Raw genomic sequence first — 288,358 nt, forward strand, 5'->3', positions numbered from 1 at the left:
GTAACTCTCTTCCGCCCCAACACACTTCCCGCATTTATATTTTTAGCCTGTTAAGTGACGCTAGTGCACGACCTATTCACCAAAACGAATGCATTGGTGAACAGATTGTAGGCAGAAGGGGGTTTGAGGCGAGACACACAGTTTATGGATGTGGTTTAGTTATTTATCCACCCATCCAGTTCCGAGTTCCATGCTTATTCAGATCGCCACTCCCAGCCAGTTCCAGCCCTTACTCGCCCATAACACAGCCTTGTTGGCTCTCTAAATATGTTACATCGACGTGTGTGGTGCAAAGGCCTTCCAGTGTAATTTCAAGGCAGTCTTCTGCAAATGAAAGGCTTTGTTGCAGCTGTAACGAGCTCCTCCCATAATAAAAGTCTCTTAATCAAGTGAGCTGTCTGCCACTCGATTGTCAGTATGTGTATTCTTCCATCTGTTCCTTGAAGTACTGTTTAAAGCAAGCATTGGCAAAGATAATAGTTTTGACTTATGTTAGAGATAGACATTTGCCAGGCACTGATAGCATGTGTCCAGGTACTCACACCATATTGCTGCTGATGCCATCTTTTCACCACATAGTACCTTTAAAGCAGTGGTTGGACAATGCCTACCCCTAACCTACAAAGAAGCTGAACTTGTTAGCTATGCCAACGCTTGTTTATTAGACCCAAGCCCCTTGTCATGTCTATGGGAAATGTATTGCGACAAGTGGAGGCCAAAATCGAATGCTGTGTGAGTGGCACTTTACACTGATGCGCTCTAATGTCTATGGTTAGCTGAGGAGAAGTAATGGACTCCTGGCAGTATTGCTGGTGCACGAGAATGAGTCCCAACGTTCCAACTGGTCCACATTGTGTGTTCAGTGACGTCATTTGGGGGCCGCCAGGGGTTGCAGTTGCGACCCCTGAGGTCTCCCTTGCTACCCCTGTGGTCTCCCTCGCTACCCCTAGAATCTTTTTTTTTATTTATTTACGTTAGCTCCTGGGCTTTGGCCAGTGTCACGTGGCTCTTTATTTTTGGAGTGACTGACTTTCTTGTCCAGGCCTCTTAAAAAAAAAACGGGTTTGCACAAGTGCATCACTTTGAACAGTGATGCTAAATAAGAAAGAATGGGAATAACACATCATTTGTTTTTCTGGAATTCTATCCAATAATTGATAGACTCAAAGACTCAAAGGTTTATTTCAGGCACACTTCAGGTGGCGAGTCACTGATTTAGGCTGTTCTTTAATACCTCAACTCAATCTTTCACCCTTCTGAGGTCGATAAATGAGTACCAACACAGGTTGGGTGATATTGTACGTATATGTGTTCTATATAAAGCACTTAATTGTAAGTAATTGTAATAACATATTATGTTCATTTGGCCTTGGACATCTGCTTGCATTCACAGTAATTTGGTAATATAGGCCTATACAAGCTGATCTGGACGATACATATAGTGATCCATTCTTGTACGAATGTATATAACATTATATGATATCACAACCATATTTTTCGTGGTGTTCTTAGGAAAGGCATGTGAGTGCCTTCCTGATTTGTCAAGGGGTGAAAGCTTGTGTTCCATCGCGTCCCGTGATGTCACTTCGAGGTGGGTGGTCAAATGACATCACTTCTTGTGATGTCATCAGAGGTCAAAGGTCATGTGCTATCACTTTTGCTACCCCTGGCATTTTGGTGAAATGACGTCCCTGCGTGTGTTCCTGACTTCCTGGCCAAGTCACTCACCCGCTGTCCCTGTGCACATACCATATTTATCAAAACTGGGAGCGCTTAGAAGCGCTAACTCCCAAGGTGTATTCCTGCTGTGCAGTTGAGCAGACACAAAAAGACAGGTTTGGCAGCTGCTGAATGGCCAGCCGCAAAGGCACCACTCTGCATCTTTGCAGCAGGACCATTTTTACCCTTTGGGAAGGCCAAGCATAATTGCAATTGCAAAGTTTCTATAGCATATACCCTTACTGGGAGCAGTACTGGGAGCAGGAACCTGTGGGTTCCAGAACTTGTGATTTACTATCAACAGGGACACAATGTGTGTGCTCCCTCAGACTTTGAGAGTGGTGCCCGAAGACCACACAGCTGCAGTAAAAGCAATGCACCAACTCCATCACAACTGCACAGAACACATGAGCCAGACATGTGTTAGTGCGGGCTCAGGCGCCTGCAGCACCCACAATGCTGACTCCTCACCTGAGTTCTTTGGATCCTTACATGTGATGTTGTTCTGATGAACCAGCAATGGTGGATCCTTCGGTAGAGGATACATGGCCACCCCACTTCCAGAATATCCTTCTGAATAAAGTAATTGCCTTACTTGAGGCATTGCTAGTGGGGTTGGGGGGGTCTGAGGGAGCTATAGCTCCAGGTCTTTTGGTTGTAGTCCCGGATAAAAGCTCAGGAGCTACAACCAAAAGGCTAGCTAGCCCTGAGTTCCGGCAGTCCTGACATTGGCCTAGCCCCAGATCTTTTCCAGACCTAGCAACACCCCTGCGTGTGACAGTGCCTGGCATGCTGTCTCCTGGACCTTGACTGAGGACTCCTTTAGTACAGTCCAAGGGCAGGCCAGAGCAAGAATGAAGTCAATTCCTTAAATGTCCATGTGCTCAAGCTCTTATGTAAGACTTTATTCAGGAAGAGTTGTGGAAAGTAGCACACACTGTTGACAACCAATTTATCAATTCATCACGTTAAGGACTATATGAGAGGAACATATAAATGACCACGTTTAGTGATCACTTTCTAGGCTTTGTCAAGTTGCCTGCTTGCTGGCTGAAACCTTCTACTCACGTGCAGCATTTCAACACATGCATCGCTGCATTTGTGACTGCATGAAGCTTATCTCTCACTTTGGAAGCTATCGATGTTCCACCAGCATTTCAATTGGCCGGGCAAGACCGATGCACTAGAAAGGTATTTTACATCACCCACAATAGCAGTAGGCATTGGGTAGGACATCACTAATGAAATCATGAAATTGCATATCTCACATCTGCAAACGAAATGGGCTCAAGGCGCCTGGTCAGCAAACTCCTGATTATTAAGGATATATTTGAATGTGTCCTTCTGCCGTCCTTAGGTGTTTGGCAGTGGTGTGTTTCAAATAGTGTGTGTTTTTACACCTCAACAGAGTACATATATTTGGATATTTATTCTAAGGAGCATTCCTTGGAAAACCACATGCAGCAATTGCTGCATGGTTGTTAGGTAGACTAACACAATATGTGATGTAATTCAGAGAAGAGTTAACAAATGGGCCCTACTCTGTATTATTGTACAAAACTGCTATGATTCGGTAAATCCATTTGGATCTTCCAAATAAGGGTGTAGCATGGATTTAAAAATACAGAAGGAGTGCCTGCATATTTTCAGCCACACCATGCCGCTTTCTTGGAAATCCGCATCCTTCATCAGCAGCCTGGCGGTAAACCCATAATTCAGCGAAGACTTGTAATTTCTACATGCGCTAAAACTAATTAGTGAATGCAGTAAATGCAGCTCGAATCCTGCCAAACGTTTACTGGGAGCTTTAGTATGTTCGAAATTGTTTTTCCAATCATTGTGTTCATTGCTTTGCTTTTACCACATGTCTCACCGTTCTGCTCATAGTCCTGGTCTGGTGGGGAGAGCCTCATGCGATCAATAGATGTGAGATGGGACATATTACATTAGCTATAGAAAGGCTTACATATTTTAGGTGCTCACCCACCCTTGGGATTCTCCGGTAGAGGTGTGTGCCTCCTAACAGTGAGGACTCTAGAGCGACTAGTTCCCTGCAGAGGTTTAACCTTCTGGCGTTTGTGTGCATAGAATATGGAAAGAGCGTGAGAGGGGAATCTTTATTATTTATTTATTTGAAAATATATAGAGTGCAAACTAAGGCCTAAAAGGCATCTAGGCGCTAAAAGGCACGGCAGCCAAAGAACCAATACTTCACACTCTAGCTTGCAGAGGAAAAAGAGCTAAATGAAAACAAATCGGGTTTCAGTGCTCTTCTAAAAGGGAGATATTCAGCAAGTGTGTATCTTTGAAAGATAAGTGCATCTGGCATTAGTGTAACCTGTGGTAGACATTTACCACTTTGCTTAGTATTCCTCACTTGCCTTCTGACATCTTTGCAAAATGTTATAAGCTGACTTCAAAATCAATAAAAAAGAAAGAAAGAAAGATTGAGCAGACTCATTCAAATCATCAATGATTGTGTGTATATGTGTTTCAAAATGTACTCATTTTGCATGAGGAAGAAAGGACTAGCGTTCCTTTAAGAAAATTGTATGGTACAATGTAAGGTAGCCGTCATTTAAAACGTAGATGTTGTGATCTTCGGGATTGTAATTGATACTTTGGATTGTTTCCGACATTTTATTCACCAATATGCTAATTCGCCCTTCCTTCCCAGTATGTGTGTCATAAGTATAAAAAATCTCTTCTTGCCTTGTGTCAATAGGCCTCAGAGCGTACAGGACACCACACACCATGAAGGCGCTGGTGACCGATGGCTTGTACTGACTGGTTTGCCAGGTGCTTTCCACGTCAAGGGTGCTTTCATTCAGTTTACTGAGGACGAGTTTACCATCGCTCGCTTCCGTTGAACCAATTACCCATAAACCACTTTCATCAACAGCAACGTCCAGATCTTGAAATTGAACTCCCACGTACGGGAAACGGTTATTGAATGCAGCGTCCGGCAGGGTTTTTCTCAGGACCACTCTGTTAGTGGTGACGTCGAGCTTGGCTATATCTCTTGTTCCAGCCACGTTGTAGTATAGGAACTTTCCATACATCGCACCACCAGCGCCATCTCCAAGGACTGGCACTGCATACTCCTTATAAACTTTTTGCAACAATAAATCGCCGTATGATTTAAAAACTCTGTAACTTCTAAAGTATCGGTCGTACATTGGCGCAACCCAGTAAAGTTGCTCGCCAGGTTCCGAAGCAAAGTAACTCTTTCCCCATCCACCAAACTTGTACGTAAGTCCCAGCCAGTTACGCTGTACAGCAACTGGTTGGCTGATGTTTGAAATCCCCGCGTGGGCACAGCTTCCTGTGGAAAAAAATTGAAAATATGTTATTTTAGTTCCGTTACTTGCAAGACCTTCACAATGTTATTTAATTATAAATGTTACACTACTTGTCATCAACATGTTTTAACCTGAGCAGACACTCCATGTGCCCTTGCTTGTGAAAAAACCCACCACATACATAGTTATTTATTTTTTCTCCATTGTTGATGTACCAAAAAGAAAACTAACTGAGGGCCTCCACGCTCCAGACAGAGTGGAGCTAGACACACAATGCACTGCTCATGTGAATGTCTTTGCCATAACAAACATGTCAAACAATCTGCTGGATTTACCCTGAATTACATTATACTTATTAACACGTATAGGCAATTCAAAACCATTGCCTTCGAAGGGTAGAAATTCAGCTGCTCTATAGTGAAAAGGGAGCGCCATGGAAGCTGGGTTAAAATATAAAAAAAATTACTAACATGCTCAAACACAGACTTAACATTTCATAAACCAAATTTTGCTGTATATACATATATATTCACTGAATATCTTTTAGTTAAAGTAAATTTAAGTTGAGCAGCTTTAACGCAACTAAACACTTGAAATTCAGCGGATGTGGGAAGTCATGACCAGCTGAACTTGGCGCGCTCCCTTTGATGTCATACATAATGCAATATCCCTAGTATATTTGGTATGTCATTGTGACTCCCTTATCTTATAATATGTATGTTCTCATGGGCCTTGCAACAGGAACACATCGAGCTAAGCTGATCATGACTTCCCACATCCACTTAATATGAAGGGTTTTGTTGCGTTAAAGGATAGTTCCGGGACTTTTTTTTTATTGTTCCTATGGTTCGGCCATGTGTTTTTAAGCATAAATCGGTAGATCGTAGAACACTTTCCTATGGACCTTACCCGACTTTTCGTCCATTAACGCACTCGAAAACATCCGCCATTTTATGATAATCCTATCATTTCCCCCCATCGCCCTGGCTCACCTGCTTTTGCGGCACTAAATCAAATCCCCCGCCCCTGAAACAGACTTGATCAAAACATTCATATTCCCCGCCTCTATCCGTGACATGACTGAGCTGCGTAGGCAAACGCGCCCAGGCGTCTTCTACGCGACTCCACACAGAACCAGGAAATCAACACAGATGAGCTCACACAACACAGCGCGCCACAATTGGGAATATGAAACTGTACTTTTAAATTAAACCGCAAGATTGTAAATTTGGTAAAGTACATTTATTTGACATCAAATGTTTTGAGAATATTCAGCGATTTGCATTTTTATTTGCTCACGTTCCGAAAAGTTCGTTTCGAGGCACACGATGTTCCTTTGCTGTACACAGGGTCTTAGATCAATGAATTTTTATTTGCTCTCGATCCAAAATATTTCGTCTTGAGGCAAGCGATTTTCGTGTGCAGTAGACAGGGTGTTGGTTTACGATAAAATAAGCTCTTCGGTCGCACTGATAATCGCATGGCTGTTCCAACAACGAGGCACTAGGGCACCACAACGGTCTGTATGTTGCATCTAGCCGTTAGTACCGCGTAAGGGCATACTTGTACTTGGCGATCGTCCCACAAAATGGTCAGGGTGCTAACGTTGTTCACGCGGAGAAGCAATTGGCGATTATAGAAGCCATCCGCCGGTGTCTGGTACTCGTGACACAGACAATAATGGACGATGTATCTATTTGAAAAACATAAAAAAAGGAAATTAGTCTCACCATCAGATCTTTATTAAAATTATTCATTTTATATATTAGGTCTGGAAATTATTTCATAGCTAGGACAGTGCAACTGGGTTTTATACGTCAAGGGGGGGCTGTAGGATACTGAGACAGTCCCCCAGTGCAGGGGTTGACAGGGAGTGCAGGTGGAGAGTGGAAGGGCCCAGGACCGAGGTCGCAGACAGTGGACCAGTTGTAGCAGGGGAGAGGAGACGGTTCTCCCCAAGATAGTGCGCGGTACAAAACAATATGCCACATAGAATGAACAAGTACAACTTAACCCGTCTTTAAAGCTACTGTATAGTAATTAAATTGCGGTATAAACTCATCTAAAGAGTTACTTACATTATATTTGCATTTTCCATTGTGTCTGTGCGTAGGGCAGCCCCGAAATACCACTCCTTCTATGCCGACGTTTTATTTCTTCTAATGAACGAACATGAAATGGCCTTCGTTTCTGAAATTATATTCATTATCGTTTCTTACGTGGTCCCGGCCTGTCAAGGTCAAATAACAATAGAACCTTATACTGAGTCGTGGGCCATTCTGGCACCCGAGAAAAAAATCAAAGCAGCTGACCTTCACTTTGAACGAACACACATTCCTAGTTAGCTACATTCAGTGTAAGGCCGTCTTACAGGACTTGAAATTTACACTCCATCTTTGCATTTTGTCTGCGTGCTTTGCAGCCACACAGAACCATAAATACGGAGACATTCTATATTTTTTGAAAAATCATTTATATTACTGTTTGGTTTAATTTAATGCGCAAATGAACAAGGTTGGATAGATAAACATATTCAATGGGCCTGCGACATGAGGAGACTCGAGAGAACAGACAATCAAATTACAATCATTTAAACCGTGATGTGTATTTCTCAATGAGCTCTTCTTTAGGTGGACATGGAACAGAGGCAATGTTGGGTGGCAATGCAGTTGTCACCTGCACAGGTTCGTTCACAACTCCATTTATGTGCCTATCTAGGACATCAACAATAAGTCTCTCAATAAACTCATATTGCATATCCTCAAACACTGGTTTGATCACCCATTGTTTACTTCTTTTAGTGAAGGCCTTATTGTAGCGAAGTGTCCCTAAAGTTCCGGTCGTCCTACTTTGTTGACGGCCGACATTATGGTTATGTGCCAAGACCGCTAAAAGAGTCTGATTTATCATGCCCTCCATGCCAAAATGCAATCGTTTTGGCCTGTACTTTAGGCACATATTGTGGAACACCTCCAAATCTCCTGTGTGGCAGAATTCCGTGAGTCCCCTCAAAGCTTTTGTTATAGTTTTATCAAATACAATCTTTTCAATGGCTTTGTGAGTGGGTGATGAAGGAATCAACCACTTCTTCTTCCGTGCCTCCTCTGTGGACAAATGGCCATGTTCACAATTGTGGAAATGTTGGTTCGTGTTCCGCTGTGCACGTTTGTACAGTGTAGCATTACTGACCGCCATTTTTCCAGTAGAATTTCCAACGACCCTCCACATGTTTTTGAGCTCCACCAAAGATGGTTGCTGATTGACTTGGACCACTGTGAAATACCTTGCATATCTTTTTTTTTACCTGCAGCCGACAATTTTTTATTGATTGTTTTTGCAAGATGCCAAACGTCAAATTGGAGATTTATATTTTTGTACTCTTCTCTCATTGTCTTGGCAATTGAAACGTGTCTGTCCGTGGCTATCAGGTCGATCACCATTCCCCGCGATTGTAGTTCTTGCAATGATGCTACAAAGCCAACTTTCTCCATGGCCACTGAGGATGTACTTTGTGACACCTGCACGACCACCGAACTCACAATTTTCTTACTTTCCATGTCCTGAAAGTGGTAGGTGCAGTACTTGGCTGAAAATCCTGGGCTGTCACACTGTCCATCACCGGCTAGCCTGAACCGTTTGCCCGCGAATGTACTATCAATAGACATTTTTTCCATTCTCCAAGCTTCGCTAATGGCTGGAAATAGATAATCGGTTTGGTATTTGTAGAACTGAGTTTTCGCAATGAAATGGATTCCCACAAACCGAAAGAAAGACTCTAATTTTTTAAAACTTGAACCACTAAAAAGTGCAGCCGCTGCACAAAGTAGATTGCCTGCTGGCAGTTGTCCCAGCATGGGTTGTGCAGACCATGAGAAAGTATGATATTTTGTACAGGTGGCATGTATTTTAAGGTTAGTGCCTCGAATTGCACGAGTCACATTAATCAATGGCTCCCCACATACTTCCCCACCTACCGAATGCCCACATTTCAACTGAATAATAATATCAATCAAGCAACTATCGAATACAATGAATTTGGCCTCTTTCCTTATACTGTCACTCTGCATCCCAGCTGGTTCGGCCTGTAACGTTGAGGACATGTCACTCACATGAAAGGTAGAATCTCTGATATCGTCTTCCGCTATGTTCAGTGATATTGAAGGTGTTTCATTGTAGTCCACTTCATTCTCTTCCATTGCAACATCTGTTCCTTCTCCGGCAATGGGTGAATAGGACAATTTCTTCAACTTTCTCGCGGTCATAGTTTTTGCGGGTGTGGATTCTGTGAATTTATCTCCAACTGCATCCGAACTACCAGGAGGACATTCACTATCAATGGCTGCATGTGGTATAGCTCCGTTGTCAATCACTTCATATTCTCCCCATTGGCACGATGCATCTCCAGTCTCAAGTCCCTGCCAAAAGGTTTGACAAGCAACATCTCTCGTTCGCTTCACTGTCTGTGTAGATCTAGTTTGTACACCCACTCGCAACTAGAGGACAGATTGGAAAAGGGATGTTCAGTTTAAACACAACTTACAGTATTGAACTATTAACAGTGAAAAACAACATAATATAGTGACCAGGACACTAACCTTCTTTTGCTTTCTTTTCTTTGAATCTTTCTTGCCTCGAACTTCAACATCAGGACGCTGTTGCTCCGACTCGTGTGTGCATGTCTCCACTTCCTCTTGCGCTGCAACGACTATATTTTCATGATAAGCACATCCATCACGCACTGACGCTCCATCGACTCCCTGAAACATAGAACTTTCATTAGTATGTATAATAATATCGAAAACACAAAATGTACTTGGGGACCAATACCCACGTACATCTCAATAGCAAAACACGAATGAACGCTTTGTGTAGAACATTCAAACGACAATTATTCACGCATTGTTGATCTAGTTAGATGGAACTGTCAAGATCCATACCTCGGGCTCCTCATAGACTTCCATTGATGATATTATTGAAGATGATGCTTCAGTGACTCCCTGAAACACAGTAATTGCATTAGTATGGTTTTCTATTTTGATAAAAAGAACAGAAACTTTGTGCAGGCGTGAACGGCTCATCTAAATAGACCTGCACAAATGATCAGTTGTCTAAAATAAATAATGGATATGTAAATATGATTCGATTTGCTCAATCGTTGGAAGTGTCACCACCCAGAGATCTGCATCAACTACTAGGGGTGATGTTCTTGTAGAAGAAGCTCCGTCATCTCCCTGAAACATAGTACTTGCGTTAATAAAGAAGGAAGTATAGCGGATGTAATCACGTCATATGATTTCGCTTGATCGAACTGTCAGTATCCATACCTCGAAATGCATAAGAACATCAAGGGACGATGTAACTGCGGTGCACACTTCTGCAAGCTGTTGCGCCGACCCGTAACTGCATGCTCCCCCTTCTTCTTGGACTAATGCTCCATCGACTCCCTGAAACATAGGACTTTCATTAGGAATGAACACAAAATTGAAAAAAGAAGACACATAGGAGGGCGACGGAACTGTCCTGAAACGTACCTCGAGCATCTGAGTGACATCAACGGTAGTCGTCAATACGTTGGACTCCTCAGCATCTCCCTGAAAGACAGTACTTGCATTATTTTGGATAACAATAATTATAACTGAAAACAAAGACTAGAGGACGAGTACAAGGGTGTACCATTAGGTAACATAATTACATGATAAATTACAACTATTGATTTACATGCCTAAAACAAGTCAGTGGCAGAATAGCCAAGTAAGATTACCCGATAGGCGCTTGAAGTGGCTGATGACTGCAATAACGACACGGATGGAGAATCTTCCGCCTTCATATTGAGTGGATACATAAATGGGGAAATTATTGTTAGCTAATGCTACACACTACCGCAAGGCCAAGAGATAAATACGTAAACTTGACTCACCAGTGGAGGGATGTGGACGAATAGAGTGGGAATAGCGGTTGAGAGCAATTTTTGCCTCGCTCGCGGTGTGTTCTTCTTTATTAGCAATGATGTGGAGTACATGTCAGAGGTAAAGTGCCTGCTGCAGATGCGGTATCGATCACCCCTCTTGTCCGCAAAGACCTCTAGGACTCTACTTTCAAGCTCAGACGGTGGATATCCGCAATATCGGACCCATTCTCTTATCTGATCTATTGTCTTAGGGAAAACATGCATTATAGTACCTTCAGATTTATTATGGGTCTTCGAAGGGCAACCGCCAATGGAACAGGCAGGCATTGTGGAAATTTCTGTAAAGTAAAGATCAACAATTCTCTATGAATACCAATGTAAACTCAGAACATGTGACTAGTTCCTTGCATGCACTGTCTTGAACGAAAAGAAATTGGACGCAAAATGATTATGGTACATGGCCTTACCTTGACGAACAAACAGTTAGATGCAGGGATCAGAGTAGTTTCTTGTCGTAGAACAGGGAGCAGTTCACAGGTTGCAAACTGACGAGTTTCCTCGAAGTGGTCACGGAAGTTCACAGAGACGAAGAGCAGATAACCAGCACCTTCACGGGTTGACTAGCAAAGCGCAAAGAAGTGCTCATTAGAAATATGAAGTGGGTTATAAAGAATTCGAAACAGGGGTGTGTTTGTGAATGAATGACGTGTATATGTCGTGGCATTATGTGGATTGCAGGGGGCCGTCCAGCGTGAGGGGGGATGCTTGGCAGGAGACACGGGGTCTGGAGGTAGACATGGGAACAACAACCCATGCTCTATAGACCACTTTGAAGTGTACATGGCCTTTGGCACCTCTTGGCCTTTATCGCTCCCTGACTGCTCCAGTTGCCAGCAAAAGTACCCCGGTGCGAACTGCCTTTGATAGGGCAGGGGGTGGATTGGGGCGGTGGTCGTGCAGACAAGACACAGGAAGACTCGTGAATGGAGACACACTTATGTGGATTGCAGGGGGCCGTCCAGCGTGAGGGGGGATGCTTGGCAGGAGACACGGGGTCTGGAGGTAGACATGGGAACAACAACCCATGCTCTATAGACCACTTTGAAGTGTACATGGCCTTTGGCACCTCTTGGCCTTTATCGCTCCCTGACTGCTCCAGTTGCCAGCAAAAGTACCCCGGTGCGAACTGCCTTTGATAGGGCGGGGGGTGGATTGGGGCGGTGGTCGTGCAGACAAGACACAGGAAGACTCGTGAATGGAGACACACTTATGTGGATTGCAGGGGGCCGTCCAGCGTGAGGGGGGATGCTTGGCAGGAGACACGGGGTCTGGAGGTAGACATGGGAACAACAACCCATGCTCTATAGACCACTCGTGCTGACAAGACTCGTTTGCCACAGGGCCTCACCAAGGAGAGGCCATCTAACTGCATGTAAGAGGCTGGCTGCAGGATCTAGTACATGGAAGGCAGGGGGGTGAGTTTATAAATACCTCACCCTCCCAGGAGAATATATGGGTGCAGTTCACCCTGGAGACCCTGGATGCCTAGGCAGTTAGTCAGCAGCAGGCTGGCCTGTGGTGGCAAGGCGGCACGGGCCAGAGGTGGTCATCTCTGTACCCGGTGCCCAAAAGGATGATTTATTATGATCAACCATATTTACCTATAACCATGTTTTGTATCAATAAAATACAACAGCCTTCCTTTTATTGCCAACGCTTGAACAAATCAAAACAACCATTGTTAAAATATATATTGGGTTTTATTTTGGATCTTAATTTCAATTGAACATAAATAATAAACATTACACATTGTTAATTTGCGGTTGCAGCACATCTAGGGAAAATCCGCGGTATTGTCCACTGTCGCTGGGGAAATGTTGTCTAATGGCAAGTACCGCACAGGCAGGTATTACTCTCCGAACGCGGTGTCCGAGCCTCCCGTGAAGCCACCAAGTGAAGCAACGATAGGCCACCAGCCTGTACTACCTGTGAAAATGAAAGATGCAAACTGTATTAAAATGACAAAACTTTCTTATCACTGTCGATTCAGGTAAAAAATGTCATTCTGCTTTGAAAAAAATTCTATCTAGAAAATGCACAATATGGAACCAATTTACATGCATTCGAATGATATGTAGATGTAATTTTATATGTGGGAGACGACCATGACATAGTAGTGGCATCACTGACATCACAACCAGAGTATACTTACTCGTTACTCGGATTACGCGGACGAACAGTGCCGCGAAGTTCGTGCATAAGCACCATCATCATCCTCAACACGGTCCGTGAGAGGCAGGCTTCCCTGAACTCAGGCAGCTCAGTGATGCATTGCGGACTTGGCTCGCCTTCCGAAATGTAGGCCAGGCATCCCGAGTTTTCTCGGCAGCAGCAGTTCTCCTCCTCTGTTGGCATTAGCTCGCACCGATTGCACGTGCACCAGGTGGAGACGCCGTCCATGCGACATGGTCCAGGCTCTTCATCCGTTGACTGGTCCTCCCAACTGCCGTCCGAATCCCCATCGTTTTCGCGTGCTTGCCTTTCCAGTAGTTCTTCCTCGGTGTACTCGGGCTCGTACATATACGGCATTATTGTAGCCATTGTGTGGTAAAGAAAGTAAAATAATTTATAGCGGTGGTACTGGTATCTGTTCACACGGGCTACAATCAACAAAGGTAGCTGACCAGAGCACAGAAACGAGTCACAGAATACTCAAAGTAACACAGAGAGAGGAATGGATTCGAAAATCTGCTGCTGTGTGTTGTGAAACGGTCTGTTTATACTTATTGAGGAAAGAGGCGTCCTGCCATTTCCATGGCGACACGTCATTAGCTGAGGCGCAGCGATTGTTGACACGAAACGGGAAATGGGCGGTACGCGTCTGCTGATGTCAGGCTCAGGGGCGGGGGATTTGATTTAGTGCCGCAAAAGCAGGTGAGCCAGGGCGATGGGGGGAAATGATAGGATTATCATAAAATGGCGGATGTTTTCGAGTGCGTTAATGGACGAAAAGTCGGGTAAGGTCCATAGGAAAGTTTTCTACGATCTACCGATTTATGCTTAAAAACACATGGCCGAACCATAGGAACAATAAAAAAAAAGTCCCGGAACTATCCTTTAAATCTGCTCAAAATTAGCTACACTTTAACTAATGGTTTTTCAGTGAATTTCAAAGGTTTTGTTATACCATAGTTTTTTTACGGCCACTATCCATGCCCTTTGGCCGTGTCCACTGTATATGTTCCCTCAATATATTTCTTTTAAACCCACTACGTGGCCTTGGTCCTACGAGCCAGGTAATGAGCATGGCCTTTGGCATGCCCACTGCACATTTTAGAACACTACCGTGCCCACTGTATATATTTCCCACAGTATGTTCATTTTGGTCTCACCAGGTGGCCACAGCCTTTGGAAGTGGCCACGATACATCTCTTTGGGACCCACTCTATATTTCAAAGCACTACCATCGCATCACCATGCCCTTCAGCCATGGCCTCGGCCATATCCATTTTCCACCACCCACCACACTGTAGCTGTAGAAATCCTTTTTATTGTCCTTTGTTTACTCTCTATTTGTATTATTTTCCAGAAACATGGTAATGGTAGCAATGTGCTACAGATAACTCTATGTCGGCGCCCGATATCCACGGTTATCGATAAAAATGGTGCAAAATCCACACTATTTCCCTGCCCTTCCAGGCACTGACCATGGCCCACCATCCTCCTGGCATGCTCTCCCGACTCACCTAAATTCATCTGTACCTCCCGAGCCCTTTCCTATGCTCCCCAACACTCATTTTGTGTGACACACTTTCATTCACAATCTCATTTCCTTTCATAATCGTGGTTATCCTGCCGAATAACCACAGCTATGAGAAAATGTTTGTGCTCTGAACTTGGCCCCAAGTCCCCAACTCCCCAATTTCACATGGTGCCCTTTTCCCCCTCCCCACCTCTAGGCTGATGGCGTTGCATTGTTTTTCCACTGCAAAATGCCATTTTAACTTTTCCTTTTCGGCTAACCGTGGTTATTCCCATAATAACAGCGGTAAATAAATCAAATTTCAATTCTGAAATGCTACTCTGATGCATAGTACCATGGGAGATATGTGTAGAATTTGGGAGATGGGGCACTCCCTTCTGTGTCAAATAGTTTAAAAAATACTGGACGCAATAACTCCAGACCCACCACTCCTCCGGAAATCAAATTAACTCTTCGTGACCAAGTTGTTTCATACCTGGTCCAATTCCGTCCAGCAGTGTTGGCTATGCACTGGAGCAAAACTTTGACTTTCCCCTATGGGTAAACTAATGGGGACTAGGGCGAAAAAGCATGTTTTTACTTTGTAAAAAACACATTTGATTTCTTAATGGATATTATCACACAATTTCCTTTCCGGGGGTGGTGGGTAGGGGCATAATAACAATTTTGTGTGCACAATTACTGGCAAATCCATCTTGCGAGTAAACAGTTTTTATCAATTCATTTTCGGGTTTCCTATGTATCACGATATTCAACTTAACTGTGGTGCAGTGTCTCCCGTACTATATTATATTTATATATATATCAGTGGTTGAAGTGAGCGGGAGCGGTTGAGAACGGTGCTCCTCTACTTTTTTGTTTTATGTTTTATTGTTCCTATACTTTTATTTGAAAAAGAAACCATTTCGGAAAGGTTTCGTTTTAAAAATAAAGTGTAGGAAGAAGTTGAAAAGTGAACTTCAATGCACTGCACTGAACAATCACTTAAACAGCAGGTGTGTTTGTTTGGGGGTTTGGAGTGTGCATGCTAGGGGGCGTGGTGATGGTTTGTGAGGAGCGGGGCAGGTCAGCAGGGAATATAGTTCCACTACTCCTTTTCGTAAACTTTGACCACTGATATATATATATATATATATATATATATATATATATATATATATATATATATATATATATATATATATATATATATATATATATATATATACATATATATATATATATATATATATATATATATATATATATATATATATATTCAGTGAAATAACTTTAGTTAACGAGATGATATGTTTGCAAGGTCAAATCGAAAAACAAAAGACATTTGCCAGTTGTGGTAAGCTATGCATCCATAAATATGCCACCGCCAGGCACTGTTAAGACTAACACCCAGGACATCAAAGATGACATCACAAATGGCATTGATGACATCCAGGGGTGGACTGGGAACCAAAAGAGGCCCTGGAAAAATGTTCAAAGTGGCCCCATATTACACATTTTCAGCAACCCCAACCCATTTACAATGCGAACATTTGGAAATAAAATAGGTTACCACACAAAAGAGGCCCATAGGGCAGAGGGCTACAGGGAAATCTCCAGAGTTACCTATAATCCAGTCCAGTCCTGGCAACAATGGGGCAGGAGAAGGGATTAACCTCTTATATAGGCCTCTCTTCTCCACCACAGTGAATGTTCCTCTCCCCCTGTGTGACAACACCGGTGCCCTTTGCTGGCTCCTGTTTCCTTGCTTATCTCTCCCCTCGTGTGCCTTTCTGCGGTCGCTCGGTCCCTGTTGGTATACTCGATCCCAGTGCATTCTCCTCTGCAATTATCTTCACTTATCATAGATTCCTGATCAAATCTCTGCTCCCCACTCTCACACTGTGCCATTTCGTCTTTATCTCAATTCATCTCCCTGCCTCATCCTCACCCGCACCATAACCTTGGTTCTTCTTTTCCTGTGCTTTTCTCCTGGCTTTAAACACTTACTCCAGTGACAGCTCTGTGTTCTGGCACCCCTTACCTTTTCTCTTATCTCCCAGACACGGCCTTCTATTTCACCCAACTCCGTAGTCCACCGGTCTCCTGTCCGACTCATTCTCCGCTATCCAGCCTCCCACCATTGCAATCAGTGGCATGCATCCAGAGCACAGGTTAGTGCTGCTTTACTTTGGACACCTTTAATGGCTCTTACTTAGATTTCTTTTCATCCTCTCCATTTTTTGGCCATGTGGCTAGTATTTCCCAATATCACAGTGACATTCTAGCCCACTATGGCTAGACTGGATGGACAGTTCTCAGCTCTTTGACCCTCGTTAAGTGCCCATATGATTTGCCTCAGGCGCTTAATTTGGGAGCTGGCTGATAACACCCATTGGAGGTTTGGAACCTGTCAGCATCCGTAAGACATTATTGACTGTCAATAATCTCTATTAGTACCCGGCAAGAGTCAACCAGAAGGTAAAACACATTCTGATTGGCTCTCGCCGGGTCATTACCGGTGGGAATCCCTCAGCTAGGATTCCATGGCCATTGTTCCCGAAGGGGGGGCGTGCTGCCCCTCAGTTAATGAGGAGGCTCAAGGCGGGGCTATCCCCGCACCTAGCCTCCACACGGCTGAGAAGCTGCCATCGCCCCCCGCTGGGGACTCAAGTATGTTTTTTCCCTTTCCTCACCCCTCCCCACCCATACCATCCCTCCCAGCCCCCCCACCAACCCCACTTACCTTCTGATTTCTCTTTTTCAGGAGTGAACGCGCTGGGAACACTTCTGTTCCCAGCCCATCCGCTCCCGAAGGCCGCCATGGAAGGGGAAAACGGACTTCGTTTTCCCTTTGCCGGCGGCCATTTTCGTCATCATTTTTTTTTCTTTTCCGTTCGGAAACGCTTCAGCGTTTCAGGACATAAAAAAATGCTTTTAGTACCCCAGTCTTGTGGGCCGGGTTACTAATATCAATAGACCCCTCATGGCGGGGTCAATTCCGAGTCTGGTAATGCCCCGGGCCTTCAATAACGCCCTTGCTTTGCTCAGGCCTATAACTATGGGCCCCGAGGCATTACCTGACTCGGTAATGCCCCCGCCGCTCAGGGCATATTGCTTAATTATTGACCTCCTTGCACATATGTTGACTTCAGCAGAAGCCTAACAACTAACATTAAATACACTGTTTTGTTTTAGTTTACCACAGAGTGCTAATACCCTTATCAACTAGGATAATGCTCTTGCCCAAAATATTGCCCTCTGCTATGCCTGCGGCAATAACTTGGTGTTGGGCATTAAGCCACAATAAAAACACCTCCCTGCTATACAGGGCTTAATGGTCATTTCAACCTACAGCAAGGACAAGACGTTTTTTTAATTCTAAGATTTTGTTTTTCTAATTCCACCTAAACCTCTAGACAATTTTTATTTCCTGTTTAACTTCATTGTTTATTATGCTTGACAGACCCTGTTGTGTAATTGCTGAAATTAGCGTGTCAGCGATGGAAGAAGTTAGGCTGGAAAAAAAGAGACTGATGATTCAGTTGGTTCTCATTTATACCAGACATCCAGGGAATTGCGCCATGGATCACAAAGAGCAAACTTTTATGGAACTGTGTTACATTTCTGTGGCATTTTGGGCATCACTGTTGATTAAAAAGTACAGCTTTCAGCTGAAAATGTAACCGCCATGGTGTACATAGCGGATACGAGGTACTGGAGCATGGCATACCAAAACACCCCCTCCCCCGCCCCCCTGTCACCACCACCAGCTTCACCATTATAACATGAACCGTCGTCTCGGGAGAATATCTCACCGGCAACGTGCTCGCCTTGGAAGCAAGACGACACGGAGCAACACAGGTTCGATCCCCGGGTCCGCGCTTGGAAACCTCTGGGTATTTAGGCGCATTATAAATACACAACTAAGACAAACAACTACGCAACTAAGATAAACAACTCCTGTAATGCACCTTGATGCCCCCGGGCTGTGTGAGAGCTTTAAAAATGCAAAATAAAAAATGAACACCGGGTTCGTGGAATTAAGGACGTTAATTTACCAGAATACAAGGGGGAGTGAAAATGACATCTTACACCTGATGACTTCACTGGAAGGGCCATCTGCTGCCCCTTGACCACCCCACCCACTCCTGATGACCCTACAGGAAGTGATGTGACAAAAGTAAAAGCGCCTAAAATATGTGTGCACAATTAACAGCAAATATATCTAAAGCAGAAAAAAGGGTATTTTAGTTGGCAGCTAGATGTTAAATAAGATGCTATAGCGATATCCCATGAGTGCTGTCAAGATATGCCAAGGGCACACCTAGGGCACACCTAGGCGAGCAATCATACCATATGCTAGTCCTGCCACTGTGCCCGGTTACTATCAGGTTATGTCAGTTAAAACCTCAGATGCCAGTTATAGTCATAAAATGCTAAATACAGCTTCACTTGCCCAGCTGCTTTCATAATATGCTAAATGTAGCCTCGGGGAGTGGCAGTTTATAGTCATCTTTTACAGGGTACAGGGTACCCTCTCGTGCCTTGATGCTGTCATCATATGGCAAGTGTAGCCATATTTGCCTATGCAGCTGTGCTAGTGGGTCTACCATGGTTCAACATCACTAGCATAAGCAAGATAAAGGGCACCATAGGCAAACATTGTAAAACTGGCCTGGGCGTAAAGGGCGTGGAGTTGGTGGAGTTGATAGGAGTGTGTTTAGAGCGTGCAGAATTTCAGTGATCTGGGGTGTGACAATGGTGAATTTAGCAATAAAGGGTTTAGGGTTTTTTATATTGAAAACTGAAATTAATCACTTCTCAGTGATCTATCTTTAGCCGTTAGGAGAATTGGTCCATTTGGGTAAAATTAATCTGACAATTTAGCCAAGTCTGGAACCTGGAATTGTATACACGGTGTGTGGGTAACTCAGTCTCCAATGTTATACAGCTATGCACATTACCTCCCATCCGTCCATGAAATGTGCATCAACATATATTAATGTCTTCATTGTCATCGATCAAGACTAGAACCATGGCTGTGTGTTTAATAAGGCTGATTTGCAGAGCACAAAATCACATGCTAAATGAACCCGACAACATAAAACATTAGGAAAAACTGTTGGTTGAAAGGAGACTGATTCATTCACTTGTTTTGTATCTAGTGCTTGCTACTGCTTCTTAGCACTGTAAAATCCCATTTTTCTGTTTTCCAACATAATAGTACTACATTTATCAACATTAGAAGGATGGGAGTTTGAGTCGGCCTTGCTGGCATTCAAGCTAGAGCAAGAACAATGGTTAGCAGCAAGCATTCTTGAAAAGCTCCCTCCACCTGACAAAATGTATGAAAAGGGGACATTAAACAACACAAAGGTAAATGCTGTGCACATTTTGTGATAAAGGGACACTGACAGATTATTTTTTCTCAACATAAAATGTTAAACCGAATGTTTTCTTTTAAAAAAGCACCAAAAAAAACAACCCTCCTTTTTATGAATGTGAAAATGGGTGTAAGATTGCAGAGAGTCTCTGAAGGGCATAGCAAAAAGGGGAGTTAACACACAAAGGCTAACAGATCACAGGCTCGGAGGAGAGGGAGCACGATGTGAGCGAAATAGACCATGGGTGATGGCAGCTCAGGGCCTTGGGTCAATGTATTTCATTTCCATCTGCGCACTCCCCCTTTAATGCACATACGCTCCTTCTCATGCACTATCTTCCCTTTGCGTCCAGCCCCCTCTTCCTCACGTATCCCTTGCTTCCGCTCACGCAGCACCTGTCCCTCTCAAGACAGCCCTATCTTCATCACCTATAGCCCCCTCTCCATCTTGTGCACCATCCCCGTCCTTCACCCTTGCTCTCCTGCTTGTGCCTTTGCTTGGACACAGCCTCTCACTCGATAGCACCCTGGCTCTGTCGTACCCTCGCACACTCTCACTCTTGCTTGCACACGGGTTCTCTTGAACCTTCATGGATGCACTATTTTTCTCACGCCTTGTCTTTCTCTCTTGCACCCTGGCTCTCTTGCACCTTTGCGCACACACCATCTTTTTTGCACCCTGGCTCTCTTCCACCTTCGTGCACACCCTCTTTTACTTGTGCACTGTCTTTCTCTCTTGCACCCTGGCTCTATTGCACCTTTGCACACACATCTTCTTTGTTGCACCCTGGCTCTCTTCCACCTTCGTGCACACCCTCTTTTCCTTGCGCCCTGTCTTTCTCTCTTTCACCCTGGCTCTCTTGCACCTTTGCATACACACCCTCTTTGTTGCACCCTGGCTCTCTTCCACCTTAGTGCACACCCTCTTTTCCTTGTGCACTGTCTTTCTCTCTTGCACCCTGGCTCTCTTGCACCTTTGCACACACACCATCTTTGTTGCACCCTGGCTCTCTTCCACCTTCATGCACACACTCTTTTCCTCACGCCCTGTCTTCCTCTCTTGCACCTTAGCTCTCTTGTACCTTTGCACACACACCCTCTCTGTTGCACCCTGGCTCTCTTCCACCTTCATGCACACACTCTTTTCCTTGTGCCCTGTCTTTCTCTCTTGCACCCTGGCTCTATTGCACCTTTGCACACACACCCTCTTTGTTGCACCCTGGCTCTCTTCCACCTTCGTGCACACCCTCGTTTCCTTGCACCCTGTCTTTCTCTCTTGCATCCTGGCTCTCTTGCACCTTTGCACACACACCCTCTTTGTTGCACCCTGGCTCTCTTCCACCTTCGTGCACACCCTCTTTTCCTTGCCCACTGTCTTTCTCTATCTTGCAACCTGGCTCTCTTGTACCTTTGCACATACACCCTCTTTGTTGCACCCTGGCTCTCTTCCACCTTCATGCACACACTCTTTTTCTCACGCCCTGTCTTTCTCTCTTGCACCTTGGCTCTCTTGCACCTTTGCACACACACCCTCTTTGTTGCACCCTGGCTCTCTTCCACCTTCGTGCACACCCTCGTTTCCTTGCACCCTGTCTTCCTCTCTTGCACCTTAGCTCTCTTGTACCTTTGCACACACACCCTCTCTGTTGCACCCTGGCTCTCTTCCACCTTCATGCACACACTCTTTTCCTTGTGCCCTGTCTTTCTCTCTTGCACCCTGGCTCTATTGCACCTTTGCACACACACCCTCTTTGTTGCACCCTGGCTCTCTTCCACCTTCGTGCACACCCTCGTTTCCTTGCACCCTGTCTTTCTCTCTTGCATCCTGGCTCTCTTGCACCTTTGCACACACACCCTCTTTGTTGCACCCTGGCTCTCTTCCACCTTCGTGCACACCCTCTTTTCCTTGCCCACTGTCTTTCTCTATCTTGCAACCTGGCTCTCTTGTACCTTTGCACATACACCCTCTTTGTTGCACCCTGGCTCTCTTCCACCTTCATGCACACACTCTTTTTCTCACGCCCTGTCTTTCTCTCTTGCACCCTGGCTCTCTTGCACCTTCGTGGACACACTCTTTTCCTTGCACCCTGTCTTTCTCTCTTGCTCCCTGGCTCTCTTGCACATTTGTCTCACACCCTCCTTGTTGCACCTGGCTCTCTTCTACCTTCATGCACATCCTCTGTTCCTTGCGCCCTGTCTTTCTCTCTTGCACCCTGGCTCTCTTGCACCTTTGCACACACACCCTCTTTGTTGGCCCCTGGCTCTCTTGCACCTTCGTGGACACACTCTTTTCCTTGCGTCCTGTCTTTCTCTCTTGCTCCCTGGCTCTCTTGCACCTTAGCACACACCCTTTTTGCTGCACCCTGGCTCTCTACCACCTTTATGCACACACTTTTTTGCACACACTCTTTTTCTCACACCCTGTCTTTCTCTCTTGCACCTTGGCTCTCTTGCACCTTTGCACACACATCCTCTTTGTTGCACCCTGGCTCTCTCCCACCTTCGTGCACCCTCTTTTTCTCGCGCACTGCCCCCCTCTCTCTTGCACCCTGGCTCACTATCGCATCATCGACTCCATGAACGACGTGCAACCAAAATCCTGCAAAAATACCGTTTTATGGCACAAAATGACCCATTCCATGATGCATCGCCAACAAGCCATGAGAAAGTCACTTAAGCAAACAGAATTGAACACTCACTGAGAGTATGCAGACATGCACAACTCCTAAAGTAATAATAGTTCTGAAGATAGAAATCTAGATTGAGGAACACGCTTCATTTCCCTGTGCCCCTGGATGCAGCGCGCCCTGCTGCATGTGTTACTTGTGGCTCCCACTTTGTACAAGTCATTTTGAAAAGGGGGAACTGGAGAGCACTCAGAGTGTCACAGCCACTGTGATCCATTTCAGGCCAACACATGGTGCGCACCTTTGACAGTTACCCCTACACGGTACATCCCCCTAGTCTTGTACACAGCTAAATGTTATTTACATGGCTGAGCAACATAAAGAGGGCCCTAATTTGCGCAAGCGAGGACTAGGTGATGCACGTTCGGCGTTATGGACTTCTGGAAAGATTGGTAACGTGCGTGAGTTCCAGTGATCGACCGTTCTGAAGATTAGCCCAAAATAAAAAAATAAAAACTTTTTCTAATAGTAATCGCACCTGAAATGGCAGCGCTTAATGTCGCTTACTGCTCCCCTCCCTCGTGGGCTGGCGGGCGGGCCATGCAACACTCACCAGCAGCAGAGGCACTGAGTCAGCACTGAGGTCAGGTCGGCCCGGACTGCGCTGCACCTGCCATGTGATACGAGCGCAGCAGAGGGCACGTGCAGTCGATTCCCCTCACAAAGGGACAGGCGCAAGGCACAGGGCACAAAAGAAATGCTGCAGCCAGTGGATAGCGAACTATTCAGGCTGGCCTGGATGTTCATTCCCAGTCATTTATTTATGTATCCTTCCCCCAAAAGAGGCCCTATGAACCCAAGGCCCACCGGGGAAAGTCCCGGTGTCCCGGTAGGCCAGTCCAGGACTGATGACATCTCATTTCTGAAGTGGTTGTTTTTGTTCAGTAACAGTGAGAACTTTGAGCCGAGACATTGTTCTGGGCATACTACATTGAAAACATGATACACATACTCTAAAGATGCAATATATGTACTCCTTGACCGTGTGCTATGTTCTTAAGGTACTTTCCTTATGGTTTGGTATGAGCTTAAGTTTTATTAGTGCAACGTAACTGTAATGTCCCTTTATCTAAAGCTTTTTCACTGAATTTCATAGGTTTTTTTTAATGTAACTTAACCATAATGTATCTTTAACAAAGCATTTTCAGTGAATTTTCTAGGTTCTTACAATTACAGAATAATTTACCCACAACTTCATATGTTCTGTTCGTATGTTCTCTTTACAAACTTTACACTTAAGAGTCATTCTCCACCGCCACATAATATCTATGAAGCCTGGAGAAAGTATTTTTTGTCTGCGCACGTACCTGGGGACAGTTTGCTTCAATATTTTGCACAATCTCAAGGGGACACAATATTCTTTTTTTTAGTAGACAAATTATATGTCGAGCAAGAATGCAAACAATCAATGCAACCATGTTTTACATCCATTATATATCACTGGACAATGAAAAACCTGTTTTCAAAATGATAACCCAATATTATGGATTGTACCAGATATTGAAGAAAACTGTATAACCAGTATAAACAATGTACTTTAAAGCCTGAGAGGCACTGAAGCACAACATTGGTTGCAGTGCCAAAGATACTTTTAAAACTATAGTAGTTAAGCAGCACCTTTTCATATAATTTAAAAACATGCAGTATGTAATATTAATACGTCTCTGAAAATGTTAGGTAACTAAATATAAACATTGTAATGCGTAATAGAAATTGCAGGCACTCTGAAATGGTTAGAAATATACTTCCCCATTGAAGATATAAATGAAAGAGAAGAATCTACTAATGGCACATTATTTTGTACTTCATAAACAATAATACAGTTTTGAAACATATATATACTCTAACATATCTATTCTACTTCACAATCTACAACAAAAATAAAGCAACCAAATCAAAATCATGAGGGACAGAAAAAGAACAACATTCCGAAGCTAGATTTACAGAATATAGGAAATCAAATGAACCAATGATGTATTAATCTGAATTAAATGAAACATCACTTTGCTGAACAGTGTACATATGTTTAAAATCATATGAATAGAAATATTGATTTTCATTGCCTTACCATTACCTTTGACTCTTTCCCCCATAAATAACCCCAATCTTTTCCCAAAAAAATAGTGTTCAACGTTTTCATGAGATTTCTATCCCTAATTCACACAATCATGAACATATACCAATGCCAAATTCCCATTATTATTTTACCACAGTGATTCTGCCTCCCTATTGTAAAGTATATCAATATCTATATATATAAAACACTTATGTATGTTTCTGTACTCAGCTGATGCAATGTGTCAGTGTTAGGTTGCCCTTTGCTGTGCAAATGTCAAAGTGTACCTCTGTGTGCCCTTCCAAATCAACAACAGCTATAATTTTAGCTAACAGAATGAGCACGGTTCTACGCAGTCACCTTCACATTCGACTATCGGAAACATTTGTAATAATCTCAAGTTAATTCTTTCCACCCCCACTTCTCTTCATACAGGGCACAGTAGTTCCAGTGTCAATTCACAGTTAATTACCAGCTCAATATTTCAGTTTCTAAAGAGAAAAACACTGTAGGACGAATGCCTCCTCATGAGCTAAAACTGAAAGTAGGTGCTGGCATTTTGCTACTAAGAAATCTTGCCATCACAGGGCCTCAGCAATGGAACAAGGTTGACAATTACACGTCTACAAAGACACATCATAGAGGCCCATGTAATTGATGGAACTCAGATATTACTCTTAAATTGTGCATAAATCTCAATCCAGCTGATACAAATATGCCTTTTAAGTTCAAAAGAGGACAGTTACCAATATGTTTAGCCTTTTCACTGAACATTAATAAGTCACAGGGATCTAAGCCCCCTTCTGGGAAGTGATTGATGTTGACCATTAATAAGTCACAGGGACCTACGCCACCATCCTGGAAGCGATCAGTGGCAATTCCGATATTTAAGAAAGGTGACAGAAGTGACCCTATGAATTACGGACCAATATTGACCTTCAAGATATGGTAAAATGGTATAAGTTATGCCAGGAATGGCTAGTAAATGGAAATATGTTGGATTTTATGTTGGATAAAATGCCAATTTGAAGTACACTGACTATATACCTATTTGTGTCCACAACCTCACATTACAGTGATGTCACATGAATAATTGACCTTTGCAAACTTTTAATTACTTTGCGATCATGATAGCGCGGTCATGGTTTTGATAGTGCACCTGACTGGCATCACAACCTGCACCGACGTTCGCGATCAACAGATTTTTCCACAATTGGAGGGCACATTTTTATTTAGTTTGCGAATGGCAACGTTTGGCCATGGTCGTCGCAGCAGCAGTGTGACATCACCCACATACGTTATAGCTTGCGAATGATGTGACATGGTTGCAGACAGCCGCAAACATCATCACATGACCATGACTGTGCAGCATGATGACGTGTCTGCAATCGATATTTGTGCTTCTTGGATGTCTTGAAATCCAATTTGCGCCCACACTACCAACTCTCAAGTTGAAACTTGAATCTTCCTCGACTGCTACTAGCATTATCAGTTGTTCTCTGAACTTTATACAACTTGAAACAGCTTTTATACACTCCGAAGTCTGCGGGCCGGAGGAAAGACAGTGCACAGCTCCTCCAAGGGGACTCACACATTTCATTTTCTCATTCGCAATCTGGCAGATCAAGAGAGAGCAGGCACATTTTGGGGAGCATCATTTTGGAGCTAGACCGGAAAATGGTAATAGTCATGGCCATCCCTCCCACTGTGGGGCCACAACCACCCGCACCACCACGCTAAGAGGACCTGGAAAAGGGCACAGGTGCACTATAGCAGATGAACGACAGGAGGAACAGGAGGATGAGGATGCAGTGGAGAAGGTACCTACAATATCAGTTGTTCAGGGAGAGTCTTGGGTGTGGAGGTCTTTCACCACTGTTGGGGAAGGGCTGAAGGCTCAGGTTTACTGTGTGTGCTGCACTTGGTTTAGAGCCAGACTCCATCATGACCAGAAGGGGCAGTACTCCTTTGTCACACACTCCATGTGCCGACACACCAGGACTTTCCACCCGACTGCCTTAGAAAGGTAGTTACTTTGTCAGGTTGTAGCAGTACCCCAACTACTGCACCCTCATCTTTGACTCCTGCCACCACTCATTCGACTTCAGCGAGGCAGAGGATTCCTTCTGCTGCCTCACAAGCCATACAGGAGGTAATTGATCCACACTTCCAATGGAAAACTGCCTGATGTGTGTACTGTGATGCACCCATATGTAGGGGGAGCATTGTTGCAGTGCCTTCGAGGCTGCTGTTACAGCCCATGAGAAGAATTGCCCCCTTCCTTAATTTTTATACCCAGTGCTCAACATCTTCCTTTGTCCACCAGTCCTCCCTTGTAGTGGTTGGTGCGCTGCCCTGCCCCCACTTCCTCCTCCCCCCTCTCTGCTATACAAAAAAAAACACAAAAACAAAAGAATAGGTAACATCGGGAATCACCTTTCAAATTCTAAAACTAGAATGTAAAAAGAATTGTGTATTTGTATATGTTCCAACTGCTTTCTATTGATGCATAAAGCAGGTGAAATCCATAAGACCCTCCTGAATTTCCGTCAGCATTAAAATCCAAATCCATGCCGATGCAAATACTGGAGCATTTGTATAGCACAGAGGAAAAAAAATGACAGAAATAATGTTAGTTTCCACCTCTCTTCTCTGCCATCCAAACAATAAAAAATATAGTGTGACATGAATATATGGTATTAAAGCCGGAATCTAGACTTTTACACCTTCCATTCTCCTTACACCACCAAACACCATGAACTCCTATGCCGCTTCTTCATCCTTGATGTCCGAAGATGGGAGAATATGTCCAGGGACTAGACGATCAAAACACTAAGGGCCCTATTCTCATCCAGGTGTTAAGTACTGAAAAGGACGTTAAAAGGCTTAACAACCTTTTTGGTACTTAAGACCTATTCTGAAGGTGGCACATTCCTCCAAAGTCAGAAGGAATGTGCCACTTTTGGAATACATGTGGCGGTTGCTGGGATGGGTTGGAAACCAACCTAGCAACCGTCACATTCGTAAACTGGCTTTTTGGAAGCCTATTCTTGTGGCACTCCGCCAGTTTAATATGTGCGCTAAACTAGCGCACATATACGGTACCCTTTTGTTGCCGTTAAACTGGAGGAGTGCCACAAGAAGCCTTGTTTGGTGTACATGAAAGTGTTCATATGCACCCGTGTGTTGTATATGGACACTTTCATGTACACCAATGCAAGCAGCTTCAACGTTGTAGGATGCAATGTTGAAGCTGCCGGTAATGCCGCCGGTATACTGCTGGGGCTAATAGCGTTACTGCCAACCCCCCTGCGCTATTAGCACCGGATCACAGGTTTGGCGGAAAGGTAATTCCCCATTAGCCATTGGGCCCATTCGGGAATTCCCCATTGGGCCCAATGGGGAATTTTTGTTTGGTGCAACTACCGTCGGCGGTATTAGCACACAGTAATTGCACCAAAACTCAGCAAATTCCTGGCGCATTTATTCCCAGCTCAGAGCTGGGGGTAAATGCAGCCAAACCCGTGATTTGGCGGACCCTTAAATGCGATGGTTATAGCGTTACCACCGCATTTAAGGGTTACCTCCAAACACGTGATAAGGTGAATTATCTTAAAAACCAATTCATACATAAACATTCTATGTCCCATATTGGGGGCGTCATCAAATCTATATCCCAAACAATAACTTATCATTTCATTCTCAGACACTAAAAACCCAGTTGTACAAAAATGAGATCTTTGAATAACATACATTTATAAAAAAAAAAAAACCTCACAAGGTCCAGGATCAATTCAGATTTTTGTTTTTTGTACGACCTGCCCTATGTTTGTAGTGTCGATTATTGTTGTATTAAAAGTTGACACAGTGATTTTCTGCCATCTCATGAACCAAGACTGTGGTTCCCCGTATATATGGCCTTCATTAGGACCAGTTCAATTTGTTGATACACTAATATGTATATTGTGTCTGCAAAAAAATAAATAAAGATATATGTGTGTATTAGTCAACGAGTATGGTGTGACATGTACATTCTAATAGAACGGCTTAGTGCGTCAGCAATAATTAGGATTATCAACATATGAGTGGCATCCTACCTTTAGTAGTTGCCGAGCATCAAAAGGGGGTGCTGATATCCCTCTTGCATGGATACAGTCCCACAATGTCTGGACTTAATGGATAACTGCATTCAAATGAATATATATGTCAGTGTCTACCTAATGTCAAGAATCGCAGGCCACTATTGTTGAAAGAAACAACAACTTTAGGGGCCTACGAGCAGTTTGCCTGAAAAATCCCTCCAGGAGCTGGTCTCTACTTCTCAAGTTAGAGGTTGGAACAGGGATGCCTATCCCGTGGGTCACCAGGTACCCGTAATATAAAAAGGTACCCTTAATATAAAAAAAATAACATGTCTTACACTACTTAAAGCATGTGATCATGAATTGGAGAATAAAAGGTTAAACTTGTCACAATGTCAAAATGTGTACATAATATTGTACCACAAAACGTAGTGTGCCTTTCTTGCTTACATACTTTTTTTTTAGAAATGTGTAAAAGCATATATTAAAATTAAAAAATACCAGTCTTCCTGCTCATAAATAAACAAACATGCAGAGTTGAATTAATCAATTGTGATTACCTGGTGGAACAGTGAAAGGTGAATCTTTGTCACTGGACTCTTCGCACTCTTTAACTTTATTCTGCAAATTTAATATTTCTCGCCGAATTGCTAGAAGGTTGTTTTTATCATAACGCTCCAATCCATGTAATGTCACAGATATGTTTTTAATCTATAGACGTAAAGGAAAAAAAAATGAATTTAGCCTCCTATCTGTTGTTACTTATAATTGTACTCATGAAAAGTTTGGTCCAGTGATTTGAACCGATAATCCGAGCATAAACATAATAGGAACTAAACAAAACATGTGTGGACTATTTCAGCAATATTCTATGACACGTTTTGTGGGTTAACATGTTGTGGCAGGATAGCTCACCAGTTTAGCACTCGTCACTGGTATGGAGTAGCTTGCCCTTTCCGATTTCCATCTCAGCGGGACTGATGTAGCCCTTTAATTCGTTTTGAAGTTAGTAAAATGTGGTAACAATTTCAGCTATTAGTACAGCAGTTGGAAGCAGGTTGATTCCGGGAGAACAAACTATATACACTGTTCCTGACGTTATTAGAAAGTGGAAAAACACTTAGAAGGTTGCATTTAGCAGCAGTGAATGTATCTGCGGGGTGTGTTTTGGTCCTTATTGGTATGTGTGTGTACTTTTGGGGGACATCTGCCAGATCCTAGTTCAACAGCATCAAACAACATATCTTCTAATATAATAATCCTATAATCACTAAAACTCAACAACAAAAAATAGGGGCACGGATGGGGTCAGAGTAGGCCACTTGGGACAAAGATCAGATTAAAGAGGCAACTTTCGACCACCAAGAGGTAAAGTACCACCAGGGCCCACTTGAGGGAAAGAACATTTTACAGTAGCGGTATTCAAACTGTGGGGGCACCCCTGGAGAGGGCCGTGGCTGCATCCCCTGGGGGCCTTGAGAGCCCAGCATGAAATGTAAAAATAAACAAAAAAACGTTTTTTTTGTTTTTTTAGATTCGAAGAAATGGACTTGGGCAGCTCAAATGGTCGGGCTGAAGCATGAAACTGTCTAAGGCAACAATGAAAAAGTGGCCTGCAGTTGTACATGGATTTTCAAAGCTTTAGTCTCAGACTGTTTGAATAGTACCCAAGGGGGTGTTTTATGTTAAAATGTAAGTAAATTGTGATAATTAAGGAATATGTATTCAGCAACAATGGTCAAAATTACTAACTGCATAGTGAAGTAACTCATCAAACTGGCCCACATTGGCCAAAAAGGTGGCCCATTTTGACTGGCCCATACTAGCATTTTGCATTTTTGGTACAGGCATTTCCCCATTGCCTTATAGGCCAGTCCGAGCCTCGCGGCTCATGCATAATGGCGAGGGTCTGCCCACCCAGTGCCCCCCTCACCCATTATGGAGTAGCTAAGGAGCCAGCCCAGTGACATAATGAGCACTCCCTCAGCTGCTTTTTCCAGCTGAGGGAGTGCTCCTGGGCTGGCTGAACTGTCAAAGGCAAACCCTATTTCCAGTTCTATTATTCAGTTTAGTTCCCCAGCCGCACATGCTCACTGAGCCATGCAAGTGCTGGGGTGTTTTGCTTCGCCAGCATTGCATAGCTCATTGGAAATGCTGGCTGGGGGACTGCATGTTTGTATGTGTGAGGGGAGGCTCCTGCGCCTCCTCTTACACACGGACAGAGCAGCTTGGAGCAGGGCATTTTAGCACCCACATGCAGGCCAATGCAGAATGTTTGTATATGTTCATTTTCTTTTTATTTAAACATGTGTATGGATGCATGTATGCTTGTGTTATGAGCAAGTGTATGGTGATGGATGCTTGTGTGAATGTTAGAGGGATTGGTGTATGAATGTGCGTGTGTGTGTGTGTTAGTATGTTTTGGTCCGTTGAGCTGATTTTGGCAAGTGGTGGATAGAGGGGGGAAGGAGGGTTACACAACAAAGGCATTTTAAAAATGCTTAAATGCCTTTGTTGCACAATCCCCCTACCCACCTGCCAACATCAGCTCGCCTTCTGAGGTGCTGTGGAGCCCAGAGGACAGGGATTGTATTATTTTTACTGGATTTGTATCATAGATGTCCAGTAAAAAAAACTTGCTTTTCCCTTTGGCCCCCTAGCGCCTTGCATAGACACATAATCAAGTTGTGTTAGGCCTAGTGGGGCACAGGGGACAGGGATGATATCTTTTTACTGGACATCTATCATAGATGTCCAGTAAAAAATGTAATGCCTGCCCCTGGGCCCCCCAGCATCAATTAAAAACTGTTTGGCAATTTACCCATTTGTTTTAAAGTATGCTTTACAATGCAACATTGCACCCATTATTATTTTTAAAAAAATGCACTTGAGGAAAACTGCCCAAACCCCCCTTGATTGGTTTGGGCTCCCTCACTGCACCTGGTCGCTATTGAATTTTTGGGGAAATAGTTATGCCCCTCCACTTAAAAAAATCACTACCCACCAATGCCCCTTGGCCTTTGTTGGGAACAGGATGGCAGGATCCCAGGGACTGTGGTGGGAGAAGGATGGGCGGGAACCATGGGATAGTGGTGGGAGCAGGGTGGGGAGAGCCCCAGGTGTGTGATGGGGTGAGGAGAGCCCAGGACTGGGTAGGAGTGAGATGAGGGAGCCCAACGACTGTGATGGGAGCAGGTGGGGGAGCCCAGGGAATATACTGGGAGTAGGGTGCGGTGACGGCTCGCAATACATACTGTCCCTTTGGCATTTGCGGGGGGGGGGTGACATGCCCAAGTTTTGCTTAGGGGGGAACCAGGCCAAAAAAATTGAAGACCAGCTACTGCCACACGGATGTCCTCCGGGTATCTTGATTGATCGAAGGTTTAGGTTAATGATAACTTTGTGACATTTCACTGTTAAAATGAGCATTTCATAGAGTAGAAATGAGTTCTTCATAATCCGCGGACAGAACACAGATTCTGAAAACACGTCAGATCTGTTTGTTTTTATATGGAACCCATATACAAACCATTTCCCTTTCTGAATCTTGTACTCACCTGCTGTGATGTCATACCCGTGGAATATGAACATGAAAATCAACTGCTGCGACATCACGGTAAGACGATACAGCATTCTCTGCATGATTCTTTTTTTTTTAATTTCCTTTTTGGGTTGTTGTAGGATGAGAGTAGAAAACACTTTGTATATTTGATGTTGTGAATAGTTACCTCTTGCCATGCTGGTCTGTAAGGGACAGTACAGGGCTGGACAAGGGACATAGGAGGCAAACACAATGCAACATTTTAGTGAGGAGCTTTCAACTACTTGGTAATTTTTACCTCAGGGTTCCGAGTAATATCATAGACAGATGTCAGATGTCACATGTAGCCCTTCACAGGAATATTGCATCCTGGTTGATAGCTGCCATCTATAATTCTGGTGGTATTACAGCAAGAGCACTGGCATTGTTACTGAGCCAATCGGAAACTCGGAATTGGGCGGATCTTCAGGAATACTAACAGGGACGTCATTTCACCAAAATGCCTGGGGTAGCGGAAGTGACATCACACGACCCTTGACCCCCTGATGACATCACAGGAAGTGATGTAATGTGACCCCATGCCGAAGTGACATCGCAGGAAGTGATGGAACACAACCTTTCTCCCGTTGACAAAACAGGAAGTGGCATCACATAGCTCTGTACACTACGAAAAATGTAGTTACGATATCACTATAATGTGATGTGCATTTCATACAAGAATGGATCGCCATATGTATCATTAAGATCATTGTGTATAGGCCCATATTACCAAATTACTGTGAATGCAAGCAGACGTCCATGACCAAATGATAATGATGTGTTATTATATAGCACTTACGGTTAATATACACCCAATATCACCCAACCTGTGTTTGTACTCATTTATCGACCTCAGAAGGATGAAAGGCTGTGTTGAGGAGTTTAAGAACAGACTAATTCACTGACTCACCCCCTAAAGTGTGCCTAAAATAAACCTTTAATGAGTCTAGCAATAGAATTTCAGAAAGACACATTATTTGGTATTCCTATTCTTTTTTATTTAGGGTCAGTGCTGATAGTTTTAGACTTGTGGCACTCCTGTTCTTATTTTTCTTTTTTTTAAGGGGCCTGAACAAGAAAGCCAGCCACTCCAGAAGTAAAGAGCCACATGGTGCTGGCCACAGCCCAGGAGCTTGCATTACAAAAAAAAAAAATGTCTATTTTTTTTTTTTTTGAGGTCACAAGGGAGACCACAGAGGTCGCAAGGGAGAAGTCAGAGGTCGCAGTTGCGACCTCTGGCGACCCCTAAATGACGTCCCTGAATACTAATTGCAGTTGCAGTAATTGCCTCCTGCGGGATTCCTGTTTATAAATCTGCCCAACTAATAATGAGCTCCTCAATCTTTTATCCATGCTATTGACACAAATGTGCAGTGTCTGCTTGAAATCGTATCCACCGTTTGTACAATGACTTCAGTATCAAGTAGAAATGCAATACTACAAACCGGTTCCAGACTAAGCCAGTTACGGGCAATAATCAGTCTAACGAGCAAACTACAGCATTAATCGGTACCTTTCTGGGCATCATTTCGTTTAAATAATGGGCTGAAATGGATGTTAAATTCAGAGTTTTAAACAAGTACATTTTTCCTAAGGAAAAAAGATGCCCATTATGTAAATTTGGATACTATTTCTTAGTAAATCTTTTGATAAAAGAAGAAATAATGCACAATACGACATTGAAGATGTGAAAGAACACTTGTTCCTTAGGAGAAAACAAATAGCTCACCTTTTAATGTTATGCAGAAGAAAAATGAACACATTTTGAGTTTAAAAGGGAAGTATTTTGCACAGAGAAAGGGTGTTTATTTCTGCTCTTAAACATTCGTTATTGTAGTAGTTGCATGACATGTTTATCTCACAAAATGATAGGACCGTTTTCAGGGTACAATCAAATGTGTTTCCTATTCATCCACATAAGGTTTTAACTGAGGCCATATCTGTAAATATGACAATTAAGCTCATACTTACTGTAGATGGACCATATGTGGTCTATTTTCCAAAGCAAATAAAATAAATATGGTCTGGAAAATTAGCTGGACATTGGAACTTGTATCTGAATATGCTTAATTTGCAGGAGAAGGCAGTTGCAATAGTTAAGACAGTAATTCTGAACCACCCACATTTTGGGTGATTCATCAAGGAAGAACGTCGGACAAACCTTTTGAAAACGTGCGTGAAGTTTGTTCACAAGGCTTATATATAATAATACTTGTATAATATAGTTCATTGGGCGTGGTCATTGACCTTAGAGATTTAATGGTCCAATTGGCACCAAAGGGTACAAAATAGTAAATGAAAACAAATTCTGTGTTTTTGGGGAGTAAAAACAGGGTTGCAAAGTATACCATGCTTACAATACTCCTTTAAGATAGTTTGTTGTTGCATTTTGGATAAGATTGTTTTATGTTTATTGGCAACACAAATATAGTTTACTTTCACATTTCTACTGCACAAACCGATTACCCGTAGGCTTAAGGGCGCAACATGTAGCAAGACATACAGACGAATTGAAGACAATGAGGAAACCAGGTTTTTTTTTACGCTGTGGTAAATTTGTATGCACCTTCCCTAACTTTAGCAACACAGGAGGGTTTTCAGTTTCTTCTTGAACACGTTTATTGCTTGACTTTTTCTTATATCCAGAGGAAGTTTGTTCCATCCTACTGGAGCAGCAATACTGAAAGCTCCATTGAGAGATTTGTTGGTTTTACAGTTGCAGGTTTTTTTGCTATGATGTGTTGCTGGATATGAGGTGTCTCTGATTTTTCTTTTCCACAATACAGTCCTTGAGAGAGTCTGGCATCATGCCCAGAGTGCATTTATGAGTGATCATCATCAGTCGGAAGGTGATTCTTGCTTTGACCGATAGCCAGTGTAGACTATGTCTAGGCTCTGATACACGATTTTTAATAACCCTTGCTGCCCTGTTTTGAATTATCTGTAAGGGATGCCAATTAGTAGGCTGCAACAGTAATCAATTTCTGAGCCGATGATAGCTCTGGCAATCAATTGTTTCTGCATTCTCTTGTGAGAAAAACAGTCGAAGATGTGTGAGTAGTTTTATGCAATAGGATGAAGACAAAACCACGCTACTCACTTGAGCTTTCATATTCAAATTTCTAATGCTTTGACTTTTCTGTGGATGTCTAGCTTGTGGTTTGCTATAATAAAACTACTGAATAAAGGGCTCAATTTGGTTAGCTTCAGTTCTGAACCAACCACCATCAGTTCAGTTTTTTCACTTGTAAGTGCCAGTTGATTTTGAATCATCCACTTCTGTATAATATCATATATGCTGTTGACAAGTGTCTCGTCATGCTGTTAACGGAATGACACACTGCGTTTGTGAATATGATATTATTTGGTGTCAGGAGGTTGAAAAAAGGAACCATGAATATATTATAAAGGGTTGGTGAGACACATGCCCCCTGTGGTATGCCGAAAGTTAGTGTGACTGGTTTAGCTTTGACTTCCCCGCTTGCTACCCTGCATTGTCTTGCACTCAGAAACAATACCATCCACTGAGTGGCCTGATCTGAAAAACCAGCGATGCTCTTGAATTTGGTGGCCAATATTTTCGCGGTCCACCAGATCCTGCAGATAGATTCAAAATCATGAGTATTGATACAAGCCCACTGTCCATTCTTTCTAGTAACTTGGACTTCAGGTAAAGGGGGGCTGTTTCAGTCCCATGGCCCAGCCTGAACCCTGATTGAATTTTATTAATAATGTTGTGGTTATTGAAATGTTGTGAGATATGCCACCCTATTCAAGATCTTGAGGAGGAAGGACATGTTTGTGATTGGTCTATAGCTGGTTGGAGTTATGGGTAAAGGTTGGGCTTTTTTAACAATGGTGTGACCCAAGCATGTTTGGGACCAATGGGAACATGATTTTCTGCAAAGGATGCCTTAACAAATTTAGTGAGTGCATGTATTAAACTATTAGGACGTTGATCAATGATCATAGCAGAAGAGGGTTATTGACTTTAGCTAGCTCTTCCTCCGAGACTGGAGAAAAGTGAAATTGCTGTCGTGATTCTGCAGTGTCAGTGGGTTCTCTAAATGTATCTGATTCTTTAGGGAGTCTTTTAATGTTAGCAAGTTTGTTAGACATTGCTTCTTGGATTGAGGGACACCAGTCTTCTTTTATTTTATTTAAGGTTCTTTATTGGGACCCCTGGGGTGCTCCTGTTCTCTAAGAATTTTGAAAATTTCTTTCATGTCTGATGTGGACTTACTAATCCTCTTGATAATCATATCTTTTTTGGCTTGTTTAATTGCTGTTTTAAGAACTTTAACTGAGCCTTTTGTAAAGTATTAGGTCAGTTAACTTCTGACTTTTTCTCCTGGAGTAAAAACACGTTTTATTTTCTCATCTTTAAGTTTTTGAATTTCTGTGGAGAACCAATTATTGTCTTTGTACCCTTCCTGGCAGATCTTCCTCTCAACTGGGGCTAGTGATGCTGATATATTATGAAATGTATTGTGTTAATTTCTTATGGTTTATGGCTAACTTTGATACCTTAGCCTTAGAGATTATCTTTGAGCAAAGCTCATTAGTGACATGGAAATAAATCCAAGAATGGTCTAACCAGGGACGCAGTAGAATTACTAGGAGTGAGACCATAACATTATGGGCCGCCACCCAATCTAAGGTGTGTCCTTTTATATGTGTTGGGCGAGTAACTAAATTGCAAAGTCCAAAAGAACCTAGAGCAACCTCTAATGTCCTGGAAATGGCATCTGCCTCGTTCCCGAACCGTAGGTTAAAATCCCCCATTATTAATAATGTTGTGTTGGGTTTAAGCATAGATAAACCCAATTACAGAACTGATCTGGGAAATCCAAATACACCCTGGGGGCTCTGTAGATAAGCAGTAAGTTTAGGGGGTGATCCCAATTTTAACAACAAGGAGTTCTGAACCTTGAATGTCGTCTGTTTTGATTTCCCATACGTTAAGATCTATTCTAAATATGATGGTTACTCCCCCACTGCGTCCCTCCTTTCTATCCATCCTTAGGATACTGTATCCTGTAGGGATGGCTGACTCCAAGCAAGATCCTGCTGCCTCATTACTCCAGGTTTCTCTCAGTGCGCAGATATCGACATGACTTTCCTTGATATGAGTGGCAACTTTGACTGCATGCTTAATCAGAGATCTGGTTCTGGTCAAAGGATCATCCAGTGACTTACTGTCAGTCACCTTTGTGACTATATTTAGTTTCCATTTTTGTAGTCCTGTTGTGATTATCTAGATTTGTGCACAGTATAGAACAATGTGAATGTATGGGGAATGCTCTACCGTTCGCATAGTCTTCCTCCTCGAGTCAAGTAACTCTTCATTCTGTACTGTCGGGACTCCACTCCCGTGGGCCTTAAAAGCAACCTCACGGGAAAGGGATGCTCTGCCAGTTACCAAATGTAAGGGATGGAAGTTAATGCTAGGTATAACCTTTAGACTTTGGCTCTATCTATTACAGCAGTGTTCCCTTTCTCTTCAAAAAGCAGCACCTCTCTTATTGGGAACAGGAGCAGGTTTCCAAGTTATGAAATACTGAGGGATAGTGTGGTTACTGCTCCAAGACATCGCTGTTGAAAGAGTAGCCAGGGCTTTTCAGTTATTGCAGGGGAGGGACCTTTCTGTCATGTTGTGGTGGAGTGGTGCATTGAAAACAGGTAACTTGTCCAAAATGCAATGGACGTGGTCTGATGAGTGGGACAAGGATATTTTGGAAGATAGCATGGTGGATATCCTGAGACAGGTGTTTGGATCAAAGGTGGATGAGAGTTGTTTTATATACATCAAGGTGTTGTGTTGGGGTCATACTGGACACCGTGAATATTTTCAGGTTGAAGTTGCTACTGGATGGCAAGTGCTGTTCTTGTGATATGCCATAGGCCATTCACACACACAGTATTAATGACTGGCCAAGGTGTGAAAAGCTTTTGATGGAGATTGTTGTAAGGATCAAACTTGTACCCTGGCATCAAGGGAATGAAGGACGTGGACTGATAATCTTAGGTTTAGAAAAGCAGATAAAGCATTTGCACTGGGAGAAAGTTAATTCCTACTGAGAGCACTTGTCAGACACAGTAATTTGTTGAACGGGTGCGATCAACGACTTTTGAATATGGTCCAACTGGCCTGGTAAGAATTTGATAGGATTTGGGAACATTTCGCAGAGCGTTAAACCTTATTTCCACGTGGTGCGAGTTAAGTGAGCTTTTTAATTTTTACTTTGTTTCTCTTCCTTTTTCCTCCCCTTTTCTTACCGCAATGGTCTGCAATTAATTCACGTGTTTTCTGTTTTACCTCCCCCTGCTCTTCATCACCACGTTTTTCCACCCAACATTACCCACCATGTTTTTCAAATTGATTTTCATATTGTTCTTGACTCCCAGAATAGGTTTTTGAAGATCTGGCCGCCATTAATCACGTGCCCTCGTTTTTGTTCTATGTGTTGCATAATGTGTGGGCTTTGTTGAAAATGGCTTTGCCTGACCATGAGTTACACCAAGTTAAGTTAGGTATTAATTGTGATACAAAGTGTGGTTGGGTGATGAGGATATGGTTAATCATTTCAAAGTTTGTCAGCATCCGTTTTATGTAGGTGGTGGCTTGTGGTTTGTCTATTTGCTTGCAAAAGGCTGCCATCCATCCTTGTGGTTCCTTCAGTGTGCTCCTCTAGAACCAATCATGATCTGCATTAAAAGACAGCTGAGGATATAAGACTTTTTTCACAGCGACATATAGATGTGGGTAATTTGTGCTTCTTGAAACCTAATATAAGATTTTGTGTTTCACTTGTTATACAAAAAGTGAACTCATTCTCATTACGGGTGAGCCGGTCCAGTAAACATTCTGTAAAAAATGCTTGTACTACCAGCTATGGCATTTTTACCAGACCGGCTGACTCCGAGTCTGCCAGTAGGGGCAGTGAACTACCGGCAGGCCTGACCTGCTGGGAGTTCAGGCCCCTATCGGCACAGAAATGACTGAATCACTGGTACAGTTAAAAACGGTTAATAGTTCCCATTACTACTAATTCAGTAGTGATTAGTAGTAATAGTAATTTACTGCTATTGTTGGCCCATGTAGTATCCCTGCAACACCGGGATATCGGGTGCTGGTACCAGTAAGGCGAGTTTGTCAGTAACTTGCCTGTAGTATAGGCGGGTTACTGGCAAACTTGTGATGAACATGCACATGTTCTGTCTATGCAAATGAATATATTGCACTAATGTATCATTTTGCCCACATCGCCCATCCATCCTAACGAAAGCAGAAACACGTATCTCATGTCTCATAAGTCTGAAGGCAACGGAAGGACTGCAATATCCTCCTCACAGCATATGCCTCCAGCGGCCATTGAAATGCATAAGTAATGTGTTAAAAAAGGACAAAGGAAGAGGCTGTTGACAGCTAGCCTTGTATTGCCTTTCTTGCACTGCGCGCGTTGGTCCAGTATATGTAAGTGCAAGTCTTTTATTAGTTCCCGGCGAGAGTCAAGCAGAATGCAACACGCATTCTGATAAGCTCTCGCCGGGTCATTACCCGGCCGAGAATCCCTCTATTCTCGGCCGGGATTCCAGTCGCCTTGTCCACGGCAGGAGGCGTGGCAGCCCCTCAGCCAATGAGGAGGCTCGAAGCAGGGCCATCCCCGCTCCGAGCCTCCCCACAGCTGAGAAGCTGACTTTGACACTTGCCGGGGGCTCCGGTGAGGTTTTGTTTTTTTTCTTCCCCTTTCCTCCCACCTCCCTGCCCTCCCCACCCCACTTACCTTCTGCCTCCTTTGTCCAGAGCGGGTAGCGGCTTGAAGCGGGCCATCCCTGCTGAGCGCCTCCACATGGCTGGAGGCTACCATCATCCCGAGCAGGGGATTATGGTGTTTTTTTTTTTATTTTTTACCCGCTTCGCTCAGGCCTGTAACTATGGGCCCCGGGGCATTACCTGACTCAGTAATGCCCCCACCGCTCAGGGCATATTGCTTAATTATTATTGCAGTGTACTGCATTTTCAACCAAAGCTTAGCAGATGGAGTATTGTGATGGTGGTGTGATCTGAGGCTCCTTTCTTATGATACTTTAGACAGGAAACTGACGGAACAGAGCACCACTGTATATGGCAGTGCCTAGAACCCTATACGTCCAACCACTGGAGAAAGAATTTGAATGACTTGGGCTCATATTGTTCAGTCATGGAACCTGGACCGCCAAGAACACTCTACCAATACCATTCATGTTTGTGAATTATTGGGGAATAACTAAGTGTGAACCTCAGAGCAGGTATCTTAGATAGAAGCACGTGGCCAAAGGGTTAACCCTGCGGTACTCAATCACAGAATAGCGAGTCAGGTGTTAATGTGTGCTTACAATTAACTTCGTCCAGCCTATGGGAGGTGCTTGACAAAAGCCCACTTGAATGCTTCAAGTCTGGATAAAGCCAACACATTAGAAAACGAGGTGCAAAGAAGTCCAATAATTCAATAGATTGCACTGTGTTTAAAATATGACATTCAGGTGTGGTGGCTCCTCAGAATTGTTCATTAACTTCCTCATGGTCTATCTATTTTTCTCTGCACGTCTACCTGAACCCCTTTTTCAGGGATCAAAAAGGCACTGTTACAATTATTTGCCCTTTTTGCTTTCCCAAACAGCGTAAACAGGGCAGAGAAGTGTATAGGTCTTCTTACTTAGATATCTGCTTTACATTTTTGTCAAGTAAATCCTTTCTTCCAAACATTTTCAACAATGTACATATTTAACTTCTTAAAAATCGAAGGAGCCCAACATTTCTAGGCTTGCAGATGTGGGACTTGCTGAAGCACTGCCTATTAGTACCCGCCGCACCGCAAAAAGGTAGAAATCTTTGCACCAATGGGTGCGTTTCCGACCCTTACCTAAAGGTATTCTAGCTCATGTTGCAGTGTGTCCCTCCCGCTGGCCTCCGTTTTTCATATTTGTCCTCACGCCGCGATGGAAAGGGAGAAGAGACTATGTTTAGTCCCTTCTCCCGTTCCATGGTGGACATTTTCTGTGTTTACTCTGGCCGCCACGGAAAGGGAGAACGGACTACGCTTCCCAATCCGTGGTGCCCATTTTCTTTTTTTTTTTGGCTGCGAAATGCGATGCGTCTGCAAACTGAAAAAAAAAACACCATTACTATCCCCGTGTAATGGACCGAGGTACTAATGGCAAAAAGCCTCTTGACCAGCTATGGAAATTATCATTTTCTTCCTTAGCAACAATTAGCAAATCTAATTCACAATAATACATGGAAACTGGGCCAAACACATAATCACTAGTTGAAGCACAATTCATAGAGACCCAGCGTATCATGTTCGCATCTTCCATTCAACATGCATAAATTAAGTCTACCTAACAATTTTGCCCACCCCAATCACTGTACATCCAGCTTTGTTTACAATAGTTCAGACTTAGGGACGAGGGCAGGGTAATACTGATTTGGAGGTATTCTGACATAAAAAATGACCCATCAACAGAATTGGATATCCATAGTTATGGGAATCAATTAAATTAAGGATAATATGTTGTAGTTTCCCAGAGTGATGCATGCCAGGAGGATCAAACATGTTAATAATAAGCAGTTTAAACATTTGGCCATCCTCTGTGTATCCTGTTAATAAACCTGCCAGAACAAAGTAAGAGAGTACACAAAGGTAGGTCAAACTAAAAGCGGCACTGCAGCTGATAACAAGCCCACCCTTAGGACAAACCAAGGAACCTTTAGTAGCTAACATCTAGATAGTGATCCTACCATCCAGTACAACAAATTTGGTAAAGCAGGTTTCCTGTAATAAAATTACATTTTATAGATATAAATTATTAAGCAGTCCATCTCCTCAAACAAATAAAACCTTGACTATTCCTTGAAATCAGGTTAAAGCCACGGTTAGGGCTGATTTATAAAATAATTTGGTGGGAAGCTAGACAGCCAAGTCCAATAGTCAGGCTTACTCGCTTCGTGTACTGGAGGATTGCCTACAACATGTGTGAATCCTGTGCCATTAGTATTAGTTGCAACCCTAATAGATGATGCTATTTGAGTGTGCACTTGAGCATCAATCAGCCCATTATTCATTGGCTTGGTGGTGTCAGATGTATGTGGGGACAAAAAGTTCCCAAGCTCTTCTGGTTCAGCAGTACCCTTTGTTGTGTGTGCATTTTTACCCCACCTATAAAAGTCAGCCTTACATTTTTGGAAACAATCAATGGTTGAGCCCTGATAAAAAGGGACAACTATAGTAACCAAGTCACAATCGTCAGGGATCTCCACCACCTTGAACGTGGAAACATCCTCATTTGGCCATACCACTTTGTTGTGTCTTGCTTGGTGAAACTTCCCAGCAAACAGCATATAATGCATGAACATGTGCGTAAAATAATGGCCAGGCATTTTAAAGCTATTACGCCTTCCACGCTGGCAGAATGCATGAGAAATCTGATGAGGAAAACAAATGATTCCGATGACCCTGAAATCCTCATTAAAAGCTATAACGAAGAAATTCTAGGTATGTTAGAACAGCTTGCTCCATTAAAATCTAAAACGGTTAGAGACTCGCCTAACCATCAGAAGTGGTTTTCTCCCGTCCTGGCTGAACTTAAAGCCAGTAAAAGGCAGGCAGAACAAGTATGGCAGAAAGCAAATTCCCCAGAAAATCTAACTGCTTGGAAAATGAAGGGACGAGATCATAAAACTTTGATTACGGAGGCAAAAAAGTCCTTCTATAACGACCAAATTAATCTTGATGGGGATCATACCAAGGAACTTTTCAGACTTTTTAGGTCCTGGGAAAAACCCGTTGTCATGAGACCCCTTGTTAAACCCACAAGAGACGACTGCAACAGAGTGCAGAAAGCATTTGCTGATAAACTGTTAAAGGCTAAAAAATAAAATCATGGAAGAGTCTATGTCAACATAACATCCACCCTCCCCTTGGCTTCTACACTTAATCCGATTATGGGACAGACAGTTTCTGACAGTCCCCAGAGAGAGTCTATCCTGTACGGAATTCTATTCCCCTATTCAGACAGTTTCAGATACTGGGTTCAGGTTTAAAGATGTGTCCATGGTAGAGATATATGACACTCTCAAAACCATGCCTCCCACAAACTGCCCTGGAGAATTGTTCCCCTCTAAATATATTCTGGAGCATAGGGACTTGTTTGTCCCTTTCCTCTGCAGGTACGTCAACTCTTCTTTTCAATTCTGTCATATTAAACATGCCATTAAAAATGTTGCGGTTTCCCCTCTGCTAAAAAAGGTCAGGCTAAACCCTAGTGATGCAGCCAATCTCAGGCACATTACTAATACCTTATTCTTTTTCAAACCTATTGATAAGGTCGCTACAATTCAGCTCCAATCCTATGTTCTGGATGCTGGCATTCTGCACAGGAAAGTCTGGCTTCCGGAGTTATCATGGTACCGAGAGTGCACTGCTTGATCTCCAGACCCACATGGTATCCAAGTTAGAACATAGCAAGTCAGGGCTGCTGATGCTATTAGATTTATCAGCAGCCTTTGACTTGCTGGATCGTCAAATTTTACTGGACCGGATGGCCACAGTGGGGGGCCTTTCTTCTAAGGCAATCAACGGGCTTAGGTCCTTCCTTGAGTGTCGTCATTCCTGCGTTCACTGGGGCGATAGTGCGGCCACTATGTAAAAAATCACTTGTGGAGTACCACAGAGGGCCTGTCTCTCCCCCCTGTTGTTCAATATATATATTCACCCCCTGTGTAATGATTTGGAGTCCCTGGATCTATTATTTTGTAACTGCGCTGATGACTTCCAACTTGTCTTGGAGATCAGCGGGGATTACGAGAAAGATCAAGCAGTTCTAGACTCAGTGTACCAGACTATTAAGTGCTGGATGTCAACCAACTGGCTCTGTCTAAATGCGTCCAAAACCGATCTTTGAGATCGATGGAAGCAAGATTTTGGTTGTTCATAAGGTTAAGACCTTGGGGACTTACTTGGAGAACAGTCTGGACAGTGAAGCCCATGTAGCTGCCATCACTAAAAGCACTAACTACCATCTAAGAGTACTACGGCAAGTGGCACCACCTGTCTCCATTGAGCACTGCACTAACCTTGTCAGAGCAGTTATCCTCCCCCGGGTACACTACTGTAATGCCTAGATGGGATGTGCCAATAGAGCCGTTATTCAAGGAATACAAAAGATACAGAATGCTGCTATTCGTGTTATTTTTCAGATGAAACGCTTTGAGCTTACTTCCGTGGCACGTAAAACACTGCACTGGTTGCCAGTTGCAGTGCGGATTAAGTTCAAACTGTTGTCTATTTGCCACAAATGTGTTTTCGGTAGTGCCCCAGACTATCTTACGGATAGGGTAAGTACCTACCAACCCACTAGAAATTTGCGATCATCTAGTGACTGTCTCTTAAAAGTTCACCGTGTCAGGCAAGCCGTGGCCTTGGACGTGCCTTTCACGTCTAGGGCGCTTGCACCTGGAACACTCTACCTCTACATCTTGCCAAAACGGAGAACTATATGACTTTTAGAAAGCAGCTCAAAACCACCCTCTTTCATATTAATGAATAATTAGTCTTGGCTTCTTCATCGGGTTCTCTCCCATCTGCTTTGTGCCTGGATGCCTTCAGGCTTTGGCGCGGTACAAATGCAATAACGTAACATAACATTGATGTCTCTCGAGGTAATGACACGCAGCTGGAGAATATGATGACATAAGTTCAAAAAGGAAGAGTGATTAATTACAAAGGAATTGTGTCAAAGGAACAGACTCTGAATTCTACTAACACTTTTGTGGGTCATGAGGGATCAAAACTCCTCCTTGGAGGGGTTTTCAGATGTTAAATGACACCATTTTGGATCGTTAACAGCCATAATGTCATGAAAATGGCCCTTGGGCTTAGTAAGGTGTTTAAAGGCACTTTCAGTACCGGCGTGTTTGGCAAAGCACACCTATGAATTGGATTAGTTAAAGTAGGGAGCTCATTCTGCCCCAGCAATGAAAGGGTATGTAGTGTTCTGGTCAAATAAATTGGCAGTACAATTAGATCAAATAGTTGATCAATATATTCATGGATAGCCGAGTAACCTCTAGTCTGATTTTTAGTGTGTTACTTTTGTGTGGTTTGCATAGAGTTTTGGTGCCACAGTATACACAGTATACTAATGTGCCATGCCCAACCTCTTTTTCTTTTCAGTTGTACTCTTCTTTTAAATACCTGACTAATTTCATCTGGGGTCTTATCTGATTTGACATTCATCATTGATGTGAGAGTGTGGAATCAAGAGAAAGGTCTGGATCAGCACAGATCTTGTCTTGTTCTTTAGAAATTGAGTTAACCCCATGATGTTTTGAGCATCTCTTGTTGTTTTTTCTTCGTATGCCCTCCCCACCACCCTTGTATTAATACTGGTATCATAGATGGTTAAGGGATCAAGGATAGTCCGGCTAAAAGTTACAGTTTCTTATGCTTCACATACTTGATGGTTCAACAAGCCATTGGGGTAGTGTTAGAGGTTAGTCCATCTAAATCCTTAGCTACATTAATGTTATTCACAGCAGGTGCTGGTAAGGGTGTAGATATGACCTCTATAGTTAAGTCCTAATCGCATGCAATGTTTGTCTTAGGTCTTGGCAACCTAAGCAACCCAAGAATTTGAGTGAGAATATGGGTGTGAGCATCAGTCATCATGTCGCAATTCTTTTTTTAAATTTTTTTTAATTTTCATTTAGTTTATACAAACTTTTGAAAAAGCAAAAAAAAAACAAATTCCCTCATAAGTGCTACCTAATACCTAATACAATAACTAATACAATACTACCTATACAATCTTTAACTTCTCGAACTTCTCACCATTCATTGGCTTCTTATTGCTATATAATCTCATAATAAACCATCAGCCTCTTTTTATGGTTTCACTTGTGTCCTGTCATTGCCTTGTTACATGTGGTTGAGTAGCAACTCCTGCTCTTCTTCATCTTTTTTGGCTATCATTTTTTCCAACTGTTGGAGAAACAGGGCAAGTGCCGCAATTCTCAATTTGAGACTTTAGCAGAGATGCCAAGGCTTGAAATTACATGCACGAAGAATTATAGTTGAGTGAGCTGCTGGATAAGAGGTTCCCTATTTCTTCCCCACATACAAAAAAATATTTTAAAAAGATGGCGCCACCCGGAGAAGAGCCTCGGTTGGCTGAAACATGGGGTGGAGAATGTGTATTCCTGCTTGCTGTTCCAGCCCCCTGATTGTGTGAGCATCCGTTTCCAGATGAAAATTGTGAATCTCCCATGTCTGAGACAACTAATGACCCTACAATGTCAGTTCTTAAAAATAAAATGATCAGCCTTCCCCCTTTTGTAAATTCACTTTTGAGTTTATAAGTATATATGGATGATTCTAATATCTCAAACAAAGCAATCTTCTGCATGGCAAACATGCATTTTGGGGACCGTTTGAAGTTTTGCTGCCACAAGTTTGGAAAATGTATTTTTATAGTGATTTTAAAACATTCAGAAATGTAAAAGTATGATGAGGGTGTTGCTACAAAGACAAATACATGTCAAAACATAACTGTTTGTTTATTTCACGAAATCTGACCAACAGAAGCAGAATAAATGCTAATATGGTTCAATAAAAGATTAGTAAAAAAAAACGGAGCTCACGTCCTTATGGCCACTATAGGATTTGTATCAGAGACTTCTTGCTAATTGGTCAGCTCAATAACAGGTGCAGCGGCTTCTACGGTGCAGTTCAATCAAATGACCGCTTCGCTCCCATTCACTTCTAAGGTACATCTGCTGGGTTTGTTGCATGCATTGTTGTGCCCAATGGACCCTGGGGACAGACAGGAGAAAGTCCCATCCCCTGCCATAGCCGTTTGCCCAATTAACGGGGTAATTCATAGAATTCTGCGCACAAGTGGCGCACGCGGCTGGTGCACAGTGTGCGCCTGCGACTTTCTGCACCAGCCTCGTGCGCTAAAATCCATTTCCGCGCACAGCGTATTCATGGATTTTAACATCCAAAACCAGCCGTGGCGCCGAGTGATGCAGCGACCCTGCAGCAGTGCCAGTTACGCCCCCAACCCCTCCCCGTGTGCCATGTACAGTGCAGAAATCCCGTATATGGCGCACAGGCTCACAACCAAGAAAACTCCTGTAAAACTCCCCACGCACTCCTCCAAATACACGTACCCCGTTGCACGGGTAGTCTCACACGCGATTGGACCTGTGCGAGCGGGGTACGTGGATTACTGGGGTTTGCATGAAGTTTCACATGCGATTGGCCCAGTGCAAGCGGGGTACGTGTATTACTGGGGTTCGTGGGAAGTTTCACACGCGATCGCCTTGTGCGTGTGGGGTACGTGGATTTGGGGGGTGCGCGGGAAGTTTCACAAGCGGCCCTGTGCGTGCGGGCTATGTGGATTACTGGCGTGTGCGGGAAGTATCACACGCGATTGGGCCTGTGCGAGCGGGGTACGTGGATTACTGGGGTGCGCTTGAAGTTTCGCATGCAATTGGCCCTGTGCGTGCGGGGTATGTGGATTTGGGGGGTGTGCAGGAACACGCGGCAGGCCCTGTGTTTGTGGGCTACGTGGATAACTGGGGTGCGTGGGAAGTTTCACACGCGATTGGCCCTGTACGTGCGGGGTACGTGGATTTGGGGGGTGCGCGGGAAGTTTCACAAGCAGCAGGCCCTGTGCATGCGTGCAACGTGGATTACTGGGGTGCGCGGGAAGTATCACATGCAATTGGGCCTGTGCGAGTGGGGTACATGGATTACTGGGGTGCGTGGGAAGTTTCACACGCGGCAGGCCCTGTGCGTGCAGGCTACATGGATTTGGGGGGTGTGCGGGAAGTTTGACACACGATTGGGCCTGTGCGAGCGGGGTACGTGGATTACTGGGGTGCGCGGGAAGTTTCACAAGCGATTGGGCCTGTGTGAGTGGGGTACGTGTATAACGCGGTACGGGGGAAGTTTCACACATGCTTTCGCTGTCAGAGCGGGGTACGTGTATCCAGGGGGTGCGCGGGGAGTCCCACACGTCAATTGGCAGTGTGGGTTCTCACAGGTGTGCCCTCTAACCCCTACACGGACCCTGCAGGCAACCCACAACACAGAGGAATACCCAGCACCCCTGGTCATGTTCCGCAGGCAGTCCATCCACCATGGGCATGCCCCCAGCCAGGCCACATGTTACCTTGCACTAGTGATCACCAACTCAATTCCCCCAGCACCCCCACCCCCCAGCAGTGAGGGGCACCTGCCAGCAGGCTCCCACACATGTCCCCCAGCACCCGCACCCCCAGCAGTGAGGGGCACCTGCCAACAGGCCCCCACTCATGTCCCACTCATGTCCCCCAACACCCCCACCCCCAGCAGTGAGGGGCACCTGCCAGCAGGCCCCCACTCATGTCCCCCTGCACCCCCACCCCCCCAGCAGTGAGGGGAACCTGCCAGCAGGCCCCCACTCATGTCCCCCACCACCCCCACCCCCCAGCAGTGAGGGGCACCAGCCAGCAGGCCTCCACTCATGTCCCACTCATGTCCCACAGCACCCCCATCCCCCAGCAGTGAGGGGCACCTGCCAGCAGGCCCCCACTCATGTCCCTCAGCACCCCCACCCCCCAGCAGTGAGGGGCACCTGCCAGCAGGCCCCCACTCATGTCCCACTCATGTCCCCCACCCACTCACCCACCCAGCAGTGACATGCCCATCTCATGACACAAACCAAAAGTCAACTATGTACATCAACACATGTCTGTCACACACACAAACACAGGTTGCCATTGATTGAGTAAACCCACATGTCGACATGCATGAACCCAATGAGCGAATCCCACACCTTGAAGTAAAACATCAAAATGTATTAACATGAAAATCAATTTAAAGTAATTAAAGCATAAAATAATGGCAAACATGAAATGAAATGCATGTCCAAATAAAAAATAAAAAAATCCTCAAGTAATCTAAAAGAAAACTCTCTGTCCACCAAACCAAATCCAAATGAAACGCAAAAGGTAAATCCATTGATCCATGGTGAAATGAAATTAAAATGTCCAAATAAATCCAAGGTCCAACTATATACAATCCAATTTTCAAGGGTCCATGAGCCCAACAAAATAAATGAAACCTATCTAATAACCTACCTAACAAAAAAACTATATACAAAAGTGTGGTGCATAGTCCAAAAACCCCAAAATAAAAAAAAGAAAAGGAAACCTAACACTATAAACTATTAACAATGGCGGCGGGCAAGTCCTGCGGCTCACTCAGTGATGTTTACGGCCAGGGCATCATCGAACTCCATGTCTATTTGCTGAAGGCGGGCCTCTGTCCTGGCCCGAGGTCTTGCAGGAAGGCACTCATGGCCTGTTCCATCTCCCTGCGAGTTGCCTCGAGGCACTCTGCCCGCCTCAATGCCCGACGCATGGAGAACTCCGCCCTGACCATGGTGAGCCGCGCCTCTTCCGCCCGCCACCGCTCCGCACCTATATGCTGGCCCAACCGCAGCCACAAGGAAGACACACCCATTCCAGGGTGCTCCTGTCCTCTGGCCGATGCTGATGCATGACCCCTGATGTCGATGGACCCGAGCCATCATTTCTCCACCTGCTCTTGCTGCTGCTGCTGCTGTCCATGTGCCCTGTCCGATGATGCCTGCACATCCTCCATCAGCTGGTCTCCAGTTGTGGTGTCCACCCCTGCTGGACCGCCGACTCCCGACTGTGGCAGGGATGGGATCTCCACCAAGCTGGCTGTGTTGGTCAGGCCAGGTCCACAGGGGGCCATGGTGGAATCTGGGCCGGAAGATGGCGGGGAGAACGACTGGCGCATAGTCTCCACAGAGGAGGAGAGGTCCGCCAGAGTGCGTGTCACATGTAGGAACCCACCGACCAGAGCCCCTCCCAACATTGCCACGTCGCATGTTCTTGATGACGTGCGTTCTCCGCCCAGGAAGAACGCACGTTATCACGAATGTCACGCGTGCGCAACGCGACACCAATCAGGACGGAGCCCATACCTTCATGGGTCCCCTCATCCGCAGGTAGTGGAGAGGCAGACGACATGGCACTCTCCCCTACCTGCAGACGGGCCTGGGACGGGGCATCCCTGCTGGTGCATGGTGGTGCAGTCACAGGGTCAAGGACAGCGACATGCACAGGCCCCTCTGTGGTGACCTGTGCTGCCTCCTGACCCTGGCCCTGGACTGCACCACTTGCACCAGTGGTACTACCCCCACCAGGCCCCATGTGTGGCTCAGTAGCGGGCTCCTCCTACTCTGTGGAGACCACCAACATGGATGTCTCCACACCGTCTTCCGCCATTGCAAGCCCCTGTGGTGGTTCACCCGGCCCTTCTGCCACAGCCGTAGTGCCAGACGCGGCACCAGCCCCCTCGCTCCCGGATAATGGCAAGTCTTGGGAGGGTGGCTGGGCCTTGCGTCGCTGCCCGGTGGAGGCATCCCCACCACTTGGCTCCACAGCGCCGTCTCCGCCCGCTTCTTCACTTGACGCTGCGTAGAGGGAGACATAGAACACAAGCATCAGGGTACAGTACAATATTCCCCTAGACAGGAAGAAATAACACATGAGTGGCAGTGTCAAACGTCACTTCCATCCTGTCCCTCCACAACACATGGGTGAATGCACGCAACACACATGCAGAAACAGGCACGGCGCCTGCAATCAACATCAGCATCCATGTACAAGGGCCTCTATTAACCAAAATGTTGCCTTCAAACTCACATGCATCATGGCTCACACTGATCCCATGCACACACATCACGGGAGGATCATGCATCATGGCTTGTACACCACAGACACAGTGGATAGACACAGTGCATACAACGGTGACCGCACTGCATGAGTGAATGTACACATCATCATGGACATGTGTCATGCATCCATGGCATTTCAAAGTCACACACACACTTCTCAGACACACACACATGTGCACCATACATGTACATGACAGCAGCACCCATCCCTCACACCCCCTCCATGTCCAAGAACAGAGACTGGCATGCTTTCATGTGTGCATTTGGCATACAGCTCCCCATGTTGCATTGTAACACATGCACCAAACATGTGGTTCACACATTACTGGTCTCACATGCATGACCATGATGTCCCTGCACACACACATCCATACATGGCCTATGTCACACATACAGGCAAGTATCAGACTATCAGTACACTGCAACATGCCCTGTCTCACACACCAATGCTTGGCCACTTACCACTCAACTCCAGACAGGTCTTCCTCCGAAGGATCTGGGCGTGGAGCGCTGGGCATACGCGTTCCAGGACCCTCATCTGGATGTCACTCATGCTGACCCGGCCCCCCTCCGCGAGGCGCCGGGTCTTGTTGAGGGTCCTGGACCTGAAGTACTCCCAGCGATTCTTGACGTGCTTGATGTCGCGGGTTGCCACCCCCTCCGTGTTGATGGCAACCACTACGTCGTCCCAGATCCTCTCCCGTCCTTCCTTGTTGGCGCGTGATGTTCCGAAGAGGGCATCAAAATGCCCCAGGACATGCTCCACCAGGACACCAACTTCCTTCACACTGAAGCGGGTGGCACTCTGCCTCTCTGGCTGGGGGTCGCCAGGGGTCTCAGATGGTGTTTGCCCTGACATTGCGACCCCCGAGGCAGGCGTGGGTGGGCAACTGGGTCCTGGGGCTGGGCTGTGGATCGATGGTATCTCAGTCGGGAGTCTTCTGTTCCAGCAGGGGTGGACACAGCAACTGGAACCCTGGCTGACGTGCAGGCACCAAATAGCATGGCATGTGGGCAGCAGAAAGGGAGGCAGCAGCAGATGGCAGGTGGGAGCATGGTCGGGGTTCTGGGGGGCAGTAATTCGGCTTTCTGGGCAGGAGCATGGTCTTCCGTGTGTTGTTGCGTGGCCAGCTTGATACAGAGTGATTTGGCACGTGAAAATCTTGCACGTCTGTGTGTAATTTGAGGAAAGGCTCTTAGCGCGTAAGCACATCTGTGACGTTAAGCGCGCGGGCGTTTCCCTCGTGACCTGGGAATAGTGGTTCAGCGCGCTTGAAAAAACTGCACGTCCGTGTGTGAATGCGTGTAATCCGAGGGAAGGGCCTACGCGCATCTGTGACGTTACGCATGCGGGCGTTTCCCTCGCGACGTGGGCATAGTGAATCAGCATGTGAATACACTGCACGTACACAAATTCATTGGACCAAAGGCCCTTAAGCGTGTAAGCGTGTCTGTGACGTGACACACAAGGGGGCGTTTCCCTCAACACGGGTGCATGTTCATCGTACACGTGCAAAAACTGCACGTCCGAGTGTCAGCTCGTGTTATTGGAGGAAAGGGCCTTAGCGCGTACACGGGTAAGTGACATTGTACGCGTAGGCCGGTTTAAAAGGTACGTGTAGGACGCCATTTACTTGTATGTGCTTTTCGTGGAGAGCGAGTGGGTGAATTATGACTTCTTGTCGGTTCACACACGATTACTTCACAGCGTTTCAAGTTCGTACTCCGTGTTACATCTGACAGCGTTACATTTTTTGGTTGGCCCTGTTTCCTCAAACAGCGTTCACTTCTTCTTCTGCCCTGTTTCCTCAGACAGCGTACAATTCTTCTTTTGGCGGGGGTGTTGCCAACGCACACATTTGCATCTTTTTCTCGTTCTTTTTCCAGGCATATGGTGAGTCGCGCACATATTTACCAACTGTGCTTGCCCCGTGTGTCGAGAACCCCTTCAGGGGTCATTGTAGGCTGCGTGTATTACGCATATGCTTATTTTTGTGTTTCTGGGTTCCACAGTGTAGTGTGGGTTCATTTTTCCACGCACGTGGTCTACGAGGGGTTGCGTGCACGTTCATTTTTGTTTTTGGAGTGCCTGTGCGTTGCGCGACCCGTCATCTTCCCCCAGGGGTCACAGACATCCTTGCTAGAGCACTAGGGTATGAATTGCATCTAGTACCCTACCCCTTTCACCCCCAATTGCCCAGGACAATAGTTTACTGCTACTCCCATACGCACAACAATATCAGTGCCATGGTTGGGAGGCGATCAAGCGGTAAGGGAGGCAAAGGTGGCCGACCTTCAAAAGATGGGCGTGGTGGGCACGGTAGGGGACGTGGCCAGGATTTCCAGGGTGCCCCTAGGCCCCATGTGTGGAGGACCAATCAGGGACACCCATGCCCCACCCCCCCATGGTTGTGGGAAACGTAGCTGACACCATCTCAGCTCAGCCCTTGTTGGACCGGCCCATTGTGGCACCTGAACCGGCACAGGAAGACTCCCAGGCTGACTTCCAGGTCAGCAAATCTAAGCCACGTGTGGTGGTGCAAGTTGTTGTCACCAGGCCACGTGGATCTGGGGCAGCAATGTCATCTGCTGCCCCAAGTAGGCAGGGTGGGGAGGCTGCAGGGGCAGCTGCAGCTCTATCCACCCCAGCTCTGAGTCTCCCAGCCGGGACAGTGTTGGTCCAGGTCCATCAGACCGACGTTGCCCCTGCCAACATCACCCTGCAGCCAATGCTTGCACCAAGACCGATGGTCATTGTGCCTTTGCACATTCCTAGTACACAGTCCACTGGCGCTTCTGCCCCTACTGACCAGAGTGGTGTAAGCCACACAGGATCCGCACCACCTTTGAAAAAGAAGAAGAAGGGTGCTCTGGCACTACAGGCTGAGACCCCAGACACGGCTACACACTCCGGCACGTCGAGGAAGCGTAGCTTTAATGACGCCGAACTTGATGCACTTGTGGCCTATGTGTCGGAACATAGCCGCGAAATGGTGGTGACTGCAGGGTGCAAGACCACACCTGGTCAACGTAGGGCACACTGGCAGACCATCGCGGACCACATTAGTGCCCTTGGATTTGTGAGGCGCACAGCTGATGATTGCTACAAGTGGTGGAATGACCTGAAATGCAGAGCAAAGAACAAGCTAGCCTCAAATCATGCCTCACATTAATTTTTGGGGCCTGTTTGAATGTGGAACATGATAGTTGTTTGCTGTCATGATAAAGTGACCAACCATTGATGTGTACATCTGCCTACAATCACTGTGTTATTGTACACTGGATGTGTTTCAGTGTGTGGCACATGCATCTTTTGCCACACTATTTACCATTTTTCATCTCATCATGTCCATCTCACATGGATTGGTGACAGTACTCATTCACTGACATTTCGCTGTAGTTGTGTAATGTACCATGGCTATGCTTCATGCCATCTGTGTACTGGCATGTGTCATGTATGTCTATTGGACATGCCACTCACAGGCTAATGTGTGATGCCAGTTCTACCCACCATGCAGCAAGTGTGTTGCTTTTCCATCTTGGTGTCCTCAGTGTCTGCTTTTTGCCTCCCCTTCCAACTCATTGACAGTGCATGCATGTGGGACATGTGTAAATCATGTACAGGATCTCTGTCTTGTCAGGCCTATGTGTGTGCCATGGTGCTCATGCCTGTTTGCATTTGTTGTATTTCATGTTTTTGCAGGTGATGACGCACTTGATGCTGGTGAGGTTGAGGAGATGGTGCAGACCCAGGAGGGATCTCAGCCACGACCGAGCACAAGTGGAGGACGTGGTGTGATGGTGGGTGAAAACCCAATCTTACTGCAGATCATTCTGGCCAGGGGTGCCTCTGGGTGCACCTCCCCAGACCTCTATTCAGGTGCTGAATCGGATGATGAGACTTATGTGCTGTCGCAGGTGAGTGCTTCTGGCAGGGATTCTGTTCTGTCCAACCCACCTGCACCAGGGGTAGAGCCCTCTATGGGGATGTCAGTGTTGGTAGGTCTGCCTTTGGCAGTTACGGATGCTGGGTCACACTCCACAACATCTGATCCTGTTCCTGGGCCAGCAGATCAGAGATGGAATGCAGTCCTGCAGACACAGCCAGTTCCAGCACAGCAAGGTGCAGATCGCCTTGACCCACACAGGTGTGGTGCCCGCCGACACGGTGGCCGTGCGCCACCAGGCAATACTGTATGGGAAAACTCCATGTACGGTATGGCAACCCAACAGGCAGCATCAGTTGAAATGATGGCTCAGCCAATGGAGAGGGTGGCCACTTCCATTAACCCCCCTGAAAGTCAGATGGAGCAACAACAGTAGGCAACAGACTCCATTTGCCAATCACACAGGGAAGACATGTTGGCGTCCAACAGGACCGACGGGCGGCACTGGAGACTCTGCGCGAAGCCATATCAATAGAGTCACAGGTCCACAGGGAAGCCCTGAGGGTAGAACTCCATAACATCAGGGAGACTCTGCTTGAACTTGAGGCTTCCCGAAATTGTAGGGCAGAACAGCAGCTGGAGCAGCTCACACGTTTGCTCTCAGCTGAGCTGCAGGCAACCTGTGAGGAGATCCGGGCATTACGCGAGGCCATGCGTGCAGAAATGCAGGCAACCCGTGAGGTGCTGCATGGGGATCTCCGCGCTATCATCCTCGAGAATCAGACCTTCAACACCCGCATGCTTGCTGCCATGTAGGACCATACCAGGGCTTTGAGTGGGCTGCCTCCCATTGCACCACCACCTCCTGATAAAGCAGCAGAGGGTGAAGAGATCGACAGCAGTTCTCCCACAGTGGCATAGCCGTGCAGGCCATGAGCCCCTGGAGGTATTGTTTTTTCCTAACATCCACGCAGGTGGGTGTTGGTGTGCACCCTGTCCTCGAACCTCCTGTGTGCCCCCCACCCCGGCCCCCTCATGGCCATTTTTGATTTTTTGTTTTACAGTGTGTTGCCTTGTGTGGCTCCCGTGGGCATCCACTTTGTATTCCGGCTGGCACATGCAGGCTTGTCCTGAGTTTGGGTTAGATGCTTGGGTTCGTGACACACACACCCCTCCTGCTTCCCGTTTCCATGGGCTTGCAAAGGGTGTGACCAAGTGACAGTGATTTACACAGTGACATTGGGCTCCCATGAGCTGTATGGGCAGTCTGTAGTCAATACTGTGTGGACATCCCTAGTGGGTATTGTTGTTGTATTTAACACTGCATGGTGTATTGATATGTGCTTGTGCATCCATGTCTTCCTCAAAATTTGCAGGTACCTTCTTCATGTCTTCACAAGGCCGTCTCCTTTGCAGATGGAGTTCATGTTGTATGCCGTATACTGACACATTTGCATGGCAGCAACACTCTGCAGTTGGAAGGGGTCAATGTGCTGGCTTATTCAGGTTGTAAGACTACCACTACTTTGACTTTGTACTGTCATGTTTTTGCAATGTTTCATGCTGTGTTGATGTATTGTGTTGATGGTATTTGGTCATGTGTGCTGTTTGTTATTGATTACTGGGAGCATATTGTCTGTGGGCTGTTTCCATTTGGGACAGTGCACTTTGTGACACTTGTGTCAGGTCTTTTGCATTGCTTTGTTTGCTTTCACATTGCATGACATGCCATGGTGTGTTGGGTGGCGGAGATGGGGAGGGGTTGAGTGACATGGTGCTATTTTCATGTTGTATTTTAATAGGGGGTAGTCATTCATGCAGCATGAATGTATGTCTTTTAATGACACAGCATTGGTTGTCTTTGGGTAGGCAAGGATGCACACAATGTAACACTTCCAGGTGACCAATCTCAGGCTGGTATGGTTGTGACAGTTGACTGTCCCTTATGTCATCATCATTGATTGTCAGCTGGTATATGCCAGGGCTGTGTGCACTCCACAGGGGTGTGATTTTAGGTGAAGTAATTAGCCACCAGCTGCGTACGGGCTGCCTCACCACGTGCCCTTTCCCCTCCCATGCGCAGCAGCCGTGCATGTGGTTGGGAATGTGGGGGCACCACCATGTCCACCGGCAGGCCTCAGCATGTTGCAACGTTGTGCAGGACACATGCTGCCACTATGATCCTGCACACTACTGGGGGAGCGTATAGCAGCTGCCCACCAGAACGGTCAAGGGAGCGAAAGCATGACTTGAGCACTCTGAATGTGTGCTCCACTATGCCCTGGGTTGCAATATGGGCTGTGTTGTATCTTACCTCGGGTGGTGTGGTGGGGTTCCGAATTGGCATCATCATGTGGGTGCTCAGAGGGTAGGCACTGTCCCCTGGGGAGGTGATGATGGGTATCATTAGTGGGGTTGTGACATTGCTCAGTATCTGACATGCAGGCATGTGCAGTGGCATTTATACTCACCAAGCAGCCATGTATCGCCATACCACCCAGCTTATAGGTCCCGGTTTAGGGTTGACATTCTGTATATGAAACTGTCATGGGTGGACTCTGGATAGTTGGCATATACTGAGGTGATGATTCCCTTGGCATCATACTACCTGCACGTTGATGGAATGCCAGTACTTGCGGTTTCTATAGTTGTGCTCTGATGCCCTGGGAGGACGTAGAGCCACATGGGTGCAATCAATGGCACCTAGCACTTTGGGGAAGTGTGCCACCCCGTAAAAATCCTGGGCAACAGCCTGCCTTTCTGCAGGGGTTCTGGGCAGGTATATGTGCCTGCGCACTGACGGGCATGCAGTCATGATGGCCAAGACCTGGTGTAGGCAGCGTGACTGCGTGGCCTGTGACACCCCCCCCACTATGGCACTTGTCCGCTGAAATGACCCAGTAGCCAAGAAGTGCAGTACATTGAGCACCTTTTCCAAGGGGCTCAGTGCTTGGGAGCACAGGGTGGGTGATGTGAGGTCATCCTCCCACTCACTCACCAGGTAGAGTATTATGTGAGGTGGAAACCTGTACCTCCCATACACCTGGTCATCAGGCATCCCAAAAAGGCTGGTTCTGGGTGTGAAAATTCTGGCCTTGACTATCCTCTTCCTCCTCCTGCGGTATCCCACGAACACTGCTGCGAGGAACGGTATATTCATCGTTGCGTCTGAGCTTGTTTGTTGTTTGCGCGCACTTTTATGCTGCGCGGGTCCACGTACGCCTGCTTCCTGCTGGCGTATGTGTTTCCGGATTAGCACATCTTTTTTGGCTCACGCGTTAGCCCTGTTAGATTCCATGAATACCTGTTGTAAGCGCGCGTGTGGGTGTTCCGCGCATTTGCCTCCTGTACTTCCCCCGTAACGCCCACATTTTCACGTGTTGTTCCCCATTCCGCGTGTTACGCCCCGTGTTCCGCCTACTTTTGTTGTGTGCACTGCACTAAGTGCGCTTTCACTGTGCGCGTAGCGCACACTGTTTGATGACGTGTGCTCCCGCATGCGCCACGCAGGATTTTAGCGCACATCCATGGATTTACACGCGCACAGACTTCCATGAATCACTGTGCGTGGGTTTCGCTGCGATTTTCGCACTTGCGCTGCGATTCGCACTCTTTCGCACGCTTGCGCGGGAATTTTCAGAGCACATTAATTCCATGAATCGGCCTGAAAATTGTGAATGCATTTGCTTTGTCCCGACGCAATGCATATTATTACACTAGGGATCAGAGTTTCGTATCAAACAACAGCTTAAAATCACATTGCAGTTCACCTGAATATTTGTTGGTAATCTTCTTAGGTCCTCCTGTATCGGTTTTGTTAAAACTATATTCATACGATAAAGAAACGTGATAGTACTGCAACAATCTGATATGCCTTTGAACAGTGCCATAACACAAAATGAGTATAAAAGGGCCTTGCAACAAGTTGAGGCTTCCCTGAGATTCCTGCCTCCCACAAACAAGCAACAGCATTGATAAAAACGGACTCCAATTCTATGCATTTTATAGGATGGACAAGAATAGTGTTATCAGCTTAAGATAGCGACATAGTATTGCAATTATTGTGAAAAAGAAGTCATGTCAGGATATTGCATAGATTTGAAAATCAGACACATACATTTAATGATACTTGTTTTAATGGGAGAAGGGTAAAGATAGTACAACACATGTTGGACTCTATGCCAGTATAAAAACGAAATGGATGGCCCTCTGTGTTCGAAATGTTATTGATATCTACTTGGAAGAATTCATTACCAAAATCGAATGTAGAAAAGTTAGCAGTTGGAGACATTTGAATCTCCTAAAATGAAGAAAGAAAAAATGAAAAAAAGAAAAACAGAAGTTAGTGACAGCAGCAGTCTCATTCTTTAAGGTCAGGCCAGCATTCAGAATAATATCCAGGTTTTAACAGTGCCCATTGTCTTAGGACACTGGCCGAACATACTGGGTCAGAAACAAAAGCTCCAGGAATTCAGGGCATCTGGAATGTCAAATGACCTAGGCGCAGCTTAAGACAGCTGCTCCTGCTCCTTCCCTGTCTATGGATGCTCAGTTCCAGGAACGAATACCTTGAATAAAAAGAAGATTGAAGTTCCTGATAATCTTATCCCAAAAAAGCCTAAACAAGGTGGTGAGATAGAAGAAACTCCTGGCATCAGTGATATTTATGCCCTTTTACTGAAGTTTTCTCCGGATGTGGGAGAGATAAAATACTCCCTAAATGAAATTGATATTGATATTGATATTTTATTTCTATCGCACTCAAATGACCTCAAAAGTTAATCATCTGGAGACCAGAGTAACATAGGTTGAATCTGGTAACATCACTCTGGCCTCAGAAGTGGCAGGGAGCTACAGGGCCTATAAAGACCTACGATCAGACATTTCAGACCTACAGAAAAAGAACTTGATGCTGGAGGCTGATAGCAGAAACCTAAACCTATGTTTGCTGGGGTTAAAGGAAAGTCCTGAATTGGATAAGGACTTGGATTCAAGAGTCCTGAGGGTCCTGACAGAGGTGCTGGGAAATAGCATTTTTTACCCTTTTGAGCTGGATTATTCAGAGCAGGGAACATTTTGGAGGATATATCTAGGCAGATTATTTTGGTTTTAACCAAAGGCGTTAAGGAGAGGATCCTGAAGGTGGCAAGGGAAAAAGGGAAATGTATTCTGGATTGAAGACCCCGGGCCATTTACCCAGATTATCCCAAGGAGATTGTTGAAAAAAGGAAGGCCTTCAGCATGCTAAAGCCTTGGTACTGGAGAAAAATATTAAGACCATCCTGGTGAAGCCTGAAATTTTAAAGATTTTCATGGACGGAGGTTTTAAGACCTCTGATGACTCTGCAGAGGCTGAATGGTGGCTTAAAGCTGAAAGACCTATGATTAAACAGGAATAACTTTCTCATTTCATCTTCAACTTTGAATTAATTTAAAAGGGATTTAATGTACTATTCTTGAAAATATTTACTTATTTACTTATTTTTATTAATTAATAGTTAACATTTTGGGTTAATAATTAATGTGTGGTTACCATTATTAACAGCAGTATTAGGATTTAAGTATCAACGTGTGCTGCAGAGTGATTGTATGAATCTTGGAGGTGCCTTCCTCTAATGAGGAAGTGAGGGACGGAATGATAGTAAAGGAGGAGCACGGGAAAGTCAAGGGCCGCAGGATTTCCAGAGGCTTTATTAGGTCAAAGAGTGGCTTTGCCTTAAGTGAGCGAGTGTGATTCTATTTAATAATGAGGAACATGAATGTGAGCAGTCAAGTGTATGCAGAGAGAGCAGGTTATGCTGTATGTCAGTACAGATGATTTGTGACAGCGTTATCAGTTAATGTTAACAAGCAACCAGCATGGCAAAGGCTTGTACACAGCGTGAGATATTTGCAAAGGTAGCTCACCATTGTTTAATTGTAAAATAGACGTTGCGTATTGTCAGAGCCCTTGCAGTGAGTCACATGCAGGGGAAGTCATCAATACGGGGGTGGGACTGTTAGAGGTTAAGATTGGAAACAGAAGGCTATCTACGGACTGAACTTGCAAGCACACTTAGCATTTGGTGTAAGTTAGGAATGGTTGGGGGAGTGTGCAGTGGATCGCCTGCTGCTGGGGTTCGCTGGTGTACTTTGTCTCGGGTAGTGGCTGCGTGTAAACCCTCAAGCAGTCTTGCGAAGGAACGGTGCAGTGTTTCTGGCAGGGGGTGCTGGTGGTCTCTGGTGGAGTGTGGGCAATTCCATGCTCCTTTCCCGACCATGGAAACGCTATATAAGCACAGTGAGGAACATCCCACAGACAGAGGACATCTTACGTGATCAGCAAAGGGCGGGGCAAAGGATCATTAGGATACAGTACAAAAGGCTCAGCTAGCGCTGGAGAGGTAGATGACAATTCAAGGGCTCAGTAGGGGCAGCACACTTGCTTGTAGGCAGCAGCATATAGAAACTATACAGAATATTGCACGGGCTCAATAGAAACCAGTGCACGGGCTCAGTAGGCAATATCACATAGGCTGATTAGGGGGCAGGATTCAGGCTCTGCAAACAAAGGTTGAAGTGAGCAAGAACGGTAAGGAGTTGGGTTCCACTGCTTTTATTTTACTGTTAACAGTTACATTACTCTTGTAAACCATTTTTATCCTTCTGGAACTGTTAGTTTTTTTAAAGATTTAGAACACTTCTCCGTTTTACCACCTGACTGCTGACATCTCTTTTGACATCACATCAGCCTGTGATTTTTGTAAAACCTGTAATTGTTATTTCTATTTAAAGTGTAGACAGATCTGTTCATTATGATACAGGCTATTAAAAAAAGGTTACTATTTTAATTTCAGGTGGTTTTTGAAAAAGTGTAGGTGTGCGGTTGTAGTAGGAGCCATAGTGGCTATTCGCTTGGACTTTGTAAGGCACTCCCGGATCTGTAGAGGGTCTTGTCCTGTGTCATCTCGCTAGACCACGCATGTCTTCCCTATCATGAGAGCCGGTAGCGGCAAGTATGATTAGCTATATAGAATTACACACGCCCGCTGCGTAGTTGCTGGTGTTCTTGTTTTGCAAATGTAGATACGCTGTTCCGTGATCAAGAAGGTGCTGAGTTTCCGGTGTGTCGGACCATGGGTGGGGCTTTAACGTGGGGCTTATCGGGTATGGACGGTGTCGCGTATGCACTTCCTTCCATATATAGATACATCTTTGCCAGGCCTGTGCGGATTAACAATACTGTGAGGGCAGATGTTCTGGGCCCAGAGTGTGCTAGGTCTGGGCCCAAGCACGCCCTTGTTATCGGTGACTTTTACATGTACACGGGCTCAAAGGTCTCGGGTTTGCTTATCTACAGCCATACAATCGTCAAACAATACATAGGCCTAATGAGGTGTCTTGGATTTTTTCATTTAATCTATAGTGTGGAATTTCTGGCACACCCTTTGATTCTGATTTTGGTTTTGATTTGATTTTGATTCTGAAATAAATCAACAGACCAGACTTTTGTGCTCCATGTGTGAGGCAAAGGTTCTAGTGAATACAGGGTGGTGGTTGCCTACTAATTGGTGTGAGGTGGTCAATGAAAAAGATATCTATAATGTGTGGAAAGGATGCCAATGTGATTAGTTTGGATTAATTACCAAATTAATATACCATTTAAACAGAGAAGCTGCGCAAGAGAGGTCTATCCAGGCAAAGTGAAAAGAGTTGGTTGGTTTCTTAATATTAGGTATGTCCTGAACAGGAAATTGGAGTTAAATAGACAATGTGTATAAGTGTAGTTAAAGGCAAGAGAAGGTTAATACAGCCAGCTGCATCAGATAAGATCAATCTGGAATGGCCTGGGGGTAGAATGTGCCATCCCTATATCTCTTTGAAATGTTTATATATGAGTTGCTGATTATTGCAGAGTGACTGTGTATTAGTTTAAATAGAGGGGAACTTTCAGTTTTTGTAAAAATGAATTGAATCATGATGTTGAAACAGACATTATTAGAATTTTGGGGAAGCAGCGGGGCAGAGTTCTCTGTATGTTGAGTAACGACCAGAGATATCCGTGGGTTGGAATTGACAAAACCATGTGGTTTTTGTCTTGTTTTGTGTTTGTTCGTTAATTGTATAGGTGATTGTGCATTTTTTTGCTTCTTCACAGGGTGGGTATCAAACAATTTAAACATGGCAAATTCTTGTAAAAATGTCTTGAATTTAGTCTCATGGAATGTTGAAGGTGCAAATTGTGCAATCAAAAGTGAAGGAATTTTGCACAGATTAAATGAGTTGGGGGCAGATATAGCCCTACTACAGGAAACACAATTACTCAAAACAGAGGCAGAAAAATTGAAACAAGAGTGGGTGGGGAAGATATTTTGCTCTGCATTTACCTTAAGTTCACTGATAAGGAAAAACTAGTCAATATCTGAAATATCTTTTAAAAGGGACAATGAAGGGCACATTGTTTGTGTCATTATGAAGTTACAAAGGTTTACTTACTCTGTCTGCAATGTTTATGCTCCAAATGGGTGAGATAGCACCTTTTTTGTTTATCTTGCGCAGTTTGTGAAGAATGTGAATCAACCAAACCTCATAGTGGGGGAGATTTTAATATCGCTCTTGACCCAATGCTGGATACAATTGTAGACATTGTAAGTACTGAGAGTGCAGTGAAATGGAAGGTCATGATAGCTTTCATGACAGAGTGTCAGTTGCAAGACATATGGAGACTTCAACACCCATTAGACTGACGATAAACATTTCATTCTGGTCGTCATAGAATGTGTTCTCAAATTTATCTAGCTCTGACGTCTGGATTATGCACACAGGATTATAAAGGGCAGAGATAAAAAAATCATTTCAATCTCTGATCAAGCACCAGTTTCGCTTGAAATGACATTAACGTTTCCATTGCCTAAGACAAGTATCTGGAAAATGAATGTTACGCTTCTCGATGATGAAGAAATATTGGATAAGATTATGAAAGAAGCATGTTTTTTTGTGGATAAAAAATGGATGCATGATGCTGCGGTGGAGTATGTCTGGCGGGCTTTCAAATGCCACATGAGGGGCATGCTGCTTGGCCTCTCGAGTTAAAAAAGAAAAATGAAAGGGAGATGGAGGTGAAGAACCTGGCTGAAGAAACTGAAAAAAAATGAAAAGCAAACTATGATAAATTATTCAATGGACTCATGCAATGCTCTTAATATAAAGAACATGAAACTAGAGGAAATACTTACAGAGAAAGCAGAAAGACAAGATGTATTTTATACAAGGAAGGTGAAAAATGTGATCGCCTCTTGGCTCATCATCTTCGAATGATGGAAAATGAAAAATCAATTGTAAATCTATGCATCAATATCTGTATTATACTCCATGTACCTGAAATAATGCTGTCAATACGCCATTGCTATATAACACTACTGTGAAGGAGGGTGTGTGACTTATTTTGTATATATATATGTTAATATGTTGGTGTACCTACCGTAAGGTTACTGTAATGTTTAAACTCTCAATAAATATGTAAATTCAAAAAAAAGGAATTCAGGGCATCGTTCACAGCTAGCACCTGCGTTTTATCCGGGTTTATTATTAGGCAATTTGTGTCAATCCATGTGTTCAGGCAGATCAAACAAATCTGCTCATCATCAGACTAATTGAAGATCGAGAATGCAAACTGTTTAATTATGTCCATGGGTGGATGCAAAGGTTACAAATAATTTGGGACAGAAAGAGCCCTGTGACACCCCACATTTTAGTGGTATAGTTTGTGTAGTGAAGATGCTTATTGGCTAATTGTGATTTCACAGAAAAGATTGAATGCACTTGTGGGCCGTACCTCAAATTTTGAAAAGTCAGGCCGACACAGGCCTTTATCTTTCTGTGGTGAGTGGGTTCAGTGCATTTCATTTGGGTGTTAGTGATGAAGGCTGGTGCAGCATTAACAAGAAGGTGCAATTCCTATAGAGAAGCTATGTAAAACATAACAATATTGTCATCAGTTTCATGACTGTAATGCAGGACACAAAACATATGCATGAACACCAACAAATTAATGGAAAACAATGCTTTTGCAAACCATCATTTCCCAAATGTAGTACACCTGCCTGGTACCCTGGACATTAATTCATGTATTTATTATGTATGTATGTAATATGTTTGTTATTTATTTATTCATCATGTGTTTTGTGATATGCCACATTGATGCAAGATCCTGGCGAGCACATAGGTGTAAAGCAGGGAGTGTTTGGGAGTGGGAAGATTGAATACAAAATACCAAAAACAGATCAAGGTTTTAATTTGCTGCTTGAATCATGTGATTCCCTTTTGGTTATATTTTCAAACGGGTAGGACAAACAGTTGAATTTTCAGGGCCATATGGGTTATGGGGAGCTAGTGGCTAACCATTGTCAGGGAAGGCCACTGGAACATTAGAATTTGTAATGATATCCTGAAATTCAGGAGCCTTGTTTCAAGTCTTAGATTCAGCCGAAGGGAGCCTGAGAGATTTGTAGCTGCAATATCTAGTCTTCTTGTCCACATTTGTTTTCAACTGTTGGGAACAGGGGCAATTTTATGGAAGAGCTTGTTCTAGAATTTCTGGGCGGGACATGCTTGACTAGAAGGCTGGAGAGGTTGCAGGACAGGAGTTCACAATTGCTCTTCTGGTTATGCAGAGAACCTTGCAGACAATACGAGAGAGCATTGGTAAGCTGGGTTGGTTTTTCAGACCTCTAGAGATGTGGTTGTTTTTTCCAAAAATGGAGCACTAGCATGGCTGCCTTTCTTTGCATATCCTGTAGACGTGTCATTTCTTAGTTTCAAAGGTATTGCCATAAACAATTGTAATAGTCCAGTTTGGACATGAGAGTGATGGGCAATTATTCTGTTAATGCTTTAGGGAGAAATGGCAGAAGGGTACAATTGATAAGATGTGGTATGAATGATTGGGTGTGGGTTAAGTGGCACTCCTGGATTCCTTGTTTTGGTTACTGGGCTGGGTGTTGATTTAGCTCTTTGGTTCTCGGCTTAAGGATCAGGAACCAGCTGGCATAGCAGGCTTTCATTATTTTCCAAGTGTATGGCCAGTTGGCTTCTAGACTGCTACAAGATTATCTGAGTTCAGAATGTTATTGGTGTCTAGATGGATTCTAAACTCCATATGGCAGTTCAATTGGGAGGGAGGTTAGTGGGTCCAATCTGAATGAGCACTTCTTCAGGAAGGAAGCATTCAAGGTCAGGGTTGTTTCCCTAAAACTCATATATGATTTTGACATGAAGGCAGGGCCGTGCAATCAACTACATTGTACGCTGCTGACATATCTGGAATGGTAACCATTTAAAAATATTGTGAAATAGCCTGCTTTAGAGTGTATGATTTTATGCAAACCTAGATTCAGTCAAGTCTCACATTGAATCAAAAGAGGTGATAGCTGGAAGGTTTGGAATTAAACTTAACCTCTGGAATTGTTTTGGACAATCCTCCAGACCACCATTCTTCGCCTACCAAGCCATTACAAATGGGGAAAGACCATATGCAAATCATATGCAAATCAGGCGTTGTCCCACCCAAAAAGGGGCAGTCCAGCCCGAACTGCTTGGTCACATCCCTTCTGCACGAGACCACAAGCATCCCCAAACATGTTTTGGCCTTGTTGGGCCTCATCAGTGAGGAGTAGTTTGGGTCTCTAGGCCCAGCAGGCACGTGACCTATGTCTGGCCATACTTGTCACACTCAGAGTGACTACAGCAAAACAAAAGAGGTGATGGCTGGAAGGTTTAGAATTCATTTTAACCTCTAGCATTGCTCTGGGAAACCCTCCAGACCATCGCTATTCACCTACCTAGCCATTACGAAAGGGGAAAGACCATAAGCAAATAAGTATTGGTCCCACCTCAAAAGGGGCAGTCCAGTCCAAACTGCTTGGTCGCATCCCCTTTGCATGAGTCCACAAGCATCCCCAAAACAGTGTTTTAACAATGTATTGACACAGAGTATAAGGTGAGCCAGCAGGTAAACCCACCGATAAGAGTAAACCCTCTAATATACTTTTTAATTTCCTGCAGTTTCAAACAAGGGAGAAAGTCATGGCAGCAACACCAGTGCAAGCAGTGAAGTATTCATTAGTGATAGAGCCTAAAGTTTCTCAAGAAGCGGATCATAAGCATTAGTGTCTCTAGGCATATTGATAGAGAAAAGGAAGTCTGAATCATCTTTTTTCTATTACAACTGGCTAGTCTGAAAGGTGTGTTGACTACTGGATACAAAGTCAGTCATCTAGGAAGACCGGAAGGGAAACACCATGTTTTTGAGGAAGATGAGGCCAGTGAGTGTGGACTGTGAGGATGGGCAAACCATGGGCTAGCAGTCATAATCAAAACACAATGAATAATTTGAGAAATTAACAATGACAGATCAAAATCAAAACAATGAATAATTTGAGAAATTAACTTTGACAGATGATGTCAGCTGTTGAGTTGGAGCTACAGAACTTTCTGAATAATGCTCTCATTCAAAAGTGCATGTGGAGGACTTCAGTGAGGGTGGCAGGGACAAATAGGTCCTTATTCTGTCTTTTGAGTATAGTTACATTTTAACCCAAGGATAGATTTCACTGTTGGAAACTTTGTTAATAGTAAAAGGGTGTAAAATGGCAAACAAGTTATATCTCGGATTAGTTGAACATTAATAAACAATGATAGAAGTGCATGATAATGGGTTGAATATGAGTGGAAAAGGAAAGTGATTGTGCAGTCATTAAAGCAGGCAGGTTCTGTACCTGAATTTCCCACTTGAACAGATCCGTTTTCAGAAAAACAACTTAGAGGCAGACGTGCTATTATAGATCTGTTTCGAGATACCAAATTCGTGGGAATATGAAGAGTATCTGTATCCAAATATATCTGATTTTACATTCTATTCCTATAAACATAATGTTCATGCAAGTAATATCTTCTTTCTGAAGTCCAGGCAACTCTCCATCTGAGTGAACCAAATGTGGCATCATGGAAAGAGAAAATGCAAACTCATGCACTGTCAATTATTAGGAAATGCTGATAGGTTGGGATTGCACACGTCATCATCTGAAAATACTGAGTAAAGAAATGACTGACTGTCATGTTTATGTAAATTAAAACTGAGTTGAGGTAGGATGTTATTGAAATATGCTGAGACAGCCAGACATTATTTGTGTTAATTATAAGTGTTACAGGCCATCATCAGTCACTAATAAGCTAAACTAGCACAAAATAATCTTGCATTTCCTTGTTCAAAGAAAAGCATGGCAGCTTGTTTGTGTGCAGACGAGAGCCTGAGACAGTAAACTGCTTATGGAGGTAACATTTTGCAATGTTTCCAGATTCTAATTTCTTGATTGTTTCAACATTTTGGCGGGTGAAGTATGCAATTTTTTACGTTTGCAACATATATTGTTATTTTCTATGGTTAAACCATAAAGAGACACCATGATGTATTTTTGTTAGGCAAGCCTTTGAACTTTTCCTGTGCTGGTGAAACACTGATTTTGCTTCTCATACATCTTTGGACAGGGTAAGTAAATCGATCAATGCAAAGAGGAAAGGCGAGAGTAATCGTAGAGAAATTAAAATGTATAACTTGTAACATTTGCTCCATTGCTGTACAGTGCTTCTAGGTTGTCCTTCGGTACCTGCCTATAGAAACCATAGATTTTGTTTACATCTTTATTATTTTATTAAAAGTATTCAGTTTAGGATCCGTTAGGGGGCATAGAGCAAGATGGCCGCAGGCTAGTGGAGCTCCTAACAGCACGGGGACGGATCCGCAAAATTATGCCTGAAATAACAAAATGATAGCACCACAAATGGAGGAGAATTAAAGCGCATCCGAACAGGATCCAGAGGAACCAAAGCGCAAGTTAATCAGTGCACGAAGCCCGAAACTAACAAACTGCAGCCGCTCCAAGCTCTAGCAACAGCCCGCCAAAACCAGCTCATCCAGTTAACCGGCGCCTGGACTATTGGCAGCAAACTGACACAGCTGGGCATGCAACGGCTGTCACCGATAGAGGAGCGTATTACCGGCCCTTCTTCCACTCAGATCGGGGCTTTGCAGATATCACGGCATACCCCCACGAAGAATAAGCAGCCCTTAATGATTGAAAAGCAACCGCAAGCTGGAGCGGAAGAACGCTACTTGAATCCCACGGCAGGCGGCCAAGGGAAGCTAGGGCATCAGCCTCTACATCGATGAACAGGGAAATCGCCCCGGGATGCCACCTCCAGTGCAGTGAATTCTGGCACCCGATAACCTGCGGCCCCCAACGGGGAGCAGAAGGCCCCGGCCAAAGGACACTGCACCGTCTGCCAGGACAGACGAGGAAAAGACCACACAGAGATGTCATAACCAAACCACAAGTAAGTGGGTGGGGGGGTGAGCCCGGATCAGGCCCGACGAGCGGGGTACACACCAGCTACCATTCGCAGAAGGGTGCTGCAGAAATGCATACAGCGGACAGAAACCTAGCACTTCAACCCCCCATCCATCCCTTCATGGGGACGTGCATAGCGCCAAGAGGGAACAATAGGCGCAGTGCACTCATCATTTGCGCACCCCCATAACAACCGCACCCACGGCAGCTGACTGGACATCAGACAGTGCATAGCTCATGAGCCTGCACAAGCATCAAGAGCATTGGAAATTAACTTGTTAGGCCCCGTGCAATGCCAGGCAAGGCTTGGGACCAGACGGGCCTAACCCCCTCAATTGGTGGCAACTAATGATGTGCCTAACCAGTGGGCCCCGCACAAATCATACCCTGCGCATGTTCAGAAGAAGGAAAGTGCAGCAAGGAAATATACTGGACCACATCTTCCCCCGCCGTAGCTCTGCTTCCCTGGGCGGAGAGAAGCCCAACCACCCCACGACAGAAAGGGTAAGCCAAGCCTCCTGCAAATGGGCAGGTGCACAGCCACAAGCGAACCAACCCAGAACCATTGCAGAACCCCTCTGCAGCTGCCGCAACCATAAAAGAGAGTGCTAGCAAATGGGGAACAAACAAGCCCATAAACCGCACCACACAGTACTTGGTGTGTGCAGCCCGCTGATGGACGGTGCATCCCCACGACAAGCCCTGTGTTAGACATCCCCTCTCCACACAACCTGGGGACAACCGCCCTGACAGCGGCGCCGGAAAGAAGCAACGCAGAAATGGCACAGGCAATAACCCTGCTACTCTGCAGATCGGCACGCGCACACTGGCCTCATCACACCCCCAGGACATCTGCACCAGCAGACCGAGGGAAGAGTAGGATGACACATTAGAAGTGACCCCACAAATGGCGACAGGTGCTTGCATAGACCCTGGGGCTGGTGAGATCCCCCAACAGTCAGGATTCACTAAAACTCGCCAGAACAATCAAAAGTGCGGGGGGGCCCACGCAGTACACAGACGCAAGGTGCCATGACCCACCAGCCTGGCAGGCACTTGAGGAGGATCAGGAACAATGGGTCGAACGGGCATGAAAAAAGAAGGTTGCGCCCCAATATCAGAAGAGCCAATGCTCCTCGCAACACCCAATCAGCCAACGAGATCCATCTGGAACAAGGCGGAGATGGACGTCCAGTCGCAGCTACAGACCATCCTGACAGAAATGAGGATCATCGTACAACAGACTCAAGAAACAAACAACACAGTGTTGGACATTAAGCGTGATCTTCAGGACGTTCAAACCTGCATAGCTGCTCAGGCAGAGCACATCACAGACAACGAACAGTGGTCAGTGCAATAGAAGACAACCAGACAACAACAGAAACAGACTTAGATGCGGGCATCAGAGAGGTCCAAAGACTGGGTGAAAAAATTGATGATCAAGAAAATCGTTCCCGCCTTAGCAAACTATGAGTGGTGGGCCTACCTGAGAATGTAGAGGGAGCGAAGCTCGAGACATACATCTACGTCCTCCTTCGCGACACCCTCAAAATTCTGAACCCGAGAGAACTCATAATCAAGAGGGTACACAGGGCACCAATACCGAAACCACCACCTGATCAACGGCCACGGATCATACCTATGCGCCTTCTCAACTTTCAGCACAAGATGGCGATACTGAAAACCTACAGGGCAGCAAGCCCATCAAAGTAGGAACAAAAGACATTCAAATATACAATGACTACTCGATGGAAGTCACCAGGAGATGCAAGGAATTCAGTCCGAACTTTGAGACGCTGAAGTATTCGGGCGTCCGCCAATACTTGAAATTTCCACCAACATGGTGTGTCCAATTTGACAAACAATGGCACAACTTTGAGGACCCAGAAACAGCGTGGCGCTTCCTCCAACAACGCGACATAGTCACCACAGACGAACAACCACCACCGGAGACCCAGCAACCAGACCGCCGCCGCCCAACCCGGAAAGACCACAGACAAATGGAAAGTAGCAAATAGCTGACGCCCGAAAGGTTGGGGGCCAAGGCGCTGAAAGCATAAGGCCACATCAATGGACCACACAACAACCCCAATCAACAAACACTTATCTAGGCCCCATGTTGGGCCGGACCCGCTAATACTCTCTGGATCCTTGCGTACGGTGCATCTGACGCTTCTCCTTTAGAAAGTCAAGCGATCATGAACATCACACTGCAGCAACTGTCCCTGGCTAATTGAGGCAGGCCGCAGCCTCGCCAGGAACACATGACGGCGAAAAGCACCCAGAGTCGGGTGCGGCACGAGGGGATGGGGGTCGCAGAGAATACCGGCTCCCCCAAACCTCTTGCCCTGGCACACGTGCCATTTGTTGGGGTCAGGCATTTGGTTAGACCTACCTAACGTCTGAATCAAGTTGATTGGTTAAGAGTTGGTAAAGGCTCATGTTGGAGTCAGAATGAGTTGCATGCTCCCAGGCAAGACAGTGGCGGCTCTACCAAGCCACCTTCACATACACTAACACCCCAGGGCATAATCAATCTGAAAACGGAAATTCGCAAAGACACATACACACAGACAATGGCCCTCAATATCAACTTAGTGTCAAGTAACATCCAGGGCTTGGGCCACCCTATCAATAGCAGAAGAATGCTCAACAGCATGCAGGATCTCCAAGGGGACATAATATTCCTCCAAGAAACACACCTAGGAATTGTAGAATCAGGGTGGCTGCAGCAGGGATGGGTGGGTTCCGCGATTCACTCTCCACACACACCATGGGAAAAGAGGTGTATCCATACCCGTTAACAAGCGGGTCCCGTTCCAGGTCAAACATACAGTCGCAGACAAGGAGGGCAGATATATACTCGCTCAGGGCCTGTTACATCAACATGCCCCGACCATCCTTTTTCACCAAGATGTTTGCAACCTGTGCACAGTTTATGGGTAATCTCACGTTTATATGGGAGACCTCAATTTAGCCCTAGACCCTCTACTAAATCGCCCAGGCACGGCCACAGGGGGCCCCAGCATATCAAAGAAACGGGCCGCTCTTCAGTCAATAATACACAACCTTCACCTAATCGAGATACGGAGAGATACACAGGGGCAAAAACAGGACTTTACGTTCTACTCACACCCACATGATAGCTACTTCCAACTGGACTACTGGCTAAACCCAGCTAACACACGCTATCTGGTGACAGAATGTACTAACCTCTCGACCACACTATCAGATCACGCCCCGGTCCTCCTACGTATCACCCTTCCAGACACTACACGCAAACCCCCCCCCATGGAAACTAAACCTGTGCATGCTTCAATACCCTGATCTCGTACAGCAGCTTGTAGCAGACACTGAGCGCTTTTGGGATGACAATCAACTGCAGGACTACACAGCCCATATGTGCTGGGATTCCTTCAAGGTCAACATGAGGGCACAATGTATTTCGCGCTGGGCACACAAGCGTAAAATGTGGGGGGAAGAACTTGCCCGCCTAACGGTTGAACTCGACAAAGTAGAGAGGGACCACAAAAGTTCCAGAAACAAACACCTAAGACTACTACTAAACAAACTCTGCCCCAAAATTGGTCAGTTAATGGATGACAGGGCCCAAAAATCATACACCAGCTGGTCTCAGTCATGCTATATTGAAAGTGACAAGCCTCTAAGGTCGATGGCCATGGCCCTGAAACATAGACAAGCCGCACAAACAATAGTCTCTATCCAGGATAAGGGGGGAGAGCGACTGGAGGGGGACGGCCAGATCAATGCATGATTCGCAGAATCCTACAAAGAGCTACACACGGCATCAGATGATTCCACAACCCAAGAAATTGACCTCTTCCTAAACTCCATACAGATCCCAAAAATCCCACCCGACCACAAAGCTGCCCTTGAGGCCCAAATCACGGCGGCAGAAATATCAAACGCCATTGCTTCATTGACCGTAGGGAAAGCAGCAGGGCCCGGCGGGATCCCTATGACCTCTATAAAGAATTAGGGGAAGAAATCGCAACACGGTTAGAGGAGGTTTTCAATGAGTCAATCTCCAGAGGCTGCCTTCCTTAATCTATGCTTGACGCAAACATAATAGTCTTTCACAAGGGGAGAGGGACCCAGAAATGTGCGGCTCATATAGGCCCATATCTCTTATAAATGCAGATGCCAACATTCTAGCGAAGTGCCTGGCCAGACATATGGAAATCAGCCTCCCAAGCATCATCTTTAAAGACCAAACAGGCTTCATATGAAATAAGCGACAACATCAGAAGACTGCTGCACATGGTAGCAAGTGATAGAGACCAGGAAGCGAAAATACTGGCAGTAGACACAGAAAAGGCTTTCGACAAGGTGTAGTGGTAGTCCACATTCAGAGTCTTGCCACAATACAGCTTTCCTCCTCACCTGGTTCAACTGATTAAACTGCTATATACCGGCCCTACTGCCTCTGTCGTAACCAGTGGCATTACCTCCCCCGCATTCAAACTACAATCGGGCACAAGCCAAGGGTGCTGCTGTCACCCCTCCTCTACGACTATCCATAGAGTCAATAGCGATGAAGCTCCGGGCAGACCGGGGAATGGCAGACATCATACAGGGGGGCCAGGAACACCGTGTGTCTCTCTACGCGGATGACATGCTACTTTACATTAGCAAAGGTCCAACATCCCTCTCACACTACTACTCGAGATAGGCCCGATGGCGGGATATAAAATCAATTGGAGCAAATCTGAGGTCATGCCAGTGTGCTCAGATATCCCGTGGGACCCTGGGGGTGGGGGCTAGCCCCATTCTCTCTGCAAACAGACCATATTAAATATCTTGGCATTAACATAAGTGCCTCATTCGGTAACATCAGCGACCCTAAATCTTTCCCTGACCGGGTGGATAAACGCCCTGAAAATGAATTTGTTCCCCAAGATAACGTAAATTGCAATGATGATCCCAGTCTGCCTGACACCCAAGTCCCTGAAAGAACTAGACAAAGCAAGCGCTAAGTTTATCTGGAAAGGGAAGAAGGCGAGAATACGCCTACAAGTCCTACAGGCCGCCAAGGCAAACGGTGGACTGGCAGCATCTCTTAAGTCCTACTACCAAGCGGTTCAAGTGTGCTGGATAAAACGCTGGCTGGACGCATCAGACGATTCCAGCTGATGAAATCACTTAACCCAATTGAAATAATGGCCATCCCCCCAAACAGGCTCCCGCCAAACATAAAGAAACACCCTATAATAGGGCCCACAATCAATCAATGGCACAAACTCAGGACCGTGCTAAGGGGTCCAAACCAAGCACGCATCACCATGGTCCAGCATCCAGGAGGTGTTAACCTACGGGCTAGCTCACAGAACACACCACAAGCAGGAGCAAGAGTGGCCAACATTAGAGTAATGGACATATGCAAGGGGGGGGGGGCTACAGACGTTCCAAGAGGCATGCATGAAACTCGGCCTGAACATAGGCTATTGGCTCACATACCACACAATGTGTACCATGATATGTCACCACAGTGCACATCCCCCCCAGACACCGACCCCAGCTCCCTGCCAGATTGAGATGGAGCGACACCTCAAATCCTCTCCACACCTCCTCACATTCTACCGAATGGCACTTCCGAACAACCTGGGACCGAACCACACACTAGCGCACATCTGGTCCGATGACCTAGGGGTTCAAATTTGGATATCAGACATCCTGGAATGCTACAACGCCATACCACTAATCTCCACCAACCTCAGAAATAGAGACATCCAATATAAAATACTGCAACCGCTATATTTCACACCTACAACACTATACCGGATGGGGATCTCCCAAACAAACAAATGTTGGAGAGAGTGCGGTGCCACTGGCACAATGGGACATGTACTCTGGCAGTGCCCCGTGATCTCCCCATACTGGAGGGAGGTACATAGGCAGATAGGCGACATCAACAGGGCTACCGTCGCATTCACACCTGAGGTGATGCTACTGGAGCCGCAGGCTGATGACTGGCATGATGATGGGCTAACCCGCAAACTCATAGGATTATTATTATTTATGATTAGGAAACTCCTTATCACCCACTGGACGGCAAATACCCCTCCCTCCTCAGCCGAGCAAGCCACACTCCTTTTGAAAACCTGTAGAATGGAGCGTGTGGCTTTCGCGAGACAGCAGACACATATCCCCACAAGAGCAATAAAATTCAGGGACCTAACAGAACTATACACATAAGAGGCGGAAGGGGGTAGGAGACATCGAACTATATAAGCATGGCAAGCAACACAATACGGGATAAATCGGTAAGGCGACAGGGGCAATTCGTACACCAACACCCTACCACGAAGGACAGAAACGCACAGGAGCAACTCATAGTTGGGACGAAGGGTGGAAACATTGATGTTGTTGTTGATTGGGTGAAGGGAATCAAGAGGGAGAGGGGATGTGGGGGGAAGCAACACAGTGAAGCGTGTTTAATGCTTACAATCGTTATTTTACGTTAAACATGACGTATGTAACAGGAACTATGCTCAAAAGCACGCTTCACGTGTGTGCAGTGATCTCAACTGTATGGTACTTTGTTTAAAAGAATGCTAATAAAAAGATGTTTAAAAAAAAGTATTCAGTTTATTACAAAATTTTTACTAAAATTGCCATGTTATCGCTCCATTAGTTCTTCAGCAATTTGTTTAAAATTCATTAGTTTCTATGTGTAAACAGGATAACACATCATGATATCATAAGACTTATTACATTTGCAATAATTCTGGTAGAAAGTTTGTTACTGCAAACATGTATGTACAATCATGGCCTCCGTGGCAGTGTTCCCACCATTCTTATGGAGAAAAATTATGATTTTCCATGATTTATTTTCCTATGTGTTTAGATATTTGCAATTTTAATTTGTTGCAGATTTGCATCAGGTGGGTTAGGGATTCATCATGATTTTTGCAAAATCTACAACAAGCATATTTTATTTCAGTGTCATGTCTTAAAAAGAGGACATCTCTTGTTGGAAGGATGTTCAGTCTGATTCTTAAGAATATATTTCTATGATGTGCACTTCAGAATTTTGTAAGGTACTTTGGCACAGTGTTCAAAACCCTGATAGGTTTTTGTAGATGAAGGTTGCTATGGTGCCTTTTTCTTCGCAATCGAGACACCATAGTTTTGTTTTAAACCCCTTCTGGGTTGTTCACAAGTGTCCATTCAGTCGCATTAATATTAATTGGAAGATGTTTACATTCTGATGTCCATGATTTTACGGTCCAATCTGTTAGATGTCCCATGGTTCCTTTTAAAACACTAAACTGTGTTGGAACATTATTCATAATCATTTTCCAGGAAATAATGCTAATTAATTCCATACTACTCGTCTGTACAAAGACAGTAGGTCCAATTCATATATTATTAGGGCTATAGGTCAACAGTTAGGGAGGAACACGATCTTTTTCCCAAAGGATCCCTCCAGCAGGTCCCATGTTTCCCATGTTTTTGACAGACTAGTCTCTGCGCTGTATGTCAAAATAGGAGTCACTTTTTGTTTATAAAACTTAATGACAGGTATCATTGAACAATGTCCATATTTCTTATAGAGAAATTACCATTGAGCTCTTAAGTTCTTTGTTTTCCACTTAAGTTCCATGATTTGGGTGCCTTCATCCTTGATAGCGTTAACACACAATCCTAGATATTTGGTTGTGCCGACTATGCAAACTGACTCTTTCCTCATGGTCCATTTAAAGATCTGCTTTTTGCTGTTTCTGTCATGCAAGTTTCTTAATATTAAGAATTGAAATTTTTCTAAATGTATTCTTAAACCATTTTGGTGGACGTATTCTTGCAGGCATGTGAGGCTTCATTGTAACCCTTTTGGGTTTTGGTCTAGAACGACCAAGTCATAAGCATAGACCATCCAACCAATAGGTGAGTCGTTTAGTGTTGAGGGGCGCGCTATTGGCAGTTTTAATGTGATCTTCAGGTCAGAGATGAAAAGGATAAATAGTGCTGAAGCTAATGGGCAGCCCTGTTTCAGCCCTCTAGCTGTTTTAATCTCTTTCTTCAGTGCACCGGCAGAGTTTAATCTTATTTGGATAGATGTTTCTTCATGCAGGGCCATGATTGCAGCTAGTAAATCTGAAGTGCAATGCCATTTCACCATTTTGGCCCACAGTCGATCTCGCTCAACACTGTCAAAGGCTTGTTTAAAGTCTATAAAGGTGAGGTACTGTGGTCTTTTAGTGCTTATACATCTTTCTTTCATTATATTTAGAATAAAGAGATTCACGTTGCACCCTTCACCTTTAACAAAACCAGTTGTCGTGGGTCAGAGATTTCAGTATCGGAAGCCCATTTGTTTAGTCGCTTTAAAAGCATGGAAGAAAAGCTTTTTCCAAGCACGTCCAAGAGGGCAATTGGGCGATAGTTTTTCAGATTCGTACGCTCCATTCTTGAATATGGGAACCAAAATTGAGCATTTCCACAAAGGTGGAATGCTGGCATTTCTCATTATTTGAGAAAATAGAGTATAGCAAAATTCCGACCAATTTTCCGGGTCCATTTTCAAGATAGAATTTAATAGCCCATCTGGGCCCGGGGCTCTCATGCTGCTTGCCTAGTTGATTAAGGTCAAATGTTGTACTTCTCAAATGGGATCGACCATGAAGTTGCTTTGATCTTTTTCAATTTGGTATCCTTATCTAGAGCGGCAGCATATAGCTCACAGTATTATTGAGACCAAATTTCTTCAGGTATCGGATTTAACAATAGTACATTTTGTGTTCCATCCAGATGGTGTACAAATTCCCAAAACTTTCTTGAGTTATTTCCTAGATGTCCTTGAGCATTAATTCCCTGTCATTTTGGGTCATGATGCACTTGTGGGATGTGATCCAGTTCCTAAATTGTTGTTTTCGCTTCTTGCATCTGTCAGCTCTTATTGCATTTGGTAAAACTCAGATCTTTCTGCAGTTCTTTTTTTTGGTCTGCAATCTCTTGATCAAAAATGTGCTTCTGCTTGAAGCTGGGCTTTCCTTTCATGGTTTACTGTTCTCTGTAGTTGATAAGAATAGGTTAATAGCCTATTGCTGCTTCATCAGAGTTGATCAGCATTCTCAACTTTCCTGTAAGAATTGGGACTTCTGTTGGAGCAATGCGTAGTGTATTTCTTACCAGTACTACTTAAATTAAAGTTGGCCAGCATTTTTGTTCTAGTCCATGTTACCTTTATCATTTAATTTGGTGATCACTGGCTTGTGTCTTAACCACTTCGAGAGATTTGATTTCATGGAGAATATTAAAAGACACCAATAAGTAGTATAGTGCTTCACTCAACAAACCTTGATTCCAAGTGGATGCTCCCCAAATGTTGCCAGGAATGTTACCATTTAACATGTGTATGTTTCTGGTCTGCATGGTTTTTAGGCAGGTGATAGCTCTATTTTTTTCTATTGCTTTTGACATTTGAACAGGCAGTTTAAATATATCCTTATATATAAATCAATTCGCATTTAGATCGCCACAGATGATGATCATGATGTTCTTATATTTCACAGTCCAGTTGTCAATTATGTTTATGACTTGTTCATTAAAGTCTGTTGTTCTACCATCAGCTGGATTCAAATATAAGTTGATCAAGACTAGCCAACGTCTTTCTGAAGAGTTGTAATCATTTACTTCTATTAGAAGGGACTGAATATGCAAATTGGGTTTGTGCACTTGTTTTACCATGAAACCTGAACCTTCTGTTATGATAGTTAACAATCCCAACATAGGGCTGCCTTTTACTCCCTTGTTTGCTAGGTTTAGATATACTGAACGGCCATCGACCATCGGGATGTGTCTTAGCCAGGTTTCTTGCAAACATATGATTTCCCAATTGTTTCCTGTGTGATTTACATTGTTGAACAGGTGGTTAAACCCCCTTGTGTTCCATGAGAGGATGGTAACTTAATCGTTAGTCTGTTGTTAATTCCTTGATCAGAAGACAGGGCTTTCGCAAGCCATCGCAAGAATCATTGTTGTTTAGATTAGATTTTTCTGTTGGTCTTTCCCATGTGGATTTTCATGTCCCATTCACAGTGTTAAAGGATATTTTTAGGGGATATATGTCACTGGTGTTTTCGATCTGTTGTTGGGCTTCAGCCTTGAACGTGTCTTCAGAGTACACTAAGTTTTTCTTAATGGGCATTTTTGTTGGTATTATTTGGCACTTATGCTTGCAGTCTTTTTGTATGTGGCCTTTTCCTCCTTAGATTGTGTTGTACATGTTTTATTCTCTGTTATGTCAAAGCCCATGGATCTTAGGGCTGTTGCGATCTCTAATAGATGATTATAAACTAGAGCTGGAGGGACATGAAGGCATACACAGCCGAGTCTTTCCTCATCATAGAATTCTAGTACTATTATGTCCAAAGATGTAACTGCTGTGAGTTCTGGAACATGGTAAAGTAATCAAAAATGTTCTTTCGATTTTAATTCATCTTCAGTGGTAAGGATACGTTCAAGTATTAGCCGGTTTGAGTAGGGAATGCCTGTGTTTTTCTTTAGCCGTTTATTTCCAGTGGCATCTTGCCGTTCTACTTGAGAGTTCAGGCAATTCAGTTTTTTGTTGCCCTCGCCTGTGGAGGGTTTTTAGAGACTAAGTTTGAATTATCTTTTTGGCTTATCATTAGGTGTCCCTCTTCTTTTAATTGTTGTCCTCAGACTTTATATTTTGTTTTTTTATAGGCTCTGCTAAGTAAATCCCTTTTCTCAGCTAATATCAGGAACAGTGAGTTGTTTTAGTCTCGTTCCTGACCCGTGCTGGTGAATGTTCTTCTTGTTGACTGCGGAGAGTGTCTGATGGAATCGTCATTGGATGAATATGAAGTGTCATTACTTTCAGAGTTTGTTAGGATGTCTTCATCATCATAGACCGGAAAGCTCTATTAAGTGTTGGTCGATGTCATTATTTATAGGTGGTTCTGTAGCAATTTGGACAATTTTGTTTTGTGTAATCAGATCTCAGGTAACACATGTAGACTTTGAGCTTTGTGGGTGTTGTGAAGTCGAGGTCAAAGCTGTCACTTCGAACCTTGGATTACTCATGAAGTTCCTTGAACTATTTGATTTAATATTCTTCACTGGTGATGCTTTTTTTTGTGTGTTTTTTGTTGTTATATAGAAACAGTTTTTTCCATTCAGTTTTTGCTTTGGTTTCGAATGAAAAATCGAGTAGTGTTGCTTTTCATCTTGGGATTCTTGTGCTTCTAAACTCATGTTTCTATTATGTTGTCCTCTACGAGTGGTTTTGACGCTTCAGCTATCTTTGAGGTTGTCAATGGGCTACTGTTAGGATGTGGCACTTGGTGCTGCATGGGTAGCAGGCCTGTAGAGGAAAGGGTTATTGTGGCTAACATGGTTTTTTCTGGGTCTTGATTGTGGGATACGACCCGAAGATTAGATCTTAAACTAGAGACAACAGGATTTTCATCATGAGTTGGTTGTGCTTTAGTTGGTTGATGGCTCTCATTAACATTGTCAAGGCCTTTCTCTGGGGTAGTTTCTACGGCTGGCCTTGTAGCGTTGCCTTCAAGAAGCTGTATACTTGCTCTTAATAAGTCTTTGGACAAACCGAGCAGTAGTTTTTTCTCTTCCCCGCCCTCTTTCTATAGGGTCATCAAATCATTCCTGATGTTATTTTGAGTCTCTTTGTCTGAGGCTCGAGTTTCTTTAGTGTTATCTATGAATTATTCAACGTAGATGAGTTTGGAATTCATCATGGCCATTAAAGTTGCTTGATCTTTGGGATTGTCATTAATGGCTTCATACAGTTTTAGGGAGGGGGCATGAGAAATGGTAAGCAATGACGTCAAAAAGGCTTGTGAACTAGTGATGTCTGAATGGCTTTCGATTGGCAAAGATTGGGGATTTCTTGGCTCCCTTGTCTGACGCATGTAGGTTTTAGTTGTTTTTTGCAATCTCTTCGTGGGGCTCTTGTCACTCCAGGCATAGGAGGAGTTTGTTGTCGAGGAATCTGGCATAGAGGACCGCGTAATGGTCACTGCTGCTACTTGTGTTTTACTTGTTTTGTATGCCTGATGATCAATGAGTTGTCGTTCAACTTGAATTTTTGATGATATTTCATTCATACTTGAGTCGTTCATCCTCCTTCTCTTTGCTGGTTTGACTTCGGGCATTGCAATGTTTAATCGCAGCGTTTGAGCTTTAGTTGGTAACAGGTCTGAAGTACCCAAAGTTGAATCCTTCCCGATGGCTATTGACCAAGTCTCATGCTCTTCATCCTCAAACACTATGTCTGGGGGTGTTGTGGTTGAGTCTGAGTTTAGTTCGACTACTTTCAATTTTTCCAGTGATGTTGTACTTGCAACAACAATAATTGATTTGATGCCAAGTCGGGCTTGCTCACAGGACTTTGGACAGGCCTCCGCTTGCAGCTGGATTGAAAGTGTGTTACTGATTAATTGTATTGGAAGTGGGTGTTTGACAATGCTCTAAATTGAGAGCTCTAAATGGGACACTTCTCTGTCAGTTTGGGTGGCCGAGCATTTGCTATTGTCTATTGTTTGTTTGATTAATTCTATTGTAAGTGGGTGTTCGGCAATTCCAGTAGCAGCAGTCAAGAGCTCTAAATGGGACACTTCTCCGTCAGTTTGGGTGGCCGAGCAGTTGCTATTGTCTATTCTTTGTTTGAGACAGCCGAAGGGGCTTTGAAGAGATTTTGAACTAGTCATAAAAAACCTTCTTCCTTCCATGGGGCAGCAGATGGCAGGGGCGGATGACCCACTGAGGGTTCTTGGGGAGGGGCATTAAGTTTCTCTGCAGGTTTGCTGCGCATGTTACTTTCAAACAATGCAGATTGGTTGGGAACAGAAGCTTGAATGTTGGATTTCAGCTGATATGGGCTTAGGGAAGTCAATTTCTCATTGTGTTGGGCAACCACAATGTTAGGCGTGGACAAGAAGGTTTGTAAAATAGGGCTATTGCTTTTCAGCGTACACATACCTTGTGAAGTGCATGAGGCAGTGTTGGACACCGCCGGGTCATCCCTTGAGAGTAGTGAAGATTCTGAGGCATTACAGGTAAGCTGCAGACAAACTTGACTGCTTTTGCATTGCAAGACACCGTGGTCGACACTGTGCGCTGACTTCAGATCCATGCTTTTAATGGGCTTCACAGTGGCGAGGCAGAGCCTTGAGTCACAGGGAACACAGGCAACACACTCTAGCCATACTCCGCTATGCCTAGTAGGCTGGTGTTAAAAGAGTAGCTTGCTCCTCCTCACTAATGGAAATGAAAAAAAGACTGCTGCACTGTAAAAGATTCTCAACAGTCACAGGCAACACGCTGCGGCCACACTTCGCTATGCTCCACATAGTATGCTGGTGTTTAAAGGGTAGCTTGCTCCTCCTCACCAATGGAAATGAAAAAAAGACTGCTGCACTGCAAAAGATTTTCGGCAGTCACAGGCAACACACTCCAAAGCAATGGTGCCAGTGCTTCCGTGAACCCATTCCCGTGGTGTCCAATAGGACTCCACAGGAATGGGGACTTCCCGAATCCACTGCCTGATATCCCGGCCTGCCGGGACTTGCAATGTACCAGCAGCACTGGGATATAAAGCAGCAGATTCAATCTTACAGTCCAGTGGCAACCCGCTGGTAGCACCGGCAGGTTACCACCAGACTTGTAATGAGGCCCTATATATCAAGTGCAAATATTTGTTGGTGTAGTGATGAAACTGTAGGGGAAATATTGATAGAGTCTAAAGTTTATCATACACACAAGGGTAGTAAATATTGGTACACAGATACTCTAGAGGGGTATTACCCAAATATGCAGGGAACAAAAGCTGCCTGATTGGACAAAAATGTTGAAGCCCATAATGCCAAACATGGGGAGCGGGGGCTGTAGGGTTGTCCCCGGTTCCCCTTGTTCACCATTATGGGCTCAGGGGCTGCAGGGGTGTCCCCTGCTTCTATGAAATTCTAAGTGGGGGACAATAAAGAAAACAAAAAATATTAAACAATGGAAGATAGGACCCTGCGGTGCCAGCTTCGTCCCATGTTGCCGGGATGTAACTGACGCTGCAGGACTACAGGAGATTCGGTGGCACCATTCACTGTGTGCTGCCGAAAAGGTAAGTGAGAGGGAAGGGGTAGGCGGATGCGGGTATGCTGGTTAAAGTGATGGATGTGATCAATGCGCAGCACGATTTCTGAATTAGAGATTTTCAGATTTGCAATTTTGCGCTGCACAGTAATCACATGGATCCCTCTAGAGGTGGACCATGACCATATTTCTGTCTGATAAAAATTCTGCCATGTGCTCAGGAGTAGTTGTTTCTCTTGCAACTTTCTCCTGCGCCTTGATTCGATTACAGCACCATTTTCTGCCACAAAACTTGCCTCAGGTTGGCATTTAGAACACTGTTGAGGTGAAGATTAGGCTCTGGCATGAAGGTTAAGATGGAAGTCATGACAAGTTGACTGAGGCACTTACCAGTGATGCCCATTGGCACCCCCATGCTTCAGTGTGCATTGAACCCATCATACCAATTTTAGGCAACACCCCTGATTCAACCTTAAAAGATCATTTATCGATTTGCCAAACTCTTGGAGAATAACTAGACATAAGGAAAACAAAGTGAAAATGAAGAAGCTGATACAGAAAATATTCACAGTCAATATACCATTTATGAAAACAAATGAGAGTGTTTCGAGATTCACCATTCCACTGGATCCTTTACTTCTATGCAGAGTAAAATACTTACACTTGACTGGAACTGTGAATTTGCCAGAAAGGAACCAGGATATACTAATGATAATAGCATTATTAGCAATAATACAAATACTAACATCTGGTTAGTATTCATTGCATCATGCTAGATTTCTTCCTTTTCTAGACTACCTCTTTGATTGACATGTATGATGGTACTCAATATATGAATGTCTGAAGAATGAAGGGCAGTGTTAGCCTTACTGGGATTCAAAGCTGTAATAACTGTTTGCACACAGCTATTTGTGGCAAGATTTGAACTCACAGAGCTATTCTATGCAAATTATTAGATTAGCCACACTCCTTGTCATGTACCCCCACACAGTCGCATATAACCCTCTAACATTTTCCAAATGTTTGTAGCAATATATAATTGAAAACATGTTCATGTAGCCAGGAATAAGATTGTTCAACCTATGACAAATGGATATTTTTCCTATGGACTTCAGCAGATATCATTAGACTGCATTATGTCTGTTGATGCAGTTTTAGGTTAATCCAGATTTATTTTAGGCCAATATCTTCAGAACCATGCATGCCGTCATTCACCTTATATAAGACATGTTGTTACGTTGCTTCATGTCAAAATACAGGTGGAAAGTTAGGCTAGAGATCACCATGGGCTAAGGGAAGGTGTTGAGTGCATGGAAACGGGGGATATGACCAAAGTGTTTACATAAGTATAGTAATCTGGAAAAGTCAGTCGCCCTCTGAAATGCTTCCACTGAATTTGGAGGTAACAAGTAATTGGCTAGATTGAGTCATCTCAGTAAAATCAATGTTGATTCCACAAGACAACTTTCAGGATTTAGTTTAAATAAAAGTTTCTTTGTGAACTTTCAGGCAAAGGGATGATACAAAATGTACCTTTGAGCATAACAGAAATAAAATGAAGGGTTATCTCATAGCAAAAATACTTTAAACTATATTAACTAGAAAATCCATTTTACAAATGTAGATTACCTCTACAAAATCAGTTTTGGAACAATGAGTTGGGGATGGCATATGAATAGTGCTAACACATCTCTTGTGATGGCACAACAGCTTGCAACTCACAAATCTTAAGGAACAACCTCTGTGTAACTTTGAACATCTATCATACCTCAGCTACAATTAATAGGATGCTTACATTAATTGAGAAGTGGGGTTCAACATGTAGTACTTGCCCTGAAGATCAGAAGCATGGTTATGTTAGGCTGTAAATTGATCCCTCGATGTCAAATTATCATTTTCCCACATATGTTTGGGTCTGAAGTTGGTCTTGATTCACAGTTAGGGACCATTCGAATTCTTTAATTACCCTATTATCCTGCCCATGGAAAAAAAAAACATTAACTTGTTTTCACTCTAATATGTGCATCAGGACTAATAATACAAATGCGCTGACTGGACCACCTGTCCCCACTTAGTCCAGACTGACTGAATGGAATCGAAGAGGTGTCACATTTCATTGTATTCAGTAAGTTGGATAGTGATGAGTGTCTCCCGCGCCTTGAAGCACTAGTTTATAGGCACGTTATAAAAGCCATATCATATCATATCATATTCCATATTTTAACCTTGAGGGGAATATGGGAAATTGGTTGATAGTATTCAAGACTACTCAGGTCAGCATTAGGATTCAGAAGCATAGGGTAGTTGGATGAATGTTTGAAGCAGGAGCAATTCTATCAGAGATGAAAGGACACAGCACATTAGTCATATGTATAGGTAGCAAGGAGAAACAGTATTTTATCAGACTTACATATCATTGTTCTGTTTGCGCCGCCAGTGGTTCATAATTTTTCATCATTTCTATCAGTTCCACTATCTCCTTTGGTGAACTTTGGTTAGACTGTTTTAGGAGAACTATGCATGATTGTTGGCTTCTGGCTGGCTTGTGGGTTGACTATTATTCTTAAAGATGGTTTTGATATTTGTAATGTTATCCAAGAAGACATTAGCTATTTTAACAGCCAGCTGTTGGAGAGTGTAAGTGTTGTCCCAAGCTGCAGCTAGGTGTGTGCTGAGTTCTCTAAATACCTTAATACTTCAGAACTGCTGTTGAAGAGTGATATTACTTGACAATTAAAGCATGGTTTATTTTTCTTCCCTTCATAGCAATTCCATTTTCCTTTCGTGACTGCCACAGTTCTACATTAGTTTGGTGGGAGATAATGTGAAGATGCACAAGGTGGTCACAGAGTTGGTCCAAGAATAAGGGTGTGGGACCCAAGACAAACTGGGAGAGCTAAGATGATGGGATGAAATCACATGGATGGGATAGGATGAGAAGCCCAGAAGGTTTTCATGTACCCCCTCCAGGCCCTGCATCAGAACATGGATGATAGCCCCCATCACACTTGATGCCCTCAGCTCCATCTACTCATGATCTAACATGGTATTCATCACACAAAATATTCCATAGAGGGTGCAAAGATGTCTTCTTCTCGCTATAAATACAGTCAATATTTCCACAAACATTGAAATATATTTCTGTCTGCTGCCTTGAATCCCCAATCTACTAATTTACCATTGCTCAAGCTTGTAGTTGCACCATATTTTCAAGAAACACACATGTGCAAAAATGCACAAAGCATACATGCTCCATAGACACGAGAACATCAGGGTTTTCACAAAAGTGATCTGGGCATGTCTTGGTGGTCATGCTCGAGCACAAATTATGCACTAGCCAAACCCCATGTGCACATTAATATAAGGTTAAACAAAATGGGAATCAGGGCCTAAATGTTTCATTTTTGCTCTTCAAAACTGAAATATTACCATATGGGTCAGTGAGGACCTTTGGTCTATTACCCTGGATAGTTTTATTTGACAGCTCTGCTTCTTTTATTCATGACTTGCAATCGTATTTGCCATTTGCATGATATTGAAGAAAACTCACCTCTACATGTAGCTGATCGATTAACTGATTGCCATTGCCAACTGTGAATTTCAGTTGAATGATTACACGCTCAATCTCTGCGAGTTCGATTTTCAGAATTTCAAAGTCTAGTTCACTGTACGATACACTGGTCTTTTCCATGATTTCAACTTTCAGTGAAAGGTTTCGAATCTTATGTTCATAAATCTCTATTGATCTAGTATACCCTTCAATCTGAAAGATAAAAATGATGTGTGAAATCACCAAATATTAGACCAATAACAAAGAGATAAAAACGAATTTGCCTAAGTAATCTGAATAAACGGAACCACAATTCTGCATGCTAGCATGGGTGTTAAATGGTCACCTATAGGGTGATGATAACGGTGATCACCAGCTTCACCTTCGCCCATAACTTGAGGGCACGTGATTATTTCAAATGATAATGACATCTTCCGAGACCTATAAGGCGTGACATGGGTTTTGGAGTTTTGCTGTTTAAAATAATGTTAGTTTAATAGTGAGTTAATTAAATAGACCTTGGGGGACATCACACGATTAGCGGCCGTGGTAAAACAACCAGTATTTGTGAATACTGGATGTTTGACCACTCTACACAATTCAGAGTTGCAAAGCGCATCCGAAAGTAGTGTATGTGAAACCTTATATTTTCACGCATGCAAACTGTGCCACAATGCATGCAAGCGAACTCCACATGTCGAGACTCGGAAATACCAGATATGATAAATACCACATGATTTCAACCTGGAATCCAGATTAAAATAGCAAGCCCAAAAGCCCAATCCCAAGCAGTTTGCAGAGATAACTGATATCGAAAATATCTCAGAAAGAGATTGATGTAAGATTGTTGTTCCACATGACATTACAGGTCTACAGAAATCCGAAACAGTAGCGCACCCTGATCCAGATGATCTGTGATGCAAACATAACCATTGCACACTGATGTGCCAAGGAAACTGGTTCAACAAATGATGTCATTGTTCTGCAGAACGGTATCCTGCCAGCATACAGGGTGACACAAAGGGGTCAACAGACGAGAGAGTCCCTGGTGATGTTGGGTGAGCACAGAGATTACCTGATTATAGGTGTGAGTGCAGGGAGGGCCTGTTGAGGAGGGCATATGAACACATGTATTTTCTTTACCCCCCACCTCTGACTCTACCTCTGACTCTGCCCTCAGCAACCTCCACCTGCCCATCACCAATATTCTTAACATTCTTGCCCCATTCATGAGGATCCACCTGAAACCTGCCTCGAAGCGTAACACGTGGTACAACACCAAACTTGTGGCCCTGAAATGAAAGTGCAGGGCGGCAGAAAGGAAGTAGCTAACCTCAGGTTCATTCTGTGACAAACTGGCCTGCCACCTGCCCCAAAGGCTGTACAGACTCACCATCCATGCAAAGAAAAGAGCCCACAGACAGGCACGGGACTCCAGCTCATCTTACAACACGATCTGCAGGGTACTAGACAACCCTTCTGCAGTCTCTGCCTCACCATCTCATTCCTAGGCCCTCTGCAATGCACTGGCCTCACACTTTTCCAACAAAACTCAGGGCATCCTGAACACTCTTTTTATACTCCCCCATAACCCATCCCACACCCACTCACCTCCATTCCTCTCTGCTCCTTCCTCCTTCTCCTCCTTCTCCCCTGTCACCCTGAAGAAGTTACCAGCGTTTTCCACTCCAAGTAGGTCTCTTGTAAACATGTCTCCCCTTGCTCATCCAGGACCATCAAGGATAACATCAGCTCTTTGCCTCTGCTCTCGCTGATTTCTGTAATCAATCTTTTGTCACTGGATGTTTTCCATCCCCTCTTAAGCACTCCCTTGTGCGCCCACTCCTGAAAACAAACATCCTCAGACCATACTTGCCCTGACAGCTACCACCCTATTTCCATCACCCCTTTCCTGGGGAAGCTGGTTGAGAAGCTGGCCTTGCCCCAACTCAACTCACTCACTGAACTTGTTAGTGGTCTCCACAAACATCAATCTGGATTCTGGGCATTCTACCCGTGAAGAATTGCTCGCATCTCTAGACTCCAACTCCCCAGATGTCCTTATCCTTCTCGATCTCGCCTCTCCCTTTGACACAGCCAATCATTCCATCCTCCTACAAAGGTTCCACAATAACTTCTGTATCTCAGAATGGGCACTGGACTGGCTGACCTCTTTCCTCGCTAGCCACTCTTCCCAAGTCATCCTGGGCACCTTATCCTCTCCTCCTTCCCTCTGCAGCTGTGGTGTCCTCCATGGCTCTATACTATCCCCCTGGCTCTCTAACATCTACCTTGCTCTCCTTGCATGCCTCATTGCCTCCTTCTCCTCCTACTTCCAGTGTTACGCGGACAACACACAGCTCTTTTTCAAACTCCGTGCTGACCCTCTTGCACCCTCCACCCTCCCTGACTGCCTATCTGTGATCCAGTCCTGGTGTGCCTCCAATGATCTCTGCCTCAACGCCTGTAAAACTGAGATCCTTCCCATCAGGACCCCTGCACCCTCCTTCTTTCCCTCACTCTGGTCTTCCTCCTTGGGCTCTCCCCCTGTGCCTTCAACTGAAGCCAGAAACCTTGGAGTCATCTTTGACTCCTCTCTCTCCTCCCCCCCCTCACACTCAGGACATTACCAAGTGGTCCCACTTTCAGCTATTCCTTCTCAAAGGAATTTTAGCTTCTCTCACTTTCCCTCAGAGGCTCAATGTGACCCAAGCCCTAGTTCTCTCTGGGCTTGACTACTGCAGTAGCCTCCTCCAGAATCTACCATCTTCCACTCTGCGACCCCTCCAGCTAATCCAGTACAGGGCAGCAAGGCTTATTCTTAGCCTTAAGCCCAGGGATTGCATCTCTCTTGCACTAAAACGTCTTCATTGGCTCCGGGTTGCTGCAACTTTATCTTAATAAATACTCTCCCTCTAGACCACTAGGCTCCTCTGGCACCAACTCTCTGTGTGCAAAGCATTTTGCTAAACAGAGAGTAGGTGGTGTTCACACTCCTCAGCAGGCTCTCTCCTATGGAATAGCCTCCTCCTCCTTCTGTGCCTTGAGCAGGGTCTTCTCGAATTCCAGAAGCTCCTTAAGACTTTCCTCTTTTCCTCCTCCTTCCCTTCTTCTCTCCTCTGCTAATCAAACAGTTGCAATGATGGCTCACCCATGAGCTAAGAATCCCCATCACTTACCCACTCTTCGCTCTTGCTTGCTTCACTTGTACGTTCTGAAAACTCACAAGGCATAGTAGGTTTGACCGTTCTATTTTTTACCCCCTCTGCTCTTAAGTATTGTGTTTCTAATGTTCCTTTTTCCCACCCTTGTGCCCTGTGGGTGCTTTGAAACCGTTTTCTCTTATTCTATAAGTGCCCAACAATCAAACAATAAATAAACAAAATAAAATAAATAAATAAAGTGGGGTGAACACAAGATATGCCTGGTGATGGGGGTGGGTACAGATGTGCTTGGACATGAGGTTGAACACAGGGAGTATCTGATGATTAGGGGGTGAGCACAGGGAGTTTGTGTTGATGGAGGCACAGTCCACAGCGTATGTGCAGTGTGCTAGAGATTCAGGAGCACCCATCTTGATCAATCAACCATGCATTGCACTAACAAACATGCATGTCTGCCATGACCACACTTTTGGACTCATGGAATCATCATCAACTTACCAACTTCCATAGAGGTGAAGTCAGCATTCCACTATTGCTATGGCTCTTGATACATACAGAAATACACAAAAGAGAGACAGCACAATGCAGCCCACCTTCAAACATTTGGCATTTTTGAGTGGACCCTTGGTCCCCTAAAACCAAGGTTCCTTTGTCTCCAGAGAACCAGTGGTGCCCTGATCTATGCACCATAGATGTTGGGCATACTTTCATTGCATGTTCCACCCTCCATCATGTGTGCATAAAGCACAATGTGCTGATGCCTCACAATATCATAATTCCACCTGCTAGTGATAAGGGTGATGTGGAGGGAACACCAGCACAGCATCCACAATGGAAGTTGTGGGATTGCCTTGCCACAATACAGCAATTGGTGGATGTATATTTCTGGTATCCATGTGAAGTAGCAAAGATAATGCTAGCACATAAAAGTAATGTTAGTCTCTAAATATCAGTACCTTTCACATGGGTGTAATTCCTGTTCAATGGATGCTTTAGTATTGGGAATAACAATCATTTAATAGCATTACAGCACCAATATAGCCATTATGGGCACTAATGTGTTTGGTGTCAGGAACAGTAAGAAGCCTGCAGATCCATGTTATGTATAACTCAGTTCCATGAATGGCACTCAGTGGGACTATCGCCAGAGTTCTATCCTTTGTGCATTGATTTTTGCATTTTGTCAATGGCCGTCATATGTATCATGCATGCCAATTTGAATTTGAGGGCATGCTAATCTTTCATTGGGACATGGCTGGCCCACAACCACCTTTGCACATGTTAAATCAGTTTTTATCAGCGGCACATGTGAATATTATATGAAATGAGGCATGAATGAGGAATGCAAATTAGTATGATTGTATGATGAAATGTAATTATGGTTGTTTTGTTTTTAGGTCATGTTGATAGGAATCATATAGACTGAAATGTTAAAGAATAAAATGCCCTTTCCTCTTTTTAGGGCTTATTTATTGCTGATAAACCCAAAGAATATGCTTATGACTCACAAAGTTAGAGGACTGACACACGTACACATTTTGCTATGCGGAAACCGCAAGATGCATACAAATACATGGGAACTGCTTGCTGACGCTTAACTGCAACTAACATGGGCTGCCATACGAGTAAAGATGGAAGCCATAGGTACAAAGGAGTGAATGGGAAAAACAGGACGAACTCAAGAGCAAAGAAAAAGGCTGACAGGTTGATCCTGCTGAAGCATGCAGATCTTGCTTCCAGCACAGACACGGTGCACAGCCTCGCCAAGGAAAATGAGTGAAGAAAGTCTTCAAGTTAACAGAAGAGATAGAACACCTGCTAGCAACACAAGCCGAAAATCCTCAGAATTGCAAGCAAGCAAATTCTATTTCGTGGTCCCTACACACACGTCATCTGAACCAACAAGACAGAGCCTATTTTTTATTTTTATTTGATGTGGATAATGAAATCATCCTTTCAAATATACAAAAGAGAATTACAGGTATTTAGTAAAAATATAAGACAGCTTAGCAGTTTTAAAAACAAACAAAATTAGCTCACAATTAAAATCCAATACATGTTTTTGGGATAGATTAAATGCAAAGTAACATTTCATCATTAGCATAAATGCAGTAATTACCTTGTTCTTAAATCAAATGTGAATTAACTGATACTAAATTCTTTATATGCAACCATATATAGATACAATTATATAGACCCTTCCTCCGATGTCATTTTGGGAAGGATTGCATCAAGAAAATGGACTATGGCCACCCGCATTCCCAAATCAGGATTATTAGTTATGTTGGGCCACATGTTGTCCATTGACATGTAATTGTATCTCGTTAGATTGCATTTTTTAAAGTGTATAAATCTTTGATTGGCTAACATAGGACAATACAAAATACAATGTTCCAAGGTTTCTCTTTGAGTCCTATTAGAACAAAAGCGACAGTAATTGTGATCTGTTCGTAACAAGTTTCTTCTAACTAAGACCTCAGTTGTGGGGCAAAGGTTTAGACGAAACCTGAGAAATTGGTGTCTGATGTATGGACACGGACATCTTAATAGATAAGGCGCTGTTATGTACAGTGCTTTGTTACCGAAAACTTGGGAGTCAAAGTTTTTGTGTCTGAGGCATTGATTTCGAGTTTCAATCCAGTCTAAAAGAAAATTTTTTTGCTTTGCTCGAACTGGATTTGATAGGATCAGGTCCAAAGAAATGGATGCGTCTGATAAGGTATCCATGACTAAACTACACCAAGACTTGGTGAATGTATGGTCTTGGGCCACAAGATGATTGCTCAAAATGCTCAACAGTCCACCAGAATGAACACCTAAGGATGCTTTACGAAATAAAGCACACATCTTCCATTTAACACGGGATTCTAAGGAAGGAATACCTGGTTCATATCGTATTAATGGTAGAGGTGTGCTTTTGGGAACATGTAACAATTGTTTCCAAAATCTGGCTTCTAGGACAGACCACCAATTGAATTTTCTTGGGAGCATTGCTTCAAAACCATAACTTATGATGGGAATCACTTTCTGTTGATAAAATATGACAGAGCCTATTCATTTGAGCTAGACTGAAATGGCTGTTCCCATCGAACTAAAGGCGGGAGCATACAAAATGAAAACCAGTTCAAAGCTGAATGTTCTGTCTCAAGGCAGAGGAGATTAGAGATGGTAACTTACTGGGAACATGCATCACCTTACGGGTCGTTCCCACTACCTTGAATAATTGCACTTGGCCTGGTAACTGTCTAAAGCTCCAAGGCTGAGAAGACCCGTTCTGCCCAATCCCTAACCATCTTTCACGCACTAATCCCTTATAGAATGTATATGTAGTCCACCTCACCAACCAATCCGTTCCCCTGTTAGGTTTTTGTGATGTAACCTCATTTTGTGACATCACAGGTTAACAAAATTGGGCGACAGGCGGCTGCAGAGCGAGAGTGCTTGCAGAATATTCATATCCATCTTTACTCCCATGGCCGCCCATGTTAGTTGTGCGTAAGCGTCAGCAACATTGTTCATGCTGATATCCCAGTCATTGAGTTGTTAATAAAGACAGTGAACTTTGTCCTATGACTGTGTCTTCTGTTCTTGGGGCAGGGGATTTCCAGGGCCGAGTTCCTCTTGAATGTATACGGGGAGAATAATAGGATAATTGTTCCCTTACCACTATTACACGTGGTAGCAGCAGGATGGTCGCTAAGACCTCTCAGCAATTAAGACTGTCTTTTTCCCACCACGTGCCCTAAGGGATGCATCGCGACCCTTGAGGACAGGATTAAAATCCACGCGTGGATGTTCAGAAGGTCGTCAGCAGCCACCTTGGAGAAATTCCTGCTCACTCTCCGTCGGACTCCAAGCAGACTAGATGCCAGAGTGGGAAATTGTGGGAGAGGCAGTGCCTGAGGGCTTCATCTGATCCACTGAGTATAAGTATAGCCTCAGCCATACTAGAAATATTGGGAAGGGCAAATTGTTGTTTGTCGTTTGTTTCGTGTTTTTGTGAAGGGTCACTGTTTCCAGGCACGTTAACTAGGTTACCGATAAAAAAAAGAAAAAAGACAAAAAAAAAGTATACCTGTTTTCAGGCGGTCAGCTTAGCTTACGGATGAAAAACACAACAGACAAAAAAGGATACCTGTTCTCTAGGTGCTAGGTTAGTTTGTGGATGAAAAACACAGTTAGCATGGTTTATGGATGGCTTATGTATGGATCCCTGTGTCGAGGTGCTAGCGTAACTCGCTTAGGTTGCAAAAGGTGGTTTATTCGTTTTTCTCATGGAGATTTATTCCTATATGCGGTGGTATAGAAGAAGGATCACATGATTTTGGCATTCCCTGTGATTTGAAGGAGAGGAAGATGGCTGTGTGTCATGTTATTTGTGTTGTTGTGTCTTGGGATGTTGTAACCCTTGAGAGTGCACTTGAAGTGTTGGGATTTTTGCCTTAAGCTCATCTATGGTTGTTGAATAGGATATGGTGCATTGATATGAGAGCGAAGGCCTGTAATGGGGCACTGACGTAGGGGTAAGAGAATAGAGGAAAAAGAGAAAAACAGGAAGAATCTGGAAATAGAAGAAAGTGGTTTCTAGCTTGATGAGGTGATGTTCAGATTATCCAAGAGTGTTTTGCCATTTTGGCTGGGCTCGAAGGGCATGTGAAAGAATTGTGGTTTGGTCTTTAAAGACGGAGAACACAAAGTGGGAGGTGCGCGGAGCACACTCTTGTTGATGGTGGTGAGCTGGAGAGGCTGGTAGAACATTTTGGGAATTGTCATGGTTGTGGAAAATTGAATTGAGAACTGACAGCAATTGTGAAATATATAAATTGACAAAGTGTTCAAACGTGTCAAAAATCCCAACTTGAGGTTAAGTAAATATCAGCAGTCAGAAAGTGATGTGCTGCCATCATGGGGATTCACCCCTTAACATTTGTGCAAGTCCCTTCTGCGGTATCAAGACACAATATGCAAATATAGCATGGAATGGACTCACCCAGAGGACCAAATGGCAAAGCCATGGCCCTGGGAGCGCAGTTTTTTCAAATATGTGCTGCAACACATGACCACCTATTTACATGCTGCCTATAAAGGGAAGACATTGGGCCTCATTACGAGCATGGCGGTAGCCGTGCCTGTATGGCAGGCACGGCTACCGCCATGCTCGCTACCTGACCCGCCATTCGCAATTGGGCAATAACCGGCCCATTACGAGATGAATGGGCTGGTAATTGGCCATACGCGGGTGTCGGTTTTGACGGGCTACCGATCCCCATTCTGCCCCATAAGGCAGAATGGGGTGGGGAGCATGGTTGCGCCGGCACCGTTGTTAACAGTGCCAGTGCAATTAAGAATTCTGCTTGCGGGTGCTGCACAGCCCGCCAGGTAAAACCAGGTAAAACCTGGCGGGCTGTCAGGAACCCGCAAGCAGAACTCGTAATGGGGTGGCACGGTATGAACGGTGCCGGTGCCTTACCGGCACCTTCATACTGTGGCCGCCACCCTTATAATGAAGTCCATTGACTAACAGATTAGCCATATCGAAACAATGGAAAATGTTTCAGGACAGGGAAGAGGACTCACCAAAGAAAGAGTGGATGCTTAGCCAGTGTGATATGGGTGCTGAAGCACCCACCACTCCTCCTCCCCCTTTTGAAACCACAGACCCCACAAGAGAAAGCCAGGGATTTGACCCCTTAAAGGAATTAAAAGCAGCGGTAGGATATACCAACCTCATTTGTGCGCCAACGGCTATTGCAGCAAAGACACGTTTAGTGGCACAAAGCCAGCAAACAAGAGAACAGAGGCTATAAATGACAAACGTAAGGAGCACAGCAATCTGCAACCAAAACTGATGGTAGATGACAAAGGGATATTGGGACATAGTGGGGATAACGAAGTGACAGTCCCGTCAAAAGAGTGGGTATGGGGACAGATACTGCACAAATTGGACGGAAGGAATGCCATCGAGCATGGACGTACAGAGGAGGAAGTTCAGAACCGCAAGCGGACAGAAGAATAGGACAGAGAATGGGCAGAGATAATGGAGAAGTTGAGAGAAGAGACAGGCAAGAGAAAGAGGAACAAGTGTGGCTGAAAAGGGAAAAAGAGAAGGCAGAATAAAAGGAAAGGGATGAGTGAGAGAGGAAAAAACAGAAGGAGATAGAGGAACAAGCGAAGAGAAAGGCAGAGGAAGAAAAAGAGCAGCAACTGCAAGCGAAGAGAGACAAGAGGAAGTTGCAAGTTCAGAGGCTCGTTATAGAGCAGCGACGTAGAGAAGAAAAGGAGAGAGAAAGGATACAGAAACGGAAACGAGATAAAAGTAGAGAGAGACTCCTCTGGAAGGTAGCAGTCATGAAGATGGGACCAGCACATTCAAATGACAATGAGGAAGAGGGGATACGATGGAGAATAGAGATATTGTATAGCAGCAGGAGGGATAGCCCCTCTTCCCCCAAAGACAAGAAGGAGTATAGCAGGGTCTCCATTGAGGGGGGAGAGAAACACAGTGGACAGATTAACAGGGAATCAATGGGGAAATGCATGTTAAGGAGAATTCATTTTGAGGATGAAGGAGAAGAGGACAGCGATGTTAGCATCGTAACCATGGGGTCCGATGAGGACATAGGGGAAAGTGACAATGACGAAGTGGGAATGCCTAGCTGCCCAATCAGGGAAGTAAGCCCTGAAAGGGAGACACTGTGGGGAGGAGCGGAAGACACTGAGAAAGGTAAGCTAGAACCTGAAGGACGCCTGCAGCATCCAAAACCTACATCGCATAGCTCAGACAAATTGACTCCATATGCACAGATGCTAAGAGCCTTCCTTGGAAGGAAAAGAGCGAGTATGACGAGAGCATTCACAGCTATCAAAGACATATAGAGGCGCGACAGGCGAGTGCGATTGTTGCTAGGAACAGTACCCATTGTTAGGAAAGGTTGGCGGACGACCACAATATATACCAATTGCAAAAGACCAACAAGGATAATCTGAGGTGCAAATTGCCCTTGTTGACCGCAGAAGTAGGGAAATGGATATATGAGTTTGAACAATTGATGGCAGGGATGACACTGGCAGTGAGTGACATGAAGAGCTTACTCTCAGCCATTCTTCGGTATGTAGTCAACGACGTTTGGAAGTGGGCATGGTATCCCAGAGTGACAGCACAGAACACAGCGTACAATGGCACACCATATAATAACTGCAGAGCAGCTGTATTGCAGTCTCTGAGAGTACAGTACCCAGACACATCTGACACAGGCGCGATTTGGCACACAAAATGTGTGAGGATGAATACCCAATTCAATAAATTCAGGAGATACAAGAACGTTGGCATCTCAAGATGAGAGGGCCTTGGGATAAAACAGTAGTAATATTTTATCACATATTAAGCCAAGGACGACCAGAGCAGGTACAGTTGCAACTAAAGAAATGAGTATTGATGGATGCAAAACCATGGTCAGAAATTCATCTGACTATAGTACATTATTGCTGACTAATGCAGAAAAACACGAGAAAGAAACCAGCGGAAAGCAAGCAGGAAGAAGTGAAATTAGTGGAGAAGAAACAATGGAAGGGGCAATGTTGATGAGCGGAGAGGAAGAAGTTATTCAGAGTGCACAAAATCGGCAACAGGTGACAGGGATGTTTCACGGGAAGAAGAAATGCTAATGATTGGCCACCAGGAAGGGGGAAATGCCCCAGGGAAGAGGGTTTGGGAATCCAATGCAGCAGGGTGGAGAGGGGTTTAACGGAGGGCAGCAGAGATCCATGGGGTCCACCACAATGCTGGACATGCAGTAGAGTACATCATATAGCACGACTGTACAGGAGAAAGGGTGGACTACAGCAGAATGGGGCAGTAACATACCAGCTACCGTATCAGATGGAAGAACCAGACTATTATGCCCAAGATCACATGCAGATGCAGACATATGCACTGCAGGTGGTGCCAACACAGTGCACCAGTACAGTCACAACAGCTCATGGTGTACACACCACAGAAGACACCAGAATACCCGCAGCCACCACAACCAGCACAGCAAGCACCAGCGCAGCACAACGTTGTAAGCATGAGACACACAAAGACTCTACAATGCAGACTCCCATATGGAAACTAGGGGGAGCGACCATGGTGAGGGGCAAATCCTTCACAGGAACAGGGATGTCTCTATACCCGCAATAGGACAGCCCACAACAGACCTGATGTGTTCAATCCCATCTATTACACCCGACCCGAACTAACAACCACATGTAGGGGTGACCATAGGTGACAAGACATTTTCCTTTCTCGTAGATATGGGGGAGACCAGAGCCTGTGTTAGGGAAGGGAGACACTCAATGTCAGGCAGTGACATGAATTCACAGGGACTCTCTGGGGCTACAGAGTTGGTTCCTTTCACTGACGAGCTTCCATTTTCTATAGGGCAATATGACCTTACTTTGCCATTTAACATGCAAGGAATAGTAAGTTCCATCCCAGGAATTCACTACATGAACCTACGGGAATCTATACAGGCATTTTGCGGGCAGACTGCACTGAGGGGGTTCCAGTGAACCCTCAGTTTTTCCAATATGGAGTGAAAGTACTGTTAGCATGGCTTCCAGGGATACAGGGCAAAATGCCTTGTTTACGCAATGAATTTTTGTTCAGACTAGAGACCACCTTGGACGAGATGGAGCGACAAGCATTTCCACTTGAACTAGAGACAGCTGTAGTGAGGGATGAGAGGAAAGTAGTGCACGGGACTGATGAACAGGACATGGGAGGAGAACAGCAATTGCTGTAGGAGAAGGGCACAGACTAACTGACTTGACAGATGAGGAAATATTTCGAGACAACTATTCAGACTGTGTTTTTTATGAGTGTTACCTATTTGGTGAGAATTCATTATAGGGAAGCACTGCAGAGAATGTCCTTGCTGAAAACAGCACCACCGGTATTTCTTGAGGAAGACCTAGCATGAGTACTGAGTATTTTATGGACCAACAGCCCTTATGATATTGGCATGCTAAAAGGAGTAGGAGCTGCAAAAATCAAGCTTAAGCCAGCGGCTATCTTACCAAGGGCAAAACAACATCCTTTGTCCAGGGAGGCAGACAAAGGCGTTTTTGCCTTAGTGCAGCAAGGGATCTTGGTGTATTAAGAATCACAGTGTAACACGGCTGTGTACCTGGTGAAGAAGGCGATGGGGGGGTTGTGGCATTTTATTCAGGACTTGTGTCCTTTGAACCATATTGCTGAAGCAGAGTTCCCATTAGTTCCCAATCCAGCGACAAAACTATGTAGCATTCTGCCGTAAGTTACCCATTTTACAGTTATAGATTTGAAGAATTCTTTCTTCTCTATACCACTGCATGAGGAATAGAAGGATCTCACATTGTTTATATACAGAAATTCAAGTGGAAACACACAAGGCTTACTCAGAGATACTGTGAACCACCCTGTACAGCTGCTGACAGTTTTATCAGAAAAGGGTTACGAGGGGAACAAGGCAAAACTGCAATATTGCCAAAGTGAGGCATTGCACATTGGACAGTTGTATCACAAGAAGGTAGGAAGGTATCCCCTGAAAGATCAGAGATGATCTTCAGAATGCCACTGCCACGGACGGTAAAGGAAATGCAGCAATTCTTAGGTCTCTTTAATTATTGCAGGGACTGGGTGTTCGATTATAGCACTTACACAAGACCCCCCTGAAGAAGCTCTGGGAGGCCCATAGGGAGGAGGCTAACTTGACATGGACACAGTAGATGACTGAAGCATTTGAGGAATTGATAGGGGCAATATGCAGAGCTCCAGTGTTAGGGGTTCCCGATTACAGTGAAGAATTCTATTGGTTTTCACACTCTAATGGAGTAGTGATTACAGCGGTGCTCACACAGAAGACAACCTTAGGGCACAAACCAATGGTTTATTATAGTGGACAATTAGACCCATTAATGAGAGGACACTACCCTTGCAAACAAGCATTGGCTGCTGCATTTGCAGTGGAGAAATCTGCTAGTACCACGATGAGAGCACATTGACCAAGCAGAGAGTATCTGGATATGAGGTAATCATCTCAAATCAAGTGCTAAAAATAGAGAGGTGCAGAACTGCAAACCTAGCAACGTTTATAGCTAAACCAAGGGGCAGACTATGTACACAACTGTACCACATACACAAAACACTACGACGACATATTCAGGGCAGGAGAGAATGCCCTAGGAGAGGAAGTATACTTTATTGACGGGTCTTCAACTATAGATCAGACGACAGGGGAGAGACATACTGGGATGGCAGTAGTAAAAATAAAACCATAAGGGACAGTTGAAGTAGTGGCGAGTGCAAGATTGCCTTCACATTGTTCAGCACAAGCGGCAGAAATAGTAGCTCTTATCATGGCATTAGAAGCGCATGAGGATGAGAAGATCATTGTGCACTCCGACTCCACCTACGTGACATCCACAGTACACACCGGACTGTCGTGTTAGAAAAGGAGGGGCTATCGATGTGCTGACAGCACACCAGTGCAGCACGTGCCCCTATTGGCCAGACTCATATACACACTACAAGTCCCATCAGCTAAAGTGGTTGTGAAGTGCCAAGCACAAACGAGGAGGGAGGGCATGATCTCCTGCAGCAATGAAGCTGCACACACAGAAGCAAAGCAAGCAGCATATTTTACAGAAATAAATGAGTTTGACACCCCATCTAACACACATATGCATGCGTAACATAATATTGAGAGAGGGTGTAGTTCATTGCCTGTTACCCACATAGTAGAGTTTCAAGGGTGAGCATCCCTAGAATAGAAGAAGTTGTGGGTGAAGAGAGGATGTTAAATATCCCCTACAGATGCATTGTGGTAACAGGAGAGCACAGGAAAGCTGGTGATTCCTGCAACACTTTTGCAGATTGTGCTCACACAGCTGCACTACCCAACACACCTTAGTAAGGATGTTCTTGCTGCACATATTGGGGAAGATTGGTTCTATCCCAATCTGGCAGAATATATCACCACTTTAATGGATACTTGCATAGTATGTGAAAAAGTTAATACAGGTCACACTTGCAAAACTGCGCCCCAACGGGCATTTCTATCATCTCCATGTAGATTATGTGTATATAATCCAATTTTGCAATGGGCACCGCTATATGGTTGTGTTATGCCCTTTTTCTTGCTGCATTGAAGCTGGTGCATGCTCACACCCTGATGCCCTGAGTGTGGCAAAATTCCTCATCAGAGAGTTATTCCCACGATGGGGTGTGTGCAAGTTCCTACCCTTCAGATAATGGGTCTAGTTTTGTAAATAAATCTTTTGAGCATCACAGCCCAGCTCTGGATTAAGCATACGTTTTCCTGGGCTTATCACCCACAAGAGAATGGGATTTGTGAACTCCTCAGTGGCTTGCTGAAAGACAAAATAGTAAAAATAAAAGCAATATTAAAGAAGGAATGGCTGCACTGCCTGCCATTAGCCCTGTTCGCATTGCACAATCAACCTGGATCCGACCACCATTTAACCCGTCATGAGGTGGTGACAGGATGACGCATGCGACTCCCGCTTCCTCCTCCCACTAGAGCATTGACAGATGCCAAAGTACAGCCAATGTTATAGGTGATGAAATGCACAAATATCTTCCATCAATGATGACTAGTGCTTCTTTTATATAACTTTAATCCCAGCGAGGGAGGTTGAAGAAGGATGATGAAGATATTGCACGACTAACTGACTCTAAACTGCTTAAGCAACCACTTCTTTATCCAGGAGACCAAGTGTACCTGCATAATTTTGTCAGGTCCTGGTATAAGCGCAAGTGAAAGGGCCCCTATTCTATTGTACAAGCAACAGACAAAGCAGTCAACCTCGTGGGAAAGAAGGAGTGGAACTATCTTGGATATGTCAAGCCCTGCAGAGGTGAGACCCCCTCGGCCCAAAACGTAGATGATTTGATGCAAGAAGAAGAGCAAATACAAACCCGGTCAAAGACTAGAGCTAGACAAGAACAAAATGAAAAGTTAGATTAGGCACACTGTCCTTTCCTTACACTAGGTACCCATCATGAAAGTTTGGACTCATTTAGGCTCATGATTCTATACCTTCACAAACTTTGTGAAGCACTATTCGAAACTTGTAGCTACACAAAGACAAATGATATCACCTAAGGTGGTCTTTATGCTTTCCTTCGTTATGTGGCACACAGTTACCCCATATTAACTCGAGGCAATACACCTGTCACTGCTTAATAGTGCCAAAGTATGGCTTGCCTGGGAGCATTTGGTTTTTGCAGCACTGGCTCAGTATTACCTCAGGAGAGCTTGATTAACATAACAAAATTGTACTGATGCATTTGAAAAACCTTTTCAAATGCTCTCATGAACTCTACGGACACTGTAAAAGACATCCGGGATTACAGAACATGGAAGCTATGGTGAGATTGACTTGTTGATATTTTTTGCTGCCTGCTGTCTGTTGTAACACAGTATCCCTAATAAAAGGCCAGCTCTGTAGTAGAATTCATCAGTTTATTTCTTCAGGTTAATTAGGTTACAATCAGATGACATTAAGAGAGATACTTGTAGAGAGCCCACTGGCTCCCACCACCCAGGCTACATCTCCACCAACTGCCTAGGTTAGAACCCCACTCACACAACACTATGTTCAGGCACACAGGGTTCCACACTGACATTCCACACTGAGATCACCATTCTGCAGACATGCATATAGGGACAGACCACATGTATAAAATCACACTCACACAAGGATACAACCTTGTCTCTATTTCTTTACCCTCTTTACACTACAAAAATGTTGTATTGTCTCATGCCCACGCTTTAGTACCTGTTAAAACCTTTTCTTACTGAAGCTATATGTGGGCGGGTAACCAGTGCTGCCCGAGAAGTAATAAGATTCATGCAAAGCACAGATATAGATTTTGAACACATGAACTCATGCCTAGCTGATTCGTCCCACGTGTCTAACAATGTGTGGTATTAGCACATGACCAAGCTGGGTAGAGAGATAACAAAGGAGAGATGCTATGTGTGCTCCCTCATCCCCTATGCCATGAGTACTTCCAGAACATTCGGAGCAACAGAAATACTAACAGCCAGAGCACAATGCGTAATGCACCTATCGCTCTACACAATAAGAGGTTGATTGTACGAAGATGGGCCACACTAAGATGGATGTCATAGAAGATGTTCCTGTATGAATATAGCTCTATCAAGACTCAGGAAATTATGGATGACTACTGGAGCACTGACAAGACAATTGAGTACGTTACGGATGTCTCAATCAAAGGAGAAGCCAGAATAGTGACACAGAAGGAGTTGCAATGCCCAAAGGCAGGGCAAAGAGAGATATAACAGGATTACAGGTATCTAGGTAAGATATTTGATACTAGTATACAGTCAAATATTCACAGGAGAGGGATGGAAGAAAGGAATGGTATGGTGCAAAGTACACACACTCATGACAGTTCCAGTTGAAGTGATGCAGAAGGAAAATGACGATTGCCTTAAGGAGTGGGCAGCAAGTACAAATCTGCTCACCTAGGTAGAGAATGAAGCAGGTTGCATGCCAATCATACCATTTGAGAATGCTTCCTTGTTTTACCAGAATGATGGTTCAACAAAGGTAGGAGAGAATAAAGGGTGCAAACGAATATTGAAGATACCAGATGTGAGGGTCGGTACCGCAGTGCTAATGGATTACGACTGTGCCTGCAGATCCAAGGAAAACTAGGGAGGGATATGCTCTCGGGTGCAACTGAACACACCAACCTTGGTAGTGCCTCAAAAAGACATACAAGTAGATGGATTCCCCAAAATGAATACACACAAAAGGAAGAAAAGATCTGTGGAGCTAATAAGAGTAAAGAGGGGAAACTATGTGTCAGCAAAGATGAAAGATGCTCTAGACATGATACCACATGAACACAGATTATTCAGCAGGACAACAATGTTATTTGTGTCAGTATTTCGAGGAGTTCAGGCCAATGTGAACACTAAATGGCTCCACATCACCAGATGGGAAATGTTGCAGATGATAAACTCGACCGTCAAGGGGTTTAACACTATCAAAGAAGAGTTGAGAGCTCTCAGATTGATGACGTTGTAGAACAGATTTGTTCTGGATGTCCGCACGGCTATGGAAGGGGAAGTTTGCAACAAAATCGGGCCTTCTTGCTGTGCATACGTGCCTTCCCAAGATGGAGATAATGGGATGCTAACACAAGCAGTCATACAATTATCAGACCTGCACGCAAAAATGGAGACAGTGACAAACCTAATAGAAGAAGATGAAGGTTGGCTGATCAATATCTTTTCCTGAATACCATCATGGATGGCTAGTGGACTGAAAGTGCTATTAACAGCCTTAGTGCTAGTATTATTTGCCTTCTGCATCATCAGAGTAGCTATAGCACAGTACATGAAGACCACTGAAAAGACAATAGGGATGAAAATATAACTCGATGTAGAGATGAAAGCTGATGAAGAGACAGAGACTCTTGCAGTGTTGCAATCACACCTGAAACAGTGTCCCCTGTTCCCACCAGGTACAAGATTGTAACGCTCACCTGGTTCCTACGGAGGCGCTGACTCAGGCTGGACTGCGACCCTGGGTTCGGGATGCGCTCAGGTTGGGACCTCCGAATACGAACTGCCTGGTTTTTGAGGTATTTTTCTGTAGATGGGAAAAAGGGGTAAATACCCAAGTGATAGGATGAGGTTCCCCCCCAGTCTTTGCTTCTCCCACTTCTAGGCTTTCAACAAGTCTCAGCGAGCTCTTACCTTTGGCTTGGTGAAGGTGAGCTCTCCATCCTGCTTCTGGTACAGGGGCGCATGGAGTCCAGTTACGTCACTGGATGAATTCAATGTGCAGGTTGGAGTCCCTTTGTAATAGTCTTTAGATGCAGAGACTCCGTTGGGCGATGCTGTTGCAGTTGCACGTGCGGAGACACGTGAGTATAATTGAACTGTGGTCTTTTCCAAAATGGCACCTGTAACAATGTCTTTCCCTTCCTTGCAGGTGCTGGGTTGCTGTGGGCGATGCCGCCGTTGCTGCACGTGCGGAGGCACGTAAATATAATTGAACTGTGGTCTTTTCCAAATGGGCGCCTTTAACAGTGTCTTTTTCCCTTTCAGGTGCTGGAATGCGGTGGGCGATGTCGCCGTTGCTGCATGTGCGGAGGCCGGTAAGTATAACTGAAACGTGGCCTTATCCTAATGGACGCCTTAAACAATGTCTTTTTCCCTTTCAGGTGCTGGGATGCTGTGGACGATGCCGCCGTTGCTGCACGTGCGGAGTCCGGTAAGTATAACTGAAACGTGGCCTTATCCTAATGGGCGCCTTAAACAATGTCTTTTTCCCTTTCAGGTGCTGGGATGCTGTGGAGGATGCCGCCGTTGCTGCACGTGCGGAGGCCGGTAAGTAATAATTAAACTGTAACCTTATCCAAATGGGCGCCTTTAACAATGTCTTTTTCCCTTTTAGATGCGGGGATGCTGCTGGAGTGAAGGCCGCGGTGAGCCTTGGAGTTATCAAGGATGGATAAGGTAAGCGAGCGCGGCTGCGGGCGTTTTGCACGTTTTCTAACCTTGAACTTTTCTTTGCAGGTCTCGGAGACTGGATTCTGGAGGCTGAATTCAGGTACGTATGAATTCCGGCATGTTTTCTTAACCCCAGGTTGCTGCTCGGGAAGCTGAGGAATGCAGGAGCCGACACGGTGAGCGTCCTGCTGCTGCTGCAGAATAACGTGAAGCACGTGAAATCCATCGGGCGTGGTTTAAATAGTGTAGCAGAGCTTTGGTGCATGTTCTTCCTCCAGCCCCACCCAGGTAAGAAAAGAGTTCCTGATTTGAGGAAGTAGTTCCTCCCAGCCCTGCTGGCTGGGAACTTCAGCCTGACTGGGTTGCTCTGGGTGAGTATGCAGCATGGTCTGCCCCAGGTAAGTCCACCCTAGCATTATGACATGGTTTACCCATATGAGCCCGGCGCCTATGGCACCGGGACTGAAACCCTTTATGAGCCTGGTGCCAAAGGTGCCAGGACACGGTCCAAAGGGCCCCTGTAGGGGCCTGCTGGGTCCGGAAGAATGAAAGGCGGGCCTGCGTCCGAGGATGCTGGGCCAGTCCTGGCTCCTCGGGAGCAGTGCTCATGACAGTACCCCCCCGCAAGGCGCCCCCCAAATTTGTCCTTCCCGGGAGTTTTGGTTTATTGGGAAAAGTCCGGTGAAATTTTCTGACTAAACGAGGAGCATGGACGTGGTCATAGGGTTCCCATGATCTCTCCTGAGGTCCGTAGCCTTTCCAATCGATGAGGTAGAATAGTTTTGATTTTATGATCTTAGAGTCCAAAATATCTTTAACCTCAAATTCGGGTTCTCCATTCACTTGAACAGGCTCTGGAGAACTGGTCAATCTGGTTGCATGGGTTTCAAAAGTGAAACGTGAAATACAGGATGTATTTTCATATGGGTTGGCAATTTTAATTTGACGGCTACCGGATTAACTATGGCCGTAATTGGATATGGTCCCAGGTATTTGGGGTTGAAGGTGCGATGCCCTTTAAGCGATAAATGTTTGGTGGACAGCCAAACTTCATCTCCAACCTGGTATTGAGGGGCATTGCTTCGGTGTTGGTCTGCTCCCTTCTTGTACCTTTCTTTGGCTCGTTGAAGTTGTGCAGTCGCTTCTTTAAAGGTTTTGGTGATAACAGTATGCAATTGATCCACGGCGGGTGTTCCAAGATCTTGAGGTGGGTCAAGGTCGGAAGTTCGAGGATGAATACCATACAAAATGTAGAAGGGACTCTTCCCGGTTCCTGAATGAACTGAATTGTTGTATGCATATTCTGCTATCCAAAGGATGTCCTTCCAGTTGCTCTCCGACTGTTGTAGCATGCATCTTAAATATTGCTCGAGAGTCTGGTTGGTTCTCTCGGTTTGTCCGTCGGTTTGGGGATGATGGCTGGTTGAAAGTCTAACATCGATTTGAGCTAATCGACAACAGCTGTGCCAAAAGTGAGAAACAAACTGGCTTCCCCTATCTGAGATTACTATCGATGGGAAGCCGTGTAATCGGACGATGTTTTCGAGAAATACTCTGGCTAGGACTGAAGCTGAAGGCAAACCTTTTAGCGGAATAAAGTGGGCCATTTTAGAAAACAAGTCTACAATAACAAGAATGGTGTTGTACCCGGAACAGGAGGGTAAGTCTGTGATGAAGTCCATGGAAAGGGTATGCCAGGGACACGGTGGAATGTCTAATGGTTGCAGAAGACCAGCCGGCCTTTTCTTCTGACCCTTGTTTTGAGCGCATACACCGCAGGACATCACAACATTTTTAATGTCTTTTCTCCACGAGGGCCACCAGAAGTGTCTCTTCACCTTTTCAGTGGTTTTGGCAATGCCAGGGTGACCCTCAATTAAAGAATCATGATAGCAGGAGATTACCAGTCCTTGTAAATCGGTGTGTGGTAGAAATAATCGTCCTTTGAAATAAGGCAAATCATTGCTTACGGTGAAATCTTTTCCTTTTAGTAACCAATTCTGTAAGTCAGATGGGGTCACAAGTTGTTTTGTTTTTTCCTCAATATCCTCGATGGATTGTGAAGAAATCAGGCCCACGATTCTTTGCTCAGGAATTATTGGTACAGGTTCTGGATTGGCAACGTTATCTCCCATTCCAATTCGGGAAAGAGCATCCGCTTTGCCGTTCTTGTGGCCAGGGCGATAGGTGATTACGAAGTCAAATTCAGCAAAGAATAGAGCCCAGCGAAGTTGTCTGGAAGATTGAGCCCTGGCGGTTTTTAAATACTGCAGATTTCGATGATCTGTGATCACTGTGACGGTGTGTTTGGCCCCAAGAAGATAATGCCGCCAGGCCTTAAAGGCGGATTTAATCGCTAGAAGCTCTTTATCTGTAATGGTGTAGTTGATCTCCGGCGCCGAGAACCTCCGAGACCAGAATGCCACAGGATGCAGCTGGTTAGTCTCTGGATCTCTTTGTGATAAGACAGCTCCCATTGCTAAGCTGGAGGCATCAGTTTCAACGATATAGGGGAGGTCTGGGCGTGGGTGTTTCAAAATTGGCGCCGAGGTAAATTTAGCCTTTAGCTCTTGGAAGATTTGTTCTGCTTCCGCAGACCATTCGAATCGTTTATTCTTTCTTAAGAGGGCGGTGATGGGTTGTACCACTCGTGAAAACTCTGGAATAAATCTGCGGTAAAAATTGGCAAAGCCAAGCATGCTTTGAACGCCTTTCACGGAAGTAGGAGATGGCCATTTGAGGATAGCGTCAACTTTTCTTGAGTCCATGTGGACCCCTTTTGGTGACAGAATGAATCCCAAAAATTCGACTTCCGTGACATGAAAAACACATTTTTCAAGCTTGGCAAAAAGTTTATGTTGGCGAAGTTTTTCAAGGACCGCTCTGACATGATTTCGATGGTCAGCTTCTGAGGATGAGTATACAAGAATGTCATCTATATAGACAACAACACAGACATCAATGAGTTCTCTGAGGACATCATTCATGAAATACTGGAAGGCGGCCGGTGCATTGCATAGTCCGAAGGGCATAACTTGATATTCAAACAGCCCATACTTGGTACGAAATGCCGTCTTCCATTCGTCCCCTTCCATGACCCGTACCAAGTGATAAGCTCCCCGCAGATCTAGTTTAGTATAAATACAGGCGTTTTTCACTTGGTCAATGAGCTCTGGGATCAGAGGTATTGGGTACCGATTTTTTACAGTTATCTGGTTCAGAGCGTGATAATCAATACAGGCTCTAAGGTCACCTTCTTCTTTTGGTTGTACGAAGAACAGAGCCGAGGATGCAGGGGACTTCGACGGACGGATAAAGCCATTGGCCAGGTACTGGTCTAAATACTTTCGCAAATGAAAATTCTCAGGCTCGGTAAGGGCGTAAATTCTACTGCAAGGGGGAGTGGCTCCGGGTAGCAGGTCTATTTGACAGTCATAAGATCTGTGGGGAGGCAGGGTATCAGCCTGTTCCTTCTGGAAGACATCTCTGAATTCTTGATACTCTGGAGGCAATTGCGGTCCTTCGGCCGTTGCTACCGCTAGGCCAATACTGGGTCGAGGATAACAAGTGGTTGCACACTCTGGGAACTGTATCGTCTTTGCTCGCCAATCAATGTGAGGATTGTGTTTCTCCAACCAAGGAATTTGCTACCAACTTTTTGCTAGTTTGGGCATGGTACTGGTGCCTGTAGGGAATCGTCGATGGGTGAACGGTGCTTGTAACTGGAGTTGCATATAGAGAATTTACAGAAATGAATGTGGGAGCCCCACTACTGAGGATGAGCATGGTTCAAATAACCTGTTCTATGGCATTTGTCCCACAGAGAAGGGACTGCAACCATGTTTTAGCTCACAGCACCCTAAGTGAGATGAACTTTACATTTGCAAATCAGGTTGTTCCCACCAACAAAGGCTGTCAGCCAAGAAATGACAGGCAATCACCTTTGCACAAGAGCAAAATCAGGTACCATTGGCACATGTTTTGGCCTTGTTTTGTCTCATTAGTGAGGGGAAGCTGAGTGTCTCTGTGGCAGAGTTAACAAGGCACACACATATGGGTAAATCCTGATTGACCTACGGTAAAACCTGACATTTTACAAAATGTACCAAAATATGGGAGGCCCTCTACTGAGGACGAACAAGGTTCAAACAACCTATTCTATCGAAGGTGTCCCATCAGCAGAGTCTACAGCCACATTTTAGCTCATTGCACCCTTCATAGAGAGAGATCTTCATTTGCATATCAGTCTGGACCCACTCACAAAGGCCTAGCGCCAAAAAGCAATACGATTCTTCTCTGAACAAGACTACCATAAGCAAGCTCAGACATGTGTTCTTGCCTTGTTGGGCCTCATCATTGAGATGAAGCTGAGGCTCCCTAAAGCGCAGTGACTAAGGGGTCCATGTCTGGATTATTCTTAGGGATTTAGGATACAAGCCTGAGTTTTACAAATTGACAGAAATGTGGGATCCCATCTAGTGACTATATGAAGTGCAGCAATTAAAGGGACTTGCTCTAGTTATTTCAATTCTACATTCTATGTAGCAGTAAAATACATGGATTACAACTTCATGTAACATCAGCATGTTCATTGCCTACATATCCACTTAAATAATACAAATGAACTACTTTGACACATCATTGAAGGAGCAATTACATCTCACCCCTGAATTATAATTATATACATTTTTTTATCATTATAATTGGTTATTTATAGCACGCTTAATACCCAGAGGTTTCTATGCATGGACCCGAACCTGTGTTGCTCTGTGCTGTCTTGTTTTAAAGGTGAGCGCATTGCCCCAGAGCTATCCTCCCAAGAACAGTTCCCAACGGGGATGTGGTCCCTTTGAGAATGGTGATGCTTGTACATGTATGTTAACATCGTGTTCAGGGCACTAAGCTTCTGGTACATTGTTGATATTAATGTTTGATATTGGACCTCTCTATAAATATCCACAAATGCCAAAGATGATCTATCCATGGTTGAAATACTGATCCTCATTGTTGGGCTAGCAAGTAAATTCTCTTATTTGTTTGCTTTGTCTCTTGCCAAATGACCAAACCAACAGAACAACTTCACCATAGGCGAATATCGAGGAAGAAATGATTAGTAGAAATGTGGAATACTTGAAACTGGGACATGCATACGTTTGCTATGCTGGGTGGGAATGCCACACTGATGGCCATTACTTTAGATTGGCCGCAGAACTGTACTCCATATAGAAAACAGTTCTAACCCATGGTGATCCAGAGGAGATCATCATTGAGTGGTGTGGGCACAGGATGGGGTTTTTGATTGCAATCTATCACTCACACTGCTTTCTCCTGTGAAATGCTGCTGTACAGAGCTGGTTCATCAAACATGACTACTGTTTCTAGTCCAAAATCAAATGTCACACCTTCTCATTTGTTTGACAAAACAAATCGGTGTGCTTTGCTGGTAGTTTCAGACTCTTGCTTAAGTGCCTACTGATCAGTTCCAGTGCTAAACTGCACCCCGTTACTATCTGGAAGCCGCGTGACTCGTCAGTATTTGTATGCACATCTCGGAGGTTGTAGAAAAAAGTTTGGTGAGGTTTAGTTTTATTAGGGTTTACTACTGGTTTATGATCATTTTGCTATGGTCATCAATCCTCACATTCCCTCTTTTCTAAATGTGAGGCTGATACCTTTCTACATTATATATTTATTTTATTCTTGCCACTGCTGTACATTCAAATACTAACACCTCCGAAGGAATGCTGTTATCTGGAGGCGCAGATTGACATATAGGACATAAACCTGCAACATTATTCGTCAGAGCCTATTCTGTATCCCCAAAGAATATCTACCATCTAAAGTTTCATGATGTATTATATAATAAAGAGAGCAAAGTGCATCATAATTGAGAGCTTCAGAGGGGTAAGAACAGGATGTGTTCTTACCCCATCTGAAAGATCCCTGGGTATCCCATGTTGGGGTATCACTAGTCTGTGTAGTCGTGGATCCCCTCTGGTATCGTGCTGGTCTCAATTTGTAAATGAATTACCAGGTTCAGACAAATCTGAAAAGTGTACTTTGTGCAAGACAGTACAGTGTTCATCTAGTGGCACAATGTGCAGAGAGTGTAGGCGTGCATTTCATTTTATGTTAGGCATACTGACGATTGGGAACAATAAATAAATTCAGTGAAAGAGTTCACGTAGATGCATAGTACTGTATAGCAGCCAAGTGCACATTGCTTGAGGGCTGAGGTTACAAATATCAATTATAACTGCTTCTGGGGCAGTCTCAAAGAAAACCTTTACCATTCCACTTTACCCAGATAGTTGCAATGTCATGAAGTTAAAAAAGGAATAATGTTGCCAACTTCTGATATATTAGGTAGGTTTAGTGGAGCTCCACACAGGAATCTGGGATGTATTGGGGTACAAATAAAGCATTTTCCAACTTTATCCTCAGAAGGAAATGATGCCAAAGTGCAGTCTAAAAAGGGAAGGTGAGGTATTTCCCATGCTGTGATTGCTGGGCAACACACAGGGCATGCCCAGCTGGCAATGCATGGAATGCTATTGTTCTTGGCACATGAGCCTAGGACATGCCTGGGGCACAGTGTCCACTGGGCCTAGCTACAGGCTATGCCTAGCTGGAAATGCAGGGTATTGTATAGTTCTCAGGGCACAGAAATTAAATAATTCAACCTTTATGGCTGCCAGTGTTAGCCTCCCGCATCCCTGTAAAATGCATCACTTTCTCAGGATGCACCCTGCTAAAACTCTCCTTTCTACACAGGCTAGATTGCTGCTCCAGTCCCCTATGGGACTCTCTAAATTCCACTTGATAAGGGTCTTAACTTTGCTATGCAACTCTCTTTAATATCATGTGTTCTTCCACCGCCTCAGTGCAGTGTCTTTATGTGGGGTGGCTGCCCATGCACAATTGATCCCAATTTAAATTCCACCTTCTAATCTTTAAATCTGTCCATGGGTTGCCCCCACTCTTCATAACTTCATCTCTGTCTTGCTACTTCCCACTTCATATTCGGTGATCTCAAGCTCTTGTTACCTGTCTGTACATTGTCTTTTCTTTGCTACCTCTCAATTGTATTCCTTCACCCTCTCTACACTCATCACTGTAGCCCTCTACATTCACAACAAGTTCATTTCCATGCTAATGGTTTCCAAACTGCCCTTAAAAGGTTCTTAGTTTCATTATAGGGAACACCCAAAAAGTCAGATGGCATTCCCCCTCACTGCTGAGCCCCCCTTCTTTTTCATTGATGTATCTACTGCATATGATAATGATGTACCATATGTAAATGGTCCATACTGTCATATTCCTTGTATGTTTTAACACATCTTGTATTGCATTCAGTCCCATTGGCTCCATACTACATCTAATGAATGCAAATGTTACTGCTATGTTTTACTAATGCACTGTGCATTGGGACTACTCGTCCATTCTTGCTTGCTTTTGTACAGAGCTTCTTGTCAAAGCTTTCTTAGTTACCCAAACAAATACAAATGTAAATTACAAATATATGCAGTTGATGACAATTCAGGCTGTGCTAATATGCCCTTAGCTTGTCTGCATGTCTTAACATGGGCATCATATCTGTTCAGGGTGGCTGCTCGCCATGCCTAGTGGGAATTGCTGAGAGGTTCACTATTTTCCTGGCATTGAATTCGGGTAAACAAGTGTCCCTCTGCCTGTTTGGCTTGTAGCATTGGCTTGTAGCATGGCATTATTGAACTCAACTCACTTGTTGCTATTTCTGCCTAATTTTCAATGAGTGCCTCTTGGCTTACTAAAGTAAATGACTTCCTTCAGGAATTTCTTTAGCAATTTGTTCTTGGCAAACTTCATCTTGAAACATTTGTTTGTACATTTGTAACATTCAGAGTCAATTCCAGTTTGGAAAGTATTGCACCCTCCTCTTAATTCTTGTTCAGCTTGCTATGGTTTGAGTAACTGCTGAACCCATATGCATGCATACTTTTCTTGCCGACCCCGTACCCTCACTCATAATAAATTGGCTCACACATTGTTGGTCAAGTGTTGGCAATAAAAGGCTGTAGGTTTTTTATTGTACAGATATGGTTATGGAGATAACAATAATCACATATCATGATAGTAACACACTTTTGGGCACCGGGTCTTGGGGTTACCCCCCTCTGGCCTGTGCCCGTCTTCTCATGTCCCACAACTTGTTGTGGGCACTGTACAGTGCCTTGTATTTCTTTTCCTTTGTTCTTCTCCCTTATTTGTAGGGTGGGAGGGTTTTGTGGTAAAGAAGCAAAGGTTTGGAAGGCACTGAGTAAACAGTGCACCTCCTGTGTGTTTGGGTCCCCGTTCAGGGTCCACAAACGGTTTGTGTTTTCTCAGAGCATGCCGCTCTGTATTTATAAGACCCAGGGGAACCCTGGGTCTTTGATATGTATAGTAGTGGGGGCTGTTATGTTCCAGCCCCCGGCAGGATAGCCGACTATCTGACCCCCTGGGGGGCAGGTCTTTGAACCTGATTCCTGGCTGCCTGTTGGTTTCCTTAGGTGCTTAGCAACTTGCTGCATGAAGGAAGGGTGAGGTGATTGCTCACACCTCACCCTTTCTCAGTATTGTGTTGCACAGACTATGTGTCTCTCTGGCTTAGGGAGAGGGAGAGGAGCAGAAAAGGGGGGGAGGTTGGGCTGCCCCTCTCCATGCCTGCTGATGGTAACAGCAGTTACCCTGCCTCGCTTTGGGCAGCCCTGCAGCATTGCCCATAACTGCAGAAGAGCCATGTAATACAACTATTTCTTGTCTACACAAGCAACTTAATGTGCACTTTCAAAGTTTGTTTAAAATGTCAGAATAAACAGTCTTCACAATTCAAAGTGCCATTTCCATCCTGCTTTTTCATCTGTAGGCACATTTATTTTGTATGTCTAGTTCTGAGCTATCTCACACAGGAACATATGTTCCAAAGGAGGGCTTCTGTCAAAGAGGTTCGTTTTTAGGATATCTTGACTGGGTACATGTCAGACAGCTAGATATTCAATGTATTGAAGTGATACCAGTGCCCTTTTTCAAGATGAAGTTGTCCAAGTCTAGGACAAAATATGTTATCTGATATGCCCTACAGTGCCATACATGTTAAAGAATTTGCTGTTGTTTTTGCCCTACAGTCTCTTAATGATAACATTTTTATGCCACATCATATCATAGCATATATATCATACCAAATCATATCATGCCATAGCTACATACCTTTCAAGGAACACTGGATTAACCAGAGACATGCCTTGCTATGGCTGCTGGGTTGTCTGTGACGATTTGAACATCCTTGTTGGCATTCCACATTGACACAATGACTGGACTGTAATTGTTCATTTATGTGGAGGATACAGCTTGTTTCATATTGCAAGTATTAAGGAGGAACTTGCCAATAACACTGCATATGCGCAGGAATGCAACTAACTATACAGATAGGCTTATGAGCATACATATTTGTGGAAACAGAAACACTATTTACTGCACGCTTTCTGTTTTTTTTTCTGTAATGGAACCCTCATTATTTACCACACTTATGTTGTAAGAACAGTATCACATTTGCTGTTGGAACTTAATTGCTCTCTTTTGAGGGGATAACAGAAGTAATTTGTTTGTCTATATATTGCAAAACAGTGTCAGTGTCAAAGGCACTTTTTGGAGCGTGTTTGATCTGAAATAGTATGTGACTATGTGAAACTCCTCTTTACTGATATTCTTTTCTTCAAAAGAAATGATCAACGTCTCCAAGTGAATTGCAATCTTTGTTGGTATGAAATGTAACATGGAAATAATGCGATGGCAAAATTAACAGAGTCTCTTTTACTGTATCCTTTGGGCATAGCTCACCAGTGCTTTTCAAATTAATATCATTGTTGTTTTGTTGGGAAGTGTATAGGACATCATGCAAATTGCTCCATGCATACTAGAATATCTAAGTATGATGAATCCATTTTGGAGGACCAATTTTCCTTAGTATACAATGAGCATCAACATGATACCAGGGTCAGTATTTTTTTGTGCCACACATGCTTCCCAAGATGTTGGTAATACCTGACTTCAACATTTCATCTTTGCCCATTCATGTTTTGTATTAGTTAATTGGCTAAGATTATACAGTTTATGGTTCACTTTCAAGGAATAGATACAAAATGAACTCAATATTTTGGTGTAACTTTGGATCTTTGGAGTACACACTTACAGAGAGGCACTCTGATGCACTTATTTGTCAAGGCCTCTCATTTATTACGCCTTTCCACGAGGGGAAAATGAGTAGAAAAAAGTATGTGTCTACAATTTTTGCCATGCACTCATCACCCATTTTGCCTACCGCATTTAATATATTCCAAAAGCATATCTGATGGTGTCCCGGGAATGCAATCTATGTATCATCATTGTCAGCTATAGCAAATGTGGAGCATGTTCATATATATATTTTGCTTCATGCATGCCTGTGTCGACATGTATTTCTTGTTGTTATTGATTGCGCTTTTTAAGATACATAGGAATTCCTTTGCATTGCCTAGATTCTCTACTTCTGTCCACACATTATTACATTTGGTTGGCACTCCATTTAGAGTGCCTAGAGTGAGTGCATTCTCCTTAGGTCCAAATGTGTATATATTCAACTGTGCCACACATATCTTTGAGTAGTTTAAAAGTGAGTACTCAGGCAGTTGTGGGTGGTAAACATACGATGGCATGGAAAGGATGCATTTTTTTATTTTGTAATTGTCTCACAAGGGTGCATTTGTTGGAGAGCATAGGGAAGTGGATATCATTCTAAGCTGTGGTTTTCATTGAGCATGTTATGCAAATATGTGAAAAATAACAGGTTACTTAGATCTTATTTACCTTCCTGGATGAGGTGTACTGCCAATTGAAACCACTGAAAGTGCTCTTGTTCTCGACCTTAAAGGAGATATGTATTAACTATGCAATTATCTTGTTAATTATTTTACAACCAGACTCATACTTTGGTATTTCAGCAGAAGTGGTTTCAAATGTAGTTATTTCTTTTTTATATGTAGTGCTGAAGAAGTTGTTATTTACAGACTACTGTGCGGTGATTGGAGTTTCAATGTTTCAATGTCATTTACTTGTCGGATGACCTCTTCTACTGTACTTGACATGAAACTGGTATTTCATTTTTGCAGGTCTAGAGATGGACTCTTAGTGCTGTATATTTATGTGCTTGATTGAATATAGTAGAGAAATGTGTTGCTAACATGTTTATATGATGGACCTGACTTTGCAAGCCCAACACCTGTCTCTCTAAGCATATGTGGGTACAACAGAACACAATTCTATGTTCAGTAATGTTTTGATTTTACTTTCTTCCATTTATGAATTGCCTAGAAACAGTCTTAGGGATTTAAACACTGTGGCTGAATGTTGTATATGGACGTACAGGTCTATCTGTACTCTGCACATGGTGCCTATTTAAGGGGAGTATTGAGTTCAATGTCTGTTTCATGAACCTGTGGAATTACAGTTTTTTTCCCCCATTATTTCTCCATCAACATCCATGGCAATTGGAGTTTGATGCTGTTGTTATCAGGTTTCCTGCTGGAATAATGGTTCTGTTGTGTTGGTCTGAAAGCAAATAATCCCAGCAAAGTTGCAGACATTTTCAACATTGAGAGTTGTTAGTTTAGGAACTAACTTCATCAAATGTTTGATTTTGTTCAAGATGAGAAAGCACAATGTTCTTTTTAGTTGACAGGATCTGTCAAATATAGCTTCCAAAATCAGTTTGTTTTGATAGTTGACAAGTGTGCATCTTGGCTTAACTTTTTTCAGCAGATTACTCAGGAATCTAAGATGACATATTTTCTTTATACATTGCTCCTTGGAATAATATATTGGTACCACGTTACCATTGGGAGATATGCCTTTTTTGCCTGTGGTTATAGTTGGGTTGTTTGTCCTCTGTTGATAGAACTATTGTAGAAATCAGTTATTAAGATGTATAACTTGGCACACAGGGAACGTTAAGTACTTTTTTATTGACAGGTGCAGGTGCCCTCAATGTGTTCACTTGCCCCTACATTTTGAATAAATGATTTGAGCAGGGGATGTGTACTTTGTTTTCTACACATGTGGGTCCTGGTTTGCAATTTATTGGTCTGTCTGCCAAAGAAAAAGGTAATACAGGACATACATCCTTGCAAATGTACACAAATGCAGTGTGTTATAATTAATAAACTGATTATAAAGAAAGGAAATATAAAGAAGTTGAATGGCCTGTGCAGTGATTCACATATGAGTGGCTGTTGAGGTGAATGCCTGGCATTGGCTGGGAAAGTGAATGTGCCATTTGTAAATTACTGTGAATAAAAGTTTGCAGTAGTGAAATTACACAATGTTTTAGTCGGATACATTTTGGTGAGTTATTGTGAGCTTGTTGGAGAAATATTTGAACTTTTAGTTCTTCGAACTATTTTGTTGTAGGTGATCACTGCAAAATATAATGATTTTGAACAGAAGATGAGAGCTGTTAATGATGCAAAAATTATCCCATCTACCAATGTGAAAATTAGAATAAATTATTGTCACAAACTGGACAGGATATTACCCAACAAAAATAAAACCTTAAGAATGCCTCCTTCCTCCAGTGTCTCATGCAATGGCTTGCCCAGTGTCAGGATAAGAGTTGAGGCTTTCAAGCCTCAGCTACTGTTCCAAGCCTCAGCCACTGTTCCATAGTCTCAGAGGAGTTACCTCACTCACCCGTCCAGTATGTTGCAAACCCTCCTTCTTCTCCTTTGATACTAGTTGTGGGGTATCAGGGGTCCCATACCCCAAGATTAAACCAATACTTGATGTTCAGCAGGGCAGTCAGGGGTTGCTTAAAGATCACATTGGGGTCATCAAGAGGAGAGGCAAAAGGACCAATCCGTACTAGCCTTCCGTCATGACATTATTTTTTCCACCACCTCTCTGAACTACCACTATGCTCCCTGATCCAAGCTGGATCCCCCGCCCCTGTTCTCCCATTAAACTTCCCTGGGACTTGTCTGTGCCTTCTAGAATCTCCTACTTTTAGGTGACAAGCCTGCTTCTGGCTCCTTTCCTCTCTTTTGAAATGTCTTAATAAATGCAAAATCTCTTTTCTCTATGCCTTTCTGTTTTCTCACCCAATACTCGTAACCCCCTGGACAATCTACCTCACTCTGCTCATCTGAGCAAGTATCATCCTCAGTGTCCTCACTTTCACCTAGCACCTTCTCTTTCTGATTTATCAATGTCTACTTACAACCACCCTGGCATATGTTCATCACCTTCCACTCCAATCTGGGAAGTACTTTCTCCAGCCTTCTACTGTTATTCCATCCTTCAAATCCACTCCAGATTTCATATCCTCCCTTTCCACCTGCTCTTGTCCCTTCCTGCCACTCAACTCCTGGTTTTACTTCCTCCTTTTGTATTGTTCCTATTCCACCTTTAACACCACTCCTGGGTTTGCTTCCGCCCTCCGGTCCTCTGTTTCTACTACTGACTTCAAACCCCCTCCTGGTTTTACTTCCTCACTCTTTTTCTTTGTTTCTAGCACTGGTTTACACTCCACTCCTGCTTTTTCAACCTCCCTCTTCTGTTACTGGTATTAATTTAAAAGCCACTCCTGCTTTTACTACCACCCTCCTTTCGCTCACCTTTAGATCCCACCCATTCTTCTCTTTGTAGAGATGACATCTTCCTCTCAACTGCTGCCAGTTCTCCAGCTCCCCTCTCTAGCAAACTCCTGTCTCCAGTCTCCAAAGTATCTGTCACACCTCTCCTCTGCAGCAATCTCCATCCTCCAAACAAGAGTGGCCGGCTCCTGTCAGCCACTGCACTGAACTGGGCTGATTGGCTTATATGGCAACATGCCCTCATCCCCCGATTAGAATTAGGACTGAAAGTCTGCAGCTGTGACACTAAAGGGTGAGAGGGTTTGTATTGGCTGTGCCCTCTCACTTCCTGATCTGATACTGAGAGTGAGGTTTAGATGGTTGAGCTGACTCTCTATCAACCCCAGTGGCCAATTGGAAATTCTGTGTGCAGAGAGAAGATGAAAAGACAGCTTGTATAGATGTCATCATGCAGTGCAGCTATTGGGGAGACAAGTAGGTTAGGGGGTATCTAGTGATGTTTATGTTTATCTTGTGGTCTCCCTGTACTTGAAAGCTTTTGCTATGGCCTCCCGATCCTTGAATGGATAATTTCATTCCCCTGGTCCGTTCTGGGTTTTCTGGTTGGGGGATAATGGCATTGTGGGAGTTGTGGTTCCTCTGAGGATAGGTTCCCCGCTTGAGTTCGATATGTGGGTCCTGTGACAGGTTGTCTGATAGCGTTCATGTCTTCAGTGACAGAACTGGGTGTTTTCCCAGATTGACTTGCCCCCAAACCCCTAATTTCGATTCACGGATCTGGACTGGATTTTGTTTATGTTTCTGAGGGCCATTGGGGGAAATTAATTTTTCTATTACTGGTTTGTCTGTGCACCCATCTCCCATCGTCTCTTGGCTCATGGCCATTAGACTAAGGTCCCGGAAGGGGACTTTGTCACAATATATTTAGTAGAAGTGGTGTGTCTGGGTGTTGGCCTGGCCTCAGGGTTGAGCGCAGCAAACAAGACATGAGGATGACAAGGAATGCATCACATTAGAACACGAGTGAGCTTTGGCTCTATGCAGTTCTATATCTGGACCAACATAAACAGTGTATACTTTAGGAAATGTTTTTAAAAATCAGGTTTTTTAAATATTTTTAAATGTAAGATTAATATGAAAAATGAACAGTTTTACTTATAGCATTTCAACAAATACTTTGTTTGCATTCATGCTACCAGAGTATACTGCCTGTATGAAAATTCACTCAAAATAAGTGGCAAAGAAGAACTCATATGCCTTATTAGTGCCCTCTAAATTATTGTACCCACACATTCCCATTTTTGGGGGACCACTTTTCACTGCTAGAAATCTGGTGCATGTCAGCCCACTTTTAACATAATGACAGGAAGGACAACAAAGGTATTGGTCTCAATGGCCCAATATGTGTTACATATGAAGGGGCTGTGCCTGGTATCTGGTATTCTCCAGTAGGTACTACAACAATATGATTTTGTGGGGCCCTATTTCTTGCATTATGCAGGGAGACAAGGCCAGACACATTTCTACACATTGGCTCAATTTCCAGTGCTTTATTTAAAACGGTACTGTTTACTCATAAATGTAGACTTGTTTCAATACATGTAAGCTACCTTAACTAACGTGACTGGTAATATGTTGACGTGCCGATATTGAAACATAGACTCTGGTTTAAATGGGGCCAACTCACCAATGGATTTGCAGGAGAATGTTTCTGCGGGGTGATATTTGAAGCAGTATAGAGCATGCTGCTTAAGAATTAAAATATTCTATCAGCAGGTGCAGTGGACAGCAAAGTTGTCATTCTTTTACATGCATGGAATATATATCATTCCATTGTAAGAGAAGAGCAAATGCCACAATACATTTTGGAACTAAATCAGTAGTGGATGTGCTAATGAGGGTGTAGCCTTAGAAGCAATTTGGGAAGTTTGTGCAGGCAGGGGTGGAGGAAAAGACTGCTGAGAGGCTATAGTGAGCCCTCATTTATGCGGGAGCACAGACTGTACTGATCCGGTGATACAGGTGTCTTCCTGCTGAGAAAAAGAATATTTAATGACTGCCTTTGCAGAGCTTTAGATCTATAATTACAATCATGGTGATATGGGAAACAGCTGTAACTAATAACAAAAACTACACAGAAGCAATGCATGTCAATCATGAAATATGAGAGTTTATGATAAGTGGTCTATTAGACAATACGTGATCAACATAGGAGGTAATACATTTTAGGTGATGGGGCAGATGCGTAATGAGATCAAATGTATTAATCATAAGTATTGGTGCGGTTAACAGGAAATTAAATTTTAGTGAAATGACATTTGTTATTAGGCTACATTCAACAATTTACAGTGATGTACCTATATGTTTTTGACGAAATAAGTGTCTGTTCTGGAATTGAAATCTGTGGATGGTTCATTGTTATAAACAAATTATACCATAGGTGTATTAGTTTAAATGAGAAATAGCCAGGCTGTAAATATGTATGTAAGAACATTGTTTATCTTTTACACTGTATCAGATGTTTTTCTTGGGTACATTGGTGTTGAGACTGGGCTATCAACATTATTGTATCACAAACACTCATAGTGTATGTGGGTGCTGGGAGTGCATTCCACAGTGATGTTATAGTGAAATGTGAAACAGAAGAATGATTGATTACTCTCCTTATTTGATGGATAGATATACATGAGAGGGCAGTAGTACTGCACACTACTTGTGTTCTAGTTCAAAGAAAAGGCATGTCACGGTGATGAACGATCCTCACTTGTATTGCATATCCCCTTTCAGCTGTTACAAATAGGTATAGGGCAATAACTTTGTTTTATGTGCATTTTAAAGTCTGTCCTGTTTGTGAAGACAGGATCACATTTAAAATGTACCGTAATGTATATGATTTGGATAAAAGACTAGCTGTGGCCTACAGCTTCACTTTTGTGGATTTTGGGATTTGGTACAGTAGTGGTTCTCCCTTCAGGTGCTATGATTACCAAAGAGTTAAGTGAGCTACCCGTGGAACAGTTAATTTAACATCCTTACTGTTCATGGCCTGTAAGAATGTAATTGTATTTTCCCTTGTTCCCTCCCTTGCCTTGAACCGCTTTGAAACACATTGGCCCTGATTCATGGATTATTTGTGCCAAAAAAAGGGATTTGTGCGCCATTCTGCCCACAAATCCCTGTCTAACAAATGGGGATTTGCGGGCAGAATGACGCACAAATCCCGTTTTTCTCGGCGCAAATAATCCATGAATCAGGGCCATTGTGTGTAGGCGCTATATAAATAGACTATCCTATCATATCACATCATAACAGGCCACTGCCCATGCGAGAAGCAGTCTTCTCTTAGATCAATTGCGCTACCTTTAAAGCCTGCCCCTGAGATTTGTTGATGGTCATAGTGAAACAAACTTTTAAGGGGAACTGAAGTCTATAGAATTCAAATGGATATTCTGAAGATATAAGAGATTTTTGTGGTATGAACATGGACTCCCCATGGCGATAACCGGTTAGCCCCGTAGCTTCAATCATATTTCTGTGGAGAGCTTTTGCTCGCAATCTAGTGCCATTACAGAGTTTAGGTCAGGTTGAGGTTTCACAATAATATCACAGGTGCTCCCAATTTGAGAAGTTTGTGTTCGGGATGACCAGGAGGATTTAATGTGTTCAAGAACTCATTGGGGTTGTGTACTGTGTCATCACTTCGAACCACTGAGTTAACAGATTTGTATTCCATTTGGACTCCTCTGAAAGAACTAATAAGTATGTTACTGATTATGGCAGTCATGCTGTTCTTTGTTGATAAAATTGCATGCTCACATAACCATTCTGTAGATTTCTCCATTAGATTTTATATGTCAGGGTACATTTTGAATCTGAGGTCCATTAGGGAATTGACGACTGTGCCTATGACAGAAGGGATGACAATTTTGCTCTCAAATATGGGATACCCTTCGTTACCCATTTTAAGAAGCAGTTCAGAAACGTCCTTTATAAAGAAGATTTAAAATGTGATTTTTTACTTTTCTAACATCTTCAATTTGTGAGAGATGGCTATCCTTCAAAAAAAAAATCATCCACCTGTTCCACCTCCCATAACTGGATTTTCAGAAAATGGTTAAACACATGTTCTCTAATTTAAATACCAATGTTCACGTCTGCAACATTTTTGTTTTTTGAGATATAGGTCTCCTCATAAATAAATTCACTCCCCTTTTAACACTCTTAGGGATGGAATTTCCAAAAATCATTCCTTAGTCGGTGCCTATGCCATTGAAACAATGTACCTTCCAAATTTCACGTTCCTAGGTTAAACGGTTTGAGCTGGGCTTTGATAAAACGGGTGAAAAGGGCATTTGAATGTGAAAACCTATAATGCAAAAATTCAAATGCCCTTTTAGTATTAAGGGCACGTGCCTTTTGTGCAAAACTGATGAGTATCTCATTCCAAATGGCAGATACGATTTTGCGAATATGCCCATGGTGTTTAGCAAAGGCTTATTTCTATTTCTGTTGGCAAAAAAACATTTTAAAAAGTTGTGCGCAATATATAGAAACATTTCAAATGCTTCTTTTTATTTGAGAATAAAATACTCCATTCCATTAAATTCAGGTTCTTGTGCTATATTACCATAATAATTGTAAATAGAAGATCAAAGAAAGACATAAACCAAGCAGTTTCATTACTGTCAATAAGAACTTGTCTCATGTTGGAAAGAGTGACAATATACTCCTCTAAGATTGAGACATTGTGGCATTAGCATATCTCAAATTTAACTTGACTAAAACAGAATTCATTTTTGTGCATCCCATGCCAATACATCAATATACACATATGGCTCCTTTAGCTGAGTGTGATATTACCCCCTCAATAGCAGCTGCTGCGGTTTAAGAGATGATATTGTGGATGCTATCAGATTCCCTCAGCCTTTCAAAACAAATCATAATGTATGATCTAATTAAAATACCCCATGTAAATCAGAGCCTTGTGCAAGGCCTTTTGGTAATTGATTTTAAAACATACCCTTGACTCTTATTAGGAGTGTACTGACCCCAACCCTGCAGTTGCAGTCAGGTTTACCAAATGTTTTGTAAGACTTTCACCTTTTATTGTCTCCTCCAAGGCTGCTATTCATTCAAAATGTCACTGCCAAAAAACCTGGTTTGACAGGGAATGTAGGGTACCGGAAGTGGAATTTAAGGTAAGACCTGGTTTGAATGAACATTAGGTTGAGATCTAATTACAAAGCACTGATTAAGAGAAATAAGAAGCCCTTATTGAAGTCAGCCAGGGAAAGAGACTAGCAATGCTTTTGGCACATACTGCCCACTGGGCACTCTAACACCGCTGTGCAATTTTTTCATCAGTGTGTTATCATTTTGAGTCTCTGCATGGATACTCCAAGGTTTCACAAGAAACTTTGCACTGGTGCAAGTGCAAAGTTTTCACCATATTAGCACTAAGGAAAAGTTTGCCCTATATTTCAAAACACTTGGGCATATTAGAAAACTATTTCACCATGACAAGTGCAGTGTGGCATGGTATATGCACCAGGGCAAAACTTGCCACAGTGCAAAAAAGATACATTTCTGATGTGTTTTTTCACCAGGGCAAAGTTTACCCTAGTACTAATACCATTCCGCATTAGCACTAGGGCAAACTTTGCCCTGGTGCAATAATGGAGTGAAAATGTATAATTTTTGCCAAAGGGCAATTTCTGTCCTGGTGCGTATAGCGTGACAAACTGCACTTGTCATGCTGCAGTAGTTTTCTAATGGCCAAGTCTTTTTTTAAAATAGGGCACATTTTGGGGCATCCATCAGGTTGGGCTGGGGGTGGAAGTGTACAGAGCCTTTCCATCAAAAATTGAGATTCAGTCAAGGATGTGTCCTTGCTCCACTGCTTTGTCTTTGATATATTAATGACTAAGCTTTGTCCATTAAATAGATGATGTTTGATGCACCGAAGTTATGGTTTTCAAAGCTTGAAATATTACTTTATGTGGATTATGTTGTTTTAACTTCTACATCATTGTGGGTATTAGGAAGCAGTGAGAAGTTTTAAAGTTATAGCTCACTCTTTCTTTGCTAATATGTATAAACTGTTGTTATGACTTATTATTTGTCTAAAGCCTTTAAAGCTACATTAGAATTGAAGTGGTTATACTTAAATAGGTTAGTTTTATTGATGCCTTACCAATAAGATGTTCAGCCAATGGCTCTTGGAAAGGCAATTTGTTCTGCAATCAGTCTGTTTTAAAGCAGCAAATAGGGGCAACCTTGTTATTTGCATTTAGATTTGGAAGTATGGCAAGAGGTCTATGCAGTGCAGGCACCTACAGAGATCCTGTATGGAGCAGATTTATGGGCCATGACTTTTTAACTAATTTGGAAATTGACGAGAGTAGTTTTTTTGAAAATATAAAATGATTACTCCCCAAATATCTGCCCACCATTCCAGTAGAAAGTATTATGGGAGCTATTTCATTTAACTGCTGGCTCTAGGTAGAAAAGGCTAGCCCACATTAAATCTTCCCTTACAATTCTAGACTTGCAATACCTATGGAATGCAATGTTGCTCACTCCAGAATGCCAACATTGCATAGTTCAAGACATAACAATAGCCTTCATTACGACCTTGACGTTGGACCATGGTGCTAATAGCACCATGGTCCATGCCGGTAACTTACCGACTCCGCCATGGCGGAATGGGGAATTACCGCCCCATTCCGAGGTTGACGGGGCGGTAATTCCCCATGCCGCCATGGCCCTTCCCCATTTCCATTTTTGCCCCATAGGGCTCAATGGGAATGGGGAAGGCGCTAAGTACGGTGCCGCAAATTGCGGCACCGTACTTAGCACCAAGGTCGCTTTGCGGGTTGGATTTTAACGCCTGCAAAAAGCAGCCGTTAAAACCGCCAACACGCAAAGGGACCTCGTAATCAGGCGTTAAGGGGTTAACGGCGCTGCCACCTTTTGCGGCGCCGTTAACCCCTTAACGCCAGGGTTGTAATGAGGGCCAATGTATGAGCTATGGCTCATTTTCTCTAATGTAAGGCTGGGTATACACTTTTGTATAATTAGATGCTGATTAAAACGAATTGAGGAGAGACAACAGCAGCTCAACTGGCTGGCTGATCCTCAGAAGAAAATGTTCTTTATTTAGGCTGAATATTTCTCTGCTAGCCTTTTACATTTCGAAATGCTCTACATATTCATCAAATAAGTGTGTTCTCTTTTTTAGCATTGAAGAAAACGAGAGACACATTTTTATTTGAATGCCCATAGTTTCCGAAGGCTAGGAAGAAGTTGATTTAATATTACATAATCCAAAATGAGATTTAATTTCCTGTGGAAGCATTTATTTTTTCGAATTGGGCACCTCACCTCGAGGTTTTTTGGGTGGTATCTAATTATCTTGAATGTGTTTGGTTGATCAGAATGAACTTCTTTAAATTAATAATCCGATTCAAAACTAATTGGGATTTAAAATCTTTGTAGCATGTGTTATTTAAAACTGGCCATTATACCCAGAGCTGTTAAGGTGGTATTTAGGTATTTTGGAAGTTTTTGGTGTAACAGTATAAACTATTTTAAAATAACAGGTTGACGTTTGAAGCCATTTATATGTGTCATTGAGAATTCAAGTTTCTTTTCAGCTTTTGTGATATCATGTATTTTATAGATATGTCCTCGTGTGATTATGTTGTTATTGAACATGTTTTACTGAATTTTATTTTTTCTGAATAAAACAAAACAACTGAAATATTTTGCATTATCATTACAGAGCTTAGTGAATCTCTTCCTCTAATCGTTATCTAATCCAATTGTGTTGGTGCAGTTCAGTTATGTACAAATATTAAACTGTGATCTTGTCCCAAAGTTATTTGGGTTTAGACTATTTCCAACTGATAAACTAAATAGAAAACTGCAGCTCCTGGCAATGTTTCATTTTTTTCATTATTATTACTATTATTATTATTACTATTATTATTATTTGTATTATTATTATTATTATTACTATTATTATTATTATTATTATTATTATTATTATTATTATTATTATTATTATTATTATTTGTATTGTTATTATTATTATTGTATTTATTGAGTTCAGACCTAGCTTTGAGAAGTAACTGAGTGCTTTACAGAGGTATACAACAATACAGATACACAAAAGAGCACTTTAAAAAGGTATAACACAGTACTGATGCATAACGGAGATCTTACAGATTATATGCAGATTGTTCCCAGCTGAGTCCAGCATCCACATAATATGGACCCCGTCTCACCAATACCCCAGGAATCCCCATATGTTGCCTGGCAGGGACCAATGATAGCTCAGGTAGCAGTCCCATACTCTATTCCATGCAAGGAACCTACATATTGAAGGTCCCCCTTAAATGTAAGTGGCTTCAGGGTCACCCACTTATCCCTACTGTATAACTGGTTGTTGATGTCTGTTTGGAGTTGAATGGCCATTCAACACAGACTTTTGGACCAACCACTATTTAAAGACTTTAGCCCTGCTCCTCTGAGATGTCTTTACTGTGGCAAAAAATGTTTTACATGAAACAAGCATGTAACATTCATGACACATAGGCAGCCCTATGTACAGGGACACTGGGCTGTGCAGAAACTGCATTCTGAGACAATATACTGAAGTATTATCAGATTATTACAATCTTAACTCCTCTGACACTGCAATGATCCCCCTGTAAGTGGTCTGGTCATGGAAGTGTGACACTCAAAGGGAGGTTCCACACATGTATGTTCTTTTTACCTTTGTTCCAATCTGATTTGCCTTGCGCACAGTCCACTTTGGGCTCTCTCACTTCTGAAAGTTGACTGGGCAAACCAAGATTTAGCACATCTCAAGCATATCGAACATCCACTTACTACCAATTTTCAGAAGTTCCCCAAAAGTACTACACACTGCCCGCATGGGTATATCCTTTTTCACAGAAGCATTAGAGATTTTCTATTCTATGACCTATGCTTTGAGCATTCTCCACTGATTCGCAGGCATGCAAACTATGACAAACTCCATCTGTACCTCTCATTCTTTTCCTTACCTGTGTATCTTTAAATCTTTATGTGGGTTTAACTATTCTCCCCTTTAACCTTTTCCACACCTCTGCTGCTCTTTTCTACTCTCTGCCTAATCAAGGTCTGCACACCCTGGCAGGGGCATAACGTACTGCACTGCAGACAGCCTCTGTGCTGGTAGATGAATTGTTTGGTGACTGGTGGAGTATGCAAGTCTCTACAAATAACAGGGGTGCATTCATTAATTTAGTTTGCCTAAGAAGAATCTATTTCAGTGTGACAACACCTGGGGGCTACTTTGTTAGAGGGGATTTATCACACATCCCACTTCCTGGAATGAAAGGATTGAGGACCATGTCTGTGTCATAGTGACAAGGAGACATCAGTCCATGTTGTGCATTACTGAGGTCTTGGTAGAAGAGTTTCAGGCTGTCTTTTAGAAAACATGTTTTATTTATTTATTGTGCATTTGTAAGGCACTTATACAACAAGTAAATTGTGTTTCCACAGGGAAACAGGGAGGGAACATGGAAATAAAAAGAAATATAACAATGAAAGATGGAGGCGGACCTACTAGGCCTTGTGAGCATTCATGAAGTGCAAGTTCAGTGAGAGAGGTAGTGGGAAGGGGAAGTGCTAGTTGTATCCCGAGGGAAGTGCTACGGAGTGAGCAGCTGCAAGTGCCAATAAATAAGCAAGTGCAGTGTGTGCCAAGGCAAAGTGCTGGGAGGGGTGGAGGCTGTAGGCGCTTGTTTGTGGGAAGCCAGGTTCCGGGAGGAAACATACGCCCCAGACAGCCTTGTGGATGATACACAATGTTTCCATTGTCTCGAATGTTTCCGCTAAGATCAGAAAGGATAGGAGGGAACATTTAAACAAATGCTCAAGGTTGGACATGGCCTTTTAAAAAAGATGAGACTAGATTGGAAATAAATACAAATATAAATACAAATGCCATCGAAACATAATTGTGCCATTTGGGCTGTAATAATAAAGACACATACCAAAACAAGTATGACTAAATCAGTTATCATTGCAATGCATTAAACACAATGTTATTGTGTTCAAATTGACTCACTGTAGAAAGTTCTTGTTCAGCTCTTATTGACAGTATGTGAATTGTCATCTCCAGTTCCTCCAGCCGCACTATTGGAAAGGTGTTATCTGGCAGATAAACTGAGCATTGGCAAGTTCCGTGATTGTCCACAGTACCCTGTACTTTGGTGTAAAGCTGCAATGGCAAAAAGAATCCACAAGAATAAATGTACTTCAAATGCAAACATGTTATCAAACTTTACAATATCAGGGAAGATATTGTGAAATGCCAGGCAATCCTATCTCATCAATGATAAAAACAATGATCGTGTCTGGTGTCTCAATCCTTCTGGCTGTCAATGCTGCTGTGCTGCTAAAATATTGAAAACATGTCTAAAGCTTATTACATATCATATTCATTGTATCAGTGCATTATAAAAAAATAGGGCATTGTTGAATGTTTGACTATTATACTGTAAAACATTCAGCCTCAATAACAATGTCCTTTGATATGACATAGCTGAAACAAATTGAGAAATGTCATTCACTGAGTGTCAGTCTGTTAATGTACAGAGTTTCTGTCACACCCCTCCTCTACCACGCTAAATTGAAGATGTCCAATTTTAAAGTTCAGAAAGAGTCTCATCATCATACCTCACAAATTCTCTAAATAGCTTTAGAGGTCAACTAAGGTAGAAGATTTAATTAGTCCACTCTAAGTCTGACCTGAAATCCAACACTCTTGTGTTTAGCCATGCAACACCATTTTACACACCTGTCATGAATTAATTTCCTCCAGGTAAACATCTTTAAGCTAGAATGGCTGGCCAAAAAGTCTTTACTAGTATGACCTGGCAGGTATTTAGTAGTTTAAATGACTTTACAGATGACCAGGGCCCTTCAGGTTACTAAAAGAATAACAAGAAAAGCTGGACGTAGGTTAAGACAGATAACCTTTTGCAGGACCAGAGTAGCCTATTCAAAGGGAACAGGTAAAGACTAAAGTTGTCTGTGAGTCTGGAGTGATAATCAGTGAGTCAATTTAGCTTTATTTTAGAACATATCCTTCCACAAAAGCATACTACATTACAAAGTTAAACAATTAAACAAATGCATGGGAATAATATTAGAACACATGAGTCTGCACATACAAAAAGAAGATACATCACAAGAAACAACAAAAGTACACTTCAATTCAACCAAAACTAAACACATAAATCTGCTCATTAAAAAGGAGATGATATTATAAATAACATTAAAGAACCACATCAGTTAAACCACAACAAATTACGTGCAATAAAATCCAATGTGTTAAGTTTAATTGCAACTTTAAACAAATGGGCTGCTAATAGGTAGCCTTGTTTTACACCTTTGTTAATCTTAATCAGCATAGACAGGTGCCCTTCATTATCCAAGCATATTTGGAAGCTGTTATTAGAATGGAGCATTATCAACATTTCAAAAAGCCAGCCTGAACAATTCATTTCAGATTGTAATTCCCATAGCTTCAGACGGTTAACGCTATGAAATGCAGATCGAAAGTCTATGAACGTGGCATAGACAGATGTATTATTTCTGCTCTTAGCTCTTGCTATTATCGCATCTAATAGATTAATGTTATGTGGTGTACTCATCCCTGATCTAAAGCTGGATTGAAATGGGTGAAGGAGATGATTTGCTTTAGTCCAGCACTGTAGATGATCTAGTACTATGGTGATGAACACTTTACTCGTAGTGCCAAGTATGGATATTAACAATAATTTTCGGGCACATCTCTAGAACCAACTTTATATACCGGAATAAGAATAGAGGCCTATTAGAAGCACATTTGTTTAACCTCTATCTAGCTAGATCGATAAATGATTAGAAGATAAGGTGAACTGTCCAGTCAAAATTTGAATTCACAAAGGTCACTGCATTACTCTATGCTGATGATCTTGTCATTGTAGACCGCACATTCAACGGCATAGAATCTTTTCTGGAAGAGCTTGGACGCTTTACTAATGAATACTCTCTTAGTATCAATTTAAAAAAGACGCAAATAATGTTGTTCTCAGCAAATAAATTTAACAAACCCAAAATGGAAGTAACCTGGGGGAATATCGAATATGCAGAAAGCTACAAATATCTAGGTGTGGTTGTTAACAGTACTATAACCCGCTTATTGAAAATAACACTCGACAAGCTAAGCAAATAATGGTGCTTGTGTGGAATTTTGTATCTAATTATGTTGGGTACACCCTGAGGGGGATTATGATGCTCTATGGGCAGTGGCTGGTACCTGGGATAGCATCCTGGTTAGAGGCCTTATCAATCAAGCATCTATCATAGCTAGATAAAATTGAGGCATTCTTCTGGTGAAACATTCTGGAACTACCATCCTCTTGTCCCATTCAATATATTAGAGTTGAATTTGGGCTATTATCTTTAAAATCTTTTGTTCTGCAACAGAGAGAACTCTTGCCCCTCAAAACTATCTGTCATCCGGAAAGTCATATGCTTCGAACAATTGGAGCTAATGTAATCAAATTGAAGACGTTAGACTGCCTAAATATTTATGATACTGCTTGTCATTAACTGTATACAGATTTAGACTGGTCAATGGATCGAGCTTGTTGTGACCAGTATAAATCTGTCAAATTTTCTTTCATAAAAAAGCTGAGGAGAAATGATTGGGAACATAATTTCAACCGTGTGAGCAAACTTCATAATTATAGGCACTTGAAGGAACGGCACAACATTCTTCCCCGCCACAAGCTTATTTGATAAATTGCCCTGATCCATTGGTATGGAAATTCTGTTTATTAATGAGAACCAATCAATTGCCAGTTAGGGCTACTCATGGGGCTCAATGGAAATTATCCAAAATCCAACGTTATTGTTGGATATGTAAGATAACGGATAATCTTGCAACAGTAAGGCTGGCTTGATGCCCGAAATGATCATATCTATATATGTCCATTTATGGGCGTTATGTACATAATTATACCACCATTCAAACAGAACACTTCTGGCATTACTGCCTGAACACTCCCTCTGAATCTATGCACATTGCACTTTACAGTTTGGCTTAAAGTCATAATAGCCTTTGAATTAACGTAATTAAATGTATGTTATTGGAATGATTTTATAGTTGCCCATAATGAATCAGGTGATTTAAATGATTTGTAATAAGTGTATATTGACATAGATTGGTGCAGATCAACTGCTTGATATGACTGCGTAGAGAGGCAGTAAAATAAATAATATGATGTGGTTTGGACTGTGATATAACTGTAGTTGTTTGTCATCTGTGTCTGTATTATGTATTGTCTAACAATAATTTAAGCTAGGATGAATAATATTGTACTGTATTTGTTTTGAAGCCCTATTTGTTTGTTATGGGTCATCCTATGTAAACATTACTTGTAACAGTTGTAGAAGTTCTTTGAACTAAAGACAGCTATAACAATAAACAAATTGCAACTTTAGTTCAGGTACAGTCAAAATAAATAAGTTAAGTGCAACAAAAACTTTGAAATTCAATAACATATCTTTAGTTGAAGTTACGTCAAGGTGCTGATTTAATGCACAAGTCCTCTCAAATTCTGCATTTATTAGAAGCTCTGACAGCTTAGCTATGAGGCTCCCATTGCACAGCCCCTATGCACACTGATGACATCACCCCTGACATCACTGATGACATCACATATGACATAACTTATGGTATGCACAATGACATCACTGGTACAGCAGTTCACGCATGGAAGTCACAGAAATGCAACATTCAAAATGTGTGTTTCTGGATATAAGGTCGGATTGAAATGCAAATGGAATACTGTCCATTCACAACCATGGTTCTTACAAACCAGAGCTACACGGTAATGCATTTACCATGATGACATACTGTAGTATCTTTATCACTCTGTTCTAAAAACAGTTCACTATGCAAAAACAAGTTTGCCTTTGCACCACACCACCAAAGAATACAACATTCATCAAAAGGAACAGTTTTCAAATTATATCTTCATATATCAGACTTCTTACTGCCAGTATAACAAATTAAAAGGTATGCCTTGAACAAGTTTAGGACTGGTGGAATGCACAGGTTAACCATATTGAAAAACACTTTCATGTTGCAAGGGGTCATGGTTATCAAGACATGGTTACCAAGACTACAGTAACAAATGTACTGAATGGAAGATATTTGTAGTTGTTTTACTGCTGGGGATTGAAGCCTGCATATTGCTACATGTTTTGGACTATATGTTCTATGACCCCTCACAATTGCCTATCCTGGGTAGGGCTAGTGGAAGTTGCAATGTAAAACCTCTGGCGATCCAAAGGTTGCAGACTTCGACTGTATTACATCTGAAATTGTAGATTGCAATGTGAAATATCAATGGATTGCACTTTAAATACAGCCACACATGTTTCCCATTGGTTGGTACTTCCCAGTAAGGTTATATAGGTGGTGTCCTAAGTGATATCTGATGTGATGTCATCCCTGCAGTCATCTGATGTGTTAAAACTGATGTCATGTGTGATGTCATATGTGATATCATTTGTGATGTCATCAGTGTGCTTAAGGGCTGCACAATGGGATCCCCATAGTTAAAGTGGTGTAGCTTCCAAAGCCTGTCGAATTTCAAAATTGGCACCTTAACGTCACTTCAACTAAAGCATTATCACTGAGATGCACGGATTTTGTTACAAAATACATCACAATGCCTGTAATTCTGGCTTTGTTTTGAATAACATAACTGATGTCATATCGTTTGTTATCAATACCTGTTTTTCAGCTATGCAACATCAGGTTCATCAAGTATTTCATCTCTTCTTGTGACCACTAGATAAAAATGGATTACTAATGATATACTGGGTCCAGGGAAAAGGATGAAGGGTAATCCTAGTGATTACTATCAGGGTACTGTGGTAAGAAAGAGTGAGGTGTGTATAGTGCCAGACTGTGATGAGGAAGAGTGAGGTGGTGTAATGGGGGGCTGTGATGAGGAAGAGTGAGGTAGGGTAGTTGGGGACTGTGATGAGAAAAAGTGGGGTGGGTTTAGTGGGGGACTGTGATGAAGAAGAGGGAGGAGTGGGGCATTGTGATGAGCAAGAGTCAGGTGGGGTTAATGGGGGAATGTGAGGAGGAAGAGGGATATAGGAGTATTGTCGACTGTGGCAAGGAACAGTGAGGTGGGGTAGTAGTGGATGGTGAGGAGGAAGAATGAAGTGGAGGAAGTGGGGGACTTTGACGAGGAAGAGTGAGGTGGGGCAGTGGGGGACTGTGACATTGAAGATGAATATGGGGGTAAAGGTAAGATTACCATTGGGTACTGCAACATGGAAGAGGGATGTAGGGTTACAGGGAACATTACTATTCAGTATTTGGACAATAAAGGGGGATATAAGGGTTCAGGTAGCATTACTTATTAGGTAATGTGATGAAGAAGGGGGAGGTAAGAAGCATTGGCTTCCCTCAGTCTTATGTTGCACTCCTTTTTCCATGTAATACATAATTAGAAGCTTTTCAAACAAATGTAACACCACCAAACACTAATATTGCCATAAAACCCCCCTCTCTCAAGTTACTTTAGGAGGCAAACCCTGTAAGGGTTTCTTTTTTATACAAATTGCTTCCTAAATTAACTTAAAATACCCCTCATCTAGCTATCACAGTAATTGTCACCTACAAATATATGATAGTTTTGAAGTGTTTACTCATTTATTGCCACCCAAAATAAAACAAGATCTCAGAAAAACACTCAGAAAAAAAATCAACACTATCCTCAAGTACGAAATCTCTCTCCAAATCACCCTTTCTTGAAACAACCCTACTTACATCTTTTATTTAATTTTCCGGCTGTTTCCATAAACACACCAAAATAAAAAGCCTTGGCAACAGCAGGTGGACCCAGCTCTTCACCATATTTTTACAAAAAAACTGCTGGATGGATTTACATCAAACCAACAAAGGATTTTGCACCCAACTTTGTTATTCAATGCAAGTCCGTCCATCTGTTTGTGCTGTGCATTTGATCAAATATTTGACATTTTACTTAGGGGTCAATACATGGAAATGTTAAAATGACACCCTATGTTTGATCTTTTATATCTTTTAAACCATAACACAATATGCCTGACATTTTCCCGTTTTGAGGGACCCGGGACACAAATGACAATTGTATCATTTCGTGTTGATCTCTCCAAGAGTTCAAAACCTATTAGGCATAGAATGTTCGAATTCCTATGAATGATGGGTTTCACCTTAACTATAGGGCAACTAGCATTGCCCCAGGAAAAAGAAGAGAACATGCATCGCAAACTCAAAAGAGAAAGGGCAAAATGAACCTGCTTCCTGTACTGCATCTTTACTCCAATGAAATACGAAACATGATTACATACAATAAAAACATAACCTATCTAATGAAACTCGTTGTTTAGAAAGGGGTGGAAAATTGAGATAAGCTTACATAGCATCAGCAACCGTTATCAACTCATGGTATCTATTTGATGGTTTTATTAAAGCCATTGCTTCTCTAATATCCAGGCATATATCCCAAAGAGATGTCACTAGCAATTAGAGAGATACAAAATATATTATTAGACAAGGTATAACTTAAGTTTAGCTAAATTAACTCCTTCTTCACATAAGTAACCCAAGGAACATTGCCGATCCTTCACTTTGCACACATCTCATTACTGATGCATTGTGTTTAAAAGAAAAAGACTATAAGAGCCACTTAAAAAGAGTCCTCAAGATAAGGAAAAATGTGCTCTCCAGGAAATGCCCAGGTAAAACACGAGAACAGATGCCCCAACATCTCTGGGGCTTCTTCGCCTTCTGAACAGTATAACAGTTTGATATTCCCCAATAATTACCATCATACAAGCCAGCAGAACAAGTTTTGGCTCTTTAGATATTTTACATAAAAACGGATGGTTGGGCTTTTCATTTCTATGCAAACATAAAGATTTCACCAGTAGCTTGGCTCATGTTAGATGCCCTACTATTCACATATTTGAGGTTACTTGAAGCTGAAGTAAATCATAACCCCAAATAGTCAAATTCCAACACAATGGCACTTGACTCAGAACTGCATAAAAAAACCGGGGGGCCCATTTGCCAACACTAATTATTATGCTATTTCCTGCGATGCAAATGTTACATGCGTCAATGAACTTTTGTCGTGACTTAGTAGTGCTTTCTAACAAACACTTTTATTTACATATGAGAGGATGCAAACTCTTAAATGATCTGCGGTCAAGACATTAACACATATCTTGCATAACAACTTAAATAGAAAGTTGTTCAATACATTAAATAGTACCATGAGACGCAATCAGCCACTGGGGCAAAAACAGAAACCGGCTTGGTTGTTATAATGTGTCAGATCATGATTTGTCCCAAAAGTGACAAAGAAGGCTGCAAGGGTTGTCCAACTCCAGTCCTCGAGTGCCAGAAACCTGATGGGTTTTCGGGCTACCCCTCATTAATATTTATGAGAAAAAAAGTACATATATTTAAAATCATTATATGCACATTTATTTCATGAACATTAATGAGGGCTATCCTGAAAATCCGACATGGATCTGGCCCTCAAGGCCTGGATTTGGACAACACTGAAGGTCCTTTAAAGTATGTCACAGGAGTCCTCTATCAACTGAAAATAATGCTGTGACTAAGGCCATTAAAGCCACAGAAAGAGCTTCTCTTGAGGTATAATCACTTGACTACTCACAAATAACAGTTGAGAGCTTTGTGAGGGTCTCCAACACCCTCTAAAAAACAGCTGACCAGGTGATAAAATATTTATAATCGAGCCCCAATCGTGCAGTTTTCCGAGAATTGTAATTCCAAAAACGCTTAAGAAACAGTCCAAAAAGGAAATTGTCTGATAACATGCAGGCTGCATTTGGTCACCTTTCTTAAATAAAGGAAACAGTTCATACATATCTCCATGATTCAGCAAACCTACCCAGACTTACCAATTATTTAAAATTGTTGTATATTAATGGGGGTCCAGATTTTAGGGTCAGCTATTTAGAAGTCATTATCAGGGCTAGTCATTACAGGTAAATGCTGCACAAAGATGGTTGTGGACTAGGAGAAATGACAAATGAGTATAGTTCAACTAAGGCATTCAAAAAAATAGGCATTCTGTTTGGAGAGCCAGCATTTCAAATTCCTTTTGAAACACTTGAGGCAGTGTTCTGTGTTTAGCAATGGATGATCATTATTCTAACGTTTCAGACGTAACACTGATCAGAATCTCCCTCTATAAATCCGTCCTTTGAACCACCGTAGGGTTAGGTTGTGTTTCTGTAAATAACTTGACATTATCCTTGGGACATATTTGTTTATGTAGTAGTTCAGGCATTGGGGACAGCTATTTTCAAAACTTCATAATTAAATTCTGTTGATTTTGTGTGAAATTCTTTTCATGACCAGGTGCCAATTTAAGACTTCAAGACCTGGGGAAATACTATATGAAAGTGTGAGTCCCATAATTCATTTCATGTATTTACTATAAATTAGTTTCAATTGACTTGGTTGATTTGTGTTCAACTCTTGGTAGAATCTGTTACACTCATCCAAGCAAAGGATGGTGAGTGGTATACTATCCTTGATGTGTTTTGCGATTTTGAAGAAGGGAACAATTGTCCTACAGATATGGAGCTGGAAGTGGGCCTTTTGAGTCAACTTATTCATTTGAGGTTGCATTGAGAGTTTGTTATTGAAAATGACTCATAGATTTTTAACTTGGTCTGAGGGTACATTTGTGGATGGGACAGCCAATTGAATGTTAGTGTACTGGGTGTAGGAAGGATTGTCAAACAGGAAATTATATCGTGCCTCCTATTGCAACAGATTTATGTATATTTACCTACGCCAAGCTGCTTATAAGCAACTTCCGAAGAAATCCGTGATGCAAGGTCCTGACCTTAGAATCAATGTAAGCCACCATTTTAGGTCAAACCGCCATTTTAGGTTCTCTCTGTAAAGTCACCCTGTGAGTTAAAATGGTGGACAATGTCATTCCGAACTACAACATGGCCGTCTTTGACCTCTGTGTGCATTTAATATGTAACTTGCATGCAGGTCACTTGTTGGGGTCGTGAACTGAGACCATGTCCTTCGCTGACCTGTGTGTAAAGGATTACTCGTGCCAATGAAACTAATCCACGAGCATATGTTAAGAACAATGTATCCAAATACTGAACTGAGAACACTTGTTTAACTACATTGTATTAATGTTTGAGAAGACCTTTATGAGAAATCCTAAAATACACTGTTACCGTGTAGACTTGTTGGCGAATGTATGAAAGGCAAACCTTATGTGTGAACTCGGCATAAACCCTAGATCAGTAATGTATTAGAGGAATATTAACCCACAGTAGGGTTGGACATCATGTTCGCAAATAGTATAAAAGTGCGACTAATTCTAATGTACAGTCCCACTCATTGAGCACACCGAACCACCCTGGAGTTCGTTGTGTTGTACTGAGGGCCGATAGCTATCCGTTTCTTTTGTCCTTTGAAACTGTTCAGTATAAAATAAAAGATTTTTGTATGTTCCTTTGTAACCCGTGTTTGGTGTATTTCCTTTTGGGGTACTCAGCCTCGATATTTTCACTTTGTTTTCACAGGATAATAAGATAATCTCTGTTATAAAAGCACTAAAACAACATTCTTTTCTATGGTCGCATTCTGGATTTCCTAGGGGTGGGGGCATCCAATCACATAGGACGGTGTTTCAGGTGCCAAGTTCATTAATAACCACAAGCCATCAGCAAGTAATTGAAAGGAATTTAAGATAGGCTCAATTATATCTGGCAAGGGTTTATTATACAGATTAATAGCCAAGGGGTGAAAATGGTCACTTGAGACCACAATGTGTCATGAACCGTCGCCTACGTCCTTTCTGGACTTCGTGGTCCCTGACACATAGGGGATTGAATACAGTAATCCTTCCAACTTGGCCGCCGGACGCGGAAAGCTGTTTGCCAGTCCTTGCGCTCCACACTCTGCGCTCTACTAAATAGATACGCCCCGCGGCTCTGCGCGTCTCAACACTACCACTTGCTGTAGTTGGACGTGTGTTGTCGGAGTTCGCTCGGGGCTTTCATCTGCATCCTGTTTCCCGGTTCCTTGAATCCCCCTTTCCTTCCTTCCTTTCCTCAAAACTTACCTTCGAACTTCCTGGATTTTCGCCAGTGCTCGAGTCACGGCGGTCTGTGTCTCCGAGCTCGGACATTGCTTCTTCCTGGTCTCCGTCCTGGACATCTGAACGTATCCTGAAGTTGGATTGTCATCCTCACGCTGGAATCCGAAGATCAGCGCACGGGTCTATACAAATCCCGGACCGTGCGAAAGAAGTCACCAAATCTTTCTTGCACCTTGACCCCCAGTGAAACTCATTATTCCGTCCTGGAAAAGGAATTGCTAGCCATCCGTCAAGCCTTCACTGATTAGCGTCATCTTCTTTTGGGAGCCAAACACCCGGTACAAGTCTGCACGGACCATCAGAATCTTCAACTCCTGCAATCCCTAGAATGTAGAAACAGTCGCCAAGCCCATTGGGCCTTCTTTTTTGCCCACTACCAATTTCAAATCCATCATGTTCCTGGAACACATAACATTATAGCCGATGCCTTATCCAGACGTCCTGATTATGAACCCCTTGAAGATCGGACCTTTCCTAAGATGTTTCCCCATACAATATTTGTTGCCCAAGCAATTACCCTCCTGGAGGATATTAGAATTCAAACCCAGTCCTCTGAACCTTGGAAGGAGTTTAAGAGAAACAATCGGTGGAATCTCAAAGCAAAGGACGGATACCTGTTCAAGAACAATCGCTTGGTCATTCCCACTCTTGGACTGAGACAAAAGATCACAAGCCTATGCCACGATACTTTTCATTCAGGACATCGTGGCATCACCAACACTCTCCATCTAATACAAAGACAGGTTTGGTGGCCAAAGATGAAGGATGATATTAAGATCCATATCCAAACATGTGCAGTCTGCAATCAGAACAAACATGATAACAAAAAACCAGCAGGTCTCCTGCTCCTACCAACAATACCAACAAGACCCTGGGAAATAATTGCCACAGATTTTATTGTGGAACTACCCTCTTCCAGGGGCTACACAACTATAATGGTTACCATTGATTTGTTCACTCATATGGCTCATTTTACACCTTTATACAAACTGCCATCCTCATCTGAACTTGCTGGAATTTTCCTGGAACACATATTCCAGCTTCATGGGCTGCCATCTAAGATAATTTCTGACCGGGGACCCCAGTACATATCCCAGTTCTGGAAACAGCTATGTTGTATACTGGGAATCCAACGTGCCTTGTCTTCGAGTTATCACCCACAGACCAATGGAGCCACTGAACGAGTAAACCAAACCCTGGAACCGTATCTTTATTGCTTTGCCACCAAGGTCCAGGATGATTGGTCACTCTTAATACCTGTGGCCGAATTCGCATACAACAATTCGGATCATTCAGCTATCAAAACCAGTCCTTTCTTCTGCAGTCAAGGATTTCATCCTTCAGTTCTACTGTCTATTCTTCCACACCCTACCCCAGTACCTGCGGTTGATTCCTGGATTGAAACACTAATTAATGTGCACAAAGAAGCAAAGGAACACCTTGAAAAGGCCCTAAGAGACGTTAAGCATTATGCAGACTCCAAAAGAAGACCTGGGCCTTCCTATTCAGTAGGCGATAAAGTCTGGTTATCCTCGAAACTCCTTCCCCGTCACCTACGACCAAATAAATTGGCTCCCAGGTATTACAGACCCTTTTCTATAAAAGAAATCTTCAACCCAGTGGCCTTTCGACTTCGACTACCATATTCATGGAAAAGGATCCATCCAGTCTTCCACACCTCTCTGTTAAAACCATATGTTCAACCCTCTCGAACTGATCCAAGATCTACCCCAGTGATTGTCAATGACCAACTTGAATATGAGGTCTTCAGAATCTGTGACTCTAGGTACCGACGTGGTCAAGTACAATATCTGGTCGAGTGGAAAGGTTATCCTTCCAGTGAGCGCACTTGGGAACCCGTGTCAAACATGAATTCCCCCAGGCTGATTCGAAGATATTATCTTATCCATCCAGGCAAACCCGGAGGACCTGGGCTTCAGAGGAGGCATACTGTCATGAACCGTCACCTACGTCCTTTCTGTACTTCGTGGTCCCTGACACATAGGGGATTGAATGCAGTAATCCTTCCAGCATGGCTGCCGGACACGGAATGCTGTTTGCTGGTCCTTGCGATCCACGCTCTGTGCTCTACTAAAAACACACGCCCCCACGGCTCTGCGTGTCTCAACGCTACCGCTTGCTGTAGTTGGACGTGTGTTGCCGGAGTTTGCTCGGGGCTTTCATCTGCATCCTGTTTCCCAGTTCCTTGAATCCCCTTTCTTCCTTCCTTTCCTCAAAACTTACCTTCGAACTTCCTGGATTTTCGCCTGTACTCGAGTCACGGCGTTCCGTGTCTCCGAGCTCGGACATTGCTTCTTCTTGGTCTCTGTCCTGGACATCTGAACATATCCTGGAGTTGGATTGTCATCCTCATGCTGGAATCCGAAGATCAGCGCATGGGTCTATACAAATCCCGGACCATGCGAAAGAAGTCACCAAAGAAGGTCTCAAGCAAACAACAAAAACAGGTGAGAAGGGGAGAGACTTGTGACACAATGATTGTATAAATCACTTGATTTACAAGCCCCTGTATAATCCCTTGAGGTTCAGTTGTCTAGGTAAATGGAGTTTTAGTTTAATGGCGGTACCGTCTATTCTTATCTGAATTGTGACTCTTTGTACTAGTGTCTGATGGTGAACTGCATCATAAGCAGCTGATAGGTTGAGGCATAATACGGCTGGTGCTCTGTTACTGTCAAGAGATTTCCAAATATTCTCTTTTCAGAAAAGGAGGTTTATTTCCGCACTCCTTTAAGGATCAAAACCAGATTGTTTTTCTTGAAGTCGGATGGTTTTCTCACTTTTTTGGATGAGTTGGATGGTAGTAAAGTTTCCAATATTTTATCAATTAAAAGGATATTCGATATAAGTCTGTACTTTTCAGTGATATATTTTTTTCAGAAACGTTTTAGCGAGGCTGCCTTAAGGGATTCTGGAATGGTTCCCATTGCTACCATGGTGTTGATGAACTCAGTCAATGGTACTGTTGAGGTTCATATATTCTTTGATCAAAATGGCTTGACATGGATCACATTGTTCTGCAGAAGGTTTTAGTTTATTTCTCTCCTTGGTTGCAATAGAAATTAAATTCTAGAAACTAAGAGTTAATGGCAGGTATCAATGTAGTTAAATTAGTCAATTATTTATGGTGACCAATGATATGACTAATTTAAATGTTTGGCAAACATCTGTTTTTTATAAAGCCATTTTGACCGTGGGAGATTTAGATTTTCTACATGAATGTTCCAGGTTTTGCCCAAACTTTTTAAGGGAGTCTAAATTATCATAAAGCCATGTGTTGTTGTTTTACAAAACAGATTGTATTCATTTCTGATTTCTAGAACAATGATGTCCAGCATCAGGAGCCATGGCTTTTAAGTAAAAATGTTAGTTTAATAGTGTTTTAGGTAACTACACCAAATATGATAGTACATTAAATGTTTAAATCTTTTCGTTTTTAAAACAACTAAGTTGTGTTTTTATGATAAACATCTAAATTGTAAACTTTGTTGATTGGGACAGTTTTTAAAATCAGGATGCGTTAGCTGTAATATAAAAAGTGAAGGGTTTATATTCAAGACGTTGATCGCATTTTAACTTTCCCTAAATGGTCATCTAACACAGTCATTTCAAGCATGATTTTCTGAAGTGCAGGCTCCAGGTTATGTTGAACAGTTTGTATGGCATATGTTTGCAGGGGTCCATTGGTTTCCACTTGTGAAACATGGTGGTGAAGGCGAGTGGAACACTGTAATTGTTTGTACTTATAATGTTCATTAGTTTTCTGCTTGTTGGCCATTATGGCTGAGAAGAGAATGCAGAGATATGCGTTCAGTTGATTCCTTGTCTATTTTTGTTGTATACATGTTCAGAGTGTGGTCTAAACTAGTAGTTATTGACTAAATTTGGACCATTCAGATTGGCTGTGGGAAATCCAATAAGACCTTGTTTTGCTAATTTCATGAAGGTATTTTCAGTTGGATTGGGGTTGTTTTACCATGACGGAAAGGTCCGCCACTGAAATGACCGCATGAGAAATGTACGATATACATAAATGTTTGTACATTTCTCATGCAGACATTCCTCATAAAACAACCCTAAAACCTAACCCCTGCCCACACCCTCACACCTGCCCACACCCCAACACACCCCCACCCCACTACTTACCTTTCACCTCGCGTGCTGTGTCCTTGCGACGCTGTTTCCCTTTCACTTCCGTGATTGGGAACAGGCGCTGCAGGGTCGTTTATTTTTGTTTTTGTTTTTTTTGTGGGGCAGCTGCAGGGTTGTCCCCCACAACCCCCGCTCCCTATTCTGTATAGGATGGTGAGCGGGTTGTTGTGAGGGACACCCCCGCAACCCCTGCAGCCTTTTATTTATTTCGGGTCATCTGCAGGGGTGTCCCCCGCAACACCGCTCACTATACTATATATAGTATAGTATAGTGAGCAGGGTTTGTGGGGGACACACCCGCAGCCCATGCAGCTTTTTATTTTTTTGACTTGGGTCAGCTCCCCTGCAACCGCCGCTCACTATACTCTCCCTGCTCCCCAGCAGCTTTTTTCTTTTTTTTTTTACCTACCCCACCAAAATATACATACCACAAAAGGTTCGAACTTTTTGTAGTTCAAACTTTTGGTGGTATGTATTTTAGGTCTTTAGGTGGTGGTAGGTAAAATGGATTTGGTCATTTCGGCCGATTCCTTTTCAGTTCATAAACTTTTTCAAAGGACAGAAACATGTGTCTGGGGTTGGTACTCATTCAAATGAGATTTGCTGAGCATTTTCATGCTAAACTTCCCTTGTGGGTAGGGCCAGATGTATTTGCACATGTAGTTTCTACTCTGTGAATGGTGCAGTGAGGTAAAATGTGGTTGTAGGCGCTCCTGAGTTGAAACAATCCCTTAAAACAAGTTATTTGGCTATTTACATTCTTATTTGAGGGGCTCCAACATTTTTGCATATTTTGAAAAACAGGGTTAAACCCTAAGTGATAAACTGCAATTGAGACATGCACCCCTTGATCACTGTCACTTTACTTACCGAGGCACAGCTCTTCTCTGATGTTGCCCAAGAAGGCAGAAACACCTGTCTGGGGTACTGTTGGTACACTTGAACAGAGGATACTTTGTCAACATTTCAGTGCTGGGCCTTCCTTGTGGGTTGGACCAGAAAAATATGCAAATTGATAGTTAACTTCTGAAAGGAACAGTGAGCTAGAATGTGGGTGTAGAAACGGTTAATTGGGAACCGTCCTATAGAACATATTTTTGTCCATGTTCATTCTCAGTTCACATGCTCCCACATTTGTATTGTTGTATATTATTGGTTTTATATAGTGCTATACACCAAAGAACTTAACCAACAAAAAAACTAGTACAACATACGATACAAATGACTTTTCCACAGGACAGCAAGTGGTCCTTAAGACGTGAACGGAAATAAGGAAAGGAAGTCAGTGATCGAAGAGCAAGAGGAAGTTTGTTCCAGGATGTAGGTGCAATGAGTGAAAACAAGCAAAAAAATTAGATTAAGCAGATGGAGGATGAGAGACAAATAGATGTAATTGTGACTATGAGCGAAGAAAATGGGAACGGGAGTAGAAAAAGATCATAGAAGAAAGGTAAGAAGAAACCATGCCATGAAGACTTTTAAACACAATCCAGAGAAAGGTAAACAACACACGAGATTCATAGGGAAGCCAACGATGAGATAGCAATACCGGGACAATAGAATCACAGGGAGAGATGTGAAAAATAGATACATTATAGAAGGAACAAAGAAGAGCTAGCTGATAGGCAGGATGACCTGGAAGTAGACTAGAGCAGTAGACACTCTGTGAGAAAACAAGGGAGAAGACAAGAGTTTTGGTGCCATGGAAATAGAGGTAAAAACATGCTCTCTGAATTTTTAACAGATGTATACAGTGTTTTAGCCTACACAAACTGTGTTATCTTGCTAGGATCTTATTTGATTCGACTTGTCAGGCAAATATGGAGAAAATGCCCTTCTTTCGATAGATTTTGAACATTCAAGGATACACCCTTTTATCAGCCCATTATTTCAATTAATCTTCTATATTGACCCCCGTTTGGACCTATACCTGAGCATCCAAGTGGAAGATTACCATAATTCAGAGCAGAATATTTGATTCTAATTTGCTCCAGAGATTCTGCATAGCTACCAAGTCACAATCAGTTGACAATTTCATGAATAGTAAAAACGATGTGGTTTACCAGTGGCAGTGTTTTTGTCATTTACACATTATGAAGCCATTGATGATTGCATATTGATTCTTGTGAAATGACTAGTGTTTGTTAGTCATATTTTTGATATAAATGCATCCGACCCTTCTATATGATTAGAAAAAAATATTAAAGCTAGTTATGTATTAATTTTATTGCCCAGCTCTTATTCTTTTTTTCTGGACAGGAACATAAATACTTCCCCTGTACAGACTTCTAAAATAGAAGACAAAGTTGTTTATGCACAATTTATCCCATATGGGCCTGTACGTAAGGGTTTTATTTCATGAATCAGACATAATATATCAGATTTTGTTGGATGATTTAAAATACTGCTTGCTCCATCAATACGTTGTGAAATTGGTAAATGTCTCCGGTCAGTGTCATAATATATTCTGTCCATATTCTTCGTTTTACTGCCCTTGCCAATAAGGGTCGCACAGAGCCTTTTGCCTTTAATTTACATTTCCAAAATATGTACTCTACTCTCCTTTTTGGTTATCACATATTTCCAAACAGTTTTCTTTTTTATACTTGGGATTTTACGTTTTGGAAAGGGCTTTATAATTTGCTTCATATTCTAACCTAACCACTTTTTGTATTGATATTATAGCCCTCGTTATGACTCGGATGAATTTATTTGTACCCTATTGAGCATGAAGTAATTATCATTACGCTAAGGGGAAATCTGGGAGTCTAAACAACACACGAATTGTACTACCCTACCAGCTGTAACACAGTCAGATGTTTGAAATACAGCATTAGTTATTTCTGCAAATTTGTTTGTCATGATCAAGTACCTAATTAAATCATGTTCCACTTCTTTTAGGGGGATGCAAGTGGATGATATGGCTCATTCACCTTATAGAGTATTGCATAGAAGGGACATTATTAATCTTTCTATGATTTTCAAAAAAAAAGGAAGCGGGTGCCTGAGATGCCGACATTTCCACACACTCAAGAGGTATCCTGCATACGTTGTTCTCATATGTGGATGATTTAAGAGAACCGTCATTTTAACATGGTGTGGGGGCTTTTAACATTCCTACGTAAGCCTTTTCTGTAAAGTACAATTTGGGTGAAGTTTCAGGATACATTTCACCTCATAATCATATTTTGTATTAACTAAAATATTACCACGAAAAAGCTCATGAATTATAATTTGACAGGTGTAAAAACCAGTGTTAGTTGGAATATTGCCTGTTTTGACTGTTATGCCAAACTTATAACGTTACAATTGTTTCATTGGTTTATCAAACTCTAGTGGTATTAGTTCAATGACAGAATTTGCAGTGTGATTTGTGGGAAGTTCTATAGATTTTCATACTTCTATATGAAAGTTTTAAAATGTATTAATAATATATTCTTCCCTTCATATGATTTCAAAAGAAAAAAAGAAATACATACATTTGCTCAATGATTCTCAAGCTAGTGGGGGACTAAAGCATATTTGACCTTTTCATATATGACACTCTCAAAAGTAACAATTTATCTCAATATATTTCTAAATCGTAACTGACATGTCAGTGGGTTAAGTATCACTGTTACTGGTCATTCTAATATTCATTTTTAATACCGCTATGCAATGTTTACAGAGACTTTAGCAAATGAGTTTGTGTTCATATAGGTAGCCTTGGATGCAATATCACCCGCACCATGAATATGTTTGTTATGTCTTTGTTACATTCAGACCTGGCTGTCAACCATGAACCCTGAGGGATTCACACCAAGCTGACCTCCTGCGCCAAGTCCCTTGGGTTCCACATCAACAAACACCTCTCCTTCAAGACACACATAGCTAAGAAAACTCAGACAGCTTGGTATCAGCTCTCCCTCCTGCGGAAAGTCAAGCCCTTCCTTCCTGTGGATGGTTTTAGATCCACCATTCAAGTACTGGTCCTACCCCAACTGTTTGGGGGCAATGCCCTCCTGAAATGCCTCCCATTGTCCTCCATTGTGCCCCTCAGAAATGTCCTACACGCAGCTGCATGCCTCATTAAGGTTTTATGTAGATACAACCACATCAACCAGGCCCTCATCGACCTTCAATGGCTTGCGCTGCATGCACAAATCACCTTCAAGTCTTGTTACATCATCTATAAGGCAGTCACCCTCAAGTCACCCAGCTACCTTGCAGAGAAACTCAGCATCTCCGGTGGACATGACAACACCAGAAGCCAGGACATGTGCAGACTTGAAATTTGCTTCTGCAAAAGGAATGGACAAGAAAACAAGCCTTCTCTGCCTACACCCCAAAACTATGGATCCTCCTCCCATAAGCATCCAAGTCATTGGGGCTCATTACAAGTGTGCCGGTATTCCTTAAAAGTGCCAGTAATATGGTGTACCATCACTTTTACAGTACCGGCATAGTATGGGTTACACAGAAACCACTTGCCAGAATTACCGTCGCCTGTAACACCTCTCACAGAATTATCGGCAAAATTACCGGCACCGGTAACACATGAAATGTAAATAACGGCAATGCCAGAAACATGTGCCGGTAATACCTGTACAATGGCGTTACCGGAACATTATGAGCATGCACTTGCCGGTAATATAGGAAGATATTTGCTGGTAGCAGCCGGTAAATGGTCCCAGGTGGAGGAAATAAGGCCACAGGAACACCCAATCCACCCAGGTGCACCCAATGCACACAGGACAAGTTCTAAAGGGCCACACCCATCCCAGGAACACTTCCAAAAACAACCATGCTGCCACTCATTGTCGCTGCCATGGACCTGGAGGCATTGCATGCTGATGTGCAGCTGATGGTGCTGGAGCAGCAGCAGCGGCAACAGCAGGCCAGAGACAGATCAGGAGGAGGAGGAGGATGAGGATTGGTATTCAGGGGATGCCAGTGGTGAGGTGGAGGCATGTCATGATCACTTGCACAAGGGCCACACACTGGGGTCTAACAGGTAGCCAGTGCACACCCTGTACTGCCTAGACAGGGAGACCATTCATGACCTCCTGTCCCTCATCCAGGATGACATTGGGAGCAGCATCGTCATCAGGACAACCATACCACTGCTATTGAAACTGGTGTTGGTCCTGCATTCCTGGGCACTGGCACGTTCCAGCACTCTGTGAGCCAGCTGCATGGCATTTCACAGCCTGCCTTCTCCAGATTGCTGGTGCAGGTACTGGAGGCCCCCCTGCACCATGTGGTCAAGCACTTCACCCTCCCACCTACCCAGTCACAGGTAGATGTCACCAAGGCCTGCTTCTATGCAATTACATGCATGCCCAATGTGTTGGCAGCATTGGACTGCTGGCACATAGAGCTGGTGCCACCCCACACCTCAGAGTAGGTTTACAGGAACCAGAAGTAGTACCATTCCCTTAATGTCCAGGTGACCTGTGTCGCCGACCTGACTATCATGCACTGCTCTGCCTGGTTCCCAGGATCAACCCACGACTCCATGGTCCTGCGGAATAGCACCCTGATGGCTTACATGGCACATCACAGAGGACAAAGGAGCTGGATGTTGGGTGAGTACATGTACATTTACATCTAAATTGCATCATGGGTCACATGGGGCAAAGGGGTGATCTCACTAATGCATATCCGTCAAGCACCCTGCATATGCAGGACCAACCAGCGCACACTGTAATTGGTGGGCCGCAACACACAGGATTATCACATGACTGGAGATGTAGCAGTCAGTGACCAGGCAATTAGGAACCCAAAAGGACATCCACATGCAATGCATTACAGGTACCAGAATGTAACACTGCCACCGCTCCAAAGCAAGTGAATCAGTAGACTGCGACACCTAAGGCTATTAGATCTGTCTCCTTGTGAGACATTGAGCATGCATGCACATACTGACTAATGATGCCACTGTCACAGGCAACACCACTGCCGAGCATCATTACTCACAAATGTAAATGTCAATGTCCCTGGGTCTTGCACTGTGCACTGTTGCCACTTGCATAGTCTCTTGGTGCTCTGACAGGCCTGCAATGGAAGTAGTGTTGGGGTGGGATTGTTAGTGGGATTAGGAGGGAGAAGAGAGCTTTGATCTGCTGTTGGCAGCTCAGTTTCAATGAACTGGTCACTGAGCATTGGGACCTTTTGTGCTTGGTAGTCGTCATGTGGTGTTGATTCATGATTGTGCATGGTTTGTTCTCATTGCAGGTGTCTTGAAGGGCGTGAAGTCAGTGGTGCAGTAGAGGCATGGTTGTGTTCAGTTCAGACTTTGAGGGTGCATATGCAGACTGGTGAGTTCTCACTCATGGTCAGTTAGTGGCAATACATTTCCTACCTCCAGCGATCCATCCAAGTGTGACACACTTCCTACTCCTGAACAATCCATCTAGGTGTGATACATTTCCTGCCTACAACAGTCTATCTCAGGGAGCAGAACCCAGCATGGCACAGATGTAGCACAGCGCCTGTCTCAAGGGGCAGCAGGGATCATAAGGCTTAGCTATATCATTACACCAGATGAATGATGTGGCTAACCGACACATACAGGTGAAGTGTAATATATGGCTAATTTACGTAGTTCTGCTACAGGCAAAATAAGGCTAACCTAGTATTCTTTTCTCTTTTTCAGGTGACTCTGGATACCCGCTGCTTCGGTGGCTGATGACCTCTCTGATGGATCCCCAGATGAGGAGGAAAAGGCATACAACATTGTGCATGTGAGGACCAGGACGACCATTGAGCGGATTATCGGGCACTTAAAGGTATGTTTCAGATGCTACACTGGTGAGGGGGGATAGCTCAGGGGCAACGTGTTTGTCTTGGAAGCAATACAACGCCGCCCAACAAAGGTTTGAATACTGATGCTGAGCTTAGAAACCAATCTCTGGTATTGAGCAAGTAATTACACCGGTCTGGGGGTGCACTCATGTACAGGTCAGAGAAGGTGGGGCAGATAGTCCTGGCATGTGCAATGTTGTATAACATTAGCGTCAGACGCAACATACCACTGCCACCAGATTTGGACAGTCCTCCACCAGAGGATGATGATGATGATGATGCAGCGCCAGCCAGGCCAAGGCACTTTTATCGTGATTTTTGTACTCTGTGTAATAGAATTGAATGCGTGTTTATTAAAGATTAATTGACTAATAATTTTATTCGCCTTGACCTGGTCTATCTACCCATCCAGCGCCTACTCTATGAGCATTTCATTCAGTTGATTGATTCAATGGTTTGATTCACATGAACCTCCCTCCCTTTCTTGCGTTTATTGTTCTGTGCTTCCCCTGGGTTCACGTTGTTGGGGACGCCTATCCTGGATTACACAGGCCAAGGCATGTGCACATGGAGGCCAGGGTTGGGTGCATGGCTCGTCAAGAACTCATTGATAACTTTTCCTGAGTAATCCTTTCACTCAACCCTTCCCTTGAACCTTACTGCCTATGATGTGCACACACAATAAATACTTGCCCCACAATAAGGAATGCCAAATCATTGCTTCTAGTGTTCACTATTATATATTGAAATGACAATGTCCAGTGCTCCCTCCTCCTCACTACACACCCTGTCCCCAAGCACCCCTCTCCCTTTCCCACACACGCTATCTCCACACACCGTCCTCCCTATACACTCTGTCCCCACACACCCTGCTCTCCACACACCCTGACCCCACACACCACCTCCCCGTCCCCACACACCCTGTCCCAACACTCCCCCAGTCTCCTCCCCATACACCTTGTCCCCACACACCCTCCCCACACACCCCAAACACCCAAATGTCACAGTGTCAAACACAAAAATGTCACACCATGACTCATTTTCAGGGCTCCTGGCGACAGGGCCCTTGGATGGCCCAGATGTGGTTGCTATCTGCTGTGAGAAGTGCCTCGGGCTGCTCTGCAGCAAGCTCCCTGTGGTGGTCACGCTTGAGGGCGGGTCAGAGCCTGGGCCCCCAAGTGCTCCAGGTTAACCTGCAGTTTGTGGGGGAGGGACTCTGCGATTGCTGAGATCCCCTCCTTCCCCTTCCAGACCCTTTGGGCAAGCAAGACGAGGGCATCAGAGGTGCGTCCCTGGGCCTTTGTGCTCCTGTGGCTGCTGGCCTGAATGCACTCCTGTGGGAGCCACAGCTCATTCAGCCCCTGCTGGACCTATCAGCCATTGCCCCATGCCAGTCTTCCATGGCACGGATCCGCACAATCATGTCCCGGATGTTGAGCATGGGTGGTGGAGGGGGGTTGTGCAGAGTGGCCAGGCTAAACAATGGATTTGGGTAAGGGGTGTAATCAACCTCATCCTATTCCTACTCCTCTGCCTCCTCCGTGCCGTACCTGCAAAGATAGTGTGGTGGCTGGTGTGGCACTGGTCGTGTTTCGGGCACGAGAAAGATGATTGGGCTACTGGTGATTGGTGTGGTCTGGTTGGCAGCTGGCAGTGGTGATGGCAGCAGTGCAACTGTCAAATATGGTGGTGTTGGGTAGACCAGCTCTGCAGCTATCACGGCAGGTGGCGGTGGTTGAGCTGCAGGTGGTGGCAGTGTATGTGCTGCCAGAAGTGGTGGCACAGATTCCCTCCTGCACGTGCCCAGCCAGATGACATACCAGACGTTTTGCTGTCAGGGGATGTGCCAGTTGGGGTGAGATGAGCATGCAGGCAGTCTTCAATGAGTCATGTCTGTGGGCTTGCATTACACTCATGCTACATTGTGTGTGTCCTGCTCTTGTCTTGCTGTTTGGTAGGTCGGTTTGCTCTGATGTGCGCTTCTACATGTGGTTGGTGCGAGTTCACATTGACTGTTAGTCTGCGGCTGTTTGGCTGCCCCTGCCCCGGAGTCTGCTGTGCGTGTTGGCCCCTCCCTCTGAAGGCTGGAAGAGGAAGGGGAGGCTACAAAACCCTAGCCAGGTCACCCTTGCAAGCCTGCCATCGTGAAGGGTGCCGCTGTCTGTGGCTGTCTGATGGCTGGAGGTAGCGAGGAGAAGGAGGCAAGGTGATCATCTGCTTAACCGCTCAACAGAACGCCAACAATTGAACAATGATGGTGTAGGAATCAATGGAGGTGACAGTGGTAAGCTTGTGAGTGCAGAGTATTTCCCTCTTTTGAAAGAGAGTGTATGAGTAGCAAATTACATTTTCCCACTTCTCTTGCTGTTTTTCTTGCCATTCATCATTTGTCTGCTCTGTTCTGTGCTTGAGACAACAATTTCATGACGCTTGTGGGTCCGCATTATTTTGCACCGCTGTACTGGCTCCAATACTGCACCCTTATTTTATACCATTGGAGGCTTATGTGTCTTTTTGTGCCATGAACTATAGAGTTATTTAGCCGCCAGCTGGAATTAAAAACAAAGGACAAAAGAACATTTTTATAAGGGGAGATTTTACTTTTAACCACTTAGCCATCATATCAATCCCAGCGTGGTACTGATTTTAATCTTTTTTTACCTCATTACTTAAATTGTTGGGACTTACGAGGACTAGATTTTGATCTGACTACCTATCAGTGATCAGCGAAAATGACTAGAGCAATTAGCACTATAGACATATTTGATATACTCTTGAGAAATGTAAAGAGGTTAGCTGGGAGCTTTGTCATTTATATTCCTTACTGACCAGCAGAAATGTAATTTGTTGGAAGTTCTAACTCCCGCATGATCAAGGGCACGGAAGTTCCATGACAGAGGGGCGGGCCACTGACCTGCTTGCAATCTGTTCCTCGGACATGCAATGACTGCCCCACGGGCAGAATTGTCCAGAGAAATCGACTACACTTTGCCCATAACAGGAAGGCGAAGTTAGAGCTGCAGTGGGGCAGACAGAGTTGGCAGTGGCGCATTAAAAAGAAGGGGACTGCTATCACCCTTACTACCCCCTCTCAGCTGCTCCTGGTTGTCCGGCATTGCGAACTCCAACCGTGAAGCTCAGATACTGTAATCGGCTGAACCCGCAATCTTCTTTAATTTTTTCCCCCTTTCTCACTTTCCACATTTTTCATACATAATGGTCAAAAAGAAGGCTGAAGGTGCCGCGCCTGTGTGGGGATTCAACGGAAAATCTCAGGACTGTTTAGACTGATCAGTGATGTTAATTATCTAATAAGAGAGATTAAGGACCTGCTCTCAGATCTTGGTGGAACTGATGTAGGAGGCACCTTTGAAACACGGGATATATTGTCCAGGGAGGATGGCTCAGTGGCAACATGCTCGCCTTGGAAACAAGACGACAAAAAGCAACGCAGGTTTTATTCCTGGGTCTGCACTTTGAAACCTTTGGGTATTAAGCCCGTTATATATGCACAACTAAGACATACTCTTGTAACTGCCTCAATGCCGCTGGGCTGTGTGAGCACTTTAAAAAAGCAAAGAAAGAATAAATAAATAGATATAAAAATACAGGGTGCAATCATATGCCAGCTAACAATGCCACATCACCAGCAAATGTCTTACCAATGGCTCCTCTGCTTATTAAATCTAACTGTGTGGCCCTGGCGGGTAAGGAGGATTTAATATCCTTTTGTGACATTGATGAGCCTATCACCAAGCAGTCTGAATGCTGCAAAAGGCTAGGAACCGCATTACAAAGGAAGATTTGCTGAGCCATTTTGAAACTGCTCTTAAACCGGGCCAAACGGAGGCAGAAATGTTACCTTTGGCATCCCAAGTAACCGTCTGGAAAGAGGGTCTTCCGATCCCATTATCATTGAACCTGCTGTGCGGGAGAATCCCCTCTCCCCAGGGACTGGAATACCCTCCCATGCTTCTGAGGACCATGAATCTCAGAAGAACAATTGTATACACTGGCTCTGTCACAAAAAGGGGTGTTTATCTGTGATAAGTGACGACATCCTGCATTGCATATGGGGCTCTGTGCCTGGTGCCAACACAGACTATGTACAAGTTTTCCTTTCCTCATGGCTGTTGGTTGAGGGTTTGTTCAGTATTGGCCGAAGATCTCTCTCCACCAAGGTAGTGGGCATACAATTGAGAACAGTTGAGACCTTTTTTGGGCCAATGGGCAACAGGGTGGTTTGGATATCAGTGGGAAAAATGCCTCAGTCTTTACGTAGCATCAGGAGTAGCAAGGGCAGGGGGATCAGCATAAAGCAAAAGGGTGGCAAACTCAGTAGACTTAGAAGGAGTAGATTGACTGGCGGGGGCGGTAGTCACAACACGAGTGAAAAAGGCTGTATTATGCTTCTGTCCTAGAACATGGCAGGTGTCAACAGATTATTGGACATCCTTGATCGTTGTGATTACATCCATAAATTCCAAATTGTAATGTAGCAGAAGGCATGGGCAGTTGACCCTCCATTTTTTCAGGGTTTCCAAAACTTGGCTATTACAGCAATTTAGGGCCCCAAGGGATGCCCTAGTGGTGGTTTATCGGCTTGGTTCGACACGTCTGTTGACTGGAGGATCGTGCAGTTCCCTTCAGGATCTTTGGACTTTAAAGCATTATGAATTAGTTTGGGGATTAAGAAAAGTTGTGATAATATATTATCTCCAACAGACTCGCAGACACACGTAGTAAAGCCACCCTGCAAGTTTTGGCAGAACACATGCCATCATGCCCTTTTCCATCAGCCCCGACTAACTACAGCATTGTAGATGGTATCTCAATCTACAGATTGAACTCCTAAAAGAACTATCAGAGCTATGGGATGACCAGGATCAGGCCTGGGATGTCACAGCTTTGATAGCCACTCACCTGAGGAGACCACATCATCAGGCGCTGGAATCGGCATGCATCATTTCTAATTTAAACCTAAGGGCATGCAATGGCAGATTTGCCAGTGACCAACCAGCAAGGATGACTTTTGGGGGCACAAAGCAAGCTCCCTAATTGACTTTATCTTTGTTTCCAGCCCTGACTGGGCTAGAGTGGCCAACTTTGAGGTTGGTGATAGGAGTGAAAGTGATTTCTTCCCTCTCACTGCAAGCCTCATAGGAAATACTCTCCGTCAGCTTAATCATGTATCCCCAGCTAACTTACAACCAGTGGAAATCAGTGGCCACTGACAAAGGTCAGTGAAGTGGTCCAAATTAATAAACCAAGATTTGCTGCCCGACATTTATAAATCCTTCCTTGGAAACCTCCAAGCTATCTGCCCTGAACCGTTAGACACACAATAAATCCTTAGCGAATACGAACTACTAACAACCAATCTTACCCCCTTTATTTCTGGCCCAGCCAAGACCCTCAAAAGAAAAGCAATATCAAGACAGAGCTGGTATGATGGGGACTGTCACATTGCAAAAGGTAAAATCATAGATTCCATTAAAAGGAAAAGGGGGCTTGATAAGTCTAAACTGCATGCATTACGGGCAGAGTATAAGAACATGCTTAGCCTAAAAAGAAAGAGTTTATCTCTGAGAAATGGTCAGCCTAAATGCCCTACAATCAAGGGATGGTGTCCTATTCTGGAAATAGGTATGTATAACACCCGGGGGGAGACTGTGCAATGCAGTGCTGTGTAAGTGAGGGCGATTAGTGGTCACACTTCTCAAGTCTTTAAAATCGACACCCTTCTGCCCCTCTGCCTGTGAGGGGAATTTTAACAGTGACCATTGAGAAGGTGGCAGCAGCCGTAAATTCTTTTAAGAGCGGGAAGGCTGTGCGAGCCGATCTTATCCCCATCGATCAGTTAAAAGAAGTGATGGTGGTATGGGCTCCGGCTCTCTCTGGGGTGTTAAAGGCTATCCTGTCCAGAGGTTTCATTCAATCTTCATGGCAACAGGCTGTGATATTTCCAATATATAAGAAGGATTGAAGAAATCAACCAGCATATTACTGCCCGATTTCACTTCGGGACAACATATGGAAAGTGTTTGGTAAAGTAGTACTGAGGCACCTTCAAGAATGGGCGTATAGGGAAAGCGTTATTCACAACATCCAGGGTGGATTCAGGGTAAATCGCGGCACCCTTGACCAGTGTTTTATGTTCTCATTTCGGATCTAAAAATACACACGCTTGAGGAAAATGAATCTATATGTGCCCTTTTTAGACCTCAGAATGGCATTTGACTCAGTCTGTAGGAAAACGCTAAGGCAAATTCTGACGGCATGCAATGCCTCTCAGAACCTGATTTACATCATCTCTCAAAAGGGCAAGTGTAAGATATGGCTTAGGAGGCAACCTATCCTGCCCATTTAATGTGGAGATAGGCCCCCATCTTGGTCAACATTTATATTCAGGAAATCATTCATAGGTTAATCAGCGAATGCCAAGATAGCCCCAAATTGGCCCTAAAGAAATAACGAGCACTGTTTTATGCAGATGACACTGTTCTTATTTGCACACCGCCTCAAGGACTACAAAAATCCCTTTAAATCTTTTTGAACAAATGCGAAGAACTGGGCCTCTCGCTGAATGTGGACACATCAAAGGTCATGGTGTTGAAACCTCCCCACATGATATGTAAACGATTGAGATTGGAAGCTCGTGGACCGATACTTGAACAGGTGAAACACTATGATTTTTTAGGTCTGAGATTTCAGGAAACATGTGGCTGGATGTCCCAAATCTTAAAAGCTTCCATAACTTTGGGAAAAGTGGGTGGGGCCATTTTGTCTTCTACATAAAGCATGGAGGTGGAGATATTTCCCCGGCTTTAGATATTTTCTTAAAACAGGCACTCTGCACAGCCCTAGATGGCGCAGAACTTTGGGGACAAAGGGACATTGCCAAGATCAAAATCTATGAGCAGAAGTTCTTAAAATAACTACTGATATTATTATTTTTTTTTTTTATTTTTTTTTATTTTACTTGTAACAATTAGTTATTTACAAAACTTTAATTACAAAAATTAAGGCAATAACTTCATCTTCTTTCCTTATCATCTATCAACTGTCGTGTAAGTTCATCATTCCCCTACTGCTCTTTCAGGTGAGAGGCTTGTTTTTAACATAGGGCTTTCTCCAAGATGTTATCAAGAAAGTCTACCAAGGCACAGATTGATTTAACATTATTTCCGGCTACCAACATACACCACAGATGTTCAGTTTGTTGAAAAGTTGATGTTAAATGTGGAAAGAAAAATGCGCACTGGGTCGCCACATGGCCACATTCAGAGACTAGATGTTTGAGTGATTCTGCTTCGTTTTTACAGAACCTACATTTATTATCATCTATTTCTTTATAATGTCTCAGGTACATCATCTCTTTGGTTTTATATATATTCAGCCGAAATCTTAAAAATTTATTGCGATGGTATCTTGATGGAAATCTTGTTAGGTATTTGGGTATCTTGTCTAGGGTATTACAAGTCAAGCCTAAGTTAAGTGAAGATGGCATTGCTTCACGTAGTTCTTCATTTTTTATCCAATACCAAGATCTTTTGGCAATCTGTGGTGTTTTACATACAGTCTCCCAAGCGATGTCCATGGCCGCTAGTGACTTTCTGATTTTCATAGCCCAGATATGTATCATTCCAGAATAATATGTGGCCTCCATTTCTTTTAAGATCTCATAAGCTGGAGCAACTATGTTTAAGTTCATTTTTCGTAACAAGACAATGGACTTCCATAGAATCAGGCCATCTAATGGATCAAGGCCTAGTTCATGTCTTATTGCTACGATGGAAACAAAAAGTTCCAGAACTGCCCAAATACGATTATCGATGTTGAATCCTGCCTCTGCCCCGTAGGTCAAGGCAGGGATGACTTTTTGTCGATAGAAGGTCATGACCGGAATCAAGGTAAATTTGCCAAATTCATTGTGCAGGCGTTTTCCTTGAAGGGTGAAAGCAGTCATACGATGCTTCAGATCTAAGATCCACTCTTGTTCTCTGATTGATTTGTTTATTTGTATCCCTAGATATCGTATAGTTTGTACAATCTCAATCTTTTCTCCTGATGCGTACCAACTGAAATTCTCAGCCAATCTTTTCTGTGATGACCCGAAAGACATGATCTTTGATTTCCCAGCATTTATTTCCAAACCATTCGTTTGCAGATACAAAACCAACGCTTGTATTAGATGTTGTAGTCCAATTTTAGTTTGATCGAATAATACAATGTCGTCGGCATATGTCGCATAACTAATTGGTTGGTTGTTTACTTTAGGGGGAAAGCAGCGAATGTTCGCAAACGCCTCCGGTAAGTCAGCAATATATAACTTAAATAATAGGGCTGCCAAGGGGCAGCCCTGTTTCACTCCTTGGGTGGTTGGAATTTCTTTCGTCACGGTACCTTTGTTATCAATGCAGACTTTTATTGAGGTTCCTGTATGTAGGGCCATAAGTGGATGAAGAATATTTGGAGGACATGACCATGATGTTAATTTTTTCCATAGATTTGTGCGATTGATTTGGTCAAAGGCCTGCCGCAGATCTATGAAAGCTACAAACATTTTCCCCTTATTTTTCATTGATTCGAGCTTGAGTATGTTTACAATGAAAAGATTAATTTCTGTTCCAACATCTTTTGTGAAGCCTGTTTGTCGCTTATCCAATAGATTGTTGAAAGAAGCCCATTTGGAGAGTTTTTGTTGTAAACATGTAGCAAAGATTTTGCCTATTATATCCAAGAGGGCAATTGGATATAATTACTAATATTAACAGTTATTGCATGCACAGCTTTGGTTTACCTTGAGCTGGATTTGATCCCAGATCTGTCCCTGATACAGACCCGGACAGCTTTTTTTGGTCAAGAATCTGGAAAAAACCTGATCTGGAAACCCATAGGGGGTATTGTAATCTTTTTGGGGCCTGGACGGTGGTAAAAGCAGTAAGTGGGCATGGCACGTTAAGGCCAACTGCCAAGACCTGGATGCTACAGGTTTTTGGGAAAATCCCATTTCTTTTAAGATCTCATAAGCTGGAGCAACTATGTTTAAGTTCATTTTTCGTAACAAGACAATGGACTTCCATAGAATCAGGCCATCTAATGGATCAAGGCCTAGTTCATGTCTTATTGCTACGATGGAAACAAAAGTTGGAAGGGCTAAAACTCCTCTCCAAAATTGGCCTTCCAGAACTGCCCAAATACGATTATCGATGTTGAATCCTGCCTCTGCCCCGTAGGTCAAGGCAGGGATGACTTTTTGTCGATAGAAGGTCATGACCGGAATCAAGGTAAATTTGCCAAATTCATTGTGCAGGCGTTTTCCTTGAAGGGTGAAAGCAGTCATACGATGCTTCAGATCTAAGATCCACTCTTGTTCTCTGATTGATTTGTTTATTTGTATCCCTAGATATCGTATAGTTTGTACAATCTCAATCTTTTCTCCTGATGCGTACCAACTGAAATTCTCAGCCAATCTTTTCTGTGATGACCCGAAAGACATGATCTTTGATTTCCCAGCATTTATTTCCAAACCATTCGTTTGCAGATACAAAACCAACGCTTGTATTAGACGTTGTAGTCCAATTTTAGTTTGATCGAATAATACAATGTCGTCGGCATATGTCGCATAACTAATTGGTTGGTTGTTTACTTTAGGGGGAAAGCAGCGAATGTTCGCAAACGCCTCCGGTAAGTCAGCAATATATAACTTAAATAATAGGGCTGCCAAGGGGCAGCCCTGTTTCACTCCTTGGGTGGTTGGAATTTCTTTCATCACGGTACCTTTGTTATCAATGCAGACTTTTATTGAGGTTCCTGTATGTAGGGCCATAAGTGGATGAAGAATATTTGCAGGACATGACCATGATGTTAATTTTTTCCATAGATTTGTGCGATTGATTTGGTCAAAGGCCTGCCGCAGATCTATGAAAGCTACAAACATTTTCCCCTTATTTTTCATTGATTCGAGCTTGAGTATGTTTACAATGAAAAGATTAATTTCTGTTCCAACATCTTTTGTGAAGCCTGTTTGTCGCTTATCCAATAGATTATTGAAAGAAGCCCATTTGGAGAGTTTTTGTTGTAAACATGTAGCAAAGATTTTGCCTATTATATCCAAGAGGGCAATTGGATATAATTACTAATATTAACAGTTATTGCATGCACAGCTTTGGTTTACCTTGAGCTGGATTTGATCCCAGATCTGTCCCTGATACAGACCCGGACAGCTTTTTTTGGTCAAGAATCTGGAAAAAACCTGATCTGGAAACCCATAGGGGGTATTGTAATCTTTTTGGGGCCTGGACGGTGGTAAAAGCAGTAAGTGGGCATGGCACGTTAAGGCCAACTGCCAAGACCTGGATGCTACAGGTTTTTGGGAAAATCCCCAGGTACCTGTAACAGCCCAGGTACTGGCCATGAAAGTTAACCTAAAGTTGAGGAGCAGCGAGGCTTTGGTATTAGAGGCAGCCAAACTGAAATTGGGCTTGGAATACTTGGAGGTTCAGATGTCGCCTGGTTTTAAAGACTATCTTAACATTGTAACTCCTGTATTCGAATGGTCCTTATATCTTAGGTTTAGACTGGGCATATTACCAGTCACTTCTTTTACAAAAAAATGGCGCCCTGTCAACTCAAGCAAATTCCCACTAAGTAGGGCTCCTAAAGAAAGAATTAGTCATTTTTTGTTGATCCGTCCAAGATTAATGAACTTGAGAAGAATGTATTTAAGACAGATCTTGAGGAATGCAGGGATTCGCCAAATAGAACGTGCTGTTAAATACTTGAGACAGTGTACTGATTTGTATGTAGTTTCTGGAACAGCACAATTTATACCTAGAGCTTGGTTGTTGAGAATCAAGAGTATGTGACCAATTATGAACTAATTTAGCAACGGCCAAAGTGGACGAAGCTGTGAGAGACACCTCTTCGTTCCACAAAGGACTTGTTTTTTATCTCATGTAATTAAATCATCATTATATATAAGATGTTTTGTTGAGTGTAGCTGCACCTTGAGATTTCATTGCTTGTAATTTGTGAATGTTCTCCATCCTTTTAAATTCAAATAATTATTTTCCTTTACTTGTATGTACTTTTGTGGTTTGACAGCTGAAATAAAGATTTTAGTAGAAGACTGTTGGTCTGTCAAAGTGGCTCGTTGTTGTGTTTGCAGTGGGCCTATGATTACTGTCCTGTTCTCCCCTGGCACCCCTGGGTGCTCATCATGTGGCCATGTGTGTGGCAGTGCTTGTGCATTGTTAAGTCTGCCTGCTACACCTGGCATGTCTGTGTGAAATTCACCGATTCGCTGTGACTGGCATGTGACTAACATGTGCTGGACCTGTTCCCTTGAATATTTAGTCTTTCTCTTCCTGGGGATTCATTTATTTGGACACAAAATTGGCATTTACATGGGGTTTGTTGTACTTACATGCATCGCCTTGGGTCTAGGCTTTAGCCTCTGCTCCCTACGACTCCCTCACTTGTAGAATGGAGCTGCATGTCTCCTTCCAGGCTATCAGGGTCAGGGGGTGCCATTATCCATCCTCCTGTGGCAGCAGGCCAAGATGTTCCTGACCCACAGAAGCACATCATCCCACTGCATGTGGCAGTCATGTGGGGTGCATTGGACGGGCCCCACTGCAGTCACCTTATCGGCCACCTCCCGCCAGAGGGCCGACTTCCTCCTCTAGTTTATCCTCCTATTGCCAGCCCCAAAGACTGCCTCTGCATCTTCCACAACATTATGTGAGTGCAGTGAGCTCAGGTTCCATGATGCACGGCTGGTGGAGCTGGATTTCCGGCACTTTTGCCATGGATGCTGTGTTGGATGGGGTGGATTTCACTAGGAAGTGGCTGATTTTCAGTGGATTCTATTTTCAAAATGGCCACTGAGAGCTTTCTGTTCCTGCGATGTCGGAATTTCCTGTACCAGTATTTCCGGCACTCGAAATTCCAGCTTTGAAATTAACTGCACTGGTGATTACAGCAGTCTGGATGCCACTATTGTTGTTTCTGGCACATTTCTGCCAGTATCACCAGCAACATTTGATATATGCTAGTAATTCCGGTAAGACGGTAGAACCGTTTCTGGTGAGGGGGGAAGCATGCACCCGCAGACCTGGAATATGCCAGTAACTCTGGCAGCCAGTTTGCCAGCAACAGTACTACCTGCACGCCAGAATTCCTGGGATTTTTCCGTAATACTCGTAATGAGGGCCCTTGTGTTGAGAATGTGTACATATGGGGCTTAATTCAACAGCCTCCATTTATGATTCTAGATCATACGGGACTACTATATGCCACAATTTCTTCTACTTTCCCATGTTCACCTCTCTGGGGACATAGTATTGCTATCCAAATCACAACCAAAATATTTTATTGGACTAACTTGGACTGTGATGGAGTAATGCATGATCTTTGGATGTAAAAAAGACCTTCTTCATCATATTGTTGGATGCACACTCCCTGAGAAGCACAACATATTCCCTGTTTACTTATTCTTAAGGAGATATGGCAAAGATCTGTGTTGATCACTTACAATTAATGGATGAAAGTGTGGGACACTGACCCTAGATGGCACTTACAATTAATGGATGAAAGTGTGGGACACTGACCCTAGATGGGTCTATGGCATGTAAGGCCATTAGAATTGAACAATTCATAAAGGTTTCAATTTAATGTAGCCCAACCATAAAGATTATAGGGAACACAGTATTATAGGAAATGTGACCCCTAAAGATCTACCAAATTAAGGGGCTGATTTATGGAATTTGTGCGCCAAAAAACGGGGATTTATGCCGCATTCTGCCCGCAAATCCCCATTTGTTAAACAGGGATTTGCGGGCAGAATGGAGCACAAATCCCCGTTTTTCGCCGCACGAATACCATTAATCAGCCCCTTAGTGTACATTGCAGATAATGGGGGAGTTCCTGTCCTGGAAGTGCCTAAGCAGTAGGCTTGGCCTGCTGCCAGGAAATGACCTTGTACCTCATACAGCTTTAAAAAAATGTTTAAACTTGTGTAAAATATTCTAGCATGCCCCTTCTCAAGGAAAGATCTTTCTCTTACGAGGTTTCTGCATTGGAAAGTGAGTATGTGTGCAGCTGGCCTTACCCCAAGACCCAGCTAAAACCTTTCGCTGGGGAAAAGAAACACCACAGAAGACATGGATTGGGCCGGGTGACGGGAAGACAGCATACAGCATAATGCCTGCCTGAGCTGGTGGTGGCTGACCTGTTGAGCCATGGAAATAAGAAAATCAGCAAGTTCCCCTATGATATCATAACCGGTACAACAAGCTGAATGAATTATGTATCATGTTTAAGATGCACAAGATGGTGGAATTATGGACAAAGTCTGCAATCTTTCTTCAAGCCTCCTAATATTATGGACAGATGAGGTATTTTCAAATCATGTATTGTAATATAGCAATATGATTCTCATACTGCGACATAGTGCTGGCAAGGAATTCTTGCAACTTGACGTTTCCAAGGGTTATATAAGAGAGTCGTGTATGACAAATACATTCGTTTGGGTAGGGAAAACAATGAACATGGGGAAGCTACTGCGGCTGTATTGTATTCAAATGTTTTTTGGACTTTGTTGCCAATACGCCCTTGGGAGTTCCCCTATAGTACAACAAGATGCACCAGGCATATAATATGCCAATCTAGCATTCTTACTAGCCTCCTCTCCCTCTCTCTCTTTGCTCTTTCGCTCTCTTTTTCTCCTCCCCATTCTCTCTGTGCTGGTGTTCTCTCTATGACTGTTGCTCTCCTTCTCTCTCTTTCATGTTTTCTGTATCTCTTTTTGTATCTTTCTATGTGGATGAGAGTCACACAGCCAGGTGCTTATTTACCAGAGTCAGGCAGCCATTTGTGACAGCCGCACAACGAGAGGGGTGAAAAGAGGCTGGTGTTTTTTTTTCGTTTTTTTTTGTTGCAAAAGCAGCTATTAAAAGTTATTTCATTTTACTAAAATTGTAAGGTAGCTCGTTTACAATTTCACTTTGTTCATTTCAAATGACCTCTTCCAGCATATATTGTAGTCATAATAACAATAGCACATTTGTCTTCCTGCGAAAAGCAAATGATCAGCAGCTATATTAACACAGTCTCCTGCACTTCCTTTGCACACTTTTGAAATTCCCCTCGGGGTAACCTGAGAGTTCTTGACTGTTTTCTTGAATCAAAGAACTTTTAGGGAACATAAGAAGGATTGCACTTCTTTAGATTTTCCAAATATCCCAATGATAAAAGGGTTGTATACTTGAAACAATGAGTACATAATGCACACAGTGCTAGGTGCTCACTTTTCACAACCTTCACCCGAACATTAAAATGTTGGCAACATAGAAGATGATTCAGACACACTCATGATTTTAATGTGAAGATAACATGGCTGTGACACTCGTCTCTCCATTAGAGTCCAAGGGCTCTTAAGAAATGGTTCTTCGTCGGCACAGAATTTTAGCTGTGAACATGCTCATTTCCCAATACAGAAACATCCTGAGAGAAATAAGATCTATGCTTAGTGAGGCGCATGCGAGAATATTTTACATGAGTTTAATCATTGTTGAAAGGTCATTTGCTGACAGCAGGGAACATTTGCTTGTCAGGCCCTTCCGGAACATGGATTCCCCCATTATGTATAATGCACCCTTAATTTGGTTGATCCTTCCGTGTCACATCACCAATCAATTTACAATCTCAAAACACTGAAATTACGGAATATTAAAAGTGGTCAGTAAGATATATTAGAAGCCTTTGTATGTTTGTTTGTTTATTTATTTGCTGTGCGCACCGGACCCTGAGATAGCAGGGTGCATGAGAACAAGTAGGTTTACAGCTTAGTTACAGAATTTACACATTTACAGAAGTTATACATTTACAGAACATGGCACCAGAGGGTGATACATTAACAAGTACAGACGATGTGTAGCCAAACAGTCATCATAGAGCTAACTTTACAGTGTAGCAGCAAGGAGCCAGTCAGACACCATCAGGTACCGACATGTGGTGGGTGCATGGGCAAGTGCATGTTACATAGTATTCTCAGTGAGCCATTTTATTGTGTTATGTCTGAATTTGTTGAACGTTTGCTCAGATCTAAGTGCATGGGGCAGGGAATTCCACAATTGTGCTGCCTTAACTGGGAAGCTTGTGCGTCAGCCAATTAGTTTGCTCCAAACCCAGGATGAATCTCACAATTTAAGTCAAGGACAGAGCAAGCCACAGCCATCTTCCCAAGTTCACCAAACTGCTTCCCCTCTCCATCCCACCCCTCTGACCTCACACTCCCTGTTCCACACGTTCCCCTTGCTGTCTGGTGCCACCCCAAACTCCACCATTGGAATGTCGGACATGTTAGGTAAGTTTTGTTTTGGCAGAAGCAAAGGATTGGGCACTTGCTTGGCCCATTATTTCAACAAATTCATTGCTCTGACCACCGCAAAGGGGTGCCACAATTAAGAGCAGAACATATGGTACTACAGAGAAGCAGAATGTATAAAGCGTTGCCAGTCCTCCTTTAATCTGTGTATTTACAATCTGCAGACTGAGTAACTGTGAAGTACTCAGGAACCCCTAGTATGTAAATGGTTTACATTGAAAATGATGCTGCTTCTTCCTCTTCCTTCCAGACATTTCTGGCCTAGATCTTATGGGAACGTGTAGCTCTCAGGGTCAGAACTGAGGGTTGTATGGCCAAATATGCAAAGTGCATGTAGGGTCCCCGAATATGCATGGATATCAACCTAAGAACATGTTAAAGGAGTGACATCAGTCTTTGACACTCAAGGGAATCGTGAGAAGTTACGTTACAAGAACTTGTGATGAGCAAGGCAAGATACAAATAAACTTTGTGATGTACAATATATGAATGGTTACTGTTATTGTTATTATATATAACGAGCAATGTCATGAGTGAGGCGTTTCTTTTTTTCAATAGAAAGTGATAGTGAATAGAATCACTTCTAGGGACTTCACATTTGGCAGATAAGGCACTGTGAGCAAATATTATTGCCCATGATCACATACTTTAGTTAACTGGTGAAGCCGGCATTGAGATACAATTAAAACCTAGGACATTGTAGACATACCTTCATAGCGTGTGTTGGTAGAAATATGTGTTGTTTGGCTTTCAAGAATATTGCATGGTGGCAATGACTTGAAGAGTACACAAATAATAATAAAACATCCTGACATAGATATTATAAATACATATAGAAATGTGCAACATTAAATGAGTATGATTATGGCCTTGTGTTCTCAATCTTGCATGGCCTACACGTACCAGACTGCAAAGCAGAGACAGGGTTAATAAATGATACTTGGTTGTGTAAATGTATTATAAAGACTGCAAGACACATGACGAAAGACACTGGGCCTCATTGCCAAGATGGTAGTAATGGCAGAAAATGACCATAATGGAATTAGCACCACTTGTAATGCTCCCCTGCATTACAGGAGAGTGAAAATGGGCGTTAATTCCCCTGTAGCTAATTGTGTTGGAGGAATGAGCGCTGTAATAATTACTGACAAGAACCACCAGCAATTGTTCTTTGGCTAATTCCACCATAGGAATTAGCACTGGACAATATAAAGTAAATTCCACCATGTTACAAAGTGAAATACTAGTCAAATACTTGCCAAAAGCTTAAAGGACTTCCACCAGAAATACCGCACAGTTACCTACAGCCGATAGGTGGAGGTAAATGCATCCAGCTGATAGAAAGGAACCCACAGTTGCAACCAGAAGGGCCATGCCATGGTGTGTAAGGGCTACACCATCCCCAAACATGCGTAAAACACTATGGAGCCACTCCCAGCAGCTAAGTCTGACTTTCAGAATCTGCTGTTGTGCATTCAGCTGCAGAGGCATGCACTGCATGAGAGTCACATTAAACAGCTTGCAAAAAGCTGGAGCCATTCCCAGGGTCAAGCCATCACCCTGGGCACTCCCTGATGCACACCTAAAGACACTGTACCGCCTGAACAGGGATACTACAACAGAGGTACGCAGCCTGATACAGGCAGGTCTAGGGAGCAGGATCAACCTAAGGACAGCCATCCCATCAATGTTAAGCTATTGTTCTGCTGTGCTTTTTTGTCACAAGCACTTTCGGGCACATTGCAGGCATGCTGCATGGAATGTCCATGCCCAGGTTTTTCTTGGTGCTCGCTCAGGTACTAGATGTGAGGATGTGGCAAGTAGCCCAGCACATTTCCCTGCCCACCACCCCAGCAGAGGTAAATGCAACAAAGCCAAGATTCCACGCAGCTGTACCCTTGCCAAACATTACAGCAGCTCTATACTATATGCATTTCATATTAGTGGCACCCCAGGTGTCTAAATATGTGTACCAGAACCAGAAATATTAGCATTACAAAACGCCTAGATGACTTGTGATGCTGGAAGGACCATGAATCACTGTTGTGCATGTTTACTGACTTCCACCTATGGCGCCATTGTACCGTGGAACAGTGCACTGCTTGTATACATGGAGACCTACTGAGGACAATGGACCTGTGTCACGGGTAAGAAAAACAGAACCAGAAAACAAATCCTACAAGTGTCACAGAGTGAAAGGTAGGAATGACTGTAATGGGAACTCACCTATGTAATGCATATGTATTGCAGGCTTTACCACCGTCATAGCATGAAGGTCCTGCCCTATTGCACACCACATAAAACGTCCAACCACACCTGGCATACCCTTTCATGACAGTGTGAGGCCATGGCAGAAATGAACAATCTCAAATATACAGAGATTGCACTATAGAAACCATAATGCATAAGGAAATTCTTCAACACGACTCCACAACTTTTTGCTCTCCAGCTGTTTTAGACTACAACTCCCATCAGCTCTAGCCAATATAGTCAATGGCTTGGGATCATGGGGGTGCTAGTCCAAAACATCTGAATAGCAATAGATTGCAAACTACTGCTCCACAGAGACAGGTCATCACACAGATCTCGGGTGCAGGATGACAATGTAGCAGAGACAGGTACCAGCACTATGTAGGCAGCACCCCATGAATTACATTTCTTAAGTACATGTTCACCATCAATCATATCAGACCATATCAGAACTCGTAAGTGAGCAAATGCACCTGTGCCAAGTACAGAAGATCTACTAAGAACAGTATATGTGTTATATCTGGCATGCCATTCATATTGGACATGTAACATACCCTTATTGACATGTAACATGTTGCTTCTCATTTCTTTAGGCACAACATAATGGAGGTACACAGTCCCTAATGGTGCAATGGACAATGTTGACATATGTATATTGGTTCAAGATTAGGCAAGCAAGTGCTCCCCCTTCTCTGTCTAAGCTTTGAGAAACTACTGGATGGATTACACTCCTTATCACAGGACTGAGAAAGTTCAACCACATCAGACCCATTGTTCGGGAGCTGCACTAGATACTCCTTCAAGCGCACCCCATTTTCAAGACTGGCTGCATCTCCCACGTAGCAGTCACAAATTAAACCTCTCTATTTGTCTGAGAAACACACCACCTCTGGAGGCAGATAGGAAACAGGCCTTTTCCTTCAATGCACCCTACAGATAACCAATGCAAATAAGACCAGACGCCTGCACCCCACACTACAGGAAGCACCCGGAGACCCTGATCATCAAAGAATATCCTGCCAATCTCTTATCTCTCCACTTAACCCTACTACCCCCCACCCCCTTCCTGGGTGAGTCCCCCTCCCACAGCACCCTCTACCCATCCCAAATCCTCTGATATCCCTGCACCCTACCTGTACCCAAGTGGCTGTGCCCCCTTGATACAGTGCTCCATTGCTTCCCAGCCAGGATCATGCTTCCTAAATCCCATACACACATGCATCCAATAAACACTGTTTTAAATTCACTTCTCAATAGCAGCATGTGTTAAAGGGGCTGCACAGATTCTTCTGCAACCCCTTTTATAGAATACTTATTTGTTTTAAAGATCTAATAAAAGGTTATTAAGTGATATAAAATAACTGCAATATTTCCATAAAGAAATAAAGATGATTGTTTGCTTTTATTTTCAAGAAAACAGGCATAATAAAGCATCATCCTGGTAAATTGCTGCGCCTGCAGCAAACCGGGCCCTAAATGACCTAATGTGTATTTAGAATAATTGTAAAACCTCTGGAAAACACATTAATATTTCAGTATGTTTTTCAATTATTTTTCTGCCTGGAGTAATTAAGAGCCAACTTCCTCTTCCATGTTTTGTTCCAGTCTTTCCGATGTCGCTAACACATTCTACACGCCACCCTGATGTTTCATCGGTTTGTTTAAACCCTGAGCACAGACAAAGGTTTCACTCCTTGTAGGATTTCACAGACTCGTCCAGATTTCTGAATATTGCAAAAAATCTCGATGGCATAAAGGGCATTTTCATCCACATAAAAGCCAGACCGTTCAGATGCTTTGGGTGGAATGCCAGTGCTACTTTCTGGCGAAGAAATAAATGTTCCTGTAAAATAAATAATCTCTGAACTATAGGTAAATAAATGAATTGACAAAGAAGTGAATTGAATGTCTTCCTTTTAAAAACTATATTTAATCAAGTAATGCAGATCTTAAAAGAGGCTGAACCGAGGGAACATAGGGGAAAAGACGCAGAAAGTGGTCATCATCAGAGCCAAGCCCACTACCCACTATCGCCTTGAAATGGAACTTGGAAAAGAGGAGGGGGGACCTACAACGGAAAAACCTTAAATAGGGTGGATGCCTCAGCAAGTATGAAGTCCACAGGAGAAATAATACGTCCCCTTGCGTCCCAAATGAAAGTACTTAAACAAGGATATGGTGGCTCCACACTAGACCTCATTTTCTATCGCTGCAGATCCTCGGAACTCTCTGGTGAAAGAAATCATGGCATTGACTTTTCCCGAGTTATGCAGCACCTCTATTGGAATGGTGGGTCTAGTGGAACGAACGCCATTAGTGTTATGAATCCATCTTACAGCTTCGACAAAAACTATGGGCGCAATGGCTCTTAAAGATGGTTGGCACTTACCCATATACTGTCGAAAAAAGATGGCGTACAGTCACAGTGATCCTTTTGCTTAGTAACAAAAACACATGACAGAAATCCCTCAACCTCTGGGAACACACGGCAGGATACCAAGCCCCGACTTTTTGACAATTTGAAGAATCCAATCCCTTGCCACTTCTTGCGAGATGCCTTAATTTCCCACAATCAAAGTGTTCCCGTGGCTCAAAGCCTTAACATGTCAATGGGGCAGTGGAATGCCATGTCAGCCAAACACACACTGCATGTTTTACATAGCAGAGGATCTTACCATGATCAGGCTTACTCCAGATGTGCGTCTGCTAGCTTTCAATACCACGTGGGTCTTTCTCTCAGGCAATAATAGTGCAATAGGAACAGAACTTTCATTTATAGGGTAGGACATGATGGTGCATAGACGGGAAATGCACGTTTGGAAAAATGCAGCTGTTTTTAGTTATTTCTCATCCATCAATTTTAGTAGCATGTTGTAGTGGCTATGTGTATGGGTGTGCTGAAGGCTGAGTAAACACATAATTGCACAGGGATGAAAAATGCACCGGAAGTGCAGATATAATTACCGATCGCAGAGTGATACTGATATGCAAATTCCATACATTGACATGTATGTTTGCATTTTATGGTGTGTAAAATTGAAATGGAAATTTGCTGAATGAAAAGAACAATGTTGGCTATACTTATTTTCCTATCCACTCATTTCAACAGCATGTTATAATTATAATTGGTTATTTATAACATCCTTAATACCCAGAGGTTTCTAAGCAGGGACCTGAGGATTGAACCTGTGTTGCTCCATGTCACCCAAAGCATGGGAGAAAGCTGCAGGTTTAGTGTTCCTTAGACGGTGTGTGATTTGCTGCTGCCCTGCATATACATAGAGTCCCAGCAAGGTGTGAACTGTCTTATTTTTAAGCCTCTTGCCTAATTGGTCAACTCTTGCTGGAGGGTTGAGGAATCATGCTCATGCCGGAGTACAGCACCTAAGCGCGGCACCAGGAATCAAACCCATACTACTCTGCATTTTCTTGTTTCCAAAACAAGTGCATTACACCTGAGCTACCCTGCTGGAGAATAACCTTGGCAGTGAGTAGTGTGAAGGCACCATGAAGCAAGACACAGACAACAGATTTGAAGTTCAAACAAAGTGTATTCATTAACTCAAATGTCAGGATGGTGTAAGGGCTAACCTGCCCTGTACTAGGGTGGGATTTCCCACCTGAAGAAACGAAGGGCAGTCTGAGTCAGTAAGTTCAACTTAAGTCTGTCTGTGTCCAAAATCTGTGCCCTCACAACTAAAGCTAAAATATGTGTTGGGACGTCAAAAATAAAAGGAATAGTGTTTAACTCAAAGTGCTGAGCTACTTCCAGCTCCCAACGCTCTTTCCTCTTAACTTCCCCAAGTGTGAGAAAGTTCCACAACCATTTCAAGATTACCTTTCTCAAGTTCAAGATGATACAGTTCCAAACAATCCTCGGGGTTCCCTTCCCCATGTTCCAAGCAACAGAGTTAAAAAATAAAAGGTCTTGAGGCTCTGTTCTCAAGACAACATGTGCAGTTCCTCAAGTCTCAGGGTTACCTTGCCCAAGACTTTAAGTTTGCCACTGTTTCAGTCTATTCAAAAGGTTTAACACAACTCAAGGTTGACCTGATCCTCTTTCTCTTTAATAATGTCCTTGGTTTTCAGCATTCAGGGCTCACTGGTCAAGTCACAGTTGTAAGACTGTACGGTCCACCTATCACAGGTCGCACAACCAGACTAATAGGGCTCTCGAGCCCACACAGGTTCTTCAGTAATTGCCTCTGTGTAGCAAGTAACCTTCTTACAGTTCCTCTTCATTGGCATGCAGGCTTTTGGGCACGTTTTAAGCAAAAGTGTTCCGGCAAAGGCTGCGTGCCGAGAACACCTCTGCGTGAGCTTGTGCACACAAGGAATTCCGCATGCTCAATGTATCCATGGAATCCTTCTCGCAAAGTGACCGTTCTTGCAAGTCGCGGCCGGACCGACCCTGACACAGCCCCACACAAAGTAAAAAGAACCAGCTGCAGCTAGCTTTGCATGCTCCTCAGGCGCAAACACATGCACCTTTGAAACAGTGCAGTGTCCCCCGTAACTTTTCACAGCACCCCCTCAACATGCATAACATGTATCGTAAAAGTTAACATTTCTGGGTAAATGTGTGTGCAAACTCCCATAAACCATCCCTGCCCCGCTACACTGCTTACGTGCACCGCAAACTACTATCAGAACCCTGACTGCATGCATGCACCCCTAAATCCAACATGCAATCTTACCTCTTTGCTGTGATTCCTATGCACAAGTGTCTGTATGCTGGCCTTCGAGTGGTAGTTACATCGAGAGCTTTGCGTGACCCCGATGTGAGGTTGCACCGTCAGATCCATGAATACATTTTTACGTGTGCAGTTGTGGGAATGTGATCGCCTCATGTGGGCAGTCCCTCGTAACACCCACATTATCCCTTGTTCTTTTACATTTTGCGGGTTCCGCCCCCTACTCCAGTCTATGCGCAGGCAGATACCTCCCGAGCCTGCACAGAGTCCCTGCAGAGTAGGAAAACGTCCTGCACATTTGATTCCATGAATCGACAAACGTGATCTTGCGTGCCATTTGGCGTGCAAAGTCGCTATTTGCCGCGCAGATAATTCCATGAATCGGGCCCTATATCTGCAAATGTACACTCTTCTGGCTTTTTCTTGTCAGCCTCTTGGCTCTTCCATCACGTGTCACACACTTCTTGCCAGTCTTTGGCCTTGACGCACTGCATTCCCTCATAATACTTCACTGGGGGGGTGTTATCGCCCCAACCTTCTGTGACACTCTGTCACACTGGCGGACTTATCTGTAATTCGTTTTCACATGGGAACCTGGGCTGCCCTCTTTATTCACTTTGCCCATAAAGTCTTATTCCATTTTGTATTTAATATGCTTAACTTCAAGGTTTCATTCAAGTCAGTCTTCAATATATGTTCGTGTCACTTAATTTTAAGTTTCTATTCAGTTCGGTAAACAATATGCATTTATTTTGCTAAATGTTAAGTTTCCGTTCAGTTCGGTATTCAATATACATTTGTGTTGGTTACTTTTGAGAACTGATACTTATTTGCTTTCTGCTAGGAGTGCCCCAGTGTTTGAGTACCCTCCTTGATATTCACTGGCTCTCTGCGTCTCCTTCCAGCGCCTCCCACTGCTTCCTCTCTGCTTCTGAAACCAGGAAGTCCATCTTCGCGAGCCCCGCTGGCCTGCCCGGTGTTTCCCTCTGCATGTTGGCAATTTCAATGCTTCTTTATGATGCAGGTGGCGTTCTCTCTTCTCCTAGTTCACTCATAGCTCCTTCTGCTCGCTCTCTGTCTGCGGAAAACATATGGCCCACTTGCTTTGTGCCCCGCAAATCCTCTGGGATATCTGCCACCGTCGTGGCTCCTTTTCAGGTACTGATCATAAATTCCCTGAGAATGATTGGAGTCAATAAAACAGGTTGGAGAAGAGCTTGCTTATATTTAGCCTTGGACTCTGGGTCGAGGGTGAGATGCCATTCGCGTTTGGCACTCTGAGACACTTGCTTAAGAAGCCTCAAATCAGGGGAAAACCAAGGGGCAGATGGTTTGGCATGACAGGTGCCCAAATTCACAGGAGCCAGTGTATCAGCCATGGCTGCCATTGCTGTAGTCAGAGCTGTACAAGGGTCGGGAGAGCCTAGAAGCAATATGCTTCAGTATGTTGTTTAAGGCATGCAGCTCCTTGATCAGGGGTGATCTTGGCCCAGACGTGCTTTTCAATCTGAGTCTGTAGTTTTCGAATAGAATAGGAAGGGGGAAAATGAGAAAAGGGAGGAGAAAATGATCTAACCATAAAAGCAGTATAGGTTTAAAAGTGGCTAGTAACTCCTCAGCAGAAAACATTAGATCCAATGTATTTACTCTCTTATGCGTGGGCAGATGATTGTGGGCATGTAAATGGAAATCAGATAGGCCATACATAAACTCAGAAGCCTGAGCATCATTAACATTATTTATATGCACATTAATATCCCCCATTCAAATAAGGTTAGTATACAACAAGGTAAGATTTGCTGCAACCTGTATGAACTTAAAAAAGGTATCCAGGGATTTAAAGAAATGTAAAATAAAGAATTTAATTTTAATGAAACAAAAAACAACGATAAAATACAGAATACAAAAAAATATATATTTGGTGGTGGGGTAAGGGGTTACATCTGGTGGGGAGGGGGTTGGGTGTGGTTTTAAACATGAGGAAATGGGGGGCTTGTGGGGTGGGGACTCCCCAACAAAAAATAAATTATATTTTCTCATTGTTTTTGTTTTGTTAAAATGTCATTCTTTATTTTTTTATACATTAAAATCACATAGATCCACTTAAAAAAATCATAAGAAAGGTATGAAGAAGGGCGATTGGCAAGCAACAGGTGGATAATGTGATTATGTGAAAACTGACTTCGTGTTAACAGTAGTTTGCAAGGCAGAGCATGAGTGAGGGGAATGGCTGTGCCTTCCAGGAGGGCAGAGTATATGGATGCCAAGCTGCATCCTACTCTAGAACAGGGTCGATCGAAATATGTTAACATGTAGGTAGGGGGCAATAGCTGGGCCTGAAGAGTCATTAAACCAGGTGTCAGTGAGACATAGAATATCCGGCTGCTAAGCAGACAGGTTTGCATAGATGTCGTCCCGATGCGCCACAGCTGAATGTGCATTGATCAAAAAGCCGCCCATGTGGTAGCATGTTTCCCATTGTTGTTGTCAGGTTCGACCTGTATACAGACCACCGAGAGAAGCCTGTTTCGAGTAACAGGTTGAATTTAAGGGTAGTCAGGAAGCATCCGGTGTCAGGGCTAATAACTCATGGTGGGAGTATGTAACATGTTTAGCAGGAGTGTCTATGTTCAGAAATTCTATAACAGAATGTTCATTTTTTGGCAGATTTTGGCATGGAAACACAGGCCACGATCCCCTGAGGGCCCAGACGGCGACAGACAGGCTTGCCTTTACCAGGTCTACAGTTTGCTGCCGGTGCGCCAACTGTACGCAATCCCTGTTCCCAGCATAAAAGTGCTGTGTGTCACATGACTTTTGGCCGGGAGCTGAGAGAAAGGGAAGGAGTGCGCATGACTATCACAACAAATGGTAAAACCTGGTCACAAGGTAGTTCCTTCTGGAAAAGCAGCAGAGTATAAGGACTTGCTACTGTATCAATAAACTGACAATGTAGCAAACCAGTATTTTAGTGGCTTGCTCAATCGGGCAGCCTTATCTGTCTCCCTGCTGCGCGATCGCTGTTCCCAGTGCATAAGTGCTCTGTGCCAAGTGGCTTCAGAAAAGGGGGTGCGAGAAATGGAGGCGATACTTCCCGATCTGCCCACGTGGCAGAAAGAGTGCACATGATAATTAAAATCTGCTAGGACTGTAGTTACTAAGTGGGTCACAGTGGTGAAGCCCGGGTCAAGGATCCAATGAGTGCATGAACTGTATTGATGAGAAACCTAAAAGTGAGAGAGAGGCCAGGGGAAGGGAATCATTTTGCCTGGTATTGTTGAACTGTGATACAAAAATAAGAGAGAGGCCTTGGGAAAGGAGACATTCCCCCTGTGATTTTGAACTCTCATACCAAATCATACCAAAGTAAAAGAGAAGCCAGGGGAAGGGAGTCATTCCCCCTGGTTGTATCAAAGTCTGAAGCCAAGATACTAGGCATAGATGGTCATTCTCCTTGTAGCCAAGAGACCAGGTGAAGGGAGAAATTCCCCCCTGGTTGTGTTGAATTGTTAATCAAGATACCTGGAAAAGGGAGACTTTCTGATATAGAGTGTTAAGAGATAGACAGTGTGTCTGCCAAGGATAAGTGCTTGAACTGTACCTTTTTTTGTGTGTTGGAGAACAGTTTTCACCCGGAGGGGAGAGCCATTCCCCTAAAAAAAAGAAAAAAATGGAAGTGAACTTTTATCCCAAGTCCAGAAGAAGGGAGTCATTCTTCTGGACCAAGAAGGTCTACTTTATCTCTAGTTTAGTTTGAGGTTTAAGGGACAGAAGTAGGGTTTTTGACATAAGACGGTGGACTATTGATTTACAGATATTCTGACAGAACCCTTAGTATTTTAGTTGAGGTAGGGAAACCCCTCTTAGATATAGGGAAGGTTAGTTTTTCTCTTTGTTTTCCTGACTAATAAAAGTCTGTAGCAATCACCATATCACCCGTGTGTCAGTCTCCTCCTTCTGCACTCTTACATTATTTACTGTAAACCGTGTTGTAGAGGAGCAGGTAAATGCTTTCTCACTAGTTCCTGTGCCCCCTCACAGCCGTCATACTGGAATATTTAGAGAAGAGCAGTAAATGGGATCCCCTGTATTGTTTCCATACCTCATCAAGAGTATGAGAGATGTTTTTCACTCAGACAGCCATACAGAATGGACCCTTGTACTGAAAGTGTGGAATGATACTGCATGGAAGAATGTAGTGTGGAAGGATGCCAAATGGAAGGATGACGCATGCAAGGATGTCAGAATGCACCTATGGACATCATGGACGTACGTTAAGTGAAATCAGATGAGGACAGAGTGATGTTATCAAGAAGATATATGAACCTATGCTGAAATGATATGAAAATACTTGAGAAGTAACGGTGTAACGGGATCACCAAGAGAAACATGTACCTAAAGCTAAAGTAATCATGAATATAAAGAAGATGAAGTAACTTGCTAACCAATAACTGTAAATACGCAATAACCCAAGGTAGAAAGAAAACATATTGAAGCTTGCTATGGTGGAATATATAACATGGCAAGGACAGGATAGCTCAGGGCAACACGCTCGCCTTGGAAGCAAGACGACATGGAGCAACGCCGGTTCAATCCCCAGGTTTGCGCTTAGAAACCTCTAGGTATTAAGCACATTAATAATAACAAATTACAAGGACAACCATAATAGGAAAATGGATGCTGTCTCACATTGAACTTAACCAAGCTACCTCAGAGACATGCTAAGGCTGTAAAATCAGGAGACTCTGAAAACCAGCTCCATGTGCAGAACTGACGAGAAGTCAAGGTTGGCCCAGAATTAAGGATGCAATTTTAAAGGATGAGCATAGAGCACAAAGGGAGTTACATGGATAGGCTCTGAATGTGGGAGAAGAAGAAAACATCTATGAGAGCCAAACTGCTGGTCAATTAAAAGTATACAAAGTTCATACAGTTAGAGTGAGAAAGTCTCTTGAGGCCAAAAGGAGCAACAGAACCCTATGTAGTTAAATCAAATGGCAGTAAATAGAAGTCTGAAATTGATACATTTGTTGTCTCTTGGCACGTGATTCAGAAGCCAAAAACAAAGGCTATTCATTAGAGCTTCAAGCTAAAATAGTGGTCTGCTCACACGCCACTGAATGTTCCAGGACAGAGAGCAGGCAACAAGGTGAATTACAAACGCAAGACTTTGGCTTATGGAGTACCGATGAGAGATGATGAACTAATTGGGAAAACAGTGAGTAGTCTCATGAGATTCAAACACCTAAGTTTTGTTTCACGTGTGTGCTGCTAAAAGAGCCAAAAGTCCAAGGTTGGGATAGTATGCCAGCAAATCTGTGGGGTTGGGGGACAACCTAACGTGCAATGTAGCTTGATAAGTGGTAGCCAATGATGCACTATTCTTATATGCTCAATAAGTAGATATGTAGATATGTTCCCTTAACCAATCCCTTCCCTCGATAGGTTTTGTATTTTGTCATGTAAAATGACATCATAGATGACGCATATTGGGGTGTAAGACCTCTATGTAATCAAGCTACTATGTGAGTGTGCATCCAAAAGTGTGATGCCTGTGAGTTCTCCCTGCTTTATTAAAGAAGAATAAAGTAGTACTTTGCCATATTCCTTGATTCTGTCCAATTTTTTGGTCTGAGATCATTATTTGTAATTCCATTTTTGGGATGTATACTATCAATTTGGATTGCTTTTTTGGAGTTTTCATTTCTACCTTGAATGCAGAGTTTCTTAGATAAATTAGACGGGTGTCCTAACCGAAGTGCCTTAAAATGTAAGCAGCCCAGGTCCAAAAGGATTCGAGAATGCAAGGGAAACAAGTGTAAAGAATTCAAGATTAGTGTAATCGGATCATATTTCCTACCACCTACAATCAATGTAGCAGCACTTTGGAAAGCTATTTGTAGTGGCTTTAAAGCAGAGTCATGAACCCTGATAAAAAAAGCATTTCCTCAGTCCTAGTCTGACAGGGGAAAAGACTGAACAAGGGATGCAAACAGCTAGAAGGGAGAAACTGCTTGATTTTACAAAGCAGTGGCAATTGATAATAGATTGTACTTTCTTAATGATATGAGTTTTTAAAGAAAGTTTTTATTCCAAAATGAATCTTAAAGATTTCAAAGCTGAGTTAGATTTCAATCAATAGTTATGTGGAAATAGCGATTGGGGAGGAAACAGTTTTCAGAGTTTTCTCTTCACCAAACCAAATAAATTCAGTTTTTGCATTATTGAACTTTAATCATACTCATTTCATCCATGCTTCAAGATCTAACAAGCAATGCTTTAGTCTGAGAATATCTTTTTCAGGCAAAGCTTTTGGATATAGATGGGTGTCATCCGCATACTAATGATGGATATCTGACTTCTAAACACCAAGTCTACCACCAGTACCATCTACAGGTCGAAAATGTTGGGGAAATAATTGATCTTTGGTGGACTTCACATCGCATAGGGAGGAGGAATCATTTTGTCCTCATCTTGACAATGTGATGTCTATTAAACAAGAATGATTGGAGCCAATTTGAAACTGTTCCTCTCATCCCAATGCACCGTGACAAGATGTTAAGAAGAACAGAATGGTTCATGGTATCAAATAATACTGAGTGATCCAAAAATACCATAGAGTAGGCAGCTCCTCCATCAGTAACAGAGGGCATCATCCAAAAATTGGATGGTTGCTGATTCAGTACTGTGATTTGTTCTATAACCTGATTTGTCAAACAGGAAATTATATTGTGCCTCCTACTGCAATGAAAAATAGGTATATTGGCCTACGCCAAGCTGCTTGTAAGTCACTTGCGAAGAAATCCGTGTTGCCAGGTCCTGACCTTAGAATCGATGTAAGCTGCCATTTTAGGACAATCCGCCATTTTAGGTTCTCTCTGTAAAGTCACCCTGTGAGTTAAAATGGTGGACGATGTCATTCCGAAATACAACATGGCCGTCTTGACCTCTGTGTGCAAATAATATGTAACTTACCTGCAGGCCACTTGTTGGAGTCATGAACTGAGACCTTGTCCTTCGTTGACCTGTATGTAAAAGATCACTTGTGCCAATGAAACTAATCCGCAAGCATATGTCAAAAACAATGTATCCAAATACTGAACTGGGAACACTTGTATAACTACATTGTATTAATGTTTGAAGAAGACTTTATGAGAAATCCTAAAATACACTGATACCGTGTAGGTTTGTTGGCGAATGTATTAAAGGCAAACCTTATGCACATAGATGTGTGAACTCTGCATGAACCCTAGATCAGTAATGTATTAGAGGAATAATAACCCGCAGTAGGGTTGGACATCATGTTCGCAAATGTATATAAAGTGGGACTATTTTAATGTACAGCCCCACTCGATGACCACACCGAACCACGCTGGAGTTCGTTGTGTTGTACTGAGGGCTGATAGCTATCTGTTACTTTGTCCTTTGAGACTGTTCAGTATAAAATAAAAGATCTTTGTATGTTCCTTTATAACCCGTGTTCGGTGTATTTCCTTTTGGGGTACTCAGCCTCGATATTTTAACTTTGTTTTCACAGTTGGCGCTCGAATAGGGACCCTCAAGATTGATGCCGGATTGTCGAAGGTTGATGCGCTATCGGGCCGGGATCGGATGGCGAAGGGGGCCCCTTCTGAACGAGACGTGACACCTCAGCAGCGCTGCACGACCCGATCCCTGGCCGATTAGCGTGTGGTCCGAGATGGCATCTTGACGAGGGTCCACTTATCGAGCCGGACAGATTTGCCAAAATCACCAAACACAAGCTAAGATTAGTTAGGTAAGATTCTTTGTAATCTGATCGGACCTCCTTAGGATTGATCAGGTGAGTCGTGGCCCGATTCTTAGGTATCCTGATAATTTGATTTTGGCGTATTGTATCTGCAGACACAATTATTGACCAGGTAACACCAATATTTTGATATGCCTGGGAAATTGTCTACCTGCTTCAGGGCGTTATTCCGCAGCGATAGACAATCTTTGGAATTTAGCCGTCCAGCACCACAGGAGGGGTCGCCAGCATGTACTATGTACTGTAAGCATGGCATTGGAAGTATTGTGTTTAATGATATTTGGCACAGACAAACCAGACATGCCTCCGAACTTCAGTGGCCAATCAATGGTAGTTTTGAAATCCCTCGTATTGAGTATTTAGAGTTGATTCTATTAAAGAAGAAGGCTAGACCTGCAGCATTTGATGTTTTGCAGAATTGGAAAAAAGAAGCGTTACAGCAACTTAAGAGTAGGGAAAAACATGAGCGCGGTCATAAGACGAACGCCAAAAAAGCATTATTGTATGACCAAGATAAACAGTCTGAGTCAGCTAGGAATATGGATAGGGCTTTCTCACTTGGTATTCAGAAAATCTATCCTTCTAAAGATTTCCATGTTTCTGATGAATTTATTGACAAATTGTTAAATGAAGGAAGGCCTGGTGCCACTGCGCCACCTCCGTATGTTCCTCTTCCTGCTGTTGTGCCTCTTCCTGCTGTTATTCGTGTTATTCCTGCTCTGCCTGTTGTTCCTGCTCCAGCTAATGTTCCTCTTCCTCCAGTTGTTGTTCTTCCACCTATTCCTCCACCTCTTCCTATTGCACCAGTAACAGTACCTCCATTGAATTTGCCTGCTCCCCCTCTTCCAAGTGGTCTCTTACTGCTTATAGTCGATCAGGGTGCGGGGTCAAGGGTTGTCACTCATAATACTGTATCTCCAGAAAAGAAACATGAATTGATTGCATGGCCTAAGCATTGTATGGAGAGAGATGATCAAACTAACGTTTTTGCCACACTTTCTAATGTGGATAATTTTCCTGAGAAAAATATTTTCATTGAAGGTTTCGGGATTAATTTATGTCTAATGTGGGCAAATTAAATAATACAGTTCTCCCGCAAGGGTTAAGGGATCTAAACAGCGTTTTCAAGAGACACTGTGGAGAAAGTAAATGAGCATGTTGAGAGGTTATTTGAGGATAGAAAGGAGTTGGAAAGGTTACAGAATGAGGATGACGAGGAGGAAAGTATGTATGTACAGAAACGGTTCCTTCCTTGTCGAAAATCGATATCTGAGGAAGCACAAATTTGTGTGAAAGACGCGCTCAGATGGATTTCAGATATGTCGATAACTCCAGTTGAGGTATATAACACATACAGTCAGTATACGCCAGAAATGCAGAGGAAAGTGACACAGGGAATGATAGAGTACCTACAGGATGATTGTGTGAAGAGAAAGATTAGTTGTCGCACAGTGTTATTGAGTATATATAAGAGAGCTTTTTCACTTGACACTTCTTCAACTGCTTTAGCGCTCGACTGCTAAGTAAGGGTTCGGAGTTGCCTACTTCTCAGTTGCCTATGAGAGAGGTTCCTCCGACATTTGTCCCGAAGGTTGAGATTGTGGCCGATCCTGCAACGAATGCAGTTGCTGTGAACATTCCTGCACATTATGTATCACAGTTTGTTCATGTCCCGTTCTCAAGACAGGAAGTGAACACTATTAGACAATCTATTCCTGACATTAGGAAAAATCCGACAGGATTCTATAAAGAAATAGAGTCTGTCCTGCAGTCCTCAGTATTCACCCTGGGTGATATTGATTTGTTATTTCCTGTACTCCTGCCTGTAGATTTGTGTAAACAATTTAGGACTATAGACTATGTACCAGGGTTGGGAGATACATAGGCTAATATAACTAGACTTGATGGAGAAAGGCCAGCTGGTGAGAGACCGCCCCATGTGATATTAACTTTGCCTGATAGAATCATTGCAAAATTGAAAACTATAATTCCCGAAAAGAGAATTATTTGGGCCAAGCTTACAGCCTGTGTCAAAGGGAAGTCTCAGGGTGCTACCAAGTTCTTTAATCGGTTTGAACAGGTATTCTCGGATTTTAGCGGACAAGACTTAGGCACAGAGTCTGGGAAAAGATTATTTGTGGACAAATTTCTGCGTGGATTGCTGCCTGACATCCAGTCACAAATGATGTCTTCTGAGAGCACTTGGCAGGCGAAGTCCCAATCAGAAGTACTGCACATAGCCCAGTACTACGAGAATCGTGTCAACAATGAAAATAATAGAGTTGAGAAGTGAAAGGTGATTTAAAGACTAAAGTATTATTACAGAAAATTGTTGGAGGCCCCAGAGGGGGTAGTTCACAGATTAGAGATCAGTATGCTCCGCAAGGGAATGTGCCCTTGGGTCCTGTGAACATTAACCAGTGTGCCTATTGTCGACAAGAGGGTAATTGGCATGCACAATGCCCCGTCCTTCGACAAAGGTCTAATAACACATTCGGAAATATGGGTAGCCGATCCAGAGGTCGCCCGGGTGTAGGGGGCCATGGTAGAGGACAGTTTACACAGGATCCTCAGCAACCTTTTTTTCGCAGGATAATCAGACTCCAAGTGTGGATACTAGAAACATATTTGATCATCCTTCTGCTGCTTACCTCTCTGAAGAGCTTCCTTTTGACGATATTCTATTTCCTTAGGATTGCCCGAATCAGGGTTTGGAACCAACACCTATTCCCGTTAATCAGAAAGGTCCCTATGTTGAAATGGTAGTGGGAAATAGGAAACATCTGTTTTTGATAGATACTGGAGCACAGAAGTGTTCCATTGATCATTTTCGGGTTCCAAACATTCCACTGTCAGGGCAAACCAATGTTTCTGTAGGTTTTTCTGGCACACCAGTTGTTTGTCCAGTTTCTTTGCTGGTGCCTATTTCTTTGGGTCCCTTTACGGACCACTGTCCATTTCTGTTGACTTCGAATTGTGGAGAGAATTTGCTGGGGTTGAATCTATTGAAAGAATTGAATGCGGTAATTCATTGTTCTTCTGAGGGAGTGCGTTTGACGATTTCACCACAGCAACTTTCTGTCTCTCAATTCTTGACCAGACCTTTGCCGCCACAATTCATTGATGTACCATAGTGCTTGTGGGCTTTTCACGACAATGATGTCAGTGTTTTACAGATTGAGCCTGTTAAGATAGTCTTGAAACATGGAAATGAGCTGCCACACATTCCACAGAATAAGATTTTAGTTGAGAGCGAGCGAGCTTTGAAATGCATTGTTTCTGAGTTTGTGCATCTCGAGGTGATTGAGGAAATTTCAGGAATTTGTGCAATAGTCCGATTTTACCCGTGTACAAGAAAGGCGATAATGCAATTCATTCCGTTTTATAATTGATTTACGTGCCATTAATAAAGTCGTCGCTCCGCAATTTCCAATTGTGCCTGACGTGACGACGATATTAACCATGATTCCAGCTACAGCTACTTACTTTAGTGTTGTGGATCTGAAGAATGCTTTCTTTAGTATTCCTATACACAAGGACAGTAGATACGTGTTCGCATTCACCTTAGGGGGACACTCGTTCACATTTACTTGTGTACCCCAAGGTTACACAGAGATTCCTAGTTTTTATAGTAAGGCTTTGAAAGAACAGCTTGATACCCTTGAATTGCCCTCTACCTGCACATTGCTTCAGTATGTTTATGACCTGCTTTTAGCTGCAGATTCCGAAAGTGCCTGTAAGGAGGGCACTGTGTTATTGCTGATTCATCTTGCTAAACATGGTCACAAAGCTTTGCTTAAAAACTTTCAATATTGTTGCCAGGAGGTCGCCTATTTAGGCTATCTCCTGTCAAAGGAGAGAAGAAGATTGACACCTGAAAGAATAAAAAACATTTCTGGCATGTCTGTTCCAAATACACAGAAAGAAGTTAGAGCCTTGATAGGTATGGCTTCTTACTGTAGGTTGTGGATCCCAAACTTCTCACTAGTGATTAAACCGATGTTGGCTTTGACAAAGAAGGGCATTTCTTCGCCATTGCCATGGAACACGGAGCACCAGCAATCATTTGATTTGCTCAAGACTGCATTATGCTCGGCACCAGTTTTGGGCACACCAAACTATGAAAAGGCCTTTGTGTTGTTTGTGCATGAATGTGATGGATGTGCTTTGGCTGTATTAACGCAGGAACATGGAGGGAAGAATAGGCTGTGCGGTTACTTTTCTTCCGCCCTTGATCCTGTGGCATGCACAGTGCCAAGATGTTTGCGAGCTGTCGCTGCTGCTGCTGCATCTGTAAAACAGAGTGAGGGAATGGTCCTAGGCCATGATCTAACCCTGATGGTGCCTCACTCTGTAGATGTTCTACTGAACCAAACCCAAACGCAACACCTCACTTCCGCACGGTTGACGAGATATGAATTGATCTTGTTTGCTCCTCACGTCCAAATTAAGAGGTGTTGTGTTCTTAATCCGGCTGAACTCCTACCTTTCCCGCAAGGTACTGCTTGCGGCGACAAAGAGTCACATGACTGTCTGTATACTACCGAACAAGAGACAAAGGGTAGAATTGATCTAAAAGACACTCCTTTGAACAATCCGCAAGGAGAGCTGTTTTTTGATGGCTCCTTCTTCAAGCTTCCGGATGGTACTTCCACATCTGCTTATGCAATCACCACATTAAGCACGGTCGTGGAAACCAAGAGAATCACGCATAACTCCGCGCAGGCCGCAGAGAATATAGCATTGACCCGAGCTTGTGAACTTTCTGAAGGGCTTACAGTAAACATATATACTGATAGTCTGTATGCCTTTGGGGTGGTTCACAACTTTGGGAGACTTTGGTCCGAGAGAGGGTTTTAACTTCACATGGCACGAAGATCCAACATGGCTCCCTAATAGTACAACTGCTCTCAGCACTTGCGCTCCCTACTCAGTTAGCTGTCATAAAATGTGCAGCACATCGAAAGATTACAGATGATATAGGAAAAGGGAATGCTTTCGCAGATGAGATAGCTAGACAAACTGCCACCTATCTCTTTACGGAGATGTATGTTTCAAGGGAGACTTTGTCTATGCAATGGACGAGGGTGTCGGGTCTGTATGGGACATCCAGGCCGATGCCACGTTAGAAGAATCCAAGAGGTGGGCTGAAGGCTTGGGGAAACTCGACGATGATGGGTGTTGGGTGGACACAGTTGAAGGGAAATGGCTACTCCCTGACGCTTATGTGATGATGATGGTCGTCATGGCCCATGGTCCTACGCATATATGTGCCCAGAAAGTTACAAAACTGTTAGAGGAAGTTCGGGCAAAAATTGCCCAGCGCTATGTTCAGGACTGCATGATTTGCCTACAACACAATGTGGGAAAGGGGACATCAACTCCAAGGGGAAGTTTTGGGCCACCTTCTGTCCCCTTCAAAGTCATTCACTTCGATTTTATTGAAATGGAACGGTGCAACAATATGAAGTATCTATTAGTTGTCATCTGTGCTTTTAGTAAATGGGTCGAGGCTTTCCCTGTCAAAATGCTACAGCCATGACTACTGCGAAAACCATGTTAAAGGAGTATTTTCCTCAGTTCGGGCTACCAAGAGTCATCTGGTCGCACAATGGCCCACATTTTGTCGCTGCTGTAATTCTGCAGATATGTGCGGCATTACAGATTGACAAACGGTTCCATTCGGCCAGACACGCTCAGAGCTCCGGACTAATAGAAAGACACAATGATATCTTCAAGAACAAGCTCGCTAGACGTGTGCCGGCACTAAATTAAAATGGCCGGACGCCTTTCCGATCGTGTTATTAGCCATGTGTACAACCCCTCAAACTAAGACTGGGCTCTCTCCATTTGAGGTGGTAATGGGGAGACCTGCCAATATCTGGAATCTTCCTAAATGTAGATCCTTGAAAAATGTTGAAAATGTACTTCTTTCAGTTTATTGCAGCCAGTTGACTAAAAACCTGTATTTGATTTATCACCAGGTGTGAGAGGCTTTACCTGTGCGATACGAGGGCCCAGGCCACAGCATACAGCCTGGCGACTGGGTGCTCATCAAGGCATTTGAGCGTTCTTCCTGCCTTGCACCTCGTTGGCGGGGCCCATTCCAGGTCCTGTTGATCACACAAACGGCGGTGCGTGTCTCAGGCAGAAACAATTGGATCCACGCGACGCATGTCAAGAGACTTCCTCACCCAGTGCCACACGATACAGAAGAAACAGAACCCCTTGCTAACACTGCAACCAACGATCCCAAAGCAGTAAATAGCGCTGAGAGTGCATCGGAGAATGTTTCTGAGCCCGTGAGGCTTGGGGAACCTGCCATTCTGTCTCCAAACTCTCCAAAGGTTTTGCTTCCGGAAACTGTCGTTTCAAATTCTGCATCTTCCCTTGCTCCTGATACGTTGCTCCCAACGGGAAGTGACGACACATTGTTTCCAGATGAATCAGTACCGGGAAAAGCAAGGTACAATCTGCGTCCAAGGAAATTAGACTTACGGCACGGTTTTGCTGTGCATCTGATAGATTTAGGGCACGGTTTTGCTGTGCATCTGATAGACTTACCGCATGGTTTTGCTGTGCATTTGAAGAAGGCATCGAGGGCTTGTTTTTGCCCAAATTTGAGAAATGGGATTCTGTTGGCTAGGGTTGTGGAAGGACTAAGAAGTCGCGCGGCCAGGAGGTCGCCAGCTAATAACATTGGGGTTTGTCGTTTGAAGACTACAATGCCTGCCACCGCTACCGCTCGTATGGGACTTGTAAATGATTGTGTGACCAGTCGGGATAACGGACAAAGCACTTGGGCCCCGAAAACGTATTGCTGTGTTTTTATAATAATATTTGGGTTTATAATAGTCACTGTTTTAGGCCTATGGTACCTCGAGTAAACTCATCCTTTAGAGTCCTTATTATCAACTGAAAATGTACCCACTGTTTCTACTCCCTTCGTACATTTGCATATTCCATCCCCTAGGGACTCTAAGCATAGACAAAGGTACCCTATCAATACTCTGTTACTTATCATGAATGCTACGCATGCCATTTTCAATAGGTCCAACTGTTGGGTCTGTTCACATTTACTGCAACATGGGGATAAGGGGTTAGGTTGGTATATTCATCCTTTACCTTTGACAACTGCTTGTTATGCTTCTCTTAGAGCACTGTTCTTTGGCCAATGGAACGATAGTATCTCGGGGAACTTTGATGGTACTAATTTGAATAATTTTGAGAAACGTGTTCTGACTCCCCTGGGATGTTCGCTTTTCGCAAATAGGAGTAAGCTCAACATTGCTTCTATTAGGCCTGCTGATAGACTGTCTCGTCCCTTTCAATCTTTGGTTTCCTTCAAGATGGCAGTGATAGGCAATAAGGATGCCATGCCTCCTTCTTACACTGTTAACAATAGCCCCGATTCAGTTTCTTTCTGCATACAGAGGAATGGTACTCAGTCAATGGGAGATTTTAAAGGTTGTGCCAATGTTGCAAATTTGACTGGGGAAGACAGACCTTTGTATGTAGTTGAACCTGCCTACTTTGTTTGCGGTAATGTAGCATTTCCATTGTTACCCAGGGATTGGCAGGGAACCTGTTATTTAGGGATCCTGTTACCTGGGGTGTTCATAGTTAGTACTGTAGAGGTTTCAAAGGCTCGTCCATGGCGGCACGAGAATGGTGACACTCCAGCACAGGTCTTGGGAGATGTAGCAAAATCATTTTTGCTATTTTAGGGGCAGATAGCGAATTCCAAAGATATCAGAAGACTAGCTAGTGTACTGGAGAGAACCATCAACCGGACCACAGACATACTCTATAATATGACATTAGAACAGAAAGCGATAAGACTAGTAGCGCTCCAGAACCCGATGGCATTAGATGTCATTCTGGCTGAACATGGTGGAGTCTGTAAATTAGTGGGGTCCGCTTGCTGTGTTTTCGTGCCGGATTCCTCCCCAACTATCTTCAAAGCAATACAGAATCTGCACATCCTTAGTTCAGAAGTGCATGTTCCCGAGGGAAACTGGGATCTTAGCGCGTGGTTCTGGGACTTCTTGCGATCTTGGGTTTGGAAGCTACTTTCGGTCTTACTGATCATTTCGGGAATTCTGTTGTTTCTTTGTTGTTGTATCCAGTGTTTACCTAGTATATGTTCGATGCTAGGGGGATGTTGCGCACAAGCGATAGGTACAATAGGACATAAAGTGTATGCCCCAGATAAAACCTCCAAGGAATATGTGTTAAAAGAAATTTTAGCGAATGATCTGATGGCAATAGATATTTCTGACAGCGATTCAGGGTGCATGGATGATGATGCATGGAATAGTTTGCAAGGAGATCAGAAGTAGTTTAGCACTTGGCATAGGCCAAAAGGAGGGTTTGTCAAACGGGAAATTATATTGTGCCTCCTATTGCAATGAAATATATGTATATTGGCCTACGCCAAGCTGCTTGTAAGTCACTTGCGACGAAATCCGTGTTGCAAGGTCCTGACCTTAGAATCGATGTAAGCCGCCATTTTAGGTCAATCCGCCATTTTAGGTTCTCTCTGTAAAGTAACCCTGTGAGTTAAAATGGTGGACGATGTCATTCTGAAATACAACATGGCCGTCTTGACCTCTGTGTGCAATTAATATGTAACTTACCTGCTGGCCACTTGTTGGGGTTGTGAACTGAGACCTTGTCCTTCGTTGACCTGTATGTAAAGGATTACTTGTGCCAATGAAACTAATCCGCAAGCATATGTTAAGAAAAATGTATCCAAATACTGAACTGAGAAAACTTGTTTAACTACATTGTATTAATGTTTGAAGAAGACTTTAGGAAAAATCCTAAAATACACTGATACCGTCTAGGCTTGTTGGAGATTGTATTAAAGGCAGACCTTATGCATATAGATGTGTGAACTCGGCATGAACCCTAGATCAGTAATGTATTAGAGGAATATTAACCCGCAGTAGGGTTGGACATCATGTTCGCAAACGTGTGTAAAGTGGGACTATTCTAATGTACAGCTCCACTCACTGAGCACACCAAACCACGCTGGAGTTTGTTGTGTTATACTGAGGGCCGATAGCTATCTATTACTTTGTCCTTTGAAACTGTTCGGTATAAAATAAAAGATCTTTGTATGTTCCTTTGTAACCCGTGTTCGGTGTATTTCCTTTTGGGGTACTCAGCCTCGATATTTTAACTTTGTTTTCACAGATTGAAATGGCTGAAGAAGATTGGCTTCATGGATGTAATAATTCAACTGGAGAGCAATTACTTTCGCTAAATGGGTAGGTTAAAGACAGGCACATTTTTTTTAGATCCACGGTATCAAAATTGCTTTTCTTTGAGAATGGAGTAATAATACAAGTTTTTAGTTTATGAGGGACAATTCTGTTGTTAAAAGAGGAGACTGTAATATGAAATGGCATATCCAGTGTTTTGGATTCATTTTTGACAATCTTTGCTGACATTGGGTCAATAGCACAAATACTAGTGAAATACTAGTAAAATACGCTGGCGGTGGCAGGGCCAAATTATTGGACAAAATTCATGAAATAGAGGAAAAACTCAAGTTGATAACGGAGAGTGAAGAGGCCAACAAATTGAAAAACAGCATGGAAAAAAATGACCAATTATGAAAAAGAAATCAAACAGGGCAAGCAAAGGAAGTTTCTGACAGATAAGGAGGATTACGAAAAAGGCAGAGTTTACACATTTGCTAGAAGGTTTGAACAACTAAGGTAAACATCAACCTTAGGTGAATCCCCAATCCCAGAAACAATTGAAGGAGAGGGTGGAATACATTTGTCGGCCTCCGAGTCAGATATCACTGGCAGCGAGAGTGAAGAGTCTTCTACACGGCTACATTTTTAGATAAAATGAGATTGCTTTGCCAAGACGGCAAAAAACAAAAACAAGCAAGAAATGGAAATCAAATGAGGGGAAGAGGCAGAGGTGGCCGAAAAAAATGAGGTGGCGGCAGTGGGGTAACAAATGCATCGAACAGTACCCCAGGCAGATCTCTGCACTCTGGCAAGTAGAAGACACAAGTCAAGATACAGAGGCAAGTTTGAAAATCATTAACTTGTCGAATCACATTCTAACGGCAAATCAAGAGAAACTACTCAGTATGGGCCTCAACTTCTGCCCAACATCTTGTTTTAACTATGTACATACCTGGATTGATTTCGACCATTTTGTTAGAAAATTACGTCTAAAAAAGTTTTTCGCAACGACTGACTTTAAGGCACGGAAAACCATAGCATTGGAAGGAAGAACTGAAATAACCATTGCTGATATAGGTGTGTTAACTGACTTGTTAGAGTTACAAAAAGGCACGGAGGCAAACGCCGTACAAGAACTAGAACCAATACATTTTGAAGAACTTAATATCAGAACGGATTGGACAGTAAAAAGCAAATTAAAACAAAAGTCCAAATTCAATCCTATAATAAATATGGGCAATAACATCGAGGCATTTCAAACCTTGGTAATTGAAGATCTAAAGAAACTCAGAAGACAAAAAGGACATAAAGCAATAGACAATCTCACAATTAAGGACAGAATGGCCCTCAAAGAATTACATGACCTTACCAACTGTATAATTAAGCCCTCAGACAAAGGGCGGAATATCGTTCAAATGACCCGTGAAAATTACATCAATTTACGAAAGAGTAAAAAAAAATCCCACAGAAGAATTAGAAGAAAAGTTGAAAGATTTTGTAGCAAGTTGGGAACAGAAGGGCATTCTGACTGAAGAGAATTATACATTCTTACAGACAACAAACTCCATCACATCCACAATATACTTTCTCCCCAAGATTCACAAGAATATCCAAAAACCACCGGGGAGACCCATTGTATCTTTGGTAGGTTCTGTTTTGGAGAATATGTCCAAATTTATAGACAAAATACTCTATCCATTTGTCTCCTCATTGCCATTTTATCTCAAAGACACCAAGGACTTCCTATCCCATATAAATGGCATTTCCTGGGAATCCAATTATATGATGGCCATACTGGATTTTGTGTCATTATATACGTCTATTGGTCATGAGTATGGAAAAAAGTCATGCAAACGAAACCTCAACACAAGGTCACTCAATTACTATGAACATACACAAATGATTCTTGAAATGATTGATCTGTGCCTGACCAATAATGTGTTCATCTTTAATGAGGAATATTTTAGGCAAGAACAAGGCACAGCTATGGGCACTACTTTTGCCCTGTTCTATGCAAATCTATGTGAATCTAACCATGGGTGCTTGGGAAGCTACAGAGGTCTGGTCGGAACAAAATTAGGAACTAATGGAAAATGTCGTCATCTGGCTCAGATATATAGATAACTTTTTTGTAATCTGGAAAGGAACTGAACAAGGCTGGGTGGAACTGGTGAAACTATTAAATCAGAATAAGAATAACCTAAGGTTCACTGAAACCCATAGCTGTTCTTTCATAACCTTTTTGGACATGAATTTACGAATAGTTGATCAATCATTGACGTGTGAATTACATAGAAAAACAACGGGCTTGAACATACCACTACACGCGAAAGTGGACATCCGAAAAGCCTAATTTGGAGCGTACTTTATGGGGAGTTCATAAGGATAAGACGAAACAGCTCCACTCTGGACACATATGCTCACGAGAGCAAAATAACAGAGGATTGAGACGACAATGCTATCCAAAAAAGGTAATAGAAAGAGCGTATCTGAAAGCAAGAAGACAGGACAGAGAAGTTCTTTTGGCAGAAAAACAAACAAATATGGAAACAGAAAATAAAACAACACGCCTTATATTGACCTTTGATAGTCAGACGCCAGATGTTGGACAGGTTTTACAAAAGCACTGGAAAGTACAAACCATAGACAAGGACATTGGAAGCATACTAAAAAAGAATCCTGATATTAGCTTTAGAAGAAATTCCTCCATTAAGGACATGTTGGTACATAGTTTTATGCAAAAAGAAGAAGCTTCGGATGCAAATACATGGCTGACAAGTAGAAGGAAGGGCTTTTACAAGTGCACAAAATGTAACATCTGTAAATTTGCAAAAACTGTGCCACTTTTGAGCACCCTATAACAGGACACATGGTGGGTATAGATGAGAAAATTACATGCGAGACAGAGTATGTGGTGTGCATACTGTTATGCGTATGCAAAAAGTGGTATGTTGGAAGCACTAAATGCAAATTAAAAATAAGAGTGCAGCAACATGTTAGAGCCATCCAACACAAAGATGCACATTATTCAATGGCAAAACATTTTACAGATCATCATGAGAGTGACATGAAGAGTTTTGCCTTCTTTGGAATTCACATTATAGAGAGTGGTCCAAGAGGTGGTGACAGAGAGAGAAAGCTTTGACAACAAGAAACTCGCTGCATACTTGATTTTGAAACTGAACAGCTCAATGGACACAATGTAGACAAAGAATTATATGCTTTTTTAGGATATTAGCAGAAAACATAATAATCGTACCAACTCCTTAATAGTGACTGATCACGTTTTGTAGGATTGTTGTATGTTTTCAACTGTGAGTAGAAAACTTTTTTATGGGTGTTTTTTGTATACATTATGTGTCACAGGTGTGAGGGTGTTTAATGTCTCGGAGATTGACACCTTTAAGGCAACTGATTAGTTAATGAAAATAGACATGCTGGATGTGAACTAAACAACCCTTTTTTTAAAATAACTGTCCGGCATTCTCCAAATATATTAGACTATGGTACAACAATTAGAAGTTGCAAACGCTATGCATTTTATGGCAGCACTTTAGCACTATGCACTTTATGCCTTTCTATTAACCAAAAATAGGGCTAGGAAACGTTTGCTGCTAGCACTATGCACTTTATGGTAAAATGTTGTTTCAAAAAAACAAAAACAGGTTCAGGAAACTTCAGGAAACTTATTGGGCTAGCACTATGCACTTTATGGTAAAAAGTTTGGGATTAGAACACTTTACACTTTATACATGTTGTATTAGGAGAATACAGAAAGTCGGTGGGATCACCCAGTATCAAATAGAAATGGACAAGTGACAATGATTTGAACAATAGAATGTTAATGTGGACGGCAAAGTTTAAGGAACAACTGATGCATTATCACATCTGTTATTATGACGGCCCATATTGGTTACTATATCAGGGGCCGTATACTGCCTGTTGTGAATGGATCGTGGATATGAGGCACATTATAAGATAGCCACCAAATTTTCTGGGATATGAGTCCCTTTTCTATGTCTATTGTCATGTCCTCTTTTCATGTCCACTACCATACCTCTAGTATTTTAAACAAGGTGGTGTCAGTGTTGTGAGCATGCGGCAAGCGGCAAGTGGTACCGCGAAACGCGTCAACTGTTTTTGGGAGAGCCGGGATTAATGGCGGCTGTATGTTATGGAGCCATGATGTGCAACATATTGTGAATTAATAAAGAAGAAATGTTAACTAAATCCGGAGTCCTGGACTGAGTTGGAAACATACTCAAACCAGAGTGCTCCTCAATGACTGGCGGTTTTGTCAGGTCCTGGAGAAATATATGTTTAAGTTTGAATGTTAATGTTATGTTTGTATGGTTGAAAATGCAATAAATATGTAAATACGAGAAAACAAAAGATTGTAGTCTAGACCCAATTATTTATTCAAAATTGATTTGAGAACATGAAGAAACATTTCTAGTTCTTCTCATTGGTCGTTTTGGTTGACCATTGTATAAAAAGCCAGTAAAGAAAATAGAATTAACAAATGGTCTGAACAATCAAAACAAATTGGAGAACCACAATTCAAAGGTGCAGAGTATAATTAACTCTAAAAAAATGTCCAGTTGTCAACAGTACATGTTGTGTTAATCTTAGGTTCAATATAGTTTGCACCAAATAATCGGGGGCAAAGGGATTACTGGCACCGGCAAGGAGACCAGTGCCGGTAATCCCTTTGCTCCCTATTCCGAGGTCCCTTTGTGGGTCCCGTCCTTAACGCCTGGTCTGACCAGGCATTAAGGACGGGACCCGCAAAGGGACTTCAGAGCTATTAACGGTACCGCAAATTGCGGTAACATTATTGGCTACTTCCCCATTCCCATTGAGCCCTATTAGGGCTCAAATGGGAGTGGGGAATGGTTTTTTCAATGGGGACTTACCGGTCCCGCAAAGGTCGGACTACACCGGTAAATCCCCATTGAACGAGACCGGTGCCGGTACCGTTATTGGAGGCAGTCATGGCGCAAATAGCGCCATGACTACCTCCAATCTCGGAATGAGGCCCATTGTGTTAAACCATAACATGGAATATTAAAATCTCCTAAAAATATATTAAAGGATTGAGAAGTAGCAGCATCGCTAAATAAGCAACTACATTCTAGTACCAGGCTAAATAGGCCTAATTCGCATAAAAAGCACTAAGTCTGCCCTACTTAGTGCTTTTTTTATTTAGGCCCATATATCTCGGTGCAAAGAGTACTTTTGCAGTCCAAAGTGACTTTGCTCCGCAATAATACACTTTGCACTGCTCTGTGAATTAGGCCCACTTCAACTTGGTTGTTAGCCGTGCAAAGTCACTTTTTCCTGTGCTGCCTAAACCTTCCATGAATTGGGCCCTAAGTCACGGTCCTGCTACAGCCCTTCACCACCTCCCCGACCCACTAAGTTTGCATACAGGGCTCTGGCCCAAGTTTTCAAGAGCCTGTGACAGCGACCCGCAAAGACTTTGCTGAAGTAAAATACAATCAGAGCTCGGACACACATGATTGCTGATATTCTGCTTAAATTAGATATTAATCGTTCTAGCTCGAGCTAGTGCATGACTTGAGAGGTGAAAACCTGAAAACTCGAGGGAATGGAAGTAGTTCCGCACCCAGATCTGATGTAAGGTATTAATTTCTTTTCCTGGTTTTCATGTAATGAAACACTATTTCTGTACCTGTACTTGTAGTATAAGAATATCGTTTTTTTCAGATGGTATAATTCTGTAATTGTTTGGGTAATTCACATGCTTAGAAACTGGTCTCCGGTATTAAGTGCATTATAATTATATTCCACACAGAGCGAATTTGCTCACGGGCATTTGTGTCGAAAGATACATCTTCTAATGCAGACACCAGTGTCTGCAGCTTTTGAAGGTGCTTGGCTTGCCTGCATTGCTCTGTGCCTGCATTGCTCTGTGCCTGCATGCTCACTTCAGTCATTAAGGTCTTGACTTTAGTCGGAGCAAAGGAGGTACTTATCTATCCCCTTTACTGCTTTGCAATGGAGGCAGGAAGTTGGAACCTCCATTTTGGCAATTCTTGGTTTTCCTCAATGAAACTGTGTGCACCTTTGATGGTGCTGAAGCTGAAGACCAGTCTACAGGTACCGTGCTCTTGGTATCGTAGTGCAAGTGGTCCAAGTGCAGACACTGCCAACTGCACCAGCTAAGCTGTTGTTGCATGCTGTGAAAATTGAGAGGCAAGTCCTGAGCCATCAAGCGGGAAAGGTAGCTCGGTGAATCACTGACTGTTGCTGAGATCTGATGACCCCAGACCCTTCAGGAAAGTGTCATGCTCCCACCTTTCACTCTATCCATTTCTCATTTTGAGGAAGGCCAAGTGCTTCTGCCTACAGTATCAAAAGTTGGCACACTAGCAATTGCCCTACCAATTACATGCAACGTAACTGCACCGGACTATAACCTTACATTTAACACAGCAGGCCCGATTACCAGGAGTGTTTTTCAGTGGGAAAATCCCATTAACATGATTTTTAAATCGGGACCAGCATGTGCTAAGTAATGTCCACCGACCCTGCTGGAACATAGCCCTCTTATGCCCTATGTTTATTTTTATTTCTTTTAAATGTAACCGACATGATCTGAAACTTTCAATGTGATGGTGATGTTTCTGTGCATTGCCCTTTCTAATGCACTACATTCCACGAGTGGCCAAGCGGCTCCACTTGCAGGGAAAAGCATTCACCTCTATCCAAGCCTACCGACAATGCAGGTGTGTTGGCACTGGAGACAAAACAGAAGAAAGGTAAGGTGACAAACACGGGCACACAAGGCAAGCTGGGCTCCTCATGCTGATGAGCCCCTTATACAAATGGGTGACTGTTTCAAAGCAGAGAAGAGGCATGTGAGGTTGGGTAGCAGGGACACTCGGGCACACCTGCACGAGAAGCGTGGGTAATTGCACAACGTGGGCACTTTGCAAGATATTTTTTTCGGTATAGCTGGCAGTTATGCGTTGTTTGTCTTGACTTTCAGGTATACATATTATTTAATAGTGGTGGCTTGACAAGATTCACAAACTAACATAACACATATCTAACAAATATATACATCCTTTCAGAAATATGTTACACAACCTGGCTCTTTGCTCTTTCCATCTCTACCTCCTCTTTCTTACAGCTTGCTGGCTGGCCGCCTGGTGTACCTCAGAGTCTCAAAGGTCCCAGGCACCCCCGCAAGTCCTCTCTGCACTTGCTTCAGGTCCCTTGACCCCACTCTCCCACAATGCACTTGAATATTAACCCAATGGAGGGGCTCTCTCTATACTTACCCCAGTCTCCACCGACTGGGTGCACTTGGACCTCCCCCTCCCGTCCGTGCACTTGCAAGATCCGAATGCACCTTGCCTGAAGATCATCTGTTCTCCCTTGTCTTCACCCCTTAAAGTGCACTTGGTAAAACTGCAGAATCGTAGTCAGGCCTATTGGCTGTGCCTCAACTTTTAAATGTATTATATGCACTTATTCTGCCTGTGCATACTATTATTGTCTCAGAAGTTCAAGGGCTCTGAGCGACTGCTGTTTCTCCCCTTTTTCCCCACTATCCTTGAGCTCTTTGATACACTTGCCTGTGTACAGGCGCTTTATAAATAAACAATACCATTACCAACATTACCATTCCAAAAGTATGTGTTGCTTTATTTTCCCTGTATATTGGAGCCACCATCCAGTGAGTCTCTCTGTTTGCTTTGCTGAATTATTTTCATGTATATCATTGGCACAAGCTCCTTGTTGCTAATGAATTAATTAATTAAGTAATCAGTTTTATTTCGATAAAATAACAATTGTTATTTAAGCAGGTTAATCTACAGCATAATACATACGAAGTTCAAGCCGCCACACGTGCATCATCAGGTCAATTAATAAAATGTCCCAAAGTTAACATGGTAAAGCTATGACATAAGAATTCGACACCACCAGCCAGCAATAAACACGGAAGCACAGATTTGGATCAGCCCGCCAAGACACAGGCCACTCTACTCCTAGGTATAATCATCATATGACAACAGAGCTCGCTTCCTCTTATGCAGAGCCATACCAAAGACAGCAAGGCCCAGCCAACACATGCGGTCTCCACTTTTAAAAGGTAAAGTAAGGCAGTGCTACCATTACGAATTTCAGAGTTTATTCTACGTCTGATTCATGAATATGTCGGACACAGAAGAACATGCAATAGAGTGTCCACGCCGCCCTGCTCAATGCGCAGTTAGACAACACATCCGAAATAGCACATGAAGCACACGGCGGCCTTAAGGGCAATGTGTTCAATCTTTCCCTGGTGAGTAGGCACCTGTCTTTGATAGGTAGGTTTGAATGTCGTGAGAAAACAGAGTAAGATGGCAGAGGTTTGAGGGCTCTACCACTTCTCTTCCCTCTCTGGCCCCTGTTGGGTGTCCTGACCCACGTTTGAGCTATCATGCTGCAACATTTGGTGCTGTGGGCTTAGAAAATACAAGATGGCCAAAAAGCCCACATGTGCGCCAGAATCCAGGAGAACCACGCAGTTTGTGCGTACACCAAAATGGCTGCCTAACTTGCCACCCACCAGTGCGAGCATGATGGGCCAGGGTGCCATGAGTGGAATGGGTACCAAAGGTAAAACAGCAGCGCCTGTTAGCTCAAAAACGCTTTAAAAGTACCTTTGGTTTCTCTGAATGCCAGCTCAAAATGGCTATTTTCAAACATTGCAACACATCCAAAAATCTCACTGAACACCAGCGGACATCTGGCAGAATGAAGTATGTGTGCATACAAAATCTGGGAAGATGAAGAGCCCAAAACAATGTTCATAACAAAACTGGCTGAGCTATTCATGTCAGCAGCCTAACTGAAACTGGATTAAAACCACCAAAATCGAAATGTTTAAATTAACTGAGTGACCTACTTTTGAGTGTCACATAGTTTGTAACTGTTAAAATGTCATAGTTTTGAACTTAGAATCAGCATTCTAGCTGCATATGTAAACATTGTATTGACTTAAACTGGGGGACAAAAAGTGACATTTTATCTGAAACCTGGCTTAATGAAACTGAATTCTGCCTGACATCTACCCCCACAGGAGTTAAAACCTGCTCAGCCACTCTTCCCCTTGCCAAAAGGAGTTGTCACATCTCTGATTAGATTAGGGGTGGAGCGGCCTGGGACTACAGGGAGGTGAACAAAGGCCTGTCCTGGACTCAGGCAAATGTTACATTGGGGGTGTCGTAAAAGTGGCTTCCTCTTGGGAGAGGTGGGAGGAGAAGTGCGTCTGGGAGCCACCCGAGCTGGAGGCGGGGACAGGCAGAAGCTTCCCCCATGTGCTTTGGAACCTAAACCACACCCATCTGGGCCAGAGCATAATTTCAAAAAGATAGATAACTCATAGTGCGGACTTGTCAGAATTATATAAGTAATATCATTATTTTTGTGATTTTTCTGTGAACATTTTGAGATGCGTTAGGACCCTGTGGTGTATTCTGGGGGTTGCTAGCGGAAAATAGGGTCTCACTCCAAATGTCTGCATGTTAAAAATCTGACACTTCATCAATTCATGTCCATACTCCTTGCGCACATGTGTGTAAATTTGGGTAAATGTCCGATATTGCAAAACCAGTTAAAAAGCGCAAAATGTTGCCATTTCTGAATGCAAGCCCCCAGGAAGAGCAGAGTTTGAACAGAGTATACCTCATGTGATATGTGATGGGTGCATGTAATTTTAAACAACTGCGTATCTGTGCAAAATGAATTTGGGTCAAATATAGATTTGTGTGGAAACTGACCAGGGGAGGATCCTCTGACCCATAAAACCTACAGCATCACTCTGACTCACATTTCCTTCCCCCAATCATGGGAGAGGGGAGAATTGGGCCAATGACAAGTAGAGAGGGGCAGGCTTAGCTAGGCCCAGGCACACACCCATTTTCAAAACACATAAAAAGAGACTGCTGGGACAGGTAGAGACATTCAAATCCAGTTGCTGCGCAGCGTTTTGCCGGACCACACAACATCCAGAAGATACCAGTTCCAGACTGACTCCAGCTACATACTCCAGAACCTAGAACTTATACTTTAGAACCTAAATCAGAGGCCTAAAACCACAAGCTGAGTTCTCTGCAGCAGGCCTCAAATCATTGCAAGCTGCTCACAGCCGGGCAAGCTTCTTGAATCCCTTGCCAAGAACTTTTCTAGGACCAGTGCAGAGATCCAGGAGGCGTGCAGAGACCGCTGTATCCGGACAGACCAGACCAGTGCCAGACCAGACCAGCAGAGCAGAGACCAGACGCTGTGCGCAGAGACCGTCCGTGGCGAGACCGGAACCGAAGTCCAAAACCTGACAGATCCGTGGCGCGACCCAGACCTTCCAAATATATTGTGAGTACAGCTAGGACGGGGCAAAACCAAATCTCTTAGTTTAAAGTAATATAATTCAATCTATTTAACCTAAGTAGAACTGCCTCCTAACTGTCACTTGTCATTTTGTAAAGCTGCACCACTGTCACTTGTCAATTCTGCAGCTGCAAAGCTGTCACCTGTCATTTTGAGTTTACTTTAAATCCGAAAAACGACCTTCACAAATTCGTTCATATCTCTGGAACCGTTTGGGCTACGAACGTGGCTTAACTTTCCTCTGAAAGCGTAGAATCTCAGCTTTTCAACAAGCCTAGAACCGACTTGCTTGTCCTTATACTTTTGCCGTAATCACGATTCACGCACTCGCGAATTTTACAGCGATTTGCGATTTGGTTAAAAATCCAGCCACGTGTAACCATCAGCAGTCATTTCTTTCCTTGCTAAAAATTTGTTTGCCTCTTAATAACCATCCCTGAATCATTGCTAAAGTGAGCCTGAACACATCTCAAGTATCTCTCACTCACCCTGAACCTCCTAAAGGGAATTAAAAGCATATTTCTCACTTCATTGCCACCACATTCAAAGCACTTGGGCCTGTGTTTTAAAACTCATACCTGTTTTCTCTAAGCTTGCTGGGGTGGGAATTGAATTTCGTATTGTATTTGATTGCATTCCTGAGAACTGTGTGTGTTACTTCCATGTCCTTGCATTGCATATAAGGGGGGGGGGGGTGAATTGCCACCAGGGAAATAGTGAAAATATGATATCTTGTGAAACCATATTAGTTAGTTTCTATACTGCATTTTCCTTCAACATTGCATCATTTGAAACCATAAAAGTATTTTCGCTGCCTTATCCATCCTACACCAACTCCTCATTGATTATAAAGAAGTGTGCTAGTGTCAGATTACCCATTGTTGATTAACATTATATTTATAAGGGCAATATCGATTATTAATTTATTATAAAAGCGTGGTGTCTATATTTTGTCTTATTTCTCAAATAAACCTTTTAAACTTGCAAAACAGAACTACTTCTTGGCTTAGTGGGGTCAAGGGGATTCTAAGAGAGGGGTGTTATATAGGGGTAGTCATCCAGAACTCATGAACTGGACATAAAGATATATCAATAAGGGTTTCCATTCAGTATCCCAGAATAGGCATTGACTTAGCTGTAGTGTTGAATTGAATCTTCTTACAAAGTGGGGGCTCGAGCCGGGATATTCTGGGTTAGATTTACCATTTGTGCAGATTAATACAGTGTGCCAGCTGACCAGATACACATATCTGGTCGGATCACCACGCTGTGTTACGCTGTAAAGCGCTCCTCAAAGGAACGCTCTAAGGAAACGGTCTGTTTTGCAAAAATAAAATACAAGCTTCTGTAAGTCAGGAAGGAACTCAAATTCCAGAATGACGACACTGGTAGACATCAACATAGCCAGAGAGCACTTCTTACATAAGCTATTTTTGAGAGGTCAGTGGACTCATCAGGACCAAACGGTCTGGTTGCAGGCAATCGCGCAACAGGTCACTGAAACAGGGTCAGATAAATGGGGAGATCAGGGTCCCCTACATGTGGCCCTGAGTGAACTATATATGGCCCCTAAAGCAAAAGATGAACATAATAAGATTGCCAGGATAGCAGCATATTTGTATCTATATATGGGAGCCATGCAGGACAAATGTGCTGAAGGCCAAGATCTGGCAAATAGGCAACAGCTGGCGTTAGAAAAGGCCCAATCTGACCTGGTCTCTTCTGAGCAGAGGCTGCAGAGGAGCCAGGAGTCAGAAAATGATAGTAGGCAGAATATCATTAAAATAAAAGAGGACATGGATAGACTGCAACAGGAGAAGGCTGACCAGGATACCAGATTTCTGGCCTTGCAGAAGGAGTACCAAGAAGGTTTGGACTCCCTTCTGCAGAGCCAGAAAAAGCTGGAGCAACAACTGGACTTCAACAGGGCATGCACAGAACAGGTAGCCACCCTGCAAATTCGATTAGACAGAGAGAAGGAGGAAAGCAATACATTGATTCTGAAAGACCTGGATACCCAGGCAGAGTTTGATCAGGAGCACCAGAAAGATGGTGCCTTCCAAAGGCAAAGGGACGACCTGGCGGCACAGATGCAGGCTCTTAGTCAGGAAAGGGACACCTTAGGCCAGGAAGTCTGCCACTTAAAAAGGAAAATGGAAGAAAATCACCTGGCCCTCCAGGGACTGGGTGACCTCCAAAAAGAACACCAGAACTTGTTAGAGCACACCAGGAGGGTGGAGGATGCTGTGGCAAGAAAGCAGCAGGCCAATAGGGATACAGCTCAGGAGGTAACCCTCCTGTAGCAGAGACAAGCCCAGTACTCCAGGACCAATCAGGAGACACAGAGAGAAAATGAGGCTCTCTGTCAGCACAATGATAGGCTCCAGCAACAGGTAGCGATGCAGGAGAGACTGATAGAGTCGAGTAAGGCCTTAACTGAGGAACTGAAAGCGCAGGCTCTTGCATTGCAACAGGAAGCAGGGGCGGATAGAGATGAGGTTCGCTGGGAAAGAGAAACTCCTGAGCATAACCTCAGGAGCCCTAGTACCAGAGGCCTTCATCTCTCCCAGTCCCTGGACTCTGCCACCCCCATGTCCCCTCGCGCAAATGAGCCCAGGGCCACAGGGATGGCAGATTGCTATCCAGCTAGAAGTATGGGGCTCATAGGCAAGTACCTCCCAGGAATGGATGGGCGGGCATCCGGGTATGGGCACCCAAGCACAGTGCAATTTAGTGGGGAACCCCAGGAGAGTAGGCCCATTAAGGGCATCCTGAAAACTTCTGCCCAGTTAGGTCAGTGGGGGGGTACCCATCAAATCCTGGCAGCAAGGAGGAATCTGAAGACTCCTCTGAACGGCGCAGGACACAGGATACCAGGTCCCCACATTCTGCCAGCCATTCCCAGGCTCGCAGAATCCGGGAAAACCTGGAAGATCAGACAGGAACCTCTGGGAGCAGTGCCTCTGAGTCAGAGGATGAATGGACCAGGGTTATCCGAACCAAAAAGGCCAATAAGGCAAAAAGGGCCTTGATTAAGGACCCATTGAAGCAAATAAAGGCAATAAGGAGTGTCATCACGCCTTATCATAAGAACGCCAAGTATTCCGTTTGGGAACACTTGGAGCTCTATGAGCAAATGATGGAGACTTTCCATTTGAAGGACAGCAGTAGCTGCATCCAGTACGTCAAATGGACATTCTCCCCAGAATACTCCAGTTTCTTTGCGGGGCTGGAGGACAAAAATCATTTAAGATGGTCCACCTTTAAGGCGGCCATCTTGAAACATTTTTCTGTTCACAGAAATCCTCAAGAGGCTCGCAAGGCAACCTACAATTTGCAAAGTGGGGAGGATCAGGCCCCACAAGAGTTTGTGCAAGAATTAAAACGTGCTTTTGCGCAGACCACCAGAAGGGTGCGCACGGATAGCAGAGAATTTATCAATACATTTTTCCATGCCTTACCCAAATACATAATGACCCAGCTCGTGAGAGATTTTCATGAGAAAAGATCTTTAGACTGGGTCATTGAACAGGCTACCCGGATCTATGAGGTGCAGAAGCCTATCGAAAATAAAAATAACGCGCCGAAAAACCCCAAAACCAACAGCACCCCGGCTGCTGCCAAGGTGGCAGAGGTAAAGGTTGCCCCCGTTTTAGATTTGGAGATGGGGGGGCCTAAAAACCTGCCTGCACCAAATAATTCACAGCCCAGAAGGCCCTCGGGCCAGTCACAGACAGGGAGTCGAGGAGGTAGTCCCACAAATGGGGTCCCCCGCTCCCCTGACTATGTAAGTCCCCGCTACAAGGGAAACCGACCAATCCTGGGTTATGTGTGGACTCCTCCAGCCCAAGGGGGGGGGATCCAGCCAAGCACCTAACCCAAGGAACTTCCCTCCCAACTTTCCACAGGAGGGCAGAAATTCAACAAATCCTGGACAGAACTTTTTCCCCAGGTATCCACCCAATTTCCAGCCCCAAAATCATCCATCCTTCTTTCCCCAATTCCCTGAGCCCAGACAACCTAATCCGGGAGAGGGGAGGCCAAGGGTGGAGGGGTATCAAAATCTTCCCAACCAGGGGTACTACCAGAGAAGGGATAGCTACCCTTCCTGGGATCAGCCCAGGGGAGAAAATAGAGCCCCGTATCAGCCTGAGCGGGTTTCACAACTTGAGCGCCAGGTCCAAAATATGGAACGGGATCTGGGTCACATACTGAGGGCTCAACAGAACCCTCAGATGAGCATGCCACCGCAGAATGCCCCAAACTCTGGACCTGGTGCTCCAGAACAATGACGGGGGCAGCACCCCGATAACCCACCGGCTCCCAGGGAGGAGGCACAAGGGGATGGAGGGTGTAAAGCCTTGGAGGAAGCTTCCTTCCCAACTTGTAAACAGCCCCTGGAAAACCAGGAACCGGAAACAAAATCTCCTGCCCCTGAAAGCCTGCCTCCCAAGGAGCAGAGGGGGGGTAGGAGAAACAAAGGACCCAAACAGACCCACTTTGTGGAGGAGGTACAGGTCTTCCAATTTGAGGGAGAGGGATTCTCAGAGGATCCTGGGGAAAGGATCTTCTCCTTTAGAGATGGGGGAACTCCTCCCAAGGAAAAATGGGTCCCAAGGGATGCCAATTCAGACTGGGGAGATATGGAGACTGAGCTACCGCCGCCCATCATCTCATCCCAGAACCCACAATACCGAAATCCCCTGGTTCAAACCCATCCTGATGACTGCCTCCAAAAAGGGCGGGGCGGCCCAGAACTGGAACCAGGGGAACCCACAATGGCTCTGATCTCCAGTTGACAACTTTTTCTTTCAGATTCCAAAGGCTCTCCACAGAATTCTGCCCAAATCTCTTCGCTAGCAATGTCCAAAACCAGAAAATTAGCCCACCAGTTGTCCAAAAATGTGCATTATCTGTGCCCCCTTGAGGAGAAGGAGGGAAGATACTATGCCCCGGTACAAGTACAGGGGCAGGGTACAATTTTGGCACTGGTGGACACTGGATCCCAAGCTACCCTTCTGTCCAAAAGGGCCTTTGAGGAACTAAATGCAGGAAGGGGGGAGAATTACCGTATTCCTCTCACCTCTCTTCCTGGACAACTGCAGAACTTTGACGGGAAGGAAATTCCTGTCGAGGGCACTGCAGATTTGGACATCAAAATTGGGCGACACAAGGTGAAACACCCGGTCATAGTAGTGACTCCAGAGGGCACCCCTTGTTTACTAGGGAATGACCTCCTGAGAAGGTTGTCACCCCTAATAGATTGTGTAAACAAGGTCCTCTGGACCCAGGCTAGCCGACCAATAAAATTAAAACAGAGTGTCAACCATGTTAGTTTAAACGGCACCTGCCACATGGTTGAACAAAAATCTGACCAAGTAGAATTTCACTTCCAGAACAACCAAATTCCAGACGTGACAGCAATAGCAGTAGGACAACAGACTGGTGATGGGGGGTACTCTCTATTTCTGAAAATCAACCTTCCTTCCAGTTTAAGGTGGTATTCCACACTGGAAGGAAACACCCTGAAATTCTTTACTAATCCACAATCAGAAACTACCACTCCTATAGTCCAGAAAAATGTGAAATCAGCTCAGAGTCTGGCTGATATTCAGCAAATTGGAGAGCAGTTGTTCACCCCTGTCCAGTTAAATGATGGGAAGGACTCTGTTCTCGCTCGAGTGTGTGTGAACAATGGTAAGAGCTTCATCAGCGAAGCCATGTTCCGCCAAAAGATCCAGCCATTCCCACATTCAAACTGATAGACAAATGGGAAATGGACCTGGAAGCACCTAATTCCAAACATCTCCTGCCAAGCAGGTGTATGCTCAAAATCTCCATTGGCAACAAGAGCATAGTCCATAATTGTTGGGTCGTGCGAGATGTCACTGCCGCCTTTTACTTAGGCAGTGACATTCTCAATCGCTTTGCCATTAGTTTGGACCTAATAAACTTCAAAACTTGGTCCCGATTAGCAGATAATCCCATGGGCTTTGATGATCCAGAAAAAGCATTTAGGTCAGCTCAATTGCTACCTTATGCAGTTGAAATTCAGATTAAAGAGGAAGTCACCATCCCAGAAAGGACCCGACAATCCTCCCTGGAAGTGAAAGTTAAAAGAGGACAACATTTGCAAAACCCTGATGCTTATATCCATCTAAACGCTTCTCTCCAACAGCAAGGGTTAGGGGTAAACCCAACACCATTAGTCAACATAGAACATGACACCATTCCAATAGAGGTGGATAACAGCGACTTAAAGAGTATTACTCTAGCCGCAGGCACCATTATTGGAATGGCGATTGATGACCGACATTTCTCCATTGATTTAGGAAATGAACTGTTAGGACCAATCCCCAAGGACTGTTTTGACAGTGACAGTGAGGACAATACAACACCAGACAGGATCTTCACCCGGCATGGGGGGAACTTCCTGGTGTACACTTCTTGCCCTTACGGTAAGGAAGATGTGACTTGTGACTTCAGGAGGGATGAGGTGATTTTCCAGGTCCATGAGGGCTGCCTTTCCCACCTGAAGCCTCCAGTCCAAATCAGCACTCTGACCATGGACTTCTCCACCCAGCTGGAGGAGGCCGCTGAGATAGCCAAACCAGAAGTCTTTCCAGGCTTCAGGAAGATGGTGGAAGAGAGAGTCAACCTAGCTGATGCCTGTGTGACTCTGTAACAGAAGCAAAAGTTGAAACAAGTTTTCTTGGATTTCCAAGATCTCTTTGCGGTAGACTCATATGACTGTGGTCGCACCGACATCCACACCACAACAATCCCCACGGACCCTGGAATGACTCCAGTGTTTGGGAAGCAATATCGCTTGCCTCTTGCATCCATGGAGTCCCTTACTGAAATAATTAAGAACCTTGAGTCCCGGGGAATAACCCGTCCAGTTCACAGCACCTTCAATAACCCGGTGCTCGGAATATTGAAGCCAAACGGCCAGTGGAGACTCTGTACCGACCTCAGGGAGCTCAACAAATGGGTCCATACTTCCCGATGGCCTCTGCCCTACATTGACCAAGGGCTGGCCCAGATTCAGGGGTCACAGGTATTCACAGCAATAGACCTGACCAATGGATACTGGACCGTGCCTGTCAGTAGGGAGGACCAATACAAACTGGCTTTTACCTTTGCGGGCCAGCAGTACACATGGACCCGGACTCCCTTCGGATACCTCAACTCCGGCAATGAATTCAACATTTTCCTACAAAAGGCCATGCCCGACCTGGGTGCAAGGGGTAACCTGGCTTATGTAGATGATGTCCTCATCAAAAGTTCATCTGTGGAGGAAAACATAGCGGAGATCCGTTATGTTCTGACACAGTTGAGGGCCGCCGGAGCAAAACTTTCCTTTCAGAAAGCACAGTGGTGTAGAACCCGTGTTAATTTCTTGGGGCATGAGATTACTCCTCAGGGTCTCTGTCCCCAAGAAAAGAATTTGGAAGCACTCCAGAAACTGAAAGACCCCACAACTCTGCGGGAACTAAGGAGCCTCCTTGGACTGACTAATTACAGCAGAAAGTTCATTGAGGGCTACGCAGAGATCACAGACCCCTGATTCATCTCCTGAAAAGGGGGGTCAAGTGGGAATGGGGTCCAGAACAATCCGAGGCAGTAAGACAACTCAAAAGAAGCCTCTCACAAGCGCCTTGCCTAGCTTACCCTGTCAGAAACAAGGAGTTCTTCCTGGAGACGGGGTTCTCTAATACGTGCTTGACAACAGTATTATACCAAAAGCATGACAAGGTCAATAAAGTAATCTCCTATGCGAGCAAAACTTTATCCTCTGTGGAGGAAAAATCCAACGATTGTGAGAAGGCACTCCTGGCAACGGTGTGGGCATTGAAGAATTACCGCCCGTTTATCCAGGGGGAACACATCATAGTGGAGACTCCACACCAGCCTCTGCAATATCTCCAAAGTGACAGAAATGTGAGTAATTCCCGAATTACTTCCTGGATTCTGTCAATGCAAGGCTTTCCTGTGGAGGGTAGATATGGCCAAAACAAGAAGAGTCCCCTCGCACAAGGTCTGGCTGACTTGCATGATTGTGCCGGAGAAAGCTGTCTCGAGGCGAAAAGTCTAAAAATCAAGGACAACATGGAGGCATACCTTAATTCCCCACACAAAGTCTTTGAAGAAGACAAGTGTGAGGGAATGCCCACTGTCTATGTGGATGGATGCTCTTACCATGTTGACAACGACGGGGAGAAAGAACTGGTGGCTGGCGTAGGGAATGCATGGGTGAAGGAGTTCCCAGAACCCTCCGCTGGATACAAAATTGGTCCCATAAGTAGTCAGGTGGCAGAATTGATGGCTGTGCATCAGGCCATCCTCACTGCTGTCCAGCATCAACTCCACAAACTGGTCATAATCACAGCACCTGGTTAATTGGAAAACCAGAGGCATGTTATGTGCTAATAACAAACCCTTGAAACATGGGAAGTTAATCCAAAACATTGATGATCTGGTCACATTGAATGGGATGACCATCTACTGGAAAAAGATCAAGGGTCATTCCAAAGTAGAGGGACCAGACAAAACTGGAAATTACTTAGCTGATCAGCTGGCCAAAACCGGGGCCATCCAAGGGGATCTAATCGAAATAGAGTCCCTGTTGGGGGAAATCCAGGTCACTGCTATCACTAGGTCCCAGACAAAAGCTCACAATGATCTTTCAACTGCCCAATGGAGCAAGGAGACCCCTGATGCTGATTTGATTACAGCTCAGAAGGGGGATCCAATTATTGGTAAGTTTTACCAACACCTTGAGGACCCTGAGAACTTTCCCCTGACGGATACCGATTAAATTGGGAAAGAGGACCTAAGAGTGTTGATGAAATGTCCAAAAATGTTCTGAATCCAAGACGGTTTGTTGGTAAGGAAATCCCAAGCTGGCCATGATCAGTGGGTGGTTCCTACCTCATTCCGAAGCCTGATGTTAAGTCACGCCCATGATGCGGCCACCGCCGGTCATAGGGGGTTTCACACAACACTGGAAATCTTAAGAGAGGTTGCATACTGGCCACACAAGGGGCAGGACCTCGACCAATACTTGGAGGGGTGTCTTGTGTGTGCACAATTTCAGCCATCATCCCTCACACACCGTGCGCCTCTCCAAAAGAGGGGGATGACACTGCCATGGCCAGATTTGCAAATCGACTTTGTAGCCCCTGTGATTCGCTCGACTAGAGGAAACAAGTACATGTTGACCATTACATGCTTGTTTACCAAGTGGGTGGAATGTCTCCCAGCCCCAAACTGCAAGGCAGAAACAGCAGCTGCCCTGATGATTAACCACATCTTTTCCCGTTTTGGTCTACCTCAAAGGATTGAGTCAGACAGGGGTAGCCACTTCACCAGTGAAGTAATGACAAAGATGTGGGATATACTGGGGGTTAAAAGGAAGCTACACATTGCTTACAGGCCAGCTTCTTCTGGAGTAGTGGAGAGATACAACCGAACCATTGTGAGCATATTAAAGAAGTTTGTGGCAGATTCTGGGCCAAGTTGGGATATCCGATTACCTCTGGTCCTAATGGCCATCAGATCTACCCCTTCATCTGCAACCAAAACGTCACCATTTGAGTTGATGACTGGACGCAAGATGGTGCTTCCCCAGCATTTGCTCTACAGAACCCAAGAGAAAACGATGATAAATGCCTCCTCAACTCATGAGTATGTGGAGAATTTAAGGAAACACCTTCAACATGCTTTTGCCTATGCTCAGCGGAATCTAGAAAGATCAGCCGAGAGTATGAAGACCCACTATGACCTGAAAACTTCCAGGAAGGAATATCAGGTGGGGGACCGGGTCTATTTATACAACTTCCAAAGAAACCAGGCGAGACAGCGCTAATTTTTGCCTACATGGAAGGGACCCTTTGAGATTATAGACAAGATCTCCCCTGTGACCTACAAGATCCGCATCCCCAAAGGCGGTTTGGCAGAGGGGGAAGACAAGTGGGTCCACATAAACCAGTTGAAGTGTTGCCATCCCAGGCACACTTTGCAGCAACTGGAGGAGTCCTCTGTAATCCCAGAGGGTACCGCTCCAGAGTAATTCAATTCCAACCCTAAAATATCCTACATATAGCCTATCAAATTCTGTGTTTCTCAAGTTTATGTGTTCCTGTCGCTTAATTTAAAAAAATGTGCATGTTCATATCTGTTGAGTTCTAAAATATATATGCCACCCCACTATATCAATGGTGGGGGAGAAATGTCCATGAATAGGTATTGCCGCTTTTCCATTGTCGTCCTAGGAGAAAGAAAACCTGGAGACTGGCCAAGGAGGACGATCCGGAGACCGGGAGCAGAGACTCAAGGGGCCCAGGGTACCGCCCAATCCTCCCATCAGGACCAGCAAGGAGAACTGATTGATCGACTGGAGGGAGGAAAAGATGCTGAACTGTGCCATTTGCAGAATTGGAAGAATATTATGCGGACATACCAGTGCGTGGGTCAAAACCTTCTGTGCACTCGACTCCCCATCGACTCAAATTCAAAGTGCAGTCGCGTGGGGGGGCCTTGTTGGGTGTCCTGACCCACGTTTCAGCTATCATGCTGCAACATTTGGTGCTGTGGGCTTAGAAAATACAAGATGGCCAAAAAGCCCACATGTGCGCCAGAATCCAGGAGAACCACGCAGTTTGTGCGTACACCAAAATGGCTGCCTAACTTGCCACCCACCAGTGCGAGCATGATGGGCCAGGGTGCCATGAGTGGAATGGGTACCAAAGGTAAAACAGCAGCGCCTGTTAGCTCAAAAATGCTTTAAAATTACCTTTGGTTTCTCTGAATGCCAGCTCAAAATGCCTATTTTCAAACATTGCAACACATCCAAAAATCTCACTGAACACCAGCGGACATCTGGCAGAATGAAGTATGTGTGCATACAAAATCTGGGAAGATGAAGAGCCCAAAACAATGTTCATAACAAAACTGGCTGAGCTATGCATGTCAGCAGCCTAACTGAAACTGGATTAAAACCACCAAAATCGAAATGTTTAAATTAACTGAGTGACCTACTTTTGAGTGTCACATAGTTTGTAACTGTTAAAATGTCATAGTTTTGAACTTAGAATCAGCATTCTAGCTGCATATGTAAACATTGTATTGACTTAAACTGGGGGACAAAAAGTGACATTTTATCTGAAACCTGGCTTAATGAAACTGAATTCTGCCTGACATCTACCCCCACAGGAGTTAAAACCTGCTCAGCCACTCTTCCCCTTGCCAAAAGGAGTTGTCACCTCTCTGATTAGATTAGGGGTGGAGCAGCTGGGGACTACAGGGAGGTGAACAAAGGCCTGTCCTGGACTCAGGCAAATGTTATATTGGGGGCGTCGTAAAAGTGGCTTCCTCTTGGGAGAAGTGGGAGGAGAAGTGCCTCTGGGAGCCACCCGAGCTGGAGGTGGGGACAGGCAGAAGCTTCCCCCATGTGCTTTGGAACCTAAACCACACCCATCTGGGCCAGAGCATAATTTCAAAAAGATAGATAACTCATAGTGCGGACTTGTCAGAATTATATAAGTAATATCATAATTTTTGTGATTTTTCTGTGAACATTTTGAGATGCGTTAGGACCCTGTGTTGTATTCTGGGGGTTGCTAGCAGAAAATAGGGTCTCACTCCAAATGTCTGCATGTTAAAAATCTGACACTTCATCAATTCATGTCCATACTCCTTGCGCACATGTGTGTAAATTTGGGTAAATGTCAATATTGCAAAACCAGTTAAAAAGCGCAAAATGTTGCCATTTCTGAATGCAAGCCCCCAGGAAGAGCAGAGTTTGAACAGAGTATACCTCATGTGATATGTGATGGGTGCATGTAATTTTAAACAACTGCGTATCTGTGCAAAATGAATTTGGGTCAAATATAGATTTGTGTGGAAACTGACCAGGGGAGGATCCTCTGACCCATAAAACCTACAGCATCACTCTGACTCACATTTCCTTCCCCCAATCATGGGAGAGGGGAGAATTGGGCCAATGACAAGTAGAGAGGGGCAGGCTTAGCTAGGCCCAGGCACACACCCATTTTCAAAACACATAAAAAGAGACTGCTGGGACAGGTAGAGACATTCAAATCCAGTTGCTGCGCAGCGTTTTGCCGGACCACACAACATCCAGAAGATACCAGTTCCAGACTGACTCCAGCTACATACTCCAGAACCTAGAACTTATACTTTAGAACCTAAATCAGAGGCCTAAAAGCACAAGCTGAGTTCTCTGCAGCAGGCCTCAAATCATTGCAAGCTACTCACAGCCGGGCGAGCTGCTTGAATCCCTTGCCAAGAACTTTTGCTAGGACCAGTGCAGAGATCCAGGAGGCGTGCAGAGACCGCTGTATCCGGACAGACCAGACCAGTGCCAGACCAGACCAGCAGAGCAGAGACCAGACGCTGTGCGCAGAGACCGTCCTTGGCGAGACCGGAACCGAAGTCCAAAACCTGACAGATCCGTGGCGCGACCCAGACCTTCCAAATATATTGTGAGTACAGCTAGGACGGGGCAAAACCAAATCTCTTAGTTTAAAGTAATATAATTCAATCTATTTAACCTAAGTAGAACTGCCTCCTAACTGTCACTTGTCATTTTGTAAAGCTGCACCACTGTCACTTGTCAATTCTGCAGCTGCAAAGCTGTCATCTGTCATTTTCAGTTTACTTTAAATCCGAAAAACGACCTTCACAAATTCGTTCATATCTCTGGAACCGTTTGGGCTACGAACTTGGTTTAACTTTCCTCTGAAAGCTTAGAATCTCAGCTTTTCAACAAGCCTAGAACCGACTTGATTCTCTTTATACTTTTGCCGTAATCACGATTCACGCACTCGCGAATTTTACCGCGATTTGCGATTTGGTTAAAAATCCAGCCACGTGTAACCATCAGCAGTCATTTCTTTCCTTGCTAAAAATTTGTTTGCCTCTTAATAACCATCCCTGAATCATTGCTAAAGTGAGCCTGAACTCATCCCAAGTATCTCTCACTCACCCTGAACCTCCTAAAGGGAATTAAAAGCATTTTCAGCATATTTCTCACTTCATTGCCACCACATTCAAAGCACTTGGGCCTGTGTTTTAAAACTCATACCTGTTTTCTCTAAGCTTGCTGGGGTGGGAATTGAATTTCGTATTGTATTTGATTGCATTCCTGAGAACTGTGTGTGTTACTTCCATGTCCTTGCATTGCATATAGGGGGGGGGGGTGAATTGCCACCAGGGGAAAAGTGAACATATGATATCTTGTGAAACCATACTAGTTAGTTTCTGTACTGCATTTTCCTTCAACATTGCATCCATTTGAAACCATAAAAGTATTTTTGCTGCCTTATCCATCCTACACCAACTCCTCATTGATTATAAAGAAGTGTGCTAGTGTCAGATTACCCATTGTTGATTAACATTATATTTATAAGGGCGATATCGATTATTAATTTATTATAAAAGCGTGGTGTCTATATTTTGTCTTATTTCTCAAATAAACCTTTTAAACTTGCAAAACAGAACTACTTCTTGGCTCAGTGGGGTCAGGGGGATTCTAAGAGAGGGGTGTTATATAGGGGTAGTCATCCAGAACTCATGAACTTGACATAAAGATATATCAATAAGTGTTTCCATTCAGTATCCCAGACTAGGCATTGACTTAGCTGTAGTGTTGAATTGAATCTTCTTACACCCCAAGAAACCTAGTGAGGCGAACTTTTAAAGATCTGTGGCCTTCGCAATTTCTGCCAGAGTAGTAAAGTGCCTGGGTGCCTTAATCTCTAGCAGCAAGGACTCGACATGTATGTGCTAATTAAACATTGATATGCATCTGATCACCTGATACAATATTTAAGATTGCTGCTATTTCTTCTTGCGTCTGATTGACATCCTTTTAGGTGTGGTAGTGGCAATGTCAGCCCTTTCTTAATTACGTGGCCCAAATATACTTTAATTATCGGAGCCCTAATTCTGATGGGTATCTAATGCACTGCTACTAAATGCTCCCCTTTTCTGTGGGTGACTTGATATCTTAGATATTGCAATATCTTGCTTGTCCCACTTCGGGAACTACCTTAAATCATGTTTTGAATCCATTTTTATCACGGATATTGTGCAGCAAAATGCACTTTTTCTGGCAATCATTTTAAATAATGAGCTCAGGAGGATCCACCTCTTGCTGCACCGTCCCCCACAAACTACCTTTGAAAAATGTGGGTTTGCGCTAACCGTCAATTACTATGTATGCACCACCAGCAGCAACTGGTACCCCACTTCATGTCGGAGACCACAGACTGCAACGGTTCCATGTAACAGCGTCCCCAGGTCCCTAGAGCCAGGTCTGAACATACCAAACTACTGAAATGCCCTGTCGCCCCTTCGCTGTGTTCGACATCGGCGCTGCTGTGGGTGTAGTTTTTCTTGTGTCCCTTCTTGAATCCTGCACATTGAAAGGTGGCACTGCAGAACCCCGAGCATGAGATAGCATTTTATTACAAGATTGGGGGCTTCCTTCTATTTATTAACCTCTTCACTTATTTCCCCAGCAACAAAGGAAGAAACATATTCTGTGCCACACGGGTATGTGCCATGGGATACCGTGTGAAATGTGAGGCTGCAGGTTGGGCAAAAAGAATGTCTTGAAAGTGTCTTCCCCATAGTGGTAGAATGTGTCTTGCAACAGTGCAGTGGAATTTCTTTTAAAATATACCATGCCATTGGTGGGCAAAGCAGTGGGCGGTAGGAAATTATGAAGGGAACTCACACATGCACCATTTAAGCTGGTAGACGATTCATGGAGGGAATTGAATCCCAAATGGCTATCCAGAGATGTATGGCTTATAATGTAGCAAAACAAAAGCAGTGATGGCTGGAAGGTTTAGAATTAATCTTAACCTCTGGCATCGCTCTGGGCAACCCTCCAGACCATTGTTCTTCGCCTGCCAAGCCATTACAAAAGGGGAAAGACCATATGCAAATCAATCTTGGTCCCACCCCCAAAGGGGTAGTCCAGCCCGAACTGCTAGGTCACATCCCTTCTGTACGAGACCACAAGCATCCCCAGACTTGTTTCAGCCTTGTTGGGCGTCATCAGTGAGGAGTAGCTTGGGTCTCTAGGCCCAGCAGGCAAGGGACCCACGTCTGGGCATACCCGTCCCACTCGGGGTGACAATAGCAAAACAAAAGAGGTGATGGCTGGAAGGTTTAGAATTAATCTTAACCTCTGGCATCGCTCTGGGCAACCTTCCAGAACATCGCTCTTCAGCCTGCCAAGCCATTACAGAAAGGGAAAGATCATATGCAAATCCGGCCACATCCCTTCTGCACGGGACCACAAACAACCCGAGACATGTTTCAGCCTTGTTGGGCCTCATTAGTGAGGAGTAGCTTGAGTCTCTAGGCCAAGCAGGCACGGGACCCACGTCTGGGCATACCCGTCCCACTCGGGGTGACAAAGCAAAAACAAAGAGGTGATGGCTGGAAGGTTTAGAATGAATCTTAACCACTGGCAATGCTCTGGGTAACCCACCAGACCACCGTTCTTCGCCTGCCTATCTCCAATAGCAACACACGTCTCCTGTGACATGAGGTACCGGGAGGGGTAAATCACAGATCAAACCCCAGGGGGGAGACCTTGGGTGCGGGAACTGCGGTATTCACGAAGCCTTGAATGTAGGGGTCAGCATGACTGTATTTTATCCTACCCTCTCCCTGGCACCCCTTTACTCTGATGCCCAGGTGTCTGCCATAATGTATTAAAAACCGGTTTATGTTGCATAGTTTAGATTAGATATATTGTATTAAATGTTTGCGCTGACCTTCACCGCGAGGATGAGCCCATCTGACCCACGTGCGCCAAGATCGACGGGGAAGAACCATCCAATTAGTGCCTGGCATCCCCTAGGAGCAGACCCATGTATAGGTTGTCTCCAATCAAGAGCACCAGAATGTCCAGTACAGATATGACGTTTTGTGTACTTATAAACTCATGTTTGATGATGAATGGGCAGAGCGCTCTCAAGCAGCAGAGTTCTTTCCTGGCACTTGTATTTTGTACGAGTAAAACCTTGTTATCCTTGCAAAACTATCTCTTGGTGTTATTCCCTAGTGGGTTTTATTTACTCTGGAGTGTGCGTACAGAGTAACTTGCTTTCACAGTTAAATGTGAACTTGGTGTATTGTTCAAAAAAAGCACAGTAAGTTAAAACTGTTTACCAGTTCATAATGTTTAATTAATTGGAAGAAAGTTATTTGTAGCTTTTCCTTTTGTTTATCTTGTGTTCTATTTTTACTATGCATATTTGCTCATGAGTTATTACATACCAAAAGGAATGCCATAATATTCCCAAAAACATTTGCAGGTTTGGATTATTATTTAAAAAGTGTTTATTTGCATAATAAAGTATTCAATGCTAATTCTCACTTGTTCCTTGTTTAATTGCCCGTATGATTATCTTCAATGATGCACTCTGCCAAAGAATGAACGCTGTATATAATCCCTTTGTTGGTTTTACGGGAACACATGCATACATATTATAACAGTATGATAAAATGAAAATGTGGTATGGAAATAATATGGTTAATGGAGTTGTCACAGTGCCAAAAGCGATGTACACTCTGTAGAAGGGTTGACTTAATCATTTGAAGCCCAGTGAGGCTAGTCTGAATAGAGATGGCCCACTGGCCATTCAGACCAAAAGATTATTCTGGATCCAGCTACATTTGTTTGAAGGCTTGAGAGAACGAAGACTATTACAAGTGAACTGCAGTAATTTCCGATTAGAAATGCAGGAATCTATGGCAGGTTACAGGATGTTATAAAACTGAGGCGTTTGTTTCCGCACATATTCGGACTGAGTTTAGTGAATTGATAAAGGTGAATGTAATGATGTTTCTCCATAGAATCACTTGTGCCCCTGCACCTTAAATTCTAAAAACAAACAAAAAAAAAAAACAGAAGAGTCGACCACCCTGTTAACTTGGGGGCCAGTTGCAGCCTGTTTGTAATTTGCCATTTCATGTTTCGCAATATATTCCTGTTGGCTGGCTCATGAGTGGTTACTTTCCTGACTTTGGCCTGTGGATTACATCACTGATAATTCATTGTTCAACTTGTCTGAATATGGTGTGTCAGCATTCCCCTTACGGAGAAGTGTTCATGTCAGTGTTTACACAACAGCTGTGGACCCGTTGCTGGGAGTCTGTGGATGGCAGGAGTATAACGCCAATGACAGTGTGACATTAATGTTAAGTTTTCAGGGTAGAGACTGAGAGGGAGATTGGCGACTGTAACCAGGAAATCACAGTTGATCTCTCGTAACGAGAAAATTACATGTGCCCGTGTTTAGCCCCTATGTAACTCAGCAGTGGCTAGATATTTTAACCAAAAAAAGCATACGGTAGCCCAGCTAAGATTCCAAATATTGGAAGTACTAAGCAACCAGCAACCAGGCATCGATCCGTGAAGAAGAAGTCAACAAAGAGAGGCGTACTGGATAGATCGGCTGGACAGTTTATCACCCAGGGGAATGAACGAAGAATTGGATTTGAACTGTTTTCTATAAGTAGACACCATGGTATTAGTGATTGGCCAAGCAGGACCAGCACGTACTGCATGCAGAAGTGAGGTTGAGATCATTCCCTACGGACGATATTCCGACATCTGATCAGCACAAGCTGATTTACTAATTAGTTATATATGTGTTTCTGTAATGGTTTTTTATATAATGTGTTTTTTCACGTGTTTATATGACCATTTTATCATGTTGCAGCAATTTCATTATCATGTAAATTTTATTTGTTTCTTTCGTTATTTCTTGATTTTTCAATATAATTAAGGGTACCAATATAGTACACATAATCATCATTTTTACTGTTTGCCAGACATTATGTCTGCAGCATGTCACAATAGTCCGATCGCATGCAGCATCCACTTGTTTACAGTTACAATTAGCCCCAAGCAAGATGGCGTCTTTTACATAGACAGGACTCCATCTTGGAGGAGGCATCACCATAGTAACCTGAGCCTCACTTTGAACACAGCTTAGTGTTTACTTAGGTAGTGATTTGACAGAGTATCATGACTCAGCGAGGCACGTCTCACGCGCTGCAGCACTAAACACAAGGTAAGCGCTAAATGGTAGACTAGCTTATCCACGTTGCAGAAAGGTTTAGAGTATAAAAGCAGATGCAAACGGGCTGACGGCACGCTCGATTTTATGTCATTTTTTGGTACAGGCTGACTTGTGTACGTGATGTAAAGCGGCTGCGCCGCACATTGAACTAAAAGCTTTTTGAGTTTGGATAAGCCAACAAAGGTCAGCAATTTTGATTTGTTGACAATATAGGCACTTTAACATCACGCATGTATTCTAAACACAGTAATTATGAGCATAAGCACTCGTTTTGAGCGGGTCAACGGGAATTCTAAATCCGACTGGTTTAATCAATATCAGATACCACAGGACAGCCATTACCTGTTAGTAGAGCATTTAACACACAAGGTGTATCAGTATTTCTAACATTGAACGGACATTTGGGTACTGGCATAACAGAAAATCGCATGAAACATTGTAAAATGTGAAGATGCACAACACGGTGTTTATGTGAAAATGTTTATGTATTATATTGCTGACTCTCTCTTCTGTTTTTCTGTTTTTCTTTATATGTTTCTGTGTATGTGGGACCCTGTTGATTTTTTTTTTTATGTGTTATAACCTGGTTAATTTTGGACTATGCTGGCTTTTGTACGATTGATTCAACTGACACTTATGTCTTATGTTTGGCCAAAGAATCTTGATTAGATAGGCCCCGATGAAGGACTGTTGAGTCCGAAATGCATTGGCCATTTTTTGGGTAATGTTGCCCATCACAAAAATGATTGCTTACTGGCACTTTAAATAAACCACCAAACTCAAGAATCAACGACTCATTAATGTTGACTAACAGAGCACAGAACTCTTTTTGAAACCCAATTGGGATTTGAGGGTGTGCGGCCCACACCACAGGCAAGTTTGCCTAGGTCTTTTCTCACACAATTGATATACATGAACCTGCAAGAATAGTATATACTTTATCTACCCACATTATTGCAAACATATGACACAAAGAGAACATATAATTCGCAATCAGATTTAGCATGTTATTAGACTGAGTTAAAATAAGACACACGGAATAATGCACAAAGACGCCAATGATAAAGAGCATGGAGGGAAATCAAGCCCAATTCATAACGCAACCACGGGCCAGGCACACACTGTGGCAAATGAAGAATACATCTCCAGAATGTAGCTTCTAGTCTTCCAAAATGTTGTGGTTGGCAAATAGGTAGTGTTTCTACACCATAAAGTATGGAGGGAATTGTTTTATGATTCCAGAAGACAATTGCTGGCTTTAGGGTGAACTTGCCATATCGATGTAGTAAGATATTAGCCTGTGATATGGCCATATTTAGTTTCTGCTCCATGCTCTCTTCATGCTCCCTTGGGATATCAACGACCTCAAAGATCATTTGCAAATAAGTATACTTGCTAACTATCTCTAATTTTGCCTGATTGATGGAGCAAGTATACGTATTCTGATTACTTTTATGGGCTGCATATATCACTATTTGCGTTTTTTGTGTGTTAATTTTTAATTCATTGAACTTCAAATATGAATTAAATATTGTGAGCAATTATTGTAGCCCTACTGTTGTTTTGGAAATAAGCACAATGTCGTCTGCGAACATTAGGTTTGTAATGGGTTTGCCATTAAGCATCGGTGAATCAGCCACTATGTGCACAAAGGAATGTTGGAGATCTTGAATAAAGTAATTAAAGATTGCAGACGCCAGTAGGCACCCCTATTTGAGCTCGAGTGCTGTCATAATTGGAGATGATAAAAAACCTTCCAAAGTAAGACGGATACGAATAGAGGTGTCTGAATGGAAAGCATGAATGATATCATGTATTGCAGGTTAATTTTGCCATTAGAAGTACACAGGAGATTGAATCAAATGCCGCGTGTAGATCAACGAACGCAAAAAAAAAAACGGATTGTTTAGTTGTATGGCATTGAGATTTAATAGCACTAGGGGAGAGCAGATTAACATTTGCTCCCTAACCCGCAACAAACCCTGTCTGTTGGGGATCTCTTAAATTAACCGCCTTTGTCCATGCATTAAAGTCACGCAGAATTAATTTGGCAAATAATTTGTCCGGTGCGTCTAACAGCGTGATAGGGTGATAATTCTGCGGATTAGTGCCGTCGCCCTTTTTATAGATTGAGACGATAATAGAGGTTTTCCATTAATCTGGTATGATGCGCCTTGCCAAGATTTGATCGAAGATCTTATAAAGAATTTTTGCCCAATAATGTGGATCAACTTTAAACATGGCCTTGTGCAGGCCATAAGGGCCAGCAGCTCTCGAAGGGCTCAATTTCCTAATAAAATCCTCGATGATCCCAGGGGAACATTCAATTAGCCATCTTGATGTAATACTTTTTACATATATTGCCGGATCGAATTCACGATCCTCATATAAGGCGGTATAATGGGCCACCATTTTCTGTTCCTGGACAGCACTCGTTTGCGCATCCGCTTGTTTCAGATCTGCCCGGAAAATAAAGAGCCCAGAGATCTGCACTGGATTTTTTGTAGAAATGGCCTTCAGCATTTGCTCGCTATCTTGTTGAAATATGAGCGAGCGTCGACCACGTAGCCAATTATGGTGTTTACATTTGACAGATCGCAGGGCTTGTACAGAGTTGGGAGCAAAGCAACATTTGAGGGCCCTATGGGTAGACCAGAGCACAATGGAGATCATGTTAAATAAAAATTGTAATTTGATGGTGGGGAGCTGTTACGTGTGCACTGAAAAGTAAACATCTCCCCACTGCCATATTTTCAAAAAGGAACAGGGCACAAGGCGGCGTACACATGTGTATACTGTCTTTTGCCCTCCACTTTTGCACTCTGCCGTGTAAAGTGAGCAAACGTTGCCTGGCATGCTTGCATGTCAAAAGAAAAAAACAAACGTTGATGGCTGGACAGTTTTGAATGTATCATAACCATGGGCACAGCTCTGGACAACCCTCCAGGCTATCGTTTTTCAGCCTGCCAAGCCATTATAGAAGGGGAAAGACCATATGCAAATCAGGTTTGGTCCCACCCCAAGAGGGGAAGTCCAGCCTTTTGGGTGTCATCAGTGAGGAGAAGCCTGTGTCTCTAGGCCCAGCAGGCTTGGGACCCACGTCTAGGCATACCCGTCCCTCTCGGGGTGACTAAAGCAAAACCAAAAGTTGATGGCCAAGAAGTTTGGGCTGGACTGCCCCATTTGGGGTGGGACCATGCCTGATTTGTATATGGTATTTCCCCTTTTGTAATGGCTTGGCAGGCAAATAATGATGGTCTGGAGGGTTGCCCAGAGCCATGCCAGAAGTTAAGATTGATTCTAAACTTTCCAGCCATCACCTCTTTTGTTTTTGTTATATGCTTGAATGCCAGGCAGAGTTTACTTTTAATTGTGACCACTGCTTGCCATGCTCGCTTGGCAAGCAGTGCTCACAATTACAATTAAACCCTCCCTGACATGCAAACATGTCGTGGAGGGTTTAATTTCAATTGTGAACACTGCTTACCTTTGTAAGCAGTGTTCACAATTACAATTCAACCCTCCACGACATGCACACATGTCGGCGAGTGTTTAATTGTAGTTGTACATGTTCCTTGCCTCCCGTGGCAGGGAGCATGTACAACAGATTCCTTTGGGGCCCATCTGCTTCCGGTGCATAAAGCTGGAGGAACCCATAGAGTTCTCCAGCATTTCCGCCAGCATGAAAATCAATGCCGGCGCAAATGCTGGATCATTTGTACGGTAGAGAGGAAGGAAGGTGGTGGAAACACAAGTGTGTTCAAACACTTCTCTCTGCCACACAATGATTGAATAGGCGCTGTAACGTAAATGAATGGCGTAAAACCCTTAAGCAATGCTTACATAACATTCCCTTGTATTACATGCTCATAGAACATGAGCCCCGATCTCATGGAGCATGCAATGTGAGACTTAAACACTCCTATGTCTAGGGCTTTCTGATTAGTTGCTTTACAAGGATAACAACAGGATAACCACACACCACAAAAGCCCAATAATAGTAAATAATAACCTTCCCAAAAGATATAGACATATGTTTGCCAATATATCTTTGAAACATTTAACAGAGGTAGGCATCCAATGGGAGCTTCAGTGTCCTTCTCAGAGGCAGACCGCAGTAATCTTGCTACTTTATAATTTATTCTCCTGGAGAAGTGGGTGAAGGGGTGAGGGGAGTTTTGTCTTGTCTTGAATTGGAAATCCTGATTTTCTTTTGATGTTAATTGAGCCCAGAGAGGTGACACTTTGGGGCTGCTTAAAAGCAATCAATGGACGGTGTTTGAAAAAAAAAACACAGGCGACCACAAAGGATGTAGATGTGAGCAAAACGTGGCTTTGTTTCCCTGGTGGATATTCTGCACATATAAGATGAATAATATCCGCTATAAAAATCAAACTGAGGACATGGGCTGGATCTGGCCACTGCTTCTTGTAGCATTTCACACATTTTCAAGGCGCAAACCTCCCTGTTCCAAGAGAAAGTGATGATTATGGCATACAAACTGTGGAAGCTACAAAGTTGCAGTTTCCAAGACATATTGGGAAGTTTCCATTCAGTTTCTTTTTGGGAATGTATTATTTAGTAGTATTGTGCTGTTGAGGTGTGTGGCTACCCGGTTTTTATCCTTGTATAGCAACCCCGCTCCCAATGTATGTGTTCCCATTTCATAGTGCATAGCAAGAGCTCAGGGTGGTAGGATCCTGGGCACCAAGTACTCATTGCTCCATTCGGGTCAGGGTTCATCCTTCACAAGGCATTTTGCAATGCAGGATATCGTCCCGAAATAAAAGAGCACGCTATGTTTATAGTGACAATAATCAGCATCCATTTTTCTGACTCATGACATTTGTGCCGGCACTTCACTCTGGCATAGAGCATGAAAACAAACTAAAGTTAACAATGGCCCCTTATAGCTCTTATATTCGCTCATCTATTCAAGCATATACAGTTCTGTAACTAGAACAGACCCTCTCATAACATCAATCATGCTGCAGGTGATGGGTGGCAGTATTACTGAGGCTTTGGTTATGAGGCGGCAAACGTTCTGCACCTGTGGATGTAAAGTGACAGGGATGCTGGACCTGTAAGTTTGAGGTGCCATCGGAACTAATGCCATTGTTGTGAGATGTCCGTGGTGCTGGGTCGATAGGTTTGTGCTGGCTGTGGTGCTATGGTTGTAGGTATGCAAGGCCATCAGTGTGTAGCTGTTGGTTTGAATGGGCAGCAGCTACGAGTTTTTTTTTTAGCTGCAACCATTTCTGGGATAGAATGTGTGAACGGGTACACGTATTGCACTGCTTGTGTGAGCTGGCAGTGGTCCAGGGATTAGTGTGTGATGTTTGAGATGTGGTGTTTAAATGCACAAGGCTTTAGGTGTCAGTACAGTTACTAACATAAATATATACATTGGCTACCAGTGCAGTGACATCCTGCACTCACCAGAAGGAGGAGCAAAGGTTTATAATTCACTATGCTCAAACTTGTACACAATTTGTCTCACAGGTATTTAATTCATGAAGCAGATGGGATGTTCCCAAAAATGCAGTGAAAAAAAAGATAAAGCAATGCAAGTATTACAGACTACCCAGGAATCCGTCTCCTCCTCCTCAAAGCACAGGTTCATGGTCCATCCTGCCAGTTCTCTCCCCACTACAGGGCCTTATTTCTGTGGTTCCCTCCATAATATCTAAAGAATCTGTCATGTACTCTGTTCCCCCGGTACCACGTGACTAGATCTATTGACCAAATACAATCTTGTATGAGATGTAATGAGACTATCTTGCAGGTGCATGTCTGGCTTGAGGAAATGGAGGTCTGTTATATCATGTATTCCAAGAAGGCAAGTTGACAACGTGTTCAGTGCCAATCTTTCGTAACCGAGGTTACTGAATTTCATTTAAGATGGTAACCAATGAAAATGTGTCACAGATCTTTTCAGGTCACAAACCTTCATGCATCCATTTTAAGGTTGTCTGATATAATATTCAGCCACCTTGTCATTTGAGCTTTCTGGAGTTCAACAAGGAAAACAGCCAGCCATCTTGTCCGGTGACCATTTTGCAAATTCATCACAATTCAATCCATATGCTTAAAGAACTATCGATCATGAAACAATTCGCAATAAATTAAGTAATACAATATATAAAGCTAATACATGTGAATATGTAACATATTGCCACAAATAGGGTAGAACAGACCACTCAGGCAAGCAAAGGTGTGAGCTTAAATGTGGATTGAGGAGTTCAGAGGGGAAGGAAAACAGTGAAGGTCAACACACGTGAGGATGCCTCTGTCTTTTGTATTCCATAAACTCCTCTCCCAAAAGAACTGTGCACCCAAGAGCACCCCAGAGTTTAGTGGGATCTCTTCTCTCTGGTCAGCACTTCTCTCAGCTTGAGTTATGCCCTTGTGGGCTCTCGAATGGTGATGGGCGAAGGCCTAAGTGTGTTTTTGCAACTTTAAATTGAGGTACTTCTAAGCAAAAAAGTGAAAGGATGGAATATGAACCTACATTCTGTGAATGGGAATAATCTAAAGGAGTGTAGACCCACAAACCAATCCATATTTTAGTTTCAAAACCGATTTGGCATCTGCCAAGGACAGTGTTCTGCCAGTCTCTCGCCGTCACGTGGCTATGAAAGAGTCCCAGCACATTTCTTTCTACTAATATTAGCTTACTCTTGACTACTGGTGTGGTCTTGATATGTGTCTTGGTGGTCCTGGATTGTAAGAAAAGTGTCAGGAACATATCAGCGACTGTAGTAAGCAATGTATAGGATCCTCTTGCCCATTGTTTCTACCAGGTACTTTTCGGTGGGATTTTCTGCACAACATTCCTTCCTGGGTGATCAAAGGTTAGCTACACTCTTACTACTTAGGAATTGTAGGTGTGTCCCTGGAAATGTTTGCCTCGTTTTCTCGCAATACCTCTCAATCTAGCTTCTCCTAAACATTCTGGCTCCACTGATTCAGACAGTTTTCTTTCTGATTCTAGTTGACCCTCTTAGCTTGGACAAGACAGATTCTTCTCCTTCTTGTCTTTCTCCAACTACTTGGCTTTCTTTGCTTGGCCAACAGACGTCTGCCCTCCTGGTTCTCCTTCAATACCTCTCCTTATTATGGCACTCTCTGCCACTGAAGCTACCCAATCATCTGCAAAGTTGGGAGAATTGGGTCTTCCTTTTATAGAGGTGTTGAAAAGTTATTCAAATAATGAGGAATCGGATTTATGAGTCCTTTCCGAAAGTGTGTGTCACATGATGCCCCTGGCTTTATGGTTCAAACTCACCCGATCTGTTTGTGCTTTGTGGGTATCTGGGAGCAGGTGTGGATTATATTCTAGTCATGCGAATCGACCCATGCCCCATGCCCCCACACCTACCAACTTGCTGTAATGACTGTTTGGCATCTAGTGATCAAGCATCACTCTCATAGCAGCCAGGTTTTCAAAATCCTTTGCTCCCCTGGCATTGATCCAAGTGACAATTTGCTTTGTAATGATGCCACTTAATCCGTTAGTGCTGATTAGGTTTGATAATTCAGTTTTTTTTACCTGTGTCCCTAAGCAATACTAAGGCCCTCATTCGTGGCTTTGGCTGCTTCGCAGGCCGTTCCTAGTCCCATTGTCCCGTCTTCATTAGTGATGAAAAACTGCTTAATCTCTTCCCTAATAAACTCTCTGAAGACTCTGTCCTTAAAAAGGAAATGGTTGCATTACCACCTTGCCCATCTTGATGTAGCCCACCCTCATGTTATCTTTATTTGTACCGCAACATGATCTGACCAGCCTATCGTCGGGACTTCCACCTGTCTCAGGAGATGTCCGCACTATATCCAGCAGCATGTAGTCAATCCTTGTAAGTGATCTGTGTGGGTTGGAAAAAATGTGCACCCTCCCAGTGCAGGGTGTAGCTCCCGCCAAGTGTCAGGCTGGCCGTGCCCCTCAAGACCCTTGTTTAGGGTCTTTTACACTGGGGTCCCCCCTATCTTGCTTCCCTGACTTGGACATCCAATCGAGATGAGAGGCCCTAGTATTGTTGAAATCTCCCCCAGTATCCTCAGCTCCTCGGCCCAGCCCTCCAGTGTACTGAAAGCCTCCTCTATAAAGTCCCCTTTGCGTACATTTGGATCATATAGTGTCGCTAATGGGATCTTCCTTCCCATCAGTCGGCCCCTGACCATCAAGAGTCTCCACTCTGCATCGTATTTGACCTGAGCCTCTGTGATCTCAATCGATTTGGCTATAAAAATCCCCAAGCCCACCTCCTGCGTCAGGGCCAAAGACCAAAAATGCTGCCCTATGTGCTGCCCCATATTCTGATTTCCTTTCTTTTCCTGTAGTGGGTTTCTTGAACGAAAAGTAACCCCATATCGTTCCTCCATATAAATCTCCCCAACAGAGAGCGCTTTGTGGGAGTATTGAGTCTCTTCATTTTCAGGGTAGCAATCTTGATACTAGCCATGATCCAGGTCAGGTGCTATTCCCATGGTGTGTACCCATCCCTTCTCAATTAGGTTAATGGGTGTATTTCTCTTGATGTGGGCTAAACAGCAATCCCAGGGCTTGGTGGTTTACAGTCTCCCCAAACCCCACACCTCCCAGTTGGTGCAGCATTTGTCATGTTTCCCCTATACAATCATGACAGCTAACTACAATGGTGTGTCTATCTAAACCATAAGTGGTGTACCCCCATGTGTGGATTTGAGGTAAAAGTCCCAGGTCACCCGTTTTTTCCCTGACTCCTTTTCACCATACAATCACTCAATATGGTGGTGCCCCCCTAGTGTCTTCAAAACAGTATCTTTGCAGGGATACGGGTAATCCTCTCGGAGGTCTCACCTGAGATGAATATTTCAATTTTTGGAATTCACCAGAACCTGACACCTCCCCCCACCCAACTTGAGGCAGTCCCTTTGAAGGCCTTCAGGAATTTTTCCTTCTTCTCCCTCTCTCTCTTGTTCCTGCATCATCGGTTTGAGTTCTGCTGAGAGCTCTTTGATGTTGGGATTGATCACAGCATCTTCTGTAAGTCTATGTTGCTTGTTCCTGAACTCAAAGGAGATGGATAAAAGGAAGCCCCACCTACATCTAATCCCACTCTCCATCAGGCACATCATAAGCAGCTTAAAAGCTCTCCTTCTGTTCCTCAGACAAGTCCTAGAAGACTTTTACGTTGGACCATTCATATATAATTAGATATTTCTGTCGGTGCTTGTGATAATATAAAGCATGTCCTTGTACTCATGGAACCTAGCAATGATTTATCTGGGGCCACTCTTACCTCACCCCCGCCTGCCAGGTTGCGATTGAACTGTATGTCCCCCTGGGCCATCTCTTCAAAAATGAGCGCCAAGATTGCCCTCACCAATCTCTCCAAGCGCTGTGGCATCTTGCTGTCCTCTTGCGGGGCACCAATAAACCTTATGTTACTCCTCCTTTCCCTATCTTCCATGTCCTCGACATTGATTGTTATCTCTCTATCCCTTTGTTCCAGGATCTTGAGGCTTGCGCCCAGTTGTGTCTCCATGATGTCAAAGGATATTGGTAGTTTTCCCCTGCCTCGACACGATCTTTCACCTTGGACACCCTTCCTTTCTGCTCTGTAAGGGAGGCCTGCAAATTCGACGGAACGGTCTTCATTTCTTGAAGGATGTTTAGAATATCGCCCTTCGAGGGGGCTTCTTCCAGAGTTTGTACCGCGGGGTGGCTTGTACTACAATGGCATCCACCATCTTGTCACGCATGCTCCTGACTGAGTTTGGCTTCAGTCCACCTGCGCTATGAGAGCTGTTCTTGGGTTTCTCCTCCTTGCACATGGGAAGCCCTGCTCTCCAGGGTCCGCATCCCCCGGCCTCACAGTGTCCTCTCCAATGTATGTCTCTTGGGCAGGATTTCCCTTTGTTTTTTGCTGGGCCCCATCATGTCCACGCCAGGCCCCAGTGACTGGGCAGTCCTGCCCTCTAGGATCTGTATCCCTCTGGACCCACAGTGTCCTCACTGTCATTCTATCCCACTTCTCCGCTGGGCTTTACCATGTCTACACTGTGTCATCCGCTCCAGGCGTGTGTGCAGATCTTTCCCATTTTGCCAAGTCTTCTTTTCACTGTGCTTTGACTTCGCCGGCATACATCCCTGTGCCCCATCAGGCATCCCAGACAGGACCACAGTGCACTTTGTAGATGGTGCAGAATTGTGGGGGAGAGGCCTTCACAGGAGTGTGACTCTCCTCTTGCTCCACCAGGTTTTTGGAGCAGGCAAACCCCAGCAACCTCCTCTGCCCTTGTCTTCCTCCTTACCTCTTTCCTTTGGTGGTTGGTCCTTCTTCGCACTCAGGTAGATCACTCAACCTGATTTGTGACATGTCTCCTCCCTTCGCTGATACAACAATCAGAGCTGTGCACTAAGCTCCATCCCGGGTCCTCTGTATCTCTGCCAACAGGTTTCACCAGTTGAGTTCACAAGTGTCTGCAAAGCTGGTTCCACAAGTCAATTTGTCTTGCAGGCTGCGGAGGGAGATCTCGGCTCAGCTAGTCATTTTGTCTGCACCCCCTGGTGGTCCCCCCTCAAGGGTGTTTAACATGGAACAGGTGGCCCGTATATCTCCAGAGTTCCTCATTGTCACTTCTTAGGTGATAAAGCGGTGCACTTCTCAAATAACTAAGCAAAAATGAGACCAAAAGCCTAAGCTAAAATAAAATGTACGTGCTTGTTATGCTAAAGTACATGATAAAACACATTTTTGCTAAGTTGAAACAAGGAGGACAGTTTAAAAGCCAGCACATCTATGTTCAAGGGCACACTGGAACATGGCGTACTATGAATATGTAAACACAGGATACGTGATATTGTTTAAGGCACTGCGAAGTTATAATGAATTGAAGAAGCTGTCTATTGCTGTCCATTACAGTCAGCACATTTCAGTATCTGCACATATGTCAGATGTGATGTGCAAAATGGGAATACTGCAGCATAGCATGTGAAGCCATTCTCTGATTTGCAGCACAAAACCTCAAAAGTGCATGACAAATGTACTGGTATATTGAGAGGTAATGTTACATTTGTAGTAAGGTGGACTTCGTGTGTATTAGAGAATGAATGTATTTGTACTATGTATTTCTACCTTCAAATTTGCATTCACAACTTTTGTAGACTTTACATTGTGTAACCTTTGAACTGAATGTATCATAATGTTCACTTTTTTTAGGCAGTAACTTTACTCTTATCAAAAAATAAAATACAATATTTTTTATATAACGTGTCACTACGGAGTACAACATTTAAGTGGTTAATATGGAATCTGTGTTGTCTTGTTTGCAAGACACCTGTTGCTTCTGAGCTAACCTCACAGCCCCAAATTCCCTTATGGAAGGTTTACCACTGTTTAGAGGTGAAATTAACAACCAAAGTCTGGGGTGAACATTTCCCATTTTTTAAAAATATTTTGACATAGGATATATGATCATGGGTATGTTTACCGGAAAGGGGTGTGTAGTGGTTGAAGCTGTTGCAGCTACTGTACGAGCTGTGGTTGTTTCTGGAGCTGTTGTTGCAGCTGTTGTTGCTGCTGTTGTTGGAGCTATTGTTGCAGTTGTTGTTGCAGCTGCTGTAGTTGTGGATTGAGCTGTTGCTGAACCTGTTGTTGCAGCTATTAGGATGGCAACAACTGGACCAAATGCAAATGGACGATCCTATGATGAAAGAAAATATCTTGGAGTTTTTTTTCATTTATCACTTTCAACTTAGACACAGTTATATCGGAGCACACAATTGCCACACTCCACTCAATCAATACAAATAAACATCTTCCCTATACAGAGAAAATTGGAAATCAGATTATAAATTATAAATCTCTTATGTATTGTTAATGTTGACATTTCAAATCTTTTTTCACACTCATCCACCAACCCATAGTTTTTTACATCCACAAATAAAATGTGTGCATTTTAATTGTAGGTCATATGCTTAATTGAAGGACAAATAAGAAAGTAAGGGATGTCAGGTTTTGATTAGGTGTTATAGGTGCTAGGCTAAACTTTGATATGTCAATCTTTGAGACTTTATCTATGATTGATGATTCACTATGGAATTTAACAAATTTGCAATCAACTGTTAATTTGACAAGAAATCAATACAAAGCTCACATCAATAGTTGCAAAGTACCACATCCTTCGGCCACTGCCTTACGTAAATCTGGTTTACAAATTAATGTGGACATTGAAGTGAAAGGCTTGTTTGTGTCACAACCTTTAGAAGAACGAAATAGATTGGTAGACACTAGTCCACTGCAAGCCTGAAGGGATCCTGAGACCGTTGTCAGGAGCCTCCTTAATGAAATTCCTGCCCGCTACCCGCTACCCGTGGGACACCCAGCAGACCAGAAGGTGGAGTGGCAGATTGTGGGAGTGCAGGTGTCTGAGGGCTTTGGAGAATCCATGGATTGTAAGTATGAAACCAGGAATCTGACAAATTCAGGCAGGAGGGAATTGGTGCATATAAGTGTAGGGACGAAAGTTATAATGGGTCATGTGTGAGATGATCCCTGTTTCCAGGCGTTAGCTGAGGTTACAGAAGGTGACACCTTGTTTAATATTACAGAAAAAATAAAAAGACATAAAAAAAACAAAGAAGAGAAGGTTATGCTGTGCAGAGGCATATAAGAAGAGCCACACACCATAGAAGGCACTTTTTAAGAGTTGATCCCCTGTTAAATGAAATAGACAGGAAGACGACTGTTGGTTGTTGGGGTTTTTTGGTTATTGTGGTGGCCTAAGAGTGCACTCATATGATTTGTATGCATAGAGGTTGATGACGTAAGAAGGAGGTTGTGAATGGGACATCGGCAAGAAATGATTGGCCTGCAGTGGGGGCACAGAGACACTAGTGGAGAAAAGGGGAACAGGTTTTGTTTTGTAAAAGTATGATGTAATAACCAAAGAGCGGTGAGCTGGTTTGCTGGAGGTTTAGAGATTGTGAAAATTGGGCTATGGGGCACATGGAGGTTTGGTTTGGCCTTTAAGGGCAGAGATTAGAGTGTGTTTGGCTTTGTATTATGTGCCCCCAATTGATGTTGGTGAAGCCAGAGAGGCTTGTGGAAAATAATTGAAGATTGTTGCATTTTGGAAGGGTTGATTTATTGTTGACGAGAATTGTAAAAACAAAATTGACGTTATTTTAAGTACACAAAAGTCCTGCTTTGAAGTCTAGTAAGTATCAGCAGTCAGAAAGTGACATGACTTCATGGGGGACACTCCCCTCAGACATTTGTGCAAGTCCCTTCCGTGATAAAAGGATAAGATTTGCAAGTATAGCGTGGAATAGACTTGCAATACAGAGGGCAAAACGGCAAGGCCATTGCCCCGGGGGGGTCAGTCTTTTGAAATCTGTGATGCAACACATGACCACATATTTGCATGCCACATATAAATGAAAGCAATGAGGAATAGATTAGCGTTATTGGAAGTATGGAAGATTTTAGAGGATGAAGTGGAGGGACCATCAATATGGAGTGTATGCTTAGCCGGCATGATGTGGGGGGAAAACACCCACAGCCCCTCCTCCTCCTCCTCAACCAACTGACCCACCGGCAGAAGGACAGGGATTTTACCCCTTGAAGGAATTAAAAGCAGCAGCAGGTTACACTAACCCTGAGTATGCACCTCCTGCGTATAGTAGTGAAAACACAATTAATGGAGCTAATACAGTGAATCAGAAAGCAGGGACCATGACTGACGAATGTAAAGAGCGCAGCAAGCTGCAGACGAAATTAACGCCAGGTGAGGATGCGACCCATAGACGTACAAAGGACTTAGAGATGGCAGTCACACTGAATGATTGGATGGGAGAACAAATATTGCATGAACTAGACGGAAGGGGTATGACAGAGCTCAGAGGGGGAAGCTAAGAAGCGAAGAGGAAGAGAGGAGGAAGATGAATGAAAGAGAATAGAGGAAGAGGAAATAGAATGGGCAGTAATAAAGGAGAAAATAAAGAGAAGAGAAAGATAGGGGATGAAGTGACAGTAACAGATGAGGAGGGAATTAGAAGATGTAGAGAAAGGGAAAGAAAGAGAAGAAAGGGAAAGGAGGAGAAAACAGAAGGAAACAAAGAAGAAAGGAATAAGAGATGCTGAAGAGGAAAAGAAAAGACAGGAAGAATTGAGAAGGGAGCAGAGGAGAACATACATATAAAGAATTGTGAAAGAGCAAGAGCTCAAAGAGCAGGAGCCAAAAGGTAAAAAACAAGAGCGGGAAACAGCAAGAAGTAGGGAAAAATGCCTCAAGGAGGTGGACGACATAATGAGAAATCCCAGACTTCCAGAGGAAGACAAGGAAGCTGGAATATGAAGGAGGATTGGGATGTTATATCGAAGCAGGAGGGATAGTGCTGTCACCCTTAAGGCAAGCAGAAGCACAGTGGGATCTCCGCTGAGAGAGAGGGGCAGCTCACTGGTTAGAGCAATGAGAGGAAGTCAGGGAAAGAATATGCTGAAACGAATGAACTTCGAGGATAAAGGGGTTGAAGGGAGTGATGACAGTTTAGGGACAATGGGGTCAGATGAGGGCATATGGGAAAGTGGCGATGAAGAAGGGAGAGAATGAGCCCAGAAAGGGGGACACAATGGTCCAAGGAGGAGGAAATAGAAAGACAGAAGCCAGAAACTGAAGAGCGCACTAGGTGCTCAAAAGAACAACCACATAGCTCAGACGAGGTTACCCCATATGCTCAGAGGTTGAGAGAGTTACTGGGGCATAAAAGAGCCAGATTGACTGGAGAATTTACAGTAAAAAAGTCATAAGGAGATCCAAGAAATATGTGGGGCTGACACAGTTCCCACTGTTAAAGATGGTTGGAGGACGACCACAAAATATACCATGGCAACAAATGGACAAAGATAATCAGATATGCAAATTGCCATCTTCACCTGCGGGGGCAGGAAAATATATTTATGAGAAATAAAGGTTCACAACAGGGACAACATTAGCGGTGAGCGACATGAAGAGCTTGCTCTCCGCCGTTAATGGGGAGAGAGCTGTCGATGTGTAGAAACAGGCAGGGTACACTGGAGTGACTGCACAAAACAAAGCGCATGATGGAGCTCCTTTCAACAACTGTAGGGTGGCCGTAGAGCAGGCCCTGAGAGTACACTACCCAGTCACATTTGACATAAGCGCAATTATGGCAGACCCAATTAAACATATTGAAGAGATACAAGAACACTTGTATCGTGAGACTTGTGAACCGTGGGGTTAAACACTGGGACTGTTAACAATATGTTAAGCTAGGGAATACCAGAGCAAGTACGGAAGCAATTAAAGAAACTAGTGGGGATGGAAGCAAAGCATGGTCGGAAATCCAATTGAATGAAGTACACTATTGGAAATTAATGCAAGAAATTGAGAGAAAGAAGTGCGAGGAAAGGAAGCAAGAAGAAGCAAAGTGAGCTCCGAAAAAATTTGCAAAGTATTCAATGGAATGGGTGATGTTGACAAGTGGAGAGGGAGTGGTTACCCTGAACACACAACACCAGATGCAAATGGCAGGGGGGACGTTTTGCAGGAAGAAGAGACTTTAGCTATTGGCCATGGATAAGAGAAGTGCTCAGAGGGAGAGGAGCGGGATACCATGCACAGCAAGGAGGGGAAGGATTCAACAGGGAAATGGACAGGAACAGCACACCCAGCCACCATTCAAATGTTGGGCATGCAAGAAAATGGAAATCATAGCACACAGCCACCACAGGCAGCACTGCGAGCACTGGCCCAGCAGAATACCGTAGCCAGGAGGAACTTGAATGCCGCAATCCAGACTCCAACAGCAAAGCTAGGGAACATGACCATAGATGGAGGGAATCCTTTCAGAGGGACCTGGTTGAACCTATACCCACAATAGGGCAGCCCTCAGACTGCCTTGATGTGTTCAATCCTATCTGTTACATCTGACCCGGATGAGGACCCATGAGTGGATGTGACCATAGGTGACCAAAACATTCTCCTTTCTCATTGATACAAGCGCTTCCAGGTCTTGTGTTAGGCATGGGGGATATCCCATGTCAGACATTGCCATGAACGCACAAGGCTTTTCTGGGGCCACAAAATTGGTTCCATTAACTGACAAATTGCTAATCACTGTTGGAGAGCATGACCTTACCATGCCACAGTTATATTCCCTCCGGACACCAGTCAACATAATGGGGAGAGACATGATGTGTTAGCTCAACATGACCATCTAATTCACTGACCAGGGGATGGTGTGCTCTACTGCGGGGATTCACCATATAAATGCAGGATAATTTATTTTAGCATTCTGCAATAAGACTGTACAGAGGCGAGTGCTCCTAGGTCCCGAATCATTCTAGTATGGGGTGAATATATTGCTAGCATAGCTCCCAGGGATACATGGTAGAACACTCTGATTACCAGCAGATATTTTGTTCAGACCAGAAATTCCCATGGATTTATTTAACATTTATAAAGCGCTCACACAGCCCACAGGCATCGAGGCGCTGTTACAGGAATTGTTTGTTTTTCTTAGTTGTGTAATTGTGTTGTTTTTTTTGTCTTAGTTACGTATTTATAACGCGCTTAAACACCCAGAGGTTTCTAAGCGCGGACCCGGGGATCGAACCCGTTGTTGCTTCGTGTCGTCTTGCTTCCAAGACGCGCACGCTGCCGCTGAGCAAGAGGAAGAACATATATTCACATTACTATTGGAAACAGTTATAGTAAGGGTAGAGAGAGTAATCATTCATGGGACGGATGACGAAGGGAAAGCTTGGAGAGCAGTAATAGGATTAGGCCAAGGAAACAGACTGATTGACCTGACAGACAAAGACCTGTTTCAGGGCAATTATTCAGATTGTAAGACAATGTTTTCCATGAGTATTACTCACTGGATGAGAATTAAGAACGGGGAAGTCCCACAGAGGAAGGCACTGCTAGAAAAAAGTCACCACCATTTTTTGATAAAGACTTAGCACAAGTGCCAAGTATATCATTGACCAACAGCACGTATGATGTTGGCTTGTTGAAAAGAGTAGGGGCAGTCAAAATCAAACTAAAGCCAGAAGCACTTCCACCATGAGTAAAACAATATCCCATGTCTAGAGAGGCAGACACAGGCATTTTTTAAACAATTTCCATGCAAGTACAGCAAGAAATCCTAGTGTCATTAGAGTCCCAAAGTAACACAGCTCTGTACCCAGTAAAAAAGGCAACAGGGCGGTGTCGTGGCATTTTGTTCAGGACCTGCTATGCCTGAATAATATTGTTGAAGCAGAGTTTCCCTTAGTTCCTAACCCAGCATCAATATTATATAATATCCCACCAGAAGCCTCACATTTCACAGTGATTCATTTGAAGAATGCCTTCTTCGCATTCCCCCTTCATGAGGAATTACAAGACTGAACCATGTTTCTATATAGAAATAAAAAGTGGAAACATACAAGGTTACCCCTGGGGTACTGTGAATCTCCTTCCCTATTCAATAGGGTCCTTCAAATGGACCTGGGCAATCTTCATCTCGACAGCACAGTGATTCAATATGTGGATGATATGTTAATGTAGCAGGACAGAGGAGCAGTATAGAAAGTACTTATACAGTTGATGACAATTTTGGCAGAGAAGTGATACAAAGTGGACAAGGCAAAGTTACAATACTGCCAGGAAGAGATTTTATATATTGAGCAGCTGATATCACAGAAAGGCAGGAAAGTAACTCCTGAAAAGGAAGAGGCAATTATGAGAACACCACAGCCAAAGACAGCAAGGAAAATGCAGCAATGTGTGGGTCTTTTCAATTATTGTAAGGCCTGGGTCTTTGATTACAGAACATAGACTAGACTCCTCTTACACTAGACCCCTTTTAAATGGATTTAAGGAAGCCCAAAAGGATGACAGAAAAAAAATCTGGACAGGGGAAATAACCTTTTGGGAATTCATGATTACAGTGCCTAATTTGACTTATTCTTGCACTCAAATGGAGTAGTAATGACAACACTACTCACACAGAAGACTGCCTTGGGGCACAAACCGGTAGCTTAATACAGTGAGCTTCTGGATATAGTGATGAGAAGCCATTATCCTTGTGAACAAGCATTGGCTGCAGCTGCCTTTGCAGTTGAGAAATCAGCATGTATCACAATTGGCTGCAGTAAAACACTATAAAAGGAGAATGCCATTGTTGCCTTTCTAGAGAAACCCAAGAGCACATTGACCACACTGAGAGCATCTGGATATGAGGTGATCATCTCAAACCAAGCAATAAAGGAAGTGAGATACAGAGTTGTGAACCGGCAACATTCATAGCAGAGCCAGTGGAAGAGGGAGATTATGTAAATGACAGCACTAAACACACACAACACTATAACGACATCCCAACAGTCAGAGAAAATGCCCTTGGGGGTTTACTCTTTATTTACGGGTCCTCAATGATTGATAAAATCGAGACAGAACAGAAAATTTGAAGTACTGGCCAGCACAAGGTTGCCCTCACATTCCTCAGCACAAGCAGCAGATTTGGCAGTGTTTAGTATATTACTAGAAACACATGTGGATGAAGAGATCACAGTGTACTCTGACTCTGCATAAGTCAACAGTACATGCAGGATTGTCACAATGGAAACAATGGAAAAGGCGGGGCTAACGGCGTGCTGACAGCACGCCAGTGCACCACCCATCTCTACTGGACAGGCTTATAGGTGCACTACATTTTACATCGACCATCGTAGTGATGACGTGGCAAGCCCCCACGAGGGGGGTGGAAATGGATTACTGTGGCAATGCAGCCTCAGAAGCAAAAAGAGCAGCGTACTTGTCAGAGATAACAAAATGTGATACTCCTCCTAATAGACACACGAGAGAACATAGCATGGTAATGAAGGAAGGTTTTAATTCATTGCCCATTAGCCAGATAATGGAGTTACAGGGACAAGTACAAATAGAAGAGAAGGAACTGTGGAATAGAAGGGGGTGTTCAGTATCACCCAAGAATGTGTGGTGGTGACAAGAGAGCATCAGAAGGCCAGTCATTCCCCTCTCATTACTCCAAGCAGCATTAGAGCAGCTCCATCATCTGATCCATGCAAGAAAAAGAGAGTTTTGAAGCACAGATAGTGGAAGACTGGTTCTGTCCCAACTTGGCGGAGCACATTGCTGCCTTAATGTATACTTGCATGATATGCCAGCAATTTACAGCAGGACACACATTGCGAGTAGTGAGAGGAGCAATACCCCACCCTATCCGGCCCTTCCAGCACGTGCACCTCGATTATGTGGACATGATCCAAAATTGCAATGGGTACATATTCTGGTGGTCATATGCGCATTTTCATGATGGATCAAAGCCAGTCCATGCACCAACCGTGATGCCACTTGTGCAGCAAAACTCCTCATTAGAGAGGTATTCCCATGAAGGGGGTGTGTGAGATTCGTCAGTCTGAGAATGGACCACACTTCTTAAATGAAGTGTTTGTCCATATCACAATCCTGCTGGCGATAAAGCACACATTCTTCTGCGCTTACCACCCACAAGCAAATGGATTCTGTGAGTGCCTCAATGGCCTGCTCAAATTAAAAAGGGATGGCTTCATTGCTTACTCTTAGCCTTGTTGGCATCACGCAATCAGCCTGGCTCTGACCATCATTTTACTTCTCATGAGGTGGTGTCAAAATGACGCATGTGCATCCCACTTTCTCCTCCCCCTAGAGTGCTGACGATGCCAAGAATGCTGCTGTTGTTTTAAGAAATTAAATGCATGAATATCTTGCTTCGATGATGACTAGTGCTTCTTTTATTTCTCAACAGCTACATTCTCGGCAGGGGAGGTGAAAGAAGAATGATGAAGACGGCACATTAGTAAAATTACAGGAACTGCTCAAAGCACCTCCCCTCTACCCACAGGATCTGGTCCTATTATGGATCTTCAATAGAGGCTGGCACGTGCCTCGATTCAATGGTCCATTCATTGTAGAGGAAGCCACTGAAAGGGCAATGAAACTGATAGGGAATCAGGCCTGGATTTACCTGGGAGACATACAAAGTCAAAAAATATCATTTGTGGAGCTAACAGTATTATTCTCCTGGTAGCCTGTTTAGGCTACCAGGAGAATAATACTGTTAGCTCCACAAATGATATTTTTTGACTTTGTATGTTCAGGCACACCCTTGTGTTTATAGATGTCTGTTTGCTCCATTTGAGTGCCTGTACGTTTTGGAGTCCCTCTTTTGTTTATATTTTACCTGGGAGACGTCAAGCCCTGCACAATTGACACCCCCTTGTCCAAGACACAGACAGTGCAGCGCAAGGAGAAGAATAACAACAAAATGTGATTCAGACACGCTACAGGACTACGGTTAGACAGGTGCATACAGAAAATGTGTTCTAGCAGACTGTTCTTTTTACATTAACTAACCAGCATACCTGCATGATCTGAGTTACTACAAGCATTTTGTACTTGCACTATACAGCTGAGAAGCACTTTGAAATATACAGGGACAAGGATTAAATGTTGCCTGTAAAGCTTTTTCTTTATGCTTTTCTTACCTATGTTGCAAACAGCTCAAAAAGAGTAGAATGCCTATCATCACCTTGCTTAGTAATCCTAAAGTTCTGTAATTTGTTTACAGATTCCATATTAGTACAATTATTTTTCTATGGAAGCTGACCATTTATAACAATGATAATAGCAAGGGTTGTGAATTTTGTTAAGCACCAACTCTGAGCTCATGGACAATGCCAAGGGTATGTATACATGCAACAAATTGACACCGCTGTGAGAGCTATTGTATTGACACTTTTTGCATTCTGCTGTCTCTACCTCTTTAGTCTCTTAGCATTACAGAGAGCTGCATTGTATTATACACCCACCCAAGCATATGCCAATGTAACACCCATTCCATTGGTAATCAAAGCTATAACTGAGCTCGTCACCAGCAATACCCAAGAAGCAAAGAGGCGGAAACAGAGCACTAACACTAATTTTGAACATGTAAATGCTTACATGACCAATTCGGCCAACATCACCAATAACATTGGGTACCAGCACCTGAACAGAGTGGGGAGAGAGACCTCAAGTTAGAGCTTTTATATCTGTTCTCTCATCCCCTGTGCCATGAGAACCTCCAGGACATTTGTAGCAACAGAAATTCCAGCAGCCAGAGCTCAATGCCTTATGCACGTATGGCTCTGCAGGGCAAGGGGCCAATTCCAGGCAAAGTGGCCCACACTGCTATGGATGTCACAAAAGATGTTCCCCTGTGACAATAGCTATATAAAGACTCAAACAATGATAGAAAACTATTGAAGCTCAGATGAATGATACAATACATACAGCATGGCCAAAACACAGGGGAAGCTAGAGTAGTAATACAAAAGGAGTTGCAATGTCCGAAAACAGGGAAAAGAAAGGTAGGGGTAATGCCAGGATGCTGGAAGAGACCTCAACTATTGGTGTATGGACAAGTATTTGCAGGAGAAGAATGGGTGGAACGGCTGATGGAATGTAAAGCACAGGCGCTCCTGTACTGCTAAATACACCATTCTTGGTAGTACCCCAGAAAGACGTACAAGTAGACTGATTCCCCAAGATGTATACACACCAGAGGAAGAAAAGATCAGTGGAATTGAACAGAGTGAAGAGAGGAAATTATGTTTCGAGCAAGTTGGAAGAAGCCCTCAATGCAATACCACAAGAGCACAGACTTTTTAGCATGACCGAGATGTTCTACACTTCAGTTGTTCCTGGAATCCAAACCAATGTGAATGCCAAGTGCTTCCAGATAAATAGATCGGAGTGTAGCAGACAATCAATTGGACGGTCAAAGGATTCAACGCTATAAAGGAAGAACCCAGAGCCCTGAGACTCATGACTCTTCACAATAGATACCTTTTAGATTTCCTCACAGCTATGGAGGTTGGTGTCTGTACAAAGATTGGGTCATCATATTGCACATGCATACCCACCCATGATGAAGAAAAGGTGACTCTTACATAGTCTATAATGCAGTTGTCAGACTTGCATGCCAAAATGGAAGACGTGGCAAACGCAGTGGAGGAGATCAGGATTGACTGGTGTATATCTTTTCCTGGATCCCGTCACAGATGTCAAATGGGCTAAAAGTACTCATAGCTGCCCTAGTGCAAGTACTATTTGGATTCTGTGTTATTAGAATAGCTTTCGGACCCTGCAGCAGAAGTTCTGCCACTCAATGGGGAGGCGGAACTCGATTCACAGGGAAGGAGCTGTGGCTGTGCAGAGAAAGTGCAGGTAAGTGACAAGCAGGAGGTATGTTTTAAGAGTCTGGGGTTGGGAAGTGCAGGGTCAGGGGATAGCGGTCCGGGGTCATGTATGTGATTATTTTGTTACGGGCCTTTCAAATTCATGATTTTCAAACTCGAAATGTTCCTTAACAAAATCACCATGTACATTCCAACTGCAGAACTGTTTTCCAGCAGTGATGGCATGGGCTGGTGGAAGTGTGCTCAATGGCAATTAGTTAGAAGAGGGGTGATAATGTGACATACACTGGAATTGGGATGAGGAGACGGCACAATGGGAGGTGATGAATTAAAGGAGATCTCCTTGTCTCTCTGGAAACGGATGAAGGTGCTAGCAAGCAATGGCAGAGGAAGGGCTATAGATAATTTCATACATCCATACCATGCCCAGGGGTCATGATGTTAAACTGTTCAACCCACAACACAGTACTCCTGACAATTGTTTTCTTATGGTGACAGTTAATGTCAAATACCTCTATAACTGGAGGTATTTGCTCAGCTGTCTGAAAATCAGGCAGGTTCACCAGGTGTGCATTACACAGTTGCAGCAGGGTCACTTTCAAAATGGATACCCAGCTAGATGCTTCAGGGGACCATACAGTACCCCTTCTCTACATGTCACCGAAGGTGATATTCTCTACAACTCTGACATTGTTTTGAAAGTCTCTAAATTCCTAGTCACAGCACAATTTTATTGAAAAAACCCATGTGCGATCATTGAGTGATGATGAAATTGAACATCAGAAGGCTTTCTAAACGGAATTAAGCAACCACATCCTCATGACAAACTTTAAGAGGGTGACTCAGTCCTTGTGATAGGATATACCTTTTGACCTGAAAGCAGAGAGAAATGAAATCTCAACCATGGCAGGACAAACATGCACTGCTAAAAGGCAATGGGCCATCTAGTCAACAAGCAAACAGAAATGCAGTATATGATGCACAGGTAAAATGACTTAGAGAACAGAAACAGAAACAGATGGCAAAACATCCACATCAAAGTCTTGAAAGAGAACAGAAGGTAATGACATTGATTTTAATGTGTCAAAACCTACTACATGTGGTGAAGAGGGGCTGAGTGAAGTCAGGGGTCAGGCACGTTACAATTCCTATCCCAAACAATGCCAAAAGAACTGCACTTGTGTATTCTCAAGGAAGGGGTAATGGTCAATGTTTGGCAAACATAAAGAATTCAAGAACTATTCTTCCAGTGCCATATTTTCCTAGATATATCAGCATGTACCCTCTCAAGGCAAATATACATGTACCCTCAGGTGTCAACCAACATTCTTATTCAGAATTTGCTTTCAATTTACCAACTCAAGTCATGTCACATACCTGGCAGAGTCAGTTGCCCTCCTCAAAGTGGACCTCTGAATGTGGAGGAGAAAACAATCTGGTAATTGAAATAAAAAATCCATCATGGACTCAGGGAATAAGTGGGGTATAAAGTTAAAGGAAAATTAAAATGAGTAAAGAAAATAGCAGTTTAAATGGGTGCAAGTTGCTAAATGTGTTCTTGATCAGTTAAATGATCATTAGTGATCACCAACTCTGCAGATGTATTTCCTGTCCTCCCATTTGATCTGAATGGGTGTTGATGTCTGTGACACGTTCCTTGTGTTGGAGGTTCATTTTAGCATGAGTTCTGCTTGTATTCAGGTCTGGTTTCAGAAGGTATAGCCTAAATTTAGCAATTGAATGTTTGCTTGAAATATGTACAACCCAGCACAAGTTGCAGGTTCAGCTTTTCATGCACTTAATGAGTTTTGCGAATTCAACCTATTGAGAAGTGGTAGTAAAAGCCTATAGCTTTTACATAATGTATTGGATGAGATGTCCGGGTCCAGTCTGGATCTGTTCCATGAGAGGAGCACGAGGGTCAAGCATGAGCAGGGTGGGAATTCCATATCAATAGCATTTTCAGTGTTCCTTGTGTGGTCCAGGAAGAGTAAGTTTTGCAACGTGGTCGAAAGTGATCAATGGGGTGTGATCTGTTTACAATACACCCACTTTCTAGAGGCTGACCAAATGTGCTTATATATCAGGTATTGTCCAAATTATTTTTCCTACATCCAATTGTAAAAGAAACTGTAGGGTGTCCTTTCAGATCAGCACAACATTACATTTCAGGCGGAGAACCATATATCATATGTAAAGGGCAGATAATTGGAGGAGGTGTCGGGTGCACTAATAGAACAGTAGCTGAGTCCCCAGCACCAGCAGAGGCCATATCCATACTGGAAATCATTGACACATGCCAGATGAGATACCCGGTTTAGGCAGATTACACAATTTGCCCTTGCTTGCCTAAATCTTACACCCTTACTCATCAGTGGCTGCTGGAAATATATGAATAATTATCTTTTACGAGAGATCCACAGGGATTCAATTACTGCCTCAGACCACATCCCTATCAGACTCAATATCAACCTTAAACTAAAAGAGCATAGGTCAAAACATGAAATTTGGCACCCACATTCTGATGGATCCTAAAAGATCCAGTCACCTGGTATGATACTGATATGGTACAAATATATATTCTACTTCAAACATGGAAATTGCATGGCTATATATCATATCCTGTTATATTGAGGGGACTGAACCATAGAAGGAACGTATCTCCACTAATGGTAGTGCTGCACAAAATCTTTTCTTTTTGGAATGAAGCATTGTGTGCAATGCAGGCTTTCAATGTCCATGATATTGCAAAAGAGAGAACAGTGATTTTGATATGAGCACCAGCGAATTGGGTGTACTCGTTATTCTTATGCAGTAAAATAGCAAAAACTCTTCATAAAGAAAAGAAGCGCTGACTCACTTATCACATATGTCTATAGTATGTTCTCTTCTAGAATGAAAATCACTGAATCAGCGTGTTCCATGCCGCTTTGCCCGCACCCATGTGGTTTTACTGTTTTCAATTGTGTTTGTATTTTATGCGACTTTACTAAAGTGCCCCTTCTCCCCTGTGTTACCTAGTTTTACTTGCCTACTGGGTTTTAACTGATGTTGTTTTCCCTACGTATGTTTTATCATTGCTGTTTGTATTTGTCATTGCGCCCTTTCACCTTAAAATACATGTAATTTTCTTTCAACTTTTTTTCAGGCTAAGAGTGTCACCATTCACCAGAACATTTCTGATTCTGGTCTCAGTCGTCTTCTCTTGCTCTTCCTGCTGATTCTGTTAATTGTTTGCATTCTTGGACTGCTTTTCCATGTTTTATGTCTCTGGCCCATTTCTCACCTGCCTTTTCTAATGCAGTTGCCTGAATCATTGGTTATGTCTCTTTTTCAGTCTTTTTGGAAGACTCTGGTTTCCTTGATCCATTTCAATCTGGTTTTCAGCCTGGTCACGGTCCCGAGTCAGTGTTGGGGTCAGCTGTGCATGATCTGGCTCGCTAGGTGGGCCAAGGTGGTGTTGGAGTGATGATTTTATTAGACCTATCTGCTGCTTTCAACACCATCAATCATTCCATTCTTATTGACAGGTTGGCCTTGGATGGCAATGCTGGCTTGGTCCTCGCCTGGTTTCACTCTTCCCTTTCTGATCGATCTCAATCTCTTTGTCTTTCTCCTTTTTTTTCACCCTCTGTTCCTATCTCGTGTGGTGTTCCTCAAGGGACTGCTCTTTTGCCTCTTCTTTTTAATATCTATATCCATCCTCTCATTAAACGTATTAACTTCTCTGGTTTTCGTAGTTATTTTTACATGGATGACACTCATATCTTAGTTAGTCCAGATCTTGCACACCAGGCCACGGCCGAACGTTGTTTCGCCTGTTTACATTCTGTTAATGCCTGGATAAGTAACAAGTGGCTTTGCCATAATGGTGAGAACACTGAGGTCCTTGTGGTTGACCCTCCATTGAGCACCTCACTCTGGACCTCAGTTTATTGGCCTCCTATCCTTGGCCCTCTTCCTAAACCAGCACTTGCTGTAAAAAACCTTGGCATTAAGCTTTCTTACTCTCTTTCTTTGGCGCCCCAGGTGAGCTCTGTGTGTCAGTCAGTTTAATTTAAGCTTAAGATTCTTCATAAAGTTCTTGCTTTTCTGCCTGTAAATCTTTGACCTTTATTTGTCTCCTCTATTGTCTCTGGGGTTCTTGATTGCTCTAACTCTTTGTATCTCCCTCAACCTGCTTATCTTTTTTATTCGCTTCAGAATTGAGAGAATACCGCAGCTTGATTTGTTACTGGAACTCATTTTCATGTCTCTATTTCTACTATTCTTGTTTTCCCTTACTGATTCCCTGTCCCGGAGTGCGTGAAATTTAATTTAAAGATTTGTGCATTGTGCACTGGGAATTCTATGGCAACGGCCCTGAGTAGCTACAAGCTAAATTCTGTTTGTTTGTTGTGGCTCGTTCTTTGCATTCTGATACCTTATTCTGTATTCATGTCCCACATTTCCAGTGCTCATAGACGGGGGGCCGTACTTTTTCTGTGGTGGCTGCCTGCTCATAGACAGGGGGCCGTGCTTTTTCTGTGGTGGCTGCCCAGCTTTGGAATTCCATTCCTCTATCCTTCTGTGCTATTCAGGACCATCTTTCCTTTCATCATGCCCTGAAGACGTTTTTATTCTCAGTGTCTGCTCTCTGCTTTCCACTTTTCTAGCCTCATGATGCCCTTGTATGTGTAGGTCGCACTTTATACAAGTGTTTAACATTACATAACAATTTTCCAGGGGTAATGGAGCAATATTGTGCGCAGGTAAAGAATATTACCAATGGGGAGACACTCAAAATTGAAGTGACAAAAGAATCAAAGACAACTGGAGCTGCATCATCCACTCATGATTTTAAGAGGTTTTTGTATAAGAAAGGGATGATCTTAGTGCAGAAAACTGGAAAAAAGAAAGAACAAGTACCTGCCAGAACTTTTTCCCTTCCGAAAATAGAGATACTCTGATAACATTTTCCACTCAGGGAATTATAGAACTTGACCATTGGGAAGAGGTGATAGACTCTTAGTTAGTGACTGGCATGGAAGCCTTGTATGTTGTTCCTGCAATTTTTAATCCCACTAGGATGCTATAACAGAATCTAGATTTGGATAGAACACATGTTTCAAATTTGATACCAGGAAAATTCATTAAGAGACCACTAGGAATATAAATAGAGGCAATATTTCAGGAAAATCATGCTCCACTCAACAAATTCTGGTGATATTTCCAAGACTCCCCTCTTAGAGTCATAAATATGGAAGACATTAACTTAGTTGCATTTCCTGATGATTCTGAGTTAAGTCAATGTACTTTTTATTTTAATCATTTTATAATTCGGAAATTGATTACTGACCATGTCAATTCACTGCATGTGGTGGGAAATGTTGTATATTTTCAGAAACAGAAAATCATTAGGTATTCTCTGTATTCCACAAAGAAATTAGACCAAGTGTGTAAAGGTAATGTCAGTTGTGTTGCGAGTCACAGCTTAACAAATGCCACAAGTAAATTATACGCCCATGAATGGATGTTGCTCCCTAACACTCTTCCACCACATCAGGGAAAAATACTGATAGCAGTGGAAGTGGTTTTAAATTACAATTGTTGAATTCTCAGAGTTCATACTTTTTATGCAAAAGCCATGTTGATTAAAACCTTATTATCGAGCACAACTTTATTGAACTCCAAAAGGTCTGGGTTTTAGCACTTAAACATTTTGTTGGATTTATGTCCTTTACTAAATTGGTGATCAAAGGGTATCAAGGTCCATTGTAAGGGTGGCCTTTAGAATTGTTTTAGAAATGCAATGCTCTAATCGTCAAAGAAATACTGACTAGAGGTACCCAGATTCAATGCATCAAGGTTCACAGGCAAATGCCTCATCATGAGAAAAGTTGGTTGATAATTAATAATTATTCCACTTCAGATGTAATAAATTGAGTCAATTGTTAAAACTGTTTGCTGAAATTGTGAAATGATGTTGTTTGTTCAGGTAATGTGCATAATGTATTGATTCTAATTGATTGTAATGGTACTTGGTTTTATTAACAACGATTCCATTCCTGAGTGTAATGCTCATAGTACTATCTTCACAAGCAGTGTGGGTCCATTGAAGTTTGATAATCAGCATGGTTACTGGTTAGAGCTTTTTTATTTTTGGGGTCTAGTGGTTTAAAATGGCAGACTAGAGCAAGATAGGCTGGCACACTTGGACTAATAGCAAATTGTCTTCTATCTTGGAATATATTTTTATATCAACTAAATTATTTGACTTGACTTGCTAATACAATTAGTGATCATGCATTCCTTTCCATGTCTTTTTTATGATAAGAAGCTGGTGTTTCGAATGCTTCTATTTGCCGGTCTGTTAGTTATCCTTTCTGTTACTAATTGGGTTAAAAGGACCATAACTAAAATAGAGAAAATTAATTGTTGTCTGCTAATTGTGATATCTTATTTTAAATGTTAAAGGTTAACCGTATACACCTTTCAGCATTTTATTGATTACTTAATACAAAGAATGAAATTGCACTGTAACAAGTCTTACAGTTTAGTTAATGTTAGTCATTATTGAGTAAAACACATGGCCATTTCTGTGCAGCAGGCTTTACTGCATTAAGAGCTGAGAGTCCTGGTTGGAAGAGGTCATTCGGATGCTTATCATTTCAAAACGAAGACGTTTTCAAAGGTAAGAGAATTTGGTCAAAATGTTGAAAAAAATAGTTTGTTAGAGGTATGGGCAGAGATACTGTGCATTTTAGGGACTAATGATTTAAGTGATTTTGGGCCACATTTTACAGGAGACCACCTCATTGAAGATGCTGTTCAAACTAACATCATACCAGAACATGGATGGATTACATATCGTGCCCAATGGCATACACATGTAAACACGAATAACTCTGTTATGCATGTTTCATTTTATGTTCTGTCTAGTAATAACATTAAGTTGCCATGTGATTTAGGATCGAATTCCGTTTTCAGTGGGAACTTTGGCAGTAATAATACACACAGAGTTATAATAAAACTGAAAAGCACCAGGGCATCTGTTTCTGGAGGCTTATGAAATACATTGTTTTAATCGAATCCCATGATATGGGCTTACATTGTAGCGTATTTATTTAAGGATGTTTTAAGAGCTAGAACTGTCCCTAAGTCATGCATTATTTTGTAGTGTATTCCCGATGTCAAGTAATTCTACATGAATTCCCAGGCAAATTATAGACCTATATCATTGCTGGACCCTTCTAGCAAAGTTGTTATTATTCTTGTCCTTGAGGAACTTCACAGTTGGGCTGCAATTTATAGAATTGTATCTACTTACCAGGCAGGCTTTGTGAAGGATGCCAGTATCCTTGTTAATGGACTTCTGTTAGATATGCTTATTGAACAGGCTGGATTGGGATCTTTGAATGTGACATATATTGCTTTTGGGGATTTTAAGGCAGCATTCGATAAGTTTGATCTCAATAAATTATGGCATATATTTGTTAATTGACGTTCTTCTAATGGTTTTCTGCAATTTGTAATGATCGCACCACACTGAAATGACAACAGAGATTTGGTTGGCTTCAATATGTTTTTTAACAAATCCAATTCCGAATATGGTAGGATTGAAAAAGGGCTTTATTTTAGCACCATGCCAGTTTCATTTTTACCTGGCTCATGTATGCTCTAGTAGAAAAACAGACCAGTATGTTCCTGTTAAACTCTGGGCGTTTTATTATTCTTGGATAGCATATGTGGACAACATAATTCTCATAGATAGAACATAAAGAGGTCTGCAATTAATGCTTAATGTATTGTCTAACTATTCTAAGATAAACAATAATTTCATTAATACTAAGCCATCTTTTGTAATGTCATTTCCAAGACATTGGATAATTACACCTAGCTTAATATAGAAATTTAACAGAACGTGTTTGTCCCAAGTTAATGAATTGGGTTTTAACATTAACAGCTGCACAGACAAAAAGTCTTTTTTTTTTAATAAAAAGAAGGAAACGAAGATTATTCCTATGGCTGTTTTGGGTGCAAAGTGTTATTGTAACCACAGTGGCTTTTCCAAAATACCTCTTATTAAATTATATACTCAAAACTGTGTTCCCTCATTACTATATGACATTGACATTATTCCATCTGTTAAACTTAAACAGCTGAAACCATGGAAATGTCTTCTCAGCCTATGGAGGCCAATCCTATGCAGGTGATTCTAAAAGAATTAGGCATATTTCCTACGTATTCCAGAACTATGGTACACTGATGGAAATTCTGTAATAAGCTGTGTGACTGATGGAAATTCTTTAATAAGCTGTGTGTGGCAAGACCAGAAATGCTGTTATTTCAGAGCAGGGTTGTAGTGGAAAAGAAGAAAAGTAACTTTATTGTTGGAATGTGCACATAGTATCAATGAATCTGTGCAGTTAAATGAATGTGCTTCTTTATGTTCACAAGAGAAAAAATTACATTCGTTTAAAAAGGATGTTGTATTGTGGGATTGCACAATGCAATTTATTTTTCTAAATATTTTGATACTCAGTTTATATTAAGACGTTTCGTGTAAGACATTTTAGTAACAATTACATGTATTTTCAATGTAACCTTTTTTCATTTGATGAGTTCATTAGTGGCAGAAAAGTGATTTTGAGAGAAGATCAAAGGTGTTGTTGTTGTCATAATGTTCTTTGTTTTTTATTTATGGAAACTCTTGTCCATGTATGTATTGAATGTAAGGCTTGATGTTCGATAGGGGCGTGTTACATTTCATCATTGGTTGATAATATGGGTTTTATTGACTCTGAAAGACTATGGTCTGATGTTGAGAAGACAAATATCATTGACTTTGGCTCGAGTATGTAATTGTTTAATCTGCAATAGTATCTGATTTATACTGCATTTTAATAGAAATTGATATTAATTGAAATGTATATGCTTATCGTGTTTCTGTGTGATTTAATTATTGTGAATGGTTTGATTGGAACCAAATTCATAATGAAAAAAAAAATAGATGCAGTGCAGTTTGGAGGGGGCTGACACGCATGCAAGGGAGTGGCAAATAGTTTGTGGGTGTTGCTTGGTTATTTACCTTACCATTGACTAGCCATGGCCTTACTAATCTCAGCTATTAGATGGGTCAGGTGCTGCTATCAAATGCCCAGGTAATCACACTATGTTCCAGCTGTTGTCAGCTTATCGCCAGTTTGTATCATTATAGCAGTGCCTGACAATGCCATCCCATGCCTACAAAAAAAAACGAAAATGTTTGGCTTTGCCAATGCGTGTTAATATTTGCAGATAAGATAAAGAACATGCTATCTTTTGATTGAGCACCTGAATCTAAAGCAAATAAGCTGTATACATTCCGAGCATCAACAAGCACCTGGATGATGGATAATTGTCTCAAGCATAATGGCGCAAAGACTGAAGCTAACCTTTCTACAGGAAATAAGTAGTTTAGGGGATCTTACTTGTTGCCGGGATCAATCCAAGCTGGACTCAAGCTTCCCTGTTGACAACTATCTGATCCTTTCCCAAAGGTGAACTCACTTGCCAAGTTCTGTTTTTTCCACCTTGAGAGAAAGCACATAATGTTCGGTCCATACTCACTCTGGTGGTAACATTAGTAATGTTGTAATTACCATGCCCCGTTACTGAGGAAACAACCTCTATTTTTTAGAGCTCACTTTGGCTCATTTCTGTCATTAGTTTCCAGCCTTGGTTGGATGCAAGCTTTACAGACAATTAACATAAAATACCGTTGCTCGATTATCTGGCACTGGCAGCACTCTGCTAGAGAGAGCTCAGATTTCTGGGCACTAAGTATACAGTACCGATATGCAGTGATTAATGTGTGCCGGTGTTTGGCGAGGCTGAGCACCAGCACTTGATTTGGGGCATTGTCACTTATTTCAAGACAGAGCTCAAGTCGAGGGAACTTCCCTTTAGACGGCGTCCAGCCGCTTTTTGTATTGAATGAATGCATCCTTTTTTAAAGTGCTGCTTCCACCTGTTAAAGACAGAGCTGTGACTGGTATTCAAACCCAGGTCACGTGCTATCCGGCAAGCAACTTACCTGCAAGGCCACACGAATCTCTGAGCAAATTCTGCTGAAACAATACCATTGACTTTGTACTGTTCGGGACACGTTTTCTTACAGATCATGAGACATAAATGGTATACACATATTCCATTTAGCAAGCAATGTTTTAGGAAAACATGTTCTCCTGGGAAAAGGTTATTTGTCCTTTGAACTTTCTTGAGGTGGGAAAGTCATCCAAAAATGAAATATTTGAATTCCTTTTAATTTACATTCACTGCCTGCGTCTTGACTCCCAACTGCATGAATGATTCAGTCTTAGACATTTGCTTGTGTTAGGACTTGAGCCCTGGATGATTAACTTTCATTGTAGTGTCTGTGTGCTGGATGATGACTATTTGGTTTGGGTCTATTTGACCTAAAATATTTGACCTGATCACCTTTGATCCAATTTATTTGGCTTTTGCTGGTCTAAAATGCAGGGTTCTGCTGGCAAGAAAACTGGATACCATGTAGTTCTCTCAAAAAGTTCAAATTAAAATTGCATGGCCCAGAGACCGAACCACATTATCCTTCACCTCAGATGTTGCATTGTGGGTGATTGTAAACTGGCTGTGCACAGCTCTCAGCCTGTCATTTATAAAGGGGATCCTCTGATATCAAAAGGTGTATCCAACTTGAATGTACTATTCTCTTGTAGTTCCTTTTTTAACCACCTACACGATGCCGGCAAATAGACGGTCAGACCTTCTAAATGAGGGCTACCTATACGCTACCAGGTCATATGTGCTTGAGAGATTGTAATATACATTGGCCCTCATTACGACCCTGGCGGAAAGGGGTTTACGCCAGCGCAAACTTCGCCGACCCTCTCCGCCTGAGTACGAGTTCCCTTAGCGCCATGGTGAGTTTAACGCCTGCTTTTTGCAGGCGTTAAAATCCATGGCGCTAAGGGACCTTGATGTTAATTACGCCACCGTAATTTACGGTGGCGTAATTAACGGCTTCCCCACTCCCATTATGCCCTATGGGGCAAGAATGGGAATGGGGAAGGGCAAAATGGGGATTGGGGACTTACCGCCCCGCCAAGGTCGGGATGGGGCGGTAAGTCCGCCAACCACCATGGCGGAATTGCACCCTTACCGCCATGGACCATGGTGCTAATTGCACCATGGTCCTCCGCCAAGGTCGTAATGAGGGCCATTGTATTTAAGTGGGCAGTGCTTTATCCGTGGGACCGTGATAGCATTTATGAAAACTATATACAAATGGGCTCGCTTCCTTGCACTGCTGCATGATTCAATGACCCAACCCTAACGTGTACTGTATGTAATCATAACGTGTGCTGAGCATTTCACTGGGCATTGCAATTGATTAAAACGGTCCAGCATGTATCAATGAGGGTCCTCCAGTATTGACAATTTCTCCAAATTAAGTTCACTGTTTGGCCCACTACTCTGAAGTGTCACATCAATAAACACGTTATTGTTCGATTAAAATCAGGGCAGGTGTTTAATATTATTTTAATAAAAGTCTGTCCTTTTCCGTTCATATAAAACTTGCTTAGGGAGCCGCCATGAAGCTTCACAATGCTTTCTTTCAAGTGCATCTGGTCTTGCTGGAGTTCGCAGTGCTTTAAAATGCGCTATTATTCTTCCCTGGCTAATTAACATGGCATGTAAAGGGTTGCTGTGAACTAGGCACACAATTCCTAGCCCTAAACATGAAAGGATTGTACACGTGCACACCCACTTTAACTCGCTACCAGCCCTCCGGGCAAATAGGGATTATACCAAATGTGATGGTATTGAGTGATACGGATATCATGGACCATAATGCAGGTGCATTATGCAGTGCCTAGTGAGTGGGTTCTAAGGAACATTTTGAGACCTGGCACTTTTTATTTTGACAGATTAAGCACTGCTGATATGGAAGTGTTGGAGGGAGCTTGTAATGTTTTCTCCTGAATGAAAAAGAAAACCCTTCAAAATGATGACGCTGATACCTCCTCACATTAACTCTACTTTACAGCCCTCTTCTCACACAGGCACCGACCCAAAATGCAAAAAGCTATTAGAACAGTTAATGGTCTTCAAATGAAATTGATGATAGCAATGCAACTGTAATTATGAAAAAAAGATATGGGGCCTCATTACGAGGTTGCAGGTAGCCATGGCACCATTTGCGCCATGGCTGCCTCCAAACTCGTTCCGACTCCGCCCTGGTGAATGGAGCAATTACCGGTCCATTCCAAGGTTGGCGGGACAGGTAATTCCCCATTCACCACGGCCATTCCCCATTCCCATTTGAGCCCCCATAGGGCTCAATGGGAATGGGGAAGGCGCTAATAACGATACCGCAAATTGCTGTACCGTTATTAGCTCCAGAGTCCCTTTGCGGGTCCTGTCCTTAACGCCTGGAAAAAACAGGCGTTAAGGGAGGACCCGCAAAGGGAACTCGTAGTAGGGTGGTAAGGGATTACCGGCACCGGTGCCCTTACCGGTGCCGGTAATCCCTTACCGCCCACCTCGTAATGAGGCCCATAATCTTATTTCAATATTTGAAAGTCACCTCTTGTGTAACACACCTACATTAACAGAGGAAATGATAGCGAAAATATCTAATTAGATATAAGGGCTCATTATATGTTTGCCGTCTGGAAATTAATTGCTGGTAATAATGTTTAGCAGCACTTTTAGGACAGGCAAACTACAATTTTGCTGGTGGGTGTTAGGACTGATTCGCTATACTCTGGCCTGGTGGACAGATATATAGGGCCTCATTACACGGAAGGCGGTAAGGGTTAACGGTCACCGGTAATGGTACCGGTGACCGTTAACCCTTACCGCCTTACTACGAGGTCCCTTTGCAGGTTGGTACTTTAACGCCTGCTTTTTAGCAGGCGTTAAAAACCAACCCGCAAAGGGACCAGGGTGCTAATTACGGTACCGCAATTTGCGGTACCGTAATTAGCACCTTCCTCTTTCCCATTATGCCCCATGGGGCAAAAATGGGAATGGGGAAGGGCAATGGGGCGAAGGGGGAATTACCGCCCCGCCAACCTTGGGATAGGGCGGTAATTCCCCTTTCCTCCAAGGCGGTGCCGGTATTTTACCAGCATGGACCAAGGTGCTAACAGCACCTTGGTCCACCGCCTACCGTGTAATGAGGCCCAATGAAGGCCAACCTATATTTTGAAAGGGACAACTCTGGGGAACTATAGCCAAACCAGTTCAAGGTAGCTGGCAAGTGTTCTAGGCTAAGTCACAAGAGGCGGTGAGCTTGCAAGGGGTCCACAATGAGTACACACAGTGCAGTAGTCAAAGATTTCACTTAGATAATCATGTATAACAATACTTTTTTACTCATGGCCAAAGGTTGAGTGAAAAATTACTACTAACGGGTAATATTATCACACAATAATAAAACATTCGATACATTTATGCCTTTACTGGTGTAGGGCAAAATACATCTCAAGACCCTGAAAAGAAAGGTACAGATAAGTATTTGCACTACTGATCCAAAGAGAACAATCCCTAACTTTGAAAGTCAATCGCAAAGATGTTTGGGGCCTTGTGCCCAAAAGTTCAGCAAACTTTCACACAGTTCTTTGAAGCTGAACTAAAATGAAGGTAGGGTCTCTGGGGTCCGGTGAACAGTTCCAAGTGTCAGGTTACAAGTTAATCTAATAAAAAGGGTTCCCAACTTACAGAGTACTTGTGTGAACAAGCACTGGCAAAGCCAAAGTGTTAGAAATGTTTTATAAAAGTTAGCGAACGTTTAAAGGGAGTTTAGGGGGCAGGTAAGTATCGCTACAACTGAACCCCTGTACACCGATTTTTCATGAGACTTGGCAGGTCGGTTCAAGAAGGTCTGAAGATGCTTTTTGCGCACTCTCAGCCGTTGATCCCGAGGGTTTGCAGGTTCGAGCAGCCTTCCGGTTTGTGTCTGATACTGGTGCAAGAACTCTCATTGAAAGAATGCCGCAAAACTCGATGCAGGGCCCCTCTCAGGACAGGGATGGATGCAGGCAAGCAATTCTGGATGATGGCTACCAGTGCACAGTGATGCAAAGAGACTCACTTGTCGCAGTTAAACTTACCCTCCTTTCTCAGATCTCCTTGCTACTAGGAACATGGAATTTCACATAGTTAAGTCTTATTGCACAAGCCAAGGATCACTCAAGTTCCAGGCCTCAACTCAGAACGCCGACGTTGGCAGCACTGTAGCACAAACTCAGAGCTGGTCAGCCTCAGGGCAGTCCTGGGGCACTTGACGTTGAAAATAGATGTTCCCTCCACTCCAAGGTCATAGCTCCTTTGTGGGACTGCTGGAGATCTTCTACGGAACAGAGCTCTAGCAGGCTGCAGCAGAAGTTGGTCAACAAGCCATCTTCTGATGGGTCCATGGTCTCCTTGCAAGTCCTGTAGCTGGACCGGAGTCTTGGTTCCTTCAATTTATTCCAGGAATTCTCTAGGGTGGGTGCAGGTCGTTCTCTTCGTATCCCTAAAGCCAGGTAAGAGCAGCTGCCCCCACTAGCCAAGGACAGATCTGGCCCATACACACACACCCCAGCAGTGGTCCAATCAGGACCACTGTTGGCAAAACTCATTCTTTCCACTCAGACACACTGGCACCAGTTTCAGGATTGGGACCAGACAGTCCCAGCCTATTTCCAGCAACACAAATAGCCTTCCAGTAGCCCGTCAAAAGCCTCTGCTTTCCCGGGCACAAGAAGGCCATATAAGGATTTTCCTGGCATCACAGGCCAGGAAAAAGGCTAAAAGACAAGATGGCCAAAAGGACAAGCACAAAATCATGCAGCATGGCCATGTTTGTAGCCAAACACAGTAAACGGGATAAGGCAAAAACGAAAAGTACCAAAACATTGTAGAAAGTCACTGGTGCCGCCAGCTTCTCCATTTAGGACACCTAGAGTAACCAAAAATCCTCTGGGTGTTAGTCTAGTGCAGAACAGAAAGTTTACCCCATTGTACTGCGTTTTTAGATGCTTTGTTCAGTGATAAATGATAATGGTGTGTTATTTATATAGCTCCTTAATCCAAAGGGCTTTAGAGAGCACATATTTACATACAACATCACCCAACCGAAATTGCTACTCATTTATCGACCTCGAAGCATGAAAGGCTGAGTTGGCCTTGCTGGGATTTGATCCTGCAACCTGCAGATCATGCTCAGATGGCAGCAGCGAGCGCTCAACCTGTTGAGCTATCTTACCACAAGTGATAACAAGTTACTAAAGGTATTAACAAAGTCAAAAGACTAAGGGAAACAAAGTTTCTCAGTACCAACAGCCTGAAGGACATGTCTGTTTCCCCATAACAGATGAGCAAAGGCCAGTGTATGCCTGCAAAAAGAACAGGCCAGATACAAAAATAAAAACAAAAAGTTTGGGGTCCATAGAAATGGAAGGAAAGGTGCAGTAAAGAGGGATCTTTCTAAGCAGTGGGGTTACCTGAGTTACCTCTAGAAGTGAGCTTTAGGTAAGTTAGGCACCCCACTGGCACAAAAACAGCCAGTTTTACCAGCACCGGTATTAGTAGTGCCTGAAATAGCGGCAATCCTCCCATGGAATCCTATGGACTCAATGGAATTGAGGTTTACCTTCCGAGGCCCGGCACCTTTTATCTGCTGATAATATCGGCAGATCAGGTGCCGGTAACGGTATTGGCTTTTGCCGGTATAGGGTGTATTTAAAATCAATTATATATAGTGAGGCCTGAGAGGAGACAAAGGGTCTCAGTATAGGCTCAGTGAATGTTTGTTCAGATTACCGCCAATGGTAATCTGATGGACAGCTCCTCATTACAGGTTCAGTGCCGTCATGGCGGTGACAGTGGCAGTGTTTCCATATTACTCGAAGGGTATTTATGTGAATTTGTAAAACTTACTGTGCATTTCTAGATGTAACCATTCCACCCTCATAGTGAGGATGGAAATTATTACTGTATGGATCATTCTGCAATTGTAAAATTGTTTGTAATGCAGAAAAGGGTATCTACCGAACGGACTCCTGCATTAATATTGCATGCAGATAAAAAGGTGCGGATACGAGATGCTCACATTTGTATCTCCTTTGGGGGTCTTCGTGCATGCGTCTTTTGCTGTAGTGAAGGCACATGGCTGACCTTCCCTTTATTATAGGAAAAACACATTAAAAGAACATTCACATGACTTTTTAATATATGTATCTCTAACTCTGGGATGGAGTTAAACATTCAGTGAATTAAATGGCTGTATTCCACCTTGACCTGTTGTAGTCTTCCATTGTTTCACACACCTGTAAAAGTGAGGTACAGCACGTGACTGACCATTTAAATAGTAAAAACATTTTAGCTGACTAAACATCTGTGGGAAAAAACATGCCATCATTTGTGGTACATAAAAAACGCCAATTTAATTTGTAGAATATCTTTTCCTTAGTAACTTTTCAAATCTACTGATGTGGGGTCTGATGATTTGCACTGGAGAAAGTGAGGAGATACATGGGAGCATCTCCAATGTTCTTATTTGTGATTCCCAAAGCCTAAAACTGGAACATATCTGGAGATGCCTTAAGCACGGCTTTGTGAATTACATGTCCACTCTATCATTTCAGAGGCGTCACAAGCATCTCCTGAGTTAGGCTATGTGACCTGGGTACAAGTTACCAAGTGCACATCCGAGATGCTCAAGGGACTCTCCTCTTTTGTCCCACTTTCTCAAGGCTTCCTCTGTTGAGCAATAGTTTCCATTACAAAAGATGTTATTGAAAGCTATATTTGAACCAGCACATTCATAACAGAACTCGCTCCTATTTGAATGGGAGCATTTCCCAAAGAAAAAGGGAATTCCTTGTTGAGTGTCTGCACGTGCCCATTGCCAAAGCATTCTCTGGCCCCTGTTTCCTGACCTTAAACCAAACCCACTGGGTAGGGAGGGGCGATGCAGCAGCTAGATTAAACTGCTGTTAACAGGAGAGGAGCTACACCCTGAGTTCTTTGATCGCTAATAGACACAGAAACCAGAGTGAATTGTATAGGAATCCCAATAGGGAACCCTCTTTATGTAAGAAAAACACAAATACCTTTTTGCTTTTTCCTAGGAGTCCCCTTCTGTGAGCTCCAACTGACTAGGTACCTGCAATGTCAGCTCACCCGTACCTGAAGGGGCGTCAGGGACCCTTCAGGTGAGTCTGGCACATCAGACCCCCTACCTAAAATCAGTTACCATCCACATGGAGTGTGAGGCCAGAGGATGGCCTCTGTGGGTGGTCCCATCTTGCTAGGTGGCCTCAGGAAGGCCACCATACTATTCCACTATCTGATGCCAAATCACTCCTCTCTACCCCCTATTTTAAATGACAATCTTCTACATGTGTTGTCCTATCCCAATGTATACACTTACCCGAACTCTATACTTCCTCAACTTAACAATTACCCTACATAACAGTACTTAAATAATGACTACATATAACTACACATACAAATATACATTGACTTACAACATACATACAACAATATGATATGATAGGTTATTTATAACAAGAATTTAAAACCCAGAGGTTTCTAAGCGCGGCATCGGGGATCGAACCTGTGTTGTTCCATGTTGTTTTGATTCCAAGGCAAACACGTTGCCCCTGAGCTTTCCTCCTGAGACATAAATCATACATTATGTCACAATGAGGTGACTGCTGCAGTCAGTCACCAATTCACAGTACCTTCATGTTTGTTTCTGGTGGCACTGGCTCTGTGCTGGCTGCTGCAGTGCCGAAGGCAATCCAGGCTGGTGTTGGCTTTGCAGACTGGTTGCTTGGCTGACTCATGCCTTTCCCTAGATGGTACATGATAGGGCCCTAGACTCTCTTCTTTCTTAGGAGTGCCCCGATCCACCACATGGAGCCACCCGCACTCACCAAGCAACCTGCGCTCTTATTTATGTCCTTGGTGGCCCTCTGTGTGAGTGGGTGTCTGCCAACATTCACTGAAGCTCCTTGTGGCCTTTCCTGATCTTCAGGGTGTGCCCTGTTGGCTGAAGGGCCCATCCGCACTCACCGCCGCCCGGCTTCATTGCTACTATTTTTGGGATGGGATGCAGTGGCTGGGGGGTCCACTCAACATCCCTGTTGTGCTGATGGCATTGTTTTTTTTAATCCTGAGTGTGCCCCGTTGGCTGGGAGAGCCACCTGACATCACTGCCACACTTGCAGCACCATTTTGTCTGCAGGTGGCAACCCCATTGTCATGTGGATGCTGCCACTCTCACTGCCATGCTCCGTGGCCTCAATTGGGCTTCTGCTCCACCCCCTCTGTAATGCATTGCAAGACGCAGAGGGTGGGCCGCTGGTTTCACCCAGGCTTGCTCTGATGGGTGGTCCATGGCTTTCTTCATCCGGGGCATTTAACTGTGCAACCAGGACTTGCTGTTCACTGCTCCACCCTCCTGGATGAACATAATTCACTGCTCGCCTCAATTCACCTCCCTACTGTGCCTAGAATATGTAGCCTGTGAGGACTTCACTGAAGGGCTGGCCTCGTTGGCCACGAGGTGGGTCTTTGAGGGCACAGCTGGGCAGCCTGGTCTGGGCTGCCCCCCACATGTGGCCTGGCCAGGGCTGGTCTTCATGGGCCCAAGCAGCACTTGGCATGCTACCTGGGCCCCAGATACTGCTCAGGCCCTCCGGTCTGGCTCCCAGACAGGTCAACATCCGCCACAGCCCTGCAGCAGCTGAGCTGCCCCTGACATAGGCAGCTAAGCCCCGATGGATTCCACTTTGGAGGACTCCCCACGTGCCACCCAACATCAAATTCAGGAATATAGGTCCTGGGGGACTGCTCAAGGCCACTCATTGTCTCCTTTTCTCTCTTCTCTTCAAATGTCCTTTGCAAACTGTCTTTATTTTAAATCCTCTTCTGGTTCTTTCAACCCCCCTGCCCAGCCCATTCATGGGCAGGAGGGTTCTATGCTATTTGTCCTTTCTTCTTCTCTTTTTCTTTTAACATTCAATCCATTCCCATGTTGGACTGGATGGTTTAGTCCAAAATACACTCACACAGGACACACACATAAATAAAACACACACTACACCTTTAATGAAAGCCTTTATTAACCTGGTAAATATGTCTTTATTTCCATATTTCCAGGTATTCCCACAGAGGACAAGCATGTAGCCACACTAGCCAGGCTCCAAGAGACAATATCTACACTTCAATCACACAAAGAAGTCAAGATAGATGTATCTAGTGGCTGGTGCCCAGCGATCCTTCTTTTACTTGATCTCTCTGTGGCTTTTGACTTGCTTGATCACAACATCCTATGCCAACACCTAAACCAGCACTTCCACTCCTCGCCGAAAGCCACTTCGTGGATCAAATTCTTCCTCAGTGTTCGGACCAAACGGTTTTCATAGGGGAATCAGCCACTAATGCCATCCCAGCCACCCTTGGCATCCCACAAGGATCCTGTCTTTTGCCCACTCTCTATAACACCTATACAAAGCGCCCTTTTGACCTCCGTGTTTCAAGAGGAATCATCTACACCAATTGTGCGGATGATACTCAGAATCTCATCCCACTCTCTGGCCATGACACTGATACCATCAAAATGAAGGCAAAACTCGATGGCCACTCACAACCTATGCCTGAATGATGTATTAAATCACTGGATTAGACACCTTGACTCCATTATCTCCTCATTCTGCATTGACGGCACATCCATCCCGGTTTCAAAGCAAATAAAAACCCTGGGGGTTTACCTCGAAACTGACCTAACTATGAACAGACAGATTAATGCCCTAGCATCCTCCACTGCCTACACAGCCTGACTAATTTCCCTGAGTAGACAATTCCTCTAACGGAGTAACAGCATCACACTCACATGAGCTTTAATCATCTCTAAACTCAATTACTGCACTGTCCTGCTTATGGGCACCTCAAACACCAACGTGTCCAAACTCCAACTACTCCAAAACAAAGCAATTTCTTCAGCCCTCAAACCTAAACAATCAGACCACATTTCTGATGCCAGAGCAAATCCAACTGGCTCCCTGTCAAAGCTTATGCGGAATTTAAAACACTATCCATCACCCACCACTGTGTGCACACGGATGCCCCCCAGTACCTCAACAACTGCATCACCCAAATTGCCCCTGCACACATGCTCAGATCTAATTTGAGTATTTGCCTGTTACCCCCCCACTTCAAGGAGTCAGCTCCTGTGTCACGGCTCACACACTCTGGAACGCACTACCTGCTCACATCCGCAATGAACAAACATTCCCTGCCTTTAAAAAACTACTCAAGACCTGGTTGTTTGACAAATACAAGTAATAGTTGGACTTATGTTTTCCTGTCTTGCACCTTGCTCTCTCACCTTTATGTTGTGCAAACGCTGTGATACCCTTGGGTCCGGGCATTGAAAAATATGTAAACAAATTAAATAAATAATAAAATAAATGAAGTGGTTGAATTAAACATCTCCAGCTAGGGCCCTTGAGGACAGTGCATAGACAGTCCCTGGGCACTTTATTGTCCTAACGACTGGAGAGAGGCAGTCATGGACTGCCCTCAGCACTGTGGTTGGGTGCCTGGCCCTCATACACAATCGGCAATAGTGTGGGTCCACTAGTTAGTTATGTTTCTATGGTTGGGTCCTGCTAAAAAGGTATGAGCCAGGCCCTTTGCACAAGACTGTGGGGAGACCTTGTGATGACTGTGGGGAATGATTTAGTGTCTTTATGAAGGCAGATGTACCCACAGGTCTATATCCTGAGATTAGACCATCCCCTTCCATACCCTTATGGAGAAGCATGTAAATGTGCCGCTCCATGTTAATATGCTGTGCATCTTCCTGCCGAGTTGACTTGGCCCCTGTGTGGCAGACCCTGACAGTTTCTCTGTAATCCAGTGGAGAAGAAGGCTGACACACCTTTGCCCTAGCACAAGGGTTTGCAAATAAGTGCTCAGATGTACAATAGACAATGTACACATGATTTAGGAAACAGGTTCTCCCCTCTTGAAACAGCAAATCTGTTTCCCCTTGGTAACCGTTTAAGTGGAAAGAAACTTCCTGTTGGTGCCAGGGCTCGAAAGTGGATTACATTTACTGTGTTTCAAACATCCATTCAGCTTAATTGCAGGGTTTCTGTTAAGATTCATATTTTGCTCGGGTTTGTGCCAGTGTAGTCTTGCTTTCCCAGTGCATTCAGGAATGGGTCTTCATATCATGTGTTTAATGTATCCCTTATATCTTTTTAATCCTCTATGAAGCTTATTGGACATGTTTGGAAGAATATTATTCTCAATCTCACTCTGTTGTAGTAATCGTGCCCTAGGAAGACGATGTGTACCTGTCATAATCCCTTAGAACCTCATAATTTAGAACCTATTAGGCATCATTATAAATGTGACGGTCCGGAATGACAGTGCTGATAATAACGTTTGCCAGCACTATTCCGGACCAGCAAACAACATGTTTGCTGATGGGGTGGCCTGAATTATCTTTAGCTAAAAGCAGGGGGTAAATCAGGCACCCCACTGGCAAAATACAGCCCGTATTACCGGCAACGGTATTATCGGTGCCAGAAATACTGGCACCCCCCTATGGAATTCTATGGACTCCATGGAATGGGGATTTACATACCATTGCCGGCACCTCTACTCTGCCAGTAATAACAACAGATCAGGCGCTGTTAATGGTATTACTGTTTGCCGGTATTCCGACAGTATTACTGCCAGGATACCGACAAGCGTGTAATGAGAGCCCTAGACTCTTACATGGGGAAATATCAACAATGGGCATATATTCTGCTGAAGGGTCTGAATGAAGTCTGACACATAATGGGAACCACTCTTTTGTTGTCTATGATATTTCTTGGAAATCCACAGAGGAACGCACCATGTTGTTGACAGTTGCCCACCTATAATTGTATGTTGTGTTTTCCAACGCTCTGCGCTGGCCCAATGGATCAGCATTGCAGGGTTCGAAAGGGAGAGATGAGGCAATCATGGACAACATAGGCTCCTCCCTCACATTCAATATACCTTCCAGCACCACAGAAATACCTGACCTCCTGCTCCCCTCCCTCAACACACTTGTGTGTCTACCCATTCCCTCAAAGACACACCGTTTTTGTTTCCTGCCACCCTCACCAACTTGCTCATGTTTGACCTCCCACTCACCAAAAATGAAATCAATACATTTTTTCTCCTTGAACCCAAAACCAAAACGCTCACCACCTGGCATCCTGCCAGTCACCCCTATTCTCTTGTTTGTCTCTCGATCTGTGCCAAGAAGCAAATAATTGCTTGGTGTCGTGTCACCAAACCGCACCTCCACCGCCCCTTGCATTCCTGAACCAACGCCTCCAAATGCAACTCCCCGACTGTTAGTGAGCTAAGAGCGTGCTAATCTGACAGAGCCTTGGCTGGCACACTTTCAAAGGTTGAACAGCAAATGTAGTTCTTCTGATTGGCATCACTGGAACAATAGCTCATTGAATCCGGCAGGCTTTCAGCTCATTTGCCGATGAGCCAACCTTCTTGTTCACTCTGAGCATGACACCGTGAGCTATCTCTGATTTCCTCAGTCCCCGATAGACCTTGGTGACAGAGAAGAGAACATGCTCTTTTCCACTGCTGCGTAATATGTTTTCTCTATTACACGGCTCTGCAATCAGAGTGGGAGAATATAGCATTTATAAATCAGATTATCTGTTCATTTCTAATAATGGGATTTGCACAGAAGAATGTCATTAGAATGCACTATTTACGATTTTCACAACACACACACTGGGCCTCATTACACGGACGGCGGTGGACCAAGGTGCTATTAGCACCTGGGTCCATGCCGGTAAAATACCGGCACCCCCTTGGTGGAAAGGGGAATTACCGCCCTATTCCAAGGTTGGTGGGGCGGTAATTCCCCCTTCCCCCATTGCCCTTCCCCATTCCCATTTTTGACCCATAGGGCATAATGGGAATGGGGAAGGTGCTAATTACGGCACCGCAAATTGCGGTACCGTAATTAGCTCCCTGGTCCCTTTGCGGGTTGGTTTTTAACGCCTGCAAAAAGCAGGCGTTAAAGTCTCCAACCAGCAAAGGGACCTTGTAGTAAGGCGGTAAGGGTTAACGGTCACCAGTACCATTAACGATGACCGTTAACCCTTACCGCCGTCCATGTAATAAGGCCCACTGACTCAAGAAAGTTTCCCTGGGTAAGACTGAGAGCCTATTATCTGACCTTTGCTCAAATATTGTCTAAAATAATAGGATGGAATTCAAGAGAACGTAAAAAGAAACACAATAACAATTTCAAATAAAGATAATAACAACATAATAAATAAAAGAAAAGGAAAGTAGATAAGCCCCACTCACTGTCATGGCCATACTGCTGCCATGTACTGCCACAATGCATCCCAGGAGAAGGAGGCGGACCCCTGAGCCTGCGTGCACCATCTTCTCTGAGAGATGAGACAAGATGATCTGGAATGTGAACTGATGCCTCTTTATAGTGTATGCGGAACATTTCCTGAATCTTCTTTTGCAAATGTATATTTACATAATAAGTCTGAAAGGTTGTTTTTGACACAAAGCCTACGATATGTGTCCTCTCAAAGTCAGGAGATGATGCAATTTAGGCACCGGGATGGAAAACAGATTGTGCCAGTGGCTAAATAGCCATTGCCAACCAGGAATATTGTTTTAGATTATTTTCCCCCGGTTTATGATAATCAGAAATTGTTTATATGACCCAGTTCTGCCATTGTCTGTAAAGCAGTGTTTCCTTATAAAAGTTGACACATGCCTCGTCAACTTCCTCCAAGGAAGCAGCCGCCTTGTAAATTCCTCAAATGAACTAATGAGCTTGTTTACATTGAAACCTCTAAATCCTTTCTGGGAGATAAGCCAGTTCCTTTGACGTGTATTAAGCCACACACTGCATATTCTATTTTCTAGCCGGTTGTACCCCAGAGCCCATCCAAAAAGGTAACCTTTACAACATGACTGGCGCCTTGTTGAGGAAGACAGAGAAAGGAAGAAAGGCTCTTGCCTTTAAGATGAACTACGTTGATGAAGCAATTCATACAGCATCTAAAGGGATATTTATCAGTGTTTAGCTTTGCCAAAATTGCTGCTACATAAAAACAAGCAATTTTTGATAACACTTAAAAACAATCATGGATAAGGGGGAAAACAATCCCAGCATTCCACACCACCATGAACAAGTAATTTGCAACAATGATGATTATAATTGTTTATTTATAACGTGCTTAATACCCTGAATGTTCTAAGCGTCGAACCGGGGATTGAACCTTTGTTGCTCCGCATCAATAGTTATATTTAGTTAGCAGGTAATCATATCGAAAACTACTGCATATCAAACGAAAGTGTAAGAGCAAGGTTAATAGATTAGCAGAAGCTTGTAGTATTGGAACTGCAATGGCCTGTTTGCGTGACTGCATCGAGCAGCAAGAAGCACATTGGTGCAAAGTGTCTAATGGTTACTGTTGAGCACATTGGATTCTAGGTTTAGCTTGCATAAAGGCACAACTATCTGCAGAGTGGGACTTGTAGAATGATCGATCAAGATGGCAAGATGTGGGATCTTCTGTATAAATGTACTACATCACAACCTGTCAACAATTCAAAATGGTGGCTACACGATTCTGTATGGGTTAATACGATGTGTGCACAATTATCCAGTACCTTCAGAAGCTGAACCGGTCCTCAGAGTCAGACTTGTCAAAGACTAAAGGAACCCAAACTCTTGTGCGTGCAAAGAAGGGGCTGTGTTACTTCCGCAGTTGCATTGTCAAAAGCAGAAACAAAGGGGTGCAATGTTGAGCAAGGCAAGGGGGAATTCTGATCCTTTGGAGGCAGGTGGTCCAGTGTTAGCATTCTTCTGAGTCAGCTATAGCTGGGTGAAGCACATTGGTGGCTGGCGACTGGGCTCTGTGCACCTGAAAGCCACACCCATTGCAAGAGGCAGCAGTGATGGGGGCACTGGATGAAATGGCACCATCTCGCTTACTTCTGGCAGGGTTTTAAAGGAGGTCAAGACATATGAAATGGTGGCAACATGAGGTAAGCGAGCACCAGTGGGACCCCCCCCCATGCATTACACGCTTTCTATGCATCAGAGGACACTGACCAGGGAAGCATGACCCACTCCTCTCCTTCTCTTGGGTATATGGGATAACTGGAGACATAGGCGGACAGTGATAAATCTCCCTTCTGACAGGTTTGCACTTGCAAATAGGTGAAAGGGCCATACGCTCAGTCTGGCAGGTGGGAAAGCCTAATTCACATAAGCGTTTAATAATGGCAAAACCCCATTGGAAAACGCTCTGTGAATAAGGGCCTAAATCTTAACAGACTCAAACTCCCTGCAGGGAAAAATATATGCAGTCCACAAAAGTGATGTATGTGGTCTTGATTAATGCCTTTCTGTCACTATTGGTAGCCTTGCTGTATGTTGCTCTGCTAAAAAAAAAGGTTGACAGGTCACTAGTGGGCCAGCAGAAGAGGCAGATCCAAAACTTGTAGTGACAATGGGTGCACTTCTAAGTCCCCTCCACTTAAAGCTATCACAGTATGGCTGGGGGTGGGGAGATTCTTTGTCATATAGTGATTTTGTTTACCTCTACTTTCATTCAGCACACAGCCAACTCTTGGCTCTAACACCTCTGTCATCAGGCTCAGCATTACCAGGTCTCATAAGGAAACTCATTAAGAACACTTAGACTGTACGCCCTCCCTCCCCAAACTCACCAGAACTCATGAACACATCTCAAGGCCACCACTCATCCATAACTCGATTTTAAATGCTATCAACAACACATTGCTCTGATAAATGACAATATAATTGAATTATCAAATATAGAGAGTTCTTGATTCTTATCATGACCTTTTGATGTCTAACGCAGAATAATAAAAATGTATCCCAACAATTGCTATAACTCAAACTTGCATTCTTTCCCTTTTTCTTCTCACCTATGTCTGCTTTGTTCTCTGACTTTCTCCCTATGTGCCACTTCCTGCTTCCCTGTTCCTCTTTCCTTTTCACCCCACAGACCAATCCATGGTTTGACTTACCCCTCGGGTGTAGTCACCATTTGCCCATATGGACAAGGTTTCAGAGCTTCAAGACCACTATGGTGGTGATGTGCGCAGTATAAAAGCTGATTATCATAACATACAATTTCACTAGCTCACATTGCCACTGTCAATTCCACTCGCACCCTCTCTGTCTCTGTCTCTGTCTCTGTCTCTGTCTCTGTCTCTCTCTCTCTCTCTCTCTCTCTCTCTCTCTTGTTTTATACCTCTTGCTCTCTCCCTTTTTCTCCTATTCTCTCTGTTTCAACAAACATCTGTGAGTTGGCAGTTGAGGGAAACGGGCAGTCTGGAAACTGAACTCGGTGGGCAGTCATAATTTCGAAAAAAAATGTCGACAAAAAAATGTCGAAAAAAAAATGTCGACTTTCGTTTTTTTAAATTATATATTTATTTTAGGGGTTCGGGAGTAAAAAAAGGGAACATTTTTTAAAAAATTAAAAAAGTGGGGTTGGGGGGGAACCCCCCCCATTTCGAAAAAAAAATGCATTGAAAAAAAAGTCGACATTTTTTTTTTCAACATTTTTTTTTTCGAAGTTTTGACTTTCGACATTTTTGTTGTCGAAATTATCACTATGAACCACTGAACTCATTACCACAAACTCATGTTGAGGGTATGGGAGGCACACGTGTGTGTTTCAGAGAAAGGGCTTCTTTTAGGACTGCAGTCATCAATTTCACCTTTTTTAGTATTTTGATTGGCAGATTGAGAGACACTTCAAACCTCAGTGTAACATGCACAGATGCTGTGCACAGTGGCTTGCTGGTTTTTGCCCACAGAGGGCAATGTCTTTCAGGGAAAGGGCACAGTGTGTGTCAGGCTTTGGGTCAGGGAGAATCTAGAATGTCTGCTCCTTTCTCCCAGAGGTCGACCCATCTAGCAAAAGCCCTGAGCTATTCTTACACAGTCCAAAATTACAAAGAACCCCCACACAGACAACTGCAATGGCCAGGTCACAAATCACCAGGATTTGAGGCTGCGCCAGAACGTCAGTATCAGAGTGCTGCAGCAACCCTAGAGGGGGTTCTTCACAACGAAACGAGGAGCAGATAGAAGGTCGAGTGTGGATTATTTAAAAATGCAGCACCTTAGCTTAAGCAGGGGTGTGGCAGGTGCAGGTGCACGAAGAGCAGTACATTTGCAGTCACATAAAGGTGGGAGAAAAGGATGTTATTTTGAATAACACTGACATCTCGAGTGCAGTCTGACTGGCACAGTAATATGTAATGTCAAATGGAGACCTATGGGTCACAAAATTCAAATAACTGAAGGTTTTGCATAACTCTCAGCTTATGCTTGCTGTAACAGGAGTTTATTTGGTGGTGTTACTCTAGATACACTCGTAATAAGGCTCAAAGACATGAGAATCGGTTGTGAGTGATGCTGAAGTTGGGAATTGCCTTTACTTATAAAATCGAAAGAAAGTAGAACGGTTCCTCGCCTACATGCTCTGGCTGATGTCTCCTTGAAACTTCAAAGTTTAAAGGAAAAAATAAATAGACCCTATGTGGAGGAAACTCTACCTAAACTAGCAGCATCTGCATCTGTCAAACGGTGACAGAGGAAAAGACAGAGGAAAAGAAGTCATGGGTGACTGACGCCCTTCTCCAAAGTGTTGTCCGAAAATGCGTAACTTCTTCTAAAGCTGTAAACTGAATTGGTCAGAGGTTGAGCTATAATGACAAATATTGTACTATTCGGAAGGTGGACATTCTGGCTTATCTTAAAAACAAAGGCACGGCTGCCGCCGGACCTGTGATTTTACCAGCACCCGCAAATGGGCAATTACCGGGTAATGCTGAGGTCGGCGGACCCAGTAATTGCCTATTCACGGGTGCCGGCAATAAGGGACTACCCATTTGGCCCCATAGGGCTGAAAGGGAATGAGGAGCTCAGATGCACCGGCACCGTTCCTACCTGTGCCAGTGCATCCACGAGTTGTGCTCGCGGGTGCCGCACTGCCCACCAGGTCGGCACCGGCCGGCAGAGCGAGACCCGCAAGCATAACTCGTAATATGGCGGTATGGTAGTGATTCCGGAGCCGTTGTTGCCTTACTGCCATACTCATAATGAGGCCTATAGTCTTTATATAATATTATACTGACAATATTATATTGACATACACACAAATCAGAGTTTCTTCAATATCCCCAGGGTACACTTCTTTAAAAAATGTTCTACATTAGCACATGTGGGGATTAAACAATGATAGATTTCATTTAGCCAGAAAGTCTTGTAGGGTTCACACTGGAGTCAATCATTTACATGGTGGAGAATTTTCCTGTGGTGCATGGTTTCAGAAGGATATCCCACAAATGGTTTACACAGACACTTTAATTCAGCTATCAATACAATGTTCACAGTTGTCTTCCAAATAACATGGGTTAGCTATGTAATTTAATCGTTTTTGAGAATGAAAGGTGTTAGAATGACTTTCCCCAGACCTGTATTTTGGGGAAAGAGACACTAATCCACTGCTAGGCTTCACGATTTAGTGAAAGCGCCCCCTGGCTCACCTAGTTGTGGTGATGGCTGAGCAGTCAAGTGCAGCTCTTAGGAGGAGGCAGGGTGGATTCAAGATACAGCATCTCTCACGCTATGTTCCCAGCAATCCACTTCACAAAGCAATACATCTTCTGGGAAGTTCAGTAGCCGTTCATGCAGGTTTGGCCTGATTTGTGGGGCAAAAAAGGCTTCAGGAAGGGAGAGAAAGTTTAGTGTAAAGGGAAGGGTTTTCTGAGTCCTGAGCATCTTTAAATGGTATCCAATTAGGGCAGCACATTAAACTCTGCACAGTTCTACGTGCACCCTGCAGTTCCCCTGTATGAAGACGTTCATTCTTCTGAAGTTGTTCAAATTAGTGAAGTTGTGGGGAATTGTAAGATTACGCGTAAGACCAACAGAGTTAGGCATGCCCGGGTCTACTTTTCATCATTCAGAGGTTGGCTCATTGTGTATTATTAAGGTTTATAATATTCCAATAAAGGGAATTCATAACTGTCAAGGACCTCTGGAAGGCAATTAGTGCCAAGTAACAGTCAGTCCTGCACTAGCAGTGCTTGCCATTTTATCCTGCTGAGGTTGCTCCTTTGAGGACCCACTGACGCTATGTATTTAATAATAGACAGAGTCCATTGCTGCATGTAAATGACCCAAGAATGGTCGGTAGGGCTCAATCAGAGTCAGTCACATGTCATTCATTCATGTTGTGGACTCTGGCGTTCCTTAAAGGAATACCATCCATTTAGGTAGGTTTGCAATGTTATGAGCTCCCCAGCTGGGAAACACATACTATATATCTGGAGCACGAGACCTCTGGGTACATGCTACCAACACTAATGCATGCAAGGGGGCTGGACAGCACATCATGTGTGCTGCAGCATAGCCCCCGAAGTGTGCATTTCCCAAAGGAATACAAATAATTATGCATCCTCTGAGCATGTTCTACTGACTTGTCCTTCCTTCCTTCCTTCCTTCCTTCCTTCCTTCCTTCCTTCCTTCCTTCCTTCCTTCCTTCCTTCCTTCCTTCCTTCCTTCCTTCCTTCCTTCCTTCCTTCCTTCCTTCCTTCCTTCCTTCCTTCCTTCCTTCCTTCCTTCCTTCCTTCCTTCCTTCCTTCCTTCCTTCCTTCCTTCCTTCCTTCCTTCCTTCCTTCCTTCCTTCCTTCCTTCCTTCCTTCCTTCCTTCCTTCCTTCCTTCCTTCCTTCCTTCCTATAAACAGGCAAAGATGGCCATTCTTAGCATCATCGTTAAGGACATTTTGTTCACACTGGTTTGTCAAGTTTCACATATTCTTAATGTTTCCCTCAATAAGGGGAAAGTCAATCACATCATGAAATATTCAATAATCACACCTATCCTGTTAAAGGAATCAGCCAATCGGTCAACTACAACTCAATCTCAAATCTCTTATGCCTTAGGAAAATTCTTGAAAAGGAAATGGCGAATCAGGTCCGGGAATACATGGAGTTGTTCAACTTACTTCATGAATGCCAATGTGGATTCAGCACAGGGGGAGTTACTGAGATGCTGATAATCAACATACAAGAGTTCCGGTGCATTGCAATGGATGAAAACCACTAGGCTTTTTTATTTCTGCTTAATCGCTTACTGGTGTATTTCACATTGTACCACAACACCGAAGGGTGAAGAAGGAGGGCAAATCGGCAGAATTTACAGACAACCTGAACATACATTGGTGATGAGGCATCACACTGGCTGTAAGAGGAGGTTTGCTTGCCTTGATTTGCATGTCTGTAGAAAAAATTCGGAGGAGTAGAAAGCCAGCACTAGAGCTCAAAATGCTCAAGCAGATGATACCATTAGTAGTGTGATGGGCATGAAATGAGGTCAAATATGTATGCCTATGGTGCTCAGATCCAGCTTTGCATTAATAAGGAAGAAGATAACCAGTCAGGCGTAAACAGTTGCTTGGATCACAAATACTATTTGATGAGGAAGAACCTATATAATAATGTTAAGCATTTGAAATACTGGTGCTGGGAGGCCAACCTGGAAACAAAATAAATAACGGCCCGTGTGACTGAAAACAGTACCTTCACTCAAAACTTGGTGCTGGCTTCATCTCATGTCCCACCTTGCATCCACAAGTTAACACTGTGGCAAATGGAGCACATTTCTAGTTCTCCCTATTGCATAAGATCATCCCTTTCCATCAAAAAAGTAATCATGTGGAACTAGCCAGATCCCTGGTGATGTCAAGGCTGGAATATCACAATGATGTGTACACCGGCCAATCTACAAATGTATTGACAACGTGGAGATAAGACAATGATGATGCTGAAAAAAACGCCTCTAAATCAAAAAAATCAAGGCCACATTGATTCTGCCTTAAGCACTCTTTCCTGCCTCTCAGTGTTAGTAAAAATACAATTCCAAAGACATTGTGCAACCATAAGGGTTTCTAGAGCAAGGACCCAAGATATCTCCCAAGACTGAGATACATGCGTTGCTCAAACTATAACACTTTATTCACATTAATTTCACCAGAAATTATGTAAACACCAAAAACATAGGGGAAACACATTAGTAGTCTAGCTGTCCACACTGTAATATACCCTGAGCCCACAGCTGAAATACTAAGCACATATGACACTCTACATAGTATCAAAATAAATGAATAAATAAATATTATCAAAATGTTATGTTATATGGAGATCCACTGTTACACCTGCCCATCTTCAAAGACTTTGCGCTGCATCAGTCTTCCGAATTAGGGATGGTGGATATCAGTGAGTTAGATGATCCTTCTGTAGAGATATTAAATATATATTCCAGTCGATATGAGTATGTATCTGATTAAGATATTTCCATTCATTATCGACATTGGTAAATTTGTATAGGGTTTAAACCTGTCCAATGTATCAGAACTGAAAACCAGATGTAACTAAATTGGTTTCAAATGTTTGGACTTACTAAAATCTGCAATACATTCAGTGTTCTGTTAACTGTTTGTATTGAATTGTATTTTGTTATTTATATAGCGCTCTTTCCCCACTTGTGTGGCCTCAATGCGCTTTTCCCATGGTTGAACACCCTTGGTCTAAATATATTGTTGCTAAACGATAGACTTGAGGAAAAATTTCATATTAATTACAATCTATGAGGGCCTACATTTTCTGAGCAGCCATGTGGCTTTATTTTAATTGATACTGCCTCATGTTAATGTTTATTGGCCTTTCAGTGCCCTCCCACCCCTGGTGGCAGAGTCATGACATTCTACACATTGGATGCTGAACTGAAGTAAATACAAAACTGAATTTGTACAAAAGAGAATAATGTGATGCATAGAGGAATTAAGTAGCAGACAATTTATACTTAATCGTTAAAGTTACTAATTCCTTGGCTATCACTCATTGGATGATCAGGTGAGAGTCATCTTCTTTAATGCTTTCCTCTTTTGCCCATCGGATAGAATAAATTACAGTCCAACCCAGGAAACACTTTGCTAGCCTCAAGTTCGAAATTCACACCTCACCCACAGGTGGAGGCACTGGTATCTAAAGGCAGAGCTAAACAATCAGCATTTAAACAGAAGCCTCCTTGCAGGGATGGGCAGTCAAGAGAAGAATAGTTACAGACTGTTATAACCTACTCTACAGAGGTGAGTCTACCAAGAGGAAAGTAATTACTTACAGAGACAGTGGGCCTCATTACACGGTAGGCGGTAAGGGTTTACCGGTACTGGTATTTTACCGGTACCGGTAAATCCTTACCGCCTTACTAGGAGGTCCCTTTGCGGGTTGGGGAATTTAACGCCTGCTTTTTGCAGGCGTTAATATCCAACCTGCAAAGGGACCAGGGAGCTAATTACGGTACCGCAATTTGCGGTACCGTAATTAGCGCCTTCCCCATTCCCATAGAGCCCTATGGGGCAAAAATGGGAATGGGGAAGGGCAATGGTGGAAGGGGGAATTACGCCCCGCCAACCTTGGAATGGGGCGGTAATTCCCCTTTCCACCAAGGAGGTGCCGGTATTTTGCCAGCATGAACCATGGCGCTAATAGCGCCATGGTTCACTGCCTACCGTGTAATGAGGCCCAGTTTGTTCTTCGGGAGAGCGGACGTGAGTTAAGAGATTTCACAGGATCACTACTTTTTGCATTCTTGGATGATTTCAATTAATATCGTGAGCGAATATCTGGGTACTAGTGTCTCTGGCTATTACTGTGGAAGAGGGCCCACAACTTCCTTAAGAAGTTTTTCTCACTAGATTCTAGCTTAAGGCTTGAAAATGCACCCATCCCCTGCTAGGAGATTCTTATAAGTAAAGTGTTAATCTACTACTCTGTTGATTCTTTTTAGAGCCCCAAACAGTTGAAACTCCAGGGTGTAGACATTTATCAAAAAAGCAAGGGAGATTTGTTGTCAATGGTCTCAGGGAAACAAAGAGAATCCAGCAAGAATAACTTTAAACTCGTGCTACAGTTTAATACCCCTTCACTAGGATACACACCTACTATGAGAGGGACAACGTTTCTGCAGGTAACCCTCCATACTTCCCTGGCTTGGAAAAAGCAGAAGAGAGCTTTCGGCATAAATACACCTGCAATAAATATGGTTCGTTTGCTGCTTACAGAAAAGCCAACGCGATCCTGCTTGGCACTACATATACATACGTATGTTTTTCACTGGACATTTCCCTTAGTTTGATAATTATAGGATTGATGATGTTTCATTGTTTTTGCTGTTGACTTCCATCTGTTTTACATCTATGACAGAAATACCACTGTCCGAGTAGTGATAATTAATTAATTAAGACATAGTTTATTACGTACTTAACGCCGGAGACCAGTCTCTAAGCGTGGGACCAGGATTCAAACGTGTGCTGCTCTGAATATTCTTACTTCCAAGACAAACACGCTGCCCCTGAGATATCCTCTCAGCCCTAGCTCATAGACACCCTTGACCTCCCTCATGCTTATTCTGGACATTATTTTATTTCATCGACCCTTATTATTAATATTGAATCAGGGTGAGATGTAAACTGTGTTTAATCTGGTACACAAACTGCATTGTTAGGTCGGTCCTCTCTTCTTCTCTGCAGGACTCTTAACTCTAGTTGTGTTTAGTCTTGTACACAAACTTTTTTTGTTTTAATCTGGTACACACTGCATTGTTGGGTCTAGGCCTGTCTTGCACTATACAGGACTCTCAAATCCAGCTGTGGTCAGCCTTCTACACAAACTGCATTATTAGGTTGCTGTGTTTAGTCTTGTACACAAACTGCATTGTTAGGTCGCTGTGTCTTAATCTGGTATGCAAACTGCATTGTTAGGTCACTGTGTCTTAATCTGGTATGCAAACTGCATTGTTAGGTCACTGGTTTTAGTCTGGTACATAACCTCCATTGTTAGGTTGCTGTGCTTAGTCTTGCACACAATTTGCATTGTTGGGTCACACAGGTAGCCCTGTTCTACCTTGTACTCAATCAGCTCCGAAAAATGTAGTCATCAATCTGTAACATAGTCATCGAGGCACCATGTCATTCACTGGCCACGCCTGTGTAACTCCCAGGCAAAACCCAGGCCCCACTGAGATCCACCGCTGTTGGTCTTTACCCCTTCTACCACACAGCTCACCCCCTTCCACAGCGCACATCTAACTGGTGCCCCCCACAACCCCTTTGTCCCCCACCCCAACCTTACCCCCTCCCGCTTCAGACTGTTACTCTCTCCCCCACTTGCAGATCCTGCTCTGCACAATTAAGAACAGCAAGATGGAAAGAACGATCAGACAGCTACCACCCTCGGAACACAATATCCATGATGCAGCCCGTTTTCATTCCCCCCAACCAACCACATACCACTCCCACCTCCTACTTCCCCTCACTAAGCACAGCAAGAGAAGCTCTAGCCAACACACCACTCACCAGAGAACCACCCACTCTCTCCCACACTCCCATGACCGCACATATTGCAAGTAAAGGGCGAGACCGCAGACACCTAATGCTGCCCCTAGCAACTCCCACTCTCCGACACAGTTCACAACCACTGCCAACACAATACAGGAGTAAAACCTCACCGCCTGCATCCAACCCAGTACTAGCTCTCTTGCCTTCCTTCCCCTGTCCACCCACTCCAACTGCCTCCTTATCCCCACACTTCTCCCACCCTCTCTTCCCACCCTCACTGCCTCTCGCCGCATCAAACCCCACTCTCCCCACAAACACCAACCACCATCCACCCACAAATGTGTTCCTCCAAATATCCTGCACCCTCATCAATGCCAGGTCCATTTCTAAAAACAAACTCCACATCTACGACCTCATCACAGAAGAAAACCCACATCTTCTTCATTACTGAGACCTGGTTCTCTGATGATTACAAACCTCTCACGCACGAGTCCTTCCCACCTGTCTACACTCACACCATTCATAACAGATCCCATAGGGGAGGTGGCCTTGCAATATTACACAAAGAGCAATTTAAGCTATTACCCATTGACACCTCCTTCTGCATCACTGACTACGAATCCCTTCTGATAAAACTCCAACTCCCGCCATCCACCTCACACAGTTTCCTTCTCATCTATAGACCTCCCGGTTATAACAAAAACTTTGCAGACACACTTGGTGAAGCTCTGGCCGCCTATCTCATCCAGCACCCAACTCTCACTACCCTAGGAGATTTCACATATGATTCGACTCACCAGCAGACCCCATGACCAAGTCACTTACAGTCATTCTAGACCCACTCAATCTGAAAAATGACACATCCACTCCCACCCACACAAGAGGCCACACCCTTGTTGCAATATTCAGCACCTCAAACATATCCACCCAACCCCTGCACCCACTGTCATGGTCTGATCACTCTGTTTCACCATACCAATCAATACTGTGGCCAGCAACCAACACCCCCACCACAAACTGCTCCCTCCACTTTCCCATTATGGAACAAAGTGGTAATCACCCCAGATCTTGAACTCTCACCCCGCAACTCCCTCAACTCACTATTCCTAGCGTAAGGACCACCAGCGATTGACTCCTTCGACTACTGGCTTTCCAATGCCCTCGAGCCCCTCAACCTCTCAAAACATTCCTCGCAGAGATGTGGACCAGCGCCGAGCTGGTTATCCCCCAATCTGAATTCCCTCAAAACTCTCAAGCACCATCTGGAACGGGCCTGGAGAGCCGACCATTCAGCAAAAAACAAAAATGCTCTAGCAAGGACAACCAGAACCTACAGATACAACGCCATCTTTGCCAAATTAAAAATCCGACCATCACCGCCCATCGGCCCTCAGTGCCCAACACAAACCCCACCCCAATCCCACATTTTTATGGACTCTTTCTCTCCCATCACACACCAAGAATTCCTCTCACTGTTGGCGGCCAGCCACCCCTCAGGCTCTCAGGAAGACCCAGGCCCACCCACATTGCTCAAGAAAATATTAAGCGCCACCTGTGCAGGCAACATCACTCGCACAATCCTTAACGACTCACTCACCTCAGGAACCTTCCTGAAAGCCCTAAAAACATCCTACACCGAACTAAAAAAAAAACAACGCTTATCACACTTCTTCCCCAAAACTACTGACCTAGCTCGAAAACACTTTTCATCGCCAAACTGATTGACTGCGTGGCTTACAAACAGCTTGGCCAGTTTGCTGAATCCAATAACCTCCTAGACCCAGCCCAATCAAGTTTCAGACCACTAAGGGGAACAGAGAAGCCTCCCTAGTCTCTATCTGGGATGACCTAAAAAGAACAGCCGACGCAGATGGCTATGCACGTTGACCAATTCACATCCACATCGAGTCCAGTCCGCAAAGGTGTTCCTCAAGGAGCATCCACGTCACCGATAATCTTCAATTTCTACATGCAACCCATTCCCGCAATCATCCGCTCGTACAACATTACGTGCTACAACTACGCAGATGATACCCAGATCATCCTAAAAATCATAAAAATCCCATATCCCAAAGGATCCGGCAGCCCCAGACCTATCATCGTGCCTCTCTGATATTGATCACTGGATGACAACCAACCACCTCATCCTTAGCCATGGGAAAACCGAAATCCTACTCTTCGGGAAAACATCCCTCATCCCCCAACCTATCCCTTGGCCCAAATCACTAGGACAAGCACCAGCACCCTCAAACATGGTTAGAAATCTTGGATGTAAATTCGACTCAGATCTATCCCTCACCAAACACACCACCAACGTATCCAAAACCTGGTTCTTTCATTTACGTAGCCTCAGGCGGGCCTTTTCTCGGCCATCAACTCCATCATCCGCTCCCGCCTTGACTATGCAAATTGCCACTACTTAGGAGCCCTGGCATTCTAACTACGGAAACTGCGAAGAATCCAAAATATGGCAGCATGCCTGCTCATCAACCTTCCCATCAGAGAACACATCAGCCCTACCCTGAGAGTCCTCCACTGGCTCCCTATTGCTCGACGCACCACCTTCAAAGCCAGGTGTATCACCCATCGCGCAATCCACAACACTTGCCCTGAATTCCTATGAGACAAAATTGTTATAATGTCATTGTGACAGTGCATGTCTTTAAGGAATGCACTGTAAGGAATGCTGCTGTGAGCCAGCATGGAATGCTGTGTGTACCAGCCAAATGTTGGGTAATGAATCCAGCTCCAAGGTTCCAGCCTTGTCAGTTGAGCCTGGGTGATGGGACTCAGTGGTTCCCCAGTTAACAGCTTAATGTAACTTACTAATAAAGTTCTTGTACATAAGATCAAGAAGACTACAGATGTGCTTTTTAACATTGGCAACGAGGATGGGATTACTAATAACCTGTGCATAAGAAGAAGAGGAAAGCTGCTGAGGGAGACCAGAAGCTATAGAAGCTAATGAACCACTGCCGCCCAGAGACCTAGCAGAAGTTAGTTCCATCACCCAGGGGTACACTGCGCAAGGGAAGGAAAGACTAAGCAGTGAATAGTGCACCTGCGTAAGGACAAGGGGTTCAGATTTTTTAAAGTAGTAGAAGTAGTAATTGGGCAAAGCTGTGAAGCCCAAGTATGGGTGGGAGCTTAGCCCCAAATATGAAGGATGAAGTAGGAGTGGAGCACCGGCATATCGATGCCAACGTATGAAGTGTGAAACCGGGCCCAAAGAGGAGAAGCTAGCAGTTAGGGGCTGCGAGGACAGTGAGCTGAAGTGTGCCCCAGTAAGTCCCAGTGCTGGAAGTGAAGTAGCCCCAAGTTGGCAGAAGTAGGCACCAGAGGTGGAGCGTCCAGGGGGAAGCCCAGTTACATAGTGACCATAATAGACCCCAGGGCTCCAACATAAGCATGGAAATATGCGTTAATGGTCTTTGATAGTCCCAAAAGGAGGTGCGTGTGAGTTGTGGTGCCTTGTTTATGGCTCAGCCTGGACTTTGTGGAGTACAGTGTATCGTACCTGGACGACGACCATTGGGCCGGGAGTTCTCTGTATGGCTTTGTGGTTTGTGTGCATATGATGACATCACATGGCCATGTGGGGGAGTCGGTGAGGTGTTGGAATGAAGACGCTCGACATTCTAGGATATGTTTGTATCGTGGCATAGCCGTGCGGCCAATGAATTAACGAACATCAGAGCAATGGACCCAGCGACGTGCCTTAGCGTCAGGCAGTCACATTGAAAGGAAGCGTTGAACGCCTTGCAGTATGAAGAAGAGGGTATGAAGAGAAGGTTTTCCCTGTAGCAGGGTTCAAGAGAAGCAATTAGCAAGAGTTGTGGAAGATCAAAGCCTAGTGTGAACCTCAACGTATCGATCACCATGTGCAGATGTACCGAGGTCGGAAGAGTGTGTAAAGGAGTTACTGTTTTGTTAAGTGGACATTCCGAATATTTTGAAGTGAAGGGAATGCAGCAACGTTTTTGCACTTTCAAAGTGCAGCAACACCAGAGGACGATATGAAGGTTATGGTGGCAATGTCACGTCAAGTCAAGTACCACAAACGTTTGGCACATAGGAGACGTTTAAAGTTTCAAGCAGCACCGTGTTTCCTTTACTTTTCCATGATGTAAAATGCAATTTCATGCATGCAGTGAAAACTCTTGATGGTGAAAAGTGTGCATGGGAATTGCATGAGAAGTTGTGTGTGGGAAGTAGTCTGGAGAAAGTGTGGTCGATGAGTTAAAGTGTATCAGAGTTAACCTATTTGAGGATTTTTAGGTTGAAATGGACTCATATGGACTCTAATGAAAAGTGTAGTGTACTTAAGTGTGAGAATTAGAAGTACTGAGTGTGAGTGAGTTAGAAGTAACCGTTTTGAGGCATTTCAGGGTACGCTGCAAATTGCAACATGGACTTATGGGAATTAAGGTGCCCATGATCTAATGACAGCGTAAAGGTTACATGCAAGTGTCACTGTGAAGATGTGAATTGGAAGAGTGGTAGCGGAAGATAGTGTGTGTAGGGATTAAGGCCCAGTGCATTGGAAGGTAGAGACTTCTTTTGCTTCAAAGGTTTAAGTCTGAAGTGTTAAGTGTGACCTTGTGCAAATAAGTTTAAGACTGATTTATGAAGTCTGAATTTTGAAGTGTGTTTAGGGATACCATCCCAGAGTTGCAAAATCTTCCGAGTTCAGGGATGCTGTCCAGAGTAGTGAAGATTTCCAAGTGTAAATAGTCTGAAGTGTGGTTAGGGATAACGTCCCAGTGTTGCAAAGTTTTCATAGGATGTTGTCCATTAGTAGTGAAGATTTCCAAGTGCAAATAGTCTTAAGTCAGAAGTGTGAAGTCTGAAGTGTGTTTAGGGATAACGTCCCAGAGTTGCAAAGATTTCATAGGATGTTGTTGTGTCCAATAGTAGAGAAATTTTCCAAGTGCGAATAGTCTGAAGTCTGAAGTCTGAAGTGTGGTCAGGGATAACGTCCCAGTAGTTTCTTTTGAGTTGCATCTTTCTAAAAGTTGCTTGGCATATCTCTCGGGTGGGAGTTCCCCTTGTAAGGGTATTTCCACTTTGGTGTTGCCCATGCAATGGAGAGGTGGTTGTTGTGTTGGACATCTTGTGGTTGGGGTGTTCTCCGTGCCAGGGTATCTCCATGTTAGTGTTGCCCATGCAAAGGAGGCGTGTGTGTTGTGTGGACATCTCGTTATTGTGTTGTCATTGGAAAGGGAGGAGATGTATTACAATGTACTTGTGACAGTGCATGTCTGTAAGGAATGCACTGTAAGGAATGCTGCTGTGAGCAAGCATGGAATGATGTGTGAACCAGAAGAATGTTGGGTAATGAATCTAGCTCCAAGGTTCCAGCCTTGTCAGTTGAGTCTGGGTGTTGGGACCCAGTGGTTCCCCAGTTAACATCTTAATGTAACTTACTAATAAAGTTCCTGTACATAAGATCAAGAAGTCTACAGATGTACTTTTTAACACAAATTGTCCCTTACCAATCATCCAGGAACCTCAGATCGTGCAATGCATTTTGCCTAGTGATCCCACCACATAGCCCCATAAGGCTTGGCGGCTCCTCCTTCTCCGTCCAAGCACCAATCGTCTGGAATTCCATCCCCCTACACATCCGCAACATCGAAAACCACCTGAAATTCGGAAATGCCCTTAAAACCTCCCTTTTTCCAATACTCTCCTAAGCCACTGCACTCCATGAACACTCCACTAATAATCCCCTCCACTTCTTGATCATAACTCAGGGGCCGGCAGCTCTCGCAGTGGTTTCACCTGCCACACCACCACTCTACTCAATCAACACTGCCCGCCGTCTAGAATTCTACAGGTAAGCCAGCAGCTTTCGTTGTGGCTTTCCTGATCTACCATCATCCTACCTACAACAACAATCAAACCCTACAAGCACCCGAGCTAAGCTAGCAGCCTTCGCTGTGGCTACACTCGCACCACACTCCCTGCAAAACCCACCAGTCCACATGAGAGACAATTAACAATGAGATAAGGGCCCTGGCTAGCACACGCACATCATTTACTGTTCACTGCCACTGTTAACCAGCTATGCTCATCCTGGCAAGCTCCCACCACTAGCAACCCCCACCACACCCCTATCCCCCAAGCTAGGTCCAACAAGCCCTCGATGACTGTTACATTACGGATACTTACTATTCAATAGGCTGTAACCTTCAGCCTTTCATGCCTAGGCCCCCCTCCACCTACACGAATTGAGGGGTAGCCTCGCCGTTTTGTTCGCTTTATATGTAGACCCCCAGCACAGTGAAACCGGGGCCACCTGTCGACCATAGAGGATTCTCAATTTAGGCTCAGCCTCCGTTGGCTTACTTTATGACCAAACATACTGCAGGCGATTAACCGGGACTCTCTACACAAGGACTCTCCACTTAGCCCTCTACTAAAATTGCACTGTTCGTGTAGGCTCTACCTTGTTTAGCCTTGTACTCAGTTGCATTGTTGGGTGTAGACCTCTCTCCCACTATGCAGGACTCTTGAATTTGGCTGCGCTTAGCCTTGTTCTCAAGTTGCTCTGTTGGGTGTAGGCCTCTCTCCCACTATACAGGGCTCTCAAATCTACAGTACATATATCTCACACCACTAGTGTGGACACAGGCCGCAGGCACGGCCAAGCATCCATGCAAGATAGAATACGCCTACGGCTAAGCACGTCCACCCTAGTCCACAAATAGCTGCCTAGATTGAAACACCTGACGTACATCAACACCTCTACCACTAGCATGCGGCGACCACCACCCAAAAGGAAATTGGTATAGTTGACCCACATAAACTCTCTCACCAATAGCAATTTATCTCCAACCCTCAACAGCACCCACCCATGTGTCTGACCTCTCTCTGGCTGCTTAGTCGAGCCTTGCCAGCCACCCAAGTCCTAGAACAGCAATCATGCACACACGCATGTCCTAAACTAACCCCTAGAACTCTCTAACAACATCGACTATGGTCACCAAGGGTGTTCAACCATGGGAAAAGCGCATTGAGGCCACACAAGTGGGGAAAGAGCGCTATATAAATAACAAAATACAATTCAATACAAACAGTTAACAGAACACTGAATGTATTGCAGATTTTAGTAAGTCCAAACATTTGAAACCAATTTAGTTACATCTGGTTTTCAGTTCTGATACATTGGACAGGTTTAAACCCTATACAAATTTACCAATGTCGATAATGAATGGAAATATCTTAATCAGATACATACTCATATCGACTGGAATATATATTTAATATCTCTACAGAAGGATCATCTAACTCACTGATATCCACCATCCCTAATTCGGAAGACTATCAAGTCTATCGTTTAGCAACAATATATTTAGAGGTAGCATTCACATCTGGATTGTTATCCTGTCCTCCTTATCCCAAAGGGCTCTGTAAGGGAGTTAATATGTAAAATGACTTCCAGGATTTCCACATGCATATTTGACATTGCATGTACAATTCTTATCTGAAATACAGCGATATCACATGTCAGATGCAGATTAAAGTAATATTTCTGACAGTTGTTAATTGAAATACGTGCTTTTCCTATGAAACATTTTTATTTTTATTTTTCCTTGCATCGAACTTACATTGTGTAAAATGTTGTTTAATGCTCTGGATCTAAACAACAATTAACAGTGAGTCAGTATTCAACCTTCCACAATTTGACACAATAGCAAAGGCTATGAGCATTCTTCAGAAATAAACGCTGCCATATCACTAAACAGTGGTCAAGAAGAAGGCATACCCTGTTTCTCTTATCAAGCCCTGTCATAATATTGCTTTCACCCCGACCGAGGGACGCTGACATGGCTGATAACAGTCCGCCAGTCCTCGCCAAGTTAGGCCAGACCGAATTGAGGGCCTCAGCCAGGGATGTGCGCCATTACCGGCCATGTCAGCCTCCCGCCAAGGGAAGGGGGTCGGTGGGGGGGGGAGTTGGGGGAATCCATTTACACCGGAGGATTTACTGGGGTGTGAATCTTTTCCAATGTTTTGTTTTCTTCCATCGGGAGAAGGGCTCAGCGCGTAGTGCGCGAGCCCATCTCCTGAAGAAAAAGAAAAGCAAAATAAATGACTGCCGCAATTAAAATGAAAGGGGAATAAGTCCCTTTTCATATGACGGCGCCCAGAAGAAACATGGAAAAAAAGGCTTCTGTCATTCGAAAAGGGATCTAGTGCCTTTTCTATTTTATGCCATGGGTGTGGGCGGTGATTACATAATCGCCCCAGGAAAGACAGATTGTGATTGGTCAATCTCTCTTTCCTCGGTGCAAATCCTGCTTCACCTCACTTTTCTGAGAGAGCGGCGTGAGATATTGATGTGAACATTAATAATACATTATCGAAAAGGCGAAAAAGGAGAAAAAGTACTGGAGAAAAGGGTGGTTAATCTCTGCATGCGAGTGGCAAAAGTGCCACCAAATGGTGAACAACCTCTACCTGTTCTGAGACAGGCATGGTATCGAGAGAGACACTGACTCAAATTAACAGTTAGACCACCTTTATTGTCAAATTTTCTTGGGTTGGTGTAATGTCTGATTGGCCCTAAATCCAAAGGGGTTGTTCCCTCAACTGGTGTTTCTAAGGGCTGTCAATGTTTGTAAATCCAAAACAAAAGTCTGTTTGTGTCAAAACCGATGCTTGCCTTCACTCTTAGACAAATATGTTCTGGGGTCTTTGTAAAGAAAAATGGTGGCTCAAAAAGAAATGCAAACCACAACTGGTTTTAGGTGGCCTTACCATCAGGTGGAGTTCTGCCAGGGTCAAAAAGATAGTTCAACACAAAAATGGTTGCCCTCTGATCCTTCCACTTAGGGCTCTGGCAGCAAATAAAGTTCACAATGTCCCTGGGTCACCTGGGGGTCCATTCTCCAAACGTTACTCCTTCCAGTTCCACACAAAATGATACTTTTCTTGTCAGGCCACTCAGGGTTCTCTTCCACAAGTCTAGGCCTCTCCAGCAAAGGTTAAAACAAGTCTCTGCTGGCCTCTCAGGGTTCCCTTCCCCAAGTTTAGGCCCCTCTAGTCTCAAACAAAAGTTCACCGAGTTCCTTTCATGGGGCAGTGTCAGAGACTTTCTAAAACACTGGGCTTTTGCTCCACACCTGCATGACCACTCTGACTTCTGACCCCTCTCCTTACGCTTTGTATGTTTTCTTCTGTCTTATTTCACTTTCCCCTTTCTTTCCACTTTGCAGTGCACTTCTGCAACTTCTTTCTCTTTGCTGTGTCTCATGTACAGTCCTTTTGCTTTGTTGTGCAGCTGGAACACTCTTTTCTTACATTTGGGTTGCTCGCAGCCTCTCTTCGGCTTTCAGGTTTCACACAGTCTTTTTTTGCTTTCCAGCTCTTTCAAATACACTCTTTCTGTCCTTCGTGTTGCTCGCACCCTCCCTTCTGCTTTCGGGACGCTCACACCCTCGCTTTGATGTCCAGTTCTTTCAAATGCCTTCTTTATATCTTTCGGGTCACTGGTACCCTCTCTTCTGCTATTGGGTCACTTGTGCCCCCTCTTTTGTATTTCTCTATTATTGTGTCACTCGCAAACCTTGTTGTCCTTGATTTCCTTTTTCCATGCTGCTTTCCACTTTCAAATCTTTGCTCCTGCCCCAGCCACATGCACACAACGGGGTTTCTCTCTCTTCTGCTACGAGAATCACATGCATAGCGCAGCACCGGTGGGCAGCTTCTTGGGGCTGCATGCCGGAGCGGGAGGAGGAGCCCTGTACTGCACCGGATCCCAACCGGCCCTTTCAAACATCTCTGGCTGGAGGGTAAATCAGACGCAGGCGTATGGAGCTCCACTTTGCTGCCGCACTCTCTGCCTGTGTCGGGGGGTGCAGTCTAGGCTCCCTGGACAGTGGCATTTGGGCCCAGGACAGTGGGAAGACACCTTGGAAACTCCACAATGTTGACCGGCTCTCTACCTGCACTGAGAGGCGTGGCCTGAGCTCCCTGGACAGTGGAGGCTCGGCCCTGGACAGCGGATAGACACCGGAGCTCCGATCATCAGTGAGTACAGCAAGGGGAAAGCTTGTAACCGCAGCAATGTCTCCTAGAGTGGCGTGCACCCTCCCCTTAGCACCCCCTGACATGATCACAATATAAATCTGCTGGAATCTCATATGGATCACGGGGTTGGGATATTGTGTGGTGCCATACACTGAGAGTCACAACTACAACTACAAGCACCTGAAGATAATATCTCCTCTGCCCCCCTTGAGACTACAGGGGGGGGGGCACTGTATGGTATCAGACACTGCAAGGCACAATCACAGCCACAGTTGCCACAGTTACCAGTAGATGGTATCCCATGGGATCCCCCTGTGCCAAGCCCTTGCCAACGAGTTACAGAAAATATTTTGTAGAGTGGCTCAGAGCAATTTGATCAGCCTTTGGGAGCACATCGATAACTGGAGGTTATAAGCAACGCAGCGGCGTACCACCCCAATATGGTTAATCCTAAAAAGCAGGCCAAAATAGACCAGTTTGTCAAACTGGACCAGACCCCCCCTCCCCCCACCAGTGGAGATGCCGGGCCCATCGCAACTCGATGACTCTGCTGGCCCTTAAGAACAGTACAGATAATCTCAGGGCTGAAATAGTTGAATTAACATGCAAGGTGGACATGTCTGCAATCCAAATCGACAAGCTCTGTGGCCATATGACTGAGGCGGAGCAGAGGATTGCCGATGGGGAGGACAAGGTGGCCGTCCTGGAGTGGGAAGTCGCCACTGTACAAAAAACTGTTAAGAATTGGTAGCTAAAAAAGCTGATCTCGAAGGAAGGTCCAGGAGGAATAACCTCTGCATCATGGGGATGGTGAAGTCCACGCCTGGGGATAACATGGAGTCATCTGTCGAGAAGCTCCTCATGGAAGTCCTTGAAAATCCACCTTTCACGAGCATGTTCATGGTTGAACGTGCACATAGATCACTGGCGTCCAGACCCCCCTTCGCCCAGGCCCTGGCGAGAGCCATCATAGCACATAGTTTCAGTTATCGAGACAGAGACATCCTGCTCCACACTGCCAGAGAAAAGAAGGAACTATGTTGGGGACCGGCGACCATCCGCTGCTTCCCTGATTTCAGTCCACAAGTACAGGAGAAAAGAAAAACATTTCAGACAGTGAAAAATATCCTGAGAAGAGGTTTGCTATTCAATGCTATTCCCGGCCAAGCTCAGGGTGGTACAGGAAGGCAGGGTCTCCTTTTTTACCTCCCTCGAATGCTGCTGAAAGCTTTGCTAAGGATATCCCGGATCCAAAGGGTTCCCCTCGCAGATCAGCTTAAGCTTTCCTAACTCAATGTAACCACCCTGTTATGTTTTTGATGTGATGGCACTTCATCAGCAAATGCCTATGTAAGGGTAATGAAGCGACAGATATGGTAAATAAGCCTTCAGTCACCTGGACTTAATCCAGCCACCGAAAGCCCCCCGTGCCTGGTGGCAAGAAAGTGTTTTTGGGGTGACCTGTTGGGTATGAGTAGGGTGGGGGAAGGGATTAAGGGGCCGGTATGTTTCTTTTTCTGGCATGGTTGGGGGGTGGTCTTCAAGGGGACTGTTTTAGACAAGTGGTGTCAAATTGTTACTTGGGTTTGCTGCATTGTGTTGTGTCAAACAGCAGTATGGATGAGTACTAGAAGTTCAGGTAGCGGACAAAAGCTCCCCTTCCCAGAAGAAAGATATCAGCGGTGTACATGGTTACTGTGTGAATATCTGTTGGAAATATGTGTTAAACCACGATATGGACATCCCTAGAGGTGATAAAAGATCTAATACAGATATCTCCCTGTAGACCTGGTACAGAAGGGGATTCACCAACTTCAAGAAAGTGCACCTGATCGCGAATTATGCAAAAAACCACAAGGTGAATATCCTATGTCTCCAAGAAACACAAATAGCATGGGACAATCGGCTACCCAATCTCACTGTGTGGGCGGTGCATAGGTACTACTCCTCCTTCACTGCACACTCCCTTGGGGTTGCTACATACATCCAGTGCTCTCTAGAGTTCAAACTCCAGGATCAAATTAGGGATGATCAAGGCCTGTTTCTGCTGTTGGCGGGAGAGATCATTGGGTGGCGGGTCCTTATTGTGAACATTTATGCTCCAAACAATGACTCCCCAGATTTTTTTCAATGATGTGCCAACCATTTGCGTGCTTTCCCGAAATATTAAGTCATTTGGGCGGGTGACTTTAACGTTGCTTTCTCTCTCAAACTAGATAGATCCGTATTAGGTAATAAAATTGTGGCAAAAATTTTGCTGGTAAAAAAAATTGTGGCAAAAATGCTGTGGTGACCCGCTAAAGGTGTACCCCATTATAGCATTTAAGGTGAGAGGGGGTTGCGGGGGTGTCCCCCGCACCCCTCATTTGATATAATGGGTCCAGGGCTTGCGGGGGTGTCCCCCGCATCCTTTACATGATTGTCGCAGCAAAATCACAGCATTTTTGCTGTGTTATTTTGTATACACAGCCATTGTTGCCACGATTTTAAGACATGGAAACGATAGATCCGCCTCCACCCAACTCCTACTCCCAAGAGTGTCCCTGAAGTGGGCCGCCATACCAGAATATCACGATCTCCATGACTCTTGGCGTCTACTACACCCTACTTTAAGGGAATATTCTTATTACTCTGGAGTGCATGGTAGTTCCTATAGAATAGATTATGTCATGGTGTCAACTAACCTAATCTACGAGCTCAGATTCTTCCTAGAACTCTATCCGATCACTCTCCAGTGCTGGTATGATTTCAGGGCCCGAGTCATCCTACCAAGCATTTGCGTTGGCTCTTTAGGGTTAGCGCACTAGAAGACGTGGTATTCCGGGAAGAAATTAGACAGAACATTCAGACCTTCTTCCAGCCTAAAGAGGGCTTGGTTGCAGACCCGAGGGTTGTATGGAAACTTTCAAGATGTACATAAGGGGATG

At 43.6% G+C, this 288,358-nt stretch overlaps 1 protein-coding gene across 1 annotated transcript; it reads right to left on the reverse strand.

The window, feature by feature from the left end:
* Positions 1-4,247: 4,247 nt before the first annotated feature.
* On the reverse strand, positions 4,248-158,740 carry OLFM4 (olfactomedin 4). The gene is made up of 7 exons (XM_069639496.1): positions 158,351-158,740; positions 142,057-142,187; positions 139,777-139,882; positions 129,645-129,797; positions 87,179-87,391; positions 29,443-29,593; positions 4,248-5,044 (listed from the first exon to the last, which is right to left on the reverse strand). Exons 1-7 carry the CDS (start codon positions 158,738-158,740, stop codon positions 4,248-4,250), a joined length of 1,941 nt encoding a protein of 646 aa, XP_069495597.1.
* Between the last annotated feature and the right edge of the window lie 129,618 nt (positions 158,741-288,358).

The sequence above is a fragment of the Ambystoma mexicanum genome, chromosome 7q, assembly GCF_040938575.1.
Source record: "Ambystoma mexicanum isolate Mex_15411 chromosome 7q, UKY_AmexF1_1, whole genome shotgun sequence".
Classification (NCBI taxonomy): Eukaryota; Metazoa; Chordata; class Amphibia; order Caudata; family Ambystomatidae; genus Ambystoma; species Ambystoma mexicanum.

What these genes read in the sequence shown, in the direction of transcription:
- OLFM4 (XM_069639496.1), bottom strand. Translation starts at nt 158,740, where the DNA reads ATGACTGCTTTCACCCTTCAAGGAAAACGCCTGCACAATGAATTTGGC. An exon ending in CTGAACAAGAACTTTCTACA is followed by an intron (nt 87,392 to 129,644) that starts GTGAGTCAATTT and finishes TTTATCTTTCAG; the next exon opens with ATTGAAGGGTATACTAGATC. An exon ending in TCGATCAGCTACATGTAGAG is followed by an intron (nt 29,594 to 87,178) that starts GTGAGTTTTCTT and finishes TTACGTCTATAG; the next exon opens with ATTAAAAACATATCTGTGAC.